This window comes from Thunnus albacares, chromosome 6, assembly GCF_914725855.1.
Source record: "Thunnus albacares chromosome 6, fThuAlb1.1, whole genome shotgun sequence".
Lineage (NCBI taxonomy): Eukaryota > Metazoa > Chordata > Actinopteri > Scombriformes > Scombridae > Thunnus > Thunnus albacares.
This window is the reverse complement of record NC_058111.1, coordinates 2,527,721-2,816,078: the sequence shown is the minus strand read 5'-3', so window position 1 is coordinate 2,816,078 and position 288,358 is coordinate 2,527,721. Positions and strand designations below refer to the sequence as shown.

The window sequence follows — 288,358 nt, the reverse complement described above, 5'->3', positions numbered from 1 at the left end:
ATGTGTTCCTGTTTTACTGCTAACTGGGTCCAAAGTATCTGAGTGTATTTTTATCAAACTGCTGCCATGAAATAAAACAGTGATCCAGCTTTTGTTACCATGTGTAATGTTGCGTGTTATGACCGGATAAAACTGTCTAATAACAGCCGAGAACCGGAGATAACTGCAATTAAGGATTAGTTTCATTATTGATTAATCTGTTGGTTATTTTCTAGATTAATCGATAAGTTGTTTGGTCTATAAAATGTCAGAAAATGGTGAAAAATGTGGATCAGTGTTTCCCAAAGCCCAAAATCACATCCTTGTTTGGTCCACAACACAAAGATATTCAGTTTTCTATCATAGAGGACTAAAGACCTCAGAAAATATTCACATTTAAGAAGCTGGAATCAGAGAATTTAGAAATAATAATAACTTTATTTATATAGCACCTTTTTAAAAACAAAGTTTACAAAGTGCTTTGACAGACAAAGCTAAAGCAGTACAATGCAAAGACATGAGACAGAAAACAATAACAGATCTGACCTTAAAAAGATGGCGGCCGAAGGCAAAGAAAGACAATAAAGAGATGATAAAAAGTTTAAAAGACAGATGATCTAAAGACAACATTACATAAAAGCAGGTCTGTAAAAATGGGTTTTAAGAGGTGATTTAAAAGAAGTTACTGATTCTGCAGCCTTATCTCCTCAGGCGGGTCGTTCCAAAGTCGAGGGGTCCTGATGGAAAAAGCACCTTTAGATTTAAGCCTCGAACAGCCAGAAGGGCCCCAACTGAGGATCTAAGGCTGCTCATACGGGGTCAACATATCTGTTATGTAGCTTGGAGCTTCAGACCCAGACGTGCTTTAAAAGTGATCAGTAAAAATCTTAAAATCAATTCTAAAACCAACAGGGAGCCAACGGAGAGAAGCCAGAATCGGGTTGATGTGATGTTGTCTGTTAAAACCAGTAAGAAGCTGAGCTGCTGCCTTCTGAACTAGTTTGAGGTGGAACAGGGATTTTTTTGTGTTATACCGGAGAGGAAGGAGTTGCAGTAATCTAATCTAGAGAAAATTAAAGCGTGGATGATTTTTTCAAGGTAGGAACGGTGGAGCATTGTCTGGAAATGGTTCTGATTTGGAGGAAGCAGGACTGGACAACTTTGTTAATGTGTGGTTTGAAACTTAGACCTGAATCGAACAGTACTCTCATAAAAAAAATAAAAAAAACTCAAAATGATTGAATTGATTATCAAAATAGTTTGTGATTCATTTACAACAAGGAGTATTGCCTGTACGTTATTATGTACCCACAAGTTTTTACATATGTGCAAAATAAATGTAATATGGAAGTTATAGAGGAAAAAAGGGTGAGGTAGAAGTGAGAGTGAGGGCAGTGCAAAGGTAACAGTTTTTAAATAACATGCAAGTTACTCACTTGAAATCTTGTTTCTTGTGATATTAGGCTGTGATTATGGTTTTGCACGTAAATGCATCTGCACGTCTATGAAGAGAAGGGTATTATGAGTAACTGTGGGTTTGAAACAGAGAAGAATAACATGTAAACATCACACTAAATGTCTGCAAAAGCTTTTTTTTTTTTTAGAAAAGGCAGCATTCAGAAGTATCAGCTGTAAAGATGAATATAAATATTTCAGATTTTCTTGGAAGTTTTTACAAACTTTCTTTAAAATCCAGAATAATTTTATGCTGTAACCTGATCAGAGTATTCCTGGTTGTATCATAGTTAATATGAGACTGTGTTGACAGGAAGAAGGAGAAGATGAAACTGAAGCAGAACTGTTTTCTGTTTACTATTCTGCTCTGTATTTGTTCTTGTCTTTCCTGCAGATCTGTGTCAACACTTAAACTGTCATCTGCGTTGACGCCCACAATGTCGCCTGTCGCGCCACCACATACCCGTCGTGCCTGCACTTTCATTTTCAGATCTGCAGAAGCCATAATTGAAAGAAGCTGAAAGGGGTGTGAATTCTAAGAAACGAGATCGAAAGGAGCAAACAGACGGACGCCATGATGGATGAGTGACAGGAAGTAAACAGAGACAGACGGAGTGAGTTCACGTTAGCTGACTGAAATCAACACGTTTTTACATATTTTTAACTTTCCATACTTCATTACAAATACAAACTCAATAGTTCATTTCAGAGAAAGTCAATTTATTTGACAAACTCAAGGTTTAGTGTGAATAATGTCACAGTGCACCACTACATAATAACACATTTTATTACATTTTCCCCCAAAAAACAGACAAAACACAGCGTTACAGGACTGGTTCATAAAAGAAAAAGAGGAAGCACTTACATAATAAGAGACACAATATTGTGAAATAAAATTCTTGGTACATGGATTCAGTTCATGACCAGTGTTCCCAGTTCAGTCATTTGTTGTTTGACGGCCATTTGTGGGCATGCGTGATGACATCAGCTCGTCTGTAAGTTAGAAAAACAACGTAACAAACGAAGCGTTCAGAGCAGGTTGAAGCCCTGAGTTTTGACTTGCAGGCAGCATTTCTACATACGTTCACTTCAAACTTTGACCTTGTTTAACATCCAACAACATAACAGTATAATAAATAACTGAAAATCAAAAAAAAGCATTATATGATCCATTTAAGCTAACTGCTACAAAGCTAACATCAAGCTAGCAGAGTCACAGATAACGCGGCGTGCTCAACAAATTAATTAATTACACAAATTACAACCAATCAATATCATCTCAGAAGCATTAGCTGTGGTACTCAGGAGCTCAATTCAACATACAAAGTACATACAATATACTTTTACCTACAAAAACAAACTTACTATGATATTATAACTGAGCTTAGAGCTGCAATGATTAATCTATTAGTTGTCAACTATTAAATTAATCACCAACTACTTTGATAATCGGTTAATTGTTTTGAGTCATTTTTTTAATTCAATTCAATTCAATTCAATTTTATTTAAAGTGCAGCATCACCATACAGCATGGTCCCAACACACCCAACATACAGCAATCAATTTACAATAATAACAATTAAAAGTGAAACAACAACAATAAAAACATCAATGTTAAATTGATGTTAAAAGGTGATGGGCCCGACAACTTGTAGTGAATGCACTTCACACTTAAAAAGAGTTAAGAAGAAACTTTCCAAATTCTCTGATTCCAGCTTCTTAAATGTGAATATTTTCTGGTTTCTTTAGTTTCTATGACAGTAAACTGAATATCTTTGTGTTGTGGACATTTAACAAGACATTTAAGGACGTCATGTTGGACTTTAGGAAACACTGATCCACATTTTTGAACATTTTTTGACATTTTATAGACCAAACAACTAATCGATTAATCAAGAAATAATTGACAGATCAGGAGTTTGGAGTGCAACCCCTCGAGTCTGCAGGGGCCCAGCAGAGGGTGCTCATGTGACACACCAGTCCCAGTGGTTAACTAATAATAATAATACATTATAACAACAACACTACCAACATAAAATGGTAAATAACGTCATATAAGAATAGAAAGGTGACCGATAATACATTAAATTCACAGTAATAACAGCAAGACATGGTTAGTGATGGTGATATTGATATTTCTTCTGTAAGTCCATGTTGATGCAGGATGACGTCACCAGAACTGTCCAATCGGTGAGTTACCTGCCAGTCCATGTGACTTCATGTTTACTGCAATTTGTTAGTTTGTGATACATCAGAGTGGAAACAAAACAGACCAGAACTAAAAGGCAACAGTACATCATCTGTTCCAAATGATTGGAACACATACAGCGAACTGAGCTGAAACAGAAAAATACCTAAAAAAGAACAGGACGGGTCCAGCCTGACCTTCAGTACTGAAACTGTTCATGATGCAGTGAGAGAGAGAGAGAGAAAAGAAACAAGCAAATGGAGAGCAAATTGTGAACTTCAACTGCAACAGCTCTTTATTTAGATGAACAGCGCTGATAAGTCAACTGTAAATGTTACCAGAGAGGAATGCAAACTCTAAGCCTGCCAATTCAACTCTGTGTGTGTGTGTGTGTGTGTTTGGAAGAAAATTAAACTGGGTCAAAGTCCAAAGGGAGAAGCTGAACTACAACTGATTAAGCACCAACAGTAATACTAATAAAACTGATAACACTATTAATACATCTACTACATCGCCGCTGATACCGTATAGGCCTGAATATCAGATGATTTGTTTTTGTCTTTTTACAGATAAGACACTCTGACACTCGTACTGGTGGGGAAAGTTTTCCTGAGATGCTATTAATCTAAAGAGAAGAGAGTCCTCGTCCTTCCATTAAAGGACGAGTTCACAGTTTTTCAAGTGTGTCTTAAAACAACAGTCAGGAGCCTAAATGAACATTAAACCTGTTTAATATGAAGCTTCAGCGTCCAAATGAGTCAAATCAAGTAGATATCTTTCAACGTTACAGCCTCTACTAGCATAACACAATCTCCAGTTGAATTGTGGGTAATTCAGGCATCAGGTTTTGACAAGAAAGAAGAATGTATGATATGAAACTGTCTGTCAGTGCTAAATCTGTGGAGTAATCTTTTAACAAACATGTGGAATAAGAGACAAAGCTGCAATAATTGATTCATCTGGCCACGTGGATGCTGCAGAATGAGCTGTGAATACAAACATGATAACAATATTATGAGATTATTAGATATTATCAGAGCTTTATCACCGAAAACTGCTGCTGCTGCTGCTGCTGCAGAGCACTGAAGAGAACTGCAGAGTTGGACCATCATTATGAGTGGCATCTTTGACCTTTATTGTATATTTTAGCTACATAAAAATATCGATTAGTGCAGCTTTAAACATCTAAATGAATCTATTCATGCATTTTTCAACTGTTTGATGTGGCCGCAATCAGCTGCAAGGCCTTCATGCTGACAATAATAATCATGGTATTTGTCTGCATAAACAAAGGATCAATGACTGAATGTTTCCACTCTGGAGAACTGCACACAGATGTAGTCCATCACAGTGAGGACTACAACTGATGTTAAACATTTACAGTCCATAAAAAAAGATGAAAGCATAACCCATTACTAAACCTAGATCCTTATCTAAACTACAAATCCAAGCCAGCACTGACAGGACTTCAGAGGACGTGTCTGTACTTGTGTTTTTATGTGGAAGTGCCTCCATCTAGTGTCCGTCAATAGAATGACAGTGTGCAGTCAGTTCATTTATCAGGTTGCAGCTCCACTAAGTCAACACTGACGGTAACCTCTGTGTTAACATTAACAATATGAACATTCTTCTACATCTACATCTGCATCATTACAACCTGCTGAAAACACAAGAAAGACAAGACGACGGTTTATAGAAACTGTAGATTCACGGTCATTCAAAGGAAATGAAGCACTGTGACCTCTGTTGACTCTGATGTTATTGGTGTCGTTGTTTTTGTTGATGAGCTGATTGGATCCTTATTAACTTAAAAGTTTAGTGTTATATTTTTCAAAAAATGCTGCAGTAGCAGCTGACTGATGCTTTAACACTTGATGCTTTGTGATTCACTCTTAAAGGATCATTCTGGTGATTTTCTATATTTTTAACTCTTGTCAACTTCAGCTCAGTCTCACATGACGTAAAAACAGCATGAAACACTGACAAGATGTTTTTAATGGAAAATAATTCACCTCTTCTTGTAAAATAACTGGAAAATGCTTTATTTTATATATCTGACTCATAAACCTGTTGTGTTTTCTAACACAAAATCTCTTCTTTAACGAGTCACATTCATTTATATTCAAATATTTTTTACACTGCTGAAGCTCCAGCTGTTCAGTCATTGAGGTCTTTACAGGTCCAGCTTGTTCCTAAAACCAGGACTCGAGTCAGACCTGGAACAAATGAAATCCAGTTTAATAAGGTCTGATCCTGTAATGTTTCTTTCTGAGGATTAAAGTACACGTCTGGCAATTTTCTTTATTTTCCTTATTGTCAACAAATCTCATGTTTGGATCCAAACCAACAATGAACTGATCTACTAACAAGTATTGTGTGTGTATCAAAGCCTGATATATCTTCTTCCTCCATTGTTGTCCAGAAACTAGCCGTTTCTAAACAAACTAACGTGACCAAACTCTTCATAATGAAGGAACGTGTCACCCAGTACAGTGGTGGGACTCACTGACATGTGTTTAATAGTTTTTGGACAACAACGGAGGATACACACGCAATACTTGTTAGTAAACATACCACAAAAAGTAAGGAAATTTGTGTTTGGTAGATTATTTCTCTGTTGTAACAATACCGTTGGAAAGCCTGTTTATTCCCCTTTTAAATGGTGCCACATTTGTAAGGAACATGCATTTGTAGGATGAGCAGCAAAGCTGAGTATGCGGGTTGCACCCATGAAAAATATGCCAAATCTTTTCTGCCAATGCCCAACAGCTTATTTTGCTGTTGCTATTGACTCTTGTTTTGAGCCTCTGGCACCCCCAGGTGCTGCCAGGAAGCCTGCCATGACTGCCCTTCACCGTCAGGCCCGTTTGCGATGGTGTCGACAACACGTGCACTAGAATCTTAACATGTGGGGGAACGTTATGTTCAGCAATGAGTCCAGTGTGGAGAAGACGCAGAGAACGCTAGGCTGATTGCTGCACCGATAGAGTAACATCTTTTGGTGGATGCAGTGTGATGGTGTGGGGCATCTCCCTCACTGGAAAAACAAGGCTTGAGAGATATCAAGATGAGATTCTGCAACCAGTGGTAATCCCATATCTCCACAGTCTGGGACCAAACTGGGTTTATCAGAGACTACCTCCAGAATCTGAGAGTGGAGAGGATGGAATGGCCTGCCAGCAGTCCTGACCTCAACCCCACTGAACACTTGTGGGATCACAACCACGTTGGCTGACTTGCGACAAATGCTGGTTGAAGAATGGGATGCCATCCCACAGCAGTGTGTGACCAGGCTGGTGACCAGCATGATGAGGAGGTGCCAGGCTGTTGTGGCTGTGTATGGTTCTTCCACATGCTACTGAGGCTCCTGTTTGTTAAATGAATAAATTGTTAAATTGTCAATATGCCTTGTTTCTTCAATCAAAGTTCAATCATCCAATCCACCAAACACCAAACAAGAGTCAATGGCAGAATAAGCTGTTTGGCATTGGCAGAGAAGATTTGGTATATTTTTCATGGGCGCAACCCACATACTCAACTCTGCTGCATGTTCCTTACAAATGTGGCACCATTTAAAAGGTAAATAAGCAGGGTTTCCAACGGTATAAGATTTATTGCCAAGAAGCATTTTTACAACAAAGAAATAATCTACCAAACACAAACATTTCCTTACTTTTTGTGCTGTGTTTAGATAGAGATTAACAGTGTGACATCCTCTTATTTTTATATGTTTCTTTACTTTTAGGAGCATTAGGATGTTTGGTGAGTAGCTGTAACATTTCTGTAACACTTCAAACACAAGTCTGAACTGAATGTGTCACGTGAACATGAAGGCTGCAGCAGCACAAGGTTAAATAAACACAGACAGAAAGAGATTAAATGCATGTTTTTTTTTCTACCCTCTGAGGGCTGCTGTAATAAATGGATCACTAATTATCATCTCTCTACATTTTAAAGTTTTATCTGCACTAACTGCAAAGCATTGTTTCTATAATTTCCAGTTGGTCTGCTGTAGCATTTATCTTTTCAAAATACATCATGAAGTTGCAGTGCGTCTGTTTTGGGGCATGTCTAGGAAGCCCATTGGTCAGTGAGAGCCTCTTAGATGAGTGTTCATTGGCTTAGCAAAGTGTCTGTCACGGGCCTGGTGGACGGCTACAGTCAGACCAGGGTGCAGCCGGCAGGACACAGAAAGATAAAGTCAGCCTGCAGCTACAGACGGCAAACTGCAGCTATACACCACGAGAAAAAAATTAAAAACAAAAAGTCAGGTTTGTGTTTCTGCAGCAGGATGGGCTCCAGCAGCTCCAGCATGAACAACATCCCAAACGCTCAGGAGCTCATAGAAGAAACCGGCTGTGAGTTGAGATTCTTTGGCTTTGGTTCTTAAAGTTGTGAAAAATATTTGGCAGGAACATGTTTGTGGAAAAAAAGGAGAGGAGGGGAAAAGAAGGAGAGAAGAGAGCAGATTAGCTCTCTTCTTTAAAATGAAGGAAAACAACTTCATTAATCATTTTATAAGTATTAAAACTATTTTAGAATATCTTTATTAAAACTCTCTTGAGTCTGTGGGGTCTGTCGCACGGCTCTCAACGATCAACATACTTGCTTTAATCCATAAAGTCACATATTTCACCTTAATTTCAATATATAGCTACATAGTCTGTTCCCTAATGTACCATCACATGTAAACAGCCGTGTAAACTGACTGTAACAGTGTTGTTGTTGTCTGTGCTGATGGATGGTAACAGCTGTGAAACATAAAGCCAAAACACAACACACAGAGAGAGAGAGAGACGGTTTCCTGCTGCAGGCTACAAATAATCTCCTTAACAATCTGATGAAACATCCGTATCACACCAAGCAACACATCACATAGCGAGTTTATCAGAGCATCTCAACATGTCATATTTATAATAAAATGAGACATTTTGCGTAAATATGGATAAACTTCACTGCCTCTGTTCTGTATCAACTGCAAAGTTTGTTTTTATTTAAAAGACACAAAACCTTAAAAGGTTTAATTACAGTTTACAGTAAAGGAGGCTTCAGTTATGCTGCAATACTGGAAATGAAACACTTGGAAACACATGATGCATGGATTCAGTGATCTGTATGTTTAGTCGTAACTATTTGAACTCTTGGTAATATTATGTGTCTGTATGTATGTATGTTTTTCACTTTGTATGTTAGAGCAGCATTTTGTGTGTAAAAGGACGCATTTAGTTTGAGTTTTACACATTCAAACACACTGAAAAGAAATCATAAAATACTGTAATAACATTTACAGACAGAAAATATACTTTTAATGACTCCACCAGACAACAACATACATTTGACTTCTTATTTGTTCTTTATATTGTTTGTGCTTGAATTATAAAACTCTACAAAAATAACATAAAAGTACTTTTTACATGTATGAAAAATTATTTACTTCCGTTGTGTAAAATCACTATAATTTTCCTAATATTTCTCCATGGATGTCTGGTAAGGTTTTGCTCATAAATAAATAATTTTGCATTATGCATTAATGTATTTTTCATTTCTTTTAGTGTCAGAATTTCACTTATAGCAGCCTTATTGCACTCTGTTAAGTGTATTTGTGTATCTGTTTATTTGAAAAATGTTTTCAAAATTTTATTTTAAGCAAAAAAATAAATAAAAAATCGTATTTAAAATGAATTCACAGACACTAAGTCAAGTTTAAAAGAAATAAATCTACAATAAATTAAGTTAAAGATTTAATTTAAAAAGAGTAGCAACGGTCTGAGAGAGATTATGTTATTTACAATGATTTCTTACACCTTTAATAAACTACTGGAGCAGCAGGTGGAAACAGTTGGTTAGAAGTTTCAATTTTCAGTTTTCAACATTTCTATCAGATCGTATTATGTTTTTATATGTCGCCTACTCAGCCTTCATCTGCAGATGCTCTCAAAAATGGAAAGTTTGAGCTTCTTTAGTTCTGTTACAACTAAAACAAACTTAATCTGCTGATGAAGACCGTGTGATGCGGTCGAAAGCTCCAGAACAGGCGAGTTCATGGCGTCAGGAATGATTTGACAAAACTGAGAATGAACGAGTTAATGGACAAAAACACCAAGAAAAACTTCTTATACACTCAAACTATCTGTTAAAACCACATTATACCAATGCTACTGTTTATGTGCGTGTGTGTGTGTGTGTGTGTGTGTGTGTGTGTGTGTGTGTGTGTGTGTGTGTGATAGCAGCACAGTGAGCGTTGTTGAACTCATCAGTGTGGTTTCATCTGTTGTTTATCTCAGTTTCTTGTGTCGACACCCTGAAACGTCCTCACTGATACAGACGCTGTGCAGGTTGTCAACAGACAACACTAAACACTAGATGTGTTTACTGTTGTATTACAGTAGAATATTGTTTTCATTCATTCATTTAATTTATAATTTTATTCTTTGTGATTTTAAAGGACCATACTGCTGTTTTTAGCCCATTAAAGTACATTTTTCTTATTGTGAACAAATCCAAAAACCAACAATGAATTAATCCTACAAATCATTCATGTCTGTGTATCCTGACATAGTCTGTGTTTATTTTTGTATGTGTGTATATAGTTTATCATATCAGACATTCATCCCACATGACACTGCCATATTTCATATTTCATTAAAAAATATAACAAGACACCTTCATATAACACATTTATAAAACATCAGTAATAACATTATATATATATATACTTCTACTTTCTTTCAAAAAGCACACAGATTTGTACAAAATGTCAAATAAATTGTGTGAACAGCAGTTGAAAGAAACGTAGTTGTGAGCAGGAGCTGGACACTCCGGCGTCCAACATTTCAGATTTTGCAACGATTTTAAAACAAAAAACAATTAATCTTTTCAACAACATCTATGTTTGTTTAAAGGGTAATTCTGGTGTTTTTTTTTTTTAAATATTTTTTTTCTTGTCAATAAATCTCATGTTTGGATCCAAACCAACAATGAACTGATCTACTAACAAGTACTGTGTGTGTATCAAAGCCTGATATATCTTATTCCTCCATTGTTGTTTAAAACTATTAAAAACACATCAGTGAGTCACATCGCTGCACTGGGTGACTTGTTCCTCTTGACTTAATACTGAAGTTTTTTGAGAAATTTACAATATGAACACAACACAAAGTTCAGAGGTTGTGCTATTTAGCGCAACAAGCTAGCAAACCTGTAAACAGAACAGCGTTCCTGCACATGCTCAGTGGCGTCTGAGATTTGTCGACAAGAGGGAAAATACAGAAAATCGCCAAACATGAGACTTTTGAAGTTTTCTTCTGTGTTTTATAAAAATGTCCTGATGCAAGAAAAATGGTCTCTGCTCACAAATACACACAGTCTTGTTAGTTAACAAAGTGAATGTGAAGCAGTGCAGCAGAGATGTGATTCAGTGTGTTTCCACCTCCTGCAAACAGACAGTATCTGACCTGCCGCAGTATGAACCTGTGAGGACTGATGATGAGGTATCGATTAGTCTGTAATCAATCAAACGTTCTCTGTGTTTCAGTCTCTGCGGCTCACATCCTCCGTCTGTACGAGAGGTTCGAGTTTCTGGACAAAGACCAGAGAGGAGAGCTCAGGTTGGTGGACGGATGGATCATTGTGTGGAAAAATAATTAATATTCATATTAACATCCTGAAAGAAAACATGAAGTTTGTTGTCTGAAAATACATTTGAGTTTACTATATGGACATGTTTTTTTGACAAAAGTGTGTTTATTTTCAGACTCTGCATCACAAACATTTTGGAAAACTCCAGTAAACCTTGTTTTTTTGTTGATTTGAAGGTGAAAATACATCTGTGCGTCTCGGCCGGCTACATGTAGAATGTCTGTAAAGGTTACAAAGATAAAACAGTTAATGTAGAAACCAGCGGTGGCAAGAAACAAAATACATTTACTCAAGTTCTATACTTAAGTGTGATTTTGTGGTACATTTCTTCAGTATTTTTGTGTTTTGCTACTTTACATTTGAGAAAAATATTTGATTTTTTACTCCACTACATTTATTTGACAGCAGTAATTCTTGTTACTTTTTCAGATTAAGTTTTAAATAAAAAAACATATGATCATATTATAAAATATTATGAATTGTTACTGCTTAAACTACCAAAGAGTATACCAAGCAGTTAAACGTAGCTCTACTTCGACCAAGTACAACATAAAAATACAGCTTACATTGTTAATGCATCAATAATAATGATCCAGTAAACACTGACAGAGGCCATTCTGTACTTTTACACTTCATACTTTATATACATTTGCTTTTATTTAAGTAAATTATCTGAATACTACATCACTGCTAGAAAAAAACACATAGAACCGTAGAGGCCACCAGGACCTGCTGACGCCTCCATCAAAGACAGTTCACTACTGATCCTACTGATGTCGCTGTTTCACAACAATACGGATTATTACAGGAGCTGAGTGTTATGTCAGATATAAAATATTAAGCTACAGTTCACATTTGCGATCAATAAATATATAACAGATGTCAGGTGTGATTGGTTATAGAGTAGATAGATGGAGTACTTTTTAAATCTCGATGAGAAATGTGGTTTTTACGGCAGCAAAGCCACATACATCATGAAACAAAAGAGAAAAGGCTCTTGTGGGAAGAAACAAAACACATTACAAGAGCATTGTCGATTGCGGTTTTTGTGTGTATATATGATGTTAATTTACTGACAGTTCTCTGTCTGTCTCAGGCCTGAGGATTTCGAAACAGTTCGTGAGTTGGCCTTGAACCCTATCGGAGACAGAATCATCGGCGCGTTCTTTTCTCCCGGGTACAACAGTCTACATATGTTTCTCTTCATAACACACACACACTGCTGTTATTCAAGTTTTAAACTATAAACTACAGAATTTCCCTTTTCTTTTTTTCGACCACCCAGGCAGCTGTTTGCTTCAGTTTAACTAAACCACCACAGGCATATTAAACTAGATTTTACTGCTGTATCTTTCACACATGATGTACAGACTGGAGGTCAAATTAAAGGAAAAACCAACATAAAGTGTCTTAGAAAGGTGTGGGCCACCATGTGTTGCTAGAACAGCTTCAATGCACCTTGACATTGATTCTACAAACTCTACTGCAGGGATGAACACCATTCTTCCAAAAGATATTCCCTCATTTGGTGTTTTGATGATGGTGGTGGAGAGCGCTGTCTAACACATCAGTCCAGAACCTCCCGTAGGTGTTTGGCTGGGTTGAGATCTGGTGACTGTGAAGGTCATAGCGTACGATTCACATCATTTTCATACTCATTAAACCATTCAGTGACCCCTTGTTGCCCTATGGATGGGGGCATCCTGGAAGAGACCACTCCCATCAGGATAGAAATGTTTCATCATAGGATGAAGGTGATCACTTTGTATGGATTAGCAGTGACCCTACCCTCAAAGGGGACAAGTGGACCCAAACCATGCCGGAAAAATGCCCCCAACAGCATATCAGAGCCACCAGATCCCCTCACTGTAGGGGTCAAGCATCCAGACATGTACTGGTTTTTCCGTTAATTTGACCCCCGTCTGTATGTTGTTGTTTGATTTGGAGGACTTATTGCAGAAACACTGAATTCTTCATATGAAGTTAAAACAAACTCTAGTTTTGAGGGTTTGGATTTGACAGTAGTGGTATTATAGAGCAGTTTATGGTTTATCCTGTGTTTGTTTGCAACTTTGAACAGGAAGCAGGAAACATTTCCCTTTCCTCACTCTCTCTCCAGACAGGAAACGGTGGACTTTCCCTCCTTTGTCCGAATTCTCGCTCATTTCCGTCCGACCGACACAAACCGACCCAAAGATGGGATGCAGCAGGAGCCGGTCAACAGCAGCACCAGGAAACTCAAATGTCAGTCCAGTTTGTTTTCTTCTGACCATCCATCAATACCTGTCCCTCTCTCTAAGAAAATGACATACAAACTGAAAAACTGTGTGTGTGTGTGTGTGTTCAGTTGCCTTCCAGTTGTACGATCAGGACAGAGATGGAAAGATTTCCAGAGTGGAGCTTCTCCAGGTTTGTAACTGTTGCAACTCGTCATTGATAATCTGCACAAACATTAGAAACAAACTGCAAATGGCTCTGTTCCCATTGATTTGAAACACATTTATTTGACAGCGTGATATGATTACTTCACTACCCAGCAGTGTCCTGGTTTAGATATTTCATATTCATAGCAGAAAACTTTCTTTAATAAATACACAGTAAAAACATCATACAGGAGTATAGTGGAATCAACTAATATTTTGTCATTAAATTAGATATATAATTTTTATAATTTCAAGTTAATTGACCTAAAATTTAACTTTTTTTCTATACCATTTCAGAACTTTATGTGTTTTTCTGACTTGAAGTGATGAGTTGAGTGAACTGCTGAGATTACTCAACTCATTAAATTAAGTTTCTAAAGATGTTTCTTTAGCATGTTAGCAGATTTCCCAGAAGTTAAAACTCTCTTAAATGACTCAAAATGACAACACCAAAACCCATGACAATAAAAACAATGCAAACCATGATGAAGGTTAATATTGAAACCAGTCCCCACCCACTGACTCTACAGAGCAACAGCTGCAACTACAGCTGTAAGTCATTTCACATCAAATGGAAAACTGACTCTGTTAACAAATGAAAGCCAAATTTCATCTTAATAAGATTTACAGTTTCAAACAAAGACTTGAGCAGTTCAATAAAATAACAGATCTAAATCCAACAAACAAAGTCAAGGGTCTTATATAAACATGCAATATTTAGTCTAGATAACTTATGGTGGTGTTAGAAGTATTTGTTGACGTCATGTAAAATTTTAAGGCAGCCCTTTCTCTCATATTTGTAAATTGAGTTAAAGTTACATTTTACATCGCACTCATCCTCTGTAGTCTTAAAAAGTGACTGAAAATTTTGCATCTTTCTCTGTTTTTTAAAAAAGTTTTTTTTTTTTTTAAAAAAAAGGAGCCATAGAAACTTTTCAAACCACTCCTACAGCACAATCCACTTTTCTACTGTCCATTTGTATGATTAGTATTTTACAAACTCCAAAAATGGCTCCAAATATGGGTACATGCACTGCAATGAATCATAGAAATTAGGATAATAGTGCACATTTTCAAACAGTTTATCCTAGACATCAATGTAATTATACTGGAAGGGCAATCAAACTTCTAATATTGGCAGGAAGATATAATTGTGTATCATCTGCATAGAAATGCAGTATAAAAGTATTGAGACCTTTTACTGAAGTAAAGGTGGCAATGCTACAGTATAGTTATACTTAAGAAGTAAAAGTCCTGCATTCAACATCTTATTCAAGTAAAAGTAAAGAGGTATTAGTTGCAAAATGTACTTAACCTGGCTTTTGGTTACAATATTTTATGGGCATTATTTATTTTAATTAATTATTTATGTTATTTTTATTAATATTTAAAACTTTGTTTTTATGTCTGTCTTATCTAGTTCTTAATTTTTTAATCTATTTTATTGTTTTTTATTACATTTTTATCTTTTTATGACATTAGTCTCAGATTATTTTTACTGTTTACATTTATTCTTATTATCTTATTTAGTCTTATTATCAGCCCGTCAGTCATCTGTAAAACACTTTGAATTGCACTAACCTGTATGAAAGGCACTATACATATAAAGCTGATTGTTTGTTAAGTATCAAAAGGGAAAGTATTAATTATGCAAAATGGCCCGACTCAGTGTAATATTACAGATATGCAGTGCCTGTAAAACTGCATTCAACCCTCTTGAAATTATACATGTTTTATTGTCTTACAACATTGAATAAAAAGGCTTAATGTGGATTATTTGACATTGATCAACAGATAAATGTTGAAGTGAAAACAGATCTCTATGAAGTGATTTAAATTAGTTACAACTATGAAAAATATAAAATACATCATCTGTTTTACTTGTAAAATTTAAATCTGAAAAATAACCAAAGCTGTGAAATAAATGTAGTGGAGTGAAAAGTACAATATTTCCCTCTGAAATGTAGTGGAGTGAAAAGTACCTCAAAATTATACTTAAGTACAATACTTGAATAAATGTACTGTTGCTCAATGTAAATAGAGAAAAGAATGAGGCCCAGAATCGAGCCTTGAGGTACTCCGCAGGTACGTTTTGTAGATGAGGAAATGAAGCTACCACAGTTCCACAGAGACAATTTGAACCACTCAAGAGCCAAGCCACTAATTCCAATGTGAGCTCTGATTGGTTGGTTCTGTGACTGTGACAGGTGCTGCGGGAGATGCTGGGGATGCAGGTGACAGAGGACCAGCTGCAGTGCATCGCCGAGCGAGCCATACAGGAAGCAGACCTGGACAGAGACGACGCCATCTCCTTTGATGAGTTCAGAAAGGTGAGAGGATCGACGACTCCAAACTGTCAGAGCTCAGTGAAGACTCTCAGTGATTCTTTTTTTTTTTTTTTTACTGAGTTTTCACTTTGTAAAATCTATTAAATAAGAAACTAACAGATCAAAACTAAACTAGGTAAGAAAATACACTTTTGGGACGTTGATCTGGTCAAAAACAGTACTATCATTTTCAGAAATCTGATTTAAATGAATTTAAGTTTAGGATATATTCCTGATAGTAAAAACAGATGTATATTATTTTTTATTCATATTTTTTTTTAGTATTTAGAGACAGAATAAGCATTGTGACAATATTTGCCTGCTGAATTGACCTGTTAATTCTTCAAAAAATGAAATTAAAACTCTTATGCTTGAATAGAACACAAACTCATATAAATAAAAAACCTTCAATGAAGTTTTATAACATAAAAAAAAGACATTTGCTAATATTTATCAAGACAAGCTTTCATTTACATGTGAATATGTGTTTGGGGAACATGAACAAGATTAACATCAGCTTCCAGTAATGATCAAATATCTTTATTAAAGAGGAGAAAGTAGCTTTTTCAATAATATGTTTAAAAATATCCATGAAAACTTTCACATGACATTAAAAACACATCCTACAGACACTTGAATGCCTGCATATATGGTAGGAAAAAGATGTAATATACCTTTTATAAATTATTTTTATTTTGTTTTCAGTCACTGGAGAAAGTTAACATCGATCACAAGATGAGTATCCGCTTCCTGAAATAAAGACACGTCCTGCTTCAGTGATTCCTGTTTAAGCTGAAGAGAAGATGATCAGACGCTCGTTCTATTTCTGAAACCTGTCAGAGAAGACGAGGATGAAGATGCAGCAAAGTGAGAAGGAAGAAGAGATCGATCAAGCGGGTAAAATAATCTGTAAATGTGAAATAGATGTTGCTTTTGACACCATCAACAGCACTGAAACCATTAAAATTACAGCAAAGGGCATCTTCAGGTGTGTTACCTAAATGACACCGTGAAGCTGAAGCTCATTGCTTGATTTTTATGGAGCCTGAACCAGTGCAAACGCCATCTCCCAGCAGGTGGATTTGACCAACTAATCTGAGCAAAGAGACTATCAGGAATGGTGCAAACTGGATGCAGTTTGGCACAATACCAAGATGTCATTAGTAGGAGGAATACAGAACGAGAAAGAAATAAATAAAATGGACAAGTATGTAGGAGAGATAAGAAGAAAAAGTGAACTTCGGTGAAGCACCACAAATGCACAGAAGGTCAGTTTGTGTTATTCTGACTGATCCTGGTGCCATGTTGGAACATCGAGATCAGTATTTCCCAACCTGTTTGGCTAATGAAGCCTCAAATTAAAGCTACAGCCATGCACATTTTTGAAGTATAACATTAGAAAAGGTTAATAGAAAAGTTTTTACTCTCGCTTGAGGTGGTTTTTGCCTTTTTCAAAAAATAATTAATGCGTTAAATGGGAGATGGAAACAAGTTGACGTAGCAAACATTTAACTCACATTCTCTGTATGAACGTGATTTTTGATGTTTTCTTTTTTTTAGTTTAAAATAAAGATTAGAAAAGAAACTTATGTTTCTGCTCCACTGAAGAGAGAAGTAGATCAGTGTGGAGCCATGAGGAGATGAACACTCCTCACATTACTACTTGAAACAAACAGAAATATCATATTTACATCCCGTTTTCTACGTTATTATTCACTGTTTGAGGTTTGACTGGCGCTTATTGTTTATCTTGTGGTGCCCTCTTATTCTGCAGTGCTATAATGGCACCTGAGTGGAGAATTAGCGCCACCTGCTGCTTATCTCGATGAACCAGCTCTTAATGTAAAGGCTGCAGCAGCACAAGGTAAAGCATGAACAGAGAGAGAGAAATCAATTGTATCTTATGTAGAAAATTGGTTTAATAAACTAGGATATTTTGTGAAAAGGCCAATTTTAAGGTGAAATCAATCTTCTCACATCAGATTAGTCTTTAAAAACTACTTTTCCTCTTGTGGTTCAACCAGAGCTGAAGATTATTACAACTGTCATAATCAGACCAACACATCCTCTCTCTATATTTTCAGTTTTCGTTCATACTAAGTGTTGAATAAATTAATACCCAGCAGGAATTAGGCCTAAATGAGAGAAGCACCTCATCACTCTTTAATAACATTACATGATGAAACTGACAGCAGCAGCAAGTCGGTGTCAGTCAATCCACTGAGAGAAGTGGGGATGACCGTCCCTCACGTTCACAACGCTCATTAATTAAGTCTTTATCTGCAAAATAAGTTTTAAACCCCATTAATGATGCAGCCTGTGAACGGACAAAGTAAAAGTCGTCTTCCTTGTCGTCATCACATTGTGAACTCTGTTCCCTCTGCTCCGTCTTATCCATCAGGTCCCGTCATGTCACAACATTTCAACCAGACAACCACAGTTCTTTAAATGTTCTTTTTGCCCTCATATCTCACTGATATCAACATTTGGATGAGAACATTTTTATGGTCAGAAAACAGAAATTCTACTCGCAGGTTCAAAAGCAGAAAGACAGAGACTACAGTCAGTGTTTGCCAGCCTGTCCAAGCAAATTAAAACATGTTATGATTTTAGACTCTGATCTTAATTCTATTAGCCATATTAAAAAGCAAAAATATCATCTGCCAAAATTAGACCATCTTTAAACTCTGAAACGCTGAAATGCTGATACAAGCTTTTATTACAAGCCGCTTAGATTACTGCAACTCTCTTTCACCGGCCTCCCTAAAAGGTCTTTAAGAAAATTACAGTAAATTCAGAATACTGCAGCCTTACATAATCTAGCATCTTCATATATCAGCGATTGCCTTTTATTTTATGTGCCAACAAAAAACTCTCAGATCCTCCGCTGCCGTTCTTTGCTGTTCCTAAAGTGTCCCGCAAGAAACCTGCTGGAGGCTGCGTTTCTGTTACATTTCCCTCGGTATTTTTAAAAAGAAATTTAAGACGTGTCTTTCAAATTTTGGCTTTTAATTTTTATTGGTGTCATTGCTAATGTTTTATTGTATTGTGATGAAACTATTTTTGTTTGTTTCTTTGTTTTTCTCTCTAAATAAAGCTGTTAGGAACATTAACATAAAAGTCTCTGAATGACAAAACAACATCACTTGATGAAACCAGCAATGTCACATATTTCATGTCTGGAAAGGATTTTAGTTCATGAATTTTGAGCTGTTTAACCAACCAAACAATTGTTCCTCATCAGTTAGTTTTATCTGTGCAATGGAAATTCATACAACTAATATAAACTGCTCACTGTGCTTGACTTATAACCTTATTTGGCAATGTTATGCATGATGATACCATATTCCCATGCATACATTTTACTCTAGATTTGATGCGTAGCTCCTGCTTGCTAGGGAAAGATGAGGGGGTGTTTTGTTCTCTTTGGTTGTTAGAGGATGTCTGATTCTCTTCACTGTCATATCGAATCTGAAACCAAGTATAAATGTATCATGTATCCTTTGTACAAGGTCTCGCCCCTTAAGAGCAAACCCACTTGCAAGTATACTGTGTGATCGCAATAAAATACTCAACTCTGACTTGGTCTGCAAAATCTGAATTTACATAATTTGAATACTTTTTAGAGGCCCGAAGAGGTCAAATAAATCAGTAAGAACACAATGTTTAAACATGTTTTTCTTCTTTTTTACAATCGTAATCATTTTATGACCACTTCGACTTGAGTTGCAGAATTTGTTGACAGCATTGAAGCAGATGAAAAATTGTACAGAAACACACTCAGTAAACATCAAGGATGTTTACTGAGTGTTTTGGGCCATTAAGCACAATTGCACGCCAAATGAGAAAAAAAACAACAAAAAACCCATTGTGCAGCCTGATCTTCCCCTGCACACACCTCAGCTTGAGCAGATCATTATTATTATTATTATTTGGAGCCAGGAAATTATCTAACATGTACAAAAAGAATAATTGATACAGCTGGTTTTCGTCTCTAAATCAAAGTGTTTTTAATTGGAAATTGCTTTTTGTTTTGAAATGATAACTGAATGTAAAGGTTGGAGCTGTCAGCCCACTGTAAGTGATATCTGAGAAATGCGACTTAACTTTTGAATGCACTCTATGCAATTACTCCGAAATGACTTTATACTCTTATCCTGTATCAGTGGGAGTCTGTGTATGTTTCCTTTTTGATATCTTCATGGGCTGATGAAGGTCGGGGAGAATGAAATGTTGTAAAATAATAAACATTCCAGCAGTAAGCGAGAGTGTGGGAAGTTTTTCTCATTTTAATTGAAGTTGGACGCAGACCCTCTTTTCCAATGTTTAAAGAAGTGAATGGAAAAGGGTTCAGATGCTGTACAAGAATATGGACACATTATTGTCCATATGTCAGCGTTCCAGTTCATACATCAAGGTGTTGGAGGAGGTTTAGGTCTGTCAAGTTCTGCCAAACCAAACAGGCTGAAATCAAGGGCTCATTATAAAGATGGATGTAGCGAGGTGTGATGTCAGATGTTGGTTTCATTGTAGCTTTTTTGAAGCACAGAGTTGCAGTTTATGGTCAGAACTTTCCAAACAAGAGGTGCAGAATGTTGCCTTTCACTCTCTGGAAACATGCCCGTCTATCTCAGACACAAGCTAACGCCAGCTTGCTGAGAACACTGATCACTGCACACTCCTAATCAAGTAACGTTAAAGAACACATACTCTGCACATTTCCAGCTCTATATTTATATTCTGGGGCTCTACTGGAATATCTTTGCATGATTTCCAGTTAAAAACTCCTCATTTATCTTCTACTGGTCCTTTATGCAGCCCCTCAGTTCAGCCTCTGTCTGAAACAGGCTGTTTTAGCTCCTGTCTCTTTAAGGCCCGCCCTCCTGATGAGCCCACTCTGTTCTGATTGGTCAGCTTTCAGGAAGCTTCCTCCGGCTCCGGAGGCTACGTAAACAAACTATAGTAGCAGGATTTCACTTCTTTTTCTCCTTCTTTACTCCAAATGTCAACTTCTCAAATCCATCCGTACATGTTGGATTAATCAGATCTGAAATATGAGAGTGAACCACACACGGAAACACCTTAGCACCCACCTTAGCAACAAAGGCTACCAACAGACAGCTGTTTGTGGGCATGTGTGATGAACCGACGCCAGCTCATCAGAAAGACACATGGAATGTTGTTTGGTTGAAAAAGGACAAACACAAACTGTTGACTCAAAGTTGGAAGTTGTCGAAAACCACACCAAAGTACACGGAGAGGAGAGTCCACATACTGTTGGTTATATATTGTATGTGATTTAGAAAAGTACTATGACAGTACTAGCAGTGATATTGGTGTGTTTCCAGTAAGGTGCCACTAGATGGAGCCATTAAATATCTTCTTTATGCTGTGGCAGCCTGCCTGTGAGTAAAATAACTGGAAGAGGTCATCAGCTGTCATTCCAAACTCAAATGTCTTTGTTTTAATAGTAAACCTTTTCAGTTTGTCTTGAAGTCACGTCAGTATCAAGCTGTGGCATTCCTGCTCTTTGCCTTTGTCTTTGTTTCTTCATTCTTTACTCTGTTTATGCTCTCTGTAAGCCAAAGGTCAGGATGTTCCCCTTTGAGTTTACTCATCTGCACACTCTGACTGAACCTCACTCAAATATGTTAGCTTATTTCACTCAACAACTTCTTCATCTGGCTGTAGATCAGGGAACTGAACTGGATGAAAACCTGCAGACCTTTGGAACTTGAAGGCACATGGACAGCAGTGGAAGAAGTATTCAGACCCTTTACTTAAGTAAAATTACCAAAACAGCAATGTAAAAATACTCCACTACTAGTAAAGGTCCTGCATGAAGAATCCTACTATATAGTACGTAAGTATTATGAGCTTGATGTAGTTAAAGTATTGCAGTAAAAGTACATAAGTATTATGAGCTTGATGTAGTTAAAGTATTGCAGTAAAAGTACATAAGTATTATGAGCTTGATGTAGTTAAAGTATTGCAGTAAAAGTACATAAGTATTATGAGGTTGATGTAGTTAAAGTATTGCAGTAAAAGTACATAAGTATTATGAGCTTGATGTAGTTAAAGTATTGCAGTAAAAGTAGTGGTTTGGTCCCTCTGACTGATATATTATTATATATGACATCATTAGATTATTAATAGTGAAGCATCAGTGTTAGAGCAGCATGTTACTGTTGTAGCTGCTGGAGGTGGAGCTAGTTTACACTACTTTATATACAGTTAGCTAGTTTAGTCCAGTGGTTCCCAACCTAGGGGTCGGGCCCCTCCAAAGGGTCAGCAGATAAATCTGAGGGGTGGTGAGATGATTAATGGGAGAGGAAAGAAGAAAAAACAAAGTTCTGATACACAAATCTGTTTTCAGTTTTTGGACTTTTTCTCTAATCTTTTTGCTGAAATATTGGATCATTTGAACATTTATTGAAATGAAAGCATGTGAGAAGTTTAGAGGGAAAAATCACTATTTGGTGGAGCTGTTAACAACTCATAGACATGTGAAATGTGACCCCGACTACACACTGCTTTTTGTAAGACGTCAAAAGCCAAAAAGGTTGGAAACCACTGGTTTCATCTTTAACAATGTGTTGTATTTTAAAAGCTTGTTATATTATCCATTGTGTCAAATTTTCATCTGAAAAGTAACTAAAGCTGTCAAATAAATGTAGTGGAGTAGAAAGTGCAATATTTCCCTCTGAAATGTAGAAAGCAGCATCACATGGAAATACTCAAGTAAAGTACAAATACCTCAAAACTGGACTTAAGTACAGTACTTGAGTAAAAGTTACTTTCCACCACTGCACATGGAGGAAAAGATGGACCCAGATTAGTTCAGAAACCACAGAAACACAAATGAAAACACTGCAGGCGTTGATTTAAAGTCTTTTAACAGTTTTTACATATTCAGTTGAGTCGTGATGAAAGAAGGACGGACTGTGATGAAATCTAAGAGAACTGTACACAACAAACATTAGTGTTAGATGGAGCCGGGCGTCCCGCTCCATGCAATAGACCGAGCCCGGTGTCATTGCGTCTTCACTCTTTCTTGTGAGGCATTGACGCATAGAGCAGCCAGTACAGAGAGTAGCACGTTCCTGCAGGGAAGACAAACAAAGATATAACAGGACACTTTTAGTTTTATTTTTTTGTATGTATTCTTACGGCCTCTACCACCTGTTTGTACTACAGAAAACAAACATTTTCATATCAGTTACTATAAAAAGTGATGGAGCTCTACTTTTGGTGAAAGTACTACACATTTCTATGTTTGTCATTAGCAATTTAATTGCCACTACACCGTTTTAAATAAGTTTACGCTCCTTTGGTGTTAAAAAAAAATTCTCTCTTCTCTAAAGTCTGAACATCTTACCTCCTAAAGTTATTGTCATGGTTACCCGGTACAGCATGACATCAGTGGTTCCTCCCTTGATGTGGACTGGCAACCCGTTGTCTGCCTGTAACCACAGAAAGCACATGGTTAAAAAAGTCCATGCTCATGCCGGTACTGAACTAGTACTGAACTGGTCCGTCTACAATGTTAAAGGTCCTCAGGTCCATAGTTTCACAATTTTTCAAGCGTGTCTTAAACCAGCAGTCAGGTGTCCATATGAACACTGAAAGAGGTTTTTCCTCGCTGTAATCATTCCTCCTGTTCATACTGGATATTAAAAGATCCTTCAAATGTGCTTTCAATGGAAGTTATGGAGACAAAATCCACAGTGTGTCCACACAGTCATTTAAAAGTAGATGTGAAGCTTATATGAGGCTTCATCAGTCTGAGTTAGTCATATCAAGTGGATATCTGACACATTTACAGTCTTTTTAGCATCAAATTCCCTCTTTGTATAATAATAAAAAGAGGGACTTTGGCACTAAAAAGACTGTAACGTTGAAAGATATCTACTTTATTTGACTCATTTGGACACTTAAGCTTCATATTAGCTTCAGATAAACTTTTACAAAGTACATTTTTGCACAGAAGGAGGACTGTGGATTTTGTCTCCCATCGCTTCCATTTTAATTACCGATGATTCTGACAAGATCCTGCCTGCAAATATCAGGCATAAGTTGCCAATAACAAAACCATTAAGAACGATTCAGAAAAACACTTTGAAGAGGCTGTTGAGATGTTACTTCTAGAAACATGTGGAAAACACCAACTGTGCCGCTTTTAGCCTTTTATCCAAGGTGCTTGGGAGGTCGCGGTACTGTCTTGACTGTCGTTACTAAGCAACCAGACCTTTCAACCAGATGTTGTGACGTCTCTGGACGCAAATTGTGAAGCAAGCCTTGTACGACCCCTAAAGTAGTTACAGGATCAGTAATTTAATTTCATCTCCATGGAAACAAGATCCTGAGTCCTGTTCCTGTAGTCTATTGTATCCCCTCGTGGCCCGGAGCCCTCGCAGACTTGATGTGATGATGGTGAACAGGTCACGGTACGTATGACTCAAGTCTGCGAGTCCAAGGGTTCAGTAGAGTTGATTACCAGAAAACATCCGGTGGTGATGTGCGTGAGGGATCGCTGCAGGTATTTTTATCTATCTATCTATCTATCTATCTATCTATCTATCTATCTATCTATAATATAGATAGGGGATAGGGCAGATAATATAGATATAACAGTCAAAGTGAAAAACAAGTTGTTTTCTGGTTTTAGTTTAATTTCTATTCCAATAACCAATTTTAAGATGAAAACAGGAAAAACACATGGATTTCCTTTTTTTTTAAAATTCACATAAAAAACATAAAAACAAAATAATGCATTGTATATTTGTTAATCCTGTTATCAAACAAGTTGAACACAGCTTTGTATGGAGGGTACACAGACCAGGAATATATATGCACATGAGCCCACTATGAAAAATACGATAACAAAGGTCTTAAAAGGTCTGTTGAACCAAGTAATCCACATGCTCTAAACTCTCTGACTGCCTGTCTGTCTGCAATCAATAAATGGATGAGTGATAACTTTTTGAAAAACAGAAATCTTATTAATTGTCCTGGGAGTCATTTTAGATTCTGAATCAAGCTTGAAGTCTCATATAAACAAAGTGACTAAAACAGCATCTTTCATCTCAGAAATATTGCCAAGGTTCGACCGTTCCTGACTCAACAAGATGCTGAAGAACTCGTAAAAGGCATGGAGGCTGAACATCTGTGTTTGTTTGTTGCATTGTTTAAGGACGTGAAAGTTGATTCATGTTGAGCTGCTTTTGACGTTTCCTTCAAACAAACCTTCAGGCACTTAAAAAGGTTCGACTGTTCCTGACTCAACCAGATGCTGAAAAACTAATTCATGCTTTTATTTCAAGTAGATTAGACTATTGTAATGCACTTTTTTACAGGTCTTCCTGAAGGGTCAATCGAAAGATTACAACTCATTAAAAACTCTGCGGCCAGACTGTTAACAAAAACAGAACATAGAAGAACACATCAGTCCAGTCTTGGCTAGCCTACACCGGCTCCCCTGTTATAAAGCTCTCAATGGATCAGGGCCGAGCTGCATCACAGACTCCCTGATACCTTACGCTCCCTCATGAACCCTGAGATCATCCTCTGCAGGACTGCTTGACATCCACATTCTTTCTCTCAAGAAAATTGGAGATGCAGCTCTTTTCAATCACGCTCCCAAACTCTGGAACGCCTTACCGAAAGACGTTAGAGAAGCAGTCTTTAAACGACACTTAAAAACATATCTTTTTAACTGAGCCTTTCTATAATATGACTTTTACACCATATCATATACATTTGTATTCTTATTCATGAATGATTAAGTCTTTTACTTCAGATTTTTAGCTGTGTCTCCTCTGTTTTAATGTATCTCTCATTTTTCTTGTTCGCCTCCTTTTATTCTTCCTGTTAATGTTCTCAATTATTTATTTGTTTATCTATCAATGTGTATGTATGTATATGTGTACGTATACATATATATATATTTATATTATTTTTATTTTTATTTTTGAAGCACTTTGAGCTGCATTTTGTATGAAAGGTGCTATACAAATAAAGTTTATTATTATTATTATTATTATTATTAAAACACGATTTTGACACTAGACTGAGCCGAAACATCAGGTATCAATACAGACTGTGTACATTTTACTTTAGTGGCTCAAATTCCCAAACAGATTTGTAATTAATCAGCTTCCTGCTTTGATTGGTTTGTATATGAGATGCAGTAAAATGTTGTAAATCTGTACTGTTGCACTTTGGTCCACAGTTTGATATTTATATTGAAATACTGCCCAGACGTTTGATTAAATCTGCTGTTTGTTCTTTATGGTCACCAGATGTTGTATTCTAATGATGTTGGCAACTCGTTTACATTTCTTCTTTTTTTCTTTTCTACTCATGTTACTCTTGTTGTTGTTATCTTGTTACCTGGAAGAGTTTCTGGGCCTCCGGGACTCTGTTCCTCAGCTGTCTGGCAGAGGTGCTGAAGGCACGGCTGGCCAGAATGGGAACTTTCTGAAAAAAAAAAAAAAAATAGAACAAACACACAGAAAAAGGAAACTAAATTATGAAACCAGTCTGGATGCAGCACACAGAGAGAGTTTAAATATGCCAAAACTTTAAATAAACCTCCATTATAGTGGCTATAATATATATATATATACATATAGGCAACAAATTCCTGTAGTTTCACATTGACTTTTCTTTGTTGTAGCCTGTTAATTATTGAGTCTGTGACGGTTGGACAGTTTAAAAACGGGAAAGAGGAAGGGAAACTGACTCTGACGCTTGTCTCGTTTCTGTTTTTCTGGCTGCTGGAAGCTGACAGATCCGCAGCAGGTGTAGTCGCACTGGTTACTGTGGTTTACTGGACTCTGAAAACCCTCACTGTGTGTTTGCTATTCTTCACTTTTTAACACTTTTCTTTTTTTTTGCTGATTTGAAACAGACTCTATTGCTTTTTTTTTTACATCACACAAGACAAGTCAGCGCCTGCAGCCAAGTTGGGGGTCATGAATGACATCCGAGACTCGACCTCCATAAAGCGGCGCGGTGAATCGACTCGGCATGACACACATGAGACAGAATACAGCATTTGGAGAAGACTAGAGCTGCGACGATAAGTCAATTAATCGATTGCTCGATTGGTTGATCATAAGAAGAAAAACTATTTTGATTATCGATTAATTGTTTTTAATCATTTAGTCAAGAAAAAAAGCCAATTTTCTCTGGTTCCAGCCTTAGAAATAATTATAAGATTTCTGGTTTCTTTAGTCCTGTATGACATCTTTGACATCTGAGGACGTCACCCTGGGCTTTGGCAAACTGTGATATTGTCATATTTCATTATTTTATGACATCAATCAGGAAAACAATCAACAGATTAATTGATAATAAAACTAGGTTGTTAGTTGCAGCTCTAAAGACGACTAATAAGTCTTTACCAAACAGTTTCCTGTCGACTCAGTGCAAGATTTTATCAGTTTTAATCCCACAAAACTTCACACACGCAAGTTAAAACCAAAATCTGTTTCGCAGAGACTAAATGTGTTGGAAGCAACGTTTGGGACGAAGCCTGAAAACCAAAAAAATCATCAGATTATTAATAGTGAAGCATCAGTCCAGTGGGTCCCAACCTAGGGGTCGGGGCCCCTCCAAAGGGTCAGCAGATAAATCTGAGGGGTGGTGAGATGATTAATGGGAGAGGAAAGAAGAAAAAACAAAGTTCTGATACACTAATCTGTTTTCAGTTTTTGGACTTTTTCTCTAATCTTTTTGCTGAAATATTGGATCATTTGAACATTTATTGAAATGAAAGCATGTGAGAAGTTTAGAGGGAAAAATCACTATTTGGTGGAGCTGTTAACAACTCATAGACATGTGAAATGTGACCCCGACTACACACTGCTTTTTGTAAGACGTCAAAAGACAAAAAAGGTTGGAAACCACTGGTTTCATCTTTAACAATGTGTTGTATTTTAAAAGCTTGTTATATTATCCATTGTGTCAAATCTTCATCTGAAAAGTAACTAAAGCTGTCAAATAAATGTAGTGGAGTAGAAAGTACAATATTTCCCTCTGAAATGTAGAAAGTAGCATCACATGGAAATACTCAAGTAAAGTACAAATACCTCAAAACTCTTCTTAAGTACAGTACTTGAGTAAAAGTGAGAAAGTGAAAAGTGAGAGTAATTACAAAACGTTCTTACGTCACAGGTTCTGCTGCTCTGTCGCTACTGTCGCGGCTATAAAATGGTTGTTTTTTTTTAGCGTCACATGACCACCCGCGAAATGATTCATTTCAATATCAGACTTTGATCCATTCACTCCAATAACATTTGGAGAAGTCTAGAAGAGCCGTACAATTAAATTATTTTATCCTCATTCAAGTTAGCAGAGCGCTAACAGGAAGTTAGCTAGCTCCAAATGAATCCAAATGTATGTAGCGGATTATCATCTCACAGTCACACAGATTTATCTTGTAATTCTTATAAAATACTGAAAATAAACGTATTTAGTAAAGTCACAGACAGATATTCTGCATAACGACTTGCATATTTTTATTTTTAACACTTGAAGTAAATTTACCTGATAATACTTCTGTACTTTTACTTGTAAAGGAGTATTTCTACATTGCTGTATTTCTACTTAAGTAAAGGATCTGAGCACTTGTTCCACTGCTGGCTGAACCTTTTATATCAGATGGTGTATGTTAAGGCTGCAGATGATCAAACGAATGAAAAGATCAAAACTTTTCTATGAATCAGACTTTTACACGTGAAAAGGCATGGAGGCTGAACATCTGTGTTTGTTCCTTGCGTTGTTTAAGGATGTGAAAGTTGATTCATGTTGAGCTGCTTTTGACGTTTCCTTCAAACAAACCTTCAGGCACTTAAAAAGAGTTTATGGAAGAGAAACTTCTCCGCTGTTTCATAAGAGCACAGAGCTCAACTGTCATGGTGGTCTGCTGCTTTAAGAACGGCTGCATGACTAACCCTGTACCAAGGTCACATCGGGCAGCTGCAGGCATGACTGACACGGCAGGCGGCCAATCACAGCGTCCGAATTTGACACTCCCACCTATCGGGAGGCGGAGAAGGGACAGTGTGTGACTGTGTGTGTGTGTGTGTGTGTGTTATAAATGTAAAGTGTGCCAAATAGCCTGCTGTACAGAGTTAAACAATCTCAGTTTGCAGTCAGCTGACCATGATATAAAAAAAAGGAGATAAATATTGTTATTAGACGCTCTGTTATACATAAAAATACTTTCCACGGTAAATATTCCCAAGAAAATCTGGTTTTAGTTTCAGCCGTGTTAGAAGACAATGAACATAATGTGGATTTGTTAGTCAACACATGGCTTGTTGAAATGAAATGTAATAAGCACGTTCCCTTCAGGATCAATATTACTGAGTTTGGCAATCCTGTGATTTTCCCACTAGTCTCACCATCAGGTCAGCATATGATCCTCCATGAAATTGGGTCACACATTCATGTCTCTCTCAGGATGAGCTGTCTTTTTTTTTTTTTTTTTTTTTTAATTTTTAAAATTGTGATTTGTGACCAAATATCCTGGGAAATTCATGATTTTCCCTTCATCCTCAGCTGCACTTTGTGTTTAGCGTTGCGAAACACGTAATCGGTTTGGGATTATGTTTACAGGACATAATTATTGTTGATTTCAATAATTGCAGGTTTCAGTGATTGTTGCTGGTCCTGAAAACCAGATTTAAACTTTCTTTTGTTTTAATTTTCTGGGAATTCGGTTAAAAGTTGCATCACACTACTCATTTGCTCTTGATAGACAAGAGTGGTTAATCATATTATAAACATTTTAATGGTTCAATCAAAGTTTAGTCAAAGGTCGTTCTCATGTTACCTTCAGCCTGTCGTTTTAAACACAGACTACTGTAAAAAACAGCTGTTGCCAGATGTTAAATTGAAAGATCACCTGCAGTTTAGATGAGCTTCAGTTTTATTTTTTTTAAAGTTTAAGTGGAGCTTTAGCTTGTTAGCTTCTTTAGCACTACAGCTTTCATTGAAGGCTCTCTTTTCAACGGTCCTCCCAAAAGCACGATACTAGTTTTCTTTTCATATATTCTTAAATAATATTATACAGGACGGTAAAATTAAAACATCTCAGTTTGTGAGTATTAATTTAACAAGTGTTACAGAATCACCGTCCAGTAGATTATTTATTTATTTTAGGACAGAAAACCTCATTTTTATGTTTTAGCTCTCCTCTCTAGTGGCGGAAAGTGTGTGTGTGTGTGTGTGTGCGTGTGTGTGTGTGTGTGTGTGTGAGTGTGTGTGTGTGTGTGTGTGTGTGTGTGTGTGTGAGTGTGTGTGTGTGTGTGGGTGTGTGTGTGTGTGTGTATGTGTGTGTGTGTGTGTGTGTGTGTGTGTGTGTGTGTGTGTGTGTGTGTGTGTGTGGGTGTTTGGAAGAAAATTAACTGGGTCAAAGTCCAGAGAGAGAAGCCGATCTATAACTGATTAAACACTGACACTAATACTGATAATACTAACACAGTTGATGCATCTACAAATCACTGCTGATACCATATAGGCCTGAATATCAGACAATGTTCCCTTTCTCAACAACTGTTTTTGTTGTTTTTTACAGATATGACACTTACTACTATTAATCTAAAGAGAAGAGAGTCTTCAAGCTTCCATTAAAGGACAGGTTCACAGTTTTGTCTTCATACAGTCCTCCTTCTGTGCAAAAAAATCTATTTAAAAGTTTATCTGAAGCTAATATGAAGCTTCAGCGTCCAAATGAGTCAAATCAAGTAGATATCTTTCAACGTTACAGTCTTTTTAGTGTCAAAGTTCCTCTTTTTGTTACTATACTTCCACCTGCAGCTCAACAGGGAAACACAAAGAGGGAATTTGATGCTAAAAAGACTGTAAATGTGTCAGATATCCACTTGATATGACTAACTCAGACTGCTGAAGCTGAATAGAAGCTTCACAGAGACTTTTAAATGAATGACACAGTTTAAAAAAACTGTGAACTCGTCCTTTAAGTACAATTTTGTGTAGTATTAACATTTCATGCCGCTTTATACTTCTACTATACAACAATTCAGAGGGAAATATTTTACTCAAGAGCGCCACCCCAACCATGTAAAACAGTAAAAGTCACAATAATCCAATAATAAACAGAGGAAACTAAAGAGTATTTTTTACTTTTGATACTTTTGTACTTGTGTAACGTTATAAATGCAGGACTTTTACTTCTTGTTTTGTTACTTGTACTTGAGTTAAAGATCTTAACGTGTTTCTCTGTTGCACTTTTTTTGCCAACTTTCTATTTGACTTTCTTTTTCTGTTCTGCAGGTGCAACATGTTGTACGTGTGTGTGTGTGTGTCTGTCATTGTGTACGTGCTGAAATGCATTGTCTGACTCGCATGAACGTGCCGAGAGAGATAAGGAGTAAATCGAGTACCGGAGAGAGAGAGAGAGAGAGTTTGACCTTACAGCAGGGTCGTCTGAGGTGATCCTGCACGCCGTCAGTATATATAGATCATATCTTTACCTCGTCTGACACTGTAAACACTCACTGAGGCTCAGCAGCAGGCACAAAACAGTTTCTGGGAGTCAGATACAGTTTTTAGGACACTTTTGTCCTACAGAGTACAAAGGTCACCCTCTCTCACTTTCCTCTGACACAAAAAACACCATCTGTTCTATCTTTTCGCCACCTTTTTTTTTTTTTAACAACCTGAAACGTCTCCAGAAGCTCAAACACAGAATAAACACACAGAAAAGAGAAAACTATTTGAGCAAAAAAAGAAGGACAGTCGTAGTTACCAGCAGGTGATTCATGTCTGTGGCGGTTTGAGTCGAGCTGCAGCTTTCCCTTCACCCTGACAAGGACACACACACAAACACACAAACACACACACACACAGTAAAAAGTATTTCTGAATCTCCGCCAAACTATGGTCCGCTGTAGAGGCCAAACTGTCTGTGCTTGGCAAAACATAGAAACGTTGAGTTATTATTAACAACTCATCCAGCTGGAAAACTCTTTCATTTTTTTATTTACATTCAATTTCATATTTTCATTGAATTTGTCACTTTTTTGTTCCCATGTTGTCTATTAATAGTTTTCTTATCATTTAAGCAGCTGCTGTGTGGATATTAGAGCATATTTCTCACCATGTTGGCGCCGTATTATAAAGCTGGAATACCAGCTGGGCTAACAGCCATGGAGGAAGTATTTGAATCTCTAACTTAAGTAAAAGCGGCAGTAAAAGTGTAGAAATATCCTGTTAAAAGTAAAAGTCCTGTATTCAATTTTAACTTAAATAAAAGTACAGAAATATTAGCATCAAAATATACTTAAAGTACCAAAAGCAACAGTACTCATTACACAGAATGGCACATTCATAATAATATATATTATATTACTGGATTATAATTATTGATATTAGGGATGCACGATATTATCGGCACATCATCGGTATAGGCCGATAAAAGCTCTAAAATGAAATATCGGCATTGGCCATTTCTGCCGATTATGAGAGGCCGATTTGTTGCCATCGACTCTGCTGCCTGACTGCACTTCCCTCCACGGACAGTTTCTCCCTGACGGTCCCGGTGTTTCCTCCGCAGGCTCCACTTCACTCAAGCTGTCCGTCAGACCAGCTGCTGCTTCTTCTTTTTACTTTAACCTGAATAACAAACCGGGGCTCAGTGCTCCGGTTGGATCCACATGCAGAACCGGGGGCTAACGTTAGCTGGGAGGCTAGCTGGCTGTGCTTCCCTACAGCCATGCTGCAGCTAACGCTCCGCTAGCCTCTCAGCTACCATTAGCCCCGGCTCTCCGTGTGGATCCAACCAGAGCACCAAGCCGAAGAAGCAGCAGGTGTGACTGGCAGCTGAGTGAAGTGCAGCCTACGGAGGAAACACCAGGACCGTCAGGGAGAAACAGTATGTCGAGGAGCTGCTAAGTTCGGCTGCACAGATAGGAAACACCTCGGCTGACAGGATGTACCACTCTGTTTGGAAAAAAAAAAATCTTTTTGGTTTATAACGGCAGTTGGCAACCAGCGAATTAGGTGCATTACCGCCACCTTCTGCTCACTAATGTTGCAGGTAAAGAAGCTTAGCGTAAATTCAGGCAGGAAGACTCTCAATCATTCATTCACTCATAATTTCACTCTTCTCTCTCAGCTCCTCCTGCTTTCACATCAGCTGTTAGTTGCTTCACTTCCAGTTGACAAATCAGATTCCTAAACAGCCAATCACAGCCTAGCCGTCAAACTTCAAAACCGTTTCCCTCTCTGTCGCCGTCAGCTGTCATTTCAGGCAATAATCGCGTCCACCTCCACCCCATCCACCTCCACCGCCACAACACCGGAGCTCGCTCCTCGCCTCTCCGTCCCAGATCATCATTCGTCCGCCCAACCTCACGTTCCGGCGAGGCCCCGAGTCTCCAGGAGCCGATTCCACACCACCTCGATCCACACCTCTCCATCACTGCCACCGCCACCAGTGTCCAGACTCCATCGGGGGGGGGGGGGGGGGTTATCCTATTCATGCATTCATCGTCCACATCACGATGGAGTCTAATCGCCAAAGACTTTTACATTCAATAAACACCAAACTCCTAATTGAAATAAAGTCTGGGCTAATTTTAACTACTATATATACTGCCAAGTAGCTTAATCTATAATAATACATTATAATTTATTAGTTGATTATAATTTAGTTTAAAGGGGACATATTCTGTTTTTTTGTGTTTTTCTGGTATTTATATACTGTCATGTTGTCGGATGTTAAATATGGTCAAAGTTCCAAAACCTGAGGTGAACATATGTAGAAATGCTGCCTGCAAGTCAAAAGTCAGGGCTTCAACCTGCTCTGAATGCTTCGTTTGCAGTTACTTCTACTTCCTCCTCCTGATGACATCAGATTGTTTGCACATGCCCACAAATGTCCGTCCATTCTGTAGCCTTGTTGCTAGGGTGGTTGCTAAGATGGTTGTCATGGTGTTTCCATGTGTCTTTCTGACAAGCTGATGTCGGTTCATCACACATGCCCACAAACAGCCGTCTGTTGGTAGTAGTTTTTAACTGGAAATCATGCACAGATATTCCAGTAGAGCCCCAGAATATAAATATAGAGCTGGAAATGTGCAGAATATGCGTCCTTTAAAGAATATGAATATGCAAAGTAAATAAAGCTGTGAAATAAATGTAGTGGAGTGGAATTATTAAGTAGCATAAAATGGAAATAAGTAAAGTACCTGTACTGGAGTAAATGCATTTAGTTACACTGCACCACTGTGGGCTAAAGGTGGAATTACAGTTCTCTCTGCAACATGTATTCCACCTCCTTTAGTGTTGATCCAGGACTCACAAACAGCCAAAACATTTATGCAAATGTGACTTTCAGATGTTCCACTTTAAAATGTCAGACATGTGAAAGGACATACATAGGTACGTGTGGTTTATCACATGGTGTGAATTCAGATTTAGGGACACAGTTTGTTTAAAGAGAAAATGGACAAAAAAAAATCAAATGTGACATTTGAACATATGTATTTTTTTTCTTGTGAAATGTGTTTCAGAAGTGATATTAGACAGGTGCACATATGAAATATCTTGAAACCAAGGGAATTATTCATTATTATTACATATATTTTGGTAAAAATATGTAAATTAAGGGCATAAATTATCACCACTGAGGGAACTAAATGATCATATTGAGGCACAAATCGGTAAATACAGGGAACTCGATTTGTAATTTGAGGCCACAGATAACTAATTTAAAGGTTTAGTTTGTTTCAAATGTTCCCCTGAACACCTGCTGCCCAGTTCTGTTCTGTCGAAAGTTATAAAACTGGTTCCTCATGATCTCACAGGAGTTTCAGTTCTTATTTTTTCTGATCGGAGGCAAAGTGAAGCTTTAAACAGTAAACTCGTTGCAGCAGCAGCAGCTCTGTGGTAAGTTTCTCACGTCTTTCCTCTCACACAGATAAAAGTTTTCCAAACACACTTAGAGAAATATGGCATGAAATAAATCAAAGTAATGAACTTTTAAAACTAAACAACTGTTAAGGAGAAGAAACTAATGACTTCGTTTTCTTCCCCACAAGGGTTATGAATGTGACTGATTAAACAACAACTTCACCACTTCTTAATCTTTATTACTATGTTTTGTACAATGATTTTACAGATGTATTTTACAGTAAGTTTACTTTAACATGTGATGTTATTAGTGTAATATTATATATTATTATTTAGAGCTGCAACGATCAGTCAGTCAATCGATTAGTCGATTGTTGCTGTTTCCCAGATGTGATGATTTGAAGCTTTCTTTGTCACACACGAGGAGTGAAGCGTTAACGGGACAAATCGAACCATTTGAAGACTTTAAGATTCATTTGTCTCTATTTTCTGACATTTTATCAACAAAACGATGAATCAGTTAATTGAGGAAGTCATCGGCATAATAATGGATAATAAAAACAACTGTTAGTTGCAGTGTTGTTATTATTATTGTTATATAATATTGTAAATTTGTAGGATATTTAAGCACCAGCAGAGATTCTTTTGGACATTTTAACAGATGTTATCATGTAACACTTGACAGTATTTCTCTACATTATATAACATCCAAGTCAAATGGATTTTATTTATATAACACCAAATGACAAACAGAGTTTAACTCAGGTCACTTTTCACATGGAGCAGGTCTAGATTTCACTTACAGAGAACCAACATTCTCACATAATCGAGCACTTGGCGACTGATTCTGTTGTGTCTCAGTCCTCCAGGACACATAAATCGATGTGCTTCCTGACAGTGGGAAAACACCACCCCAGACAGTTTTATATTTTTCCCTGTAAATTCAGACTAACTCAAACTGCTGGGAAATGCTTTTTCATAGAGCAGCTTTTAAATAAATTAACTTTGAACAAATATTTCTGTTCAGAAAAAACAAAAAACAAATGTTACAACTAAGATAATGCTGACGAATACTTTTAAATTTTATATGTAATTAATTAGCTTGTCTGTTATCTTATCTGGTTGATATTTAAGTCAGTTTTATTTATATGACTCAAAATTACAAACCACAAATTTACCTTTAAAGGATTTTAGTGAGACAGATAAGATGAGGTGCTCGATGCTGCCCCTGCTGGTGAGTCTGAGTCCTGCGGTTCTGGTCCTGCTGCAGCTGCCTGACATCACCACCACACACGAAGGCCATTGGGAGGACTACAAATATGGCCGCCAAGACCACCACTCATGCTCCTGGAAATGCCTCCTGTTCACCGTGCAGTGGCCTGCTGGGTTCTGTCAGGTGAGCTTCATCATCGACATCATCATCATCATCATAGTCGATACTGAACATCAACTCGAGCACAAGCGGAGAAGATTAATTCACAGTATTAACTTGTAGGACGGAAAGGAGGAAGCAGGGAAGGAAAGGAAGAAGGAAAGGAAAAAAGGAGAGAAAGGAAAGGAGGAAGTAAGAGAGGAAAAGAAAGAAAAGGCAGAGGTAGGAAAGGAAAGGAGGAGGTAAGGAAGGAAAGAGGGAAGGAGGAAGTAACGAAGGAAGGGAGGAAGTAGGGAAGCAAAGGAGGACAGAAGGGAGAAAAGGAAAGAGAGGAAAAGAGGAACTAAGGAGGGAAAAGGAAATGTAGGAAAGGAAACGTGGAAATTGGAAAGGAGGAAGGAAGGAAGGAAAGAAAGGAGGAAGCTGGAAAGGAAAGGAGGAAAGGGAAAGGAAGGAGGGGAGAAAGTATAGGGAAGGAGAAGAGGAAGTAAAGAAGAAAAGGAGGGAGTAGAGAAGGGAAGGTGGAAGTAGAAAAGGACAGGAGGAAAAGGAAAGGGAGGAGAGAAGGAAGTAGGGAAGGAAGGAGGAAGTAGGAAAGGAGGAAGGAAGGAAAGGAAAAGAGGAAGTAACGGAGGAGAGGAGGACGTAGAAAAGGAAAGGAGGAAGTGGGAAAGGAGGAAGGAAGGAAAGGAAAGAAAGGAAGTAAGGTGGGAAAGGAGGACATAGGAAAGGAAAGGAGGAAGTGGGAAAGGACAGGAGGAAAAGGAAAGGGAGGAGAGAAGGGAGTAGGGAAGGAAATAATAATAATAATAATAATAATACATTTTATTTATGTAGCACTTTTCTTAACAATGTTACAAAGTGCTTTACAAATGAATGACCTTAATTTGTCGTCACTGAATTTAAGAAAATTCTGGGACATCCAGGATTTAATGTCAGAGAGGCATGATTTAAGTTTGACTAGGCTGTTTTAATGGTAAGTATGACTGTGTGTCATCAGCATAAAAGTGATACTGCACATCATGATTCTGAATAAGCTGGCCAAGGGGCAGCATGTATATGGAGAACAGAAGGGGCCCAAGAACTGCGCCACAATTCAACTGCGCTATAGTGGAGATGGAGTTACCCAGAGCGACAGAAAAAGTTCTATTGAGGAGATATGATTGTAATAAAATAAGGGCCAGGCCCCTGATCCCCACCCAGTTCTCTAGGCGATTTAGGAGGGTACTGTGGTCGACAGTGTCAAATGCAGAACTTTAGTCTAAAAGAACTAAAATCGAGCAGTCACCTCTGTCTGCAGCTTTTAACAAGGGCTGTCTCAGTACTGTGAAATGCTCTGAAACCAGACTGGAAGCAGTTAAAAACACTTTTACAATTCATAAAAGAGATCAATTGAGAAGAAATTACTTTCTCCAGAGCCTTAGATAAAAAGGCCTTTAGTTGCTTAAAGACAGAGGGTCCATATTAGGTTTTTTGAGTAAAGGGTGGACAATGGCATGCTTAAAACTATCAGGAAAAGAACCGGAGGTAAGGGAATTATTAAAAATGTGCAAGATAACAGGACTAACTGTGTGAAATACCTCCTTGAGCAGCTTGGTGGGGATGGTGTCTAAGGTGCAGGAGGAAGAGTTCATGTGGGAAACTGTATTTTCTAATTCTAAGAAATAATGAAGAAGGAAAGGAAAGGAGGAAGGAAAGGAGGAAGTAAGAAGGGAAAGGAGGAGGTGAAGGAGGAAAGGACCTTTCCTACCTCCTCCTTTCCTTGCGTTAGTAGGAATACCACACTTTCATTTTCAAATAAAAATTCTTAAAACATTGTCAAACCCACAGTCAGTGAATGTGTTTACATGTGTATTAGTATCCTGGTTATGATCCATTTTTGATTGGCTGGGAGTTAGGCAGCGTCATGCACTGCCAGGATGGCGTCGGCGAGCTTCAAAACCCATGGATGTATAAAGAGAACTGGATACAGGAAGAGCGCCAGGCTTTGAAGCCAATTTGACATAGCGGCCAAACCGTGTAATTACAACGTCACGTGATGCACGCTGGCCCAAAAAGACTTTTTTCCCATAGACTTACATTGTGAAAGGGACGTCTGTAAATCAGCGGCGTCATGAGCGTCACAACCCCGTGAAATGACTCGTCTCACTATCAGAATTAAATCCGTTCGGTCCGATCACATTTCAAAAGCCTCGAAGAGCCGCATGATTGAATTGTTTTATCCCCATTCGAGTTAGCCGGAGGGCTAAACCGGAAGTAGCCGACTCGGCCAGTGAAAGTCACTAGTGCACATGCTTTATGGGCCGCACGATGCGGAAGATCCGGGTACTTTCATACCAGGAAGTCGATTTTTTTTGGCTTCATGCGCCACTGAGCAACTTTCATAAGAATGAGCGGGGCCCCACCTCTGACGCCGTATCCAGTTCTCTTTATACATCCATGTCAAAACCGCTCCTCAGAAACCAACGGGTGACGTCACGATAACTGCGTCCATATTTTTATACAGTCTATGATTCACAGACACTCTCACACACCGTTGGCCCAGTCAACAGGAGCAATTTGGGGTTCAGTATCTTGACCAAAGGACACTTCAACATGTGGACTGGAGGATCCGGGGATCGAACTGCCGATCTTTAGATTAGTGGAGCCACAGCCGCCCCGTCAAGGGTCTCAAAAGTTCATCCATGGTTCACACACACACACACAAGTCAAAATGGACATTTGGATAATTCTTTCACAAGTCTACGAGAACACGGAATAAGAAAGACCTGATGTCACCTGTCTGGTGTGTTAACATCCCTGCTTCCTGTCTGTCTTCCTGTCTGTCCTCCAGTCTTTGAACAATGAGTCTCTCTGCAGGATTCCTCCGAGCGTCAACAACTGGACGATCCACGGTCTGTGGTAAATATCACACACAACCATCACCTGCAGCACAACACCTCCTCATACTCTCTTATTACTTTAGCATTACTACTATATTACTACATAATTACTTCACTGTATATGGTGAACAACTTCAGTACAAAGTCCAGAGGTTGTTATATGTAGCTCAACAAGCTAGTGAGGCTGCAAACAGAACCTTGTTCTCAGTAGCATCTGCATTACACAGAACTACTCTCCAGAGACTGAAAACATGATGCTGTTATTAGTCTTTGGAGCCGTTTCTAAACAAACTAACATGACTAAAGTCTTCATGATGAAGGAACATGTCACCCAGTGCAGCGATGTGACTCACTGATGTGTTTTTAATAGTTTTTGGATCCAAACATGAGACTTGTTGACAAGAAGAAAAATCTCCAGACACATCATTCAAACTATCAGTACGCTCAAGACAAACCAGTTTATATGATGTGTTGCTTGACATTTGAAGACGAGAAAAGTTTATAGTTGTTCTGAACGACCACAACACCTCCTCCAGTATCTTGTTTGTTCTCCGCTGCACTTTTCATATTGTTGGATCTAATGAACACTGCAGCCTGTAGGCTTCATTATTGGGCCTCTACTTAAAGTATTCCTATTTAGCATTAATGATCAGTATATAAACATCTCATAAATGGTTTAGAACACACTATAATGTAGTTGTAAGCAGATGTCGGGTCATTTTAAAGTGTTTATAAATGTACAATATTTGTCAAGACATAGTTTATATTACTTTAACAATGTTTTACCATATTGTCATTCATTGCAGCTAGTTATGGGTATCCACAGGCGGAGCAATAGTTGTTGACAAAAAACATGAATTAACACTTACATCTGCCTACAACTACATTATAATGTGTTACAAACCATTTATTAACTGTTTATAGACTGATTGTTAATGATAAAAAGAGGGATTTTCAGTTAAGTGTTACCCAGTTCTTTTTAGACTAGTGGGTTTAAAGTAGAGCTGCAACAATTAGTTGATTAATCAATTAGTTACCAACTATTAAATTAATCTCCAACTGTTTTGATAATCAAATTATTTGAAATTCTCTGATTCCAGCTTCTTAAATGTGAATATCGAGGACGTCATCTTGGGCTTTGGGAAACTGTGACATTTTTGATCATTTTTTTTGACATCTTATAGACCAAACAGCTAATCAAGTCCAAAACATCTTTGATATCAACCAGATGTCAAAAGGCTTTTATATTCAGGAGATGAGAGAATTTAAAAAAAAAAAAAATAACAGCAAAACAGCAAAAATTTGTCTTTAAAAACAGATTTATGTCCAGAAATGATTAGAACGTATAATGCAATATTTTATCAGCCCTACCAGACAATTCATCGTTGAATCCCTCCTCTTCCCCTGCAGGGCTGACTGACTCTCAGATAATATGGGGGAATGTAAATCGCCAAACTTGTTTTTTGCCTGTGTGTCCATGTTATTAGTAAAAAAACACTTGACCATGCAGTTGCTAGTGATTAGGTCAATGTTGCCACAAAATCTGTGGGAAATTGGCCCTCTTATCTTCCTTTGCAGTCTTAAACACTACAGCAGCTGCCACAGTGCAGATGTCTTCTTTCGATTCACTGACCGCCTCCAACAAATGTGTTGATTGAATGAGATTCAAATACAGACGTGAAAAAATGAGGAGCATTCAGAAAAAAAAAAAATGTTAAGATGAGTGTGTGTGTGTGTGTGTGTGTGGATATGGAATTAGTGAATGTTTGTATTTATGTGTTTGTCAAGAATGGTATGTGATAGTATGATGCATAAGATTAGCCAATAATTCCTGTGAACCGCTGAATAGCTGCCAGCCTTTCAAACCGAATACCATGAAAAAGAACATTATTCATCATTTTGTTGTAAATGTTCCAGAGCCAGACCACTGCTTTAGGTGACCTCCGTGGTTCACAAGCGTGTTTGTCTGTGGTGTGTTTGTGCCTCCAGGCCTCTTCGGGCGCAGAAATGCTGCAACTGCTGGCCAATGTTCCACTCTGACATCCAGGTGAGTCCCAGCAGGGCTGAAAGGAAATATCAACACATAAATGTAATGACAGACTGATTCCTAACTGTCTTCCAGGAGCTGGAGGCAGAGCTGGATGAACGCTGGCCGTCGTTACTCAAAACCAGATCCAGCTTCAAGTTCTGGTATGAAATAACACCAGAAAAATAAATAACCACTGATTCGAGTGTTTTGTTATCACCATGATCACACAGACACACCATCCTGCTGCCAGAAATACCCACTACAGCACCAAGTGTAGTAAGTATTTCTGGTAAGTGAAGTTTATTTAGTATGGAGGGATTATACTTATTCCTGTGAAATTCACAAAGTGCTTCACAGGGATAAGAGTTGAAAATAAGACCATAAAAATATACAAAGAGTAAAAACATGTGCCACAAGTTAAGATTTTTTTAAAAAACCCAACAAAAACACAGACAGCAAGTTACCTTACCATTACACATCACACACACCAATCAGACAACTCAAAAAGACACAAAAGCCAATTTAAAAAGCTTCTATAGAGACTGTAGACTGTATATGTACAGGAAGAGAGTCCCAGCAGGTCCTGGTTGGATGACCTAAGTGACCTACTGGCGATGTAGGGATGGATAAGATCCATGCAGGGCTCTATATGTAATAGCAAGAACCTTAACCTAAAATGGATGGGAAGCCAATGCAAAGAACTTAAAATAGGAGAGATGTGAGTCAACCTAACTAGTATCACCAAGCTGGTCATCAGCTAGCTCCGTTAACTCTGGGCTATGACATCGATGATGTACTTAATGTGAAATGAGAGGAAACGGTGATACCATATAGCTGAGGGAAAATTTAGTTACAAGGATAGAAAAAAAGTCATCGAGATAACAATATAAACACATAACTAACCTTATGAGAGGTAAGGCTACGAGCTAAAATGAGCTTATTGTATATGTCTGTAGTATAGAGTGATTTGATGCATATATATATATATATATATAAAAAATGGAGTAATGTCAGACAGGAGATGTAATGCCTGATGAGGTTTATCTGACCAACATGTTGTATTTATAATAATGGGAGCTAAGACAACAGAGGGTTTAGTTTTTATTTCCAATTATCATCACACAGTTGTTTCATCTTATTCTGAGCTGCAGTGAGTGTAAAAACATCATAGAAACTGTCAGGAATCCATTTAGGAATGAAATAAACTTTGGTGATGCTTTATTTTATACTCATTTGAAGGTGTTTAACAGTCAGTTTTTACTGAGATTGTGGTGCAATTTTGTACAAACGATAAGAAAACAAGAAACAGCTTCAAAAAGGGTTGTTTTTTAATAAAGTAGATGTTTGACAGTTCTTTAAGTGTATATCAGCATGTTAGGGTGTTGCTTCAAAACTCTATATTATAAGGAAACTATATTATTATTGACAAATATGCTAATGTTAGGTTTGGCATGCAAAACTGCACACATTTTTTCTGTAAGTTAAAGTCTACTTTAATAAGAAATTTTGAAGAAGAACGTCTACATATGAATCCAAATAGCCTATAATGAGGCGTTCTTAGCAACTAAACCAACTTTTTTCTTCTTATGTGTACCAAACATCCTAAAAATGAACCGTTAAATACCTGCAAATTACTCAAAAATACCAAGGAAATGAGTATAAAAATAGTTGAATTGTAAACTAAAGAGTTACCAAAACTTGTTAACGATCCCTCTGGTTGTTAGAAGCTCAGGTTTATTAAACATAGAGTGGGAATAAAATGATTCTACTGACCTATAAAAACATAAATTACTCTTTTTTACTTGTCACGTTATTGTAAACTCAGGATTTTTGTCCAAGTCTGGATCCTGTAGGAATGATGACTCGATGTTTCCATTGATCTGATTGGTCAGTGGTTGAGGGTTAAGCCCAAAGTTAACAGGTTAACACACTAACCTTGTGGTAAATTACTGAGCCTTTTTTAAACATGAAACTATATATTTGTGAGTTGTTTTTCCAGTATTTACCACAGACAGAGTAGAAAAGACAAAGTATTGGGAGGCAGAGTGACACATTGTTCCTTTGATTCTGCACATGAGATTTATTGATGATAAGAAAAAAACTCCAGCAAGAATAACACCAGACTGATCCAGTAATCAGATTTTTTTGTGTGTATTTACAGGAAAGCGGAGTGGGAGAAACACGGAGCATGTGCAGCATGTGTTGAAGGAATGAACTCACCGCTGAGATATTTCCAGATTGGCCTCAAACTACATGGACAGTTTGATTTCCACAAGTTAGTCCAAAACACAAACACACACTATGCTTTATATGCAGCTTTAGGGGGATATTAATTCAAACTAAATTATTATTTATAGAGCACATTTAAAAACATCAAATGTTGACAATTGTTTAAAAAGACTGAGACTAATCATGAGGGTCATAAATGAGGGTAATAAATAAAGATTTGGAATAAACAAAGAAAAATTGGACAAATAAAATCCTAAAAACACAACAGCATTGCACAGAGAACAAATCAATAAAATTTATTGTAAATGCATTTACTTTATTACTTTGTATACGCATACAAAGTGATTTGTTTTTCTAGGTTTTTATATTATTTGTATAGTTTAGATAGACAGATAGATAGTTTCATTGTCATAGCAACCATGACAGATGACAAAAATACATTAAAACACCAGTAAGACATTAAAACACAATAAAAACACAACAGATACAGACACAGAGAGGTTATGGTTCTATAGTTTGTTCTTATATAAAAGTAAAGTTGAATTTATGTTGAGTATTGATGCATCACATTATGTCTGGTGCACAATGTCCAGTTGTTTACATGCTACATGCTAACATTAAACCTGCAGCTGACTGCCGCTGCAGTTAAAAAATCTTTGACCCCGTACTGGACGGCTGTCAGTCAGCTGGTTAAACTGGTTGATAAATGTGACATCAGACTGATGCTGCTGCTGTTTGTCCTGCAGAGCTCTGGAGGACGCTGGTATCACTCCATCCTGTGAACGACCCTACAAGGTACAAACTGACTTTATACTCTTATAACCTCTTTGTTCTCGTTGGTTTATTTTCGCTTGAATGTTTTATAACTACAGACGAAAACGTCACAGTCCGCACTGACCAAATCTGAAAACTATTCAGGTTTTATTCACCAAATATTAAACAGCCTTTTCTGTGTCAAAAGACTCCAAAGTGGCAAAATGTGCTTTGCAGTGTTTTTGGTACATTTTTTATCGTACTCATAACATTGTTCATATCATTGTTTTGTCTTATTTACATTTTTTTTTTTTGGTTTTTCTGTTTTCAGTTCACTTCTGTTTTTATTTTAATATATTTAGTATTATTTTATTGTCTCTCTGTGTCCCTTTATTATTCATATATCACGTGTTGTTATGTCTATAATCTCTGACACAGCGTTCATTCATTGAGTGGATTCAGGTGTAATGACAGTCGGACGTTGCTGCACAAATTGTCGCCTGTGTGTATGAGGATATATTATATGAGAATATACTTTGTGTGTGTGTGTGTGTGTGTGTGTGTGTGTGTGTGTGTGTGTGTTTAGGTTGCAGAGGTGCACAGCGTCCTGGCTCCACTTCTGGGTGACGAACATGTGATCCAGTGTGTTACAGATGAAAAGGTCAGATCGTCTTTCTTAACTAATGATCACTTTTAGAGCAGAACTTATTTAATTGATTGACAGTTAACTGACAACAAATCAGATCATTTGAAAATCGTTTATCGAGCAAAACATGCTGCACGTTCTCTGATTCCAGTTTCTCAAATGTGAGGATTTGATGCCTCTCTCTGGTTTATATCAGTGTTGTTTAAAATCTCTTCGGGTTTTGGACTGTTGGTCAGACAAAACAAGATATTTGAAGACGTCACTTTGGACATTTTTCACAATTTTCTAAAACTTTATAGGCAAAACGATTCATTGATTAATCAAGAAAATAATTGTGAGCAGCAGCCCTAAAGGTTTTCTTTATCTGCCTTTTTCCCCCAAGAGAGTTTTCTTTTGATCAATAATTTTCCAATAAAATGTCAGAAAACATTTTAAAATTGCTTGTTTTGTCTGGCTAAGAGTCCAAAACCAGAAGAGATTCAGTTTACAGTCATGGAACATTGAAAAAACAGCAAATATCAATAAAATATTTGGCATTTCTGATTTAAAAGATGATGTTAAACAATTAATCATTCGAAGTGTTGTGGATTAAATTTCCTGACAATTGACATGGTTTGGTTGCTGTTTATGTGCATGTAACAGATCAGTGCACATCCATAAATTCACTATTATTCACTGTTTCAGATCTCTCTAATAACTTGATTCAAACCAGATCAATTTGATTAATTTGAACTTTGAAGCTGTAAAAATATGTCTCTTTCACGGTTGGGAGATCCTGCTGAGACAGATGTGATGTCAAATTACTCCACGAGAGAAAAGTAGAAAAAGGATCCCAGAGATGACGTATTGGCCAACATACAAAACAGACAAAAAGAGAAAGACAATCTGAACAAGCTGAGCCAACAAAACAATGTTTTCCATGTATATTTGATTGATTATTGCTTCCATGTTAAGACAAAGATAAATCTTGCTCCAAACCAAAAGGTGACGAGCCGGGGGACTTCTGCTGGATCAGATTGGAGTTAAAAGTCACACAAAAGGCCTCAGTTTGCTTCAAACTAATGACAATAAGTCAGAAATAATTAATGTGTGTGTAGATTCTTGTTTCTCTGGAGCTGGACTAGCAGCTTCTGGGCTTTGTGCAGATTAAGGCTGGTCCTGTCTGTCTGGTGCTTGTGCTGAACATTTAAAGATGTTTTACTGAGCTCCTGTAGTTCACATCAAAGCCTCCAAAAAAACCCCAAAACAAAACACAAAATGCTGAATTCATGCTGACTGCTGAGGTAGCTGGTTTTGTGTTTTCCTTTTATCGTGTCAGATGGAGAAAACTGCTCTTTGATGATAAAAAAATCAGGAGTCAGCAAAGTGTTCTTTAATGCCGGCAATAAAGGAGAGCAAATTAGTGCATACAAGATGAACCAGGTTGCTCTGAAGGTTCTGGCCTTCAGGGCGTAGTTTTTATACCCTTGGGTCTGCATAGGTCACACCTATTGTCCATCCTCTTTATCTTTGGCCAGTTACACCATTATATTTTATCTTTGTCACTCGTTGTTGGTCAAAACTCTTCAAGACAGGTCTTGAGCTGTCGTGGATATGTACTAGCATATTCAGTATTATCGATTTATGTCCAATTTTTTTCATATAAGTATTGGGGATCATTTTACACCATTATTGCCAAGTTGTCAAGTTATTCTTGTCACTTTACACCCTTATTTCTTGATCTTCTCCAGAGTGTATTTTTTTAAAAAAGGTGAAGACTTTAATGCCGACCCAAGCAAAGTGACGTGTAATACAAACACACTCAAATTTCTCCAGTGTATGATTATGATTCTTTTACCGTGCTTCTATACGTATATCGTGATTAAATGCGATTCATGAGATAACAAATACATCATCAATAAGATTTTAACACACTAGCACTTATTGCTTATAAGATTTATGAAGTCAATCTGCATAGCTTAATATTGTCTTTAAGCACACCAATGACACTTAATGAAAATACAACACACTTTATGTCACACACTTTGTGTAAAAAAAATAAAAAAAATTGCACTGACAAAAAGTATCAAAACCAGTGTTCAATATTCTCTTATATTTGTTTCAGTAAACTAAAGAAGTGTGTGTACGTCACCAATTAAAAGTGCTGCGGTAGAGGAAAAAACTGCAGAAGAAGAAGAGAGCATTGCTTCAAACTTGAAGCCAGAAAAGTTCACAAGATTATAAATAATAACTTACTTTTTAATACTACATGGTTTGAGCAATGACAGTTGGATTTATTAAAGAATAATTATGGTGATTTTCTATATTTCTTCTTCTTGTCAACAAATCTCATATATATATATATATATGTATATAGACTGAGCGAACCTGAAGAAGCTACAGGCGAAACGCGTTGTTTGCTCTTAATAAAGTCACAGTAAAGTCATTACAGTGTGCGGTGGTTAATTTTGATTTTCACCTTATATGTTCCTGCCATCGACCAGCACCTGTCTGAAAATACTGGCTGTGCATGAGGAGTTCTGTCCTTTTATTTATATGTATTGATATATATGTGTGTGTGTATATATATATATCGATGGCCGAAGAACAAAACCTCTGATCTGAAAAATGCACTTTTTTGAAACTAAAAAAAACTTGTTTTCTTGCAGAATGCTATTTGTTAAGGATACCCAACACATAAAACACTGTTTTTGGACTATATTATTATATTATGTGTTATAGATATTAATGCCTCGCAAAGTGCAGATAGGAGCTTTTGCACTTGGTGCAAGTTGCTCTAAATTAAGTTAATAATTAAAATTAAATTAAACATAAAATGAAGTTTGTTTTCAGGTAAACAGACGTAGTAAATGTAATAGTTACTACATTGTAGTAAACTAGGGTCAGAACTCCTTAAATTCAGTGTGTTTGCTTCCTCGTCCGCTGGAGATGAATGTTCAGTGATTGTGTAACTCACTCATGCTGCAGCCTCTCTACACATCCAGGGACTCTGCCTTGTGTTTTTGTTTTGTTGTGTGACTTTTGTGTCACAATGAAGGGCGGGATTATCTTACAGACAGACTGAATATGAGCAGCCTTCCTTGTTCTCATCATCCAAAGTGAAAATCCGCCAATCAGAACATTCTGCAGATAGGAGGTTTTGTGCTTTGGCCGTCGTTATATATATATAGAAATATAGTTTTTAAATAAGTTTTTCTTGGGGGAAACAGTCTCGTAACCTGCATGCTGGACCACAGTTGGCTCCAAACTAGTTGTGATGTCATGAATCTCCACCGTCTTAAACTGAGATTTAAGGTTGAGCTCAGAGAAACTTTCCTCCTTCAGCAGATGAAAGTGAAAACAAACTCTGCACAGAGAAGCTCAAACATCCGACTGATAGAACATATATAATAGGAAGGTTCCAGGAGTTAAACTATCGTGATGGGCATCGGTCAGGATGCGTATAAAGGAGATACACAAGATATTTATTTGATAATGTGGATTGTAGAAGTGTAGTCAATATGTGAAAGAAAAGAAATGCAAGATTAAATGAACACAGAAAATTATTAATTATTCTCATATCTTTAAAAAGGAAATATTGTTTCAACAAAACTAAGGATAAAATAAACTTCTTACCAATTCTGCCGCGTGTTTAAATAGGACTAGAGTGCACAGGTGAAATAAATCAAGATAATGAACCAGCCGACCAATTAGTGAGAAGGAAAAGAGACGGCAGGAAGTCAGGTGATGGAAAAGGAAGTGGAAAAAAATAAGGCAAAATTAGTGAATCAGAACAAAAAGGAAAAACACATTTTTAAGGTTGTGGTTTAAAAAAAATAGTGTTAACTGTTGGTTTGAAACAGGAAGTGGACAGTCATCACCTGATTTCCTCCTTTGTTCCTGTCAGGCCACCAGAGGGCGCTGTCACTGCAACGTAAGCAGATTTTATTGTTTTTTTTATTAGTTTATTTGTCAGGGACGATGCAGAAAAACCCCCATTGTAACAGGTTAAAATAACATGAAACAGATGTATTGCATATAGGATTTATAGCCATAACATATCACTACCAGAAATACATGAATTAAATAAAGCTCATAATAAAATATTGACATTCTCAATAACAACAGTATTTACTGTTTATCACATAACAATCAATTTACATGTGTTGCATATGTGTATGTTCCTTAATTCATAGCAATGATGTATTTATGTGCATAATATTTATCAGTGCATGTGTCCGTGTACATACATACATGCATAATCTGTATCAGTGCATGTATGTTTATCTGCATGTCCATGCACACATCAAGTTGTTTGTGACACTTTGCTGTTAAAGTTTATATAGATGTCAACTGCGTGAGTGAGAATATGAACATCCAGGAAAAACATTTTACATTCTCAGATTTCTCTTGAATATCTACATAAATCATTCGTTGCAATACGGCCGAGGTGAATCGTACAACATCTCCAGTAGGTCATCAATCATGAGATTCCCCAGTTTTGAGATTTAATAAATCACATCTGTCCTAAAAAAAACAACCAAAACCACAGTAAACTGACAAACTTAATGGTTTCTAGAGCTGGTCCCTGTTGGATATTTAGTGAACTGATAATCAATCCTTTTATGCACTGATGTGAAAATAATCGGTTAGTTGTGGAGATGTTGGACTGAGTGTGAGAAAGAGTGAGACAGGCAGGTAGCGTGAGACAGCTGTTTCCTGGTGTATAAACTCCTCTGTTCCCATGGCATTCCTCACTAAACGATAAACAAACAAACAGCGTCTATAAATCAGCTCCCTCACCTCACAGCTGAATGATTGATCTGAATATACAGAGTTCGGTTCAGTGATCCGTCGTCATCGCGTCTGCAGCAGCTCTGCGCCGCTGATGATGGCGATCATGTATCTGAGGATCATTCTGCTGATTTTCTGTATTTTTCTTCTTATCTTTGGATCTAAACTAACAATGAAATGATTTATTATCAAGTATCATCCTTCCTTTGTTGTCCAAAAGCTATTAAAAACACATCTGCGAGTCACATCGCTGCACTGGATGACGTGTTCCTGCGTCCCAGAAGACGGTTTTTACTGAAACTTGTTTAGAAACGGTTCCAAAGGCTTATTTGGACAACAACACAGGTCTACAGCACAGAGGAATAAGATTTCCCTTCCTTTTTTTCTGAGATTTATTAGAATGGCATACAAGAAATTGTTACTAAAAAGAAGCAAGAACATCGTGCTGCTGTAGTCTCTTGTAGTCTTTGTGTCGTGTTCGAAGTGTGAGGAAATAAAGTTCCTTTCAGACATTAATCTGCTGGTAATTTCACATGTTGGTCTGAATCTGTGGCGCATTAAAGTAAAGGCTGCACACAAGATTAAATGCATGTCTTGTTCACGTTGTATACTGAAGGTATCATTTAATTATCATCTCTTATGCTCAAAGAATTCAGTCAACTAAACCATCAAATACTCATATTCATGCATTGTGAAACTTTTATGTATCAGAGAGTGATGTCTAGAAGTTTAAAAACTGTTATTTAACCAGATAGAAGTAGTAGTTGGAGCCGTTAGTTTGTTTAGAAACGGTGCCAAAGACTAATAACAGAATCACATTTTCAGTCTCTGGAGAGTAGTTCTGTGTACAGCAGTCTTATCCTTTAAAGATGGTTTAGTACAAGTTGGGAAACAGAGTCTACTTAAAAAGTCACTACTGTGTATTTAGTTCATACTAAATATTCAGAGCAGGTTTATTTCACACACTGAGACTTAAAGTGTATTAAGTTTGCAGTAAAGCTGCAACAATTAGTCAATTAATAGATTAGATGATTAATAATAGGCTACTGTTTTGTGATCAAATGTTTATTGAAATAAACAAAACAATATTGTAGATCACCAAGACTATTGGGAACACCACTCAGGGTTCAGGAATGAAAAAGACAAGAGAAAGAAATAAAATAACTAGAAAAAAATAATATATAATGTGTGTGTGTGTGTGTGTGTGGGGGGGGGGGGGGGGGGGGGGGATATGGGGGTGCAGTTATTTTTCGGGTGACAGGATATTTCAGCCTTAGACTGTATAAGAAGTTGCTGTGTTGAGTACAAGTGGTTAACAATATTCAGCAGCAGATCAGCTCATTCACAGCACATTCACATACTGAAAAGTGTTGATACACGTGAGTATTCAGCTACAATATACAGTATAGTTGTTCCAAATCAATATATCAACAACTCTCTGTACAACTAGGACTCAAATCCATCTGTCCGACACATACGACCCCTTACTTCCTCTGAGCTGTAAAACCTTAACTTCCCATGAAGTACCTGCATCAATAGAGAAAGATAACCCGAACAACAAAAAGAGCCTGAAACAGAATAAAAAAAACAATGAGTCAATGTAAATGTACAAAGAAACAAAACATCCCAGAACTGCCCTGGATAGCAAATCCATGACAGAAAACAACCACTCACACACAATATATGCTAATAAAAGATATACACAAACATACACATACATGTAGTTAGCCCATTGTACTAAATAGAAAAGGTTAAGGAAATGAGGTCAAGGCAAGGCTAAAAGTTAATCAGGTGGCTTATCTCGATAGCTTTAGACCAGTTGATCACGGTATCAGTTGTAGCTCTGATGATTCTGGAAGTGGACCTTTCAAGTAAACACACATCAGAAAAAAAAGGTAAGCCAGGTTCTCTTCATGATAATTGTGGGTTCAAACCAATTTTTTAAAATGGTTTTCTTAGCAGCAGTTGAGGTGATAAATATTATTTGTTTCATAAGATGAAAATGCTTTGGTTGTATTCAGTAAGATAGTATAAGATAAGATAATAGTCTCCTCGAAGAGAGCTAGAACATTTGGTGCATAAATCATTTTCATTGTCATCTGATTCATCTACTATTTCATGTCAGATCACGGAAAGAATCTGGGGCAGGAAAAGGGAGTGTAGAGAGACGGAGAGACAGTGGAAGAAATCAAAGATCTCAGTAGACTATTAGCTATGAAATTATTATTATTGTGGATATTTTGAGCGACAGTCAGCACCTCAGTGGAGAAAAGCGCCCACAAGCCTTTGATGACTAAAAGCTGAAAATGTTTATTGAAGTACTTGGCCAAGGAGAACTGAAATAGCGAACACCAAAGTCATCCGCAACTCAGACGCTGATTCATTCTGCCACCTGAAGATCTGAGTCTTAGTCTTTATCAGCCTATAATATGAAAAATTAGTCAGTATTTTACCTCGACAGACAGCTGGAGTCACAAGGAGAGGAGAAAATGTCTCCTTCCTGCTTAACAATTACGGTGTGACCTCAAGGCCCAGGCTTGCCCCAGTGTAATCCAATTTGTAACCTCTAAAGATAGAAAATTCAATAACAATTATTACATTCTTATAACAGTGAAATTAAAGATGCAAGAGCAAAATACTCAAAATACTCATCATCCTCAACCAGCACAAGTGTCTTATTTAAGATCATTGATTGATTAGTCAACTCTGGTTCTTCTGGTGTCCCTATTACTTCAAATGCAGATTGTGAGGTGAGGTTTTTAACCTTTTTCATAGATAAGATTGAGGACTTCTGTGTCTAGCTTGTCCTCAGTTGGATACTTTGTGTTTTTAAGGAAATTACTATCCAAGAATTAACTGGAACTGTTGCCTTTCAAGTAAACCAATACGAGTACCGATTCTTATTAGAGGTCCTAGATTCTGTAGCCCCATGCCTGCTCTCTATCATCAACAGTTCTTTATTTTCTGGATGTGTTCCCGATTATTTTAAGAAAACTAGTTTCCAGCCACTTCTCAAAAAACCTGGTCCTGATCCATCTAACCGTAGCAACTACAGACCGATATCTAAGCTTCCGTTTATGTCAAAAATCCTTAAGAAAATGGTCTCAAATCAATTGGCTTGATCAATAACAATATCTTAAAGAAATTCCAGCAACACAACACAGAGACAGAGACTGTCCTTTGATGAGTTGTCAGTGATATGCAGGTGAATGCCCGCTGCTGGTTCTGCTCGATCTTAGTGCTGCGTTTGACACAATGGATCACAGCATTATTATTGAAAGGTTGAGAATGTGGGTCGGTCTCTCCAGTGGTTCCCCTCGTACTTTTCTAACAGAACGTTTGTTGTGTCTGTTGAAGGCTATATCTATGTATGGGGTACCACAGGGCTCCATTCAGGACCAATTTACCATTTATTTCCTCTTTATTTACTCCCTTTTGGCCACATAATCAGACAGCATGATATTTCATTTAATTGTTATGCTGATGATACTCAGCTGTACCTGCAAACCATCTGAATCAGCTCAGTTATCTTCTCTGTATAATTGCCTTGCTGCAGTTCAGGACTGGATGACAGAAAATTGGACAACATGGAAATCCTCATTAATCGCCCTCAGTGCACTGCTCTTGGCTCTCTAGCTTAGCATGTGTTCAAACACATTTTGGATTTATTTTGAATCAGAACCTAAGGGAGCTCAGTTGTGTTTTTTCTAGACTTAGACCTTGATTTCATCTGGTGATTGTCAAAGAGTTATTCATGCTTTTATCATCATCATCGTGTCCAAAATGCAGCCAATAGACTTTTAACCAAACCACCGAAGCATGATCACACCTCCCCTTATTTTATCCTCCCTTCTGCCTGTTTATTTTAGAATTGATTTAATTAATCTTAGTTAACCTTCAAGGCCTTGGACAGTACGATACCGAGCCACTTGGCTGAACTTCTAAACTTCTAAAATCATTACTTACCAGCACTTGAGCTCCTCAGATAAGGCCTTGTTTGATGTTTTCCTGGCAGGCTGAAGACTATCGCAGTTGCAGCTCTAGTCTGCAACAGGATGTGGTGTCTGCTGCAACGTTAGTCTCATTAGCAAAGTAACAAACAAATCTCTAGCAAACCAGCCCAAATTAATACCATAAATTCCATAATAGTGTCTGGGGCCTTTATCTAGGGCAAGCTTATATTAGAGACAAGCTTTTGTTTCTAATTTTGCCTTTTTTAAAACAAAGTATTCGTATGCACATCCACAAAACCTCAGTGGGATAAGTGGTGGATGCAAAAAACAATTAAACTGAGATACAAGTTGTTCTCACACACTTAAACAAAGATCCCTCTAATTTTATTTGCAACATTTCAAAGCTATAATATGTAATTATTCCGCATTAAAATGTCTAAAAACAACTAGACCTATGTTATATATTTTGTTGAGTTGTGTACTTACATTATCCCAAATGTTTCCAACAACTTTCAAACCCAGAGAAATCTGTAATTTAATCAAAGTAATGGTTTCATTTGGTCGCCTGTCGATGGCGTCATACCTCCTCTACCAAAGAGTAAACACGCACAAGATGCATACGGCGGCGCTGTGTTTGTCCGCTACAATGGCGTCTACCAAAGAGTAACTTATACACATACAAGATAATACATCGGCGTTGTGGTTGTTCCACACAAACTGTTATAAATTGACTTTTATTCAGTTTTAAGCCACATTTTCATGATGATCTTTTAGCCGGAAGAAGGATTTTAGTCATTGGACGTCTGGATCTTAAGTTATCAGAGAAATAAACGTTAGCAGCAGCTCGGCTAACAGCCCCTCCAGGAAGTCCGGTGGTCACCGAACATCGTCGGAGAAACATTGATTTTTTTAGGTGAAACAGCTTTATTCAATGTTTTTAACGATTTTAATCTGTGTGTACGTTTGTATTTGGAGAGGAGGAGACCTCTGCGGATAATTCGGCTCCCGGGAGAAACCGACCGAACGTTTGGATCTAAAGTTATAAGAGAAATAAACCGAACAAGTGTTAGCAGCAGCTCGGCTAACAGCCCGTACCGGACATCTGGTGGTTGCCGTACATCGTCGGAGAAACACTGATTTTTTATTCAGTGTTTTTACCTGTAATCTGGTAGAGGAGGAGACCTCTGCGGGTAAAAACATCCCGAATGATGAACACTGGAGTAACCCTATCCTGGTGAAGCTGGTTATTTAACAACGAAGACAACAACTCCCATGATCCCTTGCTACTTCACACCGTCATCACACTCCGTCTTTTGTTATTGTTTTGATTGAGACCCCTAGCGGCTGAAATTACATATTGTGCGTTTAACCAACTACAAGTCTTCCTCAGGCAAATGCAGTTTAATTTTGCCTGTTCTCTAGTTAATACAAGCTCATTACTTCCTCCATGTTGACATGTTGTCTTGACAAATTCAGTGTCATGTTCATTTCCACAACACTAACTCCATCAGTACAAGTCATGTCAGGCTTGTCTTCCCCCACCAACCTTCCTCCTGAAGTCATCAGGAAAGTTTTGTTGATGATTGTTTAATATTGATCAGGAGTCCTGCAAAGAGTATGACATTATATTTTAAAAGGAAACTGAGGGAGTGGTTGTAATTATGGACTTGGATCTGTGGAAATGGACTTTATACTGAATTCACTGTGTGAGCTGTTTCACCTCCTTACATCTGTTGCTGCTGTGGAACCTTTGAGCTGACGTGTCTCCTGGTCACACAGCCATTTTTCCAATTAATCAAAAGGCTTGAATCCTCAAAGCAACCTGACTCCTCCACAAAATCAGGGGCTGCTTTTCCTTTTGATACATGCTGACATCCAGATGACTCCCAGTACAGCTGTGGAGAAAATACAAAGAAGCTTTGAACTTCTGAAGCAGATCTGAGCAATCCATCAGCCAAAATTGAAGACTTTTGAAACTTCACTAAACCTCACAGATCATAAATCTTATTTCCTAGCACTCTTATGTCAGTGACAACTCATCTCTGCTCTCTGAGAGCATTGTTGCACACCAAACAGTAAAGCAGTGTCTTCCAACAAGATAACTCAACTACCACTGAACAGATGTTCACAGAATTCGCAATATTACAGTTAAAGTATTAGTATTAGTATTAGTATTAGTATCTGTATGTCATGTTTTTTTCCTGACATGACATACAGATTTTAAACATTTCAATATGAATCCTCCAACAATCAATCCCTTTGTACAGATCAGTTCTGCTCTCCACCTTTTTTATGTCTAAATAATTAGTTGTTGGGTCTCACTAGCCGACCACATGTTTCCAGGCTCAAAGGGAGACAAAGGGAATCCTTAACAAACTCAATTTCCCCAGAGTCCAAGTGTGAACTCCACACATGGACCCAACAAAACTAGAGGATCCCTTCTTCTCTGTGTTTTTCCTCCTCACTGCTTGGCCGGCAGCAGAGTTATTGCAGCAGGACATCACATGGTCTGGCCTTTTGTCTCTGTGTTCCTCTTTGTCAGACATATTGTCTGCATGCCGTGTGCTCAATCACTAGTTGACTTCAGCCATCTTGCCATTGTTTAGCCCACACACACACACACACCCACACTTACACTTGTATATAGGTACATTTAGCCAGATTACATATTGTGTGTTTTGCTCTTTTATCTTTATGCTTTTGGATATAAATACTGTCTGTTTAATGCTGCATAAGAGTGAATTTTGCCAACCTCTGCTCTGCAAAGAACTCCAAAGTCCCTCAACCCTAACCAGCCATTGATATGGTAATTTTGGTTATAGTTATTAAGTTGATTATTATCAGAGTTCCAAATTGATAGCTTAGTAGATTTTGAGACTGAATTCTTTTTCCTAAGATACAAGTTATAAGGATAACTGCAGATTATTATTAGTTTTGTTCATCATTTCCATCAGTAATAGTAACATTGTACTCACCAAGTTCATATCTGGGAAATGGGAACACTGTGGCATCACTAAAAAGAAGAAACACGATCAGACGGGTTGGAAACCAGATTATCTGAAGCACTTTATTTAGAGATCAAACTGAATGTGAGCACAGCTGAAATGTGGGTAATAATCTCAATACACAAGAGTGAGCACAACTACAGTAAGTATGATAGTTACAGTTAAAGCAAGAAGTTTATCTGTGAACCGTCATAGATGTTTACAACAGACAGTTTAGGTCATAATTTTACTATTTACCTTGTTTTCTCTTCCAAATTACTTGTTTCCAACCTACCTGATTGTCTGACTGCTCATGTTTATTGACCCGTCAGACATCACAATGTTCCTAAATCTCAGATATTAACTTTGTGACTACCAAATAAAATAATAATAAGTAATTTGTCTTTTAAGTGAGATCTGGGTGTACAGTAGTTGTTGAGATGTCTCACTCTGAACAGACAGAGACACCAACCGTAAGTCCATGTCATCCAAACGTGGAGAGATGTAATGAACTGTTCAAGCAACCCAGTCTTTGGATAAAAGCGTCTGCTAAATGAGATTAAATGTAATGTAATGTAATGTAAATGAAATGTAATGTAATGTCTCATGCAGATGCACAACCTTTGACATATGTGGTCGCCACTTTTACAGGATCTACTCAGAAACAATGAGTTGATTCATCTTGATCAGTGGAGAGAATGTGTTGTTTTCATTGTTTTAAATCACAGTAAACTGAATATCTTTGGACTGTTGGTCGGTTTTAAGCATACTGAAGCCTTTAGGCGATTTAAAAGTAGCAATGTACATGAAAAAGCTACTGCATTACATGGATGAGTACTCTAAAACCCAGGCAGAGGTAGTATCAGTAGCAGTAATACAAGCAGCAGTACAGATGTAGTATCAGTGGTGGTGACAGTTTGATCCAGCAGGACGTCTTAACACTCTTCTCTCCTCCCTCAGGAACGAGAGGTGTGGTTTCAGGTGAAGATCCCTCTATCTCACAACCTGACCCTCGGCTGTGATCACCATGGCGACGCTGATGGGGACCCAGTGGTCGGGTCAGGCCCAGAACGGGACCCCCATCCTGCTGGACATCCCTGCCCCCCTCAGATCCCTTTCTACTACTTCCCCATAGACCACCAGCAGCCGAAGAGACCCTGTGACTAACAGTCGGCCTCTCTTTGTTTTCAGATCCTGACTCAAGACTTTGATTGTGTGTAATCGATAACTCAATAGACAGAAAGTTAATCACCAACTATTTTCATAATTGATTAATTGTTTTGAGTCATTTTTTAAATGTGAATATTTCTGGTTTCTTTAGTCCTCTATGACAGTAAACTGAATATCTGTTTGGGTTGTGGACCAAACATCTTTAGTTGCATGTTGGGATTTGAGAAACAGCAATTGACATTTTTCAACACTTTGACATTTTATAGAACAAACGACTGTAATGAAAAAAACACACTTTGTATTCTCTACACCATTTTAGACTTTGCACTTTGGAAAAACTCATATTGTATAACCTTAAAACATGACACCATCTTTGGTTTTGTCCACGGCCTGGATTCAACTAGTGAGTAGTTTAATCTTGGACATGCTACAGTTATTTAACAGTTAGTTTGACAGCTTTGATGAGATCCAGCACTGGACGGATTCCACACGCATCCTGGTACTGTTTCCCACATTCCTTGTAACTGATATCAAGCTTCAATTACACTCTGTTGTGACGGTATGCTGACCACTTGCAAGGTTTTTCATTAAAGACAGAAAGACAACTCGGCCTTTGTCAGTTTTATTTTTAGATTTCCACCACAATCTGGTGTCAGCTCAGATAGAGGGTGTCTGGACTTGGAGTTGAAGGGGACCCTCCATCCTGAAGTCAAATCTTCAGCCTCAACCTCCCCACAAAGATGGGTGAGACAGAGAGCCTAAGACCTGAGGCTGGACTCGCTCAACGCTGCGATTGACAATCCTAACTGGTGAGAATCTGAAAATTTACTTAGAAAAAAGAAAAAGAAAAGAAAAAAGAAACGGTACTAAAAAGGTTGAAAACATAAATGGTGAAATAAGAAAGAGATTTTGATCTACTGGAGAGTCCCGGCAGTTTTTTTTTTTAACCAAGGTTTAGTAGAAACCTGGAGGTGTACTGACGAGTCCACCTTAAAAAGGAGTTTACTTGAATCACAACGTGTGTGAAAGAATTATTACTGGGTAATAATTATAATATTGTGAAGTAAGACTCAGAAACGTGCCTAGGAAATGACTTAATCTATTAATCAAGAAATTAATCTCAAGATTAATTGATAATGAAAATATACAGTAAAGATGAACAAACTTGATAAATTTACATTTAAATGATTTAAATGTACCATTTAAAGTGTTAGTTTACACTTTTGTTACATCACTGAATAATACTTTGCCTCCAAACCATCGATAAAATAAATGTGACTCTTCCATTTGTCATTTGCTGTTTGTTTCTCAACTCATCACTGTGTTTCTTCCATCCTTCAACAGAACACTAAGCTGGTGATATTCTACATTTTTAGGGACTGAGCCCAAAAGGCAGAGGACTACTGTTTTTCGTGTTTGTTTGTTTGTTTCTTTATTATTACACCACTTAAACCCTTAATTTGACCCCCTAAACATGCTCAAAAACTCACCAAAATTTGGCACGCACATCAGGTCTGGTGAAAAATTTGATAAAATGTAAAAATTAACCCCCAAAGTGCCAAAATGTGCTCTATAGCGCCACCTATGTAAGTGAAATGGCTGCCACGGCCTGTAGGAATGTTGTAGAGAGATCAAACCAAAACTCAATTATTTGTCTCATCAAGACCTACAAATCATATGCTGACATCCCTGACCTAAATCCAACAGGAAGTCCGAAATCAGCCTTTCAAAATAAGACTTTGCTCCAATTTTGGCCCCCGAACAAACGCCATCTCCTCCGAGGGCGTTAATAGTATCAGCTTCAAACTTTAATAGATGACTTATGACACTGTGCTGAATAGCAGTTGTTAAAAACTTTGTAATAACTCGAATGGTTTGGATTTTATAAGCCCTGAAAGTTGCAGTGCCACATCACACCTTACAATGTAAAACAATGGGGAGGCAATCTATGTCAAACAGAGGCTTCTGATGTCTAAACTATAAGTCTGACCACTTTCAAAACTATATATATAATATATAAATAATATATCAGTCAGAGGGACCAAACCACTACTTTTACTGCAATACTTTAACTACATCAAGCTCATAATACTTATGTACTTTTACTGCAATACTTTAACTACATTTTGCAGTAGTTTTACTAGAGTAAAGGTTCTGAGTACTTCTTCTACTTTGTATATTTACTTTGTATATGCTCCCACTTGGGTCCATCATTCAACAATACAACATATCAGTCGTATGCTGACGACACACAGTTATACGTCTGTTTCTGCCAACCAGTTTAATCCAGTGAATGATCTCATCCAGTGCATTACCGAAGTTAAATATTGGATGGCCAAAAATTTCTTGCAGTTAAATGAAGACAAAACGGAGATTCTTTAAGCAGCTGCAAAAGGCTTTGAGGCACCAGATTAAGTCTTTGTTAACTCCCCTGTCAGTATGTCAAAAACTTGGATGCTGATCTTAACTTTCAGAAGCACATTTCCAGTATCTATGACTGCTTTTCATCATCTTAGAAATATATCCAAAGTCTGATCCTGAAAAATTGCTTCATTGGTTCCTTTCCAGTCGACTAGATTATTGTAATGGACTCTTCGCTGGGAAAGGGAAGGATGCCATCAGGACTGTGAAGGACCGCGAGGGCTCGGCCCGGAACCCAGGGTTTCCTGCGAGATGAGAAAGCACAAAAAACTCCGGGGAAGAAGCAAAGTTAGCGACATGCATTGATGTTACATCAATGCATACAGATGGAGAGGAGGAGGAGGAGGAGGAGGAGGAGAAGGAGGAGGAGGAGAGAGGAGCTCAGTGCATCATGGGAAGTCCCCCAGCAGTCTAGGCCTATAGCAGCATCACTAAGGGCTGATCCAAGCCGAGCTTAAACAATAAACAACTGAGAGGTTAACAGGTTAACTGTGGGCCAAAAGCCTGAGCAAACAGATTTTGAGGGCTGATTTGAAAGAGTCCAGGGTAGTAGCGTTGCGCATTTCGGAAGGGTGAGAGTTCCAGAGGGTGGGGGGCTGCCACGCTGAAGGCTCTGTCTCCAAAAGTGCGTCCGTAGGTGCAGGGGACGGAGAGCAGTCCTGAGTCTGAGTACCGAAGGCTTCGGGAAAGTGTGGGCCGGTGGAGAAGGTCAGAAAGGTACTGGGGGGTCCAGGGAGTGAAGGGATTTGTAGGTGAGGAGGAGGAGGAGGAGGAGGAGTTTGTAGGAGATGCGGTAACCCAAACCATGATCTTTCCCTAACCAAGTGGTCTTTGTGCCTAAACCTAACCAGACCTTAACCACAGCGTTGTCACACCATTTCACAGGGAGCCAGTGTAGGTGAATGAGAGTGGGGGTGATGTGCTGCCAGTGCCAATGTGTTATATAAATAAATTTAACTTGACTTCTACTTCTGGGATATTAAATTAATTATCATATATGAGAAGAAAAACATCAAGTCTTCACATTTAAGAAGGTGTGACTAGAACTTTTTTTTTTTTTTTTGGTATTTTTGCTTCAAAAATGAAAGTTGCTGATTGATTCTCGTTGCAGGCTACAGCTGCGGCTCGTAGCAGCAGTCACACTGTGAGAATCCTGAACTTCTGGTTCTGTCATTAAGCTGTGTACAGTTCCACAGCTGTTGTACAATATTTTATAGCTTTCACTAATCCATATGAATGTTGTTGAAATATTTCCCTCTGGACTGACATCACCCTCCGCAAAGCCACGACAGCTATAAACACACACACACACACACACACACACGTAGATGAACGGGTTCACAGTTTATTGACATTTTACACTTTGTAGTTTTTTTTTTTTTAACCCTCCTGCACCCAGAAAACCAGAAAAGTACAGACAGAACATTCAGAAAGCACTAAAAACAGATTCAGACAACTAGTAAGAATACAGTAAACCTAATAAAACAAAAAGATAATAAAAAAAAAAAAAATAAAAAAATAAAACAACCGGAAGAGGGGACCAGCTGACACATGGAAATACTGATTTACAGAGAGAGGGAGAGAAAAGCAGCCTGGCAAGTTTTTCTGTCCAGTCACACTTCACCTCCGCTGCCGAAACCAGTAAATACAGATGAAATTCAGATGTCAAACCAAACATTTCCGCCCTGACATTCATATTCATATTCGTATTCAGCGGAAGACCTCTGGTGCTGCAGCTGGATCTAATTGGAGAGACTGTTTGGGGGGTTTGGGTGCCTCACAAAAATAATAAAATCAAAAATGATAACATCTCTGCCTATGTTCGGCCAACACTCTTCTTATTACAGTCCCCGGTGTGCATCCTGTGTTTCTTCCGCCTCACCGTGTGCGTTGCGTCTCTGTGTTTCTCTCTCTCTCTCTCTCTCTCTCCCTCCGCCTGTAACGACTCAATGTTCGAGGCGTCCCAGGAACCTCAGGTTGAGGATCTTCAGCTGGTCGTCGAGCTCCATGCGCACGATGCCGTCGTCTCCGTCGATACTCAGCAGGATCCCCGTCGCCTCGCGGTCCTCTCCCAGAATCACCTTCACCTGCACGGACGAGGACATTGAACGGTTAAAGCTTTAACAGGAAAATATCAGAAAATAGTGAAAAATACTGATTATTATATGTCCAAAAGTCAAAGGTCTTTAAATTTCTTGTTCTTTTGTTCAACTGAATCAACACATGAACCCTGAAACCAGCTCATTTGTTTCTGCATATTTAAAAGTTAAATTAATTTTCTGTCCATTGATGAATCGTTGCAGCTCCACTTTGTGATGATAGTTTACATTTTACTACAAAATAATAAAAAAAAAAAAACAGCCTCATCGGGTCAAACTAAGAGAGAAAGAGTCACTTTTTAAATGTTTATTATCTAAATTTCTTCAAAGTTTTTATTTTTAGAGTAGGGCTCATTATCGATTATTTTCTCGATTAACTGATTAGTCTTTTGGTCTGTAAAATGTTAGAAATTTGTGAAAAATCACTGTTTCCTAAAGCTTAAAATAGTCAGAGATTAATTTAATAGTTGGCAACTAATCAGTTAATCGACCAATCACGTCATGCCTGAAGATCTGCAAGTTACATTTAACAAATCTGATGTTTTTAAGGTTCTATCACGTATCTGATGTCCATCCAACACAACAGTTCTGCTATAAATTCTACTTTTATGAAGCTTATACACATTCAGTTTTTGTTGACATTGTCAGAAAGGTGATAATTCTACTTTATGTTTATTATTGAGGTCATAGTGTGAGGTGGGGTACTGGAGTGCATTATATTGAAAAGTGTTCCTAATATTTTGTCCACTCCATTAACATGAATGAGGGAAGAGAAAATATTAGGGACACTTAATAAGTTTCATAAAAGTAGAATTTATACTGTGATACATGTCATGTTAAAATATAATCTATGTTGATTTCAACGTTATTTTTCTTTGACTTCAATAACATCTCGACAGTAAGATTACAAACATCGTGGACGATGTAAAATATTGAAAACAGAATATAAAAAACGAAGGGTAATAAACATGTTTAATTATTAATGATAATGATGTCTGGTTGCAATTTGTCATTTCTGTTCATTTTAAAGGAGTTACCTTGTTGTTCTTGGTGGGAGTGACGGGCTCCAGATGATCACTGCTGATACTGACAACCTTCTCCGACTCCTGCATGAATACTGAACACATCCCTCCCTACACACACACACACGCACGCACACACGAGTGCACACACGCACGCACACACACACACACACACACACACACACGCACGCACACACACACACGCACGCACGCACGCACGCACACACACGTACACGCACGCGCACACACACACACACACACACACACACACACACACACACACACACACACACACACAGAATTCAGAGTCTTTAACTTATTGCAGTGATTCAAAAACATGAGAGACTGCACAGAAATCAAACATAGTATTAAATATTAGAGACTTAAACTATATATTAGCCAATAACAAATAAACAAACAAACGTTTTTCAAACAAAAGGTCACTTTAGTTTAGTTCTTAAAGAATTGTAGCCAAGATATTTTACAGTTGACAAATAAACTTGTCAAAAACATTAGAATAACAGCAAAAATAATATTAACTTTTAAACAGTCAAGTTCACTAGAAATGAAATAATAAACAGTTGAGGAAATGATATGCAACTGTAAATCTTTACATGTTAGAGACAGAAACTGATCAATTAGAGTAATGAACTCCAATTAAAAGCACAATATGTAATTTCAGCCGCTAGGCGTCTCAATCAAAACAATAACAAAAGACGGAGTGTGATGACAGTGTGAAGTAGCAAGGGATCATGGGAATTGTTTTCTTCGTTGTTAAATAACCAGCTTCACCAGGATAGGGTTACTCCAGTGTTCATCATTCAGGATGTTTTTACCCACAGAGGTCTCCTCCTCTCCAGAACAAACAGACCCGGAGATTACAGGTAAAAACACTGAATAAAAAATCAGTGTTTCTCCGATGATGTACGGCAACCACCAGACGTCCGGTACGGGCTGTTAGCCGAGCTGCTGCTAACACTTGTTCGGTTTATTTCTCTTATAACTTTAGATCCAAACGTTCGGTCGGTTTCTTCCGGGAGCCGAATTATCCGCAGAGGTCTCCTCCTCTCCAGAAAAAAACGTACACGCAGATTAAAATCATTAAAATACTAATTAAAGCTGTTTCACCTAAAAAAAAAAAATCAATATTTCTCCGATGATGTTTGGTGACCACCGGATTTCCTGGAGGGGCTGTTAGCCGAGCTGCTGCTAACGTTTGTCCAGTTTATTTCTCTGATAACTTAAGATCCAGACGTCCAATGACTAAAATCCTTCTTCCGGCTAAAAGATATAGTTAAAAACGACCTAAATTTATCATGAAAATGTGGCTTAAAACTGAATAAAAGTCCATTTATAACAGTTTGTGTGGAACAACCACAACGCCGATGTATTATCTTGTATGTGTGTAAGTTACTCTTTGGTAGACGCCATTGTAGCGGACAAACACAGCGCCGCCGTATGCATCTGGTGCGTGTTTACTCTTTCGTAGAGGAGGTATGACGCCATCGACAGGCGACCAAATGAAACGATCCGTTACTTTGATTAAATTACAGATTTCTCTGAGTTTGAAAACTGTTGGAAACATTTGGGATAATGTAAGTACACAACTCAACAACATATATAACATAGGTCTAGTTGTTTTTAGACATTTTAATGTGGAATAATTACATATTATAGCTTTAACTATGTACTTATTGATCCAGACTGTGTCTTTTCATCGATACACAGCTGATCAGCTGAACGTGCAAACATGAATTTGTGTATTAAAGAATAAAATCTCTAATAATAAAGAATCATTTCTTGGATTTAAATGGAGAAATTCATCAATCACAAGATCAATACAAACTACGCTTGAACAACATCTCAGAACTACACAGTTCTTCCCAGGAAGCTTTTACACTCGTTGACTAGTTCAGAAAAAATGCAGCCTGAGAAATAACATAATATTAACTTTTAATGAAGTAGTGTTCAATTTGATAATTACAGCAGCCTGTAAACTAAGTTATAACCTAACGTCCATCTGTCGACTCTGCCACAGAAAGAAAAGAAAGAAATACAAAAAGAAATCACTTCAGATTCAAAACATCTGGTTTTTTCCACATTTTTCAGAAGCATTTTTCAAAGAAAAAGTCAGTTGTTCCATCATATAAAGTTCCTGAACTATTTTTGATCTATTCAAGGATTGTTTGTGACTGACTTCAGTCATTTTGTAAAGCCAAAAAGTATAAATATTAACTGGCTGTGGCTTCACAGATGTGACTATTTGTGACTGGTTTTCTTTGTCTTCTTTGATAGTAAACTAAATATCCGTTTTTCTACTAAACATACTTCACTGTGTTTGGTAACATGGTAACAGTGAAAGAAGTAATCATTCCTCCTGTTTATACTGGATATTAACAGTTTGTGTGGAACAACTACACAATCTTAACAGTTCCTTCAAATGTGCTTTCAATGTAAGTGATGGAGGCCAAAATCGTGTCCACACAGTCATTTATTCATTGTGTGAAGCTTATATGAGGCTGAGCGAGGCCTTCAGTTCAATCTGAACGTCTGGGACCAAAAACCACAAAAGGTGTTCCTTATATTTCCATCTGAGTGGCTGCAGCTGCTGTTGACAATGTATTATTACTCTGAAGCAACCTTCTTGATGTCTGGTTTTCTTGGATTGAACCCTGATTACTGGTTCATCACACAGAACAGTTGACATCTGAATCTCAGATGAACTTTGAGTGGATGTAATACTTGTTTACAGTAGACACTCCCGTACAAAACCGCAGCAAAACCTGCATGTCAATCTATCTCAATGATTCTCAAGAGATCAATACGAGCCAAATATAATGTCTAAGGTGGTGGAGCCAAATTCGGTTTCCTTGGAAAAACACTACTGGATTTTACTGAAAGAAGGATCAGTCCACCCACATATTCAGCCATTATCTTTTCTCCTCTAACGGTGTAATCCTTCTAGTTGGACAGTTTTGGTTTTATTTGACAATATTTAAAATGGAGATGATTTATATGTAATGAGATCTTAATAAAATAAAACCTCTACAGAGTCCAGGAGGGGTCACAAAGAAAGAAAAAAAAAATCATTTGTGCTCTCGGTTGATCTGTTTTGTGGTAAATAAAGTGCTGTTAGATTACGTTTAAGATTTCAGAGATAACTCTCCAAAGACTATCCAATAAATCCACATAACTTGTTCCCAGATCAAAATAAAACCTTATTAAATCCAAGTGCTCCACGGTGAAGGTGAACGAAGGACGAGAGAGAATAGCTGAGGGTGAATTCTGTTCAAATTCAAGGTGCAAATTATCAAATTTGAAGCATCAATTATTATTATTATAAGATTACATTTTGGCTTTTTTTGCCTTTATTAGATAGATTACGTTACCATTAAGATTCCTCTGTCTAAGTGACTTGGAGAGACTTCCAGTCGTACAGTGAGAGAGGGAGGACTGCTGTAGACTGGAGCTCCACATGGCTAATAATTAATACTTATTCATTAATAATTCATTTGTTGCAAGTTTATATCTTATGTTACTCTTACCTACTGTCCATAGCTCCTATTGTTCTCCATGCTCTCTTGTATTGTTTCTATTTCTATATATATATATGCTGTTTGTTTATTTATTTGTCTGCTATGATTGTATAGTTTGTGTAAATATGCTTTAGCAATGTTGTATTGTATGCAGCCATGCCAATAAAGCCAACTGAACTGAATTGACAAGAGAGTGAGAGACAGACAGAGAGAGAGAGGTACGACATATAGCAAAGGTCCCAGCTGGACGTCCACCGCAGACGTTACCATTAAGCTACCGGGACGCCGCAAGAGCATGAATCAAGAAATTGAGAGCATGAATTATTTAATCTAAAAGCACAAATTAGTTCTTTTACTCTCCATGGCCCCTCCTGGGCTCTGCTAGTATCAGTATCCTGCTACTGTGGACAGAATAGAATAGAATAGAATAGAATAGAATAGAATAGAACTTTAATGTCCGCCAAGGTGGAAAATTGTCTTCGGCTCACCAAGACATGCAGACGCACTACACGTAATTCTTAGGAGAAAGAGATGTGAAGCAGTCATTCTAGCAAACACAGTGACGAGGACACGTTACACGCTAAAAACTCGTGTCTGAGGCTTAAATCTCATCTGTCTCTTTGCAGAGTAAAGAACACTGACGGCACTCGGGATGAAGGACTTTTTAAAATACATGTTTAGTTGCCAGAGGCACTCCATCACACCTGGCTGACTAGAGGACGGGAGGATATCTGCATGGATACTCCTCGCTTTCTTCCTCATCCTCTCTGTAAAAGAGATGAATCAAGGATTTTTGGGGTTTGCCGACTATTCTGGGGGTAATTTTGCTGCCTCAACAAATACAGATACAAATACTGGGCTCTCTGCACATCCCTACTACAGAAGCTGCAAAACCCTTTATCCCACCAGCTGGTCTCAGACATGTAAAACCACCGTCAGCTGAATAATGTGTGTGTGTTACTCACCGTGACGCTCCTGATGACGCCCGTCTGTCCCATCAGGTCCATGAAAGAGTCCTTGACCCGGACCAGGATGTCAGTGGTCACCCAGTCGCTGCTGCCCTGCTCTATGTTGGAGCCGGGGGTGTGAGGGTTGTAGCCTCCAGGAGAGGGCGCTCCGGGCGTCATGGGGCTGTAGCCCACCGGACTGGGGCTAGGACTGGCCTGTGGCAACAACGAGAGTCACTCAGTTATATTTCTTTCCTTCATGCTTTTGTTTCTAGCAGACTGGATGACTGTAAAACTTGTCTTAGGTGTCCCCGAAACATCTTTAAATAAACTACGGGTGACTGAAAATGCAGCAGTGTGTTTCCTCACCTACACATAACAACCTGGTTTTGAAGGCCCTTCGTTGGCTCTCCAGTCATATTAAGATTTTACTTTTAGTTTTTAAACCTCTTAATAGATCAGCACCAGACTTTATTGCTGACATGCCCCTCCTGGACCCCTGAGATCCTCAAATTCCTGCATTCCCCAGACCAGAGGAGGTCAGGGCATCAGACACAGTGGACGGCTTAAAACTGAACCATAAAACCTATTTTTATAGCTTTCTTTTATGTAATTTAGTGGTCTAATACCATTTGTAACAACTTCTGGGCTCTTTGTGTGTTACTACATTTTATTTGACTGGGTTTGATTTCCTGATTACCTTGGTTTTATCGTTTGGATTTCTCGGAAGCATCGTTTCCCGGGTAAGTCACTTCATCGTTGAGAACAAGAAGTCTTTCCAAGATGTCAGAGTTTGCCAAACGCTTTCAAAACTTTTCTTTGCTCGAGCCAGTCGCTATATTCGTGTGCTACCATTTTCGGGGAAGATGCTGAGGTTGATTCACTCGCATCAAAAATTGCGACACTGTTTCACCTGAACTCTTCTGGAGTGGAAGATGAGATTTTGACACTATAAACTGAGATTCAGCTGAAGTCCAGAGCTCATGGACAGTTCTGGAACTTGACTGCATTATTCGGCTCCACTTATTTATGTTTTTTAAGTCCAAGAACTAATTTTGGAAGTGTGCTTGAGGCCGTCTGTTCACACCTACTGTCAGGTGCCAGAGGTTTCTTCCCGTTAAAGGGAGGTTTTTCCTTGCTGCTGTCACAAAGTGCTGCTCATGGAGTTATGTTGGTTTAATTACAGACAATAGTCAGACCTGTTCTATGTGAAAAGTGTCCTGAGATAACTTAGCTATATAAATAAAACTTGACTTGACTTTTTTATTTTTTTGTATTTCTTTGAGTTGCATTTGTCGTTTGAACTGTGCGCTACAAATAAATATATTTATATTATTATATAGAGATGAATGACACAGAAAGTGTTAGGGGGTGCTGTACGATTTATTCTAAAAAAGGTACAGTTGTGCTCATAAGTTTACATACCCTGGTAGAATTTGCGAAATATTTTGAAAAAAATGACTTATCATGCTGTAAACTTTTGTTTTATTTAATGATAGTGGTCAGGTCAACTGATCCCTGATCAACTGTTTACATACCTTTGAATGTTTGACCTGACAGTTTAAATGGATATGAAGGGTAAGTTTCCACATCTGTGACTTGTTTCATTGTAATTAGTGTCTTCGTATAAACAGTCAATGAGTTTCCCTGCACATTTCACCTGGGGCTGCTCTGACTTTACTGGATACTGAGCCACAAGGAAAGTAAAACAACTGTCAAAGGACCCACGAGAACCTATCAATCAGTAGTGTTCAAAGTCTGACGAAGAAGTGGAAAATGAAGGGTTTTGTTGACACCGAGCCACATGCAACTTCAGCTGAAAATTGGATGTGGCTGTTTCAAGATGAGCAATAAGGAAGTACTTTGAACAAAAATGGGCTGCACGGTCAAGTTGCCAGAAATATTATTGGGCTAACGCCACAAATCTCGAAACTTCTGAAACGAAAACGAAAAGTTATTTGGAGTGATCAAACCAAAACTGAATTTCATGGTTACAACTATATGAATGGTTCATATCTTACAGATTCTGCCAGGTTATGTAGAGCCACATCCGACTTTTAGCTGAAGTTGCAACTTTGTCTGTATTTGTCTGTGGTATCTGACGATTGTGGAAAATGTTGCATGTACATCAATAGATGAAGTAGCTTAATATGCCAGATATTTTATTTACTGGTTTAGTCTAAATCGAACATTCATATCTGGTTAATTTTAGGGCTCGGTATTAAACCTCAATATATATGTCCGGAGCGCTGAGTACTGAAAGTTGACATTCAATGTCTGCTCAGTAAGAAAACTGTACTAACATAACTGTATTTACTTTTTTCCCTTATTCTTTAATCACATACCTCATAAATTAACTGAATTAAGACATTTTTAGTCAGGCAGAGTTATTGTACAGCTGCTTTAGCGTCTTTTGTTAAATAAAAAAAAAAAAAAAAAAAAAAAAAAGAGTATTGTATTGCATCTTTAGGTATGAAATGTGCTGTATAAATAAAGTTTTATTATTACTACTGAAACTGTTGTTCATTGCCAAAACAAGACATTTAAGGTTGCGTCCTGAGCTTTGGGAAACAATGATCACCACTTTTGACTATTTTCTGATATTTTATAGACCAAACGACTAATCAAGAAAATAATCAACAGATGAATCGTGGAGGAAAATAATTTAGTTGCGTTAGTTGCAGCCCTATTAGCATTTATTTGTGATAAAGTAGCCTCTGTTGCATATGAGACAGCAGCCATCTATCTAACTGATAACACACTCCTGAATGTATCACGGACAGTATAATGAACACTGTAACTTTGTAACTTTTGTTCAGCACAGTGTCATAAGTCACGTATTCAAGTTTGAAGCTGATACCATTAACGCCCTAGGAGGAGATAGCGTTTCTTGGGGTTCCAAAATTGGCGCAAAAGTCGTACATTGATGGGCATTTTTGCAGACTTCCTGTTGGATTTAGGTCAGGGGCGTCAGTGTATGATTTGTAGGTCTTGATGAGACGAATAATTGAGTTTTTAGTTCGATCTCTCTACGACATTCCTACGGGCCGTGGCGGCCATATTAGATACATAGGTGGCGCTATAGAGCACATTTTGGCAGTTTGGGGGATAATTTTTACATTTTATCATTTTTTTTTTTTTTTTTAACCAGACCTGGTGTGTGTGCCAAATTTGGTGAGTTTTTGAACATGTTAAGGGGGTCAAATTTAGGTCTGAAATGGCGTAATAATAAAGAAAGAAAGAAAGAAACAGAACAGATACAAGAGGGTGTTCGTTCCTTTGGGGCTCAGGCCCTAATAAATCTGCTGTGAACATTTTCTGTCAGGTCATTCTCACAACTGTCATCTACCTGATAAGCCATCGGGGAAGGTGTCGGGTGGTAGCTGGCTGGAGAGTGTGTGTTCTGGTAGCCGACCGGCGAAGGCGCCACCTGGTGGTAGCTCTGAGGACTGGGACTTGGCTGGTAGGAGCCCTGAGGGGACGGGGCCGCGTAGGGAGAGTACTGCTCCGTGTTATACCTGGACACGGACAGAAAGGTTAGTCTGAGCCTCAAAAACATTTGTTATGAAAAGGAAAATAAGTCATGCTAAGTGTGGACTGGAGACTTCAGAGCTTTTCCAATTATCCGTCCATCTATTTACAATCAGAGTTTAAACAGTACAGCTAAATGAAAGCTGAAATACAGCAAACGTTAATGAAATGTAAATATTTTTATGCCAAAAAAGGGCAAAAATTCTGTTCTGCTTTCCTCATCCAAGAACAAAAGCCTCTGAACAATATTTAGGACAACACACTCAACAGCTCCTTCAACAACTCACTGCAATGTTTATAACACTAATTCACATAAATATATACACACACACAACATAAATACTGTTTTAAATACACATTTTAACATTTGTAGTCAACTATCTGTCTCTGTGTGTTGATACTCACATAGCAGGCGTGCCAGGAGTTTGAGGGTTGTACTGAGGGTTGACTTGTGGAGAGGGGACTTCAGGGTAACCCGGGGTCTGGGGGTTGGGGGTCCCGCCGTAGCCCTGAGGGGACGGGGAGGGCTCGTCGTCATAGCCGAAGTCGTACTCCTCATCGTTCCTGGAGAGAAGAGACGAGGGCTTTTACTTAACACAAACACACACATTTTAAACACACTGAAGTCTGAGTGTGTGTGTGTGTGTGTGTGTGTGTGTGTGTGTGTGTGTGTGTGTGTGTGTGTGTGTGTTACCTGGAAGGTGTGTTGGGGTTACTGGGGTCCCAGGCTCCACTCTGACCCGGCGTTCTGCTCCCATCATGCAGCGGGGTTTGAGAGCCGTAGTGAGGTGTACGACTTCCTGCTGAAGGGTTAAAAACACAGCAGCACCGACACGATTATTATCTTCATTGATTAGTTGATCGCTTGTGAGGATCTTTTTGTTTTTCTTTGGGTTTTGGACTGTTGGTCGAACAAAAAGACATTTGACAGACTGAACAACCTAATCTGTTAAAAGGTCCAGCGTGTAGGATTTAGTGAGGAAACATGACTTTAACCATAAATTGCAAATCATGAAAATATAACATTACAAAAAGAAATATGTAAGATACACACTATCCGTGTCTTACCATCATGCAGCGGTGTCTGAGACCCGTACATGGGCGTTCTGGAGCCGGTACCGTACATGGGAGTCTGGGAGCCGTACATGGGAGTTCGTCCGTGGGTGGACGTCATTCCGCTGTGTCTCTTAGCACCCCTGGAGGAAGAGAGGGAGGTTGGCAGAAGGTTAGAATTTCATAAAGGGAGTCTATGACTGGTTTTTGGCAGAGAGACTAGCAGTAAACAGAAAATACAAGAGATGAAAGATCAACGCTGACAGTACGATTACGACATGATTCCACTGAAAAGAAAAGATCATTTAATTTTCTTTACATGCTTGCTTGTGTGTTTTGTGTATATAGTGTTTCTGCTTTGAGTTTTTTTCTGGTGAGTAACAATGTTATTACTTTGGACTGAATAAATCATTTAGGCTTCCTTTCTTTCCTGCACTGTGATAACTGTTGAATGCAGGAATGTATTTGTAGCCTCGTGATTGTTTGACGGTAGTTGCAAATAAACACCCACGCCCCGCACCTCCACACAACCCTGCAGAGGTGTGCCTCCACACCTGATAATGGTGCCACAGCTGCTCTAACTGCATATCATACGTGTATCATGGGAGTCTTTTTTTTTTTTTTTTTAAACAAAGGGAAGGACTGAATAAATCATTTAGGCTTCCTTCCTTTCTTGCACTGTGATAACTGTTGAATGCAGGAATGTATTTGTCTCCTCATGATTGTGCAAATACACCAAACTAAAGCAGGGAAATAACATGAAGGAGGGGATTATTGTATGTGTAGTACAAGTCAGAAACTCAAAAGATAATTTAAAAATAGAAATAACAAATATATGATAATTATTTTACATCTTGTCACATGTATATGACAAATCACTTCTACTTTGTTTATTTTGTTGATATGATGTAGTTACAAGTAAGTCTTGTCTTATTTATTTATTGTAAATGTTACCATTTGATGTACTGTACCAGAGTTTCATCTGCAGTCTCTTCCACAGCAAATCAATAACAAACAGTGCAAAGCAAAAAAAGAAAAAAAATGCACCAGTATGTATAAATGTGTGTATATTTTCTCATCTAATCACTTAATATTCATTTTATACATTACACTTTTATTGTGTTTGTACTTAAATGTTTTAGTGTCAGTGCTGAAACTCAAACTTGTCCTGCTGTTGAATACTTTCAAACCATCCAAAGTCTTAAAATAAAAGACAGAAGCTTTGTGATTCCTCAAATAACTCCTGAAATAACCCACAGACGTGTTTCTGAGTACGTACATTGTAGTTAAGCGCTGTCTGTCTACAGAGATGGTCTGACAAGTGGAGTGCAGCTCCACTCTGGCTGTAGACTCTGTTGCGTCCTTCACCACACCGATGTACCCTGGGAAATGTAGGAAACTTCATCAGTACCATTAAAAAAAAAAATCACTTTCTTAAAGCTGCATGACACAGATTAAATGTTACCGCCGCCGCCGGTTTACTCAGCCAGTCTTACCTTTGTAAGGACCCTGAGAGATGCGGACCGTCTGACCAATCAGCTCGTTGTCTCTTCTTCCTCTGCCCCGGCCCATTCCTCCTCCTCCACCTCCTCCTCCTCCTCTCTGCTGAGCACCTGCAGGACGACAACACCGCCTGCGTCAAACACTGTTTAAGAACTACACGATGATGTGTTTGATTAACCTCCTTTAGTGTGCCAGACGGGTGGGCTTTACATCCAAAGACAACATTACAAGTCCCAGAAACCTGAAATTATTTGAAAAATAATTTTTATTTATTGTTTTATTAGAATACAATTTAAGAAACTTATCAATATGGATCTGTGCAGGTTGATTAAGTTGTAGTTTTGGTGCTGAGGATTTGAACTATGCTATGTGTTGTTTATTGGTAGAATAGCAACTCTAGAAAGGTAATAATATCAATCAGTTTGCAGAAATATTTGTTGGTTGCAACTTGACAAATTACAAGACAAGCTTGCTTTATTTATTTGGCATGAACAGAGTTTTCTGATTTTCGAACAAGCACTTTGTATGTCTTAAAACAAACCAAAATTTGACTGATGGTTGGCAGAACAACAGCCCTGCTAGGGAGACTTGGCCATGTCCTCACTTATAATTTATGATTGCTATGTCTTTCTCCAGCTGCAGTCAGATGGCGCAGAAGGGGAGGCAGAGAAATGAGATACCAGAAAACATTTTTCCCACGGCAGAACTTGAAAGAAATAAGATACGGTGGAAACCGCTTATAGAGATCACGTTTGTCCGGGTCAAATTGATCAAAGTAATGAAACGGGCACCTTCGCTATTTACTGAATTTTACTTAATTTTGCTGCATCTCGCCGGCTCATTTGTCATTTTCCGTCATAATTTCAATGTGCACTTAGCATCAGCCTCAGGTCAACAGACATAAACAGACTGGTTGTACATTCAGGCTGCAGTGGTCTGCAGCTAGAAAGTTGAACCAGAATCAACTTTTGGAGAAACACAATCTGTAAAGCTGTGGTGGCCAATCACAACTGGCTACCAGACTGATTAGAGCTGTAACCCTGCCATGAGGGAGGACAGAAACATTCCAAGGAAGAGGGGAGGACATTTCTCTTCATTTGACAACGTAAAAAAAGTTAAGTTAGGCTTTGATGATGGCTTCCTGACTCATTTTAAAGAAGACGAAAGAGAGAAAAAGATAGAGAGAGAGAGAAAGAAGCAGCGGTAGCGAGAAAGCTGGTGAATGAGAGGAATAAAACTTTATTTTCTGATTGTTTGACGGTAGTTGCAAATAAACACCCACACCCCGCACCTCCACACAACCCTGCAGAGGTGTGCCTCTACACCTCATAATGGTGCTGCAGCCGCTAATTGCATATCATGTGTATCATGGGAGTAAAATGTTTTCATGAATGAAAAGACCCAAAATGAACACTGTAAGCTGACAGTGATCACTATAATTGGTTTCCACTGTAATGTGTGTCCTTTTGTTTTAGAAACCAAACCACAGAGCGGAAGATTTCTCAGCATCTGGCCGACATGTGGATACAACACATAGCTGCACGGTCAAATAAAGAGATGAAACAAGATTACAGACAAACTGAGTGTCAATGCCGCATCAAAGCAAACTGTGTGTTGGACGCTAAGTTCGGCCACCTCTGAGTAAATGTTGCTTAACCAACTAAACCACAATAATAATAAAACATCTTGATTTCCACACGGTCAGATAAATAAAAAGCTTTTGTTCAGTTATAAAATCCAAATGCAGCACGGAGCGAATGGCTGCTGACAGCGCTGTCAGCTGATGAGTCTACCATATAAACCGTAGAGACGCCGGGACGGGTCTGTTTAAACAGGAGTTTAGCAGACTTTGCTGCATTTAACACTGGCGCTGAGAGCAGGAAACAGTCGCTCTGCGTGACACTGTCCTCTGTTTCCATTTCTATTATCTTTCTCTGTTTCCATCACTGTTATGTATTAACTGCCCCCCTCCCGTCTCTGTGTTTTCCAGCACAATTAAACTGTGTCAGTTATAGTTTTGGCTCCACTCCAAGCATCACATTTGAAATTCCAACACCACAGAACCAACACAAATTTGTCATTTTGTCCTTGTATTAACCATTACATTAGTTGGATGTAATGAATGAATGAATGAATGAATAGGAGAATTGCAGAGGAGGAAAATGAAACTGAAACTAAGAGCGTCTGTGTCCACAGTAAATCATTTGTTGACTGCTTAATGGTTATTTATTCGTGCGCTAAAATGTGACTGCCGTGAAATAATCAGAATATGTTTTATTTCTCTCATTCAGAGGTTTTGTTTTCACTACCGCTCGCTCTCCTTGCTCGACCACCGCCGCGCTGGCTCTCTCTCTCTCTCTCTCTGCCGGTGCTCAGCTGACTTGTGCTATCTCTCTCTCTTTTTTTTTTGGCTGCAGAGAAAACAGCTTTGGACGGTGGGTCCTCATTTGACTCCCCAAAAAAATCGAAACAAGGTCGGAGTAGGTGCGTCAAGGCAGTTTGACGCGCGTCAGACGCTTCCAGTGCGTTTAGACCTTAAGCCATTTTTGGATGTTTACATTTTTAAAAAATAAAAAGGACCGAAATATTATTTTATACTATACTTTCTTTTTTTCCTGCTGTACCGAAAATGTACTGCGTGAGCCAAAACTGAGGTTCATACTGAACCTATTATGGGGCTGCTATTCTTGGATCTTTTAAACAAACAATCATATTGCTTCCTTCAGCTCACACATTTGTTATCATTCCCGATGTCAAACGCCCTCCAACACAACAGCGATGAAAGACAGAGTCATAAACAGATTGATCCAGCACTTACCTCTGCAGACAAGAATCTACAGCTGGATCAATTCAAAACTCACAAATCAACTTCTGGCTCAAACCAGACTCGACATCCATCAGTGTCTCATTAACGTTCACTAATCACTCACGATCATCAAAAAAAACCCCAAAACTTCTTTCTATGTCAGCTGTGTGATTCTCGTCTGTGAGATATGGCTGTTGGAAAGGTGCTGTTACACCAGTAGGTTTCCTTTTAACTACGAAAGCCCGACACTGACCTCCTCCGCCGTGGTGCATGGGACTGCTGATGCGAGGGCTCATGGGAGCGAATCCTCCTACTGTGAAATTGGTCACGTCTCTGGGCTGAAAGACACAAAACAGCACAAACATACAGAGCTGCGACGAGTAGGTCCATCGACAGAATGTTGAGCTGCAACAATTTTCATCATCGTTTAAACGTTTCAGTTATTTTTCATTTCAGTCTCTGGATGTTTTTTCACTGAATTCTGTTTTGTTTTTTTGTTTTTTTTTTAAATTGGCAAAAGGATTAATAGATAAAATAGTCGGCAGATTAACTGATAATGAAAATAATAGTTGTAGCCCTACAAACTAACTAAAATGGACATTTGTTATGGTTTAACAAGTTCCAAAAAGCTTCATTTAAAAATACAGGCTAATTACTGTACTTATGTGATTATTATGTACTTAAGTGTTTGGCTTCAGGCTCATGACTGTTTCCAGAAATAATAACTTTCCAAGCCAATAGGAGCCCAGAGAGAAGAGAAAGCAGACTATGAGATGCTGACCTTGGATCCACCGGCCAACACGAGGTGTCTGGTCTTGCAGACGAACATGCCTCCGTTTTCCACCAGCTTCTTGCAGTGGAGGAAGGCGAAGCCTCGGAAGAGGTGACGAATCTCACCTTCACGGCCCTGCAGGCCACACACACACACACACACACACACACACACACACACACACACACACACACACACACACACAAAGAAGCGTCAGTCATGAATCACTTATGATAAATACTACAAAACATATTCTTCTGCGCAAACAAATTCAAGTGTCATTTAAGTGACTTAACTTTCATAGTAAACCATTGTCAAGTTCAGGAAGACAAAGTAAATATTTCATCGACCGCTGAACATCTTTCAGGTATGTCTTTGGTGTAAATATTTAGGTAAAAAAAACTGTGCAAATACAGTTGAAGTCAGAAGTTTATATACACTTAGGTTGAAGGCTTTAAACTCATTTTATGACCACTCCACAGCTTTCATGTTAAACTACTGTTCTGGCAAGTCAGTAAGGACGTCGGTCTACTTTGTGCAACTGTTTAGAGACACTATATGACAATTCCAGTGGGTCAGCAGTTCACATACACGAAGCCTGACTCTGCCTTTAAACAGCTTGAAAAATTCTAGACAATGATGTCATGGCTTTAGAAGGTTCTGATAGGCTAATTGACATCATGTGAGTCAATTGGAGGTGTACCTGTAGATGTATTTTAAGGCCTACCTTCAAACTCAGTGCCTATCTGCTTGACATCATGAGAAAATCTAAAGAAATCAGCCAAGACCTCAGAATAAAAAAAAAAGTGGATCTCCATAAATCTGGTTCATCCTTGGGAGCAATTTCCAAATAGTAGGACCATGCAGCTGTTATATAAACACTATAGGACCATGCAGCTGTTATATAAAACACTATAGGACCATGCAGCTGTTATACATATATATATTTGGAGGTAAAAGAGGGAGGCTTGTAAGCTGAAGAACACCGTGAACCGCATGTTGTGGGGTCACTTTATTGCAGGAAGGACCGGTGCACTTCACGAAATAGATGGCATCGTGAGGAAAGACATTTATGTGGAATCAGCCAGAAGTTAAAGCTTGGTTGAAAATGGGTCTTCCAAATGGACAATGACCCCAAACATACTTCCAAAGTTGTGGCAAAATGGCTTAAGGACAACAAAGTCAAGGTACTGGAGTGGCCAGCACAAAGCCCTGACCGCAACTTATTGTAAGGAGCTTGTGGAGGGCTACCTGAAACGTTACCCCGGATAATTTAAAAGGCGAAGCTACCAAATACTAACTAAGTGTATAAATATAAGCTGAAATAAATCAATCTCTCTACTATTATTCTGACATTTCCTCATTCTCATCATAAAAGTAGTGATCCTAACTGAGCTAAGACAGGGAATGTTTACTACAATTAAATGTCAGGAATTGTGAAAAACTGAGTTTCAATGTATTTGGCTAAAGTGTATGTAAACCTCCAAGTTCAACTGTATGATGTGTAACCCCTAAATTCCACCGGGCGGCGCCGCGACACGTTTCAGAAGCGGCTCTCCGCTCCGCTGCGCTAAAGATAGGTAGGTTAACGGAGGCCACGTCAAGCAGCACAGAGCAGATCGAGCTGGGCAGGAAGTCAGACACAGAAACAGCGTTGAGCATCCGGTCAATTTTCAAAATAAAACACCCCGTGCAGACTCCTGGTTGTATATCAACAATAAACGCAATTAAAACAGACGAATAAAGAAACCATTTAACTATGTAGCCTACTTAACTACAGCAGAAGCACAAAAATTAAGGAAAATGACCAAATCAATGAAAGCTGAGCAAGTTAAAATCGGGCAGTTTAGTTGCCCTGCTACTGCAGTAATTACGGCAGCCTTAAGGGACTTTATCAGCTTTGACTAGGCTGCTGTAATTACTGTAGTAGGAGTGCAACTGACTTTAAACAGCGGAAGGCTTCCCCGCAGTGAAGACGCTCCGCTTCTGACACGCTCCCGGTGGAATAGGGCGCCGTGCAGAGGACGGAGCAAAACCGCATCAGAGCCAGAACGCGGCGTACACGCGCCCGGTGGAATCCTGGGGTCAGAATAGAAACTCTCATTCTTACAGAGTGCGGCCCGTCGATGACCTTCACAATGTCCTTGACGTGGATGTTGTTCTGCTCCGAGTCCAGCGCCACTGCGAACCGGTTGTCCTTCCTGCGGTTCACCGCCTGGTGGCGAACCGTCAGCACCTTTCCGTGCATGTTCAATACCTGGGAGAGGTGGGAGTTATTCACACATTATCACTTTGTAATGTGAAATGAACACTTCATGTTTCCTGTGTGATTCATCGCGTGAACGCCGCAGACAGGGCTCTCTAGTCCGGCCTGGGAGCAGACTATTACCTGGAATGTCTCTCTCTCCAGTCTGACGATGACTCCAACGGTCTGGGGGTCCAGCTGCACCAGCTCCCCCCACTCGTGCTGCCCTCCTGCGTCAACACCAGACGCCGTTTCTGAGCAGAGCTGCAGATCTCTGGGCAATACCTTCAGCTGTGCGCAGACACACACACACACACACACACACACACAAAGATGAACATAAAACTATTACATGAATCAGAGAAATTTTGTAGCATGTGTCAGGTTTATGAGAGTTCACTGGGGTCTATAAAACGACTATCAAGAAATGGCCTTGCTGCCTTGGAAAATGAAAAAACTGGAGCCCAGCAGCAGAAAGGTTTAATAATAGGCTTTAGACTACCGTGAAATTTGCGGACGTTGGCGGGTATGACTGCAGTATGTCTGGAAGACTCCACCATTTTAAAAGTCACTCAAATGATCTAAAAGCCACATTTTAATGTCAGGAGTAGAGGTAAAACAGAAGTGGGAGATCAGGCTAAAACTCTTTTGTGATACATGTAATTTTATATCATGATATATTAGGGCCAGGCGATTAATTGGAGGCAGGCTGTTTTATGGCGTTTGAATAATAACAACTTTCAGCTGAAAGTTGGATATGGGTTTTTCAAGATGAAAGGAGGAACAAAAATGGGCTGCACAGTCAAGTTGCCAGAAAAATTATTATTCCAACGCCATAAAACAGCCTTCCAACAACATGCCGAACAGCAACTACACAAACCTTATTGTTCAGCATTTTCCAATCTTTTAAAAAGATTGATAATCATATCAATCTTCACATAATTATCTCAATCTAAGATAATTATGTTAATGGCTTCACCTGACCACTGTAAAACTAAAATCTTCAGCATATTTTCCAAAGTATGGCCGATATTTCACAAATTCTACCATTCTTTATCTTGGTTATCTTGTTTTCATAATCATTGGAAGCCAAAATCATAATTCTTTGCAACCTGAGCAATTTTTCTGGCAATTATGGCTGAAATCTTTGTTGTTTTAGCTGACTGTGGCTCGGTATCAACAGAACCCTTCATTTTCTACTTCTTCATCAGAGCTTGAACTCTACTGATTGATAGGTTCTCGTAGGTCCTTTGACAGTTGTTTTGCTTTCCTTGTGGCTCAGTATCCAGTAAAGTCAGAGCAGCCCCGGATGAAATGTGCAGGGAAACTCATTGACTGTTTATACAAAGACACTAATTACAATCAAACAAGTCACAGATGTGGAAACTTACCCTTCATAACCATTTAAACCTGTGCGTGTCAACTTATGTGTTTATTATCGGGTCAAACATTCATGGGTATGTAAACTTTTGATCAGGGCCATTTTCGTGATTTCAGTTATAATTATGATGAAAAATGGGCAAATATAATTATGTAAATGGTAAATGGACTGTACTTGTATTCTAGTCTTCCGACCACTCAAAGCGCTTTTTACACTACGAATCACATTCACACACATTCATACGCTGAATGGGTACATGGGCTACCATGCAAGGTCCCAACCTGCCCATCAGAGGAAACTAACCATTCACACACATTCATACACTGATGGCACAGCCATCAGGAGCAATTTGGGGTTAAGTGTCTTGCCCAAGGCTCCATGTGGACTGGAGGAGCCAGGAACCGAACCGCCAATCTTCCGATTAGTGGACGACCCGCTCTACCTCCTGAGCCACAGCCGCCGTTAGGGTTAGGGTTAGGGTTAGGTGGAAATAAATGGCTTCACCTGACCACTATCAATAAATAAAACAAAAGTTTTCAGCATGATCAGTCATTTTTTTCCAAAATATGGCTGATATTTCGCAAATTCTACCAGGGTATGTAAACTTATGAGCACAGCCGTATATAGTTATATAGTAATATATATAGTTTTCATGTCGGCTCCCCGGAAGAAATCAACAGTGTTTGTATTGGTTGAATTTCCCTGCCCACAAGTCTGCCTGTAGTGAAACAGACAGCTCTCAGACAGACTGGGAGCCTTGATCAATCAACATAGACACCAAAAATACATAAAAATACAAATACTGATGTCCCAGAGTGTAGCACTAATGCCCCTTTTAAAATAAACTATCACACGGCCAGTTTGGCGTGCCCAGTTTTGATCTCCAGACTCAACATTTCCCAGTGTCTTCCATCATTATGCCAACATCCATCAACAGTAGCACGAGATTAATCCCACTGCCACAAATATATGTGTAACATTAACGTAAACATTAACAGCTAACCCGTTAGCTTACATTAGCATTAACAGTTAACATTATGTAATCAGCACAAGCAGCTTAAAAACTGTACAGTTTAAGTATTAATACAAGTTGTGTTTTTAAGTTTACCAGTCACACACTCTCCTACCAGGCTCTTGGAAGCAGTTGAAATGATTAATTATGATAAATGCTGTTAGCATTCATCAGACTGCCTGTTTATGTTTTAGAAGCTCTTAATCATCTGTGACAGTGGCATTTGGCAGCTTGATATATTATGTTTCTGCAGCAGATGCTCTGGACATTTACACTCATCATAAATGTATTTCCTCCGTTGCAGAAAAACACATTACTAACTAAGGAAACATTTTTAGGGCTGACTGACTCTAACACACATCATAAACAGGCTTCTTGGCATTGGTGCTCTACATTTTGGCTAAATGCCCCCATTTAACTTGTATTTATCAAAAGTGGCCTTGCCCTAAAAATGACATAATTCCAAGTGTGTCCTCACTGGTCTCTGGTAAGCGTCCCACATCGGAGATGCATCATTTAGAGTAATCTACACGTTCCTTGTCAGTTGGTGTTGCCAAGTTGTTCTTCACAGATGTAACCAACACTCACACATAACTGGCCACCTCAAACAAAAAATCCGAGCTGAGGAACTGCCTGGACACTATGAGAGGATGGATGTCCAAAAAACAACCCTGCAGCTGACTTGTCTGGATGTTCATATTAATAAACCTGTGCAATCAATAATAATAATAATAATATGTCATCTTTGGAAAGTACTGAGAAATTCATCTCAGCCAATGTCTTTTCACTACTAGATTATCTGTAGTCATTATACTTTACAGCCGAGGAGCTGCGGCTTGTCTGCAGATGGTTCCAAATGCTGCGGTCCGTCTTGTAACAAATGCAAATCACAGAACACTGCTCCTGTGTTGGCCTTTCTTCAGTGGAGTTTAGAATTCAATATACATGATTAACCCCGTGTACTCAAGTGATGTGCTCGTATACAAATAGTTTGACTGAACAGTGTCTACCGGATGATTCCAGAGGTCGACTTAAACTAACAGCAGACCAAACATTTGCTGTCTTTGCCCCTAACAGGAACCACCTTTGTTGAAAATAACAGTATGTGATGTTGATGGAACAAAACTCAACTGCGAGGGCAGTGCAGCACCTGAACAGTCAACAGCACGCACATGCTGGAGTCATCTTGTAATTCATCCTCAAGAAAGGAAACGGTTGCAGGCATGTTTTGACTTAATGACTAAATAATTACCTTTGCGTGGCGAACGTAAAGTATACTGTGAATACTACACTGTCAGTCAGAGACTAACATCAGCAAACTCCAGCAGTAACAAATGTGACCTGCTGACCGACACACACGCACGGCAGCATTCAACATCTTAAATCAACTCAGTCTGTTTCACCTCAGAAACCCTGTGGCCGCTCAGTGTGTCTGACAGCGATGTCTTTCCCCAGAGAGGCTGCTCTCCACTGCTGGAGACATGACGTTAATAACAATCGGCACCCAAATACCATGATAATATTGAATTAGGAGATAAGTGTATCGTCCCAGGCTTACAAAATAAAACACTGTCATTTATCGCAACCTTTATTTTTCATCTTTTTGTTCCATCTTGGTATAAAATTTAAATCCACATGACACTCTAAAAGGTATATGCAAAAACTGTGTCACTTCACCGCACACTTTATCCAACCTTATGCCACGTTTGTCTCAAAAAGATCCAGAGAAAATCCTGCCGAAACTTTGGAATAGTTTACCTCTCACTGCTAGATCATCACTTACTGTTCTTTCAATGTGTGAAAAGAAAGGTAAGTGTCAATTTCTCTAATCTGCACTGGTAGTAGAGTCCATTCTTTCAATGTTACAGAAAGGGCTGAGTGACTGAAAGAGCTGTTTTTTATTCAGTCTCCTCTTATGGGACCTCTTTTAACTTGAGTGCTTGTTCTTTGAGTAATAAATGTCTGAAGTAGAAGAAGAGTATTATTATGTAAATTGTTTAAAACAAGACAAAGATGAACATATTTTACACATGTTAACACAGCATAGGAGTTTATATTTATTTAAAATTTGACAGCTGTGAGAGCCATTGGGTTTCTGATCCAGAATTTTATGGTTTATATAAAATTTCAAGTGGTTTCAGAGAGAGTTTGTCAGCATCGTCAGACAGTAAGGATGATCGTAGCATTCATACACGTCATAGCTGTTTCAGTGCTAATTGAGTTTCTACAAAATCTAAAAATAGTTAAATTAAATGAGATCTAAAAGGAAAGATTTGAATCAACTAAGACACCCAGATATTTAAACTCAGTCACAACTGGTAGCTTTTGCCCTGATATCAGTTCAGTTATGCTGAACATCGGTGTGTCATCGGCATATCGCTTGATCTCTACAGGACAAACAGATCAGATCAAATCATTAATATACTCTCTGCTCTTGCACTGATCTGATTTCTGTTTTGTTAATTCTTCTAATTCTGCCCGTTTTATATTTCATGCTTTTACGGTGGAGCACTGTGTTAACTTTTGACTTGAAAAGTGGTAAATAAATAAATCTTTGCTTTCATACACACACACACACACACACACACACGCAGAGCGCAGATACCTCGTGCATGGTGAGGTCAGAGAAGAGGATGACGAAGTTTTCCTCCACTCTGACGATGAGTCCCGTGTCACCTTCGTATCGCCCGGCGATCACCTTCACATGGTCGCCCATCCGGAAATATTTTTTCAACTCGTGAGCCGGGAACTCTAGAGGGTCCTGAAGGAAAACACACACACACAATAATATGAGGGACGTTGCTTGTGAATGGGATAGATTTTGTTTTCTGTGAGTTGTGTGTGTGTGTGTGTATATACCTTCAGGTCTTCGTGTTTGGGCATGATGGTGATCTTGTTGCCATCCACACTGAGGATTTTTCCCTGCAGGTTGATCAACTCTCCCTCACACACCTCCACGTTGTCACCGGCCTGCAGGTTGTGTTCACGCTCCTTCCCTGCACACACACACACACACACACTTGGTTTTAGCCGGCAGATACTTTGTGCAAACCTTTAGTTAACCCTTAACAGCACACGCACAAACACACACTCAGATAGAGACAGTGTACCTGACTCAGTGACCACCTCCAGGTCAATTCCTTCAGGTTGGTCTTCAAACTTCTCCAGCTCTGACAGGGTGGGCTTCACTCCATCTGTGATCTGTCAGACAGAAAACACATTTTGGAGAGTTGGGGAGCTGGATCTGACAATCTTTTTTGCAATTTTACAAAAAACTGCCATTATTACAATCATACCCCACCATTTGTCAGAAGGTGTGTGGAGGTGAGAAATTATGCAGGGTTTGAAATTCTCTCTCGAGCTCTCTTTTTTCCCCCCATTCTTTATGAAACTACTTCAGTCCCTTTTATGTACCAACAAGCCCAGTTTGGTCTATCTAAATTGTGCAGATACCTGCGTTGTTGTGGTCGTGCTTGCTTCTGGAGAGAAAAATAGGTTTTTAAAAGTGTAACTGCGTTCAGTTCTTTTCTAGCTTGTAACTTACTTGTTGTTCAGCGTTCAGTTGCACTATTTTATTCCTGTTCATACAGTGCTGCTTGAAAGTCTGTGAATCCTTTAGAATTTGCTGCATTTCTGCATAAATATGACCTAAAATGTGATCAGATTTCCATGCAAGTCCTAAAACTAGATAAAGAGATTAATTAAACAAGTGAGAGAGAAACCTTACACTTGTTTATTTATTTATTGAGGAAAATGATTCAATCAAGTGTGAGTCTGGGAGGCCCTGCCTTATTTAAAGAAGAGAAATCTGGGTCTCTAGATGTTGAGGACCTTAGAAGCAGAGTTGCTGATGCTAATCAGGCTGGAAAGGGTTACAAAACCATTTCTAAAGAGTTTGGACTCCACCAGCCAATTGTCAAGCAGATCATGTTCAAATTGAGGGTGTCCAACACCATTGTTAACCTGCCCAGGAGTGGTAAAACAGATTACACCAAGATCAGGAATGTAATTGTCTTGGAATCTACAAGGGATCCCAGGGTAATGTCAAGGAAACAAAAGGCCTCTCTTGCAGTAGCTACAGGCGAGTTGGATGACTCCACCATCAGGAGAACATTAAACATCAATGGTGTGCTTGGCCGAGTTGCAAGGAAAAAAGCCATTTCTCTCCAAAAAGAACAATTCTGTTGTTAACATAGAATTCAGTTGGAAAAATATCAGAACCTTAACACATCTGCGCTTTGCCACCTCTGAACCAGGACGGCTTGTAACGGGAAAATGTCAAGGTATCCGTTTGTGAACTGAACCATAATCCTATAGAAATGCTGTGGAAGGACCTGAAGCAGGTAGTTCATGCAAAGAAGCCCACAAACATCCTCAGGCTGAGACTGTCCTGTAAGGAGGAACGGGCTAAAATTCCTCCAAGTCAATGTGTACAGCTGATAAACTGTTACCGGAAACATTTGGTTGAAGTTATTGCTGCAAAAAGGGGGTCACACCAGTTACTGACAGCAAGGGTTCACATACTTTTGCCCCCCCCCCCCCCCCCCCCCACAAATATGTAAGATTGGATAATCTTCCTCAATAAATAAATTAATAAGTTTAATGTTTTTGTCTCATTTGTTGATCATGTTTTAGGTCATATTTATGAAGAAATGGGGTTCACAAACTTTCAAGCGGCACCGTATGTTCAAGTATCAGCCTGATTGCCGTATCAGAGCTGTGTTAAGTTACCGCTGATGCAAACCAAACATTTCCTGCTGCTGCTGCCTCACATTTGAACCAGAAGGAGGCTTTTTATTGTCAAGCAGCCTCAGGAAATGCAATGTGCTTGTCACTGTGTTAGTAAAACTTTGTTAGCTGTGCTTCTCTTTAAGAAAAATTGGTCTACAGAACAACATATGGAGATATTCTGCTCCATTACGTCATCAGATTACTTTTATACATTGGGGAAAAATAATACAAGCAGTAGACGATCACAGTGAGCTGTATGATGAAGAGCTGCAAGCGACAGGCTCAACTATCATATCATCCACGCCTTTTGGCAAGTCATAGCGTCCCCCCCCCCCTTTGTATGACAGCATACTTTTCACTCAGCCTTTGAGAAGGGCCTGAAGCCTACCCTGCCAGTTTTCTTATCAGTCACCACGGATCAGTTCCAGAAAGCCGGTTCAACAATCTCTGAGTCCATGAACCCTGAGATGGTATACTCCAGACTTTTCAGTTCCAGAACATTACAGTCAGTTCAATCAACTCTGAGTATGTTCACTCTGAGTTAAGCGCGTGCACGATGAATGAAAAAAAGCCATCATCAATGTAGCTCCGATACTAGAATTCACCATGGCAACAGGTAAATAAAAAGCAGAGCCTCCATTTTAATCCTGTGGACATAGAGATATTAACACATTTATCTTAAAAGAAAGAGCCTGAGTCAGAGCAAAGTTTTTTTTCCAGTGTTGCTCGTTAATTCATCATTTACCAGACTTGTTAAAGTGGAATCTGACTGTGAATCAGGTTGCAGCTACATTACATTTTAAATATATTTGTTCAGCTTTTATCTGACGGACAAAACACTTGAGGCAGCGACTGAAGATGAAAAATATAGTTATAAAGATTTTAAATATATATATAGATCAAAGACAGAGAGACATGATAAAGCTGATAAAGCTTATAGTTAGGGCCGACCAGGCTCGCCTTGGATCAGCCCTTAGTTATGCTGCTATAGGCCTAGACTGCTGGGGGACTTCCCATGATGCACTGAGCTCCTCTCCTCCTCCTCCTCCTCCTCTCCATCTGTATGCATTCAAATAACGTCAATGCATGTCACTAACTTTGCTTCTTCCCCAGAGTTTTTTGTGCTTTCTCATCTCGCAGGAAACTCTGGGTTGCAGGCCGAGCCTTCGCGGTCCTTCGCAGTCCTGTTGGCATCCTTCTCTGGCTATTGCTGCTGTTATTCTGTCCCACCCCCTCCTCCCCCTTTCCCTCTTTCTTTCTCTCTCTCAACCCAACTGGTCAAAGCAGATGGCCGACCACCAAGTGCCGGGGTCTGCTTGAGGTTTCTTCCTGTTAAAAGGGGAATTTTTCCCTTATCTTAAATTAAAAGAGATTTAGTTTCACTAAATACAGCCCAGTATTAACATAATAAAAGGGGTTCCTCAGGGTACATTCTGTTGGGATCTGAAAAAGTTCATCTGAACTGCTTCAGTCTCTGGATTAACTCGGGGGCGGCTAACAGGGATCCAAGTGAGGAAAGACAGTGTGTCCAGTATAAACTCACCACAGCAGACATTGCAAAGCTCTTGAACAGGAATCCTTTGCGGCTGTAACGGTTCCCTTCAAAGATCATGAAGTCTCCATCATGGCTGACCTCCCCTCCCAGAGACCTGTCAATCAAATATTTATTTCAAATATTTGTCAGACGCACAGCTAAAACCTCCAATTATTGTGTTCTTCTGATTTTGATGTCTTTAAAACAAAGAGCAGAAAACCTCAGGAACGTGTTTCAGCTTTTTTAAAAATATATTCTACATCAGAACCGAGTTCGGAAAGAGATGGGCCACATGTCCTCCAAGATATTTAATATCCAATCTTTCCCAGATATACATCTACCAGTAGTACAACCAATATTCATAATGATCCAGACTGTGTAAATTATTATATAATAGACTTTACTGATACAAGTCCAGGAACCACAACAGTCCGTACTATCTTCTTCTTTTGTAGTAGTCTTTTGTGTGTGTGTGTGTGTGTTTCTGTTTACCTGATCTTCTCAGCATCAAACAACCTCTGAGCAGGTCTCTTGAACTTCTTCCTCTTAGCGAACCAGTCTTTCTACAGGACAGACAGACAGAGGGGAAGAGGTGTAAATCAACTATCAATACAGTGTATGAGAGATATTGTGTGTGTGTGTGAGATCATCCTACCAGGCTCATCTTGGCCTTGATGCGGTCCAGGTCTATCCGAGGGATCATCTTTAGGGAGATGGTGTTCTGACTCGGCTCCACGTAGTCAACCTGCAGAGCGAAGAAAACACAACTGGCATCAAAACCAACAATTATTTTTCAATTAACTGATAAAACATTTAGTCTAGAAAATAGTGAAGAATGACAGACTCCAAGCTGATGTTTTCATATGTCTTGTTTTGGCATATAAATATAGTATGTTACGTTATTGTGTTGGGTTATATTTATATTTTTGGGGAAACAAACACAATGAATTAACTGACCATCAAGCTCTTAAAATATTCCCCAAGTTCCACATATTTTTCCTGCGCTGGAGATCATTAATATGTCACATGTGAATGAGAAGGTTTAGACATTTGTTAGCTGTGTTTTCAGTCAGTACCTGTGCGATGTCGTCCTTGTACAGGCCTCTCTTCAGTCGGACCCAGGATTTGGGCTTCAGGTTGGTGACCTCTTTGACGACCTTGAGGACGTCCGTCATCTCCTTGATGGGAACCATCTGCTGGTTCCAGAAGCCCATCCTCAGGTTGCCGATGCCCTCGATGGCCGCCTTGACATGTGTCTGCTTGTATGACTCCACGTAGATGTAGCCTTTGACGTGATCCGGGGCGACCACGGACTTGATCTGGAGAGGCTGCGAGGCGAGGATGGAGGGGAGGAGGAGGAGCGGATGTGACAGTTACAACTGTGTTTATAAAAAAGCAGGGAGGGTCAAACTTCCTGGAACCACTTCTACACCAAACACCGGTGTTTGTTTCAGAGGCTCGTCATCATCATAGTGACTTAAAATTTTATTATCACAATCTTCCACCATAAAAACAAACTAAGCAGTAGGGCTGTAGTCAACCAAAGAAAATCTTGGTCAACTAATATCGTAGTCGGGGGGGGTGATGTAACGGGACAGAGTGCACAGTAAACTCGGCAGTCACACATTTCTCTGTTCTGTATTTCTCTGTTTAGCATCTTCAGGTTATGCTAACCTATTGTTGCTAACTTTGGAGCTAACCTCCTTCACTTTTCCAGCATTTGGGGAAACAACCGACGTGACTTTTTAGCATTTATTAACTGACACACTGTAGTCTGTACTATACATTTACTGCCAGACTGACAACTTACTACTAACCTTTTCCTCTGCTCCGCTCGCATCCACCGTCACTTCTCTGTCCCTCGCTCTTTCCCGCTCGCTACGCAAACATACTCCTTAACGGAGCCACGCTACCAGTGGTTTCCCAGGCAACGACAGAGGTTGACAACACCAGAACAGCGCTGCTCAGAGACTCTCAAACGCTACTAATTTCTGAATGAATGGATATCAATTTGGAAATCAAATATTAAAAAATATTTTTTTGGCCTGGCGGGGGTTCTCGTTGTGTCATTATGGAGAAACACTGATTCAGTAAACGTTGAGTACAGTTAGACCCAGCAGTCTCCATTAAATTGGGCGAGTTCAAAGTTGTGAAAACAACGGGGGTGTTTTGAATACACCCCCGTTGTTTTCACAGGTAATTTGTTAGTCTGACCCTCCCACCGCAGGAAATAATGGATTAATCCTGGAAAGCTGTTGATGTAGCACTTTTCTCCTTATGAAAGTAACACGGAGATTATTCGACCAATGAGAATTTAGTCGGACGAGAGCATATCGACCAACTAATCGACCAGTCGACCAGCAGGCTACAGCCCTACCAAGCAGAACTGTCTCACTAAAGACACAACTCTGGATGTCCTCAATTTAAGACATTCTTGGTCCAATTATAGTCAAAAGGTGCTTCTCATTTGTCTTAAATGTCTCTTTGTTTCCCCTCATTTGCATCCTAATTCATCCCACTTAAACTGAGCGGAGAGATGTAAAGACGAGACGCAACAACTCTTCATGTCAGCCTCTTAGTTGTAATTAAACAATAATTCTGTTGATTTTCTATATTTTTTTCTTATTGTCAACAAATCCCATCAAATCCAACAATGAACTGATCTACTAATAAGTATTGTGTGTGTATCCAAAGCCTGATAGATCTTATTCCTTCGTTCACTAGTTTCAGTCTGAGCTGTTTCTAAAGAAGCCACAGTAAAAATGTATAAATATGAAACCCAGTGCAGTGTTGTGACTCACTGCGGTTTTTAACAGTTTCTGGGCAACAATGGAGGTCTACAGCACAGAGGAGCATTGATACACACACACAATACTTGTTAGTAGGTCTGTTCATTATTGGATTTGGATCTAAACATGAGATTAGTTGACAAGATGAAACACATACAACATTGTCTTCTTCTTCAAGAGTAGGAGAGACAGGAAATTTTTAACAGCTGCTAAAATACTGACCTGGCAAGTGAATACTACCACTAAAACATAATACAGCCATTCCCACAGAAGCTGTAACCTGTGCAGTTTGTTTAACTTCTTCCTGCACCTCTACCACTGACTCTTTGTTATGACAGCAGGTCAACAGTATGTGTCAAGTTGTTCTAGTTACGAATCTGTAATAAACACTGTTTTGGTTTGGTTCCTATTCAAATTTTGCAAGTTTAGAGTGCATAAGGGCTTAAAACATTATGATAGAAGAAGTTGTTGCAACAGTTTTTTGGGTTGATACTATTTGTTATACAGATTTGGTACGAAATTTAACCATTTTGTTCACTCCAGAATTGATAAAAATGATCCAAAATCCTTCCAAAATACAAAATTAAGACCTCATGATGTTTCTTTCATGCTGTGATTTAGTATCAAAAACTTTTGACATTTGGAGATTTCTGTAAGAACTGCATTTTTCAGTGATTGGATGGTGAACATTCCTGTTCTGGGAATTGTTCAGAGACCCCCTTATTGTCAGTGTACAAAGGAAAGCCAAACATCCTTTGAATGACCACAGTCTCTAGAGTTGGTGGTTGTTTCACGAAGGTCTGATTATCCTTGAAGTCACAATAACTATGAGGACTAACATCTTCACACAAGGATATAATCAGGCTAATTGGATCCACGAGAGTCTCAGCTTTCCAGTCAGGGACCCCAGTATGCAGAAATATTCAAAAATGTTGAGAATAAGCAAAAAATAATTAATTTATACAGCATGCAAAAAAACCTGCATGGGATTAGGCATGTCTGTAAGTCGGGGAAACTCGTGAGATTTTGGATCATTTTTATCAATTCTTGAGTGGTCAAAATGGTTAAATTTTAGCACCAAATGTGTGTAACAGAGAGGATACACACCTTACACCTGGTATCCCGATGAGGGAAAATATGGTTTAACTTCTAGAGATAAATAACGAGGCAATCAACTCACAATTAAGCAGCAACAAAGACATCCAGTGTGACGAAATTCAATGTTTTTGAGCCTTGTTAGTGTTTTGTGTGTGGGCCACATCTTTAAGTGATCAGAATCAAAGTGAATAGTCAGAGGAACGTACCTCTTGACTCTGAAATAACAAACAACACTGACCGATTCATTCAAACAAGTGGTTTCTTACTGTGTCTGTGAACTGGTAGGCGATGAACTTCCTCATCAACGCGATGGCCGTCGCCCTCTCCTCTCCGATCTGAAAAGACAGGACACCTTGAAGAACGGTGTGTGTGTGTGTGTGTGTGTGTGTGTGTGTGTGTGTGTGTGTGTGTGTGTGTGTGTGTGTGATGCTTGTGTATGTGAGTGAGCTGAGAGGACACGCACCTTACACTTGACCGTCCACAGATTGGGATCCCTGATGACGACAAAACACGTTTTAAAAACTTTTAATCTATATAAACTTTATCATTATCTTGCGTCTGATTGGTGGATGAGTGTTTACATACTTGACCCCAGGAAGTAGTTGCTGCTGGGTGATGTCGTCGGAGAGCTCCTCAGACCCTCCGGAGTAACTGCACACCACAGAAGAAGAAGAAGACGAAACAGGTTTCAAATATCTTTAGATTAACAGCAAGATGAAGCTTCCTGATCCTTCTTTTAGCTTTTTCTTTACTTGTTTCTCATGTTAAGCTTAAAAAGTAACAGAATCTCTTTGTCGTTGTCGTTTAAGCTCATTCTCATGTTTTGTTTTTTTTACACGTGAATGTTTTTATACACATCTGTCTACAATTCAGCTAAAAACTTAAAAATGTCCACAGACATTTTGATGAATTTCAAGAGAAATTTCTAAGACCATCACTAATACTGACTCTTTTTAAAACACAGATGGACAACAGAACAGGCGTTAAAGGTATCGGATTCACACTTTAATAGGTGACTTATGTGCTGAAAAAAAGTTGTTGTAAACTTTGTAATAACTCAAACGGTGTGGATTTAATAAGCCCTGTGAATGTTTTTATACACGTGTATAATGTTGATACACTGCAGTGTGTCAACATTGGTGTGCTGCAACTGTTGTTATCTATTAAGAGTTCATAGAGGAACCTGCGGGGCGGGGGCGGGGAAGTTCCAAGAGGATGAATAAAGATACTCACTGCTCTCCTGCTGAGGATTTTGCATATTTTCTCATGTAGTATTCACCCAGTGCCTCCTCTCTGGAGTCCCTGTAAATACACAAAACACACACACACACACACACACACACAGTCAGCCAAGGATACACAAGATGTTCAGGAGGATCATTGTGGAAATATGTTATTTTGACTTTGATGGATATGTCCTGTTTCATGCTTCAAGTGTTTCTGTTTCTGTTTTGAACATGTGTTTCTTGGTTTCTTAGTTTTTTTTTTCCTGGTGAATATGTGGAAAAGTGTGTTATCTAACTGACTGTGACGTTAACAGATGAGATGTTGATGCGCTGTTACCTCCAGAGGTTCTGCAGCCTTCTGGACCCAGAATGATCCTCATCCAGAACCACATGGTCGATGTTGGACACTGACAGGAAGAGGCGGGGGACAAGCGGAGAAACGAGAATATTACACTCGTTTTTTTTGTTTTGTTTTTTTAATATAAAACAATTTTTAAAAAATGGAATAATTAATGATTGTGACTGCTGAAGGAAAAGAACAGACTCACCTTCAGCCTCTTCTGCTCAGGACCAACCAGAGAGAGAGAGAGAGAATGAAAAGAGGAAGAGGAGAATAAAAGAGCAGGAGGAGGAAGATTACAGACAAGCAGAGAGACGCAGTAAAAGGAGTTAAAAGGAATAACGGAAGAAAATGCCAAGAAATCAGAAACAAAAAAAAAAAAAAAGGAAGAAAATGAACAGTGGAGCAGATACAGAGGAAAATGAAGAACAGGTACAAGAAGATTGTGGACAAGAAAGAGGCGTCGAGAGGAGAGAAGAAACAATAACAACAACAACAACAACAAAAAAAAAAGGGATTAAAGAGGGGGAGGGGAAAAAGGAGGATGAGGAGGGTGAGAGGTAAAGACAGAAGCCAAAAGACACAGTCATCAGGGCAGTCAGGCAGCAGCAACACAAAGCATGATGGGAGAAAAAAACAAAACAAAACAGAAAAAACAAACAGATTAATGGTGACGGTACAGCACAGAGAAAGCATGGAGGCCAGTGAGGGTTTCAATGTGGTTTCAGGCGACAGACAGTAGAAACAAAACCAAACTGGCGCTAAATGCTGTCCGACAACACGATTAGAACGCTCACAGAAACTCCAGATCTGTAAGACTGTAATGTTTGTACATACGGCATGTGTGCTGCTGTTTTCTGGTACCTACTTCCTTTGTCGGAAGTGTATTTTGAAAAGGAGGCTGAACAGTCCACATTTAAGCAAAGTACAGTCCATGTTTATGTAATTTTACCTGCGGTCAGGAGCCCAAAATGAACATTAAAAGCTGTTTTTTCTTGCTGTAATCATTCCTCCTGTTCATACTGACCATTAGAAGATCCCTTCATAATGCACTAACAATGGAAGTGTTGGAGGACAAAATGTATTTGAAAGTTTATCTTCAGCGTCCAAATGAGTCAAATCGAGTAAACAGAGCACAAAAAGTAAGGAAATCTGTGTTTGGTAGATTATTTCTTTGTTGTAACAATGCCTTAATAACTCTTATATCGTTGGAAAGCCTGTTTATTTTCCTTTTAAATGGCGCCACGTTTGTAAGGAACGTTTGTGGGATGAGCAGCAGAGCTGAGTATGCGGGTTACGCCCATGAACAATTTGCCAAATCTTCTCTGATTTGGGAAATAAACAGGCTTTCCAACAGTTTAAGATTTATTGCAGAGAAGCATCGTTACAACAAAGAAATAATCTACCAAACACATATTTCCTTACTTTTTGTGCTATGTTTCGATATCTTTCAACGTCACAATCTTTTTAGTGCCATAGTCCCTTTTTTTTTGTTACTATACTTCCACCTGCAGCTCAACAGTCCGAGGAAACACAAAGAGGGAATTTGATGCTAAAAAAAAAGACTGTAAATGTGTCAGATATCCACTTGATATGACTAACTCAGACTGCTGAAGCTGAATAGAAGCTTCACATCAACTTTTAAATGCATTGAAAGCACATTTGAAGGATCTTTTAATATCCAGTATGAACAGGAGGAATGATTACAGCAAGGAAAAACCTCTGGTTTTGGTGTGTTAATGTTTCGTCATGACCGGGCGTATGAATCAGAGTAAATAAACCAATAAAGTGGAAACTACTAGTGCTGCCTCAAAGATACTAACTAATGATGTGCTACTGTTGACTAATGTTAACAACGGTGCATGTGTGAGGTGTCAGCAGCTGGTTAGACCAACAAGCCTTTACTCACCATTACAACAATAATAGAACAGATTTCCATCAACATCTGGACACACAACACGCACCAGCTTTGATTTTGTTTCTACTACGTTTCCGCCTGTAGTGATGCTATGCATTACCATGTGCCACATAAAAAGCTTCAATCACATTCGTTAGTTCAGAGAAATAAAACAAAAAAAACAAACATGACAGTCTTCTACCAGGCAGCAGGGTCGGGCAAATGGTCACACTTGGTTCTCTGAAGGTGGAATTACTTACCACATATCCAGATTAACGAACACTTACAGCTCTTCTATTTAATATCAAACCTCTGACACTCCACTTCCTGTATTTTTTATTCTTGTGGCTACATTCAGACTACACTTCACAAAACAATCAATCATCTTATCTGGTTTAATCCAACAACAAAGAAAAAAAAGAGATAAATCTCACTTTAAAGTGTCTGAACACTTGTTATAAAGATGTGTGTAGCATTTTAACTTTAATAAGAACAATGATTTGTAGATACTGGGATTAAAAAAAAAATGGAATGAACTTCCATGGCCAATTAAATGTCATAATAAAAGATAAATACTGTTGCTGTTCAAGAAGCCAATAATGGATTTGCCCTCTGTGCTTCCTCCTGTTAGGCTACACACTCACAAATACAGCTGTGCTGAGATGAGGTGGGGGTTAATACATTCTGACATATAAAAAAAAAAAGTATAAACAGCGATATGGATTTCATTCAATGGATGAAACTGATATCCCATTCAGTTTATAGGAGTACACATGGATATAAAAAAAAAATGAAGATCAGAGCAGAAGAGTATCTGAAGTAGAATTACCGTTAACTGAAGAGGACATGCATGACAGAGAGGAACACCAATAAGACAGAGAGAGTTCAGTCAGACAACACTGATGTACAGAATACAGCTCAACCTCAAGCTATACAGGCTCTTCTACCTACAGCAGCTCTACACTGAACTGAAGTCTGCACAACCTCAAATCACCTTCCAGACTTTTAGGTACAAAAACACAGTTTGATAACAGGATAATGCTCTACAGCAGTATATTACCCAACATGCCAAACCAAGAGAATGAGTGATTTTATTGTTCTTCCTTCATTAGGTCATATGTATTTATCTGAAACTCGAGGGCTTTGCTGGTGCTGCTCAACATCTGTCTTTGTAACATCATCTTAGTCGAGGGATTTTCAAACAACCCTGTGTGGTCCACAGGTCTAAGTTACTGTGTTCATTTGTCTTTAGAGCTCAGTGACAGAAACAAAAGGAAATTTTCTAAACGACCTGTCTCAGATCAAATGTGATGATTTTATTTCCTTCCTGACACTCCAAACATTTTTAAACCATTTATAGAGGAACTTATTCATAATACTAGAAGTGGTCTGACAAACGTTTGGTCATTTATTTATTTTTGAGTCACTCGCCCACATAGATCTGCTCAAACACGCAGAAGAATATCAGTGATGTGATGATGGATAAATGACACTTTCATTTTTCATTTCATTAGTCTCATGACTGTACCATGCTTCAAGAACATCAAAAAGGCTTCTCACTCAACTTCCTCTGCTTTTTTTTGTGTGTTTTTGTTTCCTGCTTTAGCTTCGCTGCCGTTTAAATTTCATATCGCAGATTAATGGACCTTATCGAGCCGTGAGACACAGTCTGACCTGAAGTGACCCGCACTGTATAAATTAACAAACAGGCGGTTCACATCAGGACTTTGTGACTGCTGCTGCTAAAAAAAAAAAAGAATCTTTATCTGTGCGCTGATGTGTGATGAATGATCCTTCCAGACTGTTCACAGTCTACAAGTCATGTACACTTGACTTCATTGTTTGCCAAAGAACACTTCAGATGTTTAGATGCTGACTGGTTTCTAATCTCTGTAATTACATTTTATGATACTGAATTGAACTGAAACTTCTGGGAAACAGCTTGAGACTATTATTCAAAGCTGCTCGGAAGACTTAAATGCACGTTTAAAAAAGATAAAACAAACAAACAGAATGGTTTGGTGAGGTACTGGCCTCAGTAAACAAGACAAAATATGCAAAGAAAAAACAGAATCGTTTTTTTTTTTTTTTTTTTAATTGGAGGATCAGGATCCAACAGATGATAGCTTGTGACTGAGATTAAGTGGTTTTAATAGCTCTTCTAAATATTTATTAAGTTCCACCATAAAACACACACACACACACGAGTTCAGATCGTTTCAGCCAAACCACTGATGAGTTTTATTCTAGTCTCTGAGATCTTTCAAAACATCGGAGATTAACGGAATTTAATTTTTTTGGTGAATGTAGGTCTGTAAAAACATATCATCTCCCACACAGATATCGACTGTCCTATCGACTCCCATACAGAGAGGAGAGAAAATATGACCCTTATTTATTTAATTAACTATTTCATAAATCATTTGAAATATACCCAACACTAATGCCCACATGATACTGGACTTATTTGATACTTTACTTTGAGAATTATTAAACATGTTTTATTACAAAACCTTTTTTTTTTTTTAAACTGAATAAAAGAAGCCAAAGTTCTCAAATGTTGAAAGTGTCTGAAACACGAGCAACCGTACAAGAACTCTGCTGGAATAAAAAGAGTCTAAAATCTGCTAATTTAAAGCAGGAACTTCCTGATATAAAGAAGAAGAAAACGAGATTCTCAACATCAGCTTTCAGTACTTGAGTGGTTGATACTTTTTGTTACAGACGAGGTTCAACACTGAACTCAAGAAACCAAACGACGTTTTACTTAAATCAGCTCTTAAACAATTAATCAACCATCAACACTGATCAGTGTGCTGTGCTGCTGCCACCGCCACAGCACACTATCAAACAAGACTATTATCATTATTACATTATATTGCTGTATTGTTATTATTATCATTATTATTACTATAATAATTATTGACGCTCTCACTTTCTCTTTCCTCCCCTCCTCTCTCTCTCTTCTTTTCTCACTTTCATTCACTCACCCCCCCCCCCCTTCCCCTTTCCCACAATCAATCAATCCATATTGCTTAGTTGCTTTCTACATTTACTACCTTTTTCATTGTAATATGTTGTCATTGCTGTTGTTTGTCATTATTTTTGTTTGTCTATCTGCTTGATTTGTCTTTTTTTTGTTTGTTTGTTTTGTTTTTGTTTTGTTTTGTTTCCACTATGTCTTGTCAACAGTATCACCAATTAAAAAAAAAAACTGATCAATCTTTTATGGATTAACTCATCAGGTGATTGATTGACTGTCGGATCCTTTCAGCTTTACACTGAGTTCTCTGCTACTGTTAATAATATTTATTTATGGATATAAACTTTACTAATCTCAATCACTTATATCATCTTTGGGATTTTTTTTTCCCAATTACTTTTCAATTCAACTAATATTTTTATTTAAGATGACATTAAAAGATAAAGAGACTGTAGAGAAACGCTCACTGAAAAACGTGACTGTTGTCTTGTTTGTGGGTTTAGCTTCTGATAACTGGTTCCGTTTTGGATCCAGTTGCGGGTGAAATACCTGAATTCCTGTTTAGCTTTTGAGTTTCAAAGTTTCACGTCGTCCTCGCTCTTTGTCATTGGTAAAGAACAATATGCAGGCAGCAGCTGCTAAATTCTAAACAGCTGGTTATATCAGAGATGTGTCGCTATCAAATTTTCATGCTACAATTATCTTATGTTGTATGTAAACGGTATCATAAAGATAATCGACAACGTTTCAGGAAATCCTACTATTAGTGCTAAATTACCGCTAAATGACTTCATACCACGATCACATCTGATATCATTCACTGAACAGCATCTGCACGGTTTAAAGCACTTTTGTTAGACTCAAGATAAAAAAACAACATCAAAAACAGTTAAATTAAAGTTACTTTAAAGAGGCCATATTATACCCTTTTTACACAAGTTATCACATTTTCCCCGAGGTCTTAATAAAATCTGTCTGATGTGCTTTGATCAAAACATCACAAGGATGCAGAACCACATCCTGTCTGAACAGCCCGGCTCAGAGCGGCAGGTTTGAGAGCCACCTCACCCCCCCTTCTCTCTTCTGCAGGCTGTGCCAGTCGTTATGGCGACTACCGAGCGAGAACCTGGGAGAAACACGGATGGCGGCGGTGCAGCAAACACACCGAATGCCTCTTGTTACTTGCGTGATTTTAAACGAGGGATCATTTGTGTTTATTCGCCACCAAACAGCCAGCGAGCAACAGCAGGCACCAACCAGCACAGTGATGTTACTGAAGCTCAGCCTCAACTAACCCCAAATTAACTTCGATTTTGCTGTGATTTAATTACAATAAACAGATCAAACGGATATCGAAATAACTACATCATGATGCTGACTTGTAAAAAGTCTTGCTTTGTCAGATCTGTCCGCAAGACGACTAGCAAACAACTTTTACAATGCTTGTTTTTTTTTTTTTAATGGAGTTCAGATCCATCAGGGCTATGCTAACATCGTAGCTGCTCCACCCGAACTCAAAATCATATAAACTCACCAGCATTTAAGATGTTTATTTTACTAATGACAGCAGCTGAGGTTATGTGTGACTCTAAGCTTTAGCTTAGCTCCAGTTAAGCTGAGAAGTGAAATTCAAGATAAATCCACTTAATCCCAAAAAGTATATATAAAAAAAAATAATAATAAACCCCTCCTGCTGATAAACAGCTCTGGATCAGAGAAGAATCAAGTATCAATTCCTCCAGAAGATGAGACAGCAAAAAAAAAGATGGCGGACCTCCGGAAATTTAGTGGGTGTGGAGACTCAGATAGAGACATGGAGCCCCAAGTGACATAAGAAGGGGCATCAAATCTGAATGTCTTGTTGGATCACAAGAGTACAGAGCAAGTCGGTCCACACCACACCGACTGGGTGCTCTTATTTCACAGTTTGTGTGTTAGTGGGCACATCAGAGACCCAAATATACAGATATGAACAAGTACTGAAAAGATGAGTTTTTTTTTTTTTTATATAATATGGCCCCTTTAAATGCAGCTCAGTTTCTCATAGATTCATATTTTGGAAATTAATGAATTTTTCCTAATATAATTGGTTGATTTCTAGTGTGCAAGAACTTAATCTGCTGGGTTTTAACAGTTATACGTTTTTAAAAAAAGGCAGAGAAATTTGAATATGAAACCAGATATACTGGGCTCTTACAGGCTACTTGTGGCTAAACAAAATAAACCTGCTGGTGTAGACGGGACAGCTGCTGCTCTGTGTTCACGGTTTCCTCTGAAAACGGTCGGCGGTATTAAGCATGTCTCAGAAAATGAAAAATGAAACTGTTTGGCTGTTGTTAATGTTTCTTCTATGTCTGAACTCGAGCAGAGACTGTTAGTGGGAGAGGCACCACTCTGTCATGATCCAGCTGCTGTAAGATTCCAGCTGTTAAATCAACATTTCACATCTGCTGTTCACGTTGAAGCTACTGTTCCTGTCACAAAACAAAAGCTCATCTTTTAATTTTTAGTCATATTTAACTTAATTCAGTGAGTCATCTGAAAGGATTCCTTATACTGCGGTGTTATAAAGCCGTTTTTCATCCAGTCAAGCATCACCACCATGCTGTGTAACATAGTAACTGCTCATACACGTCTGTCAGCACAGTTTTAAGAATTTCCAAAAACCCAAAAAGCCGTCATCTCACGACAGTTTGGATTGTATTTAACTTGACTTTTGACCCACATAATACAGCTCTCTTCATTCCCTCTGAAAAGTTTAAAGATCCTCACCTTTCTCCAGAATATCCTCAGCTCCATCCTCCCACTGATCTTCCTCATCCTCGTACTCATCGTCCACATCTACAGACAGAGAGGAGAGAGACAGATGAATCAGAGACAAGAGTTTTCAACCTGCGTCGAAGCTCCTTTCATCTGCCGGAAAAGCAACAGAAGTCTGACGGAAAAGAAAATATAACGAGTTCAAAGAAGGATCAACAAGATGAAGCAGAAACAGAAGAAGAGCGGTCTGTTCGTACCGGCTTCGTCGAGGATGAACCCTCCGTGTCGCGGCTTCTTCCTGGGACGGTCGTCGTCGTCCTCTTCCTCCTCTTCGTCGTACTCCTCCTCATCCTCCAGGTCCTCGCCCTCCTCTTCTGCTACCTTGTCACTTCCCACTGGGCTGTTTCCCTCCTCCTGGTCAGGGAGAGAGACGGTGTTGTGCTTTTAACACATTTCTCCTGCTTTCTTCTTTTTTACCCTCAATTTCTGTTATACTTCGCTGTCACCTTAGAGCATTAAACACATCTCTCTAACAAACAGTATATAGACCACAGAGACTGTAACTATCACTGACAGCAGAAGAACAAAGCTAAGATTGACTGTCCTAATACATTTTTTTTTTGCATACAATAAACACTGAATTATTTTATGTCTCTTTTTAGCATTTTACAAAATTATGCGGTGGATGGAGTTAAGCTCAGACCTGGGGGTGAAATTATACTTTAAGTAAAAGTAGCTTACATAAATATTATGAGCTTGATGTAGTTAAAGTATTGCAGTAAAAGTACATAAGTATTATGAGATTGATGTAGTTAAAGTATTGCAGTAAAAGTACATAAGTATTATGAGCTTGATGTAGTTAAAGTATTGCAGTAAAAGTACATAAGTATTATGAGCTTGATGTAGTTAAAGTATTGCAGTAAAAGTACATAAGTATTATGAGCTTGATGTAGTTAAAGTATTGCAGTAAAAGTAGTGGTTTGGTCCCTCTGACTGATATATTATTATATATGACATCATTAGATTATTAATAGTGAAGCATCAGTGTTAGAGCAGCATGTTACTGTTGTAGCTGCTGGAGGTGGAGCTAGTTTACACTACTTTATATACAGTTAGCTAGTTTAGTCCAGTGGTTCCCAACCTAGGGGTCGGGCCCCTCCAAAGGGTCAGCAGATAAATCTGAGGGGTGGTGAGATGATTAATGGGAGAGGAAAGAAGAAAAAACAAAGTTCTGATACACAAATCGGATCATTTGAACATTTATTGAAATGAAAGCATGTGAGAAGTTTAGAGGGAAAAATCACTATTTGGTGGAGCTGTTAACAACTCATAGACATGTGAAATGTGACCCCGACTACACACTGCTTTTTGTAGGACGTCAAAAGCCAAAAAGGTTGGAAACCACTGGTTTCATCTTTAACAATGTGTTGTATTTTAAAAGCTTGTTATATTATCCATTGTGTCAAATCTTCATCTGAAAAGTAACTAAAGCTGTTAAATAAATGTAGTGGAGTAGAAAGTACAATATTTCCCTCTGAAATGTAGTGGAGTGGAAGAATAAAGTAGCATCACATGGAAATACTCAAGTGAGATACAAGTACATCTATATTGTGCCTAACTACAGTACTTCAATGAATGTATTTAGTTACTTTCCACGGCTGTAAAACACCTGGTTAACGGTCATCCTGACAGTGTTTACCTGCTTTCATCGCGTTGTTGAGCACGGTGGCGGTTAACACGGCTAGCTGGCGATTAGCTTACCTCATTCTCCTCCACTTCCTCTGCCTCTCCATCGCTGCTACGCTCACTCTGGTTGTCAGAAAAGTCGCTGTCGTCGCTGTCAGACATCGTGTAGCTCCGAAGTGACTGCAGCAGCGCCGAGAGAGAAAAAGCACATCACTAAAGTTTGAATCAAACGCAGTTTCACAAGCTAAAGCTAACGCTAACAGTCAGTGAGGCCTAGCACAGCGAGCTAATGTTAGCATGGATGTTACGCTCCAAATATCCACAACAGCTACAATTGAATACTACCTGATGGGTTCCGTCGGTGTCACTTACCTATTTTTAACTCCTGCCTCGGTTTATATCTTTCTAGCTGTGAAATAGGAGTAAATATCAGCTTGTTTCGATTACTCCAATATCTCTGACGTCTTCTTTGAAAACCGCGAGATTTCCGAAATCTCGCGCGGATTCGGATAGCGAGTAGGTCAACGGTGCAGAGGTCTTACTCCACCTCTACCTTTTGTAAATTGCAGATTTCTTATTTTGTGACTACATTTTAAGATCTAAGAGACTTTATTGCCATTTGCACAGGCACAGGGAACATGTACATTTGATTTCTCGTGCAGTTCACCCAGTCATTAAAAATAATAATAATAATAATAATAAATTTAAAAAATTAAGTTAACTAAAATAAAGAAAGAGTGGCAAGGTCTGAGACATGTTACATTATCTACATTTGTTTACATTAAATTACATTATATTTATATTCATTATTTTCCTCCAAAAGCTCCACATAATGATGCTACTAATAATAACTAATCAATGCTGTTTATGATAATAAAAGCAATTAGTAATTATTATGTATTTCTTGTTGATGCTCTCACATAGGTACTTCTTTTATTTTAACTTATATCAATATTTACAAGCAACATTTCGACAAAAGTCAGGTGCTGAATCTGTATAAAAATAATCAATCAACTAATCCATTCATAAAATGTATTTATTTATTCATTAAAATTTAAAATTAAAAAACTCAAAACACATTTTGACCAAACTGTACTTTGGGGAGTTTCATCTTTTTGATTATTTTGTTTTGTATGTTTTATCTATCTATCTATCTATCTATCTATCTATCTATCTATCTATCTATCTATCTATCTAGCAGAATAAATATAATGTTTAACAATAATATTAATTAGAAAACACAGCTTTGGAGCCCGTGCTGTCTTTGCTGTTATTTTTCCATCTCGAGTTTTTTTCAGCATCAAACATAAACCACGAAGTTCAGAAAAAAACATAATCGAGTTTGAGATTCATCTGCGATCACTGAGTGATTCCTCTTCTTAAGACACTATCTTTGATGCGTCGTGACGCCCGTACGTAAACGGCGCACTGAAACCAGCCAATCGCATCGCGCGGTTCAAGGAGAGTCACGGAGTGTGCGTCTGTCTGTGAAAACAGTGAATATCGTCCATAAATCGTTTCTCCGCGGAGTACAGGAGTTGTCTGTCGGACATGAACAGCGTCGGAGAGGCTTGCACCGACCTGAAGCGGGAGTACGACCAGTGCTTCAACCGCTGGTTCGCGGAGAAGTTCCTGAAGGGGGACCGGAGCGGAGACCCGTGCACCGAGAGCTTCCGGAGGTACCAGCGCTGCGTGCAGAAGGCCATCAGGGAGAAGGACATCCCGGTAGACGGCGTGGAGTTCATGGGCCCCAACAAGGACAAGCCCGAGAGCTGAGGCACAGACTCGCAGACTGGTGATCAATAAACACGACAAACACCCCGGGAGTGTCTACGAGACCAGTGAGCATGCGCAGAGGCAGAGATGCTGCAACACGCAGTGACGATGAGGAGTGAGGAACACTTTTAACTTTAATAACGGTGGATTTATGGTTTAAAGATCCCCTCCGGACATAAATACTCTGCTTGGAACAACAATATCTCATATGGTTTTTCCACAAAAAAGTATAATTACCACTTTAAAAGCAGCATCTTCTCTCTGATAAAATTTAAGAATCTCTGAATGTGCAAATATTGTTCATTTCTGAAGTTTTCCTGCCTGTAAAGTCCATTCTCAGTGTTTGTGCACTGGAGCAAGTTTCCACATCACACATGTAAGCTGAATATTGGACCAGGATTGGCTCCAAACCATATGTGATGTCACAAATCCTGCTGGTGAGCCCGCCCCTAAAATCCACATTTTCAATGAACCCCGGAGAAACTTTCCACTTCCAGCAGATGAATGTGAAAACAAACAGGTACATATTCTGCACAGAGAAGCTCAAACATGCAGAAAAACATGTTTTTGAGTGGACGGGGGACTTTAACCAGCAACTCCTGGAGCAGCTTTGCTTTTTCAGATCTGATGCTCATATATTTAATTTGTGATCATGATAAATGTAGGCTGCTTGTAGAGCTGAAACAGCTGCTCAATGTGCAGAAAACTGATCAGCAACATCTTTCATAATGGTGCATTTGTTAAAGTCACTTCTGCCTCTCTGGACGTTGGACGTCACCGTAGGGCTCTGGGAAGTTGTGATAACAAGCTCCACATGATGCTACTAATTATAACTTATCAATATTATTTATACTAATAAAAATAACTAGAAATGATTGTGTATTTCTTGTTGATGTTGAAGGTCAGTTGGAAAGCAGCACTGCTCTGCCACTGTACTGATTTAACTGATTGGTTGGCATTTTTTCTTTAATCTTGTCATTTTCTTTGTAAATTTTTATTTTAAAACATATTTACATGTCTGTTCTCAGTTTCTAATTCAGCGTTTCCCCTATAAATGTGTGATATAAAACGAGCAAGTGCGAGTTGCAGAAAAGCGACGGTGAATGTGAGCGAAGCAGAGGAAAATATGAGCAGTAATTTGTCAATCTGGGAGTAAATGTACAGTACAGATGACAGTGTGTCATTTAATAAATGCTGCAGGCTCTCAAGATCAAGAAAAGTGTCATCTGTTGTTTCCCTAAGTGCTGGAAAAGTGAAGGGGGTTAGCCCCAAAGTTAGCCATAATGAGTTAGCCTAACCAGACCAGGTTCACTTAAGGTGGACTGACCTTTTAAGGAGCACCAGCTATTCAGTTTCACAGTTTAGTGTCGATTGCAGTCGCTCCTAAACAGAGAATGGAGAAATGTCTAGTTGCTGAGTCTCTCCCGAGTTTTGCTCAGTACCAGCATCCCACTGCTACCACAAAGCAGTCAACCTAGGGGAAACACTGTCATTTATTTTCTAGTTCATTTGTTCATTTCAACTGTTTGTGCACATGTGTAAACAAACATGTCAAACTTTCACTGGAGTCTTTTTGTGTTGGTGATTATAAAAAATAAGTTGTTGCTGGCGAGACTGCACTCTGTGTCCTCTGATTAGGTAAGATTGCTTCAGAATATTATCTTGTTGACATCAGAACGTCCCCCTCCTCAGTGTTTCCATGGCTTTAAAACATTTAGAGATCATATCTGCTTTGAGGAACACCCTGCACTGTGAAACTCAGAGGACAGGGTGTTGTTTTAGTAAATTTACTAATATGGACTATGCTAATATGACGGTGCCATGAAATACTAGAATTCAGCTGTGTATTAAATTAAGTATGGATCACGGGTCAACTATGATCCATTGCAACCCTACAACTGACATCAGCATGCTAACCAGCTACGCCCAGCCTGTCCTGTCTTGTAATACCACTTTGTACTTCAAGGGTGACTGTAGCGCTCAGTCTAACATCAGAGCAAGAAAAGGGGCACTGCCCCGAGCATGAATGCATTATGAGAGCTGGATATGGTGCCACCCCTCAGCCTTGCTTCCAATTGGAAAAATACCCCTGCAGCCCAAAAAGCATTTCAAAGTTCAAGTTTTATTTGTGCCAAGTGGGCAATTGGTAGTGCAGCAAGCATAAAAACACATGGCAGAACATAAATATGCCACAGAAACATACAACAGTTTACGTGGACAAGTAGGTATCCACCATAACCCTCTAAGACATCGGCATTCCATGCAAATCATCCATACAAATATAATGTACTGCCCCTCAATATTAATAATTGTCACAGTCTCTGTATCATCATCATCATCATCATCATCATCATTGTCATCAACACTGAAGTAGTGGGCTAAACAACAACAGCAGCAGTTCCTCTTCCTGCCAACAGCACTAAAGGCTTGAATGGAGATGGATGAAGGAAGTTTTGCAACTGTTTTTTTTTGGCTATAGAGGCACTCAAATGTAAGCCAGATGGTAACAGCTTGTACTCTGAGCTAAGAGGATTCCTTCTGAAGGAATGGTCATGGCTTTATTCATGGCAGATATTCAGTTGGTGTTTCATCCCTAGAAGAAAACCTGGAAGCTAGAAACTTTTCTGGCGTATGCATAAGGGGGGAGTGAGTCTGTGCTTTCTGGTGATATGCTGCCCAATATTTGTTTGGTGCATGTTTCAAGTCTGTCTAAAACAACAGTCAGGAGCCCAAATGAACATTGAAACATGCTTTTATTGCTGTAATAATTTCTCCTGTTAATCATAACCATTAGAAGATAATAATAATAATAATAATAATAATAATGCATTTAATGTACTGCACTTTTCATTCACAGTGAATGAAGTGCTACAGCATTAAAAACACATAACATATGACCATAGACTGTAAAAAATAATTGATGTAGCCACGGTGACATCACCCATTGGTTTGTGGACTCCCACTTTGAAGCCTTGAGTTTGAATTTTGATCATCACCATCTTGGATTTTTGGAGACAGAAGTGACCATATTTGGATGAGTGGGTGGAGCTGACCCTAATGCTAGCTGCTAGCTTGGTTAGCATGGTGCATTTACAGTCTATGGTTAACTATGATAATGCTAATGCTAATTTTCGCAAGTTCAAAACAGGTTTCAAACCATTAAAACAAACTAATTATTGCGAAAAACTGAACATAATAATAATTAGAATCAGGTGTGTTAGAGTAGGTAGATACATCAAACATGCAGGGCAATAGCCCTCCAGGAGCAGGTTTGGTGACCACTGTTATAAGTGGTATGTTTTTTTTGTTTTTTCAAGGCATGTGATTGGGGAATCCTCCATGAGCAGATGGCAAAGCAGCAATACATTAAGCGCCTCTCTTTCTGTCTGATGACTGCATCATTGAGGTGAAATGTCCATGGTCAGCCAGAGCCAAGACCATCCTACAGGCAGCAGAGAGTAGGGACTTTTTTCTGGAGTTGGATGAAAAGACTGCTTCCCTGAGACTAAAACAACCTCATGATTACTTGCATCAGATCCAATACAACCTACACTTGACCGGAGTTAATTGTATGAACTCTTGACCTTGTCATCCTGCCAGTGCTCAAAGATCCAACGTGGGCTGTTGACACTGACACTCTGAAAACATTTTATAAGGAGTGTTTCCTTCCAAACAGTGTGTCGCAGTTGTAAGTTAGCCCTCACATACCGCTGAGAGTCCAATACAGTGCTGGAAAGTAACTAAGTACATTTACTCATGAACTGTGCTTAAGTTCAATTTTGAGGTACTTGTACTTTACTTGAGTATTTCCATTTCATGCTACTTTATATTTCCACTCCACTACATTTTAGAGGGAAATATTGTAGGCACAAAAATACAAGAAAACTCCAAGGCACTCTCGTTTAGAACAATTAAAATGCCTTTATTGTCATGGCATGGTCACATAGACTTTTAAAACAAAGCTCTGACGTGTTTCGGCATTGAGCCTTCGTCAGGGAGTCAAACAGAACACCTGCCCTTTTTCTCGTGGTGTTCCACCAATAGAAATCTCCCACTTGAATATGGTGTTGTGGCATAGAGAAGGTGTAGACATATACAAAAAACTCCAGCAGATGGCTTCGTTCTGGTCCACAATGTTCATCAAAGCTGAATTAAAGAGCAACAACACAATACAAACATTGGCAATAGTTGTATAAAACTAGACAAAAAGATGTTTACAAAAAAGCAGTCAAATCTAGGTCCTCATTAAGGCCTGGATGTTCAGTAGCCTGTAGTTTGTCAATCCAAAAGGCTTCCCGTTGGTTAAGTTTCCTTTGTCTGTCACCTTTTTGTATGGAAGAAGGGATGTGGTCAATGCCAAAGGCATGTAATGTGGATAAATAGTGTCTAGCCATAGGATAGTTTACATTCCCTGTGTGAATGGCATAGTTAAGCTAGTCTGTCCTGTAAATGTCTTTTAGTTCTTACAATGTAAAAAACTTTGCAACTGGGACATTCTGGCCTTTATATAACAAATGAAGTTTTACAATGAATGAAATGATTAATGGTGAACTCCTTCTGAGATGTAAAATCCATAAATGTCTAGGATTGTATTACATTTGTGCAGCGGTTACAATGGATCCGTTTGTAAGACCCCTTGGGTTTTGGACCCAACCATGTTTGTTGGGTGTTTGGTTGAAGAATGTGTACCAGTTTATCTGGTAGAGCAGGAAATCTCCTGAATGGAGGGAAATATTGTACTTTCTACTCCACTACATTTATTTAACAGCTTTACTTTTCAGATGAAGATTTGACACAATGGATAATATAACAAAGTTATGTTACATTGTTATGTTCTCCTGTTTTATGTAACATAGGACTGTCGTGGGAAATCTTCAGATGAGCCAATAAATCTTCAGGTCACCCACAACTTAGTATTAAACTCAAAACTTACAAGAGAAAGACTCAAAAAAATACACTGGAAGCTGGTAGAGTTCAATGTGAATAGGTTTACTCTGCATAAAGAGCAATACAAAGAAAACGGAGGCCTTGATCGTGGGATAAAGAACCTAATGAGCGATGAGGTATTCATGAATGATTTGAGATTCTGAAATTTTGTATAGAGATTAAACTGTGAAGGGTCACAATATGAATAGTATGTAAAGATCAACATCTGCACGTGCACTTACTCTGCATGTCCTTTGAATTGATTTGGACAGTTATAATAAATTAAGTTTTTGGCACTTAACACAGTAACATGTTTTTTGACAGGTAAAGATTTCTTGATATAAAGAAGAGTAACATTTTTTATCTGGTATTACTTTTTAGTAAAAGTTTTCTGCAAAACAAACAGGTAGAAATCAGTTAAAAGAACAGGAGGATGGGAAGACTTTTTCAGTTTACAAGAATATGCATTTATCTCAGTGGACTTCATTTCATGTCAGTATGAAAAATAAAACACATGTAACATATCCTTAATCTCCTCATGACAGCATACAGTCTCTGGTTTCCCTGGTTTAACTGCAGTTGACTCATGGCCACTGGGAAACTGTCCTCCACATTTTTAACACACATTGACAATCAATTTTGTGGAGAATAGGTGTGCCACGTCCTACCGGGACTTTTTCTGTTTTTTGGACTCTTTGTGTTTTTGTTCTTTTGACTTCCTTGGTTTTTGTTATCCTTCTGATGCCCTCAGACTTTTTCTGTTTTTAGTTGGACTTTTTGAGGGGCTCTTTCATTTGTGTTGCATTTGTTTCCTGGTTTTGGTTTTCTCTGTTCCCTTGTGTGATCCTCCTGTGTTTTTTGTGTCACCTGTTTGTTTACTTTAGTTCCTGTTTTATTTTGTAATATTTCCTCCTTGTGTCTGGTCACTTTACTTCCTGTGTTTGATTATTTCATGTGTCTCATCTGTGTCTCGTTTCCCTCTCCTGTCTTTCATTTGCATTCACTCCCTGTGTATTTATAGTCCAGTTTTCAGTTCGGTCTTTGTCGAGTTGTCTGCTTTTGTCCTGCTTCTGTCCTGCTTTTGTTCGATGTTCCTGTGTCTCCTGCGTTCTGGTTTGCTCTGATGACTTTTTGCTTTTTCATTAAAAAAAATATCTGCATCGTATTGTCCCCGCCTGCCGTCTCTGCATTTGGGTCCACCTGCTCCACTCACCCACACTGACAAGGTGCTTGTAAATTTGTAAGACACACACATACTTTCAATATCTTGTTGATGTTTTTTCTGAACTGGTGTGGGATGTGGTGCAATATGCTAAATAATTTCAGCCTCTGAATGGAAAACTCCATCTGTATCCCTGCACTGGAGATTAGTCTGTTATTGTTCACATCCTCCTAGGGGAACTGTGCGTTTACAAGGAAAGACGAGATGTCCAGCAGAACTCTCTGGCAAAATGTCCTGTATTGTGTAGCCCTTGTCTGCCATAACCATATCACCTGGTTTTAGATGTTGGCGAAGTCCACAGTCAGCTGTTATTGCCTTGTCTGAGGAACTCCCACCGCACAGGTCACTGGTGAAGGCAATTACTCCATTGGAAGCAACACCAGTTAGAGCCTTCAGTGTGGTCTGTCCTTTGTACAGGCTGCACAAATAACTCTGTGTGTAAAGCCTCTCTTTTTTGTTAGAGACAACAACCTCGGTGCAGTCAAGCACTATCCTACAGTTTGGAAAGGACTGGAAGCAGTCTGGCAGTGATGTTTGGTTCTTGGCTGTTTAAATTTCATTAAGTTCAGGAAAAATTGATCAATTAGGGGCATAATTTTGACAGTTCAATCAGAATGATATTGTAGCTCAAATTCAGAAAGAAGCACTTCCAAAAACAGAACAGTGGCAGCGTCGGGCAATCCAGTGAAATACTGGACTCTGGCAGGATTGGAGGAAATTTGTCTGAAGGAGAAAGTTGCAAATCATGTTTCTGATTTTTAAAACATCTTGTTACTGTAAAAGAAAACTGAATAACAGGTTATCATTTGATGTATTTCTTCAATATATCATACATGTTTCAGACAGTGTTTAAGTTCAGTTTAGTGTTAGTTTGTGTTTCACACATGTTCTAAATTCTTCTGTGCTATGTCTATTCTAAACTTAGTTCTTTGCTGTGTAAGATGAGGCAGTTGTGTGTCTAACAGTTAAGTTTATTCTGTTACACCCTTACTTGAGCCAGTGATAAGATAACTGTAGTTATGTAGATGTTTATGTGTAAAACTGAAAAGCTTTAGAGGATAGTGTGGTTTGTCCTTAATTTAATATGGTAGTAATGTTATTTTGTGATGCTACTTGGTGCATGCTTATGTATTGTCATATATGGTCGTGAAGAAAGTCTGTTCCTTGGTTAGCTGAATTTTTGACTTATGTTTCTATCTGAGGGTTGGTTGCTGACCTGTAAGGTTAGTAACAGATGTCTTCAATTCTGTACGAGCAGTATTTAAGGGACTGGTTAAGTGCCAACCTTTCAGATAAAGAAAAGATAGCTAGGTGGTATCAATCAATCAATTTTTATTTATATAGCGCCATATCACAACAGAAGTCATCTCAAGGCACTTTTCACATAGAGCAGGTCAAGACCGTACTCTTTAATATACAGAGACCCAACAATTCCCCCATGAGCAAGCACTTGGCGACAGCGGTAAGGGAAAAACTCCCTTTTAACGGGTAGAAACCTCAAGCAGACCCCGGCTCTTGGTATGTATCTTTGTCTCCAGAACTATGATGCATTATACTTCTGATTGTATTATTTGATTACACTATTTCATAACCTGACAATGCTCTCTTTGTGTGTTTATTGAGTGATCAGCAATTTCCCATTACATTACAGAGATCACATCTGCCTTGAGGAACACCCTGTATTGTGAAACTCAGAGCACAGGGTGTCAGTTTACTGTTTTAGTGAAAACTAAAAACATTCACAGATCTAAAAGTGTAGGTTCACATCAGAAAGTGTTAATGCATGTAACAAATACATGACTTACACACTCTTATCTATGTGCACGACATACAAAATATATATGTCTACAAAGCTGACATGTTAACACTAGGGGTGAAACTGATCACAAAACTCATGGTTCGGATTGTATCATGGATTTGAGTCATGGATCTGATCATTTTTAGGATCAGCAAAAAAAAGGGGGTAGACAAATAAAACTTTGTTTTCTATTATTCTGTAACACACTTACAGCACGAAACAGCAATGAACTTTTGCCCATGGTCTTAAATGAAAACATTCAAGACAAACAACATTTAAGATGTCCAATGTTCAAATAAAATAAAAAAAATAAAAAAATATATGAAATATTCAATGCTCAATTATTGCAGTATGAGGCACGGTAGTGAATGAAACAGCCTCTGTCCACATCATCAAAGCCTGATGATAACTTAGAAACATGAACACACGTCTTGTCCTGCAGCTTGTCGAACGAGCCACCAAACAAACATTCACCGCTAACGTCAGTTAGCAGCTAGATGCTAATTAGCTGCTCAACTGCAGCACATTAAACAGCAGCTAAACATACCTGCAGATGTCACTTCGGACCCGTTAGATGCTGGTTTGATCGTTACCCTTCAAAATCCGTTAGCGACATGCTGTCTGCCCATGACTTGTACTTAAAGCAGTTTGTTTACTTTGTCTTAAATGAGACATTAAATTTTGCAATTAATCCTCAGTTCATATGCCTGCCGAACTGTGGGGGGTGATCCGTACGGATCACAGATCAACTACGATCAGTTACACCACTAGTTAACACTTGTTATTCTAGTTACTCTAAGCTTATTACTCAATATAAGGCTCAGCTTAAAACAAACTAAAGAAACTGTCAGAAGCAAGCAGCCAGACCTCCTGCACACTCATTCACTAATCATATCAACATCAACAGGTGACTGAACAACCACTCAATTAAAAACAGGATCAATTCCACACGAATGAGTGAGTCCAGACAGCTCACTGTAACTTCAACAAGCAAACTACCTACAGCACATTATATATATATCTCTGCTGCATTCTTTTTAAGGAGATAAATTCACACAACAGCCATATAGAGAGACATTTAACCATCAGAGATTAAATTAGTGACCAAAGAGACAGAGAGAGAGAGAAGCTGTGTCTGGCTCACGTTATCTGATGTCTTCTTCTTTCTATCATGGAGATGAAGTATTCATGTCATAACATTTGGGGCTATTGGTCATCTTGTTTGTTAGTTAACAGAACTTTATGGCTGCTGCTTAACTGGTCTGATATCATTAGCAACAATGACAAACAAGATAACTCTCCTGGTTGTTTCTCTGGTTGCGTCTCTCTCCAGCCGCTCCCTGGCGGTGTCCTGCTGCTGCTGCGCTGCACAGTCCAGATAATTTCTCCCATTAGCTTAACAACAGTCCTTAACATTCCTTCCATGGATGTATTAAGAGTCCTTCAGGCTGCTACAACACTAACTGTTGAATTGGCTAACGCAAGGAGCTATCTACTGCTGCTACTCTGCCTTACAGTGGAGAGAATTGAAGATGAATTCTGGAAACTATCATTGGACCAACTCAATGTCAATATTGCATTCTGGTTGTTGATTGGTTAGGGAGGCCGTCCTCCCTTGGAGCATCATTTTACATGTCTCTTCCAAAGAAGAGAGAAAAAATGTTGTAAATAATACTGAGATTTGGTAATGGTTTATTTCAACCAAATATTCTTTTTTATATTTTGATCTCCCTCTTGCTTCTCAAAAAATAGAGGAGGATAACCTCCTCTGCCTCTATGGACCAGCCGTCACTGTGTGTGGCATACACCCCTCCCCCCTCTCTCTCCCTCTCAGTTGGAGAGGAGAATTTCAGAGTACTCTTCTTGTGAAATCTCCTCATAAATCCCATTACTTTGGCCAAATCTTATATTATGTCATATTTTGTAGGAAATTTTGTTGCGAATCCATTGATACAGTTTTCAAAGTGGTCAGACTTATAGTTTAGACGTCAGAGGCCAGTGTTTGACACAAAGTTCATGCCTCCCTATTGCTTTACATTTTAAGGGTGATGTGGCACTGCAACTTTTGGGGCTTATAAAATCCAAACTGTTCGAGTTAGTACAAAGTTTTTAACAACTTTTTTCAGCACAGTGTCATAGGTCATGTATCAAAGTTTGAAATCGATACCATTACATCCCTCGGAGGAGATAGTGTTTGTTCGGGGGCCAAAATTGAGGCAAAGTCTTATATTGACAGGCTAATTGTGGACTTCCTGTTGGATTTAGGTCTGGGGTGTCAGCGATGATTTGTAGGTCTTGATAAGATGAATAATTGAGTTTTGGTTCAATCTCTCTATGACATTCCTATGGGCCGTGGCGGCCATTTTAGTTACATAGGTGGCGTAGAGAGCACATTTTGGCACTTTGGGGGTTAATTGTTACATTTTATCAAAGTTTTTACCAGACCTGATGTGCGTGCCAAATTTGGTGAGTTTTTGAGCATGTTTAGGGGGTCAAATTTAGGTCGGAAGTAGCAGAATAATAAGAAAGAAAGAAACAAACTACCACATACCCAAATGCCTGTCTGAACAGATGGGTTTTTAGCTGCTTTTGAAAAGAGTCCACAGTGTCCAAGGACCTCAAGCTTATTGGGAGACGGTACTCACTCACTGTACAGGAAGCCAGTACAGTGAGGTTAAAATAGGTGTAATATGTGACCATTTCTTTGATCGTGTTAAGAACCAAGAGCAGAATTTTGGACGGTTTGTAAGCCGTGTAAGGAAGATTTATTGAGGCAGGTAAAAATAGAATTACAGTAGTCCAAATGTGATGAGGTAACTAATCACTTAATTTTTAAGAAAAGTTATGATGTAGCTTTCGTTTGTGAGAGCTGTCCAGCAGTTAGTGGTCAGAGCTAGCTTGACTTTTAGCTCATCCTTCTTCTCAAAGTGTTTTTTAATCCGTTTAGTCACAGTAGCTCTCGATGGCATAACGTACTCGGGCTTGAGGTACGAATATAAATAAAAATATGAATATAAGGCGACCTTGATTATAAGACAACCCCTAACCCCTTTTTCTACAGCTGTTTATGGAAAAATAACATTACTTTTTGAATATAACTTCATAGTATAATTACATACTCACACTCTCCTAACAGGCTTTTGGAAGTGGTCAAAAATTATTTCTCCAGCAGTTAGCATTTATAAGACTGCCTGTTTGTCTTTTTTAGCTCCTTATCATCTGTGACAGTGGTATTTGCCAGCTTCACATATTCCGTTTATGCAGCAGAGATGTCGGAAGATGCTTTGGACTCATTTTCACTCATCATGAATTTTTTCCTCCATTGCAAAAAAACACATTACATGAACCTTCAGAAACTCCTCCAGGTGAAACTGGACTAACAAAACACTTTTAGGGCTGACTGACTCTAACACACTCACTATAAACAGACTTTAAGACACTTGCTAGCCTAGCAACATTAAGGCTACAAACAACCCATAATGCAACACTCCGTGTAGGAGCAGATTATCACCGGTACTTTCTCCATTCAAAAAGAATATCTGATGTTATGAACACGTAATTGTCCAGCTGTTAGTGGCATGTGTATGCAAATTAACCTATAGACCGACATGTGTGACCAGTCAAAAATGTTCTCGGCAGTTAGCCGATTAATGGTTAACTGTTGACATCCCTAATCAGGACCAAAAATCAAGACTTTAATTTTATCTGCACTTAACTGCAGAAAATTATTTGTCATCCAGTTCCCATTTGCATAGTTGTTCAATATAGAGAGTTTATGAAGCTCATCAGGTTTAAATGAAAAATACAACTGGATGTCATCAGCATACAAATGTTAGTTGATGTTGCTGAAACTACTGATAATCTGTCCTCATGACAGCATGTATATGGAGAATAAAATGGGTCCCAAGACTGATCCCTGTGGGACACCACATGGCAAAGCTGCAGTGTCTGACACAAATTCACCTATAGAGACTGACAAGGACCTACCTGTGAGATAGGAGGAGAACCATTCCAATGCAGTCCCAGAAATGGCCACCAGGTGATTTATCCTGTGGATTAGAATGTGGTGGTCTACAGTATGGAACGCAATCAATCACCTCAGTCATGTATGTGTCTATATACAGTAGATGCTTGACAAATACCAAGCGGTGAGCTCTAGTGTCCCCGTGCTTCCACTTGTCCAAACACAGTGTGCTGCAATGTGCTTCTCGGCATCTACCTCCATGTCTGACCACTTTGTTTAACTTCATGAATTGTTTTTTTTTCATGCATGCCATTTTCAGCTTTTGTGTGCATGTACACATTTGGTTATGGATCTTACACACTGTTTTATAAATGAGGCCCCTGTTTGCTAAAACACTGTTCGCTGTCTGGGAGAAGCTACAACATTGCATACATTAATACAATAATATTCCTTGAGAGATTATCTAGAGTAAGATTTAGACTGTTTAGATTCTACATTAATCCTGCACTCTAGGGCTGCAATGATTATTTTCATTATTGATTAATTTTAGGATTATTTTCTCAATTAATCAATTAGTTGTTTGGTCTATAAAATGTTAGAAAATGGTGAAAAATGTTGATCACTTTTTCCCAAAGCCCAAGATGACGTCTATGAATGTATTGTTTTGTCCTGACCAACAGTCCACAACCCTGTCATAGAGGACTAAAGAAACCAGAAAATATTCACATTTATAATCAAAGAATTTGGACATTTTTCAAGAGTATAATGGATTATTAAAATATTAACTAATTGATTGTTGCAGTTCTACTGCACTCACTTCTACCAACAGCCTTCAAACATGACAGACAGAAGACTGAACATGAAATTAACTTTTTATATATTTATATATATTTATATTCTCTTTTTATAAATGTAGTTAGACTGCCTGTCTGTTTTTGCAGCTTCTCTCAGCTGTTTTGTCGCTGCTTCTTGCCTCATTTTCAGTGAAATTGTAGATGAATTCAGTGACTATTTTCCCTCCAAGAACTGGCAATATTCCCTAACAAATGTTGCTGCTCAGCTCAGAGGATCAGATGAGCTCAAAGACAAAGTGGAATCAGATGTTCAGCTAACAGATACATGTCAGTCCCTGGAAATAGTGGAAACAGTCTCAGTAAGTCTTCAGTAGAGAACTCCCTTAAACTATTACTTTTACATCACAGCTCTTTCCTCTCTTGGAGAAAGATGTTTTTAAAGGGGTACAAAGAGAATTAATAAATGGTGACTTATGGTTAAGTAATGCTTATTCAGCATTTGTTTGCATTTATAAAGTGTTGCTTAAGGGATAGGCTATAAGTTAAGGAATATCTACATGACGACAAAGGAACAAGCATACCTCTACATGAAGACCATGGAGCGTGTCCACTGATCTCAACCTTTACCAAAGATAAGTCAGAAGTTGGAGGATGGACCAGTAAGTGGACAATTATTACCCTTAGATAAACATTTATATTTCTCTTAATGAAATGGCTTAGCTGTGAACTTCATGACATACATCTTAACATATTAAGTGTTAGTTAATGCTTATTACAGTATTAACTAATTTTAATAGCATCTTTATAGACTATTAACTAATGAATAAATTAATACTTAATTAACATTCATGTTAGTGAATGATTACTAGACACATTAGTTAACTGTTAATTAACTGTTAGTTAATGCATATAACTGCATTAACTAATATTAATTAATGTACTCTTATTGTAAAGTGTTACCAAAATTTCTTATATATACTGTAGGGGGTTTCCTATGTCACAATATATGTAATTTGATGAAATGTTATCTCTATATATTGTTATATAAGGACATTTCAAACATCAATCATCATCAAAATCAGAGTACTTTCTCACATCGATGCAAAAATCCTAAAAATAAATCCAATATTGCTCATTGATTTCCAACCACGATGGTCCAATACAACTAAAGATGATAAAGGTGTAGTTACCATGTTACAAACAGTAGACCAATCAGAGACTGTCCTCTCAAGAAAATTGACACAACAGGTCATAATGTCAGTCCCCCAAAACCACCTATAGTTAGTTTGAGTGCCAGCTGCCATCTAGCAGTCGTAGTAATTGTGAGGCAGAGCAGTGGTGCAGTTCAGATGACATTTACATATGTGGACAGATTTCCTCATTCAGAGGAGGAGGCTAGACGGAGGCTTTAACCCAACAGTGGACTTTCACAGGAGACCGCTGTTTGTTTCCTGTTTCCAACTGCAAGTCGGGGGAAAAAAGTAACTACGATCGTCCCCTAACCTTAACCCCATGGTTATTATTGTTGCCATGACGACGGAGGTGGCCTAACTTTAAGGAAGTAGTAACTTTAACCCACAGCACGTTTCTTTAACCTTAACAAAGTGATCATTTTAACCCAAACCATGATCTTTCCCTAAACCTAACCAGACCTTAACCACAGCACTGTCACATCATAAAACATCATTATTGTTGAACAATGATGTCTAACAGTTTTAGAAAGTACAGACACATGATGTCATGCAAGATTACTGTTGAAAGTTTCACTGTATGTGGCCAAGACAAACTCTCTTCAAGCCTACTTTAAACTATTTTATTTAATTAAAGTTGGGAACAAATTAACATAACTTAATGTGTTGCACCAGTTTCTGAGGAATTTGCACACCTTGTGTAACGTGTACTAAACTAGAACTGAGCCTTCAAGAATGACTATACAAATACAAACAAACATCACAAAACTGAAATTCTGAGGCAATACAGGAGCTGTGTTCATGCATCTTGCAGAAATCCTTTGATAACAATCTCAAAAAAAGTAAATAAGAAGAAGTTCAAAAGTTCCATGTACTCTGATGCAAGTGACAGACGAAGAAAAGCTCACTATTTTATGTAAAGTCATGTAACATCAGCATGAAATTGTTGGATGTTTTGTAGATAGATGCTATGTGGAAATATTAAAATGAGGATGTTGTAGAGATAGAAAAAGTAAAGCCTAGAGACGTGCAGGAGGAGAGGGGATCCTCTAGTCCCCAACAAATACAACATTTCCTCCTCTTGTTTTGTTTGCTTAAAAGTGTCCGGCTGTTTTAGGGAAATTACTGACGCTTTTTTAAACAACAAACAATATATTTGTGAGCTGGTTTTAAAGATTTCAGCAGGAGCCAGCAGTAGCTACACATGACACATGATTTGATCTTTTCATATGACTTGTTGACACGAAAAAAAGAGAAAAATTATTATATTAAATTATACTTTAATTGTAAACTTGCCTTACCTTGAAGGTCCAGTGTGTAGTATTTAGTAACATCTAAAAGAACAGACTTGGTAAAAATTGAATAGATTATTTATAAGTATATCTTAATTAGTGTCTAATCAGCTGAAAATAATAATTGTTGTGTTTTCGTTACCTTAGAAATAAGCCCTTTATATCTACATGGGAGCGGGTCCCCCTCCACGGTGGCCGCCATGTTGCATCGCCATGTTTCTACAGTAGCGCAGAACGGACAAACCTATTACTGGCTCCAGTGAGGGCCTTACGCATTTTAGATTCAGTGGGCGACTACTGGAAATGCACCGGTTTTAAAACAAAGAAGAAGGACGGACCAAACATTTTGTATTGTGAGAAGTTTTTGAAACCAAAATCTGATAAATGGAGGATCATACTATTTAGAAAATCACAGGAGCGTGAATTGTCGTCGTCAAACGAAAACACGAAGAAGCTTAACGAAATCGGGACAAGCAACGGCATAAAATGAGGATAAACTCAGATGGAAATCCCTGATGAGTGAAATGTTTGCAGACTGACGCTGAACTTTCCTGTTTACTGCTGGACAGGTAAGAGTGTAATGTATATTTATTTTGCCCGCTGGTAATGGTTCAAAACTTAGATGATGTACAGTGTTTATTAACAGTACATTAGTTTCCCTTGTTGGGCCGTGGCTACAAGTTTGGCTATCAGCAAACTTAAAATCAATAAAATTATTAATAAGAATTAATAATAACGGGGCACCACCCTGGACTCAGGGAAAAAGATAGCCAATTCAGTCTCAAAGTGTACTAATCTATGAATTTGGGACTTTGATTAATAATTAATTTAATAACTATAAACAAAATCACCATATCAATAGCTAGTAAAGGTTGAAGGATTTGGAGTTCTTTACAGAGCAGAGGTTGGCAAAACTCATTCTTGTGCAACATTAAAACAGACAACAGGTATATCCAAAAGCATTTATTTAACAAAAGGGTAAAAGCAACACACAATACTAATCTAGCTAAGTGTACCTATATACAAGTGTGAATGTGTGAGTGTGTGTGTGTGTGTGTGTGTGTGTGTGTGTGTGTGTGTGTGTAGGGAAGACAATAGCAAGATGGCTGCAGTCACCTGGTGACTGAGCACATGGCATGTCGACACGTTGGCTGATAAAGGGAACTACAGGGATAAAAGGCCAGACCATGTGGTGTCTTGAACCACATGTGCTGCCTGAACCAAAGTTTGCCAAACTAGGTTTTAACCTCTTAACTGTGTGGTTCTCTATTCAAGGCCAATTGGTGTATACTAAAGGTGCCAGGTTAAGATGAGGTTAGTTGCATGCGAGGCCTAGTTACTAGATGTAACATGTGTTAAGCATGCTAACATTAACCTAGCGGTGTGGCTACGCAGTAGCCTGACTATAAGCAACAAGGACATCACAACAACAGTTCAATGTATAACCTTAACCAAATCAATACACGTACAGTACATTGTTTGAGTTAAACATTCTTGCTTAGCCGTACTATGCTTCACTGTGTTGCTAGGCTATGCCCAGTTGTTACCAGTCCATGAAGGAAGAGATGCTTTGTGGTGTCCTGCTTTGTAGCCGGTGAATCCGTGGGTGAGTCAGGCTGAGAAGGCTTTGGCTCTGAAGCTGAAAGATGCAGGCGTTGCTGGGGAGAGAGCACTCCAGTCATGCAGAGGGCCCAGGTCACTCCTTGGTGTAGAGTTAGCGGCAAGCTAACTCCATTCCGCGGCTCCTGTACTTGTTAAACTGGCCAGCAGACTTGTGTGTTAGCTGCTGGCACTTAGTTTCTGAGTCTTAGGCAGGCTCTCGCGTCTTCTGCCGTAAAGAAGACTGTGTGTGTCTGCTGTGAGCAGGCCACACAAGAGAGCAGAGAGCTGCTCCAGCAGCTGCTGGAGGTGTGAAAGAGAGCAAGGAGCTGCTCCTGCTGCAGCTCGTGGAGAAAAGAGAAAGATAAGAGAGGAATCTCTAGTTTTGATAACCTGGATCCATGGGTGGAGCTTCACACTTTGGGTGCGAACCCCCAGGGCTCAGGTTTCTTGGAGTCTTGAAACATGTGGTAAACTGTGGTCCACATGTAGTCCCAACACCCTGAAAAGAAACGCTGCCATGTAACGTTAAATATTAGCACAATTTAGCTTCAGTTTGTGCCTCTCACGGAGCTGGTGGTCTGATAAGAGACAACAGGGAGGCAACGTCGTGCTAATAACCCAACAATTTATTCATTTTCTTTGGCAGTAAGACAACACATTGACTGATAACTAAGATATTTAGCGCTGGTGATGTGTTAAAGGCAGTGAGTCAGAGTAATGAGTTAGTGTGAAAGATAAACTGAGGAGAAGTCTGCTCATCACCAAGTTAATACATCCTGTGAATTTATATTTATATTTTTCACAATGCTCCATGATTTCATTGTTTGCTCCTAATTTGTCATTTAGGAGCACATGTACACATTCGGGGGCAAAGTTAGCTTATAGTCCAATACAAGTAACGTTTTCCCCGTTTCAATGTTGAAAAACATGTAATTGCTACCAGAGTTTTAATTTTACATTTATCAGTAATAAGTAGAATTTTTCTGTTATTTATTTTGGTGTGTTTATCCAGGCCAGCCAAGGCTCCCAGCATCTTAGTATGTAACATAATGTATTACAAGGGTTTGTGACTGTGTCATGTAACACTTATTTTCTTGATGTTGCTGTTGTTTCTCCAGCTATGAGAGAGGTCCTGTAGCATCGATGCATGGTATTGCCTTTATCTTCATCCTAAAGCAACTGTGTAATAGGTCAGGGGTATTTCACCATGTGCCATTGATGGCTGGGAGTTTTCATTACAACCAAAGACAACAAAATTTGATTTCACTGAATAGCTACTTGTCTCTGACTGAAAGTGTGTTAATCAATTAAATAATCTGATCTAGTCTCTTGTTGGGATGAAAATCTGCATGGAATAAGGTTGAACAGTTTCTGGTGAGCACATTAAATAAATAGATAGATAGATAGATAGATAGATAGATAGATAGATGATTTATAATAGTAAGTTCATTCATTTGTGCTGTTTTATTTTTCTCAGGCACTATGGGTTGGCATTATTCACCATGTCTGTGACATTCACACCCGCCATATCAGAAGTATTACAGACCAAGTCAGGAGAGGTCTAGGTAAGTGATAGATGCTATGTAGCATCTTAATTTACCCTGTAAGTCGTACTCTTGGTTAAATAGTACTATTTTCACATGTACAACTGTATAAAATGTATGAAATAGTAAATTAACTCTATGTGTAATGGTACTGTCTTCCACAGAAGCAGTTTTCCATGCAGCTGCTGCTCTACACACAGCTCCTGGAGCAGACGAGGAACAGCAGTGCCAGTGAATCATGGGTGTTGATAAGGCTTTATAGGTTATAAGTTTCATGATATGTTGGAAATATGGTAATGGTAGTGCAGAATATGGATTGTAGGCTGTCCAGTGTTCCCAAACATGTCTACAACAATAACATGATTTTTAAAAAAAAGTCAAAATATTGCTGCTCGATACTGTTCCTATATAGTATTTATATAATCATTCAGTAGTGTTGATGAAGTTTTCAGTAGCCTCTTTTATACAGAGAACCCGCATTATAGCCATAAAGAGGATCCAAGGGGAGGACATTTCTCTTCGTTTGATAACGTTAAAAGTAAATTTAGACTTTTCTGTCGGCTTTGCGACTCACTTTAAAAAGACGAGAGAAAGAGAGAGAGAGATCAGCTGTGGTCGAGTGAGCTAGGGGGTGAATGAAGAGAGGGAGCGCTAGTAACGTTAGTGGGGAAGCTGGTGAACCAGATCGATAAACATTATTTTCGGATTGTTTCACAGCGGTAAGCTTCTAAAGCACAAACACACCCACACACTTCTTCAACCCTGCAGCTGTGCGCTGCGCCGCCTGATTTGGTCTGAATACGGGCTAAACAGAACAGCGAGGCAGATTACAGGCACAGTATTCCCACATTGAACGGGCTGTGTAAAAGGGGCTACTGACTCATGTTACACTGATAACACATAACTATACAGACTACAGTAATGTAAAGCACAGAGCTGCTATGTAAATACCACTTTGTATTGTATTGGAATTTTTAATATTGTGCAGAGTGGGTAGGAATATGATAAATAATTGTATAAATAATGTCACAAACCTCAGTTGCTTCGGTCCCTTCGGAGGGTTTCCAGCCTCTTCCCCTGCTTCCGCGGTGCTGGTGTTTGCTCTCCTCCCTTGCCTGGCCCTGCCTGCAGCAGAACCACTAACTCGCCCTCTTTCTCGCCCTCTTCCTCCTCCTCTAACCTCCAGTACTTGACTCTGCAAATGGATAATAAAATATGTAACGTTATCCTGCCAACGCTATCTTGCTATCAATAATGCCTAACATTAGATAAAAATAACGTAAGTTTTGTTTAGCATGGCGTTGCTAATGTTAGCTTGTTTTACCAAAACAATAAAACACTCATAATTGCTATCTTACTTGTGAGCTATAACCTATAGTACTATAGACTAAATAATTAAATACATCTTCACCTCATCGCTTGACTCGTTAGAAATGCTCGAAGTTGTCGTGGACGATGACATCTTCAGCAAATAGCTTCTTGTCGTTAAAGGCCTGCAGAAAAGCAGATTCGGCTGATTGAGTACATATCGTCCATAATTAACTGTAAAATGCTTGGTAGAAAACACTGAGCAGCTGACTGCAGCTGCCTCAAAAAGTTTCCTTTATAATGTGTACATGAAAGCTTTCTTCCACTTTTTGTTTACTGCATGCAAATATACAGAAGAGTTTGAATGGATTGCTTAGATCTTCGTTTAGATAACTGCATAACAAAATACTAAAAGCAGCAAAGAAGGAGGGATGCTGCACAGCTGCTGTGAGAGTAGATGTTAATGACAACGTTTGGTGAGAAGCTGTGGACCTCTGTTGTAAAGTTTATATTTCCAACCCTGCCTGCGCTACTTCCTTTCATCATTATTTAGTGAGATAAAACAGCTGCAACATCTGTTCTTTTGAGTGAAAACCTTTAACGTTTAATGTAACAATACTTTTTTTTTTCTAAAATTTTCATTACTGTGTGTGTAGTTTGAGTTTTTTTTTCTGATTGTACTGATAAAACAGAAGACTGGAAGACCACTATACTTCTACTAGAGCTGTAATGATCAGTCAATTAATTGATTAGGGGACTGACAGAAAAGTAATCGCCAACTATTTTGTTAATCGACTCATTGTTTTGAATCATTTTATAAGAAGAAAATGTCCAAATTCTCAGATTCCAGCCACTCAGATATGAATATTTTCTGGTTTCTTTAGTCCTCTATGACAGTAAACTAAATATCTTTAAGTTGTGGACAAAACAAGACATTTTAGGACGTCATGTTGGGCTTTGGGAAACACTGATCGACATTTTTCACCATTTTCTGACATTTTATGTACCAAACAACTAATGATTATTGAGAAAATAAGCGATTGATTAGTCAATAATGAAAATAATTGTTAGTTGCAGCCTTAACTTCTACTACAACTTTTATGATAATTAGGCAGGTTCTAGGCTTTGATTGGTCTACTTTTTGTCTGTTGTTGACTTACTGAACGAACTACAGAACAAACATCCACTGTGGAAAAACATGCTGATGACGTCAGTGCGCAGGCTAGATAACTGATTAGCTTGTCAGTGTAGCACAGAAAACAGCTTTCACAAAGCTTTTTTTTCAAATCTGTCGTAAAACAACAGTCAGGAGCCCAAAGGAACAGTGAAACTTTTTTTGTCTTGCTGTAATCATTCCTCCTGTTCATACTGACCATTACTATACTTCCACCGCAGCTCAACAGGGAAACACTGTCTGGGGAAACACAAAGAGGGAATTTGATGCTAAAAAGACTGTAAATGTGTCAGATATCCACTTCATATGATTAACTCAGACTGCTGAAGCCTCGTATAAGCTTCACATCAACTTTTAAATGACTGTGTGGACACACTGTGGATTTTTGTCAGCATATAGTGTCTCAAATATTCCTGTCTGTGTAGCCATGTCATGACAACAGCAGCTGATAACAGCAGATGCTATGATGACTAAACAGGCAACAATCCAAACATTCGCTGTACACATCTGTGCACATCTCTCACAAGAAAGTTTACATAATTTCGAAAACAAAAAAAACAAGGGCAGAAACACGCATGAAATGAATGTGATGACACATCAAACTGTACACTAAACAGAGCTTTTAGTCAGTTTTCTTATTCACTTCCTCCTTTTAAGAGCATCTGAGTGTCAGCTGAAATTCCATTAGGACACATCATGAATGAACGAAGTGTGCAGGAAACAGAAGCTCAGGAGAGGGAGACTGAGGCCAGAGAGGGGCCATTCTTGAATCTACTTGGACTACAACATCCATCTGATCCTGCCCATGTCCCACAACTCAACATAAAGTACGATGAACAGCAGCAACAACAACAGCAACAGCAACAACCTCCCCAGCAACCCCCTCAACAGCAACTGTACAATGTACCTCATCAGGTAAAACACAGGCCTCTTTTGCGTTGCGTTCAGCACAATGGTGATACTCAACATACTATGAAACCATTATAATGTGGTAGAAATGCATCACTACAGATATATTGTTTTTATTGCCATGGCGGATCTACATAACAGCTGCAGGTCATTTTGCTGTAAGAAGTGGTAGATGTAAATAAAAAAGAAGAGATAAATAAAAAGACCGACAGAAAGCTCTGCTTACTCTGTTTTGTTTTGAAATTGTGTAAACTTTTTTTTTTTTATAAGAGATGCGTACAGATGAGTGAATGTTTGGATTGCTGCTTGTTTAGTCATCTAGCATCTGAGGCCTGGGGTGATGAACCCTAGTAAGAAATGAACCAGCGTCGTAGGACTGAAAACCCAGAGTTAAACCATAGACTGTATAAAAAGATGGATATAGTTACCGTGACGTCACTCGCTGGTTTCTGAAGAGCGGTTCTGAAGCCCAAAGTGAGCCGCTCTGGCCGTCGCCATCTTCGCAGTACGTGACTCTGCCTCACTCCCAGCCAATCAAAAATGGGCAAAGAGGTGGGCCGAATGGCTGAAACAAGCCACTGCTGGTGAACCTGTCACTCAAAGCAGCCATGTCCTTCATTATGCATAACTTTACGGCTTAATAAAATTTAAACGGGTGAGTTATAAAAACATTCACCCCCTGTACAGTTGTCATGAAAGAGGAAATTAGCCACAGAGACCAAAACCATTTTTTGTACCAGGCTGTAAACATGTTTATTTCTGCTGTAAAGTTGGGCATTTTAACATGGGGGGTCTATGGGGATTGACTCGGTTTTGGAGTGTCAAGTGGCCATTCAAAGAACTGCAGTTTTTGGCACTTCCGCATTGGCTTCATTTTTCAGCCCTGGAGGTTGCTGCTTGAGTTAAACCTGAAGTTACCTCGCTAACACCAAAAGCCTGCTTCGTAGTACAGACCTCTGCTGTTATAATGACATATAATTGCAAATGTCATTTTTATGATGGGGTTACACAGACAGGAATATTTGAGATGCTATATGCTGACAGTAGAGATAGCAGAAGACTACCTTGTACTACTGGAGAACCCACAACCGTTGCTACTGCAGAATGGCACTGGATTTGGCAGAAGTAGTAGAAGTATTGCCTAATTGTGTATTACTGGTAGTGAACTAGGCACAGGTGAATTAGAAATGTCAGCATAAGATAAAAGTAAGATAGAACTTTATTAATCCTGCAGGAAATACTTGTGCCAGAGATTGTTCATAGTATACTTTACATCACAGCTAAATACAAGCCACATTTCAAGAGCTGCAAAAGGGGAAAATTGAAGATGTTGAGGTTACGATTTGATCCTGGAATGCTTGAATGTGAAGCCTACCTCTCAGACCATTAGGATATCAACAGTTTCCTGCGATAAGAGTAATTTGGTTCTTGGTGCGTATCTTCAGTGATGATCAATACAGGTCATTTTAAAAGGTAAAAAGGTTATATTCTCAGGCAAATCAATATTTAATTCAATGAATCCTGAAAATTACAGTTCATAATCATCTTGCAGTAAATAAAGACAATTAGCTAAATTAGCTAGCTATCGTCTAAGTTCCCATCTCTTGAAGTGACAGATAACCCAATACAGTTATATTTTACACTACAGGTTATTTTAAAAGACAATGAGGGCAAGCAATGTGATTATATTTTCATGCAAATCAATATTTTACCCTCTGATTCTGAGTACTGTACAATTCATAAAGACAACACAGATCTACAGCCTAACAATGGCAGGCACCTTTCATCGTTGAATTGCTTTGGTCTGGCTTTACTGTTCACTGATTGGTTACAGAAACTTTGAACTTACTGGCTATGCAAAACGAATGGAAGGGCTCATTACCCTACGGAAAAAACGCCGCAAAAAACAGTGTTTTTAAAAAAAAAAAAAAAAATCTTTTTATGATGCAAAAAACGGTGTTTTACTGTACCTCACTAGAGTACTCAAAATAGTGGCGTTTTTGACAAATAAAATTGTAAAAAACTGCATTTTAATGTGAATCACATAAAAATAGAGGCGAATTATGGCACTTTCGGCTTTCCATACACTGGAGGCTGGTATGGAAAAACTTGTCTCTCGGGAGAAAAATGTTTCAGTCTGGACAGAGGGCCAAAACAGAGAGAGGAACATGTGTTTATGAATTTAGCTGGCTTAGTGTGGACATGGTCTGACTGTCAACCTATTTAATTGTTCTCCTAGCAACAAAAAGCATGATTAACATTCTTATGTTATATTTTTATAGAAATTATACGTTACTGTGTTTTAATGAAATATTCATGTCCCCCATTCTTTGACTTTTGCTAAAATAATGTTGTGAAGCACCCCCCATTGTTAAAAATAACACTTTATATACCTTTACACCATTCATACCTATAACTGCCACCATATGAAATGCATTTATTTTTACGTGGTTCATGTTTAAACATTCTAAGTTGACAGGCAACGCCATTCGTTGTGTGTGTGATTTGACAACTACATCAAGTCATGATTAAATAATAAAAGGAGCAGAGGAGGAATGACCTGCAAAAAAAAACAACCTTTCGCCAAGTGCCAGAAGTGCAGGAAAGCTGCGGAAAAGGTGCTGAACATCTACTCGGAGTGTAGATTTGTAGATTTGATTTATTGATTGGGACAGTGTGCAGTTTTAAATATTAAAGATGCACTGCACCGGAGTTAGCTCGAAGCTAATTTGCATCCGTAGTCCCCCACAATCAAAACATACAACAGAGCAACAACAAACAGTATAAAGCAAAAAAAAACCCCATATACAAAGGACACACCATACAAAATACAAAGCTACACACGACAGCACATCACATACACCCACAATGTCAATTAGAAATTAATAATGTAAACTTTAACTCAAATTAAAAGCAAGATTACCTGTGCTAATGAGAAGACCACAGATGGAGTTTACACTCAGTGGTCACACAACTGATTGGTCTTTAGTAGATTTTTTTAATGTAAATTTTTCATTGCGACATTAAATCACCCATAAGTGCGGTGGTTTTTTATTGTTATTATTATCGCTCATTATTGTCTGTTACTGGTATTTAGGCTAGTTTGGTAATTTAAATAATTTGGGTTATCTCATTATATGATGAATGTTGTTTTATAATAATATCACATCACACAAATATACAAATATTTCCTTCTGATACCCATTTTCATTGTCATTTTTCGACTGATTTATACTGACAGTCGTGCAAAGAGATTAGTGTAGTGTAGTATTAAAGATACTTAGATACTAGTGTAAAGACACTTAGATTATAAAACAAGAGGACGAAAAACACAGGTGATAATTAAACAGACTCATGACTTTAGACATTCCTTTGTGAAGACAATGCTTTAATACAATGACAGGGTACATTTTTTAGTATTAGAAAGGCACACAAGTAGGCAGCTTAGGTATAGAGTGACCCCTGTTATGCAACTCTGAAGCATTTGAGGTCAACAGGGAAAGAACATTGCCTCAGTTAAATATTGAAAAAGTAAATACCAACATGAGACGGGACTTGTTTACTTTTTCAGCGTTTAACTAATTCACGATGTGTCCTTCACTGAAGTGCTTTTGTTGCCTAATCCTGAACACACAGTCTCCTGCATTTTGACTTTACAACTTCTGTGGTACAAATGAACATACTCTTGGCAGCAATTAGTATTTAGAGTTGAATAAACTCAGTATTATTTTCAAGCTGTTAAAGTTTACATAAAAAAAGATCCTCTTCTCTTCTGTATTTACTAAGCTCTGAGAGTTTGCATGTGCAGAATGCATAAGCTTGATTGTCTCCTTTGCACATAGAAACATCCCTCCAGCTGTAAATAAAATACCACTAACATGCTCAGAAACCATGCATGCATGCATGCTGCACTTTATTTGTGCGCAGGTGACATGAGAAGTTCATGAAGAGGAAAACAGCTCTTGAAGTCTCTTTCTAAAAGTCCTTTGAGGGAGCATCGAGGAGCGGTTAACCAGTTTAGCAGTGCTCAGAGTTATTCTGCTTAAGAATTTCAAGAAGATCTGAGAGGAATTTTTCCACTTTTTCTTCCTTGTGGCTCTCACACTGAAGACACTCTGACTCTGACTGTGGGGGTGAGAGAGAGAGAGATACATTTATTATTGGCCACAGAAACAAACCTAAAGAGCAGTTGTCCTAAATTGCTTGTAGTTGATCAGGTGGAGGTCGGATGACGTTTCCCACCACAAACCAACCACTCCAGAGTTAGTTTGTAACCGGACTGAGACCACTTCCTCTAAAGGGTCTCTATGCAGTTGTTTTGGTTGATTGCTGTGTTAAGACCTGCCCAAACGAATCACACGGAGGAGGAGAACCAACCTGTCTCGTTCAACCAGACTGAACCACGCCGGAATAAAACAAACAAGACTCAACTTTCACCAACATACCAACTTTGTTTTGCCACATTTGAACAAAACTCCCACCTCTTTGCATCTGTCCTCCCACCTTTTTTTAAAAGTTTGGCTCTGCCTTTTATTAAAGCCCCCCCCCTCTCTACTTCTTGATCCTGCAGTTGCATGTTTGAGCTTCGCTGTAAAATCACAAATTTAAAACAAGTCTTGAATGGATCTTTAAGGACACATATTCTGCACATTATCTTCTACTGGCCCTTTATGCAGCCCCTCAGTTCAGCCTGTGTCTGAAACAGGCCTTTTTAGCTCCTGTCCCTTTACCCCACTTTGTGTTTGCCTTTTTTTATATTCTCTTGTTTTTCCTAACTTATCTTAATGATTTTAATGCGGTTGAATTGGTGGTATGCTATGCATGCTGCTCCAGGCAAGAAAATACCAAGACTTTTTGAGGTTTACCTAATTGTTTACTTGTTTTAACCAACAAACTAATTCTTTAGTGAAAGCTGTTTACTTCCAGCAAACATTAATTACCCGTGGCTATTGTTGGCTGGTTTGCAGCCTCATTTTTTCCTCATGAAATGTATTTTTGTGTATTTTTCTTCTGTCGTAGAGCATGACCCAAGGCTGCTCTAACAGACTCAAGAGAGTGTATCTGCTTGTTGTTAAGCTCGTTTTATATCTAGCAAACAGATTTCCGCTGTAGTCCCCAATCAAAGAAGCCAAGGATGACATATTATTTCTGGTAACAACCCAATCTCCAACATCTAAATACTGGACTAGTCACACAAGAGATTTTTGAAGAATTTCTTGTTTTGTGTAGCAAACAGAATATGATATCAATCTGTAAAGTTCAGTAACAATGAGCCAGTCACTGATTGATCTGCTGCTGAGATATCTGGCTCTCTGGCTCTCGCCTCACTTTCCGATCCCCACCCTGCTCCAGTGTCCAGTCATTAATAAACCGGTGTTATCTTCCATACTTTTTGACAAGTTTGTGGCTGTGGTGAAGAAGTTGTTCTAATATACAGAGAGATTGAAGCAGACTTTGACAAATTTTAATTCAATCTTCTCTATACTTTTGACAGTTTGACGTTTAAAGCAGTATTAATTGACTTTACTTGACAAGCTGTAAACACTACACATGTTGCTCTCCCCACTCTGTATTCCCATTTCATATTTTTCTTCAAACAATCTCCTCAATACAATATTACTGAACGAAGTAACTCAGGACTCAAGAAGCTTTTAGGTTTATATTATGACCACCAGTTTTAATTATTTCAGCTTTATTCTAAGAAATCACAGTTTGTCTGTGATTTTGGTGGACGGCTAAGAAAAACTACAATACGCATGAGCTTCGGCTGCTGTTGCTATGGAAATGAGGCCAATCACCTAAATATACTGATACTGTATCATAAACTACAGCTAAATAAAATCATCTTCAGCCTCTACCTTACTAATTAAACTGCGGTTCATTTTCATGTATAAGTCAAAATATACATATGTATACACACGAAAATACCTGTAATGTAAAAAATGTTAAAACACACATAAGAGTAAATGCAATAAATGCGTCTTATACAACTTCAAATGACCTCTTTTACAGTATTTTCTTCCTAAAGTGGCTTTTTAAATGACTTTTACAAACCAATCACAATCAATTTATCAGTCACATTCTGCAGACTTGTAATTGTTTCTCTCTTCCTCACCTGGTCGATGCGCCCTGCTAATGATTTTAGCATTCTAAATAACGTTTTTGCTGCTATGTTTTTATTGGACTCCTCGATGAGGACATTAACTTCATCAGCAAAGCAATTCAGGGTGGAGCGGGGGCAGTTCTGCTGGAGAGAGAGAGAGACAAAGAGGGGGAGAGAAAGATGACGCTGTGAAGTCAACAACCTCAGTATAAAAGACTTATTATCTTAATGAACCACAGGAGTTTTTATGTTGATGTGTATTTTTATATAATTTCTTTCATAGAGTCAGTTTTAAAGTTTCATTTCACCCAAATCACTGAAAGAAAGAATATATTTTCTCACTTCCGTAGTTGTCTCTAGCTTAGGTTATTTAGTTCTGGTATTATTTTTTCCCTTAACCTTATCACCAGACAGAATATTCATATTGCACAAATTATTTCTTTCTACTACATGTAGGCATGGCAGCAACAGCATGGTTGAAGTTAAGGAAAGACTGAGATTATGGTTTTAAAAAAAGCAAATGTTTCTTTCAGGTTTTCTGCATAAAAGTTGGCAGTGCTACATGTCCATCCACCATCTCCACCTCCACATCTTTACTTCCTGAAATCGAGGGTCTAAGGATAGAGGAGGTTGTATTCCTATACAGATTTAAAAGCCCCCTGATGGTAATTTGAGCTATACAAATAAAATTTGCTTTGACTTGACTTCCTGCCTCACTGTATAAAGGACATCCTGCAGTGGCTCTCAGGATGTAAATCATGCACTGCAGAACTACCTGCCAAGGGGGCATATGGTAGAAAATAAAATATTGATGAGGGCAAATATTGCTAAACTGAGTGTGCAGATGAATAAACTGTGTTCAGCTCATCAGTTTGTGCACACAGATGAATAAAATGTAAAATAAAAGAAATAAAGAGAGTAGGTTAGTAAAGGATTGTGTCCAAGGGAATGAATAATAACCCTTCCAATATGACACAAAGTATTGGTGAAGAATTGCATTTTGGGGTTTTTTGCGAACATTTTTCGCTCAATAGTGGGAATTTTCTCAGGATAGCACACATATTTATAAGTTTGACAATTCTGAAACTCAAATGAAATGCTGGAGGCCTTTTCCATTCCAACCCCTCCACCCTCACAGCTGTAGAGGGCACTCTTAATTAAGAGGTAGGGTATAAATACACTGGCAAACTTTGGGAAGCCCTGAGATTGCTACAGCTACAATGAACAATGAAACATGTGAGAAAACATGTTTCATTTCTCATTTGGGTAGCAATCTCAGTCTGAAGATGGAAAAAACCAGCTTACTTTTTACAAATTACTTTTTACAGTTTTATTAGAGCTAATAAAAAGCACATGTGTGGATGGAAAACTGTTTATCAGTCACTGTTCCTATGTATAAAACCAGAGCAGGTCTCAGAGGTGAATCCAGGGAAACTGTAGAGCTAACTGGGCTCTGTGATGTTTGATGTTGTCATATGAACAGTTGTGGATCACCAGAAATCACAGATATAACCTCACACAGTAAGAATCTGGCTGACGTCCACAGGCACGCTGAGAATCCATGACTACAGTAAGACTGTTGCCAAATGCAGGCAGCCTCTGCAGCCAGGCCAGATTTCTGACATTAGCTTAGTGACATAATGATATGTTACAATACAATCCACTTCCTAAACTAAATATTTATATTTTAACGGCCTAAAATAGTTTCTGTTTATTCTTGTGGCTTTCTTCTCATTTCCTTTTAAATTTCTGTTTGAACTCGATTGGCTCTGATGACTAAGATCATTTTTAGTTGAGGCAATTAACCAGCTGAGGACCTTTGTCTTCCTGAGTCTGTAAGAATTGAGTATATATGAGATACGAGGATATGATATGATGATTATAAATGAGTCAGAGCGGAGAGAAAGCTCATACCTTGTAGTCTCCAGTGGTGGGTGTGTACAGCATGCAGTCCAGCAACTTCTGAGGAGAAAGAGACAGTTCTGCATCAGCTCTACATCTGTACAGTCATTACAAGTCAGCTACGAACCATTTCGACCTGTCAGGTCATCCGGAACGGGTCTAATTATTCCCAGGATCTCCTCGAAAAATGTTGAAGCTGCTTTTAACTTCTGTGCTCTCAGTTGCTGGAACATGTAATTTGATCATGATGTGATGTGCATTTTTATGATTTACATTGGTGTTGCGGCTGCAACACCAATGTAAATCATACAGTAAATCATACAGTCTGGCATTGTGTTTACACCTGGAATGAAGTGTGCAACATAAATAGCATTTTGCTTGCTTGCATGCTGTAATGATCTCTTTCATAATTCCTCGTGTAAGAGAGAGAAGTTTGGGAGTCTGTTATGCAGCATTCTTACTCACTGCCAGGATGACTGAGCAAGACCCAACAAGATGTGTTTTCATCTTGTCTTTCATAACACACTTCACCCTGAGACTCACACACACACAAGTCGATCATTAGTGTTTGCAACATGCTTTATCTTTTCATTCCAGCCTGAGGTTATTGGTTGTGTGTTGCAAAAAAAAAAACTTGGTGAATGAGTCATCTTTTATCAGGATCATTACGGTGATTAAAACCTGTGGCTGCTCTCTGAACCAGGTATGTAGCCAGTAGTAGACCTGAGTGGCACAGATGGCACAGGCCCTGATATACTTCATTTATTGTTGACTTGTTGCGTGTGTTGAATTGTCTTCTGATTAAAACCGAACTGTTGAAATAGGTTGTAGGACATCTCCGGACTGTCCTTAGTTGCTCTGGACCTTCCTGAGCTGCCTTCAGCCAACCAGCTGGCTTTTCAAGTGATGTAATGTTAACCCTACGGTAATGGCTAAACAAAGTTTTTTTTAATGTGTTATTTGGAAAAAAGTTGTGGAAAAAGAAACTCCTCCATCAACCACCAGACTCATCAGCCCACAGCGAGGTCAGCGCTTCCTCTCGATCAGCCTGATCCGGGGTGTTGCAGCCTTGAGATTGCTGCTAGACTATAGGCCCTTTTGTGTTGTTGCAATAATTAAATTTTTTTCTGTTGTGTGCAAGCTGGTAGTCAGCCCGACTACTAAAAACTGAAGTCATCACCTTGACAGATCAGTGGAAACTCTCCAGAGGAAACACAATTAACAACCTGGTTGCCAGAATAAAACGTTGCCATTGTATGTTTCTGCAAACCACGGATATGTTGAATATCTACGTTTCGACACGTGTAATACATATCATATCAACATTTCTACAGTGACGTAGTTCACATGAGATCTATATCTATCTATTTCTTCTTAGGAGGAGGAGCAGAGGTCAGTGGATAGTTGGGAGGTTCGTTGGCAGGAAGTTGGATGAGCAGAGAGCGCCAACCAACTCCCACTTCCTGTTTCAACTGACAAAACCAGGTGTTTTTAGTGAGACGTTGGGGCATTGGCAGCTGTTTTTATTTTATTATTATTTATTTATTTTACACCAAACCATGATCTTTCTCTAACCGTAACCAAGTGGTTTTTGTTGCTAAACCTAACCAGACATAAAACATCATTATTCAACTGATAATGTCCAACATTGAAATGTAGACATTCAATGTATCCGTGGTTTACAGAAACGTACAACATACGCCAACGTTTTATTCTGGTGATTGGGTTGGAATTAAACATTTAGCTTCTGAAATCAATATTTTAGAAAGCTCTGATGGAGCTCAGGATTTATCAGGAGGACAGCTGCTTTACTCCAAACAACCTGAACCTGAACTGCGTGTGTGTGTGTAGAAGAACACAGAACATTAATTAACATTAGATCTGTCAGCGTGTCGGGAGATTTAAGTAATCAATGAAGTTACACTGCTGTGCCTCGTTAGTAAATGCACACAGCGTCTCTCTTATCGTTTCCGCTGCAACTATTTACTAACACTCAAACATTTCGCTGCTATGGGTTCACCTGCTGATTTATGTGCCATTTATAAAGCACTTGTATGTGTTTCGCCATACAGTGGCATCAAAGTAGTACGGACACAGTTCATAGAGTGTAACAACGCAGTTTTCTGTAAAATGTGCAGATTTGGTTTTTCATTAGCTGACCAGTTACTGAAGCAACAAGGCTGTAGGGCCATAATGAATGCGACATGTTTGATTTATGTCTAAGTTAAAAGCTTCTCTGCTATCTGGATTTATTTATGTTGTCACTTTATGCAATAAAATAGTAAACAGTGTCGTGCGCTGTAGAGCTGATGAGCAGCTGGTCTTCCCGGTGCATATATATACTGTACTGTATTTTAGGCTGGACACCTTTTGTCTATACTGTTCAGCCTTTATAGTCTGATGCTCTGTTGGTTGAACATGTTGGATCGACAGTGTTTCGCTGTTATTATTACCTTTTGTGATGCAGAATGTTGCAAAGTAAAATGGTCACTCATGTTTCAGTTTGTATATGTTTGTTCTTTTTTTTCTTCTTCTAACTTTTCATAAGTTGAAGATGACCCACCAATTTCTATACGGGCCGACCCAAAATACAATTTCTACCTACGCCACTCTTCTGAACATGATATCTAATTGATTGGAATATTTGTCACAGTTACTGTATGTTGTTGGTTGAAAGCAGATAAAAAAGGACAGATGGTGAAATTCGTACCAAGTCTTTGTCTTTGATGAGACTTTCGACGCGGGCGATGCTGTCAAGGCTGCAGAGTTTGAGTTTGTTGCCCTGCGTCAGGACAGGCAGACAGATGCAACACAGAAGCACACTCGCAAGAGTGGGCCTCCCTCTCAGCATGGCACTGGTAGTAAAACCATCATCTGCTTCACATTATCTGCTGCTGGCTGCTGACTCACACTACGGCATCCTCCCGGAGATAAACCGCCTCTGTGGTCTCTCATGGAGTCTCAGGTGGGTTCAGATGTAAAGCTGGGAGGTCTAGAGGTGCATCTTGATCCCACTGGAAGAAACTAGAACACACGTGTCCTCAAGATTCCTGTAATCCAACAAGAGGGCAGTTTCAATCCCGGAACGGTTGAGAAAATCTGGATGATTCACAGTGAGAGCTTTTTAGGACTCCGGTGGACTGTTGAGGTGCGAACAAGGCACCAAGCTGCCGGACTGCAGGTGGTGAATGACAGAGAACAGAGATCAGTCAGCCCAGAAACATGTGAAAGTGGCTCCAAAGAAAGAAACACATCAAATTTACAACTGCATTTACTCTCCGTCAGTAAATCCTCAGTAAAGTCAGGTGGTCCACTGCTGGAAAACAGTTCATTAGCAAAAAATACATAAATAAAAATCTAAAATATGAAGCCAAATAGCTGAAATCTCAAAAGAAAAAACACCAATATAATCCATGAAAGGAAACGATAGCTTATCTCAGTGTATCACCAAGTGAATTCTTCTCTGTTTTCCAACTTTAAGGGAAAGAAACTGTCCCAAAGCAGATCGGTGCAGTGAATTCCAGAAGAACGATTTTCTTACAGTGATTCTTTTTTTTTTTTTTTTTTTCTCGCTTCACCGAAAGCTGCAGGAGCTGCTGAGGAGCAGACTGGTTTCCCTCTCCTGGTTGAAAAGTGGAAGTCTGGAGTCTGTATGTGGGATTAATGGATGAACGATGGATAGCATGGAGACGACAAGCTTTCACCAGCGTCCTGCTCTCTATCTCACCTCACTCCTCTTCCTCTCCCTCTCCGTCTGCCCTTTCACTTTCTCACTCCTCCCTCTCCCCTCTTCCTCCTCCCTTTCATTTCACTATACTCTTATATGCCCTCCTCTTTTCCCAAACTCTGTTTCTTTTGCCATCTCCTCCTCCTCCTTTTTTGGGATCAGTTTTCTCAGAGCCCTGCAGCTTCATAAATCATCTCAACATGCCTGCCTTTGATTTTTTTTTTTACTATGATGAGAAGTTGCAAAAGACCATTTATAAATGTTATAAAAATTGGTTCCGCTTCATAATACTTCAATTACCTAAAGCCGTTAAAGCTGATTTATTCATTGACTGGGACTGTGTGCTGTTTGAAACATTAAAAGCACACAGCTATTTGGTAACTTCCAGTAAAAGAAACATCTTCATCCCGCTGTTATTGATACGAGCCAGCCGGAAAGTCTCCTGTGTCTCATGTCTCTCTTGTCTCTTTGAAATAAATGAAGCTAATGAAAAAATCGACTTTAAATGTCACCATACATATTTTAAGGGGTCAATTCAGGCAAATAGCCTAAACAGTTGTTTTCCTATCCCTCAGTGGAGATTTCTGTCAAAAAAATACTCCGATACATCTCTTATTAAGAGGAACTTAATAAAACTACAGTTTCACATGTTTCAGAAAGTGTCATTTACATTTCAGACATTTTACTGGACAAAAAAAAATTGCATTTCTTGTGGATTATTCATCAAAACAATTTATAAGCTCTTGTGTAAATTACCAACTACCTACATTTTAAAAAAAAAAAAAAAAGAAGGCATGGACACTATTATTTGTGTCTTATTGATTGGTTTAAGCTGGAATACACACATTAATACACTCTAAGAAAATAATTATTCACCAGCCGAAACATCCCTTAACAGGTTCAGTAAATAGATAACTTGAGTTTCTTTCACCTTGTTTAGTTATAAAGCCTTCAACAAAGTGTTTGGCAGACTGGAATGTGTGTGAACACATTAAACTCCTGTGTAAATTTCAGGACTTTGCATACGGGAAACTATTGCTCCTCTTTCCAGGAAAGGACATCTTTCTGGAGTTACATACTTCACCTCTGAGTATGAAATTCACGAGAAAGAAAGGAAGTTTCTCAAAAGGGAGTCATGCATATCATGTATCGTATGTCATTTAACACTGTAAAAAACCCCAGAAGCTGCAGAGTTCATTACAGCCACAAAATGAAAGTGTTGGTCAGTGTTCATTCTAACATTAAGAGGACTTTTACTTAATACTTTTACTTTAATAAAGGATCTGAGTACTCTTTCTACCACTGATTGACACTATGAACAGAACAGCATCTACTAAAATGACATGTTGGACTTGCAATGATCCACAAGTAACTAATGACTAACAACACATTTCAGTGTTGAGGCCAGTCTGGGCCTGTTTCCAGCAGGAGTTTCATAAAAACTTCACATCACTCAACATAACTGAACTGAAGTTTCATCCGTCCTTTCTTTGTGCTTTTTTCCCCATAATGAGCCTCTTAGAATGTCCTCATTCAAGCTTGAGTTGTGAAGCACTTTTGGGTAACGCTTTAGATTACAGCCTGCAACGTGCAGTGTAATTACTCCGCAGTTACAGTGTAATCTTTTGTGTTAACGGTGTAGCAGTACGGTACGTACCAATACATATATGTAGGTACCGAGGAACAAGATGTGAAATTATGGAATAAGGGGGTAACAATTTAGGAACTTACAAATAGGCCTACTGTAATTATTGTTTAACTACCAGGTACCTATTCTATTATCATTTTTCATTTTGGCGTAGTCAAAATAATAACGGAGTACATGAGGTATGACTCACTTGTAGTGGTTTAGATTACAGCCCTCACATCCTGTCATTTTCCTGTAATTACATGTAACAAACATAATTTACTCTGTAACTACAGAGGACAATGTGAGCACAGTTGTAATTTTACTTGCCGCAAAAAAATGGAAGAACTTAATTAACCACGCAGTTTGCAATCAGAAGAGTATATGAGCCATTTAAGTGTGTTCTGATTCATGTTTTATCTTTAGCTATATATAAATATATAGCTATAGCTATATATTTATTTCCTGGGATGAAAGGAGATCGTGCACAGAGCTGAAAAAAAAGGGTAAACTTGCTCATTGAAGAGCCGTGATGCCGGACGAAAACAAATACCAGGGAGAAGACTTTCAACATTTTAATGACTTCAAAATTGTCAACATGTGTTTAAACACAAGTGAGTGACATCTCTGGTGGGTGAATTCTGTCCGCTGATGGCAAACGGAGCCACGATGCCATAAACAAGCGTCAAGTGATGAAGTTTGTTGAGATGAATGACAGCTGAGACAGTCTTCAGAGGCCGACAGTATCCATGACAACACGCTGGACCCTGGACCCTTTATTCCGAAGTAAACGCACAGATGTACCCCGTAGTTATTTCAAGTACGCCAAAATGAAAGAGGAGCAATGTAGTTTGTTGGTAATAAGGTCATTTTGAAATAAAATCACATCAGATGTATGAAGTACTGCAAAAGTCATCACTCCATCTTCCCTGAAACGTCCAGATTTTTACTCAGTTTTATGGTCACATCGTTCCCTGTAATAACATAACAGGTATAGTAGTTAAATAATAACTACAGTATTAATTCTCTCTAAATTTTTTCCTAGATTTCCAGATTATTGCTCAGTAGGTCGTACATACTCTGTAATAATAGAATAGGATAATAGAATACGATCTCCTTTCATCCCAGGAAATAAATATATAGCTATAGCTAATATAAATATAGCTTAAGATAAAACATGAGCTATGAATCAGAACACACATAAATGGCTCATATACTCTTCTGATTGCAAACTGCGTAGTTAATTAAGTTCTTCCATTTTTTTGCGGCAAGTAAAATTAAAACTGTGCTCACATTGTCCTCTGTAGTTACAGAGTAAATTATGTTTGTTACATGTAATTACAGGAAAATGACAGGATGTGAGGGCTGTAATCTAAACCACTACAAGTGAGTCATACCTCATGTACTCCGTTATTATTTTAAGTACGCCAAAATGAAAAATGATAATAGAATAGGTACCTGGTAGTTAAACAATAATTACAGTGGGCCTATTTGTAAGTTCCTAAATTGTTACCCCCTTATTCCATAACTTCACATCTTGTTCCTCGGTACCTGTATATATGTATTGGTACGTACCGTACTGCTACACCGTTAACACAAAAGATAACACTGTAACTGCGGAGTAATTACACTGCACGTTGCAGGCTGTAATCTAAAACGTTACGGCACTTTTATTCACCAGCATGAATTCTGAGTGTAAATCTGTGAATTTTTGTACAAATATGCAGCAGCTCAAATTTCAAAAGCAGCACTCTGTTTCTCATCAAACCCCATAAATAAATAAAGACGAGTAAAGTTCTTACCCAGAGAGAGAGGGAGCTGAGCGAGGCAGGCGACTGAAGAACAGCCAGCAGAAGAAATAAAAGCACATGAAAAGGGGGTCAGAGTTCATATTTGGAGTGCCAAGCAAAACTGAAACTGTGAGTGCATGTTGCACGTATCGAATAGCTGCAGCTCACTGTTATATGTATAATAGTTCACTCTGCTGCAGCTTCTCAGCACAATCAAACACATGAAGCCCACAGAAATGTACAGATATGCTCTAATGACACAAAGAAACTTTACAAACTCTGTCTGTTTGTTTGTCTGTCAGGTTTTATTGACTTTTCTCTGTGCCAGAAGCAGGAAGTTGTGCAGAATATTCTATTATCAAACGTCCTACAAAGTGAGGTTGTTTTTTTTTTTTTATATCACCAGTACAATATCCAGGTGTTTCTCATTCATGAGTCACACAATGTGAGTGAGATAAGAGGTTTGTGTTTCTGCGGGTAATCTGTCCTGCAGTGTGTGTGGAGTCATGGGTGGAAGAAACACAAATCACAAGGAAACGTGCATGAAGTACAGCTTATGACAAACAATATCTCTTATCGTGCCAGGTCAAGTAGCTGCAGTGCACATCAATACAGAGTTCAATCAATATGTAGTTAGTTAGACACTGTGAGTAAATGTACTTTATATTTAAAGGCACAGTACATTAGAATTTACAGTAAGGCACAGTGGTACTTATTGAGCAAAATGCTAACTTTAGCATGTTAACATACTCAATTTTATTTTACTAATTAGCACTTAGCTGAGGCTGATGGGAGGATTTGTTTTGCAAGTATGACAGCAAATTAAAATTTTGAAAAGATGAAAAGTCAGAGGATCACCAACGTTATGAAAGTTAATCCTCTGGTGAACCAAATTTCATAGCAATACGTTCAATAGTTAAGAGATATTACAATTACAAAGTCAGCCTACTGTCACCTGAAGAATATATCAAGAATTAAAGGACTTATGTCTCAGCAGGATTTGGAAAAACTTGTCCTGCATTTATCTTCAGTAGACTTGACTACAGCTGCAGCTGATTCAGACGCTGCTGCTCGAGTCCTCACTAAGCCCAAGAAAGTGGATCATATCAATCTCACTTCTCAGATCTTTACACTGGCTTCCTGTCTGTCAAAGAATCGATTTTTTAAAAAAAGCACTGCAGAGCACTGAATGGTTTAGAGCCAAAATACATTTCTTATCTGCTGTTATGAAACATCCAGACCTATCGGGTCATCTGGATCAGGTCTGGCTTTCTGTCCCCCAGACTAAAAACTAAACATGGAGAAGCAGCGTTCAGTTTAAATGCTCCACATATCTGGAACAAACTCCCAGAAAACTCTCAGTTCTTTTAAATCACAGCTGAAGACTTTTCTGTTTGCCGCCTTTTAATTAAACCAATTTTGAGAGTTGATATCTTACACTGCACTGTAACTTTTATTCTCCTCTTTTATCTGTCTTATTCCCTTTTTAGCTTCTTTTTATTTCCAAATTTAACACTTTTTGATCGTATTTAAATGTCTTTTTACCTGTGTTGCCTTTATATTCTGTCTTGATGCCTTTTATGCTCTATGTAAAGCACTTTGAATTGCCTTGTTGTTGTTGAAATGTGCTGTACAAATGAACTTGCTTTGCCTTACGATGATGCAAGATATTTGAGTCTGGACCCGACCGACAGACTGACGTGGACACAGTATCTGTAATAAAATGCACGAGTCACTGCGTTTTTTTTGGTTTTGCACCACACAACTTTATTTTCCATACATCTCACTGACTCTATCAGGGTTCCTGCATGAAGACTTAATATGAAGACTGTTAATATTTCCCTTTTCACCAGCTCCCAAAAACATGAAGTTCTCTCCAGTCTGTCACCAGCGTCCTGCAGAAACCAAACAACTCATTCAATGATTTTCATATCTGACCTCCACACGTTCAGTTTTACTGCATTCATATTCATAAAAGTCCTTTGCTCAAATACTATTTTCACTAGCAATTCATTTGTGTTTTCTTTCTATTTTTTGTGGAAACTGAAAACTGTGTAAATGGTGTTTTCTTTCTTTCAACAGGTTAGACAACTTTTAAATGGTTGGGGACATTAAATCTGTTTTTTTTGGTTGGAATTGATGAAAAACCAAACACAGTGAACCTTAAACATCAATCATCAGCTGTAATAGGATTTGCCTGATGCCTGCCTGGATTTTTATTCTTGCCAATAAAGCTCATGTTTGGATCCAAACCAGAAATGAACTAATCCAACAAGTATTGTGTGTGCATCCAGAGCCTGATGTATCTTATTCCTCTATGCTGTAGACCTCCGTTGTTGTCCAAAAACGATTAAAAACACATCAGTGAGCCACAGAAAAATATAGAAAATTGCCAGATTGATTTTTTCATACGTGAATTAATCAATATGTCACCAGTGTGTAACCTGAACACTTGAGTCTGTTTTGACTCCTGATGATCAGTATTTCGGCTTGATGCTGAGGTCATGAGGCTGTTTCTGAAAACCCAGTGAAGCTCAAGATACAAGGTTTCTGAAGGATACTGACAACAGGACAGAGTGCAAAGTCAATGACCCAAATGAGTACATCAATATGAGAACAAACATCACAATACACAGATATCCGCTTGGTCTGAAGTTAAAGGAGAACTTGCCAGACACGTCATTTCAAACACACACACACACACACACACACACACACACACTTACACCCAAGAGCTGAGGACACTGTGCAAAATATCAACATAACGTTAAGGATATTAAGTGCCAAAGAGAATAAGACTAACTTCATAAATAAACAATAAAATAAAAAGAATAAAAATGGTTAAAAAGATAGATTATTAATAACCACAGTTAACTTTAAACACATGGCGTCAGAAAACCAGAAATTGATGTTTGTTCAACAGAATATAGAAAAAAAAAAATAGAAGCAATAATAATAATACATTAAGTAACTGTGATTGCATACAGCACTGGTTGGACCTTCAACATATCTGTGTTTGCAGGATTAGCAGAAATGGATGTACTCCAGCTCATTAAAGTTACTGATTTAACTGTCTATTATTATCTAAAAGTCCATCCAAGAAGTCATCACATCCACAAAAAAAAGAGTCTGTTCAGAAGCAGCAAACTGTCCAATGAACAGACTTCAGACTGGTTAAACTGTCTTTAAACTGTCACATCCTGCTGAGGACATTCAGGGGTTTTGGGTGTTCATCAAGCAAGAGGACAGCTGCGTGATTCATCACCATTGGTGGCAACGTATTCCTTTACTTTTTTACAAAATTGGGATCTTTAAAGAAATTCCATTAGCATCTATTCAAAGTCATTAGCCCAGATTGAAAAATATGAAGAGCCATGTGCAGGTGGATTTTCCACTCTTGAAAAGTCTAATGTTTAATGCTCAGGTACTAAGATTCAATGTGTAGTCTGCATTACATGTGACCCCAAACGTATCCCATCACGATCAGGGGAATGTCTTCACTCATTATGTCCCTCGGGGTGTGAACTTATTCCCAAGCCAAAGTATCCATCGCTTTGCTATTTGAGAAAGCTTTTCAACTTGGAATACTTTGTGTCTCTGTGGTGAGGGGCCAACTCACGTGTGGATGTTTTCTCTAAAAAAAAAACAGTAATGCCTTTTTTTTCGTTGCATCACCTCCTCAGGCCACAAAAGAAAGAATCCTGTCTGTCTTTCAAAGCCTGTTACAGTTCTGAGGAAGAGGGGAAGGAAGGTGTGAAAGTCCATTGATGCTTACTCTCCTCGCCATTTGCGCCTGTCCTGATCCTCCAGCTCCGGCTCCACCCTGGAGGGTTTGGGTCAGGCTAACTTGGGCTGTGCTGAAGGAGGTTATCCGGCCACTTCCAGCAATCTGGAGGTTGACTGTGGTGGCGTAACTGGTCTTCTGGTTCCCCAGTTTGGTAGGAGAGGAGAGGGCAAAGGGTAGGGGGGATGAGCTTGAGGGCAAAGGGGAGGAGACTGAAGGTACAGGAGGCGTTGTGGAGGCGATTTGGACCTGAGGCTGGGGTTTGACTTGGTAGTTTGGTTGCTGGTAGGGGGCAGGTGGAGGGGAGGTGATGCCTGAGGAGGACAGGACCAGGCAGGAAGAGGCAAGGTTTTGTTCACGGGAGGGCCGGGCAACGTAGGCGCAAATCAGCTGACTGCGACAGCTACCCTCCTCCAGCTCTGGGTCTCCCCATTCTGCCTGGCTGTCTGATGGAGTCGGAGAGGAGAGGAGGGTGTGCGAGAGCGGGGAGAGAGGAGAAGGAGAAGAGGCGATGATGGTGGAAGTAGCACTTGTATCGAGGCTATCAGTTCCATTATATTTGCTCGAAAGCTCCCGTACATCTGGCCAGGGCACGCTGGTGAAATGCTGCCCACCAAGGGTGCCTTTCCCTGGAGTAAGCCTGCTAAGGGAGTTGGGGGACTGAAGTCCAGCTCGGGGGCTGAGGCAGGATGGTGAGCTGCCATACGAGGACCATCCACTTCTTGGACTGGTCGGACCGGACTCATGCTGGTCAAAGGACCCTCGACCACTACCACTAAAACCAAGGGATCTACGGCTGCCCTCTGCCCAGGAGCGGCGCAGTCCACTAGAGTTGCTCCGGGCCGGGCTGGGGGTTCTGTCTGCGAGGTTGGAGGACAAAGACCTACGGAGGGTTTGTGACATTGTTTGGGCCACTGGAGGCCAGGGTGCAGATGGGGAGGAGGCTCTGGAACTATGCAGTGGGGCAGAAGAAGAAGAGGAAGTGGGGAAGGAGGCATTCTCCAGTGTTGGTGATCCTAAAGAGGAAGCAAAGGAGCGAGAGGGAGAGGAGGAGGTGAATCGGGGGTTTCTAGGTTGAGGTGCTGCAACATTATTTGTCCAAACATTCACTGACACGCCAATAGGAGGCGGGGAGAGGATCTGAGGGCTTGAACATGAGGAACTTGCTGAAGAGGCCCTTGGAAGCTCCAAAGTGAGACCAAGTGGATTATGGGAACTTACGCCTCCTACTCGTGTGCTCCTGGGGTGGGGAGGTTTGTTTGCCATGGGAGAGGAGTAATTATGTTGAGGAGGTGGGGAGCAGAGGCGAGTAAAGGAGGCAGGGCTTGGGGAGGGAGATGGAGACTGAACTCTTGAGCTAGGTTCAGACGCAGAAAAAGGCCGAGCTACACGGTTGTGTGACCCCGACCAGAGAGGATCATGGGTTTGTTGTTCTACAGTAGCATTAGCACTACCATTAGCTAGTGGCGCCTTCTGTGGACTGACTGACCAACCCCCATTACTGACAGCACCATTAATGCTGCAGATGCTGGCATTACTTGCATTTCTGATCACTGCGGTGAAACCAGATAAGCCAACATTGTTATTGTTGTTGTTGTTAGGGTTTTGTGATGAGTCAGTTTTGGAGTGAAGGAATGAGGCACAGGAGGAAGAGGAAGAAGCGTGGGGAGGCCTCATAGATGGGGAAGGAGAGCGTTGGGAAAGAGAGGGAGGAGTCGACTGCACAGGTGATGGAGAAGGGGACCGGAGAAAGGATGGTGGACACCTTGGATGTTGGTACCCATCTACAGTGCACCCTAACTGGGCATAGGCAGGTGTGCTGGAGCCTTGCTGACCAGGAGGGAGTTTAGGTGAAGGGGAGCGACGTCGTAGATGAGAGGACGGTAAGGAAGGGGTGGAGGAAGGGCTTTGGTTTACTGTGTTTGAGGGTTGGGCTTGATGTCGGGCAGCATTCTTTTTCGCCATACTCTGACTGATGGACTGGCTGATACAGGAGGCAGCTAACGATCTGCTGAATGCAGACGAAGATGCTGTGGGGGAGGAACATGGAGGAGAGCGGAGGGAAGAGGGCAGTGTAGGGGAGGAAGAAGGACCTGCTTTCATGGATGAAGACCTCCCAGAGGAAGAGGAGGAGGAGGAATCGAACGCTGGGGAGGGTGTAGGAGAAGAGGCAGGAGGAGCTCTCATGGAGGAGCCCCTCCCAGAAGAGGGAGGAGGAGAGAAGCAGGGAAGAGCCCTGGGGACAGTGTTCGGGGAGGTGAAGCCTTCAGCAGATAAGGGGGTGGGAGAAGGTGCTGCAACGACCCTGAACGGCGAGGGGCAAGGAGACGCTCGAACAGAGGAGGAGGAGGAAGGTGGGAGGGAGGGTGAGGTGGAGAAAGCTCTGATGGGAGAAGGGGAGCTGTGTTTGAGGCTGGGTCTGAAGGCTGAGGGGGCTGTGGTGGGGTCTGCATCCTGGTTAGATCTCTCCACCAAGCCGGGTGTCTCCAAGGACGGTCGGAAAGAAGAGCGGCTGCCTGAGGGGGGGCTGGCGATGGGCGCACTGGTGGGGGATCCTGAGCCCTGCTGGTCTGCTTCCCTGGAACTGACAAAGAAGCACAGATTTTTTAAAAAGGACACAGTTATGAGCTTGCTATTCAGTTTTTGACTGCCTGTGTCTAATGAGCTGTAGATTTGGTGATGTTGGTTTTGTTTTGGTTGTTGGTTTACCTGTATACAGCTCAGGCAAGACCTAACTTAGACTAAATTCAATTGTCATTTCATAAATGGGGTATAGTATGAAAACTGCTGATGCTTCTCTACACTTCATCTCTACTATAATCTGCTGTAGGGATCCAAACTGGTCCCCTTTGTTAGTTTTTCTTTGGAGTGTAAAAGACTTTGTGTTACAGGAACCTTTAAAAGTAAACTGACCTCTAACTTTTCAAATAAGAAATATCAGGAGATCAATTACTTTCTCTTGAATTTAACTCTGACAGAAGCTCACCAAAGGATAATAATGGTGAGTTTTAGACCTTTGCAGAAAACACCAGGATTTGCAAAGTTTGCCTTTCAGCTCAACAATACAATATGTTAGCACTGATAAATCACAGGTTATCACAACAGAGGTCTCCACCTCTACAGAGATCTTAATCTGTCAAGAGACATGGATTTATGACACGCCAGAGGCACTCACACATTCTTTCATGGACTCATTCAAAAAGAGGATTTAAAAAACAAAAAACAAAGGACCTCTTCTTTAAAAAGGACATTAAGTAAAAACGTTACACTTCTTCAGAGTCGATGAGATTAAGACAGTTCATTATATTCTCTCTGTTGAACTAAGTTTGATTCAATGCTAATTAAGAATGTAATCATTCTTTAAGCCAGAAATTATTCATCTGGAGATGGTAAACAATATTGTAGTCTAACCCTGAAGTTTGTGTGACTTAAAATGATTTAGTTATTAATTTATAGATAAATATCTTAAATTACAGTGTGACCATACTATCCTCCTGTGGTCAGTAGAAGTAGGATTTTGAGCAACAAATGGTATGTATGTTTATGTATCTGCAGTTAATTTGCTGTTCTAACCTTTAGATTTACTAAGTATCAGACATTTACAGTTTAGATAAGTGAGGAATTAATATTCAGTAGTCATAAAATAGAATTTTGTTAACATTAAAAAGTAGGTTTGTTTGGTATGTTTTATTAAAGCTGAACTAATGGCTCAGCAGGTAAAAGTACAGTGGCCTGGACACACTGCAATTTAAGAAAACACACTCAAATAGACAAAACACTTTCACCATTCTGATAGCACAAATGTAGCATAATAAAACATGCTTCAAATACAGAAAAAATAGGTTAGTTGTGTTCTCAGTTTTGTTATGTTTTGCATGTGTTTTGTTAAGTTGCACTGCATTGAGCTCTCAGGGGCACCGTAGAAAAGGGAATGGGTAATAAATTGTGACCATTAAAGAAGATCTTAACAGTTTTTGCCTGTAGTGAATTTATAACTGTTGTTAATTAAGAAAGGTGTATTCATTGATAACTTTACATGCCTCTCTGATTTCTTGAGTTTGCATTTTGAGATATATCTGACTTATGTAGAAGCCTCGTAGGTGAATTTTTTGAGTAGTTAACTGCCAGGCAAAACTAAAATCTAACATTAGGAAAAGAAATAAAAGACAGAAATGTGCAAAATATGAATGTTTGGCTTGGTCAAATTGGAACTCAAAAGTTTTTGTTGGGAGCTCCATTGAAGGGGCCAAATACAATAAGAGTAGCAACCACAGCTGCTCGCAGCTTTTGTGCTGTTGTTTGTGTTTCATACATGCTAATTTTTCTTTAGCAAGGAAAACAGTCTAAACTTCCTTTATCCCACACACGTACAAAGAGTTCTGAATGAAACAAATGTTATTAAAAGACAGTGATGTGCTTGTCAGCAGATCTATCAATAACAACCCGTGGAGACATTCTGTACTGCGTTGTTGCTATTTGGCATCAAGAAAATGGTCAGAAGAGCCCCAAGGAATCTTGAGGAGCTAAGTTCTAAACACTTTAGCATACATTAGGGTTTTAAAACATCTGTTGATGCTCATGCTTAAAGCCAGTGAAATAAATCAAAGTCTGATTAAAGAGTCATTGGTTTCTATATTTAACATTTTGTATTTTGCTTTATCAAAAGAAAAATTACCAAGCACATGACGGGGGCAAATGTTAATTAAATCTTCTACAGAGCGCAAAGATTTGGACCACTCAGCTGTAATGATTAAAAAAAATCTGTTCTGTTCAGCATCTATTTTCTGTACCTTGACAGTTGCGTTTAACTTTGGACTATCCAAATATAGTAATATAATAGTTTTTTTCCCAATTGCATGTAATTCTTCACCAAATATCTGTAAAATCTAGAGACTACATTCTTTTAAAGTGTTTCATTTACTGTGGTTAGCCAAGGTCTTAAGTTATATTCTCTGTTAAAAAGCTGCTGTGGATAGTGAAAGTAAACCATTTTTTATTTTCACAAACATGGTTTAATGTACTTAAGACATACCTGCAGTCATATGGCGTGGTGTTATTGATATTCCAGGTGTTAAAAGGAGCCCGTTTGCCTGTTGTAGTGGGTATGTCTGGTGGCCTCTGGCTGGTGAATGTTGGTAGACAGTCTATGGACTGTGCCAACGGAGAGCGTGGTTCAGCAGGATTTGATTCTGGACTTTGAACCGATGACCACGGACGTGGTGCTGCCCCTTCTCTTGCTTTGTGACCATCGGGGGTTTCTGTGACTATATGACTAGAACCCTTTGAGGGGTCAAAGATCATGTGCAAAGGCTGATTTGGGGCTGATGGAACAACCAGTTTGCCTGAGGATCCGTAGTTAGGTGGCTCATCTGAAAAGACCACTGTTGAACCTTGTGGAAACATCCTGGTTTGTGAAGAAGAATCGTTCAAATCATGCTTGGTTTCATTTAACATCATCTGCTCACTCGGGGGCTCATCTTTCTCTGGGCCTTCAGAGGTACCCAGGGGGGTGAGGCTTCCATCCCCCTGTTGAAGAGCTTCTCTCTGGGCATCCTCTCCAGTCAGTCCTGGGTTTGGCCCCTGGTTCTGTGTAGATGCTACCATCAGTACCAGTTCTCCTGGAGTTCCCTCTCCACCCCTGGGTCCTGTGCACACTAGGGATTCAGGCCCTGCATGAACACTCCCACTTTCATTATGTTGTGTATAATTTTTGTCTTGTACATAATGTACCACTGGCATATCCTGCTTATGTTTGTTCAGCTCATCCCCATCTTTGGAAATGTTTGACTGTGGTATGCTATGAGCAGAGAGAGTTGGCTCCGAGCTTGCCACGTGGGCAATGACAGATGATGAGTCCTCTCTGACTGAGTAAACACGAAGTCCACCACTCATCTCTGACCTGCAGACAATGAGAAGGAGAATCATACATTCAGGATATGAGTCAAGAGTCAGAGACGCAACAAGTAAGAATCTCTCTGGCAGTCAACACAAAATGGTAATGTACATTAAGGAAAATAATAGATGATGACTGTATGTAATGTCTCTATGACAGTATCTTAAACAGCCGTTCCTCTAGCCACTAAATTCTTGTTCCATACAAACTGAGAATGGGAAACCTGCTAAATCCTGTTTTCTTTATATTTTTACACCAAAAGACATCAACACATCAGTATTTCCTGATTGTATGATGGATTGAATGACTTGTTGAAATATTTCTCACGTACTTGAGGGTCAAAAGTCTTGAGGGTCAATTTTAACAACTTGGCAGAGCTGAGGTAGGATAAAATATTGGCAAAGACCACTGCTGTGTGCTATTTCCTGAGAGACATATCAACTGAGCACGCTATCGCTACCAAGTTTACCTCTTTTTAAACCTTTATATCTTTCTAATGAAACTGTATTTTTAAAAATCTACATTAAGACTTGCATTGTAAGGGGTGAAAAAAGATATACAGACAATGACATTTCGTTTCATAAATGTAAATAGGACAGAATTTGTTTGAGTGAATTTGAATTTGTTTTTAGGTTGTTTGAGTTTACTAGTATAAATATTTACCATTATATTTGTATTTCATGTTAATCACAGACCACTTTGATGGGTTGTGTAGTGCATGACGCATTCCCAGTCCTGTTGTTGTTGCATTGTTTACAGTTGTCAACAGATGTCAAGAAGTCATAGAGTAATTAATGGCCCCTTTAGAAGGGGCCATTAATTACTAATATTTCTGTAAATATTATCCACTCACCCCTCTCTTTTTTCTGTCTCTTTAGTATCTGCATGATTCAGGACTTCGCAGTAGTCCCTGAACTCTGTGACGCTACGATCCAAGGTCGTGGTGGACATCAGGGGGTTGTCACTGGCAGAGCAGCCCAGGCTGGAGCTCTGATCTTCAGGTTGCGCACTGAGGTGATTCCTAGATGCTGTAGAAGTCAAGGATGTGTCTGTGGAGATATTGTAACGTTTGTCCTGGGCTGGACTGGATGACCGACATCTGAGTGAAGTGGACGCATTTTCCTCAGGCGTGGTGAAAGTCTGGGAGTTGTCACCTGATCTACAGTCCATGCTGGAGTCTCTTTCTTTGGTTAAGGCAGAGACAAAGTCCCTGGGCCTGGAGAGGGCGAGTCCATTTGTCTGGTGGTGACAGGCTGGGGTCAGCTGCTCTTTGACTAACACATGACCAAACAGCAGAGGATCACTGGGGACCATTGCTGTCTCCTGAAAATCTAGAAGAAAACCGTGAACAAATACCTCAGTAATGGATTATAACTGATCATAATGACACAAACAGAGATATTGATCTATATCATTTAAAATTGTGAGCTGAGTAGCAACAATGTGGATCAGTCTGTTGGTTCAGCACTTTGGTTTTGGTCTAACTAAATCTCCAGGAAACCCCAAGTCAATGAATCTTAGAAAAAGTTTTAGAAAGGCCAACCTACCATTCATCAGGCTCTCTGCTGTGTTAGTCCTCTCCTCCTGAATCCTGTGGTCCTCCTGGTTCATGGTTTGGGTCTGGTACTGTCTGTAAGCCTTGGTCTGGGTTTGGCTTTGGTAATGACTCCACATCTGGCTTTTGGTTTGGGTCTGTAACTGCTGCCTGGTTTGACTCTGAACTTTGGTCTCTGAGTGAGTTTGGGTTCCATACTTGGTCTCTGTTCGGGTATCTGATTGGTGTTTTGCCTCAGCATGAGTTGGACCATGACATGAGTTTGCATATGCATGACTTTGGATGTCGTATTTTGGCTGTCTGTTGGTTTCCTTTTGTGTTTGCTGTCGGTGTTTAGTTTGGGCCTGAGATTCAACCTGTGTCTGGCTTTTAGTCTGTGCTGAAAGTCCAGACAGTCTAGCTGAGCCCCAGGACTGGTTCCTTACAGAGCTGATCCGTTTCTGATGCAGTGGGACCTTCATGGTGCTGGCTTTGGCACTATACATCCGGGCCAATGTTTGGACCTTGCTCAGAATACGCTCTGAGTTCTCCATCAGCGCGGGGTCCACCACAGGGCTGGCCTCAAAGAACCCTATACCTGCTACATCTGATCCCATGCCCTCAAACAAGGCCCGGTTGGCAGTGACAATCTTGGAGTGGCGGGACCATCGGCCTACTTTTATCTGACTGGGAAGATCATCAAGGTTCCCACTGGTCTTGACAAGGTCTCTTTGTTTGCTTTTTGTCCAATCGGACTGAGTTTTGGTCTCAGTTTTGTCACATCGCTCTGTATTTGGCAGAGGTGATGAGGGTTCTTTGCGGCTTGTCTTTGGTTCTGTTGGGGCTGCTTGGTTAGATCCATTCCTGTTCATAACAGCTTGCTCTAAAGCATTTGTTGTTGTTTCATCTCTGCACTTACTCTGTTTGGTGATACATAGTCTATCTCCTTGCAGTGAATTTCCACCTTTCTCCCCAGTAGTCACAACACTTGTTTTCACCTCCTGTACATCCTCCACTCCTTCTTCCAATCGTTCTTTGCAGCCTTTCCCATTTGTGTCCTGAATCCCTGTCTCTTCCCCAACAGGCTTGATTGGGTTTGACTGTAAATTCAGTCCCATTTGGTTAGCATTGTCCTGGATCAGAGAGGATGTTGATGACTTGTCTGGTCCACTTTCTCCCTCTGCCTCAAAATCCAGGGAGCTGATTGGTTTATCTGCCTGCCCATCTTTCTCTGCATCTGCTGAGAGTGGAGGTTGGGAAGAGGCGGAACCAGTGGGGGAAACTACCTCTTGATCAACCTCTCCATCAGTTATTTCAGTTGTTTCACACTTTTGTTTCCCATTCTCTGGCTCCCCCTGGTGTCCACTTATATCAAAGCGTGACACAGACTCCTTCACCAAGCCAGAGGGGATTTGTGAGAAACTGTTTCTCCTTCTTGATGTCACTCCTTCCTGTCCATCTTCTTCTGCATCCTCTTCGTCCTCCTCAGCCTCAGCTGCTGCCTTGTAGTAACTCCTGATTTTTTCGATGATATTCTTGTCACGCTTGGTGAGGTGGGAGCCTCTTTTGGGTTGCTGGCGGCTCTGGATGGGATGATGACGGTGATCTGGATTTGGGGAGTAAGTGGTGGCCTCTGTGTTTGTCTCCTCACTGACTAAGTGACAACTTGCCTCTCTCTCCTCCTCTGCCGAGATGGAGGACTGAAGGTCTGATGTAGGAATAGGGGAAGAGAGAGGTGTTGGAGTGGGGTGGGTGCTCTCTCCCTCTCCTTCATCCTTTGCTTTCTTCACTTGTTTCTTTCTTTCCACCTCTACTTTTTGTGTCTCTCCATCTGCCCCCACTCCCTTTTCCACTTGACTTGTTGCATCTAGAATTTCATGGACTTCATCTGTAGTTGTCTCATTTTCAAGTCCATTTTCCTCCTCAGAGCCACCAGTCTGGCTTCGGAGGGTGCTGATGACCTCTGTCTCTACTTTATCCTGCTCCTGTTGCACTGTGGTTCTTTGTTCTGGGCTGGAGGGACAGGCGACTGGGGGCAGTGGGCAGGTGAAGTTGGTCTGGTTAGATGGAGGCTGGGTATCCTCGTGCTGCTCCTTAAAAGAAAAGTAAGAAAACATTTAAAAAAAAAGATTCACTCCACAATTAACGATTTTATCTGGTGCTTCATATATCTATGAAGATGCATCTTGGAGTCATGAAAAGTGTGACATGACTTAAAGGATGCTCCAGAACAAAGAGTTGCAGAATGAATAGAATAAATGGAACTCTTATTTGAAGGATTACTGTGGTCTACTGCCCAGACTCCATGAAACGTGATTTTGGTTCCCCCCCCTGACCTTTCCACTAGTGCCAACTGCAGGCATTTACAAACAAGAAATATCAACATATATGAGGCAGATTTCTATATGCTTTTCTGAGCTCATTAATGCTCCCCAGATTACAAACTCAAATTTATTGAACTCACTCATGCAATGAACTAGCAAGGCTCTAAAAATACAGCAAAATTGTCTGTAAGTTCAGTCTTATTTGTGTTTTTTTCTGGCTCTCAACTGCCTGATGAACTGCTCTTTAGGAGACTACACTAGATTAAAGATGATTTATGTGCAGGTTATGTGTATCAGGTGGTAAATTGAGTCCTTTTCGAGTAGAGTAGAGTCTTTTATGTCACATATGAAGTCCAGTAGAGTGCATTCTAACCGTAGAGTCAGTATGAATGGCGGTGAGTCCTTCTCTGGCTCTGCTCTGGTTGATGAACTCCAGGATCTCTTCTGTGATGGACAGGGTGGGAGGAGGGCCAAGGGAGGTCAACTCCTCCTCCTCCTCTTCCTCCTCATTGGAACAGAGGAAAATAGAAAATAATAGATTTTAATAGAATAGAACACTATTGGTTTTACACAAGCAGGTATCAAGTCCAAGTTGGTTAAATCAACTAAATTCAAGATATAAATTTTCACAATTTCATTTTATTTAAGTCTGATTTGCCTTATTGGATGCTGATACCAAAGTATCAATCTAATCAATCTAATCCACTGTAATGTCTAATCTAATCTATTCCAGTCAATGTCAATCTCAGGTCTGGTCTAAACTAAAGTAAAGTAAACTGATTGACGTGATGTGACGTTAGATTAGATCAGATTAGTTTAGATTAGACGTGATGTTATGTGACATCAGATTATATTAGACTGGATTAGATTACATATGACTTTAGATTGGATTAGATTATATTAGATTAGATTTGACCTACCCTGAACTGCTGTTAGATTAGTACCATCACGTCAGGTCAGGTCACATCATGTCTAATGTAATCTAATGAAATTTAAAATAATGTAATCTGATCTAAACAGATCACGTCACATCTTGTTTCATCTATTCTAATCTAATCTAATCCGTCTAATCTCAGCCTCGTCACGGTAAAGTACCTCTTCTTCCTGGTTTGGTTGCAATTGTGACGTCAGCCGTGATTCGGTCCGCTCGGCCTCCACCTCGATGACGGAGGATGCGAGTGTGCTGCTGCTGCCCGCTGAGCCCAGACTGTCCGCTTGGCACAGCTCACCCTCGCTGCCCGCCTGCTGCAAAAACACACCATGACATTACCACCACGATATTTTAAACCATTGAGTGCTTTACAAACCAACAGTAGTATTAATATCAAAGAAGAAGAGTGGAGAAGGAAGAATGTAGCAGTGCTCAGTTTAAATGAAATTAAGTTCTCTATGTTTACATGTTACGTGGACCAAGCCCATCAGTCATGTGACGCAGCAAAAAAAAAACAGCACATGCATAAAGCAAACACACATAAACGAGTGAGACACTGTCTTACCGTCAAAGCTGGAAGGATTCCCCGGGCGGTGCAGAAGAGACGAAGGAATGTGATGGAAAGAGAGACAGACATGTTTTTAAGATGTTGTTGTTGGTTGCCAGGAACTTATCAGCAGCAGTTCTGTCTCAGATATTTTGAATGAGTGGGGCTGCAGGCCTGCTATGCAGGGCTGCACTAAAACAGAAGCCTGCAGTCATACCAGTCACTCCAGTAACATCAACAACAAAACAAGTCCAGATACATCTGAGAGAAATCAGATGCTTTCAATACCAACGCGTTAAGTAAATACCAATACATTCCTCAAGAACAATGGGGCTCACTCATCCAAACAAATTTGATCTTCAGTGGTCAATATCAATCAATATCATCTCAGAGGCAGATTTCCAGTAACTTTGGGCTCATTTGTGTTCCCAAGAATACAAACACGAATTTGGAGTAAGATTTCAGCTCCACTTAACAAGTGGAAAGAAAACTCTTCTATTATTTTTAGTCGGAAGGAACAAATGCCTAAAATGAGTGATAGTGAACAGCTGCTGGTCGATGGGTCGATTAGTTTTTTTTTATGAAAGCTGCCAAATTGGTGTAAATATAAGAAACTTGCTCACCGTTGGGATGAAAAGCTGCTTCGATGTCTTTAGCTGGAGCTGGAAGAGAAACAGACACTTGGCTCAGTGCTTTGATGAATATTCACAGACTGAGAGCACACGTCTCTCTGCTGTCCTGAGGTGCATATGTCTATAATATTTTGATTTGCGAGCAGTTTTTGTCCTTCTCAAACCCGGTGTTGACAGGTTTAGCTGTAGTGAGGAAACTGCTCTGTCTGTAAGTGTTACACCTGCAATCTCTGGCAGAAGCGTTTTTGGCTCAGGCCCTGTTTACACCTGGTATTAACATCCATCTCGGGTGATCCGATCACAAGAGGTCACTCAGGACGCATGTGGAAACGGATGTTAATGCCAAGTGTAAACAGACGTACTTAAAGCTGTCCACTTGTGATCGGATCACCCAAGACCCATGTTAATACCAGATGTAAACAGGACCTCAGAGATAGATGAAAAGCTGCCGGCGGTGCCTCTGTCTGTGTCTACCTGACTGTCTCCTGGTGTCTCTCTGTCTACCTGACTGTCTCCTGGTGCCTCTGTGTCTACCTGACTGTCTCCTGGTGCATCTGTGTCTATCTGACTGTCTCCTGGTGCATCTGTGTCTATCTGACTGTGTCCTGGGTGTCTCTGTGTCTACATGACTGTCTCCTGGTGTCTCTGTGTCTCCCTGACTGTCTCCTGATGCCTCTGTGTCTACCTGACTGTCTCCTGGTGTCTCTCTGTCTACCTGACTGTCTCCTGGTGCCTCTGTGTCTACCTGACTGTCTCCTGGTGCATCTGTGTCTACCTGACTGTCTCCTGGTGCCTCTGTGTCTACCTGACTGTCTCCTGGTGCATCTGTGTCTATCTGACTGTCTCCTGGTGTCTCTGTGTCTCCCTGACTATCTCCCAGTGCGTCTGTATCTACCTGACTGTCTCCTGGTGTCTTTGTGTCTACCTGACTGTCTCCTGATGCCTCTGTATCTACCTGACTGTCTCCTGGTGTCTCTGTGTCTACCTGACTGTCTCCTGGTGTCTCTGTGTCTACCTGACTGTCTCCTGGTGCATCTGTGTCTACATGACTGTCTCCTGGTGCGTCTGTGTCTACCTGAATGTCTCCTGGTGTCTCTGTGTCTACCTGACTGTCTCCTGGTGTCTCTGTGTCTACCTGACTGTCTCCTGGTGCCTCTGTGTCTACCTGACTGTCTCCTGGTGTCTCTGTGTCTACCTGACTGTCTCCTGGGTGTCTCTGTGTCTACCTGACTGTCTCCTGGTGTCTCTGTGTCTACCTGACTGTCTCCTGGTGTGTCTGTGTCTCCCTGACTGTCTCCTGGGTGTCTCTGTGTCTACCTGACTGTCTCCTGGTGTCTCTGTGTCTACCTGACTGTCTCCTGGTGTCTCTGTGTCTACCTGACTGTCTCCTGGTGTCTCTGTGTCTACCTGACTGTCTCCTGGTGTTTCTGTGTCTACCTGACTGTCTCCTGGTGCGTCTGTACGGCAGGTTTCCCTCCAGCAGCAGCGGCAGACCCCTCCTGGACTTCTCAGGTGTGTACATCAGCAGCTCTGGAGGCTCTGGAGGGACAAACAGAGCGGAGACCTTCAGTCATTTATTATTGGATGCATTCAGCTTCTTTCAAATTCAAAGAATCCTGTACACAAGTAACTCAACTCTGGTTTATTTGTTGACCCACTTATAGAAGAGAACCACACTAGTGGTTTTACGCCATAAACTACAAATCATATTAAACCTTAAATTAAGGTTGTGTTCATAGATGCTCTGACATCTGAGATTTAAAAGTTAAAGAGTAATCAAACATCAAATCTAAATAATCAGAACTACAAAATCTTCTAAATTTATATTATTTTTATATTTTGTCATTATACATATTATATTATTATTATTTATTTTAAAAATATCATAAAAACCAAAGCAGCAGAAGCCAAGATATCTGGACTTTTAGTCCAAAACACTTCAAAAACACCAGAGCCTACATTTCCCACAATGCAACTCAATATTCTTATTAGTAAAGCCCTCAAACTCCAAACCTCCACTTGGTAACGCAGACTTTCTCTTATAAGAGTCCAGCACCATGTTTTTTTTTTGTTTGTTGTTTTTTGATTTCCATTTCTTTTTTTTTCATTCTTTCTTAATTTAACTTTATTGAAAACAATCAAATTCAAAACACAATAACATATAAATAAGTATAAGAACAAAAAACGGAGACAAAGCTCCAGGGAATTAAATCATGAGATCATACAAATAACCAAACAACATCAAACAACTGTGTTCACAGCCTGAGTAACACTAACTGATCAGTAAACTGATCTTTAGGTGTGAAATCACCATGAAAACGGTCTTTATTGATTGTATTTATTGATGGATCTGCAGCACAAAGAAAGAGACGACTAACCCTGACCTGACTGACGCCTGCCGCGGTGATAGCCGTGGACGTCGTCCAGTCGCGGCGAGGCAGACGACTTCTTCAGGTTGTCCTGGTCGAACTGAGGGGCTGAAAAACAGGAAGTGATGTCACCTCATCCGCTCATCTGCTGAAAACAGCTTCTCAGACTTACAATAAGAAATGTCCACAGTCTGCTTAATGCCTTACTTTTCTATCTACTTATTATTTTATTCAGCTTTCTTTATTATCATTATTATTATTATTATTATTATTATTATTATTATTATGTGACGTTCCCTTACAGTAACCTCAGACATGTTGTAAGTAACATATGTTTCTAACAAAGAGGAACAACAAAAACACAACAATTAAAAATAAAAAAAAGCTTTTCAGAATTTCAACAAATGACAAACAGTACAAAACACGTCAGGCACAAAACAAGCAAAGGAATACAGGCTGAAAACATAAGAAATGATACATAAAAATATATGAAATGAGGGATCAGAGTTTCCTATTCATAAAGTTTTTATAGACGAGATGCAACAATAAAACAAACATAAAGCCTTAAAGACTCTTTAAGTTAGAAATCTGTATTTTACTGTTTGTTAGTGAGCCGTTTTTGCAATAAAAAGTAAAGATGACTTTTTGAAGTTATTTTATCTTTGCAACAGAATCTTTAACACAATGACATGCAGTGTGTGTGTGTGTGTGTGTGTGTAAACTCACACTGACAGAAGTTGTCTCCCAGGACCTGCCTCGCCTGGAATGAATCATCGAGACAGAAAATATTCTCACGTCAGTACAACTTTAATACAAGTTAGAGGATGAATGTTTCCTCCCGATGACGCCAACATCGATCACACATACGGGACAGGTTTCACAATATTCCGTTGTCTGTCTCAAAACAGCAGTCAGGAGCCCAAATGAACAGTGAAACATGTTTTCCTCGCTGTAATCATTCCTCCTGATCATACTGGATATTAAAAGATCCTTCAAATGTGCTTTCAATGGAAGTGATGGAGGCCAAAATCCACAGTGTGTCCACACAGTCATTTAAAAGTTGATGTGAAGCTTCTATTCAGCTTCAGCAGTCTGAGTTAGTCATATCAAGTGGATATCTGACACATTTACAGTCTTTTTAGCATCAAATTCTCCTCTTTGTGTTTCCTCAGACAGTGTTTTCCCTGTTGAGCTGCAGGTGGAAGTATAGTAACAAAAAGAGGGACTTTGACACTAAAAAGACTGTAACGTTGAAAGATATCTACTTGATTTGACTCATTTGGACGCTGAAGCTTCATATTAGCTTCAGATAAACTTTCAAATACACAGAAGGAGGATGTAAGTGCATTATGAAGGGATCTTCTAATGGTCAGTATGAACAGGAGGAATGATTACAGCAATAAAGAACATGTCTCACTGATTATTTGGGCTCCTGACTGTTGATTTAAGACAAACATGGATGTGATTTAATGAGGTGAACTAAAGATAATAATGATAAGAAGAACAGTGCTGTTAAAACACAGCAGCATTTATTACTACAGGTTTTCCCTGTGATGGATTTAGTGGCAGCCTTTAAAGTGCAGTAAAACCTTAAATGACCAGCAGGTGGCAGCAGAGACCATATTATTTACTTACTTATTTCACATCTACTACTGATGCTACTGCAACCACACAACTTCTACTTCTTCTATTACTTCCTGTACTTCAGGGATACTACTCTAATATCAGTATAATAATTATAGTGATAATAACAGCCAAACTGTTTTAGTAAAACTTGATTTTACAGCCTGATGTCTCTCTTCCTTCCGTCTTTACCTTCTGTGGAAGTGAAGCAGGATGGTTTTCTACGATCAGTCTCTTGAGGTAGTGCACCCACAGCCTCTTCTCCTCCTGGTTCTTTGTCTGCAAAAAGTCACATTATGACACATTGGATACTGTCACCAATACCTTACTGTATATATTACTTTATCATGTAGAGATATTAATCATTTGTTTATGTTTCTGTGCTGTAAGCCTGCAGATGTTTAACTTCTTTAACTGTATAATAATAATCTTTTCAAAACCGACGCTACAAACATTCATCCACATAAAAGAAGAAATGAAAGGAGAAATAAAAATATGAAGTAAAATCAGAAAAGATTCTCCAGTGTCGTTATGTTTTAGGAAAAGATTTAAAAGATGTCACTGACTCAGTCAATCTGGTTTCCTGTAAAGACTCTGCCCCCCTCTAGTTCTCAGCCTCTGGAACAGATAAAGACCTCTGCACGAAGATCTCAAACTACATACAGGCTCGTATGATACTAAGAGGTCAGAAATAAACTACGGAGAGAGAGGCCATGAAGTGATCGGTCAGATCCTAAAATCAATTCTAAAACATTCTGGGAGCCGCTGTAATAACAGAGCTGATGTGATCACAGCTGTGTTGCTTCCTGGCAGCTGAGTTTGGCTTTTTTTTTTTGTGATAATTTCATAAGTTGCTCATTTGTTTCGATCATTTCTACCACTGACAGAGAATGTCACCTAAGGCCATGATGATAATCAGGAAGAAGAAATATTAACTACTGGTGTTGGCGGGTGGATATGGGTTCATCTAATGTACCTGAAGTACTTACACTTTTAAATCCCTTCTAAAAATAGACTTTTATAGATGTGCTTTTATGTGATCTTTTCTTGTTTGGCGCTCATGGTTTTAATTTTCCCTTTGATCTCCTTTTCTTGTCCTTTACCTCATTCCTGTGGGCATTAAGGGTGCGCCTGCATACAAATACATTATTCAGCAAAGCACAAATAGTGGGTTTTATAGGAATATTTGTTTCATACAAATATTTTGAAAAGTTATTTGTTGGGGGTGTTCCCCAGAGATAAAGCTGAGCTACTGACACAAGCAAAGTTCTCCCAAGAGACTCTCCATAACCTGTTGTCCCCCTTCTCCTTTCCACAAAGTTAGGTTGTAAAAAAATAAGCAATGAATGAAAAGTGCAAAGCAAGAATCACCTTTGAAGTTCTTCCCTACATGTTACACGCTGTGCTGTCTCTGTGTTATAGGTGTATAAACAGGTAGAGGTCTGTCTGCATGAGGTGATGTGTAAAGTTTTATCTCAGTCGTCTTTGATCTGGGAGACTCCAGTTCTGGAGACCCGGTGTGGGGACCTCCTTCATAACGTAGTTTACTCATGAACACTGATTGTAACACTTTTAATTTTCTAAAATTAAAAGTGTCATAAAAACAAAAACAGGATTTTTAAGCCTCTTTCTACTTTTATTCGAATACAAATACAGATACAAATAATTTTGCTGCCTCAACAGATACAAATACTGGGATCTCTGCACATCTCTAGTGGGCATCGTTGTATTTTGTTTTAACACTAATTTAAAAATGCATTGATTATTCATATGTGCTTTTGCTGTGTTTTGTGTTTATAAATGTGCAGACAGTGTTCAGCACTTTGTAAAAAGTGCTACATATATAAGGATATTATTATTATTATTATTACCTCTGTGGTCAAACCTGACATGAAACTGCTGCTCTGTGTCTTCTATCTTCCTACCAGTCCATTAAGAATACTTCAGACCATGTAGAGCCTTAAAATCAGTTCTAAAACATGCTGGGAGCCAGTGTGAAGACAAACTGAACCTGATGACTCCAACATGATCCCTGAGTCTTACACGTGAGCTCGAACAGATTGGATTTGGACCAAGATTGAAATGTTTAGAACTTCATGTCAGCTCTCACCTGGACGATGTGCTGCTGTTTGGGAATCGTCTGGTCGGACACTCTGAAACACAGCGGATCCTTCAGAGTCTCGACTAACAGCAGATTACAACACTGCAGCAGAGGAGACAAGATAAGACAGTGTTGTTGTTATTATATATTGAAAAAGACGAGACAGCAGCATTAAATGAAACTATTAAATGAAGTTTTACATGAAGCTGATTTCCAAAATCTTTTAAAAAACTACTTTATAAAACTTTGTGTAGAAAAGTCTGTCAGCACTGTTGGAAATAAATAAAGTTTTTTTATGAATCGTGAATCGACCAGCTTACGAATATGTGTGTGCTGTAGACGAACTGTTCCAGCCTCTTCTTGGCGATCAGCAGCATCTTATCGAAGAGGAAGAACGCTCTCTCCTTCTTCACTCTGTGGACCTTGAAGGATCCTTCCAGAACCAGCTCTCCGAACCCGCTGAGATCCGGACCGCTCCAGTTCACCAGGAGGGACTCGATTTCCTGTGAGGAGGTCAAAACAAACGGATTGATCAGACCTGGTAGATTTGTTGAACATATGGTCCTCTAATGATTAAGATGCATGTAAAGCTGCAACTAACAAATATTTTATCAATTAATCACCTGATCATTTGGTCTATAAAACATCTGAAAAAATATACGTCATAGTTTTGTAAAGTCTAACATGACGTCTTCAAATTGTCGGATTTGTTTGACCAACAATCCAAAATCCAAAGATGTTCAATTTACAATCACATAAAACTAAGAAAAACATCAAATCCTCACAGTTGACTGGCTGAAAATAGCTGCTGATTATTTTTTTGTCGCTCGACTCGTCGATTATTTGACTGATGGTTGCAGCTCTAGATGCATGTCATATCGTGTCTCTGCTTGAACTGTCTTATCAAGGCAAAAATGCCAAAAAAAAAGTAAAAAAACGTAAAAAACAGAAGCCATTTGAACAACAAAGAGCCCATTTAGAAGTTTGACTTTAGCACCTGAACCCTCACAGAACTCTTTTAGACTCTCCTTTATAAAATCATGTGGTTCTTCATACTTCAAATGCTCTAAAGATCTACATCCAGACAAGTCCAGGCCATCAGGGATTCATGTTTGTGGTAAAAATGTTATCCAGGTAAAACACACACACACAGTTCTCCAACTCCAGAAAGTCTTACGGGCAGCAGCGTCGGTTCATAAACTCCGGGGACTCGTTTCTCATGATCGTTGTGAGAATGTTACAAGTGACTGACAAAGAGTTCTGGGTTTGTTTTGGTGCTTTTTCAGGTCAAATATTATCCAAAATCTTCCAAAAACTGCAAGAAAATGCTTCTGTTACAGCTTTTTGGGCTCTGTGTCTTTTCTATAAAACCCTTTTCTGCTCATATGGTTCTAAGTGAAAGGTGATATGTAGCGGGATAGTTAACCCTCCTGTCGTCCTCGGGTCAAATTTGACCCGTTTTCAAATGTTTTTATATCACAAATATGGATTTCTTTCATCTAATTGCCTGAAAATCACATGGATAGTTCCATATCACACACTTTGTAAGTACAAGTAATGATCTTTCATTGAATTTTATTCAAATTTATAGCATCTGTGGACTTTTGTCCTCCAGAGTCGATGGGAAGACAACAGGAGGGTTAACTGACGGTAATGTGGATATCAAAGATTAAGGATTTTAAAGTGCAGCACACATCAGACATGTCATACAGGAAGAGGAGGAGGAGGAAGAAGTCAAAGTACAGCAGCCAGGATGGGTCAGTTTCACCAGGTTTAACAAAAAGAAGCGTCCAGAGCCGACTGTCCCATCTGATTTCACAATATTAGAACAGTAGTAGCTCTCTGATGAGAAGGCTCATAAATTTATTTGTAGGAATGCAGCTTTCTGAAGGATTTGAATATCATGCTTCCTTGATGCTTCCTCGCCACACATGTCGAGATGAAAGCAGTTTGTTGCTTTAAATTTTGATCACGAGTCAAAATAATCAAAGATCTTCTCCTCAGGAAACACTGAGAGACAAACCGGAAAGAATCTCTGAGAAAAATAAAACAATCTCTATAAAAGCCTGAAACTTTCTCCATCTGGGCTGGTTTCACCTCTCGTTCCAGCTGCCGTGAGGTCAAAGGTCAACACCTGCACCTGCTCCGTGAATCTTTTCAGGGGTGAAAGTTTAAACTTATGAAACTCAAGTCAGCGGTTAAAATATTCCTAAACACACGACTGCGGTGTCTTTATTTTCCAGAAGTTTTGTCTGTTAATGAGTCAGTTCCACTGCTGGATGACAGGCAGGTGACCTTTGACCTCATACAAGCAGCTGTGAGAGACACGGAGAAATATATATCAAGGTTTCACAGATCCATATATGGTATAAACATCCAATGATAAACTAAACATTACAAATGAAGGTCGAAACGGTCATATTTCCCTCGAATTTCTAATTCATAAGATAATCTGATGAATTTTTGCCGCATTTGTTTATCTCATACAAACTCCACTAAATCTCAGAGGAAATATTGTACTTTCTACTCCACTACATTTATTTGACAGCTTTAGTTACTTTTCAGATGAAGATTTGACACAATGGATAATATAACAAGCTTTTAAAATACAACACATTGTTAAAGATGAAACCAGTGGTTTCCAACCTTTTTGTCTTTTGACGTCTTACAAAAAGCAGTGTGTAGTCGGGGTCACATTTCACATGTCTATGAGTTGTTAACAGCTCCACCAAATAGTGATTTTTCCCTCTAAACTTCTCACATGCTTTCATTTCAATAAATGTTCAAATGATCCAATATTTCAGCAAAAATCAAAGATTCGAGAAAAAGTCCAAAAAACTGAAACAGATTTGTGTATCAGAACTTTGTTTTTTCTTCTTTCCTCTCCCATTAATCATCTCACCACCCCTCAGATTTATCTGCTGACCCTTTGGAGGGGCCCCGACCCCTAGGTTGGGAACCACTGGACTAAACTAGCTAACTGTATATAAAGTAGTGTAAACTAGCTCCACCTCCAGCAGCTACAACAGTAACATGCTGCTCTAACACTGATGCTTCACTATTAATAATCTAATGATGTCATATATAATAATATATCAGTCAGAGGGACCAAACCACTACTTTTACTGCAATACTTTAACTACATCAAGCTCATAATACTTATGTACTTTTACTGCAATACTTTAACTACATCAAGCTCATAATACTTATGTACTTTTACTGCAATACTTTAACTACATCAAGCTCATAATACTTATGTACTTTTACTGCAATACTTTAACTACATCAAGCTCATAATACTTATGTACTTTTACTGCAATACTTTAACTACATCAAGCTCATAATACTTATGTACTTTTACTGCAATACTTTAACTACATCAAGCTACTTTTTTCATGCAGGACTTTTACTTGTAATGGAGTATTTCTACATTGTTGTATTAGTACTTTTACTTAAGTAAAGGATCTGAGTACTTCTTCCACTGCTGGTTATTTAGTCTGTTCTGTTTTTAGTGGTTAAAAACAGATCATGGATGTGATAAAGTGATATTCTCCAAATAAAAACATCATAAAAGTACTTTAGATACTTAAAGATTTAAACACATTTGAACTGAATTTAACTGAACTGACTCAAAATGTCTTAAAAAAAAACATCTTGATGTTAAAGCGTTACAGGAATGACAGAAGAGGTGTTAAAACTCAGCTGGCGATTAGAGGAAGCTGACACATACACACACACACACACACACACACACACACACACACACACACACACCGCACACGTCTACGTGTGATGGAACAAGTTAATAACATGTCTCTGTGTGTGTGCGTAACGGTGTGAACACATGTTAGAGGGGGGAAGTTGAGGAAATGCAGCGAGGGTTTGTAGAGTTTGACACCTGGAGGTCACACAGCTGACCTCGTCTGTCTCTTTACACGCCCGAAGAGAAAAAAAAACTGGTCGGAGGGTCGGAGAGGACGAAGCTGTCGGTCCAAAGAAAACCTCCAAAAACCTCTCCAGTTTACAGGAGGTGAGAAAACAGCCATCTTTTTTTTAAATTGACTGCACACTTTAAAGTTTTATTTAAAAGGTTCCATAAACTCTGCTGCGTTGTAATGGAAAATTTAATAAACAGATGTAGAAATGTTGAGATCTTTTTCTTACTACTTTGGATAATAAAAGTATTAAAAGCTCTACAAACCATGTGTGTGTGTGTGTGTGTGTTTACCTGTAGCCGGACAGCGTGCTCCTGTTTCCTCTTCATGTCGTTGATGTACCAGGCGACCGCTGTCATGGTGATGATGGCATCCTCGACGACCTCGTATCCGGGGTCACTCTTGTCGAAGTGTTTAGAAAGTTCCTGAGATGAGAGGAAACACTTCCATGTAAATAAAAGTCCTTCGCTTGACGTCTGCTGCTTAGCTTCTGTCTGAAAGCTCGTGTTATGGTTCCAGTTTATTTGGAATAAACAGAAGATGACGACAACACGGCTAATACAGAAATGATGACAGAATGATATTCACAATAGTTTATTCAGGAAACTACTTCATTTTCAGTCTAATATGATCTTCAGAGTAATGTCGGTTTACTTTCTTAAACTGACTTCCACCCAGGAACAATGCACAAATACGCACTAGTATCCTGGTTTTGATCATATTCAGGATGTGGCGTTTACATGGAACATGGGAAACCTGGTTATTCAGCTTCCTGTTTACATGATTCTAACAGTCTCCAGGTTTCTGATCGTCTCTGTGCAGTTGTGTCTCAGCTTCTATGTTCTACGTGTACCAACGATGAATGTTCAGAAACCTGGATCAGGTGTTTACAGGTCACAGTATCCTGTCATGATTGGGTTTTCAGAGTACCCTTATCACCTTATCCTGGTGTCAGAAACATGGATATGATACCTGGAGTACTCCGGCCTGCAAACACCTGATCCAGGTTTCTAATTATTCACTGTTGGAAGAGAAATGTTAAATAAAATGAATAAGCATGTTTCTCATGTTCCATGTAAACGCTGCATCCTGAATATGATCAAAACCAGGATACTAGTGCACACGATTGTTTACTACACACGAAGCTTTGTTTTTATACCTTGTGCTGTTTACAACCTACAGTTTACAGACAGTTCAATGTGCAAAGTAGCTTTAAAATGTATTTAGCATAATCTTCATCGTTAAGACGCTCTTAACATGCAGTAGGTGGTATTAGATGTACTACATGCAGTATTAGAAGTACTACATGCAGTATTTGAGGTCCTACATGCAGTATTTGAGGTACTACATGCAGTATTTGAGGTGTTACCTGTAGCAGTAAGTGGTATTTGAGGTACTACATGCAGTATTTGAGGTGTTACCTGTAGCAGTAGATAGTATTTGAGGTACTACATGCAGTATTTGAGGTGTTACCTGTAGCAGTAGGTGGTATTAGAAGTACTACATGCAGTATTTGAGGTACTACCTGTAGCAGTAGATAGTATTTGAGGTACTACATGCAGTATTTGAGGTGTTACCTGTAGCAGTAGGTGGTATTAGCAGTACTACATGCAGTATTTGAGGTACTACCTGTAGCAGTAGATAGTATTTGAGGTACTACATGCAGTATTTGAGGTACTACCTGTAGCAGTAGGTGGTATTTGAGGTAGTACATGCAGTATTTGAGGTACTACATGCAGTATTTAAGGTGTCACCTGTAGCAGTAGGTGGTATTAGAAATACTACATGCAGTATTTGAGGTACTACATGCAGTATTTAAGGTGTCACCTGTAGCAGTAGGTGGTATTAGAAATACTACATGCAGTATTTGAGGTACTCCATGCAGTATCTGAGGTACTACCTGTAGCAGTAGATAGTATTTGAGGTACTACATGCAGTATTTGAGATACTACCTGTAGAAGTAGATAGTATTTGAGGTACTACATGCAGTATTTAAGGTGTCACCTGTAGCAGTAGGTGGTATTAGAAATACTACATGCAGTATTTGAGGTACTCCATGCAGTATCTGAGGTACTACCTGTAGCAGTAGATAGTATTTGAGGTACTACATGCAGTATTTAAGGTGTCACCTGTAGCAGTAGGTGGTATTAGAAATACTACATGCAGTATTTGAGGTACTCCATGCAGTATCTGAGGTACTACCTGTAGCAGTAGATAGTATTTGAGGTACTACATGCAGTATTTAAGGTGTCACCTGTAGCAGTAGGTGGTATTAGAAATACTACATGCAATGTTTGAGGTACTACATGCAAAGTTCAATATGCAAAGTAGCTTTAAAATGTATTTAGCATCATCTTCATCGTTAAGAAGCTCTTAACATGCACTCGCTCTGAAGTTTTTGGAAACACGAGTAGAAATTTAAAACAAGGCCTCGGATATGAGCAGCGACAGCCACCACGGCTGAAAAGACAAAGGAAAAGAGAAAAGTCATGTCTGAATGTGCTGGAAGAATAAAACATAATGAAACGATCTGAGCCGCGTACTGGCTGACGCAGCAGTTCATTACCAGCTGAGGATTATGGGAAAACCCCAGCTCAGCTCCAAACACATGTTTGACCAGCGTTTAAACTGACCGCTGCAGACAGAACAGCAAATAATACAGACTGAACATCTCAGAACAAAGACCTGGCTTCAAGAGATTATGTGTGTGTGTGTGTGTGTGTGTGTGTGTGTGTTTCTCTCTGTTTCATCATCCCTCTCTCGTCTCCGAGGTGGGCTTGGACTGGAACCAGTGAAGAGACTCAACAAGTTTATTGGGAAAAGCTGTATGTGTGTGTGTCCTTGTGCAAACGTGCGTGTGTTTTATGTTCTCTGATTGGATGAGACAGCTGAAAGTCTTCAGATGTCTGTATATACAGTAAATATATACATGTAAATGTTTGTATGTGTTTGTGTGTCTCCACTGCAGCAGCTGCTGGTTTGTCTTACAGGTTTCTCTACTGCAGATTGAAATCACATTGAAATCAAGTTTCTCTTCAGTTTCACTTACGTTTTTACATTTATTCAATTGTTTTTTAAATCATTACATGCAGGACATGGTAGTTAAAGGTCTTAACTGTAGCAGCAGGTGTTATTTGAGGTACTACATGCAGTATTTGAGGTGTTACCTGCAGCAGTGGGTGGTTTTTGAGGTACTACATGCAGTATTTGAGGTGTTACCTGCAGCAGTGGGTGGTTTTTGAGGTACTACATGCAGTATTTAGGGTGTTACCTGCAGCAGTAAGTGGTTTTTGAGGTACTACATGCAGTATTTGAGGTGTTACCTGTAGCAGTAAGTGGTTTTTGAGGTACTACATGCAGTATTTGAGGTACTACATGCAGTATTTGAGGTGTAACCTGTAGCAGTAAGTGGTATTTGAGGTACTACATGCAGTATTTGAGGTGTTACCTGTAGCAGTAAGTGGTTTTTGAGGTACTACATGCAGTGTTTGAGGTACTACATGCAGTATTTGAGGTGTTACCTGTAGCAGTATATAGTATTTGAGGTACTACATGCAGTATTTGAGGTACTACATGCAGTATTTGAGGTGTTACCTGTAGCAATAGGTGGTATTTGAGGTACTACAGGCAGTATTTGAGGTGTTACCTGTAGCAATAGGTGGTATTTGAGGTACTACAGGCAGTATTTGAGGTACTACATGCAGTATCTGAGTTACTACATGCAGTATTTGAGGTGTTACCTGTAGCAGTAGGTGGTATTTGAGGTACTACATGCAGTATTTGAGGTACTACCTGTAGCAGTAGGTGGTATTTGAGGTACTACATGCAGTATTTGAGGTGTTACCTGTAGCAGTAGGTGGTATTTGAGGTACTACATGCAGTATTTGAGGTGTTACCTGTAGCAGTAGGTGGTATTTGAGGTACTACATGCAGTATTTGAGGTAATACCTGTAGCAGTAGGTGGTATTTGAGGATCCTTTGCACTGGTTTGAGCAGGTACGTCTCCAGGGGTAAAGAATGGTTCAGCGTCGTCTGTCTCTCCTGGAAGAAGCGAACCAGGCTCTCGTTCTTCATGCACTCTCTCAGCACTGCCACCGAACTGTGGAGAGACAGATATGTTAGACTTTATCAGAGTGAAGAGCTGAATGGAAACTTTCCTTCAACCAGGTAAACATCATGTTTCTGTCTGAAGCTCCTTTTTGACCGAAAAGTTCCAGGAACTACAGAACCAGAGGAACTAAAGTCTGCATCTGAAGAACCGAGTAGATTAGAACTGTGGTGGATTACAAACCGACTGAGACTTCTCTTGTGGAGCTGAAAAACTTTTATTTTACGTTAATAAACAACAAGAAATATCCACCTCTTGTTCTAATATTGAGATCTACAATACTTCCTTTGTTAAGAATGAAGCAATACACGAGTTGAAGCCTTTCTAACCAGTGATCTGTGATGATCAAACCTTCCAAACCCCTGCCGCTAAATTTCCTGAACTTTTGGAAAATAAAACCTTCCCTGGATCAGGCACTTTTTTTTTCTTACAGCTGGAACTAAATTTAGTTCCTGGTTCCTCTGGTCCAAAATCAGATTTAGTTCCTCAGTCCCTCATAAAGGCTCTTGGTCCCATGAGGAAGTTCCTGTGATGGAAACGCCCAATAAACTTCACAAAACACAGCAGTGAAGCCTAGAAATCTGTTCACTGTGTGGAAACTATTTTCTTCTGGGAGGAAGAACATTTCCTGCAGCAGGTACGTGTTCAAAAACTGCAGGTTTTCCAGAGAAATAAGTTGAACCTGGGTCAACTTTTGCCACAATGCAACATGATGTCATCCAACACAACCGTGTGTCCTTGTTCTGAAGGAAATGTAATTTGATTTTATGTCATCATCTTGAGAAAATGTTGTATCAGTAAAATGTTTAGTAGGCTTTTCACTTTTCTTCCGACAAAATATGAAATATACAATCTTGCAGTATGATATCCACTTTATTAAACTTTTTCATGGTTGTGTTTAGCACTTGTTCATGTTAGAGAAAGATCGTGGTCTTGGTTTATTGCAGAAAAAGTCTGCAGTGATTTGAGACATGATGTGTTTATTGACATTTCTAGAATTGCAACGATTAGTCAATTAGCTGATTGACAGGAAATTAATCAGCATTTTTAAAGTAAAAATGCCAAATATTTTCTGGTTCCAGCTTCTCAAATGTGATGATTTATAGTTTTCTTCTTTGTTCTATGACGGTAAACTGAATCTCTTGGGGTTTTTGAACAGCTGGTCGGACAAAACTTTACTTTTTTCTGACATTTTACAGGCGAAACAACTAATGGATTATTCAGAAAAATATTCAGCACATTAAAACATTTATTTCACAATCATGAAAGAAGAACGTGGAGACTTTCTAGAATTGTAAAATCCTGACTCATAGTATTTTAAGCAGCTTTTGGCACCTGATAAACCTTAAAACTCATTGACTTTTACCGAAACCAGGCTTACTGGATGATATTTCATCATCTCAACTGTATCTGAAACAATGCAGACTGTTGATTTTAAAGGTTTTTGATGTCTGCAGTCATACCTTAATTAAAATGCTCCAAACTCTGATGTTCGGAACATCCAACTGTGACAAATTACTGTAAACCTGTAGTAAATAAAGGTATTTTTGTTCTCAACATATATTGGTTTCTTTTCTCATTCAAACAGAACAACAAGCGTCTGATCCAGGATTCAATAAGAACTGGGACTCAGTAAACAGAACCATAATCTAACCATATTCAATTCTTTAGACGAAAGGTTGATGGATCTCCAGGTAAGATTACAAGCATCCACAGAGGGAGAGAGTTCAGCCGTCGACTCCTCTGATGATCATTTATCTTGACATAAAGGCAAGGGGGAAGGGAAATTTAATAAGGAGAGACAAGGAACAAAGGGAGAAAAGGTGGAGGAGGTCCAGAAGTTGATGGTGCGACAGGAGGCGAGAGGGAACTCCTCGACTCTGAAAAAGTGAAGAAATGATGGAGGAGAAGGAGACAGATGGAGGGGATTATGAAGCAATGATGAAGGAGGACACAGCTGTTTGGAGCTTTGACAAACATGCATTACATATTTAGGGAAGGAGGAAAAGAACTGAGGAGAACGGAGAAAGCCAAAATGATGTTTGTTATCTTTTCACAAACATTAATCACAATTTAATCAATGAATGGAGATCTAGAAGATGAGCGTTCATCAAAGGTTGGATAAAGACAAGACGAAATTAAGGATATCTTGATGATGAAAGAGAAAGAGAGGGAGATTATGAAGAGATGTTCTGCTCCTTTGATGAATATTTGAAGCAAAGAAACTAGGGATGCACAATATTGGACTTTTTGCCGATACGTTGATATTTCCAACTCATTGTGGCCGATTGCCGATGCCGATATGTGCACATATTTTTTTCCAGCTAGCTGAGGAGACTATTATGCATGCAAGCATAGACTGTACTAAGTATGATCAAGAAAGACAATATATGAAGGAAGAATTTAGGAAGACTGGAGTTCAGGAGCTCAGCATTAAAACTTTAATGAACCTGCCAAGTTGGTGGAGCAGTAGAGTTTTCATTGAGTTTATCAGACAGAAGGATTAATGTGCAGGATTTAATCTCTGGTCCACACTCCGGAGCAGAAGGTGGCGCTAATGCACCTAATACGCTAGTTGCCAACCGCCGTTATAAACCAAAAAGATTACGTTTTTTATTTTTCAAACAGAGTGGTACATCCTGTCAGCCGAGGGATATCCTATCTGTGCAGCCGAACATGGCAGCACCTCGATGGACTGTTTCACCCTGACGGTCCCGGTGTTTCCTCCGCAGGCTCCACTTCACTCAGCTGCCCGTCAGACCCGCTGCTTCTTCCCACTTTAACCCGAATAACAAATCGGGGCTCTGTGGTCCACATAGAGAGCCAGGGCTAACGTTAGCTGGGAGGCTAGCGGAGGCTAGCTGGCTGTCATGCTGCGGCGTGGAGCACCGAGCCCCAGTTTGTTATTCAGGTTAAAGTGGGAAGAAGCAGCAGGTCTGACGGGCAGCTTGGGTGAGGTGGAGTCTGCGGAGGAACCATCAGGGTGACACAGTCCATCAAGGGAAGCACAGTCAGGCGGCGGAGGAGATGGCGACATATCGACTCATAATCGGCAGAATTCGCCGATGCCGATATTTCATTTTAGAGCTTTTATAGGCCGATACCAATGACGTGCCGATAATATCGTGTATCCCTAAAAGAAACTGAAGACAAAAGGTTGTCCAGATGATGGAGAAGGAGGAGACATGAAAGGAAAATGAGGGGAAGGTGGATGTGGTGAAAGGAGATGATGGAGGACAGAAGGGACTCTGACAAACATTCATCACAGCGTGAAGCCAAAGAGTCTTGGACACCAAAAAGTGTAAAAAAAAGAGGAAGTCTGAACGCGGAGGATGACGGAGAGAGGGTAGGAGGATAGAGGAAAAGAGGAAGGAGGTCAAGATAACAATGTGGGTGGAGAGGAGAAAGGTTTTCCTCCAGATAGATGTTAATCACAGGAAGGAGAACAGCAGTAATATCTTCTACAGATGCATCACTGATGTGTTCAGCAGCAGAATCTGAAGCATTCAAACAGAAGTTTGGTTTATCTCAGTTTCAAATGCTCTTAAAAACTATGATTATTATACAGAATTCATATTCAACTAATTTCCAACCACGAGGAGAAGAATTTAGGATTCGACACCTGTTGCTCTGTCGATCAAGAACAATATACGAGGAGGGATGGACCCAAAAATTCCCAGAAGCCATTGATGTCACAGCAGTAGGGTGTAGTTATCGGATTTGCCGCTAGATAGCGTACGGTGTGCGTACAGCTCAGTGAAACTAACATTTGAACTGAAATTGAGAAGGAAGAATCGCAGGAGGTTCTGGACACGGTGACAAAAAAATTACGACAGGAAATGTTTCCAGGAATGGGAGAAGCACTGGGACCTGAAGTGTATCGCATCTCAAGGAGAGTATTAGAAAGGTACTACTGAAAACTGACTTTTTTTTAACAATTCCAGAAATGTTTTTGTCCCTGCTGGGTTGATTTAACGTTTTGATATGTACATATTTGCTCCTAACAGGGTGATTACTAATAAATTTGATCATGACAAGGTGTGTTTCCAGCCACCTGTTTTGAAAGAAACCGAATGGAAACACTGAAAATTCAAAAAAAATCTTGAAATATCTCAAAAAAGTCCTCTCGTCTGAGGTGTAAAAGTTGTTGCTTGTATAAAAATCTAATGTAAACAGACTTAGTGAATAAATGATGATGAATCATGTGACTTAAACGTCACTGAAGAGACAAAAACATCAGATCTGTGTGAAGCAATGAGATAATTTAATAATTAAAATGCTCCTTAGAAGGAGACAGCTGATAGTTTTTGTCCTGGTTTTTACACAGAAAATCGATGACAGGAAATGCGACTGACGGGATGGACATGTCACTGGTTACGGATTATTTGGAGCAAAATAACCCTGAAATAAGTAACTTACCACTATAGTTTCAGCTTGAATATTTCACTCAATGTAAACATCATAGTATAGCTCCGATAAACGGTACATGTGACGCTGACATACGGTAGAAAAGTCATTTGGACACATGGAAAGTACCTTCTGCAAATGCAAACAAAACTTTAAGGTAGACTGGAGGGAAAAGTAGAGGGTTTAGGAGGTTAATAGTGTTTTGAGTGCAGGCCGGTGTTGTGTTACTTCTGATTGGTGGAGATGAATCCAGACTTTTTGGGAGCAGCTGTAATAATCTACAGTCGGCGAGAGCATGAAGGCAGAGATGAAAACTCAATCTGTGCTGTAATAACCGACAGAGACAAGCGCTGATTTCTCTCTCTCTCTCTCTGCGTATATATCACATCATCTATACACATACTGTATCTGTTAATAATGTACACAACATGAGCTGAAATGAAATAAAGGTGCGCAGAAAGTATTGAGTGTTTTCCCAACGCTGATTTGATGGGAATCTTTCCAAGTACAATTTCTTTGAATGTCTCTGGTGTATATTCTTCATATCTGCCATATGCTTTAAATTCATGTGGAGGTCAGTGTTTATCTGAGGCTGAAGTCGGTTTCCTTCCAGTCTGGTTTTGTCTCAGATCGCAGATTACAGCCTCACTTCTCTGCCGTCGAACACGTCTTTAATATGTCTCATTTTTAGTTTGTGACATTTGTACGAATGTAAATGTTTCTGTACTTAAGTGCGGCATAACAAAATGTTGCTGAGCTGAAAATGTGAAGTTTGTCTTGAGGGTGGTGCTAGATGAAAGCTCATGGAGTCATTTCTCGGATTTAGATCATAAGATGTTGTTTGGAAAGTTGACTTTTTGGCCACTTTGGTGGGTTAAACAACACATCCGCCAAATAAAATGACAAAAATAAGCGGTCAGTCCATGAACTCCAGAATGACAAATAGGCCTAGAAGTATTTTCTGATCAGCGGCACCACATCATCTGTCTGTGCCTTCCAAAACTGTTACTGTTGAAAAATAAATAGGTTTTATGATGTGACAACACTGTGGTTAAGGTTTGGTTAGTTTCAGGCCAAGCGGCAGCCACCACGTCTTGAAGCTACAGTCCCTTTAAGTGCTGCTGACGGCCGCTGGATGTTCCAACTGACTCACATTCAAAAAGCCTCAACTTCTCTCTAGAAATACTGAGTCAATCATTGTTTTCAACGAGTCATTGTGATCTCAATCTCTAAATTTAGGTCCTCTAATAAGTGTGCTGGTGGTCATTTTGGAAATTATTGCTCCGTTAATAAGATTTGAAGACTTATAGTAGCTTTGATGTCTGCCATGTGGGTATTGTCGCAATATTTCACTAAGTTTAATGACTTGATTACAATACCAGCCCTGTTAAAAAAATGTAGCTAAAGTAGCTAACGTTAGCCCAAGTGCTCAGTGTGCTCAGTAAGCTAGCGTTAGCTTGGGTCTGAGGTAGCTTAGCGTGTTTCCAGAGCATGAAAGGCAACACCTGTGCACCTTATCTTAGGTCCTCTAATAAGTGTACTGGTGGTCATTTTGGAAATTATTGCTCCGTTAATAAGATTTGAAGACTTATAGTAGCTTTAATGTCTGCTGTGTGAGTGTTGATTGACAGCTGTGATTGACAGTTGGCTCCGGGACTCACACTGAGTCAAACTATTGTCATGATATTTCACTAAGTTTAATGTGACTTGATTACAATACCTGCCCTGTTAGAAAAATTTAGCTAAAGTGGCTAACGTTAGCCCAAGTGCTAGTGTTAGCGTTAGTGTTGGGGTTAGGGTTCAACCCTAACCCTAACCCTAACCTGAACTCCTTATCTGGAAGCTTCTGGCTCCAAACAGAAGAGATGAGCTGCAACTCAAACTTAAAACCAGCTCCAATGAAACCAACAGGTGACGTCACACCTCGCTACTTTCTTGTGGTTTAGACACAAAAACAAAATAGTTTGCATTAAAATGACAAATTTCTAAAAGTTTCCCTGTGGAGTTTTTGACCTCTAGTGGCTTTATAGATCAGTGTTTTTAGGTGTGAGTCCACATGCAGGTATGCAGGTGTCTGCTGCATGGTTTCTAACTATTCCACTGATTTATAGGTGGTTGTAATGCACTGACAAATCTAGGAAACATGCATGTAAACAATGCAGGATTTGAATTAAAAATCGGCTTTGCAAATGTTTTATGAGGAAGGAAATGCATTCAACACACTTATTAGACCTCAAGGATGCACACAAGTCAATGTTAACATACTTTTTGTTTGTTTACAACAAAACTTCACACGGTACCTTTAAGGTGAGGGGACCTTCGTCATGGTTTTTAAAAAAAACAATGATGAGACAGGAAATGAATGGTGATCTCTTGTGTTAAAGTCTGATGTATTTTTTGTTGATGGGAAGAAATTGTTCACACCACCAATCATGGCCGAACCTAAAGATGGCAGTGAACTTTTAACGTTCCCCGTACTGTACAGGATCGAATCTAAACTCAATAACCTACACCGTTACTCTTTGATATACTTTGACTTTCATGTGCGTTGAGTCTGACCATCGCTGGAATATTTCCCTGCTCTGTTAAAACTTGGCTTTAAAGACGTCACCCCCGCCCAGCCTCCTGACTCTACAGCTCATCAATTTACAGCATTACTAACTGCACACGCGTCCAAGTGGAGTTTAGCAGCATAAATTAGCTCAGCATCTGTCTCTGTGCTTCCTCTGGATCTACCTACTGAGATTAGATCCACGTCTGTTAATGTCATTTTAATAGCAGCCCATTTCATGATACATTACACTGATGCAAAGTGTTTTGATATCTATGAAAGAAAAGGATTTTCAGCTCTGCTGTTGGCAATTTCAGATGGCAACGAAGCTACATTCCTGGACCCATTTTGTTATTTGGTGTGTTTCTCTTTTTACGGCGGATAACTAACCAAACAAAGACTCTCATCTCATGTTCCCAGCGGGGCTGCACTCAAGTTCAGAAACCTGCAATCCAGCAGATTTCCCTCCAAATCTGACCCAGCGGATCACAGTGGAAAAATGCAGAGCAGAGGCTGACAGAGACCAACTATCTTCTCTTCTGGTAATTACATTACTGTCACATCATGGATTTACTGAGCTCTGTGGTTTTGAAACAACACACATAGCATCTACTAAACTGATGTTCTGTATTCATAATAATAAACTTTATTTATAGAGCACTTTTTATACATGAGATGTAGCTCAAGGTGCTTTACAGTAAAAAAAATATTAAAGCAAATGCTGCCTGAATGCCAAAACTGACTAATTCAAAGCAGCGTTCTTGCCTGATCAGAAAAAAAACCTCCAAATCACCGTCACTGTCCTCATGTGAGCTCTGAATCGGGGAAGATAAACAGAGGAATGGACGCAAAACCATAGCAGGGAGTTCTGTGAGATAAACTTGTGTTTCCATTTGTATATTTAACTTTTACACCTTCAGTAAAGGTAACCTGCAGGCTGTGTCCCTGTTAACTGATGAGTTAGGGGTCAATTTACTTTTAAACGTTGATAATAAAGTTATATTGACAGAAAGAAGAAGGAGGAACTGAGAGAGCAGCAGATGGACGGTGGTTTTAATTGAATAACTTACTAATTAGCTTAGCAAGAATAAACTGAAATATTTTCTGAATACTTAACATACCATCACCGAGAGGCTAACGCAACCAAGTGGAGTCTTTAACTGAAACACTAGCAAACAAACTAACCAACCAACCAACACGCTGCACCGGTTTATAAAACTCTGATTAAACATAAAGACCAACTTACTTTTCACAAAATACATTTAGCCAGTGATGTTGGTCAGTAAATGACACTTTCATTTCTTTTTTTTACATGAGGAACACTGTTAACTTGTGTCCAAATTAACCCATTGGTGACACAGGTGTCACCAACCCTTTCAATGTTCTGAAAAATTCCTTATACAGCTTTATCCTTGATGTGAACTCCCTAAGTGACATCTACTGAACATCCTGGTGCAGTCATGTGACAATGTGTGAATCTGTGTACCCATGACATCACTTCCAAAATGGTGGTGTGGTGTGCCTGGTCAGCAAATGTGACAGAACTAGCTAATTTTCAAAAAGCTTGTTTTTTGTTACTAAAGGTAGGTTTCAACCCATCTAACAATTCTGATGCTTTAATAAGACGTCCTGTATTACATTTAATGGAGTTATTCTTATAACAACGGTTCAGGAACAAGACCACGCCTCTCTCTTTTACTAATTCAATCATCCGTGCATACCTATATAAGCGTGTCTAACCCCTTTCTCTCCCATACGTCTCAGTTCTCACAGCCGTCCCCCCCCCCCAACCCCATTCTTCTCCTCTCTCCCCTCTCAATGGTCTTCACAGTGGCTCACAGTGATTAGCACTTATGCCTCACAGCAAGAAGGTCCTGGGTTCGAACACTGGCCGTCCCAGGTCCTTTCTGTGTGGAGTTTGCATGTTCTCCCAGTGTTCACGTGGGTTTCCGCCAGGTACTCCGGTTTGCTCCCACTATCAAAGACATGCTCGTTAGGGTTAATACTTCAACACAAGTGGTTTTTCTCGTCCTATTCTAGGAACCACAGGGGGATGACGAAGCAGAAAGCTCATCGAGATATGTCCCCTACCCTGAGTCTCGACCTCCGGGTTCCTAGACGCTCCAGCCTCTTTGTGATTCCATTTGGTCCCCGGTCTTCCCAATGCCATCGACCCCCTTCATCCTTCTCCTCGACCCCCATCATCCCACCGTACACGACCCGGACCAACCTTCAGCTCCCATTCATCCCCCGGCAATCGACCCCTTCATCCCTCTCCTCGATCCGCATCCAGCCCACCGTACACCATCCTCATCAATCCTGAACCCTCTCGACAATCCAAATAAATCTACTTTTATACCGTTCAAATGGCGTGGTCAACAAATTGATATAAAACAAGTTAGGGAAATATCGTTATGACATATATGTTACATTACAGATCTTTGACACTGAAGGTAGAATTTCAAAAAAAAAAAAAAAAAATCAGAAATGTGTTCCTTGTGGTCCATTTGGTCTGTTTTATATTCCCCATAATTTTCCTTTAAGGAGAAATGGGTCTGGGTTCTTATGGGTTAAAATTGAATTAAAAAGCTGCATACTTTTCCCTGCTTTTCATGTGTTCATCAGACATTGACCTTCATCTAGACCAGTCAGCTTAACTTCCTCTTGTGTTTCATATCGCAGCTCAACTAAAAACACCAGTGAATAGTTTTTCACACAGGACACTGGAGTAAAAGCTTGAAAAGAGTGTCGTTCTTTCTATTTATTCAAGCGAGAATCAATGTTTAAATCATGACATTCCCAAAGAATTCCACCTCCGCACGGATGTTGGCTGAATGTGTCCGTGGTTGTTGTAGTGACGGCAGCTGTAGCTGACATTCAGAGTAAAGGTGAGCTCTTCTTGCTGCTGACATCATTTCATTTCCTCTCTACGAGCAACCACGGAGGCATCTGGCCTATGATCACCGGTTAACACGGACACTCGTTGATCTGTAACACCAGTCGTCTAACCTATAGTAGTTGGCTCTGGGTGAATGCACGTCAAACAAGTGCACAAGCAAAGTGAGATACAGAAATGAAACCCATCCACTAGACGTTTTTTAAACCATGGCCTGCTTGTGCATGTTTGGTGAAAGCAGGTCAATCTATTTTCACGCTGATTATTTGGCTTTGCGTTGATTTCACAGGTTAGTAGTTTCATTATTTGTTCAGATTAAACCGATAAACTGATTGTAATGTGATGATCTTTCCACAGTTTATAGGCATTATATCTAGATTATATGCATATGTGTGCAGGCACCCCCAGCTATGACTGACGTAAAATAAGTACTTTGATACTGCGAGGACTGCAAGAACCCAGCAGAAGAAGCAGAAAGGCAGCACTGAAAGCTGGAGACTGACAAGAGAGAGATTTTTTGGTTTTGGTGGTCTGAAAGCATTTGACCTACTTATTTTTATTGGAGTTTAATGGAGCTTTAAGGAGGCGACAGGCAGAGAGCAGCGAGCTGAGCGAGGTGAAGGCAGGGTCGACTTCCACACTGACAGACTGGGTACACTAAAGGGATTTAAACACACGCATGTACAGACATAGTATGGATGTCAATGAAGGCTTTTAGTGTGTATGTATGTAATGATTTAAGTGTATTAACATGCACACACACACACACACACATAGAGAGAGAGTACTGGGCAGTGATCCAGTCAGGACAAACATCTGTCTGTCAGACTGATGGAGAAGAGATGGTGTGTGAGACAGTGATTCTCTACAGAGAACAAAAGACAAACACATATAAATATACACAGAGAGAGAGAGGGAGAGGAGAGAGACTGAGACAATGAGGACAAAGAAAGACACACACAGTAAAAGAGTTTTAAAAACAGCATTTTGAAAACACTAATACTTTTAAGAGAGCTTTGATGATCATGTTGCTCTTGCCAGTGTAGAAAGATTTACTGGTGAATGTGCGGTCGCGACCACAAACACTTGTGGTTTCATCTTTCTGACTAAATGTTCATCTTGCAGTTGCTGACACCTCTTATTCCCTCAGGACACAATGGAGGATATTTAACTCGTCCTAAATTACTGTCAGAGGCGCAAACTTTTGAGTCATCACAATTTTTTTTAATTTAGTGGGTTTTTTTTTAACTGAGACTACAGATGAAAATGAACCGCAGTTCACCTGATTTGCATAAAGTTCTGCTCAGTGAGATGTGATGACGCATGTTGCAGATGTCTGGAAAGGACCGGAGCACAAATCAAAGTTTTGTCTGCTGTTAAACTTGGAATAATGTTTGAAGAGACACTTTCGTAACTTAAGAGTGCATTCATTGTTTTTTTTTTTTGATAAGTGCGTTCTTTCTGCATGAGGAACACTATATATGAGGAAATATGAGATAAATATCCTGATGTTGTCATTTCGCGTCTCTAAACAGGAACATAACTTAAGATACATTTTGCACGAGCCAAAACATGAAATGTAGTTCTTCTATTTCACTGGTGCAAAACCTCGATGTGACCTTTTAGTGAATAAAGGCTATTGAGCTCCTTTAAAGCAGCCTCAAATCCTCATTAAATATCCTCCAACATGTGCAAAAGCTTTTTTTGTGTGTTTTTCATTGCTGCAGTTGTTCCTGTCCTCTCTTCTGGATCTGTCACTAATAAGAGTATACAGTAACTATCCAAAGTCCTCTAAAGGTCTGACTGCTTTTCTTGTTCATTCTCCTTTCTTTACTAGTTCTTAATAATTTTGAGCCGAGAATAAGCAATCTACAGTCATAACTGTGACATGATTACCACACAATAGATGAAACGCTGTCCAGACTCTCTCTCTCTCTCTCTGGCCTTGTTTCCTGTCATCGTTCTACTGTGTGTCTCTGATAAAGGCATAAAAACGCTCCCAAAAAATACTTAAAATAATAAAGTCAAGGTGTCCCTCATTTCCTGTCATCTCTCCACTGTTTGTGGTAAACAAAAAAATCCCCTAAAAATAGGAAGAAATAAGAATAAGAAAGAAAGTTGTTCCCAGATGATCCACCAGCATTATTTATTACACTGATGTGTAATTAAACATTATTATTCATTTGGAGTCTTGTTTGTGTCCACCTGGTGAATTTAAGTCCAATATTCACTCTCTTTTAGCTCTGTTTACCAACTCCTGAGGGAAATATCTGGCTCTTTAGCTGCTAAATGCTCCACTATGTTCACCAGCTAGTCTACAGCTAACTGTGTCTGTTTGCTGTTTGGTGCTGAGTGCTGAGAGTGAACCAAAATAGTAAAGTTGCAGCCAGACAGCTAAACAATGAGCTGAAACTCACTATCAAGCTCTGTAAAGCCGAGAGGAGCTGTATCACTGATAATTCTCTGTAGGTTCATCACTACGAGCCATGACCAACACATTACACAGTGACAGCTCAGACCGTGGAGGGATAGAAATATAGATAATAGCAGCTGCGTGACTGTTACACACATCGTCTGGACAAACACTTTAATAAAAATGCAGCCACCATAAAGATTTTCACAGTTCAGTCATGGAGAGCTAGTCTTATTTCTAATACATCTGATTTACTGTTTTCAATTTGAAAGTTATTTTCTTTGTGCTGACTGTTCAAATTATTCTTATTGTCTTGACGCCAGGTCTTTGTTCTGAGATATGTGTGATGTGCTGGATGAGATACAGCTCCTGCTATGAACTCTTCTTCTCCTCCATAAAGCAGACCTCTCAGCACCACCACTCGCCTTCTCTCTCCTTCTACTTTACTCCATTTTATGTTTCTACTAAAACACGTTTACTCTCATCATAAACCAGATGCTTCACACGTCCTCACTCGCCGCCTAAGGAGACTCAGTTTATCAGGAAAACTGTAAAGCTTCAACAGTTGTTGAAGCTTTACAGCAGGGTGTCAACAAGTTTTAGCATCAAACTTACTCAGGGTATCAACAATATGAAATAAGAACATAAAATGAGTCCTGCTAGTTTACCCTAGAGACACTGAACAACTGTTTCAGTGTTTTCCAGTCAGGATTTCAACCACAGCGCTGTCGGTGTCTGCGTTTGATTGACATTAGTTGGCAGGCTACCGGTGTTACACTGTACAGAACGGAGACAAAGCAAACAAACTGCTGTAGCTACAAGTCATGGACAGACAGCGTGTTGCTAACAGGGATTTGAAGAGCAACAACTAAACCAGCATCTGACGGGTCCGAAATGATACCTGCAGGTATTTTTACATGCTGTTTAATGTGCTGCAGCTGAGCAGCTAATTATCTAACTCAACCGCTAACTGACGTTAGCTGTGCGCTTTCCCCCCGGTGAATGTTTGTTTGGTGGCTCGTTCAACAAGCTAAGCCGCAGGACAAGACGTGTGTTCATGTTTGTAAGTTAGATAAGAGGGAGACTTTAGCAGGAAAGCTAATGTGGGTTGTTGTTCAGAGTCTGAGGCTCTTGTTTTGTGTAGCAGGATGCAATCAGGCTCAGTGCAACCGTCTGCTCTGCCTATAATAAAATGACACATTATCGCTTTATGAAAGATTTGATTGGCTGTATGGAAATAAGGACTCCAGCTACGTAGATGGATGGTGGAATGGTATTTAGAATAGAATGGTATATAATTAATGTAAAACTAGGGGGCGCCATCAGGAAATCAAACAATTAAAACCAAAAAAATATAAATTCCTCTCTTTTGGTTTCTGATTTTTCTAAAAGGAGAACACAGGAAGTAATTTACAGAGCAGATATGTTGCTGTAGTAGACAAAAAAAAAGGCAATTTAATTTCAGTTGGACTTTAAGGCCTCGAATGACATCCACGACATGGTCCACCACAACATATTACTAGAGTGATGGGAAAACTAGTTGGGACTTTCTGTCAAAGTGCTGGTTTGAGTCTTTCTTCAGTAACTGGTAACTACACATCTGAGTGGACAGATATGCTGTGGAGTTCCCCAAGGCTCCATTCTGGGACCTCTTCTGTTCAACATCCACATGCTCCCACTAGTTCAGATTATGGAAGATAATGAAATATCTTACTATGCAGACGACACACATATTTACATAGCGATATCGCCAGGTGACTAAAGTCTCAAACAGCAAATATTTTCTCCAATGAAACAAAGATAAAAACTGAAATGATTGTTTTTGGAGCCAAAGAGGAATGATTAAAAGTTGGTGCTCAGCTTCAATCTCTCGCAAGTCTGCTCTGAATCTCAGTTGTGTTAAATCAAGCCTTTAAACTTCCCTGTTTGCTGCTGCTGTTTATTAAATTAAATCCTGTAATTTTTAATTCTCCTGTTTAGTCTGTCTCATCTTATATTATCTCATTTTTATCCTCTGTTTTATTTAATCTCTTTTAACTCATGATTAAATGTGGCTTTTCATAATGTGTTTCCTCTCTTAATTTATTTTAACGTTTTATTTGAGGCACTTTGGATTGCCTTGTTGTTGAAAGGTCCTTTACAAATAATCTTGTCTTACTAAGAGTGTGTGTGTGTGTGTGTGTGTGTGTGTGTGTGTGTACTTACTTCGGGTAGTTCATGCAGTAGAGTGTGTAGATGTCAAAGGCTTCACTCTAAACAGGAAAGAGAACAGACAACGTTAGAGGAGCACAGAGATAATCATCTTCTTTCATAACTTCATCATTTATCTAGAGGTATTAATACACCAAACCTCATCTGAATAATTCATGCAACATTAGAAATTAGCTGTTTTTTTTCCCTTTAATTGTATTTATTTATTAGGGGACTATATACTGTACAATTATCTCAACCAATGAGGAAGTATGTGTTGTACCAGATTTAGATTTTAGCTACTGTCTATCTGCAGGCTCACTCCAAACCGAGGGAAACAAGGTCAAAGTTTAAAAGGTTGGGGACAAATTCTGTACTATCTTTTCACTCTCCTAATCATTTTCTTTTTTTTACTATTACTTCTTGTTAGTCTATCAGTCAGTCAGGAGGTCACAGAGAAAGATAGCATTGTTTTAGACACTGGATACACACACAGGTCTTAAAATAACCATGAACATCTCTAATAGTTTAATCTAATTTCTACTTCTCTGCAACAGAAAGTTCAACTCAGTTTCAGTCTGGACAGCCTAAAACTAAGACGTTCTTTCTATGAGAAAAGTACAACAAATTCAAAACAGTTCAGATTCATCAAATGACACTTTGGAAAATCAAAAATAACTTCAATCGAAAAACACTTTAAAGTAATATATTGAGTTTTATAGAAGAACAGAGTCATATGATGTATAATTATGAAATAAAGTACAGAAGTAAAATAAAAATATTAAATATGAAATGAATCACAGCAGAGTGACCTACGTTCTACTGACCATTGAACCGTCACCCACATGACACATACAGGAGCTGCTCTCTGATTGGCTGACAGGCTGAAGTTTGTGAGGCCAGACACATACATATACATACACACATATGTACACACATGCACCAAGAACTAACAGATGAACGCTCTGCTAGCGTCCCCTCCCTGGAGGCTGCATCTTTCATTGCAGCTATAATAATGAACGTGTTGGATCACTGTAATCCTTACAAAGATATCGTTTCCACCGCTTCCTTTTCAAAATCGTACTTTTGTCCTGTCACACTTTTATATTCTGTTTAATTTCTTCTGTAAAACCTCTGTGTGTTCTGACTGACCAGCTGTGAGCTCGCTTTACCAGCAGAAACTGATCATTTATAAAAATTATTTTGCCCTGAGCTTCGCCTCCCAGGCGACATACAAGCTGCTCTTCTCTGTGATTGGTGTTGGGACTGTATGCAGCCTCACACCTGCAGACATTATTCAGGGATGCATGCTTTCCAGGTAAAAAAACTATTTTAATTAATTAGTTAATTGATATTTTTAGGTTGCGTCATTTGGGATGGTTTTGGAAAATTATACCTCATTCATGTATCTTAACTAGGTTTTGTGTTTACTTGTTTGTAGCGTGTAACAGTTGTCTTAGTCTGTTTATGTTGTTTGTATTTATTGATGTAACAGTATTAATGCCGCCGTCTTGACCTTTCTTAAATAAAGGGTAGAAAAAAGTAGAGTTAAACAACAGGCTTCTTTTAGTAAACATGAGGATAATAAATATGATTTGATGCAGGGATAGTGCATCAAATCATGTTTATTTGTCCCAAACAGCCAGCGACCAATGGCAGGCGCCAACTAGTCCCTGCCCGGACAATGAGAGGCCACAATGAGAGGCAGCGAGGTGATGTTACTGAAGTTCAGCCCGCCTGCCTGCCGCCATGACAGCTCAGTCCTCACTTATCTGTAAACACTGAGAGACACATTATCAAGTCTTCTCTGTTTGTTTTGCTGTGATAAACCACATTGACCCGCCGTCTCACACAACTCCCTCCCAAAATCTGTTGATTTACTGCTACTTCCCAGACGACGACTACATACCTAAAATAAACCCAAAATAAACTTGATGATTTATTGCAATAAATGGATCAAATAGATGCCGAAATAACTACATCATGATGCTGATTTGTCAGCAAGATGACAAGCAAACGACTTTTAAAATGAGTTCAGATGGAGCAGGGCTATACTTTGCTCCATCCAACACTCAAAATAATGTCATCTAAAGGCATAAATGCGTAATTCGCCTTGTCCGTGTCTATTCATGTCTTTGCATTGACTTGATTCTGGGGTCATTAAACCCTAAAGGGTAGAAATGGAAGGTTTGACGCATTGGTGGCACTAGAGGAAGAAGTCAGGATGCCACTAATTTCATTAAAATTCTTCTTCTGGGTATAATTGATATCTACTGAACGTTTAATGGAGACTTAATCAGTAATTGTTGAGATATTTCACTTTTTACTAAACGTCACCATCCTGAGGTCAGCTGGTCAGAAAACATGTTCATACTGTTTGTCTCTGTGCTGTAACATGTGAGTACAATATCACTACTATCTACACACACACACACACACACACACACACACACACACACACAGTCAACATGTATTCATTGGGTGTTGGTTTGATCCACAGCAGCAGCAGCAGCAGCAGCAGCAGCTGGTTAATGGACTGACGTGTGTGTGTTGCAGTGAATGGAGGGTCCATTTGTGCTGGTGGTTTACTGGGTGTTTTGGGTTCACGGTGTCATGTTTCCTGTCAACTAACAGCCTCACACACACACACACACACACAGCTGTACTCACCCTCTCTACGAAGCACTCAGCGATGGCGGCGGCGTGAGGACTCCTCTCTAAATCCTCCAGGAGATCACTGAGGAGACACAGACAGACAGGTTAGAGTCAGTCCTAATCCTATCAGAAATATGAAGAGTGAAGTTTTTAGACAGGTATTGAGACCATCAGCAGCACCACAGTACTGGAAGCCAGTAACAACACGGCCAGAAGACTGTCAGGGGCTGAAAATTAGCTTCAGCTAGAAGCCTTATATACATGACATCTGCTGCACCGCTTATCTGTTTATATGTGTGGTCCCTGCTAAAGACACTAATAAAATTTAAAACATGTGGACTACACTAGTCCTTCTTTGTTTGGAGTCACAGATATTCATACAGATACCAACATTAAAGCGGTTTGACATGTGTCCACTGTAGTGGACACCATGCATCAACGGAGTAAAAACTGATTCATGGAAATCAATATAGGCAAAATATATATACATGTTTATATATATATTGTTTTATTACTAAGAGCAAATGGTATGAATACACAGGAACATTAGATAACAACAACAATAGAGAAGATATTTGAAAAACATATCACAAGCCCAACAGACAGAATGTACCCTTTGTTGCATGATGTCCGCTGGAGTGGACAGATGTATTTTCAGTCACAAGAAAAATATAATTAAAAATTTGATAAAAGTATTTCAAACATCTTATTTAGTTGAAAAATAACTGTTTTTTACCTGTTTTTTTCAACACCTGGTAGTTGGGACATGATACTACAACTTAAATGGTTCAAAATGGCTTCCGAATATCTGTCCGCTGTAGTGGACACCGCGCATGAAAGGGTTAAAGTTGACCTGAAGTAGGTTATATAGATTTGGTTTAAAAGATTCTGCAGCATGATGGAAATGTCGTGGAGATGAAGGTTCACTGTTACATTGTTAATGTCATAAAATTGCAGTTTGTATTCTGTCCGAAGCTTTATATATTAGGAGATTATAAGATGTTCTCTGCTTTTCCACAATCATTGGAGGATTGGACCCGGACAGCGATGATGATCTGAAGAGCCTCCTCTCTGGGAGCGACTGAGACAACCCACCTGGATCAATCAAAGCCAATTTGACATAGTGGCCAAACTGTGTAATTACAACCACCGGGTTTGTCATGTGATGCACGCTGACCCAAAAAACACTTTTCCCGCCCACAATCATTGGAAAAGGAACAGCTGCAAACGTTCCATTTGGTCTGATAACATTTGAAAAGTCTAAAAAGCCAAATGACTCAATTATTTTGTCCCCATTCAGGAAGGACTCTACTGAGCATGCTCTATGGGCCCCAAAATGGTGGAATCTCAACTGACTGTTTTTTGGCTTTGTGCACCACTGAGTAACTTCCATAGGAATGAACGGGCGCCAACTTTAAACATGGAAGCCATCTCTCATTAATACAGCCAACGGTCTGAGTGAGGAGAAGGTGCTGCATATGAAAGGAGGTCATATAGGATGCAGGACAAGACAGAAACAGGGGAAAAAGTTCATTGATGATTGATCGGTACTTTGTATCTGCAGATATTTGGTATCAGTTTGCCTCCCTAATTACAGTAAACACATCCTGTGGCTTCACCTTCCCATGCCGGGTCCTGCAGGATCCTGGTCCTGCTGCAAAAACCTCCAGCTTTGTCGAGCACGTCGACAACCGCAGACACAAAGCAGCACCAACAGGTCAGATTTCTCCCACAGAGTTTTAGTGTAACTCTGGTTCACGGCCAGTTTGCTTTGCTGGGAGCCAGTGGAAACATTTAGCACTCTGATAAATAAAAAAAAGCCTTTAGTTGTTACTGTGTTATTAGATGAGTTCAGCCACAGTCTGAAAGTGAATGTGACACTAAACTGACTCCAGAACCTGCAGACTGTTACAGCTGGCAGACGTTCATCCTGAAAACTCTCTCCCTCCGTTCCCACAATCCATCCTCATCGTCATCCCTTCATCCTGCCAAGTCCCAAATACTGCTGCACACACACACACACACACACACACACGCACGCACATACACGAATTTCCACAGGTCATTTCTTCATCTCTCCATCTTAATTATTGTCTTCTGTTTCTCTTTTTGTATCTATCATCTATTTAAGCCATGATTTACAACTCTGCTAATACTCACATTTAATGCACCGCACATACACACACGATACACAGATTCACACAGAGAAGTCATATTCGAACACCCCGAACGAGTCCAAATTACTTTTTAAATAGAGACATGTGGATCAGTAACCTGCGTGTGTGTGTGTGTGTGTGTGTGTGTGTTAAACTCAGGAACGAAACTCTACATCAACAAATCAGGCATCCAAAAGCTAATCAGTTTTGACCTGTTGTCCCAAATCAACACTTATACTAAGGAGGTTTTTAGCAGCAGCGGCGTTACCTTGGCAAAGCAGATCGGTACCTCTCATCACCGCGCCCGAAATCACTCGATCACCCGTCACATCACACTCGTAATTTTAGAGGTGTTTTGCGCCAGATTTGGACACGAGGCGCGTCTCTCAATCTGCCACAGTACTTAAAAACAGAGCTGCAGACTCTGTTTTAATTGTATCAACTTTATTGAACAAAATAGCAACGACAAAAGCAGTTAAACCACCATAATTTAATCTATTCATGCTAATGAAATACCAGGAGTTGCTAATTTTTGATCATCATCACTAGTTGAAATGACTAAATCAAGTACATGGAACTGTTGGCATGCAGACTAACTAAACCTTTATTTAACCAGTTGAATCCTGTCGAGATTACAGGATCTCTTTTGCGAAGGATCCCTGCAGCAATACAGCGACATACAAGCGAACAATTAAAAACACATAAAACATACAGTCAGTCATAACTCACAGGATCACATGCCTGAAAAGACAGACATGAGGAAACAGATCGAGCTAAGGAAGCAATTACAAATTCCGAGTGAGTTTGCCTCTAAACCCTTCACTACATCTTTAAACGCCTTAATCAGGATCAGCTCATCTAGCTGCAAATCTGTCTGCAAACGGTTCCAGGCTGCAGGCGCGGAGAACATTAAGGCCTGTTTGCTAAATTCAGCGCGAACCTTTAGGGACACGCAGTAAGAGGGTGTCATTTGTGCACAAACAATAACACTATTCAACACTATTCTCCCACAGTGGAAATCACAAAGGAAATAAAGACAATAACAAATAACAATGGAATTGAAATCGGTGGGAGAATCCTGATGTCGCCGCATTTAGCTTCGCATGCACACGTATTGCACAATTTCCTGCTGGTGTTAAAATGATGTAGCGTGTTGTTTTCCTTGTAGATTAACTGCTAAAAACCTTGTGCTATAAATATGAGGAAATAAGTATGTAGAATGGATTACAGGCCCAAAGTTCAGACTCCACCTGACCTCTGACCTCACAGCCCGTCCTCACAAGAGAAACGACAGTATACAGCAAAGCGACCTAGAGTTACGTTAGCGCCATCTAGTGGCCGTGGTAATCGTGACCCTGCCGAAGTGACTCCTTCGAAGACTCCTGTTCGCTTCCCGTTTCCATTGTTGCCACGACAACAAAGGTTCCGTATCTTTAAGGAAGTAGAAAACACGTTTCAAGCGATCATTTTTAACCCAAACCGTGATCTTTACCCTAAACCTAAACAGACCTTAACCACAGCTCTGTCACACCATAAAACATCATTATATTCTAACAGTGATGTGTGACGGTTTTTCAAAAAAAGCAAAAAAAAGACAAACGATGTTGTCCTGCTGATTACTGCTGCTTCACATGGGTCTGCTCTCTTGTTCTTGTTCTGGTCTTTGTATTTATCACAGTAACATCTGTTACATCTGTTCATTTCCTGGTTAATTAGGATATGAAACACTGATCAGATTGTCCTGAAGCACCGAAACGGTCTCTGTTAGACCGACATACAAGAAAAATTAAAAGCTGGAAACCTGTTCTGGCTCCGCAGTGGAAACCGGATCACTCTGGACTGCTGCTGCTGCTGCACATCCTGCATCGTGTCGCCTGAATATATTTACAGGTAAAATTGTTTCTATGTGTTAAACTCTGTGTCTGTAAACCAAACTAACCCTTTTTGGCCCCCAAACTAGAAATCAAACAGCTGCTTTGCCCCATAATGTTTTTTCTGTATTGGTTTCAGTTCAGCTCTGCAGAACATTTCTGCATCACTGCTCTCACCGGGATAAAAGCACATAAAGACAGCGCCGGTGTTTGTCTTTTTGATGAGCTGTTAAAACGTTTTTCACGGTGGTTTTATATATGTGCGAGTGAGAGTCGTCACCTGTGTGAGAAAAAGTCCTCAATGAGCAGCGATTAAAAGAGAAATTAAAGTGAGTAATGCAGCAGACAGAACACACAGCTGCAGCAGTCAGCTCGGATCATCGTCACGTCGCTTTCCAACAGAAAATGAATATTTATAAAAACCCTCACGGTCAGTTCACATTTCTACATCTCTGCTTTTTTCGCTGACACACTCCACAAAAGTTTTCTTCTTCTTCTTCTTCTTTTAGTTTCCAGACTCGTTCATGTGTTGAGTGACTTTCTTCACTTGAGACTCTCTGAAACACGTTAACAGCAAACGGCCTCGTTTCAGACGCAGAGGTCAGCGAGGGAAGAACAAAGCGGTAATATAAGCTCCGTCCAAGTCTACATTCATCTTAGTTATAGATTCAAAACATATGTGTTTTATGTGCAGCTATAGTATGTAATGTTGCAGTTTTACACCGAGTCGTTTTCATGACCCCGCGGGTGCTTTAAACCTGTTGGCAACCGATTTGTAAATTTAAAACAAAATCAATGAGCTCATGATCACCTGATCTATTGATTTTTCTCCGGGGGACCGGCGCTAGCCTGCCAGTGACGTCTTCCAGCGGCTAATGCTAGCTTGAGAACCTCGCTACGAGAGGACTAGTAGAGGCAGAACACATACTGATTGACAGCCGTGAGATCCCGCCCCTCGATTTTGGCCTTCTCTGATTGGTTAGAAGGCTTGAGAAGGTACACGCAGGGCTTTGACAACATGTCTCCACATTCAGATAACCTTCAGAGCATATTTCAACAAAAAAAGTATGAGAAGAAACTTCCATACTGTAGCTTTAAATGATTAATCTATTAGCAAAATAGTTGTTGATTCATTTCCTGTTGATTGACCAATCAATTAGTTGTCTCTTCTCTCATTTATTATTATCTATTATTAATGAAACGATCAGTAAAATACGGTTCTAACTAAACTACATTTATCAACATCATGAATATCAAAAAAAAAAATAAGTGATGGATTCTTTAAAGGTCTGACGTCCTCTCTGACACGCATGTTAAATATTTCCCTGCTCATGTATGCGATGAGGACATTAAAGACCTGAAAGCAGCTGAAACTGGTTATTTCCTCAGCGTGCAGTTTAAAGATAACACACACACACACACACACACACACACGCTCACACACGTCAGAGAGCAGTAACATGAACTGTTGCGGGAGACTGAAAGCTCCTGGAACAATCTCTGAAAAGTTCACGTTTTGTTTTCACTTCCTGGAGCAGATGTTTGTTGCTAGGCAGAAACACGAGCCAAACGTGTGATGACTATCTGAGAGCTGCAGCTCACTGAACAATATATCAGGAAACTCTGGAGCCTCAGCGATTTCAATGCAGGGATTTAACTGCTAAATATATTTTACATGACATCAGAGCCAAGCGTTGAACAGGAGAGAGACGTTAAAAATGAACTGATAGGTCTGCGTGTGTGTGAGAGAGAGAGAGAGAGAGAGAAAGAGAGAGAGAGAGAGAGAGAAAGAGAGAGAAAGAGGAGGAAATCCAAACATCTGACAGGATTTTAAAGATGATCATAAATCAGGAGGAGAGGAGAGGAGAGGAGAGGAGAGGAGAGGAGAGGAGAGGAGAGGAGAGGAGAGGAGAGGAGAGGAGAGGAGAGGAGAAAAAGGAGAGAGGGAGAGGACAGGAGACAAGATTAGAGGAGACAAGGAAACTGGAGGAGAGGAGGAAACAAAAGAAGGGAAGGAAGGAAGCAAGAGAGGAAAGAAGGAAACAGGAGAAAACAAGAGAGAAAATAAGACGAGGAGAAGAGGAAGAGGAGGAGGAGCAGGAGGAGGAGGAGGAGAGGAACCAAGAAGCAAAGAGATGAGAATTAGAAAAGAGAGAAGACAAGGAGAGGAGGAAACAAGAAAGGAGAGGAAGGAAGTAGAGAGAAGAAGAGGAAATGAGAGAGGAGAGGAAGAGATAAGAGAGAGGAAGAGGAGATGAGAGAGGAGAGGAAGAGATAAGAGAGAGGAAGAGGAAATGAGAGAGGAGAGGAAGAGATAAGAGAGAGGAAGAGGAAATGAGAGAGGAGAGGAAGAGATAAGAGAGAGGAAGAGGAAATGAGAGAGGAGAGGAAGAGATAAGAGAGAGGAAGAGGAAATGAGAGAGGAGGGGAAGGAAGTAGAGAGAGGAAGAGGAAATGAGAGAGGAGAGGAAGGAAGTAGAGAGAGGAAGAGGAAATGAGAGAGGAGAGGAAGGAAGTAGAGAGAAGAAGAGGAAACGAGAGATGAGAGGAAGGAAGTAGAGAGAGGAAGAGGAAACGAGAGATGAGAGGAAGGAAGTAGAGAGAGGAAGAGGAAACGAGAGAGGAGAGGAAGGAAGTAGAGAGAAGAAGAGGCAACGAGAGAGGAGAGGAAGACAGTAAAGAGAAGAAGAGGAAAGAGAGAGAAGGAGAGGAAGAGATCAAACGAGAGGAGAGGAGGAAACAAAAGAAGGGAGGAGGAAAGAAGGAGAGGAGATCCTTTCATCCTTGTAACTCGGAGCCTCTGTGTCATGGAGGTTAAAGAGTTTAAAGTCCTACTGAGGAAACAAACTAACACAGTTTAACTTCATTGTAATTTCAAAACCTCAAACACTCAAATATGACCGAGAACAAGAAGCAACCAGAGCTGATTAAACATGATCTTCAAACAGTCAGTGAGTCACATTTCCTCCGACACAAACGTCTCCGGCGGTCGCATTTCATCTGTAAGTTTGCTGACTTCACTGTGATTTTCATGAAAGATGTTTAGCTTGTTAGTTTTGACCAAACAGGTGTGAAAATATTTTGTCACCATTAGTTTTTGTTCGTGTTCAGAAACTCTTTCTCTCATTATTTAAAGCTTACAAGCCAAACTCCAGATCTGTGGTTTGATCATGTGACTCCATGTGACACATTATCTAATCTGGCGTCTCTATCAGCAGTAATCAACAGGATGACATCATCCGTCATCACACATCACCGTTCAACAACAAGGCTGTGGTTCAGGTCTGGTTTAGGTTAAAATGATCACTTTGTTAAGGTCAGAGGAACATGTGGTGGGTTAAAGTTACTACTTCCTTAAAGTTAGGCCATCTTCGTCGTCATGGCTACAATAATAACCACAGGGGTTAAAGGTTAGTTACACTTTTTAGATGGCAGTTGGCTCTCAAACCTACTGTATGTTGTGATATCTATAACTCAGGATGTTTCTGACTCTGATTTACTGATAAAAGTCTGAGAATATTGGATTTGTTAGTTCCAGCTTGTAAACAGTGTTGACATCAACATCCAAGTCATAATTATTTCTGGAAAAAGTCAGATTTTAAACCCAAATTTCAGTCTCGAACACTTTGGTTTTTATGCAGTTTTTCAGGGGGGAAAAAAGCTCTCAGGAGGAGGTCGGGGGAGTTTTTATGTGGTTCACAATGTGCCCAAAGTTTAAAATGAAGTCCAGTTTTCACAGTGAAGTATTCTCTAGACTGTGGATGATGTTCCAGTTTGGATCAGTGTGAACAGTTATCAACTATACGAGCGAAGAGGAGGACAGTCAGAAGAGGAAATAAGAAAAATGTGAGATTAGTTGTTTCCTCGCCAGGACTGTTTTATGTTGCAGCACACACACACACACGCACACACACACACACACACACACACACACACACACACACACACACACACACACACACACACACACACGGGAGGTTACACCACAAAACTCTCACTTACATTCTTAGTTAACAAGCTGAAATCAAGTCTGTCATTATAACACACACACACATATATATCTATATATATATATGTATGTATATATTTGCACACAAGGACACACACACACACACTCCCTCCTCCTCTTCCTCCTCTTGTCCCTCGCTCGCTCTCTCTCTCTCTCTCTCCTCGCTGGCGTCAGGCCTCATTTTGTGGCCAGCGGACATCATTAGTGGGGGATTGTGGGAGAAGAAGAGGGAATTCTGGGTGTTTTTTTATGGCGTAACCACAGAGGAGGGAGGGAGGGAGGGAGGGAGGAGGAGGAGGAGGAGGGGGAGGCTGAGCTGGTAGAGAGACAATGTCAGAGGAAGCAGAGAGAGAGATAAACAATAAAGAGAGTTTAATACAACAAAGAGAAAACTTAAGACACTTAAAAGACAGACAGATGGAAGACAGGCAGAGGAAAAAAAGACAGCGGATAATCAGAGACAGAGAGGAAACATTTATTTGAGAATGAGGGCAAGTAGTTTGAGGAAAAATAAGAGAAGATAGATAAATACGATACAATACGATAAAGATAAGAAAAGAGAGCGCTCTTAAAGATTCATCTGTTTTGGTTTTTTCTGTCCTGCAAACAGTGGATGGAAGAAGTACAAACCAAAACTACTACGTAAAAATATTCTGTTGCATTTAAATCCTAACTTAAGTGAAAGTAAATAAGTATTTTCAGCTAAATAAACTTAAAATAACAGAAGGACAAGTTGTGACACACTAGCAAGGTTTCTAAACATAGAACACATTTTAACAGAATTTACAGATTATCAGCAAAAGAAAATCTGAATAAATGTTTGTTTCCGTCCACTCCTGTTGTGTGAATATTAGCAGATAAACAGCAGGTGGCGCTAAATCTCCAGTCGGTGCCGTTAAACCGTCGCAGAAGAAGAAACACACAACAAGATGACGTCATCAGACAAAGCTCAAACGATTGAAAACATGATGGAAATATGACGTTTCTGTTAGTTTCATGTATTGATGTGAGGAAGGTTACAGTCTCCTCATCGTCGCTACACACAGATCTGATGTTTTTAGCTCTTCACGTCCTTCGTGTACGTCATCGTTTATTCACTACGTTCCTCAGACACAACAAAGACTTTTTAACACAAATTGAAAATAGTGGATGAAAACGCAGCTACTGATTTTATAAAAGAAAAACAAGAAAATTGAATTTTTAACAATATGCTGTATCATATAATCATATGTTTTTTTATGTAAAATCTAAATCTCAAAATTAACGTCAGCTGTCACATAAATGTAGTGGAGCAGAAGTATAAAGTACGATAAAAGTACCTCTGAGTGAAGTACAGTAATGGAGTGAATGTACTTCCCTTCATTAACTACAAGCGAAGTAGTATTAGTATGAAGATTAGTATATAATACACACAGAACACAGTTAGTTTGTGGTATGGAACTGATACGCAGCACCTGAAGACAAACAGGTTTGTTCAGCAGCTGATTCTCAACACTCAGATATCTGAGTGTTCTTGAACACATCAACAGTTTCCTGAAGAAGTTTAACAAAGAAAGTAAAGTTGAGTAAATGTCAAGTTCAAACAATGAACCAAAACAGATGGAGGTTTTTAGTATTACATTATTATGTTACTATATTCTTATTCTCTTATAGTTAATTTAGCTGTTTTTTTCATTGGTGTATATATGTTTAGTTTTTTTTAATCCGCTGTAAAAGATATAAATATTGTAAGAACGCTACTAAAAATGCATCCTTGCAATAAAGTCTTTTTGTGTTTTCCACAAAGTTTATTTCAGCTTTCTTCCCTCAAAATGCGACAGTATCTTTGCTTTCATCTCTTCGAGTAATTCTCAAAAAAACGACTTTATAGTCAAAATACTGGATTTATTTTCTGTCTTCACGTTGTCAAAACTCCTCTGTGAACAGAGCAGAAAGAGGAGAAGAAGAGTTCAGGGTTTGTTGTTTTTTTTCTATTCTGGATGAAAACAGAAAACAATACTGAACTGTTGACTGACCACATAAACTGCACATGACTCACACACACACACACACACACACACACACACACACACACACACACACACACACACACACACAGTTGTACAGAACATGAACTCGGTGCCTATTTAACTGAGTAAACTAACAATCTGAGTGTCACTGCAGTTTTTGTTTACATTTGTACATTTTCCATTTTCCATCTCCCTCCCTCCCTGAAGACAAAATGCTTTACAGTTAAAATAGATTTTCCTCATGTCAAGTCCAAACCGAAGACTATATATATATATATATATATATATATATATATATGTATATAAATATATGATGAAGATGGAGGTAGTAAGATGACATTCTGTTTACAGCCTCTCTAGTTTGTTGTGCTACATATCACAACTTCTTGACTTTTTACTACATTGTAAATTTCTCAAAGAGCTTCGCAGTCTGGCGGTTGTGATTTGTAGCACAACAAGCTAGTGAAGCTGTTCCCGCACATGCTCAGTAGCGTCTGCCTTACACAGAACTACTCTCCAGAGACTGAAAACGTGACGCTGTTATTAGTCTTCGGAGCTGTTTCTTCTTCTACTTCTTAATAGTTTCTGGACAACAACGCAGGAATAAGATATATCAGGCTTTGATACAAACACACAATACTTGATAGTAGATCAGTTCATTAGGTTGGATCCAAACATGAAGACAAATATGAATCAGCAGACATATCAGCAGCTCCAGAGACATGTAGTTTACACAATGTTTGAGAAATGAGGGACTGTCTCTCTAACGACCTACCTCCATCTTCATCTCTTTATCTTCTTCACTAAGTGCTCGATTATAAACTCACGTCAAACAAAGCAGCATCAGTTCTTTCTGTTTCTATTATATTTTATTCTGATTTCACTTTCAAAGTTTGATTTATTCGCAGGTCCTGCAATGTTTCAATTTTGGACAATTTAACTTAAACAACCCTCTGAGTCTTCACACCTCAGCTGCGCAGCACATTTTATCATCTCAGCTCTTTTCTCATGGGATTTAGCTGCTAAATATACAAACCAAGCCCTGACCCAACATGGCCCCGTGACCCCCCGAACCCTGCAAGCGAGGGCCGAGCCGAGCCCCCCCCCACCCCCATCCCCACCTCCCCCACCTCCCCCTGCAGAGCTGGGGCCAAACCAAACACACAGAGAGAAGGGGTCTGGTTTTCATCCTCAGACGAGAGAGAGAGAGCGAGTCGACTCTTTAACAGAGTGATAAACAGCAGCTGACGGCCGGGCATCTGAGATATGCAGCTTAACTAAACTGATGACGGATAGAGGAGACGGGAGGGGAGGTATTTATGAAGCAACACATGAAGAGGGAAGTGAAAGCTGCTTTATCAGCTAAGCCATTTTATTCATTCAGTTTTAATTGTTGTATTAAAGTTAAAACATCCTGAGACTGAGCTGCTTGTGTGTTTTGTTTCCCAAAAACATCCCAAGGTTAAAATGATCCAAAATCCATTTCACAAATCATCTTAAGAGATGTTTCCCCAAAGCATCGTAACTGAAGACGATTAACGAGCAACTCCTAAACACAGGCATTTAATTGTCACACAACAACACGTCATGGCAGCTCCAGCCCCCCCTCCCCCCTCCCCCCTCACATCAGTCTCTGCTCTGGAGCCAAAGAGGGAGGTTTTTATTTCCTTCTTTCATCAGAACGAACCTACAATTAGTTGCCAGCAGCGGAGCCAGGACACCGACCTGCTGCCAAACTCCGCTGCTTCAGGTGTGTTTGATTTACGTCCCGTCGGAGGAGGAAACAGCGAGGGACGAAGCTGCAGCTCGGGTCGAAGTAGCCAACGCTTTGATACGACAGAAGTCCTGACAGCAGTTTATCAGCGACGCCGTCACCGCGGTCCAACATAAATACTGACTTCTATTCTCTTCAGTGTGAGGAGACTGGATTATCTTTATCTCTAACAGACTCCAGGTCTGAAATAAAAAAAACTCTGTGTAATGAATCATTTATATATTTTATTTTCAACTATCAGTAAAGGTGAAAAGAGCATAAATAAATCAGGAATACTGAAATGTTGGAAGTTCATTTAAGGCTCCTTTTATGGTGCATTTGTTTCAGTGGGAGACATCATATCACTGGACATATTATCACGTGTTATAGTCTGAAAAGTGAATTAGTCTTTTTATCTCATTATAGGATTCCTCTTTAACCCTCTAACATACACCTCCCTGGAGATAACGTATTTTAATAGCTGTAAAGGTCGAGCATTTTATCTGGAATTTTTTCACAAAAGTTTCTTTTCTGAAAATGTAAAGACACAAATCGAATCTATCAGTATATAAACATAGCAATTTGTGTGTGGTAGATTAGAAAGCCTGTTTATTCCCCTTTTAAATGGTGCCACATTTGTAAGGAACATGCATTTGTGGGATGAGCAGCAGAGATGAGTATGTGGGTTGCGCCCATGAAAAATATGCCAAATCTTCTCTGCCAATGCCAAACAGCTTATTCTGCTATTGACTCTTTGCTGTGGGATGGCATCCCATTCTTCAACCAGCATTTGTCGGTTTGTGGGGGTTTATCAGAGACTACCTCCAGAATTTGGGAGTGGAGAGGATGGAATGGCCTGCCAGCAGTCCTGACCTCAACCCCATTGAACACTTGTGGGATCAGCTTGGGCGTGCTGTTCGAGTGACCGACACAACCACTGATTTGCGACAAATGCTGGTTGAAGAATGGGATGCCATCCCACAGCAGTGTGTGACCAGGCTGGTGACCAGCATGAGGAGGAGGCGCCAGGCTGTTGTGGCTGTGTATGGTTCTTCCACACACTACTGAGGCTCCTGTTTGTTAAATGAATAAATTGTTAAATTGTCTTGTTTCTTCAAACTTCAATCATCCAATCCACCAAACACCAAACAAGAGTCAATGGCAGAATAAGCTGTTTGGCATTGGCAGAGAAGATTTGGCAAATTTTTCATGGGCGCAACCCACATACTCAGCTCTACTGCATGTTCCTTACAAATGTGGCACCATTTAAAAGGTAAATAAACAGGCTTTCCAACAGTGAAAGATTTATTGCCAAGAGGCATTGTTACAACAAGGAAATAATCAACCAAACACAACTTCCTTACTTTTTGTGCTGTGTTTATATTCATGGCCAGGATTTTAGAAAAACTGACATCATGAGAGTTTTACTTTCTGTTCATTTGATTTTCCGACATGAAGGTCTAACTGATGTTTCCACACTGCCAGGAATGTAATTCCGTGGGTTAAATGCTTTGTTTCTCCTATTTGTTTGCCTAAAAGTAGTCAAATTTAAACATATTCAGTCTAAAATTACTGGAATCAGCTTATTGAAATCACCGTATCTACAGTACTCAAGTACAATTTATCTGCAAAACAAGAAGGTAGCACTTCCTATGATTAAAACACATATTAGTTTATGGGAGACAAGAGACAAGGAACATGTGAAACAGGAGGATCAGAAGCTGAAAAATCTGAACAGAACTTGGAAGCTTTGTCGCGATTCGCGAGAAAAACTGACGGAAAATAGATGCAGAGGTGCGTTAGGAAGTTTAGTCTTTACCAGCTGTGGATAAACGTCTGTGAAGGAGATTATTATTATTGCAGACTCCTGGATCCTTCTTTTGAAAGAACCTTGACTCCAAGACTACAGGTACAAACAAAAAATATATATACACAAGCATCAAATACAGATGTAACGCAACATGAAAACAGCAGTATATGTTATTCTGACAGTTTATGATGTATTTATAGAGAAAACTACAGGGTTTTCCTGTTCACTTCAACATAGTCAACATCTCGTGGCCATTAGAGCAACTGCTGTAAAGCCTCAGTGGTTCACAATTTAGACATGAAAGCTAAAGGTGAGACAGGCTCATGAGCTGTTCATAGAAAATTATAACTGTCTCAAAATGAAAGTATTGAGATTGTATAAAAAAAACAAAAACCTTTTAAATCAAAAGAGTGTGATCCGTAGCAGCAGACCACCCTGCAGACCTGCATCACTAAATCACACAGTATTTACTGTTGGCTGTCTTCTATGTGCTGCCTGTAATGTGCAATAACTCACGGTGGGTATTAAGCTATAAAAACATACCTGAGTGCAAAAGTTTAACACGTACGAACTCCTCAGACTTTTGTGTTTGATTTACGGCTGCCTGTGCGGTTAAAATGCTGCAATCGTATAAGTTTCATATGAAAGAGCTGCAGTTTATTTTACATTTCTGTTTATCTGATCCCAGCAGCAGTGTCTTCTACAGACCACTGTTTCACCACACAGACTTTTACTTTTACTTTCTAGAATTATGTAGCAATAATAACTCAAGCATCTCAGAGCAGGAAATCAGCCCCAAAACTGGCCAAAAAATCCTCAGAAAGAAGCATTTCATCAACTGTCTTAACCTGTGATTGACACTTAGAGAGGTTTCCAATTTGCTGCAGGAGATGGAGCTCAGACAGAAACAATCTGTAGGAGGAGAGATGACTGGGATGCTTGATGAGTTTTGGAAGCATATTAAAAGATATCGTTTGGAGAGGAACGTTGGGCGGGATGCAGAGGAGAGCACATACTGTCTCTACACAAAAACTCCTCTACAGCAAACTTCACATTCTGCAGTCATGAATCAGACTTTGAAACTTTGCTCTTACAGCAGCTCAGATAATGACAACTTAATGATGAGAACGCACTATAATTCATGTGAACACAATAACAATAATAACCCTCAAAGCGACGCCTTCTTTCTTTTCTCAGGCCAAATTCTGATGCTCGACAGGTAGCTTCAAACCTTATGTTCTGATTCTTATTTCTAAATTATAGCAGGCTGTATAATATTTAACATTTATTTCATTACAGACATGATGCTTGATAAATACGAGTCCTGATCCAGTTTATTACATAAAACAAATACGTTAGATGTTATTATATATGAGACGAATACACACACAAGTACACACAAATACACATTGAATCTATAGTCACTAGAGGAGGAATGTGTGTGTGTGTGTGTGTGTGTGTGTGTGTGTGTGTGTGTGTGTGTGTGTGTGTGTGTGTGTGTGTGTGTGTGTGTGTGTGTGTGTGTGTTTAGGTTCAGGTGAGGGCGACAGGCTGAGGAATGTATTATGTCATCAAAGGTCCTCATAAGTATCGCAGTAGACGTGTGTTTGTGTGACATAACTAATGTGGCTGGTGACCCCTGGTTAGCATGAAGGGGTTAAAGGTCAAACCCTAAATAACAGTGAACGAGAAATCTGAGAACACAGAGAGAGAGAAAGACAGAAAGAACCACAAATAAAGCAGCAGTGAGTTTATGAGTCTTTATTTTCCTTCAAAGCTGAAATCTCAAAGCTAGTTTCTACAATAACGGTTTTATTTGTAACCAGACGCATCCCCTCCATTTCTTTGTTTGTTTGTTTTTGGCATCATTTATTTCTGGCATTTATTTTTGGCTTTAAAAGCATGCCGATGAGCAATGAGCAGTTTCTGTTTGACACTGAAGAAAACCTAAAATCCTGATAATTCTCAGGCAAGTTTTGGACTTATAAGGATCATCCTCAGAAACCGTAGGAATCTAATATGAATCTAAAGATATGTTTATCATGTCGGCACCTCAGTTGACAGTTTTAAGAAGCAACTCAAAACCTGCTTCTATGACCTTGCATTAGATTGATTTTGTTTTTGTTTTATTCTCTAGAATTTGTCTTTTACTCCTTTACTATGTCTTAACTGATATTTATCCTGTTTAATATGTATGTGTGTGTGTATATGTATGTATATATACGCATGTATATGTATATATATATATGTATGTGTGTGTGTGTGTGTATCTATGTGCTTGTGCATATGTATATATCTGTATCTATGTTTTATATTTCTTTTGTAAAGCACTTTGAGCTGCATTTTATGTCATGAAAGGTGCTCTATAAATAAAGCTTATTATTATTATTATTATTATTATTATTATTATTATTATTATTATTATTATTATTATGTACAGGTTTGACTGACGTAGGACCCAGAGAAGGGGTACAATGTTTTATACAAATTGCTGTAATAAGGCACTGAAGGTTTTAAAGGGTCACTACGCAGGATTTCTGGGTTGCTGTTTGTAAACGCACCATTCAAAGTCGGCTCCTCCTCCTTCCTCGGCTCAATGACCACACTTCTAATGGGTCATAAGTGATGATTGAAAGGGATTACGCTTGTATGAGTCTATACCATAGACTGTGTAAAAATATGGACGTAGTTACCGTGACGTCACCCGTCGCCATCTTGGCAGTGCGTGACGCTGCCTAACTCCCAGCCAATCAAAAATTTGGCAAAGAGGCGGGCCGAATGACTGAAACAAGCCACCTAGCGGCTGGCGGACCTGTCAATCAAAGTAGCCATGTCCTTCATTATGCATAACTTTACAGCTTAATAAAACTGAAACAGGTGAGTTATAAAATAATTCATCCCCGTACAGTTGTCATGAAAGAGGAAATTAGCTACAGAGACCAAAACCTGTTGTTTGTACCAGGCTGTAAACATGTTTATTTCTGCTGTAAAGTTGGACATTTTAACATGTGGGTCTATGGGGATTGACTCGCTTTTGGAGCCTCAAGTGGCCATTCAAGGAACTGCAGTTTTTGGCACTTCCGCATTGGCTTCGTTTTACAGCTCTGGAGGTTGCTGCTTGGTCTATACATTGTTACATTGTTTTTTTGGAAAATCCTGCATAGTGTACCTTTAACCTTTTAACATCCACCGGGTTGCCGGTGACCTGCTTAAGCCAGTTGTGAGCAGTAGCATCACGCAGTGGCACAATTTGGCCAGTTGGAGATGATTGGAGAGGTTCAGGGACACCAGTGACACCACAAACGAAAAACTCCCATGAGGTTAGAAACCTAGAAGTCTGGAATATTATAAGGTATGTGGTGATATGTCTGCATAGTTCTGGTATAAAGCATGTCCTAATTATTGTTATCCAAATATGACTCACGATAGACATTTTCTTGAGCCTTATTTGAACTGATGTAGTTTTGTTTGTGTTTTAGCCACATGCTAAACAAACACATTTCCAGAAACTAGAAGATGAAGCCTAATTCATGCATCATGGCTTCACAGTTCTTCTGTTATAAGTTTTTCCATTTGGGTGTGCCACATAGGCGAAAATTCTATAAAAAGAGTGGATGTTAAAGGGTTAAAGTACCTGAATTTCCTCTAATATTGACATTCTTGTCTCAAGGTTGAGGTTGGGGGAAATTCATCTGAACATCATAATAAAACAATTCAAGAATAAACACAATAAATAAGAACACACACACACACAGACGCTGGCGTAAGATAAAAAAATCACCAGAAAATTAGTATAAAAACTTTTCACTCTATTAAAAAACTGCAGTTTTCAGGCAAAAAAACCCCATCTGAAACATACACACCTTATAAATAAATTACAAACAGACGCATCTCCTCAGTTCACATGCTTACAAACAAGCAGCGGCAGTTATCTGAGGGCCTCTCCGCCCTCCGTGAGTTGTCCGTTAATAAGTCTGGGGATTAGTTTGACTGTAAAAAGCAGCTTTATACAGTCTCATTATAAAGAAAGTGAGTAGAAATCAGCTTGTGAGAATTTAAAGACGTTGGCATGGAGTCGTGAAGTCGGAGGAGTTATTTCGGGCGCCTGCATCACTCAGAGACGCTCGGTTCTCTCTCTCCTCTACGACTCGTTATAACATCAGTACAAAAGATGAACAGCTGTGTTATAAAATATCTGGTTCTTTGATAAATAATTGAAGCTTAAAACTTTATTTATTCAGGTATGTTTCACTGAGAGGAAGCCCTCTCTTTGAACAGGAACATCCTGACCACATTCACACCTGGAAGCTGCCCAGTTCAACCACAGTCTGACCTGCTGCCACTGGAGCAGCTCACTGGGGGCAGCTGGGGGTTCAACGTCTTGCTCAAGGGCACCTCGGTGGGAGGGGAAAGTGCTGCTTTTTTGCTTACCCACACAGATTTATCCTGCCGGTCGGGGCATTGAACCCCACTATAAGCCTGCTGACATAAAAACTTTGAGGTAGAAGTAAACTACGATTCCCAAGATGCAGTTCAGCAAGAAACATCCAATCGCTGAGCTTAAAATTCTGTTAGGTGTCCTGTTAAACTTAAATCTATTCAGTTTTAAGTTTTGCATCAACTGTGGGTGAACGACCGCTCTGATTCACACCTCTGACTGGCTTCTTCCAGCAACAGCAGCCGAGGCTCATGGGTATTGTAGTATTTAGAGCCATCAGCAAAAATGATGGACAAAACCTGATTTCTAAGAGACAAATTGAAAAAACTGGTGTCCAAAACATAAACCTACATGATCGATGAGAGTTCTGAGTTTCAGTAACATTGATGAAGGAGAATCATCCAATATGAACGTTTATGAACAACAGACACTCTTTTAGTCGCTGCACCACAATCAACCACAGAGACAAACTACGTTACATTAAAAAACTTCCATATTGACACCATGGATGTATTAAGACCTGAAGATGAGACCTGTTCATAAAATTATAAATTGTTCACCTGGTGCAAAAGCAAAAGAAGTTTCTATCTTCCTGGTTTGCTTCTGTATTGTGCGGCCCTTTATGATGATGTCACAAAATTTTAAAATAGCTTTTCTAGGTTTTGGGAAGTCGAGGTGATTTTTTCAAATGTAGCTTAGTTATGTAAATATGATAAAACTTCCTGCTGATCTGATTCGACTTCCTGGTGTCACGTAATAACGAGTTTCGCGTCAACAACGCTCGCTCTTGAGCTGCGAATTTTAAAAATTTCAAATAACTTAAAAAGAGCACAAGAGGCTTCAACATCACCCTGATCCGTCCCAACGATCAGTTTTCTTGTTTTTCCACAATCCCAACTCTTTAACTTTTGGAAAACTTAAAGACATAATTTCAAAGTCAACGTAGGAAGTTTGATTAGTCTGACTCTGAGCTCTCGGAGCGTTTTTGGTCAACACGAGTCCTCTGAGACGCTTGATAAATATGTTTCTCTGCAATACAGCGAGCGACCACTGAGTCTTATGCAGCTCTCTTATACATCCATGATCACACATGGCCTGTCACACACACACACACACACACACACACTGCTGCATGGTGTCATGTTTGAACTATGCTGGATGATGTAGCCACTCTGGGCTTGTTATGTCTATGTGTGCGTGGTGTGTGTGTGTGTGTGTGTGTGTGTGTGTGTGTGTGTGTGTGTGTGGGAAGGAGGGGGTTTTCTTATTTTCTCTCCTTTCTAGGACAAAAGAAAGAAGGAGAGAAACCAGGTCAAATATTTTTATCAAACTCTATGCGACCCTGAGACACACGGACAGAGAGAGAGAGAGAGAGAGGGAGAGAGAGAGAGAGAGAGAGGGAGAGAGAGAGAGAGAGAGAGAGAGAGAGAGAGGTGCAGGAGGTTTGAGGGGATTTCGGAGAGCTGTAATTACTTCGTTATGAACTAATTAACTTCATTAACTTGAATCTAATTAACTGACAGCAGAGGGGGAGAAAGAGTGAGAGAGAGAGAGAGAGAGAGAAGTTAGGAGTCTCTCTCTCTCTCTCTCTTGCTCTCATACAATATTTCCCATGAGAACCAGGGGCAGGAAGTCTGGATGGAATGAAAACTCTGTGTGTGTTTGTGTGTGTGTTTGACTCACACATTTGTGCTTTTGTATTTGACTCATGAGTGTGTTTCTGTGTGTGTGTGTGTGTTTCTGTGTGTGTGTGTGTGTGTGTGTGTGTGTTGGAACAAACACAAAGAAAGTGAAGTGTGAAAACAGGACTCTCAGTAGGGTGGAGGGGTGTGTGTGTGTGTGTGTGTGTGTGTGTGTGTGTGTGTGTGTGTGTGTGACATATTTTAACAGCTTCCTTCCCAGGCTCTCCAAGCAACCCCCCCCTCCCACTCCTCCTCCTCCCACACACACACACACACACACACACACACACTCTCTCTCTTCTTCTTCATCTCATATGTCCAGTGTCATTTTTTTTAAAGTGCAGCCTGGACTGATTGATCGTTTGATCGGCTTTGCGTTCGAGTATATATTATATATATTACATGTTTTGCACATTCCTAGCGTTCTGTTTCATTATAGACACTAGACTTGGACCTTTTCACAGTTTGCTTTATTCATCTTTTCATTTTTGTCACACAAGCCGAATCATAAATACTGGAAATGAAAAAAAAACCCTGAATCACTTCAGTGACGGGAGGGTTAGAGTGCTATTTTTCATGCATTGTACTGGAAGAACATCAACTTTGAGGTTATTGCACTTAAACGACATCAATCTTTTGTGTTTTAGTGTGTTATGAAATTCCCTGTTGCTTATGAAGTCTATTATTTATGATAGCAGTGGCGTCATTGTTAGCTGGTGCTCATTTAGCAGTCATTGTTGCCTGACTGTTTAGCTTCCTGCAAAGCCTCAGAGACGCAAATCAGCTGACATCTAAAAGCATCTTAAAACCTTTTCTTCTGCTTTCTTTTCTTTGTGGGTTGGTCTTTCTTTCCCCTTTTCTTCTTCCTGTAAGACACTCTTGTCTTGAAATGTGTTGCATATCTCGTGTGCAGTTTGCTCGCTTGCTAAACTTCTGCATGAGTGAGTTTATTTAAATGTGAAGCAGCTTCACACTGCACATAAAAAAATAGGCTCATTTGAATGAGCTGCTGAATTTTAAAAAGATAAAAATCTTGTTCTTGTTTTGGTTCAAACCACACTTAAAGGACGGGTTCACAATTTATTCAAGTGTGTTAAACCAGCAGTCAGGTGTCTGTAATCATTCCTCCTGTTCATACTGGATATTAAAAGAATCCACAGTGTGTCCACACAGTCATTTAAAAGTCTGTGTGAAGCTTCTATTCAGCTTCAGCAGTCTGAGTTAGTCATATCAAGTGGATATCTGACACATTTACAGTCTTTTTAGCATCAAATTCCCTCTTTGTGTTTCCTCGGACAGTGTTTCCCTGTTGAGCTGCAGGTGGAAGTATAGTAACAAAAAGAGGAACTTTGGCACTAAAAAGACTGTAACGTTGAAAGATATCTAAACATAACACAAAAAGTAAGGAAATATGTGTTTGGTAGATTATTTCTAAGCTTTGTAACAATGGTTCTTGGCAATAAATCTTAAACTGTTGGAAAGCCTGTTTATTTCCCAAATCAGAGAAGATTTGGCAAATTTTTCATGGGCATAACCCGCATACTCAGCTCTGCTGCTCATCCCACGAATGCACGTTCCTTACAAATGTGTTAAAAGGTAAATAAACAGGCTTTCCAACAGTATAAGATTTATTGCCAAGAAGCATTGTTACAACAAAGAAATAATCTACCAAACACATATTTCCTTACTTTTTGTGCTATGTTTACTTGATTTGACTCATTTGGACGCTGAAGCTTCATATTAGCTTCAGATTAACTTCCATCACTTCCATTGTAAAGGTCATTATGAAGGGATCTTCTAATGGTCAGTATGAACAGGAGGAATGATTACAGCAACATGTTTCACTGTTCATTTGAGTTCCTGACTGCAGGTGAAATTACATAAACATGCATTTATTTGTGACAAATATGTGACAATTATTTCCTCAATTAATCATTTTGTTGATAAGACGTCAAAAAATAGAGCTAAACGCTCGTTCATATCTTCAAAAGTCTTGTTTTTGAGTCGTCCAAATCCAAAGATGTTCAGTTTTATTATCACGTCTGACAAAATAAAGGTCATTTTTGGGGACTTCCTGTTTCGAGATGAACAGTTTGACCATCAACTCAGCCTTTAAACACACACACATGTGAGCAATGACATGATCATCTGCTCTCCAGTCACTCTCTCTCTCTCTCTCTCTCTCTTTCTTTTTCACTAAACTGATGATGAGGAAGAATCTGGTCTGCAGTCTGTAAGTAAAAAAAAAAAAACAACCACAATGCACTGCAACAGAGAAGCCATGCAGGCTGTTTGGCTGCATGTGAACATACCAGGAGGGAACGCAGCTCGCTCGCTCAAACTAGCGTGACACAGAAACAGACACACATACTCTCTCTCTCTCTCTCTCTCTCTCTCTCTCTCTCTGGGCTGGAATATCACTCAGCATTCCTGCTCTGTAAAGCCTGAAGAATCTGGTTCGGTCATATGAGCTCAACAGCTGCCGTCTGCTGCACGCTTTCATCCCCCCCAAAAAAACCCCAACAGCGCACTTTTTTTTGTTATCGTGGAATCATCCCGGTGGGAATCAAACCCGCAGCCCCTGGCAGCAGCGTCGCTGCCTTGCTCGGTTTGTTTCTCTGCAGCAGCTGAATGTGTTTCCACTCTCGCTCGCTCGCTGCTTATCTCTTCGTCTGTCTCTCTTTTTTTCTGAGACTCCGAGAATGAAATGAAATGTGTTACCCCACAAGATATTTTCCAGACTCGAAACCCCCTCCGACCGGAAAAAAAAAAAAAAAAAACTGCTGCCTGATTTTCTTGTTTCAACAGCGGAGCAGTTTTTCATGATTAAATGAAAAAAAAAAAAAAAGTTAGCTCATGCTTTATGTCACAATAAATGCATTTCATGTTCACACCGAGCAGCATGATGAAATGCTTAAAAACCAGAGAGGAAGCGCCTGAGAGAAAGCATCACAAACGTCCACGAAGCCGCTCTGAAAACATCTGTTGCTCTGTCATTTAGCATCCGAGCTAAACTGGTGGGGGAGGGGGGGGGGAGGGGGTTAATCTGGACCTGATTGTTGCTGTCAAATGGAGCACAGGTTCAGCTAAACTGCAGCTAAACCGGATTAGCTTGAGATCCACAAGACACTGATGTTTCAGTGGAAACGCAACATCATAGTTTAAATAAAAAAGCCTGATTTTCATTTTTACATTTTGCTGTTTCACCCATAATTCATTACAGACACTTTTTATGACATTAATTTTGGCAAATATTCAGAAATAGTTGTGTGAAAATAAGGTTACCTTTCCTCTTTTCTCTCTCTATGTGTTTGTTTCTGTCAGTTAAAGACTCTAAACCCCCTTTTTTCTACTTTTAAGACTCTGACTTGCAGCGTATCTCCATGGAATCAGCCTCAGATGTTTATATATCAGCTCTGATGGGACCAGGCTATGATGATGATGATGCACTATGTTCTTCTTCTATGGATGTTTGCTGTTGTTTACAAATGTCCTTTGTTCACTTTGCTTTAGTAGTTTGTTTAAAAATGTCCTGTCTCATATTTGCCAGCAGCAAAAAATCAATAAGCTAAAACGTTTTTATCTGATATTACATCCTGTCAGAGACTGTTGATCTGCAGCAGACAAACACTAAACACAGATACCTTGTCGTGGCTGCGTTACATCGACTCACTTTTAAAGCTCTCTGCGGTTCGGCTCCGTTTTAATTTGTGATCTTTTAACATCTGATTCTGCACAGAGACGCTTTTATCTTCAAATATTTTATAATTCAGCTGTTTCTCAATTTGTTGTATGTTCAGTGTTATTCAGTAATATTTGATTCACACTCGTTGCTGCTTCTATAAAACCTGATCCTCACTCTGAAGATTAAACTTCTCTCTCGTCTGCAGCAGCTTTATGTTAAATATCAGAGTTCTGTTTAAGTGATTCCTGCAGGACACAGCAGGAAGTTGCAGGTGCAGTTTAAACTTCAGCTTCTTTAAGAGATTAATTTAAACCGTCCTAAACCTTAAACTGCAGCTAAGCTAACGACGGAGCAATAAGACCAAACGTCTAGTTATCTGTTGGAAGAGAGGTAGAGATATTCATGATTTGATTGTGTTTCTCCACAGGGGGTCACTGAAAAAAAAGAAGAACCTCTGCAGGCAGCCGTGTCTTGCTCGTGGACACATCGAGTAGAGGTGAACAAACAGAGAATCAGTCGCTTTTTTAGCCTTGAAGCTTCTCTCACATATGAATGAAATCTCAGACATTCAGCTGTTCGTCCAGCAGGACGCCGCCTCAGTGAAAGACAACAGATGTCGGTCTAGTTTAGTATCGAACTGAATGAAACTATTTGGACTGAAGGGTGAGACTGACACGATCGCTCATCTTGAAAACAAACCGACTACATCTTCAGGGATGGAGGTGACTCACCTGTTGAACTCATAGATGTCCTCTATGTTGCAGAACAGAGTGCTGACCTGCTCCGGTTTCAACGGCAGAGCGCCGCAGTCGATTATACAGCCGAGATAATCCTGCAGACACACAGGGAGAGAGAGAGAGAGAGAGACAGAGAGAGAGAGGCTGTCAGTCAAAATGTGAAAAAAAAGCTTCTTTATTGGTAGTTTAACTGTCTTGTTTGGTTTGTAACAACGTTCCTGGTGTCACCAAAACACCCAAAGTTCCTTCACAAAAATGTTTTTCCCCATTCAGTTATCGTTTAATGAAACCTTTACTGCACATGGCAACGCGTCATGGAAACTATTTTCTTTTACAGCAGCTCGTCCTACTGCGCTGCTGCACAGTGTTCGGTGATGATGGGACATTTTTTTTGGGGGCGTAAACCATCTGTTGAGGGCGTGTTGTGTTGTGTGGTGTGCATGTGATCAGCAGGAAGCTTGTTAAAGGGACATATTCTGTCATTTATGTACCAGTGTGATGTCAGATGTTAAACATGCTCTAAGTTCAAAAAAAGCCCAGGTTTCAGCCGACCTGAGAGCTTCGTCAGCAGCGATTCGTTAACTTCCTTCGCCGTGCGTAAACACACGTCTGTTGCTGAGGTTGTTCATGTTGCTCCAACATGTACGGATGGATTTGAGAAGTTGACATTTGTGAGTAAAGAAGGAGAAAAAGAAGTGAAATCCTGCTACTATAGTTTGTTTACGTAGCCTCCGGAGCCGGAGGAAGCTTCCTGAAAGCCGACCAATCAGAACAGAGCGGGCTCATCAGGAGGGCGGGGCTTAAAGAGACGGGACGGCCTGTTTCAGACAGAGGCTGAACTGAGGGGCTGCATAAAGGACCAGTAGAAGATAAATAAGGAGTTTTTAACTGGAAATCATGCAAAGATATTCCAGTAGAGCCCCAGAATATAAATATAGAGGCTGGAAATGTGCAGAATATGTTTGTAAATGGAGAGTTTATTATTCCAGTAATGTTTCGTGTCTTGTGACACTTCTGTCCACAAAATACTAACTTGTGCAAACGAGAAAATATCATCTTTTGGGATTCTAGTTTACGGTCTGTCATCGCTTTGCTCGATATTTATTTGTTGCATCTTCCTTTGGGCCTTTGTGAGGGACATTTTCATTAGACAGAAGTCTGACGAGATCTTTATAACTTGTTGAAATATGTTGAGAAAGTTACTGCAGGACAGTTAATCTGTCACAGAGAGTTTATTCCAAAAGCAGAAGACAAAAACAAGCAAAACATGAACTTTAGAAAATGATCAACAGAAATGTAAAGTTGTAAATCATCAGTTTAACAACAACAGCAGCCGATGACTTCTGTGACAAACTTCAGACGCAGCATCCGGCCTCGTCTATCAAACCTTTCAGTATATAAAGCAGACGGGCGCGAAACAGGAAGCCACCTGTGCTGAGGCTGGCATCAGACAGGAAGTCAAACAGGAAGCAACACAGACGAAAAACAGGAAGTAAATATGTAATGGAGAAACTGAAGCTGATTATCAGAGGAGTGTTGTGATCTTTATCTGAAGACGGAGGATGAAAGCTCGTCATGATGATGTCTGACAGGTGGTGCAGGAGAGAGAGAGAGGAGGCGGGGCTAAACAACGCACCTGTCTGACACCTGCTGATTAAAGCTCTGAACAAATAAACAGAGATGTGCGGATGTTTACAGTATGATGAGTTTCACTTGTGTTAACTTTCCCCTCGTTGGAGTAAATAATAATTTGACATTATCACAACTTAACTCGGCTACATTGTTTTTATAGAAAGAGTGAGGGAGACTGGGTTAATAGTTTTGTATTATTAAAAAGAAAATAATATTTTTGTTCTTCTAGCAGCTAACATCTAGCAACTAGCAGCTAACATCTAGCAGTTAACATCTAGCAGCTAGCCGCTCACAGCTAGCAGCTAACATCTAGCAGTTAACATCTAGCAACTAGCAGCTAACATCTAGCAGCTAGCAGCTCACAGCTAACATCTAGCAGTTAACAGCTAGCAGCTAACAGCTCATAGCTAACATCTAGCAGCTCAGAGCTAACATCTAGCAGCTCACAGCTAACATCTAGCAGCTAGCAGCTAACAGCTAACAGCTAACGTACCGTCATGGTGAATAAACACAAACGGTCAGCGGAGATTTAAGACATGAGCTGTTTTTAATGTGTGATGTGATCATGTCTCTATGTTTGAATCATGTATCTTCATCTTTAGTAAGAAATAAAAGCCGATGAGCTGCTGTTTTATATCTACATGTTTGGTTTCCTTGCTGTACTGGAACAACACATCCTCATAAATAAAAAAAAAAACAACAGTCTAAACGACCAGTAGTTTCATTGACACCATCCAGCGGCTGTAGTAATACACTCCACGCTTTTCCAAAACAACAGTTATACATCACTGTTAAAAAAAAATAATGATGTTTTATGATGTGACAACGCTGTGGTTAAAGTCTGGTTAGGTTCAGGCACAAAAAACTACTTGCTTATGGTTTGGGCACTTGGAAATGTGGCTTATACTTCCTTAAAGTTATGACAACTTTATACGACTCGTCATGGCAACGGTAAACACCACAACTCATGGTTTGGAAACAGGAAACGAACAGCGGTTCTCTTGCAGTGTAGTCCGCTGTCCGTCCACCTCTTTAACATCTTATCAAGTCACCTGATACTGACGTCATCTGAACTAATGACTACAGCCGCCAGATGATGTCAACGTAACTACAGGTTGTGTTTGCCAGCCTGAATTTAAGACCTCAATTGTCATTTTTCTTGTGAGGACAGGCTGTAAACGTACCAAACACTGACCCAAAACCGAGGATTTTGTGTTCATTAACATGCTGCAATGTGTAATTACATTCCAGCTGATGCCCTCTAGGAGGCGCTGCAGGTCCCTGCACACATAAGGACAGATGATCACTGCACTTTAAGCCTTTGTGTCATGTGTCTGATGTGATGCTGGTCGTTAATAAACGCGTGTGTGTGCGTATCAGTCAGTAAATCAATCCGTCAGTCAGTCAGTCATGTTGTAATGGAAACTTTACCAGACATCGTTCAGATGAGGTCATTTCCTGTAGCGACTGGTAATTATACAGCAGATTGCACTGGAGAGGAGTCAGGACAGAGACCACAGAAGAGAACTTTAGCTCACATTCACATCATCATCACACAAGTTTTATTAGTAACATACCACCAAAACACACACTGACAGATTTGAACCAAACAGAAGCCTCGACACTAAAAACACAGAGAAGCTGCCAAAGAAAAAACACAAAATTTTTGGCCAAACGGAAACAAAAATTTTTGGCAAAAAGAGACAAATATAAAGTGTGAGGAAGCAGCAGAGGCTGAGGTCAGCCGTGTTAGACCACATGACGTCCTTCTACACAGTCACCAAGAAGAAAATAATTAGATTTTTACTATAATCTAATACACTGCATCAAATTAAAGGATCTGGTCCCGTCAGTTCTGCTGCTGCAGCGGCTGCTGGAAGTGAAGACTTTTCTTTAATCATTTGGTTTTTTAGCTGTCGACTGATTGCATTAATTAAAGCCGCTCGTAAGTTATTTAAATGACTCAGAAGCTTTGATAGAAGCTGCTGATTTAATGTTTGTCGTGTTGAATCAAAGAAATATGTTGTTTAAAGAGTTGTTGTTGTTGTTTCTGTAATATCAGGATCAGACCGCAGGATAGTTTTTTGGTCTTTTAAGGCTCTGATTGGCTCAGTTTTGTTTGTCTGTGACTAAAGGTTAAAGGTCACATCGCTCTTTTCCCTACTGGGGGGTTAGTTTAGCTCCGCCCACTATGAGACGGCTTTCTGATTGGTCGGAAAAAGATGTTTTATCATCGAGCCATCAAACCGAACTGAACTGTGTTTACCATCATCATAAAGTCATAAAGTGTTTCTGGAGAAAAACACACACACACACACACACACACACACACACACACACACACACACACACACACTGTTTTTTTTTTCCTTGGGTACAAAAACAAGCACTGTGTGTGTGTGTGTGTGTGTGTGTGTGTGTGTGTGTGTGTGTGTGTGTGTGTGTGTATGTGTGTGTCTATAATGAGGCATATAATGAGAGGCCTTGGCCACATTCATCACCTTTTAAAGGCAACAGGAAACACACACACACACACACACACACACTCAGAGACATTAGAGAGAGAGAGAGTAACAGAGTGAAGAGAGAGAGAGATGAGTGAAAAATGATAGCGCTCAACAGGAAGATGAGAAGAAGACAGGAGGAATGAGGAAGAGAGACGGAGAGATGTACGAGGAAAAGTTTAGTGAAAACAAACAACATGAAGAAAGAAGAGAGAAGCTGGAAAGAATTTAAAAAACGAGAGATCGGAGGACTGAGAGAAAGAAAGAGAGAGAGAGAGAGAGAATGAAGGAGTTTGGTGTCTTTGTTTGAAAGTGGGTCAGAGATTTAGTCAGATTCAATAATTCAAATCCTCAGTGAGGAGATGATGGCTAATAACCAACAAGTTTTGCAAACTACAAAATATGTTGTTTGACTTCCAGGACGACTCACATGAGTATTTGTAGTGTGTTTGGACAAATATGTATTTTTTGCTACAGCAGAAGTGTTAACATTCATTTAGTGATTCATGAAGTGAAGCTGTGAGGTTTTTATGATGCTGTGAAATCACAGAAAATACTCAAAAACTGAATCTGAATGAAACAGAATCATTTGTGCCGCTTCTCTTTGGCTTTATTATTCTTTTCTTCACAATTTGAACTGCCGGGCTGCGACGTGATTCATTTGGGCCAATAACATTCGGAAAGTCTGAAAGAGTCGCTTCATGAAATTATTTTATCCCCATTAAAGTGGACGAGGAGCTGACAGGAAGTTAGTCGGCTCGGCCAGCTGGCGGAGGACTCTACTGAGCATGCTCACTGGGCCCAAAAACACAGAGGTGTCTGTGTTCAGACAAAACACAAAGCGGATTTTAGACGTGCAGGATTACATACTAAGTCAACGCAAAGACATGAATAGATGTGAATTCGTCCAGAGCGGCGTGAATAGACATGAATACACGTCTGCGTGAGCTTTATGAATCTGCTGCTTCATAAAGGTACAGAGACAAGAGGAGGAGAAGAAGAGAGACTGGAGGGAAATAATAGAAAGAACAAGAGTTCAGTCAGAAACTGAACTGAACACAAATAGAAACTTTCCCACAGTCACAGTCGCTGCGTCCGCTGCTAGCAGCTAACATCTAGCAGTAAACATCTAGTAGCTAGCAGCTAACATCTAGCAGTTAACATCTAGCAGCTAGCCGCTCACAGCTAGCAGCTAACATCTAGCAGTTAACATCTAACAACTAGCAGCTAACATCTAGCAGTTAACATCTAGCAGCTAGCCGCTCACAGCTAGAAGCTAACATCTAGCAGTTAACATCTAGCAACTAGCAGCTAACATCTAGCAGCTAGCAGCTAACATCTAGCAGCTCACAGCTAACAGCTAACATCTCACAGCTAGCAGCTAACAGCTAACATCTAGCAGCTAGCAGCTCACAGCTAATATCTAGCAGCTAGCAGCTCACAGCTAACAGCTCACAGCTAACAGCTATCGTACCGTCATGGTGAATAAACACAAACGGTCAGCGGAGATTTAAGACATGAGCTGTTTTTAATGTGTGATGTGATCATGTCTCTATGTTTGAATCATGTATCTCCATCTTTAGGTGAGCCAAAGACGAATTCCCACAATAAAGATCTATTTTATCTATTCAAATACACGTGAATGAGGCGTTCTGTCTGTTCAAACATGGCCGACTCTCTTCTGCACTGAGCAACTTTCATAGTAATAACTGGGGAACCGCCTCTGAACACAGTATCCATTTCTCATTAAGGATGCCTCCAACTGTTTGGACCTTTCTGTCTCTTTACTCCTAATTTTCAACAGTAAATATGTTCTGAGAGAAACATATTTGCGCCGCCATCCTCCTCTAACCTTAACCTCGTGCTTTTAGTCGCCTCGACAACGACTACTGTAGAAAAAGAAACGGACTAATTTCATGTAACATATTTTCTAATGCAAATTAATTTAGTTTTAATGACTTTTATGAGACAGGGTTGATTTGTGATGGTTGTACTTCATCTAATTATGGTCTAAATATTTCTGTGAATGTAAACTGTGTTTTACTCCTCCTCCTCCTCCTCCTCTTCGTCTTTCCCTTCTCGTTCCCCAAATCCTCTCAGCGACCTGAAATTCACCTCTTCCCTTTTTCTCTCCTTCACATTCCTCTTTTGTCGTCTTGTCTTTCACTCTCCATCACTTGTTTCTTTCTTTCTCTTCCTGTTTCCTCCTCCTCCTCTTCCTCCTCCTCCTCTTCTCTTCCCACTTCTATTCCTTTTTGCTCCTTCTCTCTCTCTCTCTGTGTTTTTGTCTCTGTTTTTCTACTTCCCCCCTTTTCTTGTTCCCCCCAAATCTCCCTTCGATCCCAGCGTTGATCCCCACCTCCTCTCTCTTGCTTTCTCCCCCCCACCCCCTCCCTCCCTCCTCCTCTTCATCTGTCGCTCCCCCATCTTTCAGTTTCTCCTCCTCCCCTACAGTTTCCTGTCCCACTTGGCTGCAGGTCAACAGCAGGATCCCTGCTTGCTGCACTCAGAGTCTCATGTTCATTCCACAACTGATTTTTCTCTCTTTAAAAAAAAAAACGACACGAAAATCTCCGAATCAGATAAAAATTATTCCACTTAATCAGGACTTTGTCTGATTGTTTTTTTTCCCCCCGGTTTCTTGAAACGAGGCAAACGGACGAGGAGAAAACGAGCTTTAACTGATAAAATATGTAAATGAGTTGAACCAGGTGCGGTGATCTCAGCAGAGATTCACTTTTATGAGAAACTTTTCTTAAAAAAGTTTGTAGAAAAATGAGTTTCTAAGAGAGGACAGAGAGGAGAGGAGCTGTTTTCACTCTCCCTCGCTCCGTCTTTTCCACTTTCTGTGCGTCTGGGTTGTTATTGTTCTCAAACACACACACACACACACACACACACACACACACACACACACACACACACACACACACGCAGGCCTATTATGGTAGTTGGTTCAGATTCCCAGCGAGCGTGACATCATGTAGCCTCAATCAAAACCAGACTTCAGCAAAACCTCAAATACAGAGAGCAGCAGGAATGAAGGCTTACATTACAGGACGACACACACACACACACACACACATACACACACACACACACACACACACACACACACACCTATCATCTATCAGTCCTCCTCTCCGTCAGGATTTCTGGGATTGTTGCTTCGATTCTTCAGTTCACAGCGTTCACAGACTGAAGTCGCTGCGTTTATTTTTGGGTTTTTTTGTGAGTGTCGTTCTGATAGACGCCGTTTTCCCACAATGCAACACTGAAATGCTCACAGCTGAGTTTGAAACAAACAAACAAACATCTAATGAATCATTGTAAATACTTGTTTTTCAAGCTCTTTTTGCATTTTGAAGCCGCAGTTTGACGTCTACTGACAAGAGCTGCGACTAACAATCAATTAATCTGATATAAAATATATCATATTTTCTTTATTAATCAAGTCAAACCCAGTGAATACAGGTCATGTGACCACACAGTTTACACAACATTTAGCCACAAACTCTACTTTTAGTGCACAAAGACAAAACAGGTTCATTGGTTGAATGTGAGACACTTTCCAAGTATAAAATCACGAGATAAACTACAGCTGCACGGCTAACTTATAGACTACGTTCTGTTTCCCACATTATAAGAAACTTATGTAAATGGTTGGTGTAGATAATAAACACATTGATTGATTGATTAAAGTAAAACTGATGAGGCTTTTAGGAGCCAGCTGCCGTTACTACGAGCAACCACGACGCATTCAACTGAAAGCCACCAGATAACACGGTCACTAGTTAAACCGAAACAGGTGTTTCGGTTTAACTAGTGACCGTGTTATCTGGTGGCTTTCAGTTGAACGTGTCGTGGTTGTCATGGTGACAGGTGGCAGCTGTTGAAAACATGAACAGCAGCACATGTAGGTGTCCTCCATAAATTTGGGTGCAGATCCGCCCATAAAAACCAAAACTTTCCTCTGATGGTTAAAAGTCACCAACTAATGACTTACTTTGCTTATTTTTGCTTTATTTAAGGACACAAGAACACAAGAACACTCTCCAGATATTTTTCAAATGCTTCAAATTAAAATAAAACTGTTTCAGTAGAAAGTAGAATTTCTAGAATCTCAATTAATCTTCATTATCTTCATTAACTGTTCATTAATCTTCATTTGGAGAAGTTACTAAAACAATTTCACCCTATTGGCAGGTTCTTCTTTACTCGTTCTAATAGGGCTATTATTTGGACTTTATAATAAACAACGAGGCTAATGAAGACAAATACTCACAGATGTTAGTGAATGAACCATGTTTGGATATAATCTGAATAGGAAATGTAAAATTACTCAACGTTTAACGGCTTTTTTTAAAAAACAAAAAGAATCTACAAATAACCCGCTAATAAACTCCTCCAGTGACATCAGTCGTTTCTGAAAGTGACCTCTGAGCGAGAGAGAGAGAGAGAGAGACAGAGAGAGAGAGAGAGAGAGAGAGAGAGAGAGAGAGAGAGAGAGAGAGAGAGAGAGAGAGAGAGAGAGAGAGAGAGAGAGAGAGAGAGAGAGAGAGAGAGAGAGAGAGAGAGAGAGACAGAGAGAGAGAGAGAGAGAGAGAGAGACAGAGAGAGAGAGAGACAGAGGGAGAGAGAGAGAGAGAGAGAGAGAGAGACAGAGAGAGAGACAGAGAGAGAGAGAGAGAGAGAGTCCGGAGGGATTAACCGACAAAAGAAGAAAGATGTGATGATGAGAGAAAGAGAAAGTCCTCTGCAGAAGGTCAGAGAGAAGAAACTGACAGACAGCTGATAAACCTGCTGACAGCCGAGTGTGTGTGTGTGTGTGTGTGTGTGAGTCACTGTGTGTGTGTGTGTGTGTGTGTGTGTGGTTAGAATCGTGGCAGAGGATGAAAGCAGCTGTAAATTCTCTCTTTTACTTCAAAAGGATGTTTCACACTCCAATCAGACAGATGGAGGCGCACACACACACACACACACACACACACACACACACACTAACACACACACACACACTCACACACACACACACACACACACACACACACACACTAACACACACACTGACTCACACACACACACACACACACACACAGAGAGAGCGTGGCTGACTGGCTGGCTGCTTGTACACCTGGACCAATGATGGATGAAACACACATTTGAAAACACAATCAAACAACTGAACTCCCCTTTTTAAAAAAAAAAAAGTTCATATTTTACTCAATGAAGAACTTTAAACTTGCTTCCAAAAGCGTGAAATATTTGTAATAGTTTGGGAAGTTGAGTAAAAGCCAAACTTAGAAGTATAAAGCATCTTCTGAGAGAGTATCTCTGCTGCAGTGACAGCTCTGTTATTGCCAACAATCTGCAGAGCCAAACAAACAATAATCAGTTTTCCATCCAAATATGGTGCACATTTTTGAAAATGTGCATGAACGTGTGTTTCCGTTCACTACTGTTGTTGAGAGCATTACAGTAAATCTTACAGACGTGATGAGCGGAGTTGACAGTCAGGAGTCTTGGAGAAGCGATGGAAACGTGACATCACATCCTGGTGATGGATCTGCTGACATCACAGCGTCTTGGACGCGTTTTTGATGGCAGCTCTGTGTCAGTTATATAGAGACACGTACTGAACGCTGCCCAGAGACGATGAAGAAGAAGAAGAAGAGAGCTGACGGTGGGAAAACGTCCGCCGCCATGTTTGGTCTCTCCAGTGAGGCGGAAGCTTCAACGACATCTAAGCCACATGCTTCCTGTACGTCATCGTCACATTTTGCTTTTACTGTTACATCAACTTTTCAACCTCATCCAGGCGTAAAAACTTATTACTCATGATTTTTTAATGCACATTGATTGAGGGATGGAAACCAACTTAATGAACTGATCTACTAACAAGTATTGTTAACCAAAGCCTGATATATCTTATTAAAAACATGTCAGTGAGTCTCATCGCTGCACTGGGTCACATGTTCCTTCATCAGGAAGAGTTTGGTCACGTTAGTTTGTTTAGAAACGGATCCAAAGACTAATAACAGTGTCTTGTTTTAATCGCTCTCATGTCAGTTTGGTCCATTGTTGCTGTTGTGTCGACTGTCTGCAGAGTTCTGAAGATGCACATTCAGTATTGAACCACACACGCAATCATAAAAACACTGTAATGTGTGTGTGTGCGTGTGTGTGTGGAGGCCAGCTGCAGGTAAACTGGCCCACAGGCATTCACACCTGGCCAGTAAATCTAGGCTACAGCAGCTCCTCCCTCCCACACACACACACACACACACATGCACACACACATGCACACACACACACACACACACACACACAGCTGTACTGTGGTCTCGGCTCTGTTTCTATTTATTCGTGTCCTACATCACATCACATCGTGTACTTTTAATGAGCGAAACAACCTTTAAATGTAAATCCATGACCATGGTAACCATAGCAACCAATCAGCTGCTCTGTTGTTGTTGTTGTTGTTGTTGTTTGGTAGGGACTGGAGCTGTACGATACATGTTGCCACAGAGCTGAACGTGTGTCACTTCCTTCACATAATCTCATGTTAGAAACCAGAGTTACAGCTGTTGTTGTTGCAGCCATTAAAGGAAAGTTCTGTGGTTTTTTGTTTTTTTTTGTGATATTGTGACATCACACGTGAGGAAGGGGCGTGGCCGACCCGTCATTCAGGAAGTATTGAGTGATTGATTGTTCCTTCTCTCTATAACCGCAGCTCCACGGCTGCAGTGAGTCAAGTATTAGCAGGATTTCTACTTTTAGTTCAAATCACTAAAAATCAGTTTTCTGTAGATTTTTTTAATGCAAAGAAATTAATGTGTTATAAACTGATCTATGTCTGAAACTAAGTCCAGTTAAAATGAGTTGAAAAGAGGCTGTTTCACAAGATTCCTATGATACATTATTGATATAGTTTACATACGTTCAGTAATCAGGTTAGTTCTAAATATGCTCCAGATCATTTCATTATGGCTGCAACTGATTATTTTCATTATCGATTGATCTGGCAGTTATTCTCCTGATTAGTAGATTAATTATTTTGTCTATAAAATGTCCAAAAATAGTGAAAAATGCTTGTTATAATTTCTTAGAGGCCATGGTGACGTCTTCAAAATGTCAAATATTTTGTCTAATCAACAGTTTTCTATCACATATGATGCATAAAAGCTTCAAATCTTCACATTTGAGAAGCTGCGACAAGCAAATATTTCACATTTTTCCTTTAAAAATATATATTTTCTATCAATCGACTTATCAACTTATCGTTGCGGATCAACATTGTAAACTGAATATCTTTGAGATTTTGACTGTGTGTCAAACAAAACAAGACATTTGGTCACCTTTTGAACTATTTTATGAAATAATATAGATTTTATTTTCATAGTAAACCAGTGGTCTTCATTATTTGTTTTCATGGGAGCCAAACTGGAAGGACACAAAACACCAAAATCCACCAAAACCATCCAGTAAACCTGTTTTCTTCATGTTATATGTGTCGTTTGTTGTTGTTGTTGTTTGGTTTTTACCTCCACGATGCTCTTCAGATCTCTGACGTAGGCTTGTTCCGTCTCTACGATCTCCATCACCACTCTCTCCTGTCGTGACAGCTGCCTGGGCATGGGCACGGCCGGCGCCGCCGCCGTCGCCGCCATCGGATTGGCTACGTGTCCATTAGAGGGGTGGCCTCCGGTCACCTTGGCGACACAGACGCCACCTCCTCCAGGAACTCCTCCTCCTCCTCCTCCTCCATGCGGCGTGACGAGGGGAGTGAGGTCCAGACTGATGTCCGAGCCGTTCCTCTTCGGCGTGGAAGACGATGACGAGCAGGCGTTGTAGGTCGGCACGGCGCCGTACGGCAGCGAGGACGAGGAGGACGAAGAGGAGGAGGAGTGGGAGGCGTCCTGCAGGGAAACGGAGGAGGCGGAGGAGGAGAGGGAGGCCGGGCGCTCGCCGTCCGAGCAGACGGTGTTGACGGAGGTGCAGGAGGAGGACGAAGCTCCTCGCTCGCCTGATGACATCATCCTACCCACAATCCCACTCAGAGACGAGACTGAGGAGGGACGCTTGGCGGCTGCAGAGACACAGAAAGACAGAAACGTTTTAGTCCAGCTGATGATTCGATCAAGAAAACACATTAAAACCAATTTTACCCCAAAAAGTTGAACAAATATATCAGATCAGAAGCAGAAGATCAATAATCTTAAATTAAAAAACAGGATTTTTTAATCACGAAACCAGACAAAAAGAAACGTAGCAGGAAATCAACACTAGAAGCTCTGATGACTCATCAACATTAATATTGAAAACCACTCTGTAAAAAAGTTAAACTCATGTTCATCTAATAAACTCAGTTTGTGCTGATGAAGGCGTCTCGTTCACTTCACTCGACGACGAAGCAAACGCCGTCGTGCCAAAGACGCGACTTTCCAACTTTCCAACACAAGAAATTAGTAAAAACCACTTGAAACGTCACCGCAAAAATACTAAATGAGACCAGTCTCATGTTTAATACACGTCTCAGATCACTGCTGGGCTGAAATAAAGACTCTGTTCTAGAGTAGAAAACTCTGTTTGCTGCTGTTTAAACAGATAAAACAGCTGTAATAATATAAAATATGTCTTCATGACCAATATTGAACGTTAATAAACACTTAAAAATTGTTATATCTGCTTATAAATACATTATATTGTGATATTAATTAATTAGATTTGTATATTTTGTTATTTTACCTGTTCTTGTTTTTATTGTGATACTCTTGAGTTCACCGACAGTATAACAACCATGTGTTGATATGACATTAAATATTGAATCTTATTAGATTCATCAGTGCTGAACAGGAAGATTAGAAGCAGTTTGAAATGAGCTGTCTGATAAAAAGCAGAAGTATTCGACTAACATGCTAACTGCTAGCTGATAGGAAGTGTTCAATCTCTAATCGATCGATCAATCGATCCAAAAATCCATACAGTAGATTTCCCTCCAGAGCGGCTGATACAACATCAACGTTTCTCATTTACTGATTAAAATCAGCACATCGGAGCTTTAAACAGTCAGATGGAGAGTTTTACCTTGTCTGCTGCTCTGCTGGTTTTACTGAGTTACACACACATACACACACACACACGCACGTGCACACACACACACACACACACATGCATGAACACAATGTGAATGTGTGCGTGCACTGGCGCTGTGTTTTCCCCAAGTTAAAGCTAAAAACCATCCACACACCTGCACTTTTAAACTGTTTCCAAAATAACCTGCCGGCCAACAAGACCTCTCTGTGTGTGTGTGTGTCTGTGTGTGTGTGTGTTAATTACAACCAACGGTTCTCTACTCAAAAAAAAAAAGTTCTCTACCAACCTGCTGATCAATCAAACCGTCCTGCAGCAAACAGTCCAGCGAGTCAAATGATTTTCTGATCATTAAATGAAGTTGGACTGTAAACCTTCAGTCTTCCTGAGTGTGAACAGGAAGTGTGTGTGTGTGTGTGTGTGTGCAGTGGTGCAGAGTGTGTGATCACCACTGACTGACTGACACAATGATAACTCTTCTTCCCTTATTTAGTTAATTCTTCCATTTTTTCGTTATGAAACAAGCTGCACGTATCCAAAAAGACTCCCATTGCATCATCTGTACATCCACATCCTGAACAAGTTTCTATTTTCATCATCATCAGCTGTGATGTATTTTACTTCTTTTAAACTCTCTGAAACTTTAAAAAAAAAACAACTTCCCCTTTTTGAATTGATCAAGAGTTTTAGGTAAAGTTTCCTCTTCGGTGTGTTTTGAAACATTAAAATACATTTCATCACTTTAAGTTGTGTTTATTGCATCTTATTTTGTCTGTTTGTTTGTAATTACAACTTCCTGTCTTGTCGTTTGATGCGCACAGGCCCCAAAAAAGGCATTTTCCCACACACACACATACAATCATGTGTGTGTGGGAAAGGAACAGCTGTAAAATGATGACTCATTTTATCATCAGAATTTGATCCGTTGAGTCCGATAAGATTTGGAGACGTATCATTAAACTATTTTATCCCCCTTAAAGTGAGCTCCTACTAACGAATAAAGCATCTCCTGAACGCTGTATTCTTCTTCTTCTTCTGCATACAAAAGTATAAAACATTCCCGTCCACAGTGAAGCTAAATATCGGGATATTTTTATGATGTTTTGGCAGGTTTTGGTCTCCGATCGGCCGATTAAGTGTCAGTCAAATCTGGAGAAACTGTATCCGAATCTCGCTGTGAAAACAAGACGTCAGGAAGCTGCACCCATCCTTCAAGGACCACAAAAAAAGCTTTTCCTGCAGTTGATTGACAGTTTTTCTCCTGGTTCCTCCTCTAATAAAACACATCCTCTCGTGTTTAAAAATATACTTATATCCTCTTCTTTCTGTCACAACTACATGAGAAACGTATCGTTTCCACCCAGACTACACCTGTCCTGACCGTTGTTGGCACAGAGAGAGAGACTCCCAAGAAGTATTTAAAATTCATTTAAACTCCAGACATCCTGACAGGAGGAATTTCCGAGCAGAGAGTGTTAAATGAGAATATTTTTTCCACACGGTATATAACCCATATAAGAACCTCGTTTTCTTCTCTTTTAGGTGACATTTCAGAACGTCCAGAGCTGCAGGTTCTTACAGGAACTGTTTCAGCAGCTGCCAACAGTGTTGTAAAGCAGTTAAGCCTCATACACGCTAAACATGGTGACAGACTTACACTGTACATGTGGTTTAAAGGCTTGTTCCACATCAAGAGGTGATGTTTAGTTTGGGAAACCAACTTTTTTTTTTTAATTAAAAACTTGTTGGCTGGTTATAACATTAAAAACTCAACACACTAAAAGTCACTGGGTGAAGATTCTGCCCAGTTTGGGTCAATATAACACCGACACAGTACTGTGTTTATGTGACCCAGAAAGCTGCTCAGAGTTAAAGGTCTTTGCACACTAAGTCTGTTTTTTTTTTTTGTCCGAAATTGTCGCACGTTAAAAAATAAATACGACGTTTACACACAGACTCTGAAAGTTTCGTCCGTCATTAAAGTTTTCGGAGCAGATTCAGGTTTTCTGTGTTTTTTTACAGAGGTGTTTGACCACTCAGAGCCACCGTACACGCAAACAACACAGCCTGGAAACACTGATACTATCAGCTGATCACAGGACAATTATTGATCATCATCTGGTCTGTATGTTGCAGCGTTTTGAGGCGGATCCAGTCGAAAGGCTGATCACCTGTGATCAGGTGTGTGTGTGTGTGTGTGTGTGTGTGTGTGTGTGTGTGTGTGTGTGTATGTGTATGTGTGTGTGTGTGTGTGTGTGTGTGTGTGTGTGCTGCCAGCTGCTGTTCAGGATCAATCAGATCGTGGACATTGTTGGTCTGTTTTTTACTGTGTGGTTCTTTCACTTACTTGACGACTCCCATTCTGTCTCGTATTGCAAATTTTCGCAACGAATATAGTAATAAAACACATCAGACTCAGTGTGCGAGGTTTCTGTGCGTAACGATTTTTGTCGGATGACGGATTAAAAAAACGCATACCAAAAAAACGGACTTGGTGTGCAAAGACCTTTAGTGTTATTTTTTTAAATTTTACTGTTGGGTTATTTACCCAAACTAAAGCTTGTTATAATCTATTCTTTTTAAACAGACATGTTTGTTATTGATTGTTAATAACTTGCTAACAACACATTTGTGACAGTTTTTAGCTTTTAAAGCTTGTTGTGTGTAACGCTGGTTCAAAATGACAGAGTGCTACCGAGTAAAGTTAACTCAGTGTTGTGTTAGTGTTAATATTGACGCAGAAAGGGTAAAATTTTAGTGCAAAATAATTATTAATTTAAAAATTTGTTGTTGGAAGTTGAAAGAGGAGGGTAGCGAGGTAGGGTTCTCTCAAATACGCCAGTTCTAGTCTTTGTGCATCGTAGGGATGTGCAGAGATCCCAGTATTTGTATTTGTATTTGTTGAGGCAACAAAATTATTTGTATTTGTATTCAAATAAAAGCTTAAAAATCCTGTTTTTGTTCTTATTACGCTTTTAATTTTATAAAATTAAAGTGCTTTATCTCTGGGGAACACCCCCAACTCCGGGAGTGATGTCCAACTAAGGAAATGTGCGTCATGTAGCAGGTGGATGTGACTCCCCTCGCTGAGACCTGCTGATAGACGTCACAGCAGAGACACACAGCGATGTAACCGACCTGCACTCTGGTATTTAACACGGTTTATTTTTCTTCCTGAAAACAAATAATTTTAAAATATTTGTATGAAACAAATATTCGTAAAAGAAACCTCATTATTTGTGCTTTGCCGGATAACGTATTTGTATTCGGGCACACCCCCTAGTGCGTCGAAGTTTGTTTCAAGTGTGGAACTGACTCATTGCTGCCTCTAGTGGCCGACGGGGGAAGTGTGACTGCAATTCAAAGGGTGCATGAATAAACGCAACACCCTCATTAATTTGAATGGTATCTGGATTCTTAGTAATGTGAAGCTGTATGTGAGTATTTCTAATGTTTACGTCACAATCGTCACAAAGAAAGATAAAAGTAGTTGCTGTGGTAACGTTCCAGAGTTGTAAAATCCCGTCTGTGGGCATGAACGCCACTGTGCAGCATTTTGGCATCTGAGAAGCCTTTAAATGCATAAATGGAGCCTTGCGGTAGTTCAGGCGTGTTCCATACACCCTCCAATCATGTTCATGGTCATGGTCACACAACCTGCCTCTCTCTATAGGCGGTCTATATAAAGTTCTGCATCCTCGCTGCTACACTGATTCAGAACTTCCTCTAAAGCCGACAAACTCAAACACATGTGGTTACAATAAACGTTTAAAACCTTGATGTGACGTCCTGACTTCTGTTACAGTAATCCAACTGCTCTTCCTGGATTGTATTTTATTATGTCTCGCCGGTACCTGAAGCAACACCATCAATGCAGCCTCCTGCATTGTTTCAATGCATGTCAGTCTGAACACCCACTAGGACACGCCGTACCTTCAGTCTGGCCACAGGGGGGCAGTAACGAGCCCGCTGCATAGAAACTTACTAACTTGTTGCACAAAGATGAGATTCATGCTTTGTCAGAAGTGTTTTGCAAGAACAAGTTTCAGTTTCACTAAAAGAAAATACTTCAAGGATGTAAGTTTGTCTAAGAAATTACCTTCTAGTTAATTTTCCCACCTTTGCTAAAGAGCGCCGCTCCCACACAGACCCTACGGAGCCAGTAACCATAACTGAAAGGAAGGATGTGTGATGATATCGTTCAAAGGAAGAGCTGGCGAAGTTCTTATTTTGTAGACGTTTATTAGACGATGGCCATCGGGTCCATTCCATATACAAAGATGGTCTGGGCAATGTACCACTGTCGATGCACAGCTTATATAGGGTTACACATCTGTATCTTATCATATGAATAACATGTTTTCCAGGGGCACTACCTCCGTTGGGAGCCATCCATCAAGTGATTGACAGCTATCTCACAACATAGTATGTGTCATCACATGCCCACATCTGGAACCGTTCCAAACTTAACCATGGATCCATTGTTTGTATCTAAAAGACCCCCCAGAAGGGCTATGCCATTTTACCCAAGGTGTCATACAGACCAGGGAATGTTTCTGTCACACGTCCAACATCCAAAATCAGTAAAATACATAGGGTCAGATAAAAATCATACTAACAATAACCACAACCGCAAAAAACAAATCTTAACCCTAAAAATTGTAATGATTGACTTTATGGAAACTTGCATTTTTTTCCTCTTAAAAAATGGGGGCCGTCCCCACATTGTTTCAATACCGTACGAAGATATTCATGACCCCACAAGATGAGTAATATCCATTCACACACACACACACACACACACACACACACACACACACACACACACACACTTAGCAGCAGCAGTTACAGCCTTATTTAGACATGGCATTCACGAAGGCTTCAGTTGACTTTGCAGCAAAAGAGTGAGTCAGTCAGTCAGGATGTGTGTGTGTGTGTGTGTGTTTGTCTAACTGTCTTCATTCATGAATCCTGTCTCTCTCTCTCTCTCTCTCTCTCTCTCTCTCTCTCTCTCTTCACTGACTGATACAGATCTCAATAGTTGTAATTGACCCGTCTCGTCGTTTATCGCCGTTTCATCTGGCTTTTAGTCATTCAGACGGAAGAAATCTGTGTTTCGGTTCCTCGCAGCTGCTTTTCAGACACGACGGTTACAGACTCTCTCAACCCGCCTCTTCACCATTTTAAACCGACCCTTCGTCGTTTATTAGATGAAATATAGAATTAAGCTGCTTAATAGAATAGAAGAGAACAGCTTTATTGTTTGCAACTCCCGTAAAACAATAACGAAAGTAAAACTAGAACGACAGATAAGATAAAAGAGCAATAAAGTGACGAACAACGCCCTGCAGTCATGATTAATACAAACCAAAACCAAACCAGAACAGAAATGTAGATACAGAGTGTTCATAAAAACACAACCTGTTAGTCACTGTACACCGAGGTTATTATTTACAGCAGCTGTCAGATACAGATATCAGACAGTAATAAAGAATGGACCCCTGTGTGGCTTATTTGGTGGCGTAGTGCAGTACGTGCGTGTATGTGCAGCATCATGGGGGGGTTTACTGATTCAGAGCAGCTCTGGGGGGGAAAAAGCTGTTTCTCAGTCTGGAGGTGTAGGCGTGGAAGGTCTCATAACGTCTGCCAGATGGAAGGAGCTCAAACAGACGATGATATGAGCGCGTGGAGTCCTTACAGACGCCGGTAGCTTCTCTGAGGCGGTGTAGATGATGTCCCCCCCCTCCAGGACTGGGAGCAGCATCCCAGTGATCTTCTGTTTGCTGGAGACGACCCCCCCCTGAAGAGGTTTCCTCACAGAGACGCAGTGTGTTAGATGCTTTCTTGACCGGTGTGGTGGTGTTAGTTAATAACTTATGGTCTGAGTTAAAAACGTCAGCACGTTAAACTGGGACTCATTTGAATGGAATGAATGGAATTTACTACCAGTACACAATAGAGAAATTAAAACCATGTCCACACTAAACCACCAAAACTGATAAACACATAGTTTTCTCTCTTCGTTTTGTTCCTCCGTCCAGACTAAAACGAAGCTTTTCCAAAACATCCTCCAGAGTGTGTAAATGTGAAAACACCAGCTCGGTGTTGTCGTGTGGTTCGGGGGGGAAAAAACGGAGGAACGGTGGCAGTAGCGCGGTGTTTCACTGGAAGAGGAAGAAGAAGAAACACAACGACAGTAATGGCGGACGGCTTCATGCGAGTCTCTTTATTGTATCGCCTTTCTCTGCTCAAACTGTTGGACTCTGCTGCAATAAACTAAATGTAAGGAAGTCGCTGCAGAAACAGGAACAGCACACCACTTCTTCTTCTCTGGTTTTTTCCGTGGCTGACTTGCTCGTCTGTCATCTGCATGAACATACCGCATGTTAAGTGTTTTTGCTGCATGTTCAGCTTTACCTTATGATGCATTTTGTGGTTTTCTGTTATCTATATCCTGTTCTGACAATTTCGTGGCACACGCCCATAAACAGCCGTCTGTTCTGTCGCCTCGGTTGCTAAGGGCTGTCGCTAAGGTTGTTGTCCTGCCGCTGTAGCTTGTTTACGTAGGAAGCTTCCTGAAAGTTGACCAATCAGAACAGACCAAGCTCATCAGGAGGGGGGCGGGGCTTAAAGAGACAGGAGCTAAAACGGCCTGTTTCAGACAGAGGCTGAACTGAGGGGCTGCATAAAGGACCAGTAGAAGATAAATAAGGAGTTTTTAACTGGAAATCATGTAAAGATATTCCAGTAGAGCCCCAGAATATAAATACAGAGCTGGAAATGTACGTCCTTTAAAGTTCCCTCATTCAGAGGGTATCATTCAGCGATATGTAAAATTGGCAGAACATTTACGTAACGAGGTCTTCAGCACGTCTGAAAGAGGCTTAACAGTCTCTCTCTCCTTATCCCTGCTGAGATCACCGCAATTTTCTTCTCACTCATAATCCTCTCCTCTCTCCCTCCCTCTGCCTCTTATCAGGTCTGGCTTCACTCCAACACAAAAACCACCATGACTTCATCCTCAGGATATTATAAACAGTGCTGACCTCATCACATCATCATCATCATCATCATCATCATATCAGCTAACAGAGAACTGAGAACTGACTGAGCAGTTGAGAGAAAGACTGAAGCAGATCCAGACTCTGATCAAAAAATCCAGATATTATTACGTGTAAGCAAACGGACAGACAGCCTGAAAGAGGAAGCTGAGGGTGGAAGTAGCACGGAGGGACTAAAAGATGAAGTCAGAAAGAAAGAACCACAAACACTGAAACGGAAACACGGTTTCAATCGATTAACTGAATGATAGATCTCAGTCATTCATAAAGTGTACGAGACAATCAATGAATTAAAGCTAAAGCTGAACTACTAGCTCGACTGAAAAGCCCACAGCTCGACGGACAGACAATAAATCAGATTGATAACTTATTGATCCATAAAAGTCAATAAATCCATATCTGAATATTTTGGGTACTTTTGCATTGAACAAAGGAGGAAGAGACTTCAGCACAGCAGATAAAAAAACACACATCCAGCGACGTGAATCTCTCTGAGAGTCATAAATAAATTCAAATATAAAACAAACCGATCAAAACTAACGGATCAGGACCGATCGGCTCCATCTCAGCTGCACACAGAATAAAACACAAATACATACAATCATTAGATGCATGTCAGAGGAAGAGTGACTTACAGTTTGCAGGGTTCCTGTCTGTCCGTGTGTGTGTGTGAGTGTCAGTTGGCCAACATGCTGTTAAAACTCTCAAAATGTGAATTTGAACTGAATTCTGTCTGTGACACTCAAACTGAAAACAACATGTTCGATTTCCTGTTGTTGGTTTTCTGTGTGTGTGTGTGTGTGTGTGTGTGTGTGTGTGTGTGTGTGTGTGTATGTGTATGTGTGTGTGCATACACCTGATTTAAAATGCAGGATGTGGTTTGTTTGACACATTTTTTCAACCTATCTCTCTCTCCTCTTCTTCTTCTTTTTCTCTTAAACGTACACTCAAGCAAAACCTGTTTCTATCACTTAGGAGGACGTTGCATTGACTTACATTCATTCTCTGGAGACTCACGCTAAACTTAAAGAGTCCTCCACAGATTTCACCCCCCACACCACTGACACAACTGATCAAAATCTATGCAGCAGAACCAGAGATATCGTCTCTTTTTATTGTGTGTATGGGTAGCGTTCTGCAAAAGTGTTTAGATGTTTAGATTCTTATGCATGATGCAACATCGTCAGGGATCCTGTATTGTTTAATGACAATAAACCAACTGTAACGTAAATACAAATAAATGAATGCTGATAACTAAAGGCTCTGAATACTTCTTGCAGCACTGATATCCAAAAACTGTGATATCTATGTAAATCTCAGAAATCACAGTACATGATTCACACCTGTAACCTACGTTTGACAACCTGTGATGTACTAATAGTTGAGCAGTAAATACACATCAAGAACACAACTGTAAAGGACCCCAAAACGTTCCATGAGGAACTCCCCCTGCCCGTCCCCTCCCACTGTCCTCCAACACGTGGACGGTCTTCAAACACGACGCCGCCTGCTAATTTTCTTGTTCCAGTGTTGTAAAGTCTGACAGCAACATGAACCTTTAACTCCATTTTCATGTGGGGGGGGGGGGGGGGAACACACGTCTCTGTCTCCGCGTTGCATAACTCTGAGAGGCTGACATCCACCCGAAAAACACAATGAGAGCAAAAGTCACGTTTACAGACACAAAATGATCACGAGGGCAAAATTAAAAAGGGTCGAGGTAGTACTTAAAGGGTAAGTAAGTAAAAAAAAATGTTAATCTTAATCTTAATCATTTAAAATCCTCATTACAGGATATCAAACCTGCATGTTTGAAGCAGTGAGCTGTTTGGATGCTGTTTTAAGGTGGAATTCCCCTCCTGTAAATACATGCTGTGAAACTATAAGGTTTAGTGGATTCCAGCGTGTGTGTGTGATTACAGTAATAACAGCTGGCAGAGCAGCTCCTCATTGTCATTATGGCTTCGACGACGACGATGATGATGATGATGATGCAACATGTTGGAGCTTCGCTGAAGTTTCCAAGAAAAGAAACAAAACTTTACACAACAGACTGACGCCTGAACAGAAGGATGAAAATATCTAATTGCAATTTTTCTCCAATATTGGGATTATATTTCTTTCAATTCAACTACAGATGTACTTATGATACTTATGACTTAATAAATGATAAAAAGACACAATTAAAGCTGTCTATGTGAGCTTCCACAACGGTTTCTTCTTTTCGACTGGATCATTTATGTAGAAAAAGACATACAAACATAAAAAAATGATGATGTTTCTTCCACAGAATGACACAGACATGCAGACGACTCACAGAATGAAAACTACAGCCGAGCACATTCACCTGCGACAGGTGTCATTACAGTAAAAATCAACAGCCGCCAGCTTAAACGTTCCCTTTCTACAGCTCGTTAAGACACTCTTAATTATGTGGGTTGTGATTAAAATCTTAAACTGGATATTGCACTCCTTCAAATGATGTTTTTCTGATCTAAAAACAATTAATTGTCCAGCCTCACATACTGTAAACCTGCTGAGAAGAAGATATTTAAATGGCTGAGACTGGCTGGCCATGCTCGCACTGGGATTATAAACTATTTGGATGATACGCCACATTTAAATGTTACACACACACACACACACACACACACACACACGTATAATTACAGAAAATCGTTCTCGACACGGCCAACTTTCTTGCAAATATGTTCGTTTCCCCCCCTGAGGTTGTCTTCTCAGGCTGCCCCCCCCCCCCCAACAACAACAAGCTCCAACAATCCAAACTCAGCAAAAACATTTCTAACCTTCCTCCTCAAACGGAGCCAACCTGACAACTGTTTCATGATTCATGGACTCTGACGGGGAGGAATACAACCTGACAGCTGATTCAGGGCAAAAACACTCTACCTTTCCAAACTATGCACTATAAACCCTCGGGGAGATCTTTTTCTTTTTTATACTTTTCCTGGAAATAATTAAATATTCTGATATAAGTGAGTTATGTGAACAGTCAGTATGTTTGTCCAAACACTTGATAAAACTCCTCCGTGGATGCAGTAACTTGTTGTTATTGGATGCTAATCGAGCGTCGACCCAACACCTGTCAGGCCTTCGGTGGAGATTTGGTTTCAACTTTTGGTTTTGGTTGGGACATTTTTTTATCAGACAGCCAAAATAAACAGTTGTGTATGTGTGTCTATGTCTCTTTTTTCTCTCTGTACACACACACATTCACACATTAAGAGCCTGGGGGGGGGGGTTACGTGGGGTTGTATAAATATGTTTGGATTGATTACAGAACATTCTCATTAGCTAAGCTCTGCTCTTACTTTCACTTCAGTTCTTCTTTTGGGAGTGATTTTCTCCAACATTAACGGAGCTTAGTGTAAGTTCAAGCAGACTATTATTCATTCACCCCCCCCCCCCCCCCCCCCGCCCGCCCCCCCCCCCCCCCCCCGGCTTCTCCTGCTCTCATATCGGGGCCGATCAGGATCAGGGGCGTCACTCTTGGTTTAAAAGATCAGCACGAACTCTATCAGGCTTATCATGTGTTAGCTGCAAAACTTTAAATCCGTTCGTCTCTCTGTTGCTGTCGTATCTGTGTGAATCGCCGCCGTGACCCTCCTCCCTCCCTCCCTCCCCCCTTTCAACCCCCCCCCCCCCTACTTCATCCCCGTCAGCGGGTCCAGGTCTGAGATCACCAGAAGCGGCTCCTCTTCTCATCATTCCCTTATTCATCACCCACCACCAGTGTCTAAACTCCGTCTGGGGGATATCTTATTCTACTCCGGCCTTCACTTCCCCCCCTTTATAAACGATGATGACATCACCATGTGATCTAATCGCCAAAGACTTTTCATCACATTTTCATCTAATATGCTTAATGTTCAATAAAAATTATTATCCACTTGTGGAATTGAAGTTCTTTAATTCAATGACATGTCTGAGCAGTTAGCTAACGACACCTGAAACTTACAGAGGATGCTAGCATGCTAATATCAATTAGCGCCATGTCATTATTTTGCATGTATTTGGTCATAAAACAAAGTATTTGGACCTGATGATGGTGCTAGATGAAAAAATCAGTAGATCAAAGTTTTTACAGTTCATCCTCTGAGGAACATGAATCTGTAAATAATTTGGTGCCAATCCATTGAGTAGATGTTGAAATATTTTATTTGACCTGTTGGTGGCGCTAAAAGGAAGTTCGGAGGATCATCCAAAGTCATTAGAATTTCTCCTCTAGAAACTTTGGACATGTGAACCAAATTTCACAGCAATCAATGTCTGAGCAGTTATTGCAAATTAGCTAACGGCACCTAACGCCTTAAACTTACAGAGGATGTTAGCATGCTAATATTAATTAGCGCCATGTCATAATTTTACATGTATTTGGTCATAAAGCAAAGTATTTGGACCTGATGATGGCGCTAGATGAAAAAAAATCAGTAGATCAAAGTTTTTACAGTTCATCCTCTGAGGAACATGAATCTGTATCTGTAAAAAATTTGGTGCCAATGCAAAATTTTGACCTGTTGGTGGCGCTAAAAGGAAGGTCAGAGGATCATCTGAGTAATTTCTCCTCTAGAAACTTTGAACATATGAACCAAATTTCACAGCCATCCATCAGATAGTTGTCTTGATATTTCAGTGTGAAGCCCAGTGACGGACCAACAATAGAGAAAGAATGTGTTGGGTAAAACTGCATTCAAGCCCCAGAGCCAATCAGTGTGAAGATAAGGAGATGGGAGAGTGGCAGGAAGCAGGGAGCGATGAAACTCTACACCGAATGTTTAAATAGGGGGGAATGTAACCTTAAACCAGATGTTTAAATAGTGGGAATGTGACTTTAGGCTCAAAGTCAACATTACAGCTCGACCCCCTCCTGTGGAGAAACTAAAACACGCGTGTTTAGAAATGAGACAATCATAGAATATTAAACCTGTCGACAGAGAAAATCTGACCGACTGCACACTTATATAAGTGCTCCAGTGATCTCTTTATATTTTTATAATGTTTGTTGTTGTTGTTGTTGGGAAAAAAAACATAAATTAAACAGAGAAATCCAGGAAAGAGAAGTTAGGAAAATGCTTCTTGTGTGTGTGTGTGTGTGCATGTGTGCATGTGTGTGTGTGTGTGTGTGTGCGTGTGTGTGTGTGTGCATGTGTGTGCATGTGTGTGCATGTGTGTGTGTGTGTGTGTGTGTGTGTGTGTTTTGGAAAGTGAAGGTTTCAGACTGCAGCAGAGATAAAGTGACATGTTGACAGAGACAGGAAGCGAGTCTTCTCACGTCGTCATTTACAGTACTGCGGACTGATGTTACAGCCCGCCCCGCATGACCTTTGACCCCTTTATAGTCGTGTGCCAAAGGCTGGGAACACACGCACGCACACACACACACACACACACACACACACACATATCCTCAGTTTCCTTGTGTTTACATTCATTCCTCTAGTCAGCAGGGAACTCCCTTAAACAATCTGCTAATTTTACATCGCAGTTCTTTCTGACTGTAAACTGTTTGTGTTTACTTCACATCCTCACTGATCATTGTCTAAATCATCCATCGGTCTGTAAATTGATTTCCTCCGTGCTGAGTAGGCGTCGCTTTCGGTTCATCTTTATAGAAATCAACAAGCTCAAAGCATATCGAGTGAGACGGAGGGTTTTTATAGTGTAAGTCTGGTGATGTTAATCTTTTCAATTAATCAGCAAATCCCATGTAAACATACTTCTGTCCGACACAGTTAATGTAAGCTGAAGCACTGAGTTTGTGTTACTCTGTCACGCAATTTTGTTACCATGGTTACCGCTTCCCTGTTAACCCCTGATTACATATGTGTGTGTGTGTGTGCACCTTGTAAATGCATTGTTTCATATTGTTTTTCTATTGTTTTCTACACACACGTGTGGTGCAAGACTGAATTTCCAGTCTTCTTGCTGTCATATCTCATCAGAACTCCACATATTTTACATTTTACATCACGGACCGCTTTATTATTATCTGCTTTGACGACTAAATCGAAATGCCTGCGTGCTGTTGATTTCCCCGCGTGGTTTTCAGTAGTGGTGTTACGGTTCATAGTTGACGGTTCAGCACACATGTGAACCGCAGATTAACTGTGAAAATTTAATGTCTCATTGGAAACAAAGTAAACAAACTGCTGCAGCTACAAGTCACAGACAGACAGCGTGTTGCTAACAGGAAGTTTGAAGAGTAACGACCGAACCAGCATCTAACGGGTCCGTAGTGACGTCTGCAGCTGTTATGTTTACATGATGTTTAATGTGCTACCGGCTGAGCAGCTAATTAGCTACGTAGCTGCTAACTGTTAGCGGTGAATGTTTGTTTGGTGGCTGCAGGACGAGACGTGTGTTCATGTTCGTAAGTTATCATCAAGTTTTGATGAAGTTTCATTCACTACCATGTTTAAAAGAGGAAGGTATCAGGCCTCATATTGCACTTAAATTTAACAATTGAGCTTTGAATATTCTATATATTTAAAGATTTTATTTAATTATTGGACATCTTGAATGTTGTTTTCATTTAAAACCACAGGAAAAAGTTCCTTGCTGTAAGCGTTTTACAGAATATAAGCTATGAATATATGCTGATGCGAAAAATGATCCGATCCGTGACTCAAATCCGTGATACGAGCCGAACCGTGAGTGTCGTGATCCGTTGCTCCGCTTGTTTTCGGTAGTTTTAAACTTCCCAAGGCTGCATGAATATTTACCACCTGTAATAGCGTGTGTGTGTTGCGTTCATGCGTTGTCATGGAAATAACAAACCCCAGCAGTGAACAGGAAGTAGCCCGACACAGACAGTAGGTCCATCATTTTTATTTATTTTTACACTATTTTCACTAAAACAAACTTGGAGCATCGTGTCAACATTTAACATGTGATGAACTTCACAGGTGAAATTATTATGTGAATTCAACTATTTCAAGTATAATATCATATGTGAAATGTGATATATTGTTTACGTGAAATTGTAGATTTCATATGTTTCACCTTCAGGCAGATGTTTTTTAGATATTTCACATGTGAAAACAACAACTAATGTGAATTCACATAAAGACAAATGTGATTAATAACATGTGAAACAGCATTTAACACGATGAAATTCATGTGGTTTTCACATGTGTAATCTAAGAAATTGTGTCTAAAAACAACCATTTCAAGTATAACGGTATAAAATATATTATAGACACACATTTTTATTCACATTAAGCAACATTTCACATGTGACAAATTCAAGCACGTTTTTTAACAAAATATAAGAAATGCGAAATGTGAAAATGTGACGTGAAAACAACAATTTCCAATAAGTTCTAATACAGGAACATGTGGTTCTTCACATGTAAAACAGCATTTAACATGATGGATTTCACATGTGCGTCCATGTGCATCTCAGATATTCCACATGTGAAAAATGTCACATGATTCAACCACATGTTGTTCACATGTTTTTGGCCAAAAATGTGACATCTGGTGTGTGAAAATATGAATTAAATGTTTGTTTTTTTTTAAGGGAATGTCAGACTTGAAAGCATTTCCCACCACAAGTTAACAATCTAAGAATTATAACTTTTTTGAAACGACTGCCGATGACGTAACGTGTGTTTAGTTTGTAATAAAAGGGCTGAAACCTTGAAACGACAGCAGCACATGTGCATTAAAGCCACTCTGGTCAGCTGGTTAAATATGTGACAGTCAGTGAAATGTGATGGAAACTTCTTATTTCTAACAGACTGTTTGTTATCAGACTAATAACAGCAAGTAGAGCTTCAGAAACCGGCCAATCACAGACAAGAACACACAACCCCTCTTCTTCATCTCTCCTCCTCCTCTTCTGTTTCTATGTTTCTATGTTTCTGTTCTATCGTTCGTCTCGGGCCAGTTTTCTGCAGCCTTATCTTGGGCGTTCTCTCTATTTTCTGCTTCGTTCTTTTTCTATGGCTATAATCAACCGATCTGCTGTGGCATTTTATTTGTGTATGTGTGTCACGGGAGAAACATTGTTCAGCGCTACACTTTATCACCACAAACCATACAACTTCCTGCACACACTGACATTATTGGTGTGTGTGTGTGTGTGTGTGTGTGTGTGTATACACATGCCAGATCTGCATGAATGCAACTCTCAGCGTTGTGTGCACAGATTGTGTATGTTTGTGTACAAATCTCTTGCATTTACGATAATTGCAGAGTTTCATTGTGTGCAGAAATGTAGCTGTGTTCTGGTATGTTTCTACGTGTGTGTGTGTGTGTGTGTGTGTGTGTGTGTGTGTGTGTGTGAATGCTAACTATGGAAGCCAATATAACAGCAGAGCAGCATGGTGGCTGTGTGTAATTATACATCATTACTGAGCCTCTCGGTGTTTGTGTGTGTGTGTGTGTGTGTGTGTACACGTTTTTCTATCCTTATTGGGACTGTAACTGGTATAAACACTGACCTTATTGGGACCAGTAGTCCTCATGGTAAGTCCTAATGTGGTAAAACATTATTTCTGAAGTCCTGGTTTAAGGTTAGAGTTAGACTGTACAAAATGAATGGAGTCAGTGCAACGTCCTACCAAGTATAGCTGTGAAAACTTGTGTGTGTGTGTGTGTGTGTGTGTGTGTGTGTGTGTGTTATTGTTGTGTATAATAGCCTCAGCCTCTCTCTGGTTTGGTGACAGGAAGTTACAGCTCAGAGTGAAAGTAGAGCTGAGACTCCAAACACAATAAATCTTATTAAATTGGCTTTTAATGAGCAGCAGCCTCTCAGGAAAAATTATAACTACAACGAACTACCTGACCTGTTAACGAACAATTCAAAGCTGCATTAAATACCAAATTATCCAGAATAGAAGACAATATTTTATTCGGGAAATTACATTTGTAAAGGTGGGGGTGGTGATATAGTTGAGGACACAACAACTCTGTGTTCCTTCTTTCTGGAGAGTACTGCTGAAGAAGTGTTGCATTCTGGGTTGTTTGTAGCATTAACGTCGCTAGGCTAGTGATTTTCTTCCAGTCTTTTAATGGTGAGTCTGTTACCCCGGGATTCCACCGGGTGCGTGTGCACCGCGTTCCGACTCCGACGCGGTTTTGCTCCGTCCTCTGCACGGCGCCCTATTCCACCGGGAGCGTGTCAGAAGTGGAGCGTCTTCACTGCGGGGCAGCCTTCCACTGTTTAAAGTCAGTTGCACTCCTACTACAGTAATTACAGCAGCCTAGTCAAAGCTGATAAAGTCCCTTAAGGTTACTGTAATTACTGCAGTAGCAGGGCAACTAAACTGCCCAATTTTGTTAACTTGTTCAGCTTTCATTGATTTGATCGTAAAGGTTTTTTGAAAGTAAAGGTTTCCAGGATGAAGACTCTGTTCTGCTCGGATTAATAGAATCTAAGAGAAACTTTCCCAACAGGATGAGTTAAAAAGTGTGTTGTTGGAAAATGGGCGTAGTCTTATAAATGGCACCTGTTAAAGCTCGACTCCGGTGGGACTCGAACCCACAACCTTTGAATCACTTTACTTGATCTTTTCTAGAAGTCCAATGCGCTATCCATTGCGCCACAGAGCCTCACGTCAGTAGCCTGTTATTAGCTTCATTTGGACTCGGTTGTAGATGCTTTTTACAAGAAACAATCCAAGATGTTTGCCAACAGATTTATGCCAATAATTTTATAAACTGTAATTTAGTATTTAGTAATGTTCCAATTCAAAGTCCAAACTTAGAGGAGTTTGGTCCAAATGACAGAAGTGTTCTCACATTTTATCGAGGATTCTTGGGGAACTCGAGGTGAACAAAGAGCAGTTCCTTGAACGACCACTTGAGGCTCCAAAAGTGAGTCAATCCCCATAGACCCCCATGTTAAAATGTCCAACTTTACAGCAGAAATAAACATGTTTACAGTCTGGTACAAACAACGGTTTTGGTCTCTGTAGCTAATTTCCTCTTTCATGACAACTGTACGGGGGGTGAATTTTTTTATAACTCACCCGTTTAAATTTTATTAAGCCGTAAAGTTCTGCATAATGAAGGACATGGCTGCTTTGAGTGACAGGTCCGCCAGCCGCTAGGTGACTTGTTTCAGCCGTTCGGCCCGCCTCTTTGCCCATTTTTGATTGGCTGGGAGTTAGGCAGCGTCACGCACTGCCAAGATGGCGACGGCCGGAGCGGCTCACTTTGAGCTTCAAAACCGCTCCTCAGAAACCAACGGGTGACGTCACGGTAACTACGTCCATATTTTATACAGTCTATGACATCAACCAGCAGTAGATACGTATGATGGCATGTGGTTGATTTTAATACCTACATAGAGAGACATGATTTCTGCTCCCTGAGAACTTGCAACACTTTTAACCCTTTAAAAAATATTTTTCTTTATTGCATTTAATTTATGTTTGTTATATTCTGGCGTTGTGGCCACACTCGGTACTGCAGCATCATGTGACACACACTGGCCCAAAAACACTTTTTCCTTTATGGAGATTAACTTTGTTCCCAGAATCAAAATATGATATTTATTGCTGTCAAATCAATTTATCTGAAAGTAAAATTAAAGTCCATGTTTTTTTATTGCACTTTTTGGCTACTCACATGCATTTACATTTTGTTATTTGGCGCTTTTATTCAAAACGACTCACAATTTAGGTGAAACGATTAAGCGTTAGAGGACAGAGACTCAAGTAGCTGACCAGGTACACGTGCAATGACAGAGAGCGCTACAGAAAATATTGTTTTATTCAAATGTATTATTATTAAATGACTGGAAGTACACAAGTGCACAAGAGAAACCATAAATAACAAGAAGGTAGTGCAACAACAACACCTGTTAACATCAGTCTGTAGCCTGAGACTTGATCATTGTCTAAAACCTCTGTCTGTCCAGCAGTCTGTGTCACTGCACACATCTCTGTATTGGAGACTCTTACCTGTGTTGCTAGGCGATCTCTGGCTGCCACGCCGTGACCCCTCAGGCATGGTGCGATGATGTCACAGGAAGAAAAAGAAACCTGAAGATAAATATGAGAAAACGCCTGGTTAGCTTCAACTCTGTCTCATCCTTTTTAAACAACTTCCCAGTAGCTGCTTTTCTTCTTCTACTTCTTCTTCTTCTTCTTCTTCTTTCTCCAAAACGAGTGCCAACATAAAAGCACAGCGGAGGCACAAAGAGACTTAACATTTAAGACGTTTTTCATACAAAAGAATTCTGTCTTGTGTAAAAAGGGTGAGGACGTGTGTAATGTTTGGCTGCAAGACAAGAATGTGCTCTTTTAACCGTGTGTGTGTGTGTGTGTGTGCATGTGTGCGTGCACTGGAGGATGACGGCCTCCTACAAAGTCATTGATACAGTAACATACAGGTTGACCCAATTAGTCTGTTATACATAAACAAGTGTTTCTGCAGCTGTCTGCTGAACGACTGAGAGATGTGGGTCAGAGGGGGGGCGGCCGGGGGGGTGAGGGGGTGTGGGGGGGGGGGGGGGGGTCGGCTGGGTGGGTGAGGGGTTGGGGGGGGGCTGCTGGTGTCAGTAATACAAGCCAGATGCAGAGCAGGTCTGCAGGTTGCTAGTTAAAATCCCTGCGCTGTGTGTAGAAACACCTGCAGATTCTCTTTTATTTGCTCACTGCTGCAGCTTTAAACGTCTTTTACAGAAGTTGGAAACAAATTTCCAATTAAGTGGAACAAAAACTAAAAGGGAAAACTTCTGAAATATTTACTATGATCTTTAATTGCACTGTAAACAATATTACGTAGAGTTGGTTGAAGGCACATAAAGAAGCAGCTCTAACACAAGTTTACAATGAACTTTAACATTTTCCTTCATTTTCTCCTCTAAATTAGTAAAATAAAATCATGTTCCTGTCATTTAACCAATGGAAACTCATTCCTGTCGACAACTACGACTCCCATGAGACTTTGCAGCACCTCTGTGGCTAAAGGACGATCCACGTTGGCAGCTTTAATATTTGTTAATATCTGCATATGGCAACTGCGGTGAGGTTAAAATTAGGGAAAGATTGAAGATATGTTTTATTAAAAAGACAAACGTCCACGACATCATTTAAAATCTACTTTAGATAAATAAGATCTTAGATTTACTCATTAAAACAATAACGTGTGAGACAATGCTGTTAGAAAGAAGCAAGAAAAGTGAAAAAATTATGAAATAATTTCATATGAAGGGAACAAGTTTAATTTAATTGATCTGTATAGTTGAGTCAATAATGTTTGTGTTGGTCTGTGAACATCATATGTGGTTTAATTAACTGTAGAAAGTGTGTATACGTGTAATATTATTGCTTTGTGTGTGTGTGTGAGTGTGTGTGTGAGTGTGTGTGTGTGTGTGTGTGTGTGTGTGTTTAGCTTTAGTGTAATTTTATGTAATAATGATTTGTGATGTTTGCTTTGTATTTAAATAAAATTTAAAATCCAAAAAGGCAAATTCATCTTCACACCTCGCAGCATAACACACACACACACACACACACACACACACACACACGTCCTGCCGTCACACTGGGAACGCTGGGATTGGATGGGGTCGCAAAATCATCCAATATGGACGTCATTAACAAGATACAAGATTCTCTTTACCATCAATAAACCATGTGGCTCTGTGGCGCAATGGACAGCGTGTTGGACTTCTAGTTAAGTATGAGAGGAGTAATTCAAAGGTTGTGGGTTCGAGTCCCACCAGAGTCGTTATAGTTTAGCAGAAAGCAGCGACTGAAAGTATTCACGTTTCTCTGACTGCAGTCGCCTCATCGTACGTTGATCTGTGTCCTCGTTATCATTCTGTTCACAGCTGGTTTTTGCTGAGCGACAAATGCACAAGTGAAGTAAAGTTCTGTTAATTGATACAGAATCTGATCAACCACAGTCATGAGGTTTTGGAGGAAGGTTAGCTGCTAAACACTCACGGTCGACGTTTAAACTGTTAAAAATGTTTTGTAGTTTTCAATCACACAATTTGTCAAAACTAAACAGATAAAAAGTTTTGTTTTTCTCTACTGTTAAACTTCTTTTACAGGCGACAACTAGACAAGCTAGCAACGCTACTGACAGCTAGCCTGCTAGCCTTCTGTCACCTTCAGCCGTCTGCGTTGGTCACATGACCCGTGCCTCGCAGGTCGTAAGGCTGTCTGTCGAGAGTCTCCCTGATAAATGGTGCTTTTCCTTTTCTTTATTTCTTTTTCTCAAAATGCTGGAAGCAGTCGAGGAGGTAGAGAGAGATAAGGAGAGTATCACAGAGAGGAGACGCCTTAAAGGAGAAAATATGTCTTCAAGAAGGAAAAGTCTGGATTTATAGAAAAAAAACACAAAGTTGAGGTGGATCAGGTCCAACGTTGTGGTTAACCAAGTCTGAGGTTACAGTGAGGCTACACACACACACACACACACACACACAGGTCTTTAACATGTCCGTCAGTACTTAAAACACTCTGCGGTGAGAGAAAACAACGCACTCAAGTTTGTGTGTGTGTGTGTGTGTGTGTGTGTGTGTGTGTGTGTGTGTAATTTGGCCAACCTCATCATCACCTACCAAGGTATTTCCAGGTGCATCCGCCTCAAACACACCTCATCTCACACACACACACACACACACACACACACACACACACACACACACCAGTGACAGACGAAGGCAGCAGACCAACGCTATCACTTACATCACAACAGCAGGGTCAGTGTGTGTGTGTGTGTGTGTGTGTGTGTGTGTGTGTGTGTGTGTGGGTGTGTTATTGAAGCATTATCTCGTTGCCATGCCAACCGCACAGACTGAAGGAAGACTTCAACATTAAATTAAACAGAGCCGTCTCCGGTTAAACCTTTTGACCCGACAGTTTCATTTCCACACGTCTCCATGGCGACGCCAGCTTCAGATCCCACATTACCGACATTAACAGTACGAAGGGTCAAAGGTCAGAGGTCACAGCATCCTGTCACCACGGCTGACTCTAGATGACTGTCCTCCCGAGACTGTTTTGATAATCAAATAATTGATTTTGTCCTTTTTTTTAAAGGCAGAAATGCTTCATATTTCCTGGTTGCAGCTTCTTAAATGTGATGATTTGAAGTGTTTTTTATGTCGGACGTGACGATAAACTGAAGTTCTTTGTGTTTTGGATTGTTGATCAGACAAAACAAGACATTTGAGGACGTCTTTTCTGAAATTTTACGAACAAAACGGGGAAATAATTGTCAGATTAATTGATAATTCTTCATTGAAGTCCTCCCTCTGAATGTACTGTCTGTTGAGCACATGTGGCTCCAGTCTGAGGATGTTTTTTAAAGTACTGTATCTCAGTACAATTGTGAGGTAGTTGTACTTTTTCTCTCTCTGTCTGTTTAACTCTCACCACTAAGACATCACGTTGTCTATAAAGCTCGACTCTGGTGGGACTCGAACCCACAACCTTTGAATCACTTCTATTGTGCTCAACTAGAAGTCCAACGCGCTATCCATTGCGCCACAGAGCCTCTCAGCTGCTGTTTGCGGTGCAAAGTGGAAGAAACGTTTCATGTCGACCCCGTTTATGACTTGAATCAGCCAAATCAGCAACCGGAAGAACTGTTCATATCAACTGTTTTCCTCAATAAATCATCCAAACGTATCTCGTCGATGGTGTGGTCCTTGCTAGTGAATCAAAACTTTAAAGTGCAGTTATCTACGTTGACATCGACTATAAATCCACGTAAACTGAATCAGAGTGCAGTAAAACAGAGGCTCTGTGGCGCAATGGATAGCGCGTTGGACTTCTAGAAAAACACATCTGAAGTGATTCAAAGGTTGTGGGTTCGAGTCCCACCAGAGTCGATGTTTAAAAGCTTGACAGCTTGTGCACACCTACACAGTAGAAGATACTTGTGATTAATATCTGTCAAAGCACAACTGAGTTATTTAAAACACAATCCAAATAAAGAAAATCTCAGGCATTAACTTGTGGCTCTGTGGCACAATGGATAGTGTATCTCTAAACAGGCAGGAGGCGTTCAAAGGATGTGGGTTCAAGTGCAACACAATGTGTCTGATCAACAGCTCCTGCCTATAAAATGCTCAACCGCAACATAACTCTGTTCCCTTTCTTGTCAGCAAGAGATCAAAGTTTTCATAGTTTATTGCGCGTATAATCACACATCAAAAGAGGATCACAAGAGAAGTGATTCAAGAGGTTGTGGCTTTGAGTCCCACTAGATCTTTAAGAGTGGAACAATGCCTGCGAGATGAAACACCTCCGGGGAATTATCGTCTGCGATGACATGGATCCTTTTAACGGGTTTATTCTGACCAAAATGTTCAAACTAAGCAGCTAAAAACTTTAAAGCCAGTCTGAGGCTGTGAGAGAGACCGACCTTTTGGTTGAGATATCACCCACCTGCATGCAAACCTGCGTCCGTCATTAATAACCGATCAGCTGTAAACACAACCCGCTGGCTTCAAAACTGAACAACGAGGTCAGAGACAAAGAGGCGACGTCACGCTCGCTGCCTCCTCTGTTTTATTTATCGCGTTTGAGTTCGAACACACGCACGAAAATAGAGATTGATGACAGTAATTAAGAGATTCTGATGCAAAATAATCTGAATTATTAGTCATACTTTGCGCCTTTAATGAGCCTGTAGAGTCCTAAAATATCACAACACACACAGCCTGGGAACAACGCTATATTATCTGTGTGTATGTGTGTTTACATTTTTCCAGCTTCTATTGGGGTTCATGTTTATATGAGATCACTGAGGCCTCCTGGGTCTCAGCCCTCAGCGTCGCCTCCCAGGCTGTTCATCAACTCGACGAGCTTTACTATCATCACATATTCTGGTTTATTCGATGATTTGACATCAAACACGGCGCTCAGCGGACGCTCTGATAGCAGCGAGTCCCACTTTAGTGTTTTAAACAACAGATGGACGGTAAAAGGACTAATCTTACATTTATCAGTGAAAGTCATTGTGTCTGTGTATGAATATCAAGTGAATGTTTGTTTCCATCCACTCCTGTTGTGTAAATATTAGCAGATGAACTCCAGTCGGTGCCATTAAACCGTTGCAGAAGAAGAAGAAGAAGAAGACACGACGAGATGTAAAAAATGCCTTTTACATATTATTATATAATTATTAATCATCTGTCAATGTTTATAATTTTCTGTACTGCTTTGGCGATGTAGGTTTCTGATCTGTCATGACAATAAAGCTTATTTGAATTTGAAAAAATTTGAATTTTGAGATGACGTCATTAAAAGAGCGACAGTCAAAGTTAAAACGATGGAAAATATGACGTTTCTGTTAGTTTCATGTGTTAATGTGAGGAAGGTTACAGGTCACATGACTCATCATTTATTCACTCAGTCTGTTTACATTTGATTTTTATCCACACAACTACTGTTTTTTTTTATTTTCAGCATTTCACTCAGGTTTTTTATGCATAAATTGAAAATGTGAATAAAACAGGTGGATGGAAACACATACAGTGTGTGACGTCAGAGAGAAGTGGTATCAATATGTAAGACAGACTTTTTATAGAAATAAAATAAACTTTTTCTGTCTTTCTGTCAGAATAAAGTAAAATATTTAACCCTTTCATGCATGAATTATGATAACCTCAGTCAGTGTTTTTATTCCTCTTTAGGCATGAAAAAAATATTTGAACTTCATTTTTTTTTAAAACACACATTTTTCAAGGAGTTTGTCCAACTTAGTGGACAGATGATTAATTGTCATTTTCTCCCAACATAAAATCAATACTTGGAAATTTAAACAATTGTATCACTCCTTAGTTGTTACTTGATGTTACAAAATTTTATTTACCTGCAAGGGTCTATTACTATAGAAGGATTGGCAAGATGTTCCTGAGCTGTTGAGCATTTCCGGCCAGCAGGCGGCCATCTTGGTTTTGAGCTTTTAGGCTGCATTCACACCAAATCAGGCGGTGCGGCCAGTCGTCCCATTCATTTGAATGGGGGGTAGTGCGGCTCGACTGCGGCCATTTTGGCCAGAGTCGACTTTTAGAGAAACGCAACCCGACGTCACTGCGGCTGAAGGCTGCGGCGGCCAATCACAGCGGGAGATCAGACTGACAAGTGTTGTAAACTCTGTCATGAGGGAGAACAAAGATGTTACTAGGACGAGGGGAGGACGTTTCTCTTCGCTTGATGACGTTGGTAAAGTTGCTGTCAGCTTCCCAACTCATTTTAAAAAAGACGAGAGAAAAAGAGAGAGAGAGAGAGAGCAGCTGTGGTCGAGCGAGCTAGAGAGTGAATGAAGAGAGGGAGCACTAGTGGCAAGAAAGCCTGTGAATCAGATCAATAAAACATTATTTTCTGATTGTTTCACAGCGGTTACATTGTAGAGCACAAATAAACACGCCCACACCCCCCTCCAGCACACCTCCGCTCGACCCTGCAACTGAACGCCGCACCGCCTGATTTGGTGTGAATGCAGCCTTACATGGTTTTGAGAAATTTGTGTTGCACTTACAAAGGCTGGCCAATGGATGGCGTCGTATGGGATGACACACTAGAGTCCACTGTGTGCAACTATCCCATTAAAACCCCATGCATATATAAGAAAACGGCTTTTGAACAGCTGTCCACTGTAGTGACCACTATGCATGAAATGGTTAAAATAAGTTTCCAAAAATGATTAAAAATAACTTTTTAAAATAGTTTCAGAACTGTTCCTACAATTTTAGTCCAATTGTCACCAAATCTGGTCCATAAATAGAGATAACCTCTGGCGATAAGTGACTCACGCTGCTATAACTGTTTAACATATGGTGCAAATATCAAACAGTATGAAGTCAAACTGAAACAACATTCACACAGAGAAACATCGGATGCACTCTGAGGACCGGCTACAGATGGATGTGCCCTCAGGCGTGAGTCTCTGTGGCGCTAACGCATAGCATAGCTGCGCTCCTCGCCAAAAACACTCAGGAAGTGATTCAAAGGTTGTGGGTTTGAGTCCCACTAGAGTCAAACTTTATAGGTTTAAATGTTGACTCAGTGGAAAGAAGAAGGCAATAACGCTTAAACATGATCTTTAATCTTTCGGAGTGATATCACTAAACATTAGAAATTGGATTAATTTGTTTTATTTCGCAGCGTGTATCTGCTCAGAGAAACACAGGGGAGAGTTCTGAGAGACAAACCGTCCAGATGACATCAGATCGAAAGCGAGAGGCTTCTAGCCAAACACAGAGGAAAGGGATTCAAAGGTTGCGGGTTCGAGTCCCACCAGAGTCAGAGAGCTCTATAGGCAGAATGAAAGCGTAGCGCTGACAGTCAACTCGAAGTGTTTATCAAAATGAATCCACGACAGGAAGCGACTGATCTTCTGAGTCGAGGCTTCACAATATTTCTCTCGCTCTTAAATTACACAATCACAGAGGCGCCTGAACAAGCTGAAATAATAAATAATATCCTCCGTAACTCGAGCTGTAAAGACTCCGAACATAAAAAAAACTGCATCTGGTGGTGAACTTCACACTGAGACTCTATCAGGGTTTGGTATCTATAGACAGATTCTGTCTATAGCTGTCTGGGTTCTTATCATAGTGTGACATTTTACTCTGTTAAAGTTCTGCAGATGTTTCCAACTGAGCTTGAAAGCTGTTTAAGTGCAGCTGGAGCTCATCTTATATATTTTCTCATGTTTTAGTGTCTAAATGTACAAACATGTCTGAGCTCTGAGAAAAATGGCAGAAATCTATAATTGATATTATTTATGGAAATAAAATAAACTTCAACCAGTTTAGTTTGTTTCAGGTTTCAAGGACTGAAACCACAGCACAGGTATGAACTCTCCTGACAAATGTATAGAAACACCAGGTTATATGTAACACACACACTTCTATTTGACCAAATATAATCATTTACACCTCCAAGAGATCTTCAAGGTCTATTCTGTATCTTCTATCCATTAAAACAGACACCCAGATTATAGCTGAGAGTTTCTGTCTGTTTAAAGTACAATGACCGTTACAATGACAGTTATATTACACACAAAGATGCATCCATGGACAACATCCAGTCTTTGATTAAAGCTGAATATCAGCTGTATTACAAAGGAAGATCACATGAATCAACTGTACAACAATAATACAGAGAAAGGTTCATATGTACCTTTACATTTTTAAAGCCATCATTGATAAACTTCCTGCTTACGTTTGTTTCTAACATCTATCAGACCGGATCTTCTAGATGGATAATCCCCAGTGTCAGTACAGTAAAACTGCATTTTCATATTATATATGTATACCCTGAGTGGAAATATTTACAGGATAAACTTCGTATCAGGATGTCAAGACAGTCATTTTTCTCCGTTTTCTGACAAAATGCTTACAAGGGGACATATTCAACTTTTTGTGATTTTCTGTTATTTATATCCTGTTCTGATGTCGGATGTTAAACATGATCAAAGCTCCAAAATTTGATGTGAACATGTGTAGAAATGCTGCCTGCAAGTCAAAGGTCAGGGCTTCAACCTGCGCTGAACGCCTTCGTTTGCAACGTTGTTTTTTCTACCTTGCTGACGTCGTCGATGCCCTTCCGTAGCCTTGGTTGCTAAGGTGGTTGCTAAGGTGTTTCCATGTGTCGTCCACTCTCATATTTCAGATGTGATTCAGCTCCCACATGTCTGGATGGATTTGACAAGTTGACATTTGTGAGTAAAGAAGAAGAAAAAGCAGTGAAATCCTGCGGCTGTAGGTTGTTTCACGGTTTGTTGACGTAGTTTCCCGAGCCGGCGGCGGATGTTTGAATAAAAGATTTTAAATGTCACAAAGAGCCATATGAGTGAATTATTGTCATGCCATTCTGAACAACCCACACACACACACACACACACACACACACACACACACACAAACACACACACAAACACAATGGCTGCTGCCCACTGTTTCTGTCTGAGACAAGACAATGTCAAGAGGCCCCCACTGACCCAGAGAAGGAAACACACACACACCCATTGTGTTTAGGAGGGTGGTGGCAGAAAATTGTTAGATGGAATATAACACACACACACACACACACACACACACACAGACATGACCATTCATTTACACTGTGACGGGAGCGAGGACACACACACACACACACACACACACACACACACACACACACACTCAAGCGGTCGAGGCTAAATAAACGCAGTGACAGTGAGTGTAAACTTCCAGTAGTGCTGTTAAGACAAGAGACACACAGACGCCTCCTGTCCTCTGTGTGTGTGTGTGTGTGTGTGTGTGTGTGTGTGTATGTGTGTGTGTGTGTGTGTGTGTCCATCCATGGTTACACTGCAGACAGGAGCTGCTAACAGCTGATTCAGCAGACTTTTAAAGGAGACTATTTGACAAAATGTAAACAAATCTGGTGTAAAAAAAAAACGTGTGTGAAAGAAGAGCAGCAGCACATCTGATCAACTTTAATGAGGTTTTCTTCTCTTTGATGCTTTTAATTTCTTTCTGGTTCCTAAACAGGCCGACATGTTGGTGTTTGCATGTTTCATTTTTGTAGAAGAAGGAAAGAACTGTATGCTAATGCAGCTGTAATAATTAGTAAACCAGCAGGTAATATTCAAATCACCACACCTTCCCTAGAGACACTAATAGAGCTGCAGTGATTAGTCAATCAGCAGGAAATTAATAGGCAACTAATTTTAGTCATTTTTAAAGCAACAATGTCAAACATTTGCTGGTTTCAGCTTCTCAAATGTGATGATATGAAGCTTATTTGTGACATAAATGATAGTAAACTGATTATATTTGGATTTTGGATTGTTAATCACATAAAAAACAAGACATTTGAAGACGTTATAACGGCATTTTTCACTATTTTCTGACATTTTCTAGGCAAAATGATAGATTGATTAATTGTGAAAACAATTGTCAGATTAATCGATAATGAAAAATAATCCCTGGTTGCAGCTTTAGACACTGATACAGTCCACATGGGACAGTTTAAATGTGAAGTTTCTCTCCTCCGTCCACCACTGATTTGTTGTTTTCTCGACCAAAAATGAAGCTTTTTTTGAAAACTCTCCCGAGTGCATAAATCTGAGTTTTCAGATGTATATTATGATGTCAAGCTGGTCAGATGCTGTTAAACAACAAGACAACTTTATGTCTCCTCTGTGATCGATTATTTTTTTTTTTTACCGTCAACACAAGCTGATCACATACACAGCTGCCGTCATGAAACTGTATTTACGGTGACTGTCGGACGACTGTTGTCAGTCGTAGCTGTTCCTCTTCCTCCTTCCCTCCGCTGAACCACTGAACTCACATCATAACAGTATGTAGGCCAGTACGCTGTGTGTGGTCTCACTGTGTGTGTGTGTGTGTGTGTGTGTGTGTGTGTGTGTCTGTATACAGATGCAACATTGTGTTTGACAGACACACACGGACTCACAATAGCACCACACTGTTGTCCTGCTGTTTCTATTGTACTCATGGCGTCGACCAGCTTCTCACACAAACACACACACACACTGAAATGAGCCTGTGCATGTGTGTGTGTGTGTGTGTGTGTGTGTGTGTGTGTGTGTGTGTGTATCTCACTTTCAAGAGATGTCCGCTACACTTCTTTCTGCATGTTGAACATATCAGAGCTGAAGTACAACAGACTTACGAGACTCTAAACTACAAAATAAAACAACAATCACTCAACAACCACAACTCCAGTGAGACTTTAAGAGCCACTGAGTGATCACACTGAAGATAAGATAAGACACACTTATTGTCTCAGAGGGAAAATTTGTCTTGGACTAAAGTGTTTGAACACAACTAAATACAGAAAGACACACAGACAAGATTAAATACATAATCTGTACAGACACAAGCACAAATACACTATTGTACCCCTCATACACTATTCCTAAAATAATTTAAAAAAATAATGATCTGTGGTCAGTAAAGTGTTTGAACATATTAAAAAGAATTTAAAAAATAAAAAGGTGAAAAACAGATGTGGAAAGGAGGTAATGTCCATATATTATATATCAAAATAAATTAAGTATAATAAGTTATATTGTAGTGAAATAGTATCACAATCAGTCAGTATTACACATGAAAGCATATTGCACTGCGTATCACCTGAAAATCGTCATTAATTACTGATTACTCATCACTTATTGTAAAAGTAATTACATTATTTGACTCATTACTCATCCATCAGCTGTGTCAGAATCCTCCACAGTCACACGCTGCATCTTTTGCGTTTAACGCGTCTAGAAACAGAAAATAAGACGTTTGCGGTTTAACAAACTGACCGTCCGACAGCTAGCGTTAGCGTAGCATCGGTGATGCACGCAGCACCGCAGAAGTCCCGACATCAGCCGCACCATTCACACACACCTGAACTCTGAACTAAACCAGCGTCGGGTCATTCTAGCTAAAGGCTACATGTAGCTAACGTTAGCAAGCCAGCTAAGGCTGGAGATATACTTGCTTTTTAACCACGTGTTCGCGTAGACAACCGGCTGCGTTCTTGCTAATGTGCTTAGCGTGTTAATGGAGGATTCCACTAGAGGGCACAGCAGAGAACTAAAGATATAAATAGAACTTTCAGATTTGCATAATGTAAACAATAAACATGGCAACACTCCAGTAGGTTAATATTTAGTTAATTCTAAGATCAGTGACAGTGGCGCCATCGTAGGCGGAGTTTAAGGCTCCTGAATCGAGCACGTCGTGACAACGGCGAGTATGTTTCTCTTATTCTGCCAGTGCAAGAAACTGATGATGAGAAACATAACCAGTGTTTACGAATGTCCCGTTGCTGACATGCCTACTGACCCCTGACCCCGTAACATCCCCCTGCCGCCCCCACCGTTCATGTACATATTCCATCTTATATTACTGTAATGTTTTACTGCCCGACGGTGCTGTTTTTATATTATAGTCTAAAAATAATAAAACAATTGTGCAACAGACAGATTAAAAGTCATCTGCTGGTGAATTTGTATGTTTCAGATATTACAAATTACATATTTTATGACATGTGATACCTGAAAAACAGTGAAGAAGATTCAAATTTGTGAACAAAAAGACAGACTCTCCTTCCTGAGAGCATAAATATAGCTTCATTTAACGGTGAAAACACTGACATCAACATTAAATATTATTACGACTGGAACATCTGATAATATACTCAATAAAATATTTGGTAATCGGACTGAAAAATGTTTTTACAAGCACAACATCGAACACAATGTTTGGTTTAAGTTGGACATCTTTCACGTCCAAGAGCTGAAACCAGATAAAAATTCACAACACTGTCAAACGCTCCCATAAAAATATGTTTACATTTAAATAACAATGTAATAAAGAAAAAAACAAACATTTTAAAGGAACACTTACAGTGTTTGAGTCCCTGGAAAACAAAAAGACTTTAATTGAAGGACAGAATTTCTTCCTTTTAAGTGAAAATCTTGATGTCATGAGCTGAGTTGTCGGATTGTGTTACGTATATTATTACTGTGTTACTATTTCTGTTCTCATTGTTGATTTAGTCTTGTAGCTTTTTTTTAAGAAATTAATTATTAGGTTTTCTGACAGAACAAACCAAATATGTGGTTTAGTTTGTGTTTGCAGACTCTATTTAACATCTAAACTAATATATCTGATTCTACTGGAACAGGATGAAAAAGATTTTCCACATCAGTGCAACAGATAGGATCACAGTTTATGTAACAGAAGAAGAATGATGTAAAAATAGTGTTGTGAAACGACTCCGGAGGGAAATACGGAACACAAAGTCTGAGTCGGAGTCACACTCTGACCTCTGACCTCTGACCTGTCAGCACACAGCTAAATCTGTCATCTGTCATCTGCTGGTTTTTTTTGTTTTCAGTAATTTTAAGTCGATTAAAGTTCAACAGGTGCAAACAGGACGCTGATGTGAAATCTGCTCGTCAAGGTCAAACGTTACTGATGTTTTCTAGACTTAATGGTCCATTAATGGTTTAATCTATGAAATGCATCCACAGTGATTCAGATATTCAGTTCACTGTCATATATGATGAAGAAAAAAACAGCAAACTGTCACATTTAAGAAGCTGGAACCAAAAAGTTTTTTTAAATTTTTGCTTAAAAAAATAAATGAAATGATTATTCGACTGTCAAAATAGTTCATTTTTAATTTTACAGCTAGTGAGGCTACAGAGATGCTGACACAAAACAATAATAACTGGTTTAACTGGCATTAACTTGCAGTAATGTGATTATTTCTTCAGTATGACGTCATTTAAGGGATTATAATCTGATATTCAGTAATTAAAGTAAAGTTACTGATCGCAGTTACTTTGACAATACAGGCGTTTGTGTGTTCAGTAGCAACTTTGTCTCCTAGAAATTACTTTCATATGCGACTACATTGCAAAAGGTTTTCTCTCAACATAAAGAGCAAATGTCGATACTGAAGTATATCAGTAAAACGCTCAGTGACGTGTTTTTTGATGGGGGTTTTTTTCCACTAAAATATCTAATCTTCCAGTAAAATAGCTGGATGTGGCTACAGCATAATTAAACTTTTTTATGGTTATGTTTATACTCTGGCAGCATGTGGTTGAGGTTAAGAGAAAGATCATGGTCTCTGTTTAATACAGAAAAGGTCTGCAGTGGCTTGAACACTGAACCACCGAGAGAGTTTATTAACATTTAAGTGAAACCGCCATCTTTCACTGACTTTAACCAAAGCTTTTTATTGTCTAAACCTGAACTCACACAGAACTCAGGATGTGAAGCCCGACGTCCCCCCTCCGACCTCAAAACGATGCATAAACGTAGCTTCAGTCACTCAAATATGCTGCTATCTTACTGGTTTGAACAAAAAATAATTGGTAAAAGCTTCTAAGCCAATCACTGATGTTGAGTCATTCACCCGTTCCTGAAGTTAGATCATCATCGTCTCTTCTCACCACTAAGTTCAGCTTTTCACCTATAATGTTCGACTCTGGTGGGACTCGAACCCACAACCTTTGAATCACTTCTCCTGTGTTTTTTGCTAGAAGTCCAACGCGCTATACATTGCGCCACAGAGCCTCACAAAGTCTTTAATTGCCTGTGATCTGACTTCATCTCGCTGGTTCGTCTTCATCTTTGTCTCTGTGACCGTGTCCGCGCTGAGCGAGCACATCTGGTCAACACATCTTCTTCTCTCCGTTTTGTTCTTCCGTCCAGACTAAAATGGGTCTCATGGATGTATTATAAGAGCTGGATACCGAGCCAAATATGGCGCCCATTCAGTCCAATAAGAACTGCTCACCTGGCGCATACGCCAAAAAAAGTTTCTAGCTTCCGGGTTGTGCGGCATACTGAATATGCGCAGTAGTGTTTCCCCCGATGGCCCCGCCCACAAGTTCCTGCTCAGTCCATAGACTTTACATTGTAATGATATTTGATTTTACAAATATAAAACCTCCATGGATCAAAAATTCATGATAGAAACAGTCAACAGTTTTACAGACGTCTCATTTACAGTGGCGGTCTGTGGGGAAAATGCTTTTTGGGCCGCAGGAGGATTTTTCGCTGCAATACCGCGAGTGACCACTGGGAAAAACTGGCTGCAAGGCTGAACGGCAGCACCCTCTTATCCAGCTCTTATTATACATCCATGGTTTTTCTCCCCTGAAAATGGAGCTTTTCCCAAATGGCCTCCAGAATGTGTAAACGTGACTATGAAACACTGAAATGAACAACCACTTGTAAACTCTTGTAAATAAGATAATGGATCAAGAGAGACAATAAAACCAACCTAACAAGTACCTCAAAATTGTACTTAAGTACAGCACTTGAGTAAATATACTTCGTTAGGTTCCACTGCTGTTACTGCAGGGAATATAATTAATGCAATGGACAGCACACTGAACGTCTAGAAAAACACACGAGAAGTAATTTGAAGGTTGTTGTGGGTTTGAGTCCCACTAGAGATAAACTACTGACTATCAGAATCACTGGAACGGTGATAAAGTGCAGAGTAGTCAGTGATGTAAGAAAGCAGCCTGCTGAAGATTGACACTAATGGCAAAAATGGAGATGTTTTAGATGTTGGTGAGAGCTCCAGAAGGATCAAAAATAAAATATTTAATCTAGAAAAGCATCTTGTTTGGTTCCAAAATTTGGATGGCTCAAGTCATAGACAGGGTCAACATGAGCCGTCTTCCATTTTGCACCATAAACAGCAGTAACTGAGAGGCTCTGTGGCGCAATGGATAGCGCGTTGGACTTCTAGTCAAGCACAAGAGAAGTGATTCAAAGGTTGTGGGTTCGAGTCCCACCAGAGTCGAGCTTTATAGGCAACGTGATGTCTCAGCAGTGAGAGTTAACAAAAATCCAACTGCACAGATATAAACAGAACGCTAACACTGACTGTGACCCTGACTACACACTGGTTTATGTAAGACGCCAAAAAGGTTGGAAACCACTGGTTTCATCTTTAACAATGTGTTGTATTTTAAAAGCTTGTTATATTATCCATTGTGTCAAATCTTCATCTGAAAAGTAACTAAAGCTGTCAAATAAATGTAGTGGAGTAGAAAGTACAATATTTCCCTCTGAAATGTAGAAAGTAGCATCACATGGAAATACTCAAGTAAAGTACAAATACCTCAAAACAGTACTTGAGTAAATGTACTTAGTTACTTTCCACCACTGGGGTTAATACGGTATCACTCCTAAAAAACTATGATGGGCAAAGTTATGAAAACAAGACCCAGATAGACCTTCAGATAAACCAGAATTGTCCTTCAAAACAAGCATTAAAAAACATAGAAACACACCACGATGCAGAGACTAAATACAGATTGGAACTGTGACCTTTTTTTCTGTTGTGTTCTATTTTATTCTGTTCTATTGTCCTTCTCGTATGGTGGGAAACAGAGTCCTCTCAGCGGACCGTCCAACCGTCGAGGTGAAACTCTGTAAATCTGTCGTCGGCTGCTGCAGAGAAAAAGGACCGTAAAACTACACAGACTCAGCATGTTTGGAAATTCCCTGTACTGTATGTATTTATGGCTTCTGTGTGTGACTAATAACACACTCTGCTGTTAAGAGATGTGTGTACGTGCCTGCGTGTGTTTGACATTAGTGGAAAGAAAATGACAAAGACATCGAGTTTTTTATGGGAAGAGACAGGAATGATGGAGAGGTGGAGGGAGCAGTAATTCATGATGGGAATGTACGGAGAGACAGCTGAGGGTGTCAAACACACACACACACACACACACACACACGTGAACCTGACTCCAACCACACACACACACCTGGTTCAAACCAAAAAAACACAATGAATTCATTAGAACACTGTTTCTATTGTCGCTCTCTGATCTCAACGATGACGCTGCTGAATAAAAAAAACTACTGATGACCGACAAAAGAAAGTAATTTAAACGATCAGTGTGACGATTTTCTATAATTTTCTATAATTTTCGTTCTATTAAACTTGTTTGGAGCCGATCGTGGTCCGGTATTTAACTGACACAAGTGTGATGTGGAAACTTGAAGCCTCCAGTACACAAACAGTGAGAATGAACTCTACAGTGAAGGAGAAAACATCTGGTGTGAAAACTTATATAATATTTATATATAAATGTTATTATTTACAGATTCAGAGACTGGATTTTTAATGAGGGAGGAGGAGGAGGATATGGTGTTTTAAGGATTTCAATGAGATGATTGAACTTTTTTGGTGCAAAAACCATATCAGAACATTATATGTCTTATAAGTATGTCTGGAGGTTAAGGTTATAGTGTTAAGTTGCAGTTGGAAATGGGGGAAGGTCTCCAACGGTAAGGTCTGCTGTAATCACTGAGTGTCTTGGCCTGAAGTGTTGGTGCATGACTGCGGTGGGACTCGAACCAACAACCTTTGAACCTTTAAGTCTTATGCTAGAAGTCTAACTTGCTGTCCATCGCACCACAGAGCCGCTGACTCTCTCATCTGATCTCATCTTAATAATAAATGTATTTATTTTATTTATACAGCACTTTTAAAAGGCTCTCTAATCTTGCTGTTTTTTTCTTCATCAGAACTTCACTGAACAGTTTAATGTTCCCAATAAACTGACGTTTAGTCATCTCATCCACCTGGGAGCACAGACACACCCGTACCTGAAGTTAGATCATGACAGACCAGCATTGTCTCTTTTTATTACCAAGTCAGCTTTCCGCCTATAAAGTTCGACTCTGGTGGGACTCGAACCCACAACCTTTGAATCACTTCTTCCGTGTTTCACTAGAAGTCCAACGCGCTATCCATTGCGCCACAGAGCCTCACAAATAAAAACCTGTCTGTCTGTGATCTGACCTCATATTTCTGCTTTGTCTTCATCTTTGTCTCTGTGACCGTGTCCACACGTAAAGCGAGCACATCTGGTAAACACATCTTCTTCTTCTCTCCCGTTTTGTTCCTCCGTCCAGACTAAAAGGGCGTTTCTCTCCTCTACAAAACTGAGTTTTTTCCCAAACGGCCTCCAGATTGTGTAAATGTGAAAATGCTGGCTTGGCGTTACAGTGTATAACGGAGCTGTGTAGAAACGCTGTCACATCACTGACAGAACAGATGTTGGCAGTAGCGCTGCGTTTCATTGGAGGAGGAAGAAGAAGGAACACAACAACAACAATGGCGGACGGCTTCATGCAAGTGCAAGTGCCGACCTCCGAGGCTGAAAAATGAAGCCAATGCAGAAGTGTCAAAAACCTGCATTCTATCTAATGGCCAGCAGGGGGCGACTCCACTGGCTGCAATAAGAAGTCTGATTGTATGGAAGTCTATGAGAAAATGACCCTACTTCTCTCTTGATTTATTACCTCATTAAACTGTTTCCTAATGAGTTTATGGTCTCAATTAGTAGTTTCAAGTCTTCCTCAATACAGCATGATGTTCATTTTGTAAATTATGGTCCCATTTCATTTAAATTTGACGATAAAGCAGCGTATGCTTTAAGGCGTGGCTACGTTGTGATTGACAAGGCGCTACCACGGCAAAAACGTTGCTTATGTAACGTAGCCATGGCGTATAGGCGTAGCTGCTGCTATTTCACAGCGTGTTTTCAGTTCACTAAAGTTAATTGTAACATTGTGATCGCCTAAAAAAAGTCTTGTTCAACGTTTAGTTTTAATAGAAAACCCATCAATGAGTTGGATGATCAGTTTTTCCGGTGTGTACATTTTGTTTTTTTACATTTTTAGGCTTGTTTTTCACTAGCAAATATTAGCATTAGCATTAGCATGATCACTGTTAACCATAGACTGTAAATACACCGTGCTAACAGAACTAGCAGCTAGCACTATGGTCAGCGCAACCCTCTTGTCCAAATATGGTCACTTCTGGCTCCAAAAATCAAACATGGCGACGGCCAAATCCAAGATGGCGACGGTCAAATCGTTACACTCGAGGCTTCAAATCAACAGTCTGTGGGTGACGTCACGGTGACTACGTCCGTATTTTTTACAGTCTATGTGCGAGTGTTGTTCTCGTTATTGTCTACTCTGACAGTTTGTTCATAGTTAAACGTAGTTATCTACCACCTTTCTCTGCTCAAACTGTTGGAATCAGCCGCCACGGAAACAGACGTAACATACCATGTCTTCTTCACTGGTGTCCTGTGGCTGACTTGCTCATCTGTCCTCCGCACATGCCCAGTAAGAGGAAAACTTTTGCATTTTAATGTGGACAGAGGTTTTGCAGAAACGAGCTAAATCTCCTGCTTTGGATATTTTTGCACAAAAAAAGGCATTTTGGGGACTTAGCGGCTTCATGTAGACGTCGTCTCAGTTTTCTCCTCTGTGTTTCTTCCCTGAACAGACCAAAGTTACAAAAAATGAATTAATTCAGCCATTCTGTAATATTTAGAAAAATAAGGTTTGACAATTATTGTCTGTTGTTATTACTAAGACAACATTACAACCATAGAGTTTGACTCTGGTGGGACACGAAACCACAACCTTTGAATCTCTTCTCCTGTGTGTTTCTGCACCACAGAGCCTCATGTCGACCACATAATGTCTCGTTTTCTGTATTTCTTTTGTTCTCATAAATGAGAATTAGTGTGTTCATTAAAACACAGATTTGGGAACATATCTAACTGAACATACCTCCATCTCTCTCCAGTCTGCATGTATCCAGATTCTATGTGTGTGTGTTGTTTATGTTGTTTACTGCGCTGCTCTGAGGTCGGAAACACTGCGGTATACATGTGTCGCCTGGGCTACGACTACACACACACACACACACACACACACACACGCTGTACGTCACAGTAGAGCCTCTGTCTAACCTCAGACGATACTAAATTGTCGGACTAATTATTATAAATGACAAACGCTGGTCCCCGAGGAAACGATCCTCCCGCATCCCATAATTATCCCGCTTGGATATTAAATCTGCCTCCAGAATGCTTCAGATTGCTGAGGTGCGTTTGATTTCTGTTCGCCTGTGAAATCAATGGCTCCTTGTTTAGAATAAGAAGCCTTCAGGTACATTCAGGACATTTTGTAATGCACTTAATTATGTTATAAGTGATTTATGTGTGGTTCAAATCGGCCTGAAGGGTTTAATTATACTAGTAAGGAAATTCAGTGTTCTCATGACTCCATAAAGATCGACTCTGGTGGGATTCGAATCACTTCTGTAATGTTTAACTTGAAGTCCATTGAGCCACAGAGACTCACACATGTATAGAGTACAAAACTAAGAATTAATCATCTGTAATCTGATCTCATATTATTCTACAGAAACTTCTCCACGTAGAGAAAAAATCATAATTTGAGAGGAAGCAGGCGTGTGCACCATTTTTTTGTACATCTCGATCCCAACTCGCTGTGATGTCATGGCGACATCAGTAGTGATGACCTCACAGCATCAAGACGGCTGCAGGTTTCAGAGTTGCTCTCTACCGAAACAGACCCTTCTGAATTCTTGTAGGTGTTTTTTTTTTTACAATTTAGCAGACGATTTGATCCGAAGCGACACAAAAGCAGGGATCTAGTCGGGAGAGAACAACACCAGTAAGTAACATAAAGCTAAGAGTCTGATAGGATGTAGGTGCCAACAGGTGGTGCACTGAGGGAATGTATAGAGAGCAAAGACACAGGGTTTTTTTTCAGTCCATCAAGTGCAGAAGAGTTGGTGAAAGAGCTTCGTCTTTAGTCTTTTTTTAGAGATTTAGAAGGACCGAACAGAGTTTGGTAACTACAGAGCAGAAGAGTCTAGCGAGTGATTTAGGGTTCTGTTGAGGTACCAGGTGTCTTTCATTGGCAGAGCGTAGTGAGTAGGTAGTGAGCAGTTCAGGTAAGCACGAGCTATTTTAGTTGCTGTTTTGTTAGCGAGTGTCTGGATTTTTAATTTGATGCGAGCAGCAACTGGGAGCCAGAGGAGGGAGATGAACAGCGGGGTGACAGGCGCTGTTTTGGGGCTGGTTGAAGACCAGACGCGCCGCCATGTTGGAGATCATCTGCAGAGATTTGAAGGTACATGCGGGGTGCATGCTGCCTGTAAGGAGCTGCAGTAGTCGATGAGATTACGAGAGCCTGGACCAGGTTAGTTGTGCTGCAGGCTCAGACAGGAAGGATCTGATCATCCTGATGTTGTTCAGGACGAAACGACACGCCCGACCGACCGAGGTCAACGTGAACCTTAAAGGTTAGTCGGTCATCGATCATGACACCCAAGTTTCAGGCAGACTTTGTGGGCAGGATAGCGATGTGTTGTTGTATAGAGGGACTGACTGAAAACTGGTCTTTGAAGGAACACATCAATGTCTTGTATTCCTGTTTCATCCTCTGTTGATGTTTTAAGCTTTTCTTTACTTCAAGATGTGAATGAGCTTGAGGTCAACGGGGTCAAATCAAATAATGTGTTTAATGTTCTGCAAAATGTAATTGACTACAGAGCTTCTCTATGTAGCAGCAATCATCCTCATCCTGCTTGACATATTTGTTCGCTTCCCAAAGAAAACAGACGCGTCGTATTTTATGACATAAAACATTAACGTGAAGACAAATCTGATTATTCTGGCATGAAGGTATTAATTCAACCTGGAATCCTACAGTTTAAAGGTTCACTGCTGCTTTTTGTCAGTGAGGAAAAGTCTTTAGATTTCAACTCTGGTGGAACTCAAACAAGCTTTAAACCGATTCAACGTCCAACACTTCTCATCTCTATGATTTCATACGTTTTTTGCTTGATGTGTTGATGCTGGTCACAAAAGATTAACAATCGTAACACACACAAAAAACAATTAACTGTATAAGATTGGAAAACATTTGGTCATTCAACCTGAAACTCTGCAGCTTTAAGGTTTATTGCTACTCTTCAACACTGATGAAGATCTCTAAACTTTCACTCTTGCAGGACTCGAACCCACAACCTTTGAATCTCATCTGTCGAGCTGAGCAGCCAGGAGTCCGATGAGTTACCGGCTGTGCATAAGTACCAGAACGCTTCATTTACTTGTTCAATTTGTGCACATTTTCTTTAGTTTCGCTTCAGTTTTAGATCTTGTCACCTTTTTCATCCCGCTTGAGTTTGGAGCCGTGAAAGGAAACCGAAGAGGACGACGAAGGAAACCAGGGAAGAGACAAAGCGACAGAGGAAAGTGAACGGAAATAGTCTATTAGCAGCTAAAAGGAGAGCTTGTGTTGACTGATGGAGGGAGAGAAGAGAGGAGGAGTGGAAGAGAAAGAGAAAGAGGAGGAGGAGGAGGAGGAAGAGGCTTCAGTGTCTCCAAACAAACTCAGTCTGTGTTGAAAATTCTGCTTCCTATTTATTATTCTGACAAACTGTCTCTGAATCCTCCTCTACATCCCTCCATCCCTCCTTCATCTCCCGTCTGTCCAGTTCTTTTCTGCAGTCTGAACTCAGAGCTGTGATTTTTTTTTAATCTCTTTTATTAAATATTCTTTGTTTAAAACAATGGATTCTGGTTTTAAACAAATACGATAAAAAAAAAAGTTCATCTTTGATTGCCTGTTTCCACTCAGCTCCACAGTGAAGTGAAGATAAGTTGTAAAGATACAAAGATACTTTAGAGGACGACACCTTCTCATAATCCCAGATTATATCATCTACAAACACAACAACTTTTCTTCCTTAAAAGGACAGTTTTTGTTGTTTGCTGCTTACTTTTGTCAAATGTTAAATTTGACTCTGACGGGACTCAAACCTACAACCTTTCAACCTCTTCTGAAGGCCGTTGCTATCTATCCATTGCTCCACAGACCATCTGAGTCCCGTCTTTGTTCCTCGGTGCTCATCGCTTAAAAAATCTACACACCTGCACTTCAAACAAGCTGATCGATCCAACATCCTGCTGGTGAATTACACAACAGAGAAAAACCGGTCTACGTAATCTGATTAAACTCAAATTAGATCTAAATGTGCAGCAGTGAAGTCTGAACTCTGACGAGTCCTCCGTCCTCCATCATGTGGTCCTGGTCTTGAAGAGGGACTCTCTGTGTTTAATCAAACTAAGGGACAGGTTATATTATTCCATCATAGGAGGACTGTAATTATTGTTTTTAATCATCCATTGATTGTTCAGATGATCAACAGTCACAAACACAAAGATGTTGAGTTCACTATCATTAAAAACTGGAAAACTAGCAAATATTCACATGTGAGAATGAGATTTTTTTTTGGCATTTTTGCTTAAAAAAAACATCTTAATTGACGAATCATCTAATCATTTAATCATTTAAGGTGCTACCATGTATAGTAGAGGTCAACAGGGGCCCATAGGAGGTTAATATGGCCTTTAATCCAGTCCAGTTTAAATGGTGACGTGTGTGTGTGGGTTCTTGACTGAGAGTGTTATTAAGCAGATCGATGCTCTGAAGGACTTAACTGTCAGCTGCCTGCCAACACACACACACACACACACACACACACACACACACACACACACACACACACACGCGCGCATAATTACATTTCCATTAGTGTTTTTCTTAGACAGTAATCGAAGGACCTTATTGGCCGACACTCAGCGATGCAATCCCCTACCATTCGGCCTTCATACACTCTCAGTTTAAAGCCAAGACACACACACACACACACACACACACACACACCCTCTAGTTAAGTGGTGCGTGTGTGTGTTTAGGAACAAAGTGATTAGTCACTGCACGTCTGGGAACAGATTTCCACTCCGTGTGTGAAACAGGGAAACGTCCGAGAGTCTGACAGCTCAGAACTCTCTGTGCACTTTAAAGAAAACAGTCATCTAGGCCAAGCGGACAAAAATGTATTTGTCCCAGTCTTAAGAAAGAACCTGAACGCACCGCTACATTTATATAAAAAAAAAAAATGCATCACCTCCTGTCAGTGAAGAGTTTTCCTCAGTGTAAGGAAATTCCTTCAGCTGACAGCATGATTTTTATGGGATGATGTGTTCAAGTACATCTGTCTGTACTGACGGTGCCTTCACTGACGCTCTGTTTACTTGTGTAAATGGGATCAGTTCCTACGAGCAACCAGATGTTGTGAGATTCAGGATTTAACTTAAATGAAGCCAAAAACACACAGTTTTGTTTTGTCTGTCAGAACAAACAACCTGTTCAAAATAAAAAGTTTTACACTAAAAGATAAATCTGCTGTTATTATTCTACGTTTGTCTTACTGACAACACATCTCATGTGCAGAGCCAAACCAACAATGTGGCAGTAAATCTTAAAAAAAGAAATAGCTCACAAATATATCGTTTCAAGTTTATAAAAGGCTCAGTTATTTCCTAAAACAGCTGGGCTCTATTTTTATCAGACAAACAGGAGGAGATGGTGCGTTTGTTGGCATTTATTGGGACTTAGAACCAAAATCAACGTCTGAATCTATTACAATCAGTCAGTTCTCACATCTAGGTGTCTTTCTGTCTCTCTCCTCTGAGCTGACATCACATATTTTTGTGACACAAAACAGAGAGAAAACAGGAGGAGAGGGTGATATTATATCCAGATCAGATTCATGTCATTCCTCTGGCTCTTCCTTCTAGATTTAAAGACATCAGTGTGACTGATCACTAAAACTGCATTCAATGAGGAATGAGTGAGAGACTATAAAAGGAGGATCAACATATTGTTTCATTCAGTAGTTTTAAAACAGATGACTGAGCAGTCCCTCAATCCAGAACATCAGTTCTGGGTTTCAAAAACTCTCACGACTGACTGTAGTCCCGCTATCGCCACCTGCAGGTTAGTATGTCAACTACAGCCTCCCGAGAAAAAAAAAAAACTACAGAGCTGGACAGAACAAGATGATGGTTTTAGCTGCTTGTTTGTGGTCTCTGTAGAGGAAAAAAGGTCACGAGGTCATTAAAATCAAAAGAGTTCATCCTTGCAGGGAGTTCAAATGTGATCGGGGACGTTTCAGGACAATCTGTGAGTTATTTATTAACTTTGATCTCGTGTCCAAGTGGACATTTTGTAAGCTGAGGAAAGGTCATAAGGTCAGCATCATAAGACATGGATATAAGCATGGAAAATATTAGTAATGACATACTGCATGTATGCGTGAGACGGAGTGAGGACAACACACTTGTCTTGCGCAAAAAATGTGACACACACACACACACACACTCATTTACACGTTTCCAAGACACACGTGCACGCGCACACACAAGCACACGCAACCGTTACAAGCCTCTAAAATTGGACGAGAAGCACGCACGCGCATACATGCCTCGATCAGAAAGACATCCACGGAGAGAAAATCTTTCAAAATGATCAATACTTTGATCGATTACTGTGAAACTTTTCTTTAATGGGAGTTTTTTGTTTTGATTCTTTGTCCTGTTGTGTATGTCAGCTGATCTGTGAACTCTTATTTGCTTTTTTTCTACGTATTTCTTCATGTTTTTCTTTTCTCTCTAATCCTCCAGCTGCATCTCTGTCACATCTGTCTCATCTCAGTAGAACCGCAAAACACAAATAAGGACAAATGTTCCGGTAAATGAGAGTAAAACGTGAGTTTACCTCGGTGCCGGTGGGGAGAGGAGACATGTACGTCCAGCAGCCGGTGAGTCTCTGCACACCCCGCTGATCTCAACTCCTTTCCTCCTTCTCTCTCTCTCTCTCTCTCTCCGTCTTTCTCCGGTGTTCCTGCTGTTTAACCGGCAGCTCCGGACGCATTGAATCAAACACTCCCCGAGATCTCAATGACTTTCCTCTCTCTCTCTCTCTCTCTCTCTCTCTCTCTCTCTCTCTCTCTCTCTTCTCTCTCCCTCTCTCTCTCTCTCTCTCCCTCTCACGCACGCACACACACGCTCAGTATTTCCAAATAACTTTTTTCTTGTCAGTCCTCCGGTTCGTCCACTAACCTACTTGGCCAAGTTTTACGCACCAAAAGCAAAAAAGAATCCATCCAGCATCTGTCCGACAGGATCTTCATGTAAACTCTGTATCCGCTTCAAGAATAATAATAACAATTTAAAAAAAAAAAAGATTAGGAAAAGGAAAATAAAAAGTTTTAGAGTGTAAAGAAAGTCCGTTTCCCGGTGTAAGATGTGATCTGGTGGTTTGGAGATGAGCTCCGTGCGGGCGGAGAGTCAGCTCGACCCCGTCTGCTGGAGCAAAGGAGGGAGGAGAGGGAGGGAGGGGGAGGAGAGGGAGGTCCAAAACCCATCACAGAGAGAGAGAGAAAGAGAGAGAGAGAGAGAGAGAGTCTGCAGAAAACTTCTGACAACCGTCCAGCTGTTTACAAGAGAACAAAACACTTTCTAAGAAACAGTTTCACGCTGGAATGTTCTTTATAACCATCTGAGGTTTACCCTGTTTTACTGAGAGTTTCATAAACTGTCCGCAGTGTCATTCAGCACAGTTTATTTCCCTTTCAGCTGATTCAGGAACAAATTGGGTGCAGTGTGTGTCTTTGTGGATGGAGAGAAACAGAAGTATGTGGACACCTCTGTATGCAGGAAAGTACAGGTGTAACCAGTGGTGGAAAGTAACTAAGTACTCAAAAACTCAAGTATTTCCATGTGATGCTACTTTATGCTTCCACTCCACGACATTTCAGAAGGAAATATTGAACTTTCTACTCCGCAGAGACCGGCGGGGGCGTCTGCGTCACCGACTGATGACTGAATGTCTTTCAGAGGCTCCTCAGTTTCAAAGCTGCAAGATACTGAAGATACTGGTTTAATATGACACCAGACAGCCTGAAGCATCCATTGGTACCAACCATGTCTGTCTTTGATGAGGGAAAACTGGCATGACCACTTTCAAAGGGGTCCCTCGACCTCTCACCTTAAGCTATCTGAATGTAAATGGGTTGTTTGGGTACCCACCAGTCTCCCCCTTTACAGACAGGCCCACTTTATGATAATCCCATGTAGCTTTTCTAAAAAAAAAAATGGTGTATTTGAATATTTCTGCATACTGGGGTCTTTAAACAAGGTCTTGGAATTCATAAATTGGGTCTGACTGGAAAGCTGAGACTCTTGTGGATTCAATGAACCCAATTATATTCATGTGTGATGATGTTAGACCCCAAAGTAACCATTTTATTGTAGTGAGACCAATTTTTTGAAACTTGGATGTTTGGCTTTCCTGGGTATATTTACATAAGGAGGTTTATGAGTAATTTCCACAGAACAGAAGTGCTCGTCATCCAATCGCCAAAAAAACACAATGTTTATCACAGATTTATGACTAGAACAACTTGACACACAGTGCTGAGCTGCATCAGCTTTCAGATGATGTATCACCACTTCTATGTGACACATATTGTTGCTAAAGATCGCCTGTCCCCCCCATAAAAAAGACAAAAATGGTGATCTATGGTGGATCACTGTTGACTTCCTGTTTCCAACCGACAATCAAACCATGACCACGATTGTCCCCTCACCTGAGAGGGAGATTCAAATTTACTGAAACCTGATGTTTTTGTATAACCTGTAGTTGGAAATAAGGAAAAGGGAGCTCTGGTTCATTTGATCTAATTTAACCTGATGTATTTCCCATAAACGTGGCCTTTGTGCCTCTATGTGTCACGGTAACTTTATACTCTCAGCTCCGTTATATAGAGATTCAGAGGAAACAAGGACTGAAGCCAAATTACGTATATCAGAGCAAACTCACACATGTAAACAAACACGCTGCGTGTGCGGATGAATATGGAGGGTGGTTCGGTTAGCCAGATGTAGATCTCTATGCTAGTTAGCAGTAATGGCTGCTACAGACGGCTAGTTTCTGTGTTTACTTCTGCTCAGACTCACTCAGAGACGATCATATTTATTTAGAAAGCTGTAGGAGGCTTGAATCTCTATAACAGAGCTGGTGAGAGCAAAGTGAACACGACCCACATAGAGTCATAATAGACACATTTATGGGAAATAAACAAGAGTTTTCCTTTAATCACATGGTTAATATTGTAATCATGACCATAAACTTCCCTTAACGTTACCAAAGTAGTAATTTTGGGTTTGGTTTTTAATTACCTTGATGTATAATTTTAGCATTTACTTGGATGTCTAAATATTTATAAAACAAAAATTTAAAAAAAACCCATTTATAACCACCTGTATCTCAACACTGTCATACACCTGGATACCTACACACACACACACGCACACACACACACACTGAGTGAGAAAAAAAAAAAAAAGAGAGAGAGACATTCTTGACCACATCTGTTCCTTCCAAGCAACCAATTTACCAGCCTGGACCAGTCAGAGCTTTATACTGGGCAAACACAACCTGAGGTAAACACACACACACACACACACACACACACTCATGGAATGCATACACAAACAAGTAGATGTAAGTAAGTGTGAACACTAAAAAATATAGACACACACACACACACATAGAGGGGCACACAGGGTAAACAGTGTTGGTGAACTGGCACCGTTCCTGACAGTGTTATTCCAAACTCAGACATTCCACAACTCACTTTCCTCTCGACAATTACCCTCCAAACGCTACGTGTGTGTGTGTGCATATGTGTGTGTGTGTGTTGTCCAAACCCTAGAGCCTCCTTAGCAGAAGGTCGGAAGGTCGTCGTCAAACAAAAGGAAAAGGATGGCGGCTTTAAATTCTGAAACACTGGATCTGAAACCTCAGGATAAAGTCACTTTAAAGTCTGTTTCCATCCACCTGATTTATTCACATTCTCAACTTGTGCATAAAAAGGCACCCGGTGGAAACACCAAAAAAATTCAAAAAAAAAATTCTTGAAATATCATTAAAAGAAAGGTGTTTATCGTTATCGGAGGAGTAAAAGTAGTAAAAACCTGACTCTGGTGGGACTCGAACCCACAACCTTTGAATCACTTCCTGAGTGTTTTTGGCTAGAAGTCCAATGCGCTGTCCATTGCGCCACAGAGCCTCATGTGTCCAGAAACATCCATCTGCAGTTGGAAGTACCATCTAATGCATATGTGAATGTAGTTGACTTCATACTGTGTGATATTTGTACCATATGTCAAACAGTTAATGGCTGTTTGAGTCACACTGACATTGACATTTTGACGAATACTGACATTTTTTTCCCTCTTTATACTGAAAGAGAGACACAAAAAGTTTTATTTCTAAGAAATAATCCATTTTACATATTGAAACCACTTCTCTCTGACATCACAAACCAGGTGACCCACCTTTTTTATTCACGTTTTCAGTTTGCATGTAAAAAAATAACATGAATGAAAGCACTTTACTTTCGGAATTTTGGAATTCGTCTTTATTCTTGTCTGAGATATTAAAGTATAAACAAACTAATTGAATAAATGATGATGTACATGAAGCATTTGACTTAAACGTACAATACGGTGTGAAGTAGCAAGGGATCATGGGAGTTGTTGTCTTCATTGTTAAACAACCAGCTTCTTCAGGTTCTCTCATAACAAACAGACCCGGTGATTAAAACAGGTGAAAACACGGAATAAAGCAGTTTCATGTTAAAAAAAATCAGTATTTCTCTGATGCTGTTCAGCTGGCACAGCTAACGGAGTTAGCTAAACTGCTGCTAACGTTTGCTCAGCTTGTTTCTCTGATAACTTTAGATCCAGATGTTCAGCAGGTTTCTACCGTCTCCTCTTCTCCAAAACAAACGTACACAGGGATGAAAACAGGTGAAAACGCTGCAAAACAGTTTAACGTAAAAAAATCAGTGTTTCTCTGACGCTGTTCGGCTATCACAGCTAACAGCGTTAGCTAAGCTGCTGCTAAGGTTTGCCCAGTTTCTAATAAGACCCAGAAGACCGATGGCTAAAATCCTTCATCTGGTTAAAAGATATAGTAAAAAACCACCAAGAAAGAAAGTTCATCATAAAATCATAAAAATGTGGCTTAAAATAGAATAAAAGTCAATTGATAACAGTTTTTGTTCAGACATCATTGTGGCAAACAGCCACAACACCAATATATTATCTTGTAGGTGTATAAACACTTCTAGTAAATTGGAAGTGTGATTGCAGTATGATCAGTATTATCAGCACTAAACTTTCATACTACCTATAAAGCTCGACTGGTGGGACTCAAACCCGCAATAAGGAACAGCAGTGTAGAGCAGCTATTAGCAAAAACATGAAGCTTCACTTTACTACTATTCTAAGTCTGCGTCTGGCCAACTTCAGTCCAAATGTCCAGAAGAATTCTTCTTCTTCTTCTTTTATTGAGGACACATCAGGAGCTGAACTGTGTGGACTTGAGATAGCCAAGTATCCCAGAAAGCAGTCGGGTTGTGAACGATGTTTCAACAGAACACAAGAACAGACATGAACACAGACTGAAAAAGGCCAAACAGCTTTGACTCCATATGTTTTATATACGATAAGATATAACATTAGTGTCAGCTTACAAGAGGCGGACACACAGATCAAACATACAGTTACACACACGACACTTTTCATAGACGTATATCACACATCATGTCAATCATACACATAACATCATATCCTCTGGACTCAGATCTCAGTTAGCAGCAACAGGATGGATGTATGAACCCTGTACAGTGATGTGGAGGTGAAAGTTGGAAAGTTTGTCTTACCTTTTTCACCACATTTTCAACCCAGCTGTAAAAAAAAGAGAAAGAGGGGATGATGTGCAAAAAGGTTCCCATCTGGATTTGAATCAGAGTTATTGGGGTTTACACGGTAACCACAAGGGCTCCAGGTCGCCCCTGAAAGACAATCTCAGTCCTCGTCTGCAGCCTCCTGCAGCATAGATGCTAAAATGTGGCTAAACAACAGACTTCACCCCCATCAGAAGTCCCTGAGACCTTCTTCTTCTTCTTCTTCTTCTTCTTTTTAAATCCTGATGAATTGAGAGAGAATCGTCGTCTCAGGGTTTCACGTCTCGGCTGCTTCCTGTGTGCTGGATCAGCTAACAGCCTCGCATGAAGTCACCAGAGAACATATTGATATTCCATCTCTAATAACCAACCACATTTCCACTGCTAATGACACAGTGGCAGCCATCTTGGCTCTGCTTACTGTCTCATTACAGGCTATCTGAGAAACCGACGGCAGCGTGGCAGCACGACGCACCCAAACCTCCAGACCTGTGTGTGCGTTAGGATGTGTGCATGTGACTGTGTTTATGTACGCGAGAGAGAGAGAGAGAGAGAGAGAGAGACGACAAACACATGAGGAGGAAGCTATAGGTCAGAGGTCATCAGCTGGAGCTGGATGTGTTTGTTGTTTTAAAGCAGGAAGAGAGAAAGTGTTAAAGGCTGCAGGTGGCTTTTAAAAGCTGGACAGACACGTTGGAAGCTGGAGGCAAAAAGACAGAGAAAGGGAAAATTACAGTAAACAAACTGTCTATAAATAACATTTGCATTTGAGAAAGCTGCATTTTCTTTAGGCTCTGTTCCCTGACAGTGTTTTTGCTTTGTGTTAAAGGATTGTGGAAAACAAGAAAACTGATCTTTGGGACAGATCAGGGTGATGTCGAGGCCTCCTGTGCTGTAAACTCGTTGCTGCGTCACACCAGAAAGTCAAATCAGATCTGCAGTAAGCTTCAGCATGAGCCTGCCGCCGCCGCCCAGCGATACACTGAGTGTTAACGTAACTTCTGTAGTCACAGTTTGCATCACAGCCGAATGACGAGCAAAGCAGAACACTGGAAGTGTTGCTGGTTGTTCAGCAGATAAAAGTCTTTACAGTCTTCCAAAGGATGGAAATTCACATCAGGAATGACTGAAATTCATTTTTGGAGACGATCTTCCCTCCGTTATCGGCGAGTAGTTGTGTGTGTGTGTTTGACACATTGTACAGGGGTTCAAGAGGTTCTCGATGAGGTTCCTGGGGTTCCTGAGGAAAAGTCAAAGTTTATTTGAGAAGATGATTCATGATGATTCATGGTCTCTGAGATACCTCAGGGTCACTGAGAAAGTTGAAAAGATTTCTATGGAAATCCAAGTGTTCTTGAGGAGGTTTGAGGGATTTGTGATGGGTTACCAAGGATCCCAAAGGAAGTTCCAGGAATCCTTGAGGAGGTTCAAGAGGTCCATAAATGAGTTTTAAAGTTCTTCCGGAGGGTCCTGAGAGGGGTACAGGGGTTTTTTGAGAACGGTTTGGGTTTTCTTGACAAGGTTTTAGGGGTTTTTGTTGAGATTCAACACCAGAAAGTCAAATCAGATCGGCAGGAAGCTCTATCATGAGCCCGCCACCGCCCAGCGATACACTGAGTGTTAATGTAACTTCTGTAGTCACAGTTTGCATCGCAGCAGAATGACGAGCAAAGCAGAACACTGGAAGTGTTGCTGGTTGTTCAGCAGATAAAGGCACATTTTACAGCCGACTGTCTGCTGAACGAGACTCAGCTGCAGGATTTTCTACTGTTTCATCTTCAATCTGTGGATGAAGGTTTAAAACATGGTTTCTTTCTGTTCCTCAGATAAAGGAATATAATATATCTGTGCTAAAGCTAAGCTAGCGACGTCTGGCTACGTTTGACTTTGTGAGGAAACTTAAACATGATCTTACATCTCCAGCTGCAAACATTACTGCAGGTAAACATGCTGCTGCTTTCATTAACTCCTATTCTGATTGGCTGGAGGTGAAGGTGGGGGGCCACACCTCCAGCCAATCAGAGTAGGAGCTCGTTAATAATGCAGATTTATGTAAATAGCTTCAGAAACAGCCTGCTGGAGGACAGAGAGGAATCTGGGCTGTAAGGAAAGATGGAAACAACTTTTGGTGAATAAAATGTCACAGAGATGTTTAAAATAGACTCAGTGTTTATAAAAGAATGTGCCAAAATAGGCCAGAATACCACATCTTCATAAAATCAAAATCAAATCAGCTTCATTGATGTGAATATTGAGGTCACATTATTGTCAAAGCTAATAGTACTGAACACAAGGAACACATAATGTCCATATCTCCTCTGTTCCCTCTCTACTGTCTATATTATAACTATATAATTAATACAAAAAATGGCTAAAAAGTAACAAAAACAGACTATGAACTTCTTTAATTAGTTTATTTCTGTGGAGAAAGCTCTTTGGAGTCACCTACAGCTCACCACATGTTGTTTAATCAATAATAATCAATAATAATCATCTTTTCTCTCCGTACAGAACTCCAGCAGAGTGTTTGTCTCATATTTGTTGGTGAAGCTGCAGATTTTGTTCATTAAATCTAATTTCTGCTCAGATCGTTGGTCGTGGTCTTTAATTAGTAGAAGAGAGGAGGAGAAGCTTTCCAACCTCGCTGCTGATTACAGACTCACAGAGAGAGAGAGTGTGTGTGTGTGTGTGTGTGTGTGTGTGTGTGTGTGTGTGTGTGTGTGTGTGTGACCTAGATGTCGGTTGCGTTGTGGTCTCTGGACCTCGACCGGACGAGAGAACCTCAACACCACAAGCAACGCCTCAGCCAAGAGAGACAGATAGACACTTAAGAAAATGGCAACCGAAGAGAAAGAATCAATTTTCAGGAGAGAGAGAGAGAGAGAGAGAGTCAGTCTGAGTGGTTTTTAAAGAAAAACTGAGGAAAGAAAGAAAGAAAGGACACAGGAGAGAGGGAGAGTAAATGTGAAAAGAGGAGCACAAACACACAGAGGGAGGACAAAAGATTGGAGAAGAGATTACAGAAAGAAGAGAAGAGGAGGATAGAAGAGATGAAAGATGGAGAAGAAAGAAAATAAGAAGAAGAGATGAAAAGAGTGAAGACTGGATGAGGGAAAAGGTAAAAGGATGAAGAGAAGCTTGGGGAAAAAAGACAGAGAAGTGGAAAGCAAAGTAAAATCTGAAGGAATGAGAAGAAGAAACGGGAGGAAAAGACGAGAGGAGAGGAGGATACAGGACAGAAGAGACGAGGAGGTGAAGAACAAGATGAAGAAGAGAGATGATGAAGGAGAAAAATCAGAAAAAAACAAGGAAAGAGGAGGAAAGAAGATGCAGAAATTAAAAGGAAAGAGAAAAAGAAAAGGAGATGAGGAAGAAAAAAAATAAAACAAAGTGAAATAAAACTAAAAATAAAAGAAAAGCAGAGAAAGAAGCAAAGAGAGAAGGAGGAGTGTCGGGGGATTTGTGGTTCTGGCAGCCATCTTGGTCTGTTCAACAGCAATCAGCTGTGAACCAGCATGAATGTCAGGAATGGACCAGACTGTAATTACACTGTGTGACACTGTGAGTGTGTGTGAGTGTGAAGGTCTCTGGGTTCATGCAGCCCCAGTCGCCACAATAAAATGTTGGCGTTGTTGTACGTTGTTTTCTGCAAAACCATGAATCTACGTTTCAACACATATGTTTAATCATATCGACATTTCTACAATACCTATCATAGGGGGAAAGTGACGCAGTTCAGATGACATCTATCTCAGGCTCATGTTAGGAGGAGGCGGGTCGTGTGGTCAGATAAAAGATATGTTGCATGGCAGAAAGTTGCAAAGCAGCAAAGACCACTGTTCAAGACCACTGCTCACTTCCTGTTTCAACCGACAAAACCGGGTATTTTAACCCAAACCATGCTGCTCTTCCCCCCAAACATTAACCAAGTGGTTTTTCATGCCTAAACCTAACCAGACCTTACCCACAGCGTTGTCACATCATAAAATATAATTATTCAACTGATAGCAGCCATTAAATGTGGCATTAAATGACACGTGAAAAGCTTAAAATGCGATCAACAGTGAAATGCAGAGATTGAATCATAGAGATTCAACATAACAGTGGTTTGCAGAAACGTACGATGCCCAATGTTTTATTCCAGCGATTGGATTGGTTCGTGAGGACGTCTGAGGAGTTTATTTCATAAGAAATGTTTTTTTAAAAAAGATCAGACCCGAACTCTGAAGTGTTCCATTCACTTTACGGAGTCCAGCAGTTGTCAGGAGTGTTTTTGTTAAATCAGTAACAAGTGAACACAGATGTAAACAATGCACGACTCAAAGTTTTAAAATCAGCTTTGCGAATGTTTTATGCAGAAGGAAACAAATTTGACATGTCTGTTAGACTTCAAGGATATACATGTTGGTTTTACAGAGTAACACTGAATGTAAATATAACTTTTGTTTGTTTACAAGAAAACCGGGCACCTTTAACAGATGCATTCCTGGGAAGTCTGTAGGTGCTGCCTTTCTGCAGACTTCTAGAGAAACTTCCTGCAGACCTCTAGAGAGACTTTCTGCAGACCTCTAGAGAGACTTTCTGCAGACTTCTAGAGAGACTTTCTGCAGACTTCTAGAGAAACTTTCTGCAGACCTTTAAAGAGACTTTCTGCAGACCTCTAGAGAAACATTCTGCAGACCTCCAGGGAGATGTTCTGCAGACTTTTAGAGACGTTCTGCAGACTTCTAGAGACTTTCTGCAGACCTTTAAAGAGACTTTCTGCAGACCTCTAGAGAGACTTTCTGCAGACCTCTAGGGAGACGTTCTGCAGACTTCTAGAGACTTTCTGCAGACCTCTAAAGAGACTTTCTGCAGACCTCTAAAGAGACTTTCTGCAGACCTCTAGAGAGACTTTCTGCAGACTTCTAAAGAGACTTTCTGCAGACCTCTAGAGAGACTTTCTGCAGACCTCTAGAGAAACTTTCTGCAGACCTCTAAAGAGACTTTCTGCAGACCTCTAGAGAGACTTTCTGCAGACCTCTAGAGAGACTTTCTGCAGACCTCTAAAGAGACTTTCTGCAGACCTCTAGAGAGACTTTCTGCAGACTTCTAAAGAGACTTTCTGCAGACCTCTAGAGAAACTTTCTGCAGACCTCTAAAGAGACTTTCTGCAGACTTCTAGAGAAACTTTCTGCAGACCTCTAAAGAGACTTTCTGCAGACTTCTAGAGAAACTTTCTGCAGACCTCTAAAGAGACTTTCTGCAGACCTCTAGAGAAACTTTCTGCAGACCTCTAAAGAGACTTTCTGCAGACTTCTAAAGAGACTTTCTGCAGACCTCTAGAGAGACTTTCTGCAGACCTCTAAAGAGACTTTCTGCAGACCTCTAAAGAGACTTTCTGCAGACTTCTAAAGAGACTTTCTGCAGACTTCTAAAGAGACTTTCTGCAGACTTCTAAAGAGACTTTCTGCAGACTTCTAAAGAGACTTTCTGCAGACTTCTAAAGAGACTTTCTGCAGACTACTAGAGAGACTTTCTGCAGACCTCTAGAGAAACTTTCTGCAGACCTCTAAAGAGACTTTCTGCAGACTTCTAAAGAGACTTTCTGCAGACTTCTAAAGAGACTTTCTGCAGACTTCTAAAGAGACTTTCTGCAGACTTCTAAAGAGACTTTCTGCAGACTTCTAAAGAGACTTTCTGCAGACCTCTAGAGAGACTTTCTGCAGACTTCTAAAGAGACTTTCTGCAGACTTCTAGAGAAACTTTCTGCAGACTTCTAAAGAGACTTTCTGCAGACTTCTAGAGAGACTTTCTGCAGACTTCTAAAGAGACTTTCTGCAGACTTCTAAAGAGACTTTCTGCAGACCTCTAGAGAGACTTTCTGCAGACTTCTAAAGAGACTTTCTGCAGACCTCTAGAGAGACTTTCTGCAGACCTCTAGAGAAACTTTCTGCAGACCTCTAAAGAGACTTTCTGCAGACCTCTAGAGAGACTTTCTGCAGACCTCTAGAGAGACTTTCTGCAGACCTCTAAAGAGACTTTCTGCAGACCTCTAGAGAGACTTTCTGCAGACTTCTAAAGAGACTTTCTGCAGACCTCTAGAGAAACTTTCTGCAGACCTCTAAAGAGACTTTCTGCAGACTTCTAGAGAAACTTTCTGCAGACCTCTAAAGAGACTTTCTGCAGACTTCTAGAGAAACTTTCTGCAGACCTCTAAAGAGACTTTCTGCAGACCTCTAGAGAAACTTTCTGCAGACCTCTAAAGAGACTTTCTGCAGACTTCTAAAGAGACTTTCTGCAGACCTCTAGAGAGACTTTCTGCAGACCTCTAAAGAGACTTTCTGCAGACCTCTAAAGAGACTTTCTGCAGACTTCTAAAGAGACTTTCTGCAGACTTCTAAAGAGACTTTCTGCAGACTTCTAAAGAGACTTTCTGCAGACTTCTAAAGAGACTTTCTGCAGACTTCTAAAGAGACTTTCTGCAGACTACTAGAGAGACTTTCTGCAGACCTCTAGAGAAACTTTCTGCAGACCTCTAAAGAGACTTTCTGCAGACTTCTAAAGAGACTTTCTGCAGACTTCTAAAGAGACTTTCTGCAGACTTCTAAAGAGACTTTCTGCAGACTTCTAAAGAGACTTTCTGCAGACTTCTAAAGAGACTTTCTGCAGACCTCTAGAGAGACTTTCTGCAGACTTCTAAAGAGACTTTCTGCAGACTTCTAGAGAAACTTTCTGCAGACTTCTAAAGAGACTTTCTGCAGACTTCTAGAGAGACTTTCTGCAGACTTCTAAAGAGACTTTCTGCAGACTTCTAAAGAGACTTTCTGCAGACTTCTAGAAACTTTCTGCAGACTTCTAGAGACTTTCTGCAGACTTCTAGAGAAACTTTCTGCAGACCTCTAGAGAGACTTTCTGCAGACTTCTAAAGAGACTTTCTGCAGACTTCTAGAGAGACTTTCTGCTCACTGCATTTTCATGTATTTTTATGCAACATTTTGCAGGTTAATCATAACAGTAAAGAGCTGCTGTCTGTTGGAAAATGCACCTGAACTTCAGTATTTTGTTCATATTAATATTTTTAATATGTATGTTTTTAATCAACAAATAAAAACTGAATGATAATGTGTGTAAAAGCTAAAGCTAAATCTTAATCAGATGCTAAAATGATGAAGGTTGTTCTGGAGCACCGTTTTAGTGTTTGTGCTTCTAACGATGCATCAAGTGAGAAAAACTGCCAGAGGAGTTTTTGGTTGTTTTTTTAATAATATCAAAAACAGGTTTAAGGGTGTGTCTCATGATGAATGTAGGTGACATCATATTTGGTGCATCTATGCATAGGTTCACATAGATCCACTCCTCCTGTTTACGAATCAAATATAGTTTCACTTAACACAACTGGAGACAGAAATACAAATATGTAATAATGTAATAATAATATAATGTAAATAGAAATATCACAGTGTGTTAGAAGATATTTGTGATTTTTTTTATGTAGGAAAAGTCTTCAGCTTACATCACTGAATAAAACCATCTGTCACTTACTGCAAAAAATGTGAGATAATCACATGACAGATAGATAACAGATCAATAACAGATCATTAGAAAAGAGGTTAGCGTGATGTGTTGGTGTGTGTGAGTGTGAGCTGACATTCCTTACAGACATGCCAGCACAACTTCTGCTTCCTGGCAATGGTCTTATAACATAGGCATGTTAACTGCTGCGCACGTGTGTGTGTGTGTGTGTGAAAATGACTCTATGCATTAGGTAGGTTTTGTTGAGTCAGCCCCTCGAGAGTAATCTCTTCTCACCGCAGTGTGTGAAGTGTGTGTATGTTAGAAAGTCACACAGACTTATAGTTTATGAACCCGTTGAGTTCATCGTTATCTTTATTCATGTCTACAGTTTCAGCCTTGGGGGGGTAACACACATACACCGTCACACCAACACATCATCACACACTCACACAAATGAATACACCCACACAATACTGCCAACAGTTACACACACACACACACACACACACACAGGCTGACCCCTGCAGCAGTGCCCGTCATGAAACCACAAGTGATTCAACACAATACAGAGAGCACACACACACACACACACACACACACACACACACACACACACACACATAAAGACACTGGTCTTACAGTGTGAGAAAATGAAGGGTAATTCACACCCGCAGCATTTTTTTGGGGCTTTTCTTGGGATCTTTTTGCACGCACGATATGTAATTTCTGCCGCAAGGGGGTCTCACAATCAAAACAATAACAAAAGACGGACTTTGATGACATCGTAAATTAGCGTGGGATCATGGGAGTTGTTGTTAAATCATCACCATTGCCGTCATTACAGTCAGCTTCTCTCTGATTTAAAGGTTGTGGGTTCGAGTCCCAACAGAGTCAGATGTTATGGATCTCAACCGGCACTTAAACATAAAGGTTTCTGTCCTCTAGTAGCACCATGGAGCAGTTCTTCTATGAGTGGGTCCTGTTTTAGTGACATGATACATGTTCTTCAGGTGGCTGTAATGCAGAAATGCACCAACAATAGCAGAGAAGAAGAAGACAGCGAGCTGGTAAACATGGATGTAAAAAAAAAATGCAGGAAAAATCAGCTTTGCAAATATTTCAGCAATATGGACGTGATAAATAAAGGAATAATAATAAAACCTATTAAAATAAAAGACGACTCTGGTGGGAGTCAAAACTTTTGAATCACATCTTATTAATACTAGAAGTCCGTTGCGCCAACAGAGCCAATGAGCAACACATGATGCTGTGAACCCACTTCGACATGTTGATATAAGACAGCAGCATCATAGTGACTCATTTAATGTAACCTGACGTCACCTTGTAAACCAGACAGCTATTTGGTTACCACGGTTACCACAGAGACAAGTAATGACAGGGCCGACCAGGTGAGCCGCGAGGTGATTGGCTGAGATGATGAAACTGCTTAAACGTTTGGCCCCGTGGCTTGTAATCATCATCATGTGACCAGATTACAGAGCAGCAGCAGCAGGTAACGTGTGTGTGTTGCTGCTTCACAGGTAGGTTTATAATGTTTGAATGATCACAAAGCAGCAAACACATCTTCATACTAATGTGAGTATTTTTAAGGTGTGTAAAGATTTAAAGATCGACTCTGGTGGGACTCGAACCCACAACCTTTGAATGCCTCCTCTCGTTAACTAGAAGTCCAACACGCTGTCCGTTGCGCCACAGAGCCTCCTGGTATCTGGTTTATTGAGACTTTTGGTGAAAAGCAGTTCATATTTGGGTGTTTTGTGCTAAATATCAGTTGGTACGTACTATGACGTGCTCGCCATCATCGGGTCCAAGTTACGATGCTGCAAAGCTGTATAGACGTCAGCCTTTCTCACTCGTTGCCGTGGAAACGCTTGAGGCTGCAACAGACACAGAAAGATTCTTAAATTGAAATTAAACCAGCAGATCTGTGGTTTGATCATGTGACTCCAGAACGACACATAGCAGTAATCAGCAGGATGACATCATCCGTCTGTGTTTTATAAAACAATAATGATGTTTTATGATGTGACGACGCTGTGGTTAACGTCTGGTTAGGTTCAGGGGAGAGATGATGGTTTGAGTTAAAATGATCACTTTGTTAAGGTCAGAGAAACATGTGTTGCGGGTTAAAGTTACTACTTCCTTAAAGGACCAGTGGTTAAGATTTAAGGGGATCTATTGGCACGAATATTGTCATAAAAAGGGATTATATATAATATAACCGCCGTGTTTCTACAGCACTGCTACATGCCACTTAATCCTACACACTGATCCTTTTAAAGTTAGGCCACTGTCGTCGTCATGGCAACAATAATGACCACGGGGGGTTAAGGTTACGGGGACGATCGTAGTTACGCGACTCGTGGTTGGAAACAGGAAATAAAGTCCACTGTTGGGTCAAAGCCTCCATCCAGCCTCCTCCTCTGAATATATATATATATATATATATATATATAAACGTCATCTGAGCTGAACCAGTGCTCCCAGTTACTACGTCTGCTAGATGGCAGCTGTCAAACTAACTATAGATAGTTTCTGAGTGACTGACAATACGATGTGTGTTTTTCTTGGAAGGACAGTCTTGTTTTTCAGCCTTGTTGTCTTTTCTTCTTTCTCCTCCATATTCGGTGTTGCACTGCACAACTTTAATACCATCACTTGAACTGATGTGATGATATTTATACTGGTTACCAGTCTGTCACTGGGTCCATTTTAACATTCAGAACTTATAAGAGTCAGAATTAAAAGAGGAGAGGCAGCTTTCATTAATTACACCCACGAAAGTCTGATGGTTTTTGTCAACAAGGAAGTTTTTACATTTTTTACCTTTGTGTTTTACCTGAGTTATCTTATATTGTCTTTTTAATTACATTTTACCCTATTTTATTGTATTTATCCATGTTTAAATGTTTTATTGCTTTCATGTTAACCACTGCATGTTGCATTTTATGCATGAGTTGTGCAATAGAAATAAAGTTTATTATTATTATTGCATTTTTAATGTCTTCTATTTGCTTCTACACATTTCTGTAACATTATATGTGTAGATATTGTTTCTACATGATATAAGTAACGTCTTCATTGTTTGTCACATCCATATTGCAGTGAATTGTGGGTAATTCAATCAATCAGCTCCCCAGAAGTCCACAGAAAGTCCACATGAGTCCTTTTGTGGACTTGATGAGTTGTGGATGTTGATAACTGGACTGGTGGCTCAGTTGTTGGTGCCGTTGCCTCATAGGAAGAAGGTCCTGGGTTCAAACCCCGGCCGTTCCTGGATGTCATGCGGACTTTCATGTGGATTTCATGCTGGATGCTCTGACTTCCTCCACCATCAAAGAATATGTGTTAGAGTTAATGTTCCTGTCAGCTGCCTGCTGTGTGTGTATAGAATGAGTCAAATCCAGATGTTCTCCCAGTAATATGGATTAGGAAAAAGCTCCATGCAGGTGTAAACACATCTGAAGGAGCTCTGTCTCACATGTACATCATGTCAGCACAAAACTCAAGCATCTCTGTTCAGTCAGACCAGTGACTCACAACAGCAGCTATCTGTCTGTTATTTTCTCTGTGGTTTATTCAGACGGTGAAAGAGGTCAGACGACTGGGTACTGCACACACACACACACACACACACACACACACACACACACACACATAGTCTGAAGTATTTTCCATCTCAGCGGTTTAATATTTCTCAGGCTCTTTATAGAAAACAACCTCTAATTCACCACGGACTGTCTTTCTTATCTCTCTCTCTCTCTTCATTCCTTCATCCTCTGTCATTCTCTCTATTTCCGTCGCTTTCACTCTTTCTCTCTCTCACTCTCTCTCTCTCTCTTTATATATATATTTTTAGCTCCATTTGGATTTATTTCTGTTGGAGAGTTGGCTTGATTTTATTATTAAACCCCAACTACTTACTGTTTTTCTTGCACACTCACTGGTACGCTCACAATTTCCTGTTTGACTTCTGTGTGACGACCGAAGAAGTGAGGAGGAACCTGATAGATGTCAATCAACCTAATTTACAAATTTCGTGGCGATCAATCCAACGATCGTCGAGATATTTCAGTCTGGATCAAAACTGTTGACGGACTGAAGAACCAAACTAAAGATAAAACCGTTAAAGCTGAATTCAGACGACATGATTTAACTTGATCACATTCGTTTGATCTCATTCAGTCTCAGTGGACGAGCTCGTCTCCTGTAAGATGTGTTAATAGTACACGTTTTCATTTTGATCAATATGTTTAAAGTGATTACCGCCTTGTCGGGGCAGATGATTGGCGATGTGGATGTGATCAGATTTATCACCTGCCTCTTCAATTATAAACAAATACAAACACATTTACATATTTATCGAAGGCCGAAAAATGCACTTTTTTGAGAAAACTAAATAAAACTTGTTTTCTTGCAGAATGCTATTTGTTAAGGATACCCAACACATAAAACACTGTTTTTGGACTCTATTATTATATTATGTGTTATAGATATTAATGCCTCACAAAGTGCAGATAGGAGCTTCTGCACTTGGTGCAAGTTGGAAGAGGTTCTACAAAACGCTGCTCTAAATTAAGTTAATAATAAATATTAAATTGAGAATAAAATGAAGTTTGTTTTCAGGTAAACAGACGTAGTAAATGTAATAGTTACTACATTGTAGTAAACTAGAGTCAGAACTCCTTAAATTCAGTGTGTTTGCTTCCTCGTCCGCTGGAGATGAATGTTCAGTGATTGTGTAACTCACTCGTGCTGCAGCCTCTCTACACATCCAGGGACTCTGCCTTGTGTTTTTGTTTTGTTGTGTGACTTTTGTGTCATAATGAAGGGGCGGGATTATCTTACAGACAGACAAAAGTGAAATCAGCCAATCAGAACATTCTGCTGATAGGAGGTTTTGCACTTTGGTCGTCGTTATGTCACCATTTGTTCACTTGTAATTTGTTTTTTTTCTTCTTCTTCTTCTTCTTCTGTCTTTCTTAACGTTCTGTCTTCTGTTTCGCTTTTTGTTGTTTTTCACCACTAATGTTTTGAATGTTTGTTGTTGTTCTTGAGATGTTTTTGTTTTGGAACAAATCACATCATAACATACAGTTATGTTACAGCATGTGTAGCACGTTTTATATGTGAATGCTTTACGTTTATAAATGTGCACAAAAAAAAACAAAGGTCAAAACAACAAAAGCACTTTGTTACAGAGAGACGTAGTAAAAGTGAAATATGTTGTCAGGGAATATTTTTCAGTACGAACGATTTTTTGCAACTTGGCAAACGTTTTCATTAAAAACATTTTGATTAAAAACATAGTTCAGGCAGCGTCGAGTTTCTCTCTAAACGTATAAACATCATTTCTATACGACTGACGCAGCATCTGGAACGACTAAAAACATCCAAACGTGTCCAAATGTTGTTGTTGTTTTTTTGTCTCTCGACTTCTACAGTCTGTTTGTGACATTTGCCAACTTTAAGCTACAATTAACGATCTGCTGATTATTTTTTTTCAATTAACTGTTTAATCTATGAGATGTCAAAGAAATAGTGAAAAAAAAAATGGCCGCTGCAGCGTCACAGAGCTCATAGTGATGTCTTATTTTTGTTCTAATATGGCGTCTGAGAAGCTGCAGCCTGAGATTATATAACATTTTATCACTATTTGTGCTTGAAATATGACTCTCTTTAAACTGATTATCCAAACAGCTGTCAAATATATATTTTTTCTGCTCATCAGCTGATTGATTAATCTCACCATCACCTCTGTACGAGTCATGAAAGACATAACAAGCTCTGATTGGTCGGCGTAATCTGTGATCGCCTCGTCTCATCAGAACACGGCAGGATAATGTTTCAAATCTCGAGACGTAGAAGTAATCTGATACTAGAATATGTAAAGATAATGTTTTATAAAACAATAGAGGATATTTCATAAAATGGAAGAGAGAGAGAGAGAGAGAGAGGATGTGTAGATGTGTGTTGGAGGAGGGGGGGGACTGAAATGTGACTGACCTCGACTCAAATTGAAAGCAGTTGTGGAGCAGTCTGTGTGTGTGTGTGTGTGTGTGTGTGTGTGTGTGTGTGTGTGTGTGATGTGATAGCAGTGCTGTATTTTTTTTTAAAGCCGTTCCCACGACAGCGAGCGACCCCGCCACCTCTCCCTCTCTTCCTCTCTCTCTCTATAAATGGGTCGTCTGGTGGCATTTTGGTGGCCAGTCAGACTTAAAAAGGACAGAAAGAGAGAAACAGAGAGAGAGAGAGGGAGGAAAAAGTGACAAGAAAGGAAAGAAAGTATTTGAGAGAGAGAGAGAGAGAGAGAGGAGGGGAAAAACAGACGCAATAACAAGAATATATTTAGGGAAATATGTTTGTTCTCTTTCTTTCTGAGAGTGTGCTGCTGGCGTCGGTTAGCTTAGCTTAGCGTAAAAGACTGGAAGCGGAGGGAAACAGCTAGCATAGCTGGGCCCCAAAAGTCGCTTGTCCCTGTTTTAAACATCATCATCATCGTCTTGTTTTCGCTGACCTCCGGTGGTTTGACCTTTCACCTCGCTGCGGTGATGTAGGAGTGTACCACCGGGTCTCTTGGTACACGGTGACATCACTGGTGGGCGTGGTCGTACAACTCCTCTCCAGTACACCATGTTTTATTCACCAAATGTTTGGGGGGTTTTTTTCAAATAAAAAAATGTTTCTTGGGACGACTGGATGTTTTATTCATAGATTGATGCGTTCAGCTCAACATGCAGATGGACTTTGACTTTTGTTGTGATTATTCATAAGCGTTAAATAATAGAA

At 39.7% G+C, this 288,358-nt stretch overlaps 7 protein-coding genes, 2 long non-coding RNA genes and 9 other non-coding genes across 25 annotated transcripts; 8 read left to right on the top strand and 10 right to left on the bottom strand.

Moving 5' to 3' along the window:
- Positions 1-7,766: 7,766 nt before the first annotated feature.
- Positions 7,767-17,454, top strand: chp2 (calcineurin-like EF-hand protein 2). The gene is made up of 7 exons (XM_044354907.1): positions 7,767-7,980; positions 11,157-11,229; positions 12,357-12,437; positions 13,380-13,504; positions 13,608-13,669; positions 15,891-16,013; positions 16,716-17,454. Exons 1-7 carry the CDS (start codon positions 7,914-7,916, stop codon positions 16,767-16,769), a joined length of 585 nt encoding a protein of 194 aa, XP_044210842.1. The 5' UTR covers positions 7,767-7,913; the 3' UTR covers positions 16,770-17,454.
- Positions 17,455-17,554: 100 nt separating this feature from the next.
- Positions 17,555-20,278, top strand: LOC122984450. Its single transcript, XR_006403898.1, has 2 exons — positions 17,555-17,783; positions 17,859-20,278. It is a non-coding gene; the product is annotated as an uncharacterized LOC122984450 (long non-coding RNA).
- A 2,611-nt stretch (positions 20,279-22,889) lies between these two features.
- On the bottom strand, positions 22,890-31,891 carry LOC122984431 (cytochrome c oxidase subunit 7A1, mitochondrial). The gene is made up of 4 exons (XM_044354884.1): positions 31,792-31,891; positions 26,403-26,489; positions 23,389-23,473; positions 22,890-23,113 (listed from the first exon to the last, which is right to left on the bottom strand). The coding sequence occupies exons 1-4, from the start codon at positions 31,804-31,806 to the stop codon at positions 23,055-23,057; spliced, it is 246 nt and encodes an 81-aa protein (XP_044210819.1). The 5' UTR covers positions 31,807-31,891; the 3' UTR covers positions 22,890-23,054.
- Positions 31,892-34,656: 2,765 nt separating this feature from the next.
- rnaset2l (ribonuclease T2, like) lies at positions 34,657-58,712 on the top strand. Its single transcript, XM_044354883.1, has 9 exons — positions 34,657-34,934; positions 36,085-36,294; positions 39,104-39,171; positions 41,142-41,199; positions 41,275-41,342; positions 43,343-43,456; positions 44,157-44,205; positions 44,750-44,824; positions 57,480-58,712. Exons 2-9 carry the CDS (start codon positions 36,106-36,108, stop codon positions 57,684-57,686), a joined length of 828 nt encoding a protein of 275 aa, XP_044210818.1. The 5' UTR covers positions 34,657-34,934; positions 36,085-36,105; the 3' UTR covers positions 57,687-58,712.
- Positions 58,713-61,462: 2,750 nt separating this feature from the next.
- On the bottom strand, positions 61,463-103,570 carry supt5h (SPT5 homolog, DSIF elongation factor subunit). The gene is made up of 30 exons (XM_044353583.1): positions 103,434-103,570; positions 103,137-103,241; positions 101,633-101,789; positions 101,388-101,456; positions 93,944-93,955; positions 93,733-93,802; positions 93,403-93,471; positions 92,755-92,820; positions 92,633-92,663; positions 92,436-92,504; positions 89,359-89,610; positions 88,938-89,027; positions 88,775-88,845; positions 88,292-88,397; positions 85,128-85,218; positions 84,877-85,013; positions 84,623-84,778; positions 79,769-79,915; positions 79,490-79,636; positions 77,389-77,514; positions 76,861-76,945; positions 73,795-73,911; positions 73,578-73,680; positions 72,314-72,441; positions 71,940-72,048; positions 71,651-71,809; positions 71,064-71,232; positions 67,733-67,930; positions 63,247-63,342; positions 61,463-62,197 (listed from the first exon to the last, which is right to left on the bottom strand). Exons 2-30 carry the CDS (start codon positions 103,221-103,223, stop codon positions 62,057-62,059), a joined length of 3,258 nt encoding a protein of 1,085 aa, XP_044209518.1. The 5' UTR covers positions 103,224-103,241; positions 103,434-103,570; the 3' UTR covers positions 61,463-62,056.
- A 916-nt stretch (positions 103,571-104,486) lies between these two features.
- triap1 (TP53 regulated inhibitor of apoptosis 1) lies at positions 104,487-106,456 on the top strand. The gene has a single exon (XM_044355197.1). It carries the CDS (start codon positions 104,613-104,615, stop codon positions 104,835-104,837), a length of 225 nt encoding a protein of 74 aa, XP_044211132.1. The 5' UTR covers positions 104,487-104,612; the 3' UTR covers positions 104,838-106,456.
- Positions 106,457-129,927: 23,471 nt separating this feature from the next.
- il15l (interleukin 15, like) lies at positions 129,928-141,791 on the bottom strand. Of its 4 annotated transcripts, XM_044355362.1 has the most exons (5): positions 141,722-141,791; positions 137,276-137,740; positions 134,578-134,625; positions 132,676-132,807; positions 129,928-130,685 (listed from the first exon to the last, which is right to left on the bottom strand). In XM_044355362.1, exons 2-5 carry the CDS (start codon positions 137,414-137,416, stop codon positions 130,578-130,580), a joined length of 429 nt encoding a protein of 142 aa, XP_044211297.1. In that variant the 5' UTR covers positions 137,417-137,740; positions 141,722-141,791; the 3' UTR covers positions 129,928-130,577. The 4 variants fall into 4 exon arrangements, with proteins under 4 accessions (XP_044211297.1, XP_044211299.1, XP_044211300.1 ...); XM_044355364.1 differs by lacking the exon at positions 141,722-141,791 and having other exon boundaries at positions 134,578-134,622; positions 137,276-138,456; XM_044355365.1 differs by lacking the exon at positions 141,722-141,791 and having other exon boundaries at positions 132,676-132,804; positions 134,578-134,622; positions 137,276-138,453.
- A 1,508-nt stretch (positions 141,792-143,299) lies between these two features.
- On the bottom strand, positions 143,300-269,580 carry plekhg2 (pleckstrin homology domain containing, family G (with RhoGef domain) member 2). 5 transcript variants are annotated; one of them, XM_044353718.1, is made up of 22 exons: positions 269,011-269,580; positions 243,977-244,057; positions 224,433-224,977; positions 212,747-212,847; positions 188,618-188,684; positions 185,963-186,009; positions 171,331-171,481; positions 167,676-167,807; positions 163,768-163,950; positions 163,457-163,549; positions 161,539-161,625; positions 160,450-160,483; positions 159,733-159,831; positions 158,792-158,893; positions 157,346-157,384; positions 156,741-156,748; positions 156,340-156,489; positions 155,618-155,749; positions 152,934-155,013; positions 152,240-152,717; positions 150,526-151,392; positions 143,300-148,077 (listed from the first exon to the last, which is right to left on the bottom strand). In XM_044353718.1, exons 2-22 carry the CDS (start codon positions 244,023-244,025, stop codon positions 145,422-145,424), a joined length of 8,100 nt encoding a protein of 2,699 aa, XP_044209653.1. In that variant the 5' UTR covers positions 244,026-244,057; positions 269,011-269,580; the 3' UTR covers positions 143,300-145,421. The 5 variants fall into 5 exon arrangements, with proteins under 5 accessions (XP_044209653.1, XP_044209654.1, XP_044209655.1 ...); XM_044353719.1 differs by having other exon boundaries at positions 155,618-155,746; XM_044353720.1 differs by having other exon boundaries at positions 156,340-156,486.
- LOC122983708 lies at positions 157,386-159,789 on the top strand. Its single transcript, XR_006403754.1, has 3 exons — positions 157,386-157,465; positions 158,823-158,866; positions 159,711-159,789. It is a non-coding gene; the product is annotated as an uncharacterized LOC122983708 (long non-coding RNA).
- trnar-ucu lies at positions 242,530-242,621 on the bottom strand. The gene is given in 2 exon segments: positions 242,530-242,565; positions 242,585-242,621. It is a non-coding gene; the product is annotated as a tRNA-Arg (tRNA).
- trnar-ucu lies at positions 245,659-245,750 on the top strand. The gene is given in 2 exon segments: positions 245,659-245,695; positions 245,715-245,750. It is a non-coding gene; the product is annotated as a tRNA-Arg (tRNA).
- Positions 247,438-247,529, bottom strand: trnar-ucu. The gene is given in 2 exon segments: positions 247,438-247,473; positions 247,493-247,529. It is a non-coding gene; the product is annotated as a tRNA-Arg (tRNA).
- trnar-ucu lies at positions 247,775-247,866 on the top strand. Its single transcript is given in 2 exon segments — positions 247,775-247,811; positions 247,831-247,866. It is a non-coding gene; the product is annotated as a tRNA-Arg (tRNA).
- Positions 257,994-258,087, bottom strand: trnar-ucu. The gene is made up of 2 exons: positions 258,051-258,087; positions 257,994-258,029 (listed from the first exon to the last, which is right to left on the bottom strand). It is a non-coding gene; the product is annotated as a tRNA-Arg (tRNA).
- trnar-ucu lies at positions 259,239-259,330 on the top strand. The gene is given in 2 exon segments: positions 259,239-259,275; positions 259,295-259,330. It is a non-coding gene; the product is annotated as a tRNA-Arg (tRNA).
- On the bottom strand, positions 261,224-261,315 carry trnar-ucu. Its single transcript is given in 2 exon segments — positions 261,224-261,259; positions 261,279-261,315. It is a non-coding gene; the product is annotated as a tRNA-Arg (tRNA).
- Positions 269,581-272,274: 2,694 nt separating the features above from the next.
- On the bottom strand, positions 272,275-272,368 carry trnar-ucu. The gene is made up of 2 exons: positions 272,332-272,368; positions 272,275-272,310 (listed from the first exon to the last, which is right to left on the bottom strand). It is a non-coding gene; the product is annotated as a tRNA-Arg (tRNA).
- Positions 272,369-283,179: 10,811 nt separating this feature from the next.
- On the bottom strand, positions 283,180-283,268 carry trnar-ucu. Its single transcript is given in 2 exon segments — positions 283,180-283,215; positions 283,232-283,268. It is a non-coding gene; the product is annotated as a tRNA-Arg (tRNA).
- Between the last annotated feature and the right edge of the window lie 5,090 nt (positions 283,269-288,358).

Coding starts and splice junctions, on each gene's coding strand:
- chp2 (XM_044354907.1), top strand. CDS start 7,914: ATGGGCTCCAGCAGCTCCAGCATGAACAACATCCCAAACGCTCAGGAG. Junction 7,981..11,156: donor GCTCATAGAAGAAACCGGCT/GTGAGTTGAGAT, acceptor TCTGTGTTTCAG/TCTCTGCGGCTCACATCCTC. Junction 11,230..12,356: donor GACCAGAGAGGAGAGCTCAG/GTTGGTGGACGG, acceptor TGTCTGTCTCAG/GCCTGAGGATTTCGAAACAG.
- LOC122984431 (XM_044354884.1), bottom strand. Junction 23,474..26,402: donor AGGCCCAGAAACTCTTCCAG/GTAACAAGATAA, acceptor CTGTGGTTACAG/GCAGACAACGGGTTGCCAGT. Junction 23,114..23,388: donor CATGACAATAACTTTAGGAG/GTAAGATGTTCA, acceptor TCTTCCCTGCAG/GAACGTGCTACTCTCTGTAC.
- rnaset2l (XM_044354883.1), top strand. CDS start 36,106: ATGAGGTGCTCGATGCTGCCCCTGCTGGTGAGTCTGAGTCCTGCGGTT. Junction 41,343..43,342: donor AGATCCAGCTTCAAGTTCTG/GTATGAAATAAC, acceptor GTGTATTTACAG/GAAAGCGGAGTGGGAGAAAC. Junction 43,457..44,156: donor GGACAGTTTGATTTCCACAA/GTTAGTCCAAAA, acceptor TTTGTCCTGCAG/AGCTCTGGAGGACGCTGGTA.
- supt5h (XM_044353583.1), bottom strand. CDS start 103,223: ATGTCTGACAGCGACGACAGCGACTTTTCTGACAACCAGAGTGAGCGT. Junction 101,790..103,136: donor AGGAAGTGGAGGAGAATGAG/GTAAGCTAATCG, acceptor CTCCCTGACCAG/GAGGAGGGAAACAGCCCAGT. Junction 89,611..92,435: donor CCTACCAGTTCACAGACACA/GTAAGAAACCAC, acceptor CTCGCCTCGCAG/CCTCTCCAGATCAAGTCCGT.
- triap1 (XM_044355197.1), top strand. CDS start 104,613: ATGAACAGCGTCGGAGAGGCTTGCACCGACCTGAAGCGGGAGTACGAC.
- il15l (XM_044355362.1), bottom strand. CDS start 137,416: ATGCTGAGAGGGAGGCCCACTCTTGCGAGTGTGCTTCTGTGTTGCATC. Junction 132,808..134,577: donor CCACCACTGGAGACTACAAG/GTATGAGCTTTC, acceptor CTCTCTCTCCAG/CAGAACTGCCCCCGCTCCAC. Junction 130,686..132,675: donor TAGCAGGGCGCATCGACCAG/GTGAGGAAGAGA, acceptor TCACCCCCACAG/TCAGAGTCAGAGTGTCTTCA.
- plekhg2 (XM_044353718.1), bottom strand. CDS start 244,025: ATGCCTGAGGGGTCACGGCGTGGCAGCCAGAGATCGCCTAGCAACACA. Junction 158,894..159,732: donor CAGGCGTCAGTCAGGTCAGG/GTTAGTCGTCTC, acceptor TTGTCCCTCCAG/AGCCTCCAGAGCTGCTGATG. Junction 152,718..152,933: donor AGCAGAGAGCCTGATGAATG/GTAGGTTGGCCT, acceptor GTTTTCTTCTAG/ATTTTCAGGAGACAGCAATG.